We start from the raw sequence: 224,768 nt of genomic DNA, 5'->3' as shown, positions 1-224,768 counted from the left end.
AAGGCAGCAGTGAGTTTGTCAAGAAACAAGAATATAGGCAGCTGACTGCGTTTGGCAAGGAGCAGCTGCTGGACTTTTGCAATTGCCTTCACTGCGCACAGAAGCCCTCTGCTCTGCTGCTTCTTTTTTCTCATTCAGGGAATTGCACACTACTGAAGCTGAGCCAGGCTATTCAGCTCTGCTGCTTTTCAGCATCTCAGCTCCCCTAATGCCCTGTGGCAGCTCTCGAGGTGTTTTGCCTTTGCCAGGCTGGAATGTGCCTGCTACTACAAAGAGCTGGGCAGGAGCTGGCGGAGAGGACGGCCATCTGCCAGCAGTTTGCAGCTTGCCCAGAAAAGAGCAGTGTCCTTGGAATGTGCAGCAAATCCAATTTCTTGGCAAGTTCGGGGAAGTGAGCACTGCTGGTACACTTTCTCCGTGAGAAATGGAGTGGAAAAGCTTTTCGCTAAGATGTAGACGACCAGAGAGGCAGAATACGGAGCTCCGCAGCTGGCCGAAGGGAAGTGCCGCTTGCCGGCGTCTTTCGGCAGAAGCCGGTCTTCGGAGCGCACCGCTGCCGCTCCACTCATCCGTGCGCGAAGAAGCCGCTTCTTCGCCTCCGGCAGCCGGAGATCGCGGTAGCTCGCTAGAGGCGAAGAGCGAAGCCGCAAAGAAGCGGGCTTGTGTGCGGAGCTCGCAGAGTGCTGGAGGACAGTGGCTGCCACTCTCTTGCCTCTTGAATTCACTCTTGGCATGCGAATGGAAGGCGTTCCAGGACAACATGCCTGGGTTTGCACGTAGTCCTGATGCGTCCCTTTTTGGAAATTCTTGCTGCTCCCCTGAGGCTCCGAGATGCACAGAACACGATGGCAGCTGCTGAAAGAAAGGCAGCAGTGAGTTTGTCAAGAAACAAGAATATAGGCAGCTGACTGCGTTTGGCAAGGAGCAGCTGCTGGACTTTTGCAATTGCCTTCACTGCGCACAGAAGCCCTCTGCTCTGCTGCTTCTTTTTTCTCATTCAGGGAATTGCACACTACTGAAGCTGAGCCAGGCTATTCAGCTCTGCTGCTTTTCAGCATCTCAGCTCCCCTAATGCCCTGTGGCAGCTCTCGAGGTGTTTTGCCTTTGCCAGGCTGGAATGTGCCTGCTACTACAAAGAGCTGGGCAGGAGCTGGCGGAGAGGACGGCCATCTGCCAGCAGTTTGCAGCTTGCCCAGAAAAGAGCAGTGTCCTTGGAATGTGCAGCAAATCCAATTTCTTGACAAGTTCGGGGGAAGTGAGCACTGCTGGTACACTTTCTCCGTGAGAAATGGAGTGGAAAAGCTTTTCGCTAAGATGTAGACGACCAGAGAGGCAGAATACGGAGCTCCGCAGCTGGCCGAAGGGAAGTGCCGCTTGCCGGCGTCTTTCGGCAGAAGCCGGTCTTCGGAGCGCACCGCTGCCGCTCCACTCATCCGTGCGCGAAGAAGCCGCTTCTTCGCCTCCGGCAGCCGGAGATCGCGGTAGCTCGCTAGAGGCGAAGAGCGAAGCCGCAAAGAAGCGGGCTTGTGTGCGGAGCTCGCAGAGTGCTGGAGGACAGTGGCTGCCACTCTCTTGCCTCTTGAATTCACTCTTGGCATGCGAATGGAAGGCGTTCCAGGACAACATGCCTGGGTTTGCACGTAGTCCTGATGCGTCCCTTTTTGGAAATTCTTGCTGCTCCCCTGAGGCTCCGAGATGCAGAGAACACGATGGCAGCTGCTGAAAAGAAAGGCAGCAGTGAGTTTGTCAAGAAACAAGAATATAGGCAGCTGACTGCGTTTGGCAAGGAGCAGCTGCTGGACTTTTGCAATTGCCTTCACTGCGCACAGAAGCACTCTGCTCTGCTGCTTCTTTCTTCTCATTCAGGGAATTGCACACTACTGAAGCTGAGCCAGGCTATTCAGCTCTGCTGCTTTTCAGCATCTCAGCTCCCCTAATGCCCTGTGGCAGCTCTCGAGGTGTTTTGCCTTTGCCAGGCTGGAATGTGCCTGCTACTACAAAGAGCTGGGCAGGAGCTGGCGGAGAGGACGGCCATCTGCCAGCAGTTTGCAGCTTGCCCAGAAAAGAGCAGTGTCCTTGGAATGTGCAGCAAATCCAATTTCTTGACAAGTTCGGGGGAAGTGAGCACTGCTGGTACACTTTCTCCGTGAGAAATGGAGTGGAAAAGCTTTTCGCTAAGATGTAGACGACCAGAGAGGCAGAATACGGAGCTCCGCAGCTGGCCGAAGGGAAGTGCCGCTTGCCGGCGTCTTTCGGCAGAAGCCGGTCTTCGGAGCGCACCGCTGCCGCTCCACTCATCCGTGCGCGAAGAAGCCGCTTCTTCGCCTCCGGCAGCCGGAGATCGCGGTAGCTCGCTAGAGGCGAAGAGCGAAGCCGCAAAGAAGCGGGCTTGTGTGCGGAGCTCGCAGAGTGCTGGAGGACGGTGGCTGCCACTCTCTTGCCTCTTGAATTCACTCTTGGCATGCGAATGGAAGGCGTTCCAGGACAACATGCCTGGGTTTGCACGTAGTCCTGATGCGTCCCTTTTTGGAAATTCTTGCTGCTCCCCTGAGGCTCCGAGATGCAGAGAACACGATGGCAGCTGCTGAAAAGAAAGGCAGCAGTGAGTTTGTCAAGAAACAAGAATATAGGCAGCTGACTGCGTTTGGCAAGGAGCAGCTGCTGGACTTTTGCAATTGCCTTCACTGCGCACAGAAGCACTCTGCTCTGCTGCTTCTTTTTTCTCCTTCAGGGAATTGCACACTACTGAAGCTGAGCCAGGCTATTCAGCTCTGCTGCTTTTCAGCATCTCAGCTCCCCTAATGCCCTGTGGCAGCTCTCGAGGTGTTTTGCCTTTGCCAGGCTGGAATGTGCCTGCTACTACAAAGAGCTGGGCAGGAGCTGGCGGAGAGGACGGCCATCTGCCAGCAGTTTGCAGCTTGCCCAGAAAAGAGCAGTGTCCTTGGAATGTGCAGCAAATCCAATTTCTTGACAAGTTCGGGGGAAGTGAGCACTGCTGGTACACTTTCTCCGTGAGAAATGGAGTGGAAAAGCTTTTCGCTAAGATGTAGACGACCAGAGAGGCAGAATACGGAGCTCCGCAGCTGGCCGAAGGGAAGTGCCGCTTGCCGGCGTCTTTCGGCAGAAGCCGGTCTTCGGAGAGCACCGCTGCCGCTCCACTCATCCGTGCGCGAAGAAGCCGCTTCTTCGCCTCCGGCAGCCAGAGATCGCGGTAGCTCGCTAGAGACGAAGAGCGAAGCCGCAAAGAAGCGGGCTTGTGTGCGGAGCTCGCAGAGTGCTGGAGGACAGTGGCTGCCACTCTTGGCTCTTGAATTCACTCTTGGCATGCGAATGGAAGGCGTTCCAGGACAACATGCCTGGGTTTGCACGTAGTCCTGATGCGTCCCTTTTTGGAAATTCTTGCTGCTCCCCTGAGGCTCCGAGATGCAGAGAACACGATGGCAGCTGCTGAAAAGAAAGGCAGCAGTGAGTTTGTCAAGAAACAAGAATATAGGCAGCTGACTGCGTTTGGCAAGGAGCAGCTGCTGGACTTTTGCAATTGCCTTCACTGCGCACAGAAGCCCTCTGCTCTGCTGCTTCTTTCTTCTCATTCAGGGAATTGCACACTACTGAAGCTGAGCCAGGCTATTCAGCTCTGCTGCTTTTCAGCATCTCAGCTCCCCTAATGCCCTGTGGCAGCTCTCGAGGTGTTTTGCCTTTGCCAGGCTGGAATGTGCCTGCTACTACAAAGAGCTGGGCAGGAGCTGGCGGAGAGGACGGCCATCTGCCAGCAGTTTGCAGCTTGCCCAGAAAAGAGCAGTGTCCTTGGAATGTGCAGCAAATCCAATTTCTTGACAAGTTCGGGGGAAGTGAGCACTGCTGGTACACTTTCTCCGTGAGAAATGGAGTGGAAAAGCTTTTCGCTAAGATGTAGACGACCAGAGAGGCAGAATACGGAGCTCCGCAGCTGGCCGAAGGGAAGTGCCGCTTGCCGGCGTCTTTCGGCAGAAGCCGGTCTTCGGAGCGCACCGCTGCCGCTCCACTCATCCGTGCGCGAAGAAGCCGCTTCTTCGCCTCCGGCAGCCGGAGATCGCGGTAGCTCGCTAGAGGCGAAGAGCGAAGCCGCAAAGAAGCGGGCTTGTGTGCGGAGCTCGCAGAGTGCTGGAGGACAGTGGCTGCCACTCTCTTGCCTCTTGAATTCACTCTTGGCATGCGAATGGAAGGCGTTCCAGGACAACATGCCTGGGTTTGCACGTAGTCCTGATGCGTCCCTTTTTGGAAATTCTTGCTGCTCCCCTGAGGCTCCGAGATGCAGAGAACACGATGGCAGCTGCTGAAAAGAAAGGCAGCAGTGAGTTTGTCAAGAAACAAGAATATAGGCAGCTGACTGCGTTTGGCAAGGAGCAGCTGCTGGACTTTTGCAATTGCCTTCACTGCGCACAGAAGCCCTCTGCTCTGCTGCTTCTTTCTTCTCATTCAGGGAATTTCATACTACTGAAGCTGAGCCAGGCTATTCAGCTCTGCTGCTTTTCAGCATCTCAGCTCCCCTAATGCCCTGTGGCAGCTCTCGAGGTGTTTTGCCTTTGCCAGGCTGGAATGTGCCTGCTACTACAAAGAGCTGGGCAGGAGCTGGCGGAGAGGACGGCCATCTGCCAGCTGTTTGCAGCTTGCCCAGAAAAGAGCAGTGTCCTTGGAATGTGCAGCAAATCCAATTTCTTGACAAGTTCGGGGGAAGTGAGCACTGCTGGTACACTTTCTCCGTGAGAAATGGAGTGGAAAAGCTTTCGCTAAGATGTAGACGACCAGAGAGGCAGAATACGCAGCTCCGCAGCTGGCCGAAGGGAAGTGCCGCTTGCCGGCGTCTTTCGGCAGAAGCCGGTCTTCGGAGCGCACCGCTGCCGCTCCACTCATCCGAGCGCGAAGAAGCCGCTTCTTCGCCTCCGGCAGCCAGAGATCGCGGCAGCTCGCTAGAGGCGAAGAGCGAAGCCGCAAAGAAGCGGGCTTGTGTGCGGAGCTCGCAGAGTGCTGGAGGACGGTGGCTGCCACTCTCTTGCCTCTTGAATTCACTCTTGGCATGCGAATGGAAGGCGTTCCAGGACAACTTGCCTGGGTTTGCACGTAGTCCTGATGCGTCCCTTTTTGGAAATTCTTGCTGCTCCCCTGAGGCTCCGAGATGCAGAGAACACGATGGCAGCTGCTGAAAAGAAAGGCAGCAGTGAGTTTGTCAAGAAACAAGAATATAGGCAGCTGACTGCGTTTGGCAAGGAGCAGCTGCTGGACTTTTGCAATTGCCTTCACTGCGCACAGAAGCACTCTGCTCTGCTGCTTCTTTCTTCTCATTCAGGGAATTGCACACTACTGAAGCTGAGCCAGGCTATTCAGCTCTGCTGCTTTTCAGCATCTCAGCTCCCCTAATGCCCTGTGGCAGCTCTCGAGGTGTTTTGCCTTTGCCAGGCTGGAATGTGCCTGCTACTACAAAGAGCTGGGCAGGAGCTGGCGGAGAGGACGGCCATCTGCCAGCAGTTTGCAGCTTGCCCAGAAAAGAGCAGTGTCCTTGGAATGTGCAGCAAATCCAATTTCTTGACAAGTTCGGGGGAAGTGAGCACTGCTGGTACACTTTCTCCGTGAGAAATGGAGTGGAAAAGCTTTTCGCTAAGATGTAGACGACCAGAGAGGCAGAATACGGAGCTCCGCAGCTGGCCGAAGGGAAGTGCCGCTTGCCGGCGTCTTTCGGCAGAAGCCGGTCTTCGGAGCGCACCGCTGCCGCTCCACTCATCCGTGCGCGAAGAAGCCGCTTCTTCGCCTCCGGCAGCCGGAGATCGCGGTAGCTCGCTAGAGGCGAAGAGCGAAGCCGCAAAGAAGCGGGCTTGTGTGCGGAGCTCGCAGAGTGCTGGAGGACAGTGGCTGCCACTCTCTTGCCTCTTGAATTCACTCTTGGCATGCGAATGGAAGGCGTTCCAGGACAACATGCCTGGGTTTGCACGTAGTCCTGATGCGTCCCTTTTTGGAAATTCTTGCTGCTCCCCTGAGGCTCCGAGATGCAGAGAACACGATGGCAGCTGCTGAAAAGAAAGGCAGCAGTGAGTTTGTCAAGAAACAAGAATATAGGCAGCTGACTGCGTTTGGCAAGGAGCAGCTGCTGGACTTTTGCAATTGCCTTCACTGCGCACAGAAGCCCTCTGCTCTGCTGCTTCTTTCTTCTCATTCAGGGAATTGCACACTACTGAAGCTGAGCCAGGCTATTCAGCTCTGCTGCTTTTCAGCATCTCAGCTCCCCTAATGCCCTGTGGCAGCTCTCGAGGTGTTTTGCCTTTGCCAGGCTGGAATGTGCCTGCTACTACAAAGAGCTGGGCAGGAGCTGGCGGAGAGGACGGCCATCTGCCAGCAGTTTGCAGCTTGCCCAGAAAAGAGCAGTGTCCTTGGAATGTGCAGCAAATCCAATTTCTTGACAAGTTCGGGGGAAGTGAGCACTGCTGGTACACTTTCTCCGTGAGAAATGGAGTGGAAAAGCTTTTCGCTAAGATGTAGACGACCAGAGAGGCAGAATACGCAGCTCCGCAGCTGGCCGAAGGGAAGTGCCGCTTGCCGGCGTCTTTCGGCAGAAGCCGGTCTTCGGAGCGCACCGCTGCCGCTCCACTGATCCGTGCGCGAAGAAGCCGCTTCTTCGCCTCCGGCAGCCAGAGATCGCGGTAGCTCGCTAGAGGCGAAGAGCGAAGCCGCAAAGAAGCGGGGTGTGTGCGGAGCTCGCAGAGTGCTGCAGGACGGTGGCTGCCACTCTCTTGCCTCTTGAATTCACTCTTGGCATGCGAATGGAAGGCGTTCCAGGACAACATGCCTGGGTTTGCACGTAGTCCTGATGCGTCCCTTTTTGGAAATTCTTGCTGCTCCCCTGAGGCTCCGAGATGCAGAGAACACGATGGAAGCTGCTGAAAAGAAAGGCAGCAGTGAGTTTGTCAAGAAACAAGAACATAGGCAGCTGACTGCGTTTGGCAAGGAGCAGCTGCTGGACTTTTGCAATTGCCTTCACTGCGCACAGAAGCACTCTGCTCTGCTGCTTCTTTCTTCTCATTCAGGGAATTGCACACTACTGAAGCTGAGCCAGGCTATTCAGCTCTGCTGCTTTTCAGCATCTCAGCTCCCTAATGCCCTGTGGCAGCTCTCGAGGTGTTTTGCCTTTGCCAGGCTGGAATGTGCCTGCTACTACAAAGAGCTGGGCAGGAGCTGGCGGAGAGGACGGCCATCTGCCAGCAGTTTGCAGCTTGCCCAGAAAAGAGCAGTGTCCTTGGAATGTGCAGCAAATCCAATTTCTTGACAAGTTCGGGGGAAGTGAGCACTGCTGGTACACTTTCTCCGTGAGAAATGGAGTGGAAAAGCTTTTCGCTAAGATGTAGACGACCAGAAAGGCAGCATACGGAGCTCCGCAGCTGGCCGAAGGGAAGTGCCGCTTCCCGGCGTCTTTCGGCAGAAGCCGGTCTTCGGAGCGCACCGCTGCCGCTCCACTCATCCGTGCGCGAAGAAGCCGCTTCTTCGCCTCCGGCAGCCAGAGATCGCGGTAGCTCGCTAGAGGCGAAGAGCGAAGCCGCAAAGAAGCGGGCTTGTGTGCGGAGCTCGCAGAGTGCTGGAGGACAGTGGCTGCCACTCTCTTGCCTCTTGAATTCACTCTTGGCATGCGAATGGAAGGCGTTCCAGGACAACATGCCTGGGTTTGCACGTAGTCCTGATGCGTCCCTTTTTGGAAATTCTTGCTGCTCCCCTGAGGCTCCGAGATGCAGAGAACACGATGGCAGCTGCTGAAAAGAAAGGCAGCAGTGAGTTTGTCAAGAAACAAGAATATAGGCAGCTGACTGCGTTTGGCAAGGAGCAGCTGCTGGACTTTTGCAATTGCCTTCACTGCGCACAGAAGCCCTCTGCTCTGCTGCTTCTTTCTTCTCATTCAGGGAATTGCACACTACTGAAGCTGAGCCAGGCTATTCAGCTCTGCTGCTTTTCAGCATCTCAGCTCCCCTAATGCCCTGTGGCAGCTCTCGAGGTCTTTTGCCTTTGCCAGGCTGGAATGTGCCTGCTACTACAAAGAGCTGGGCAGGAGCTGGCGGAGAGGACGGCCATCTGCCAGCAGTTTGCAGCTTGCCCAGAAAAGAGCAGTGTCCTTGGAATGTGCAGCAAATCCAATTTCTTGACAAGTTCGGGGGAAGTGAGCACTGCTGGTACACTTTCTCCGTGAGAAATGGAGTGGAAAAGCTTTTCGCTAAGATGTAGACGACCAGAGAGGCAGAATACGGAGCTCCGCAGCTGGCCGAAGGGAAGTGCCGCTTGCCGGCGTCTTTCGGCAGAAGCCGGTCTTCGGAGCGCACCGCTGCCGCTCCACTCATCCGTGCGCGAAGAAGCCGCTTCTTCGCCTCCGGCAGCCGGAGATCGCGGTAGCTCGCTAGAGGCGAAGAGCGAAGCCGCAAAGAAGCGGGCTTGTGTGCGGAGCTCGCAGAGTGCTGGAGGACGGTGGCTGCCACTCTCTTGCCTCTTGAATTCACTCTTGGCATGCGAATGGAAGGCGTTCCAGGACAACATGCCTGGGTTTGCACGTAGTCCTGATGCGTCCCTTTTTGGAAATTCTTGCTGCTCCCCTGAGGCTCCGAGATGCACAGAACACGATGGCAGCTGCTGAAAAGAAAGGCAGCAGTGAGTTTGTCAAGAAACAAGAATATAGGCAGCTGACTGCGTTTGGCAAGGAGCAGCTGCTGGACTTTTGCAATTGCCTTCACTGCGCACAGAAGCCCTCTGCTCTGCTGCTTCTTTTTTCTCCTTCAGGGAATTGCACACTACTGAAGCTGAGCCAGGCTATTCAGCTCTGCTGCTTTTCAGCATCTCAGCTCCCCTAATGCCCTGTGGCAGCTCTCGAGGTGTTTTGCCTTTGCCAGGCTGGAATGTGCCTGCTACTACAAAGAGCTGGGCAGGAGCTGGCGGAGAGGACGGCCATCTGCCAGCAGTTTGCAGCTTGCCCAGAAAAGAGCAGTGTCCTTGGAATGTGCAGCAAATCCAATTTCTTGGCAAGTTCGGGGGAAGTGAGCACTGCTGGTACACTTTCTCCGTGAGAAATGGAGTGGAAAATCTTTTCGCTAAGATGTAGGCGACCAGAAAGGCAGCATACGGAGCTCCGCAGCTGGCCGAAGGGAAGTGCCGCTTGCCGGCGTCTTTCGGCAGAAGCGGCTCTTCGGAGCGCACCGCTGCCGCTCCATTCATCCGTGCGCGAAGAAGCCGCTTCTTCGCCTCCGGCAGCCGGAGATCGCGGCAGCTCGCTAGAGGCGAAGAGCGAAGCCGCAAAGAAGCGGGCTTGTGTGCGGAGCTCGCAGAGTGCTGGAGGACAGTGGCTGCCACTCTCTTGCCTCTTGAATTCACTCTTGGCATGCGAATGGAAGGCGTTCCAGGACAACATGCCTGGGTTTGCACGTAGTCCTGATGCGTCCCTTTTTGGAAATTCTTGCTGCTCCCCGAGGCTCCGAGATGCACAGAACACGATGGCAGCTGCTGAAAGAAAGGCAGCAGTGAGTTTGTCAAGAAACAAGAATATAGGCAGCTGACTGCGTTTGGCAAGGAGCAGCTGCTGGACTTTTGCAATTGCCTTCACTGCGCACAGAAGCCCTCTGCTCTGCTGCTTCTTTCTTCTCATTCAGGGAATTGCACACTACTGAAGCTGAGCCAGGCTATTCAGCTCTGCTGCTTTTCAGCATCTCAGCTCCCTAATGCCCTGTGGCAGCTCTCGAGGTGTTTTGCCTTTGCCAGGCTGGAATGTGCCTGCTACGACAAAGAGCTGGGCAGGAGCTGGCGGAGAGGACGGCCATCTGCCAGCAGTTTGCAGCTTGCCCAGAAATGAGCAGTGTCCCTGGAATGTGCAGCAAATCCAATTTCTTGACAAGTTCGGGGGAAGTGAGCACTGCTGGTACACTTTCTCCGTGAGAAATGGAGTGGAAAATCTTTTCGCTAAGATGTAGACGACCAGAGAGGCAGAATACGGAGCTCCGCAGCTGGCCGAAGGGAAGTGCCGCTTGCCGGCGTCTTTCGGCAGAAGCCGGTCTTCGGAGCGCACCGCTGCCGCTCCACTCATCCGTGCGCGAAGAAGCCGCTTCTTCGCCTCCGGCAGCCGGAGATCGCGGTAGCTCGCTAGAGGCGAAGAGCGAAGCCGCAAAGAAGCGGGCTTGTGTGCGGAGCTCGCAGAGTGCTGGAGGACAGTGGCTGCCACTCTTGCCTCTTGAATTCACTCTTGGCATGCGAATGGAAGGCGTTCCAGGACAACATGCCTGGGTTTGCACGTAGTCCTGATGCGTCCCTTTTTGGAAATTCTTGCTGCTCCCCTGAGGCTCCGAGATGCAGAGAACACGATGGCAGCTGCTGAAAAGAAAGGCAGCAGTGAGTTTGTCAAGAAACAAGAATATAGGCAGCTGACTGCGTTTGGCAAGGAGCAGCTGCTGGACTTTTGCAATTGCCTTCACTGCGCACAGAAGCCCTCTGCTCTGCTGCTTCTTTCTTCTCATTCAGGGAATTGCACACTACTGAAGCTGAGCCAGGCTATTCAGCTCTGCTGCTTTTCAGCATCTCAGCTCCCCTAATGCCCTGTGGCAGCTCTCGAGGTGTTTTGCCTGCGCCAGGCTGGAATGTGCCCGCTGCTAGCAAGAGCTGGGCAGGAGCTGGCGGAGAGGACGGCCATCTGCCAGCAGTTTGCAGCTTGCCCAGAAAAGAGCAGTGTCCTTGGAATGTGCAGCAAATCTAATTTCTTGGCAAGTTCGGGGGAAGTGAGCACTGCTGGTACACTTTCTCCGTGAGAAATGGAGTGGAAAAGCTTTTCGCTAAGATGTAGACGACCAGAGAGGCAGAATACGGAGCTCCGCAGCTGGCCGAAGGGAAGTGCCGCTTGCCGGCGTCTTTCGGCAGAAGCCGGTCTTCGGAGCGCACCGCTGCCGCTCCACTCATCCGTGCGCGAAGAAGCCGCTTCTTCGCCTCCGGCAGCCGGAGATCGCGGTAGCTCGCTAGAGGCGAAGAGCGAAGCCGCAAAGAAGCGGGCTTGTGTGCGGAGCTCGCAGAGTGCTGGAGGACAGTGGCTGCCACTCTTGCCTCTTGAATTCACTCTTGGCATGCGAATGGAAGGCGTTCCAGGACAACATGCCTGGGTTTGCACGTAGTCCTGATGCGTCCCTTTTTGGAAATTCTTGCTGCTCCCCTGAGGCTCCGAGATGCAGAGAACACGATGGCAGCTGCTGAAAAGAAAGGCAGCAGTGAGTTTGTCAAGAAACAAGAATATAGGCAGCTGACTGCGTTTGGCAAGGAGCAGCTGCTGGACTTTTGCAATTGCCTTCACTGCGCACAGAAGCCCTCTGCTCTGCTGCTTCTTTCTTCTCATTCAGGGAATTGCACACTACTGAAGCTGAGCCAGGCTATTCAGCTCTGCTGCTTTTCAGCATCTCAGCTCCCCTAATGCCCTGTGGCAGCTCTCGAGGTCTTTTGCCTTTGCCAGGCTGGAATGTGCCTGCTACTACAAAGAGCTGGGCAGGAGCTGGCGGAGAGGACGGCCATCTGCCAGCAGTTTGCAGCTTGCCCAGAAAAGAGCAGTGTCCTTGGAATGTGCAGCAAATCCAATTTCTTGACAAGTTCGGGGGAAGTGAGCACTGCTGGTACACTTTCTCCGTGAGAAATGGAGTGGAAAAGCTTTTCGCTAAGATGTAGACGACCAGAGAGGCAGAATACGGAGCTCCGCAGCTGGCCGAAGGGAAGTGCCGCTTGCCGGCGTCTTTCGGCAGAAGCCGGTCTTCGGAGCGCACCGCTGCCGCTCCACTCATCCGTGCGCGAAGAAGCCGCTTCTTCGCCTCCGGCAGCCGGAGATCGCGGTAGCTCGCTAGAGGCGAAGAGCGAAGCCGCAAAGAAGCGGGCTTGTGTGCGGAGCTCGCAGAGTGCTGGAGGACGGTGGCTGCCACTCTCTTGCCTCTTGAATTCACTCTTGGCATGCGAATGGAAGGCGTTCCAGGACAACATGCCTGGGTTTGCACGTAGTCCTGATGCGTCCCTTTTTGGAAATTCTTGCTGCTCCCCTGAGGCTCCGAGATGCAGAGAACACGATGGCAGCTGCTGAAAAGAAAGGCAGCAGTGAGTTTGTCAAGAAACAAGAATATAGGCAGCTGACTGCGTTTGGCAAGGAGCAGCTGCTGGACTTTTGCAATTGCCTTCACTGCGCACAGAAGCCCTCTGCTCTGCTGCTTCTTTTTTCTCATTCAGGGAATTGCACACTACTGAAGCTGAGCCAGGCTATTCAGCTCTGCTGCTTTTCAGCATCTCAGCTCCCTAATGCCCTGTGGCAGCTCTCGAGGTGTTTTGCCTTTGCCAGGCTGGAATGTGCCTGCTACTACAAAGAGCTGGGCAGGAGCTGGCGGAGAGGACGGCCATCTGCCAGCTGTTTGCAGCTTGCCCAGAAAAGAGCAGTGTCCTTGGAATGTGCAGCAAATCCAATTTCTTGACAAGTTCGGGGGAAGTGAGCACTGCTGGTACACTTTCTCCGTGAGAAATGGAGTGGAAAAGCTTTTCGCTAAGATGTAGACGACCAGAGAGGCAGAATACGGAGCTCCGCAGCTGGCCGAAGGGAAGTGCCGCTTGCCGGCGTCTTTCGGCAGAAGCCGGTCTTCGGAGCGCACCGCTGCCGCTCCACTCATCCGTGCGCGAAGAAGCCGCTTCTTCGCCTCCGGCAGCCGGAGATCGCGGTAGCTCGCTAGAGGCGAAGAGCGAAGCCGCAAAGAAGCGGGCTTGTGTGCGGAGCTCGCAGAGTGCTGGAGGACAGTGGCTGCCACTCTCTTGCCTCTTGAATTCACTCTTGGCATGCGAATGGAAGGCGTTCCAGGACAACATGCCTGGGTTTGCACGTAGTCCTGATGCGTCCCTTTTTGGAAATTCTTGCTGCTCCCCTGAGGCTCCGAGATGCAGAGAACACGATGGCAGCTGCTGAAAAGAAAGGCAGCAGTGAGTTTGTCAAGAAACAAGAATATAGGCAGCTGACTGCGTTTGGCAAGGAGCAGCTGCTGGACTTTTGCAATTGCCTTCACTGCGCACAGAAGCACTCTGCTCTGCTGCTTCTTTTTTCTCATTCAGGGAATTGCACACTACTGAAGCTGAGCCAGGCTATTCAGCTCTGCTGCTTTTCAGCATCTCAGCTCCCCTAATGCCCTGTGGCAGCTCTCGAGGTGTTTTGCCTTTGCCAGGCTGGAATGTGCCTGCTACTACAAAGAGCTGGGCAGGAGCTGGCGGAGAGGACGGCCATCTGCCAGCAGTTTGCAGCTTGCCCAGAAAAGAGCAGTGTCCTTGGAATGTGCAGCAAATCCAATTTCTTGACAAGTTCGGGGGAAGTGAGCACTGCTGGTACACTTTCTCCGTGAGAAATGGAGTGGAAAAGCTTTCGCTAAGATGTAGACGACCAGAGAGGCAGAATACGGAGCTCCGCAGCTGGCCGAAGGGAAGTGCCGCTTGCCGGCGTCTTTCGGCAGAAGCCGGTCTTCGGAGCGCACCGCTGCCGCTCCACTGATCCGAGCGCGAAGAAGCCGCTTCTTCGCCTCCGCAGCCAGAGATCGCGGTAGCTCGCTAGAGGCGAAGAGCGAAGCCGCAAAGAAGCGGGCTTGTGTGCGGAGCTCGCAGAGTGCTGGAGGACGGTGGCTGCCACTCTCTTGCCTCTTGAATTCACTCTTGGCATGCGAATGGAAGGCGTTCCAGGACAACATGCCTGGGTTTGCACGTAGTCCTGATGCGTCCCTTTTTGGAAATTCTTGCTGCTCCCCTGAGGCTCCGAGATGCAGAGAACACGATGGCAGCTGCTGAAAAGAAAGGCAGCAGTGAGTTTGTCTAGAATCAAGAACATAGGCAGCTGACTGCGTTTGGCAAGGAGCAGCTGCTGGACTTTTGCAATTGCCTTCACTGCGCACAGAAGCACTCTGCTCTGCTGCTTCTTTTTTCTCATTCAGGGAATTGCACACTACTGAAGCTGAGCCAGGCTATTCAGCTCTGCTGCTTTTCAGCATCTCAGCTCCCCTAATGCCCTGTGGCAGCTCTCGAGGTGTTTTGCCTTTGCCAGGCTGGAATGTGCCTGCTACTACAAAGAGCTGGGCAGGAGCTGGCGGAGAGGACGGCCATCTGCCAGCAGTTTGCAGCTTGCCCAGAAAAGAGCAGTGTCCTTGGAATGTGCAGCAAATCCAATTTCTTGACAAGTTCGGGGGAAGTGAGCACTGCTGGTACACTTTCTCCGTGAGAAATGGAGTGGAAAAGCTTTTCGCTAAGATGTAGACGACCAGAGAGGCAGAATACGGAGCTCCGCAGCTGGCCGAAGGGAAGTGCCGCTTGCCGGCGTCTTTCGGCAGAAGCCGGTCTTCGGAGCGCACCGCTGCCGCTCCACTCATCCGTGCGCGAAGAAGCCGCTTCTTCGCCTCCGGCAGCCGGAGATCGCGGTAGCTCGCTAGAGGCGAAGAGCGAAGCCGCAAAGAAGCGGGCTTGTGTGCGGAGCTCGCAGAGTGCTGGAGGACAGTGGCTGCCACTCTCTTGCCTCTTGAATTCACTCTTGGCATGCGAATGGAAGGCGTTCCAGGACAACATGCCTGGGTTTGCACGTAGTCCTGATGCGTCCCTTTTTGGAAATTCTTGCTGCTCCCCTGAGGCTCCGAGATGCAGAGAACACGATGGCAGCTGCTGAAAAGAAAGGCAGCAGTGAGTTTGTCAAGAAACAAGAATATAGGCAGCTGACTGCGTTTGGCAAGGAGCAGCTGCTGGACTTTTGCAATTGCCTTCACTGCGCACAGAAGCCCTCTGCTCTGCTGCTTCTTTTTTCTCATTCAGGGAATTGCACACTACTGAAGCTGAGCCAGGCTATTCAGCTCTGCTGCTTTTCAGCATCTCAGCTCCCCTAATGCCCTGTGGCAGCTCTCGAGGTGTTTTGCCTTTGCCAGGCTGGAATGTGCCTGCTACTACAAAGAGCTGGGCAGGAGCTGGCGGAGAGGACGGCCATCTGCCAGCAGTTTGCAGCTTGCCCAGAAAAGAGCAGTGTCCTTGGAATGTGCAGCAAATCCAATTTCTTGACAAGTTCGGGGGAAGTGAGCACTGCTGGTACACTTTCTCCGTGAGAAATGGAGTGGAAAAGCTTTTCGCTAAGATGTAGACGACCAGAGAGGCAGAATACGGAGCTCCGCAGCTGGCCGAAGGGAAGTGCCGCTTGCCGGCGTCTTTCGGCAGAAGCCGGTCTTCGGAGCGCACCGCTGCCGCTCCACTCATCCGTGCGCGAAGAAGCCGCTTCTTCGCCTCCGGCAGCCAGAGATCGCGGTAGCTCGCTAGAGGCGAAGAGCGAAGCCGCAAAGAAGCGGGCTTGTGTGCGGAGCTCGCAGAGTGCTGGAGGACAGTGGCTGCCACTCTCTTGCCTCTTGAATTCACTCTTGGCATGCGAATGGAAGGCGTTCCAGGACAACATGCCTGGGTTTGCACGTAGTCCTGATGCGTCCCTTTTTGGAAATTCTTGCTGCTCCCCTGAGGCTCCGAGATGCAGAGAACACGATGGCAGCTGCTGAAAAGAAAGGCAGCAGTGAGTTTGTCAAGAAACAAGAATATAGGCAGCTGACTGCGTTTGGCAAGGAGCAGCTGCTGGACTTTTGCAATTGCCTTCACTGCGCACAGAAGCCCTCTGCTCTGCTGCTTCTTTCTTCTCATTCAGGGAATTGCACACTACTGAAGCTGAGCCAGGCTATTCAGCTCTGCTGTTTTCAGCATCTCAGCTCCCCTAATGCCCTGTGGCAGCTCTCGAGGTGTTTTGCCTTTGCCAGGCTGGAATGTGCCTGCTACTACAAAGAGCTGGGCAGGAGCTGGCGGAGAGGACGGCCATCTGCCAGCAGTTTGCAGCTTGCCCAGAAAAGAGCAGTGTCCTTGGAATGTGCAGCAAATCCAATTTCTTGACAAGTTCGGGGGAAGTGAGCACTGCTGGTACACTTTCTCCGTGAGAAATGGAGTGGAAAAGCTTTTCGCTAAGATGTAGACGACCAGAGAGGCAGAATACGCAGCTCCGCAGCTGGCCGAAGGGAAGTGCCGCTTGCCGGCGTCTTTCGGCAGAAGACGGTCTTCGGAGCGCACCGCTGCCGCTCCACTCATCCGTGCGCGAAGAAGCCGCTTCTTCGCCTCCGGCAGCCAGAGATCGCGGTAGCTCGCTAGAGGCGAAGAGCGAAGCCGCAAAGAAGCGGGCTTGTGTGCGGAGCTCGCAGAGTGCTGGAGGACGGTGGCTGCCACTCTCTTGCCTCTTGAATTCACTCTTGGCATGCGAATGGAAGGCGTTCCAGGACAACATGCCTGGGTTTGCACGTAGTCCTGATGCGTCCCTTTTTGGAAATTCTTGCTGCTCCCCTGAGGCTCCGAGATGCAGAGAACACGATGGCAGCTGCTGAAAAGAAAGGCAGCAGTGAGTTTGTCAAGAAACAAGAACATAGGCAGCTGACTGCGTTTGGCAAGGAGCAGCTGCTGGACTTTTGCAATTGCCTTCACTGCGCACAGAAGCACTCTGCTCTGCTGCTTCTTTTTTCTCATTCAGGGAATTGCACACTACTGAAGCTGAGCCAGGCTATTCAGCTCTGCTGCTTTTCAGCATCTCAGCTCCCCTAATGCCCTGTGGCAGCTCTCGAGGTGTTTTGCCTTTGCCAGGCTGGAATGTGCCTGCTACTACAAAGAGCTGGGCAGGAGCTGGCGGAGAGGACGGCCATCTGCCAGCAGTTTGCAGCTTGCCCAGAAAAGAGCAGTGTCCTTGGAATGTGCAGCAAATCCAATTTCTTGACAAGTTCGGGGGAAGTGAGCACTGCTGGTACACTTTCTCCGTGAGAAATGGAGTGGAAAAGCTTTTCGCTAAGATGTAGACGACCAGAGAGGCAGAATACGGAGCTCCGCAGCTGGCCGAAGGGAAGTGCCGCTTGCCGGCGTCTTTCGGCAGAAGCCGGTCTTCGGAGCGCACCGCTGCCGCTCCACTCATCCGTGCGCGAAGAAGCCGCTTCTTCGCCTCCGGCAGCCGGAGATCGCGGTAGCTCGCTAGAGGCGAAGAGCGAAGCCGCAAAGAAGCGGGCTTGTGTGCGGAGCTCGCAGAGTGCTGGAGGACGGTGGCTGCCACTCTCTTGCCTCTTGAATTCACTCTTGGCATGCGAATGGAAGGCGTTCCAGGACAACATGCCTGGGTTTGCACGTAGTCCTGATGCGTCCCTTTTTGGAAATTCTTGCTGCTCCCCTGAGGCTCCGAGATGCAGAGAACACGATGGCAGCTGCTGAAAAGAAAGGCAGCAGTGAGTTTGTCAAGAAACAAGAATATAGGCAGCTGACTGCGTTTGGCAAGGAGCAGCTGCTGGACTTTTGCAATTGCCTTCACTGCGCACAGAAGCCCTCTGCTCTGCTGCTTCTTTCTTCTCATTCAGGGAATTGCACACTACTGAAGCTGAGCCAGGCTATTCAGCTCTGCTGTTTTCAGCATCTCAGCTCCCCTAATGCCCTGTGGCAGCTCTCGAGGTCTTTTGCCTTTGCCAGGCTGGAATGTGCCTGCTACTACAAAGAGCTGGGCAGGAGCTGGCGGAGAGGACGGCCATCTGCCAGCAGTTTGCAGCTTGCCCAGAAAAGAGCAGTGTCCTTGGAATGTGCAGCAAATCCAATTTCTTGACAAGTTCGGGGGAAGTGAGCACTGCTGGTACACTTTCTCCGTGAGAAATGGAGTGGAAAAGCTTTTCGCTAAGCTGTAGACGACCAGAGAGGCAGAATACGGAGCTCCGCAGCTGGCCGAAGGGAAGTGCCGCTTGCCGGCGTCTTTCGGCAGAAGCCGGTCTTCGGAGCGCACCGCTGCCGCTCCACTCATCCGTGCGCGAAGAAGCCGCTTCTTCGCCTCCGGCAGCCGGAGATCGCGGTAGCTCGCTAGAGGCGAAGAGCGAAGCCGCAAAGAAGCGGGCTTGTGTGCGGAGCTCGCAGAGTGCTGCAGGACGGTGGCTGCCACTCTCTTGCCTCTTGAATTCACTCTTGGCATGCGAATGGAAGGCGTTCCAGGACAACATGCCTGGGTTTGCACGTAGTCCTGATGCGTCCCTTTTTGGAAATTCTTGCTGCTCCCCTGAGGCTCCGAGATGCAGAGAACACGATGGCAGCTGCTGAAAAGAAAGGCAGCAGTGAGTTTGTCAAGAAACAAGAACATAGGCAGCTGACTGCGTTTGGCAAGGAGCAGCTGCTGGACTTTTGCAATTGCCTTCACTGCGCACAGAAGCACTCTGCTCTGCTGCTTCTTTTTTCTCATTCAGGGAATTGCACACTACTGAAGCTGAGCCAGGCTATTCAGCTCTGCTGCTTTTCAGCATCTCAGCTCCCCTAATGCCCTGTGGCAGCTCTCGAGGTGTTTTGCCTTTGCCAGGCTGGAATGTGCCTGCTACTACAAAGAGCTGGGCAGGAGCTGGCGGAGAGGACGGCCATCTGCCAGCAGTTTGCAGCTTGCCCAGAAAAGAGCAGTGTCCTTGGAATGTGCAGCAAATCCAATTTCTTGACAAGTTCGGGGGAAGTGAGCACTGCTGGTACACTTTCTCCGTGAGAAATGGAGTGGAAAAGCTTTTCGCTAAGATGTAGACGACCAGAGAGGCAGAATACGGAGCTCCGCAGCTGGCCGAAGGGAAGTGCCGCTTGCCGGCGTCTTTCGGCAGAAGCCGGTCTTCGGAGCGCACCGCTGCCGCTCCACTCATCCGTGCGCGAAGAAGCCGCTTCTTCGCCTCCGGCAGCCGGAGATCGCGGTAGCTCGCTAGAGGCGAAGAGCGAAGCCGCAAAGAAGCGGGCTTGTGTGCGGAGCTCGCAGAGTGCTGGAGGACGGTGGCTGCCACTCTCTTGCCTCTTGAATTCACTCTTGGCATGCGAATGGAAGGCGTTCCAGGACAACATGCCTGGGTTTGCACGTAGTCCTGATGCGTCCCTTTTTGGAAATTCTTGCTGCTCCCCTGAGGCTCCGAGATGCAGAGAACACGATGGCAGCTGCTGAAAAGAAAGGCAGCAGTGAGTTTGTCAAGAAACAAGAATATAGGCAGCTGACTGCGTTTGGCAAGGAGCAGCTGCTGGACTTTTGCAATTGCCTTCACTGCGCACAGAAGCCCTCTGCTCTGCTGCTTCTTTTTTCTCATTCAGGGAATTGCACACTACTGAAGCTGAGCCAGGCTATTCAGCTCTGCTGCTTTTCAGCATCTCAGCTCCCCTAATGCCCTGTGGCAGCTCTCGAGGTGTTTTGCCTTTGCCAGGCTGGAATGTGCCTGCTACTACAAAGAGCTGGGCAGGAGCTGGCGGAGAGGACGGCCATCTGCCAGCAGTTTGCAGCTTGCCCAGAAAAGAGCAGTGTCCTTGGAATGTGCAGCAAATCCAATTTCTTGACAAGTTCGGGGGAAGTGAGCACTGCTGGTACACTTTCTCCGTGAGAAATGGAGTGGAAAAGCTTTTCGCTAAGATGTAGACGACCAGAGAGGCAGAATACGGAGCTCCGCAGCTGGCCGAAGGGAAGTGCCGCTTGCCGGCGTCTTTCGGCAGAAGCCGGTCTTCGGAGCGCACCGCTGCCGCTCCACTCATCCGTGCGCGAAGAAGCCGCTTCTTCGCCTCCGGCAGCCGGAGATCGCGGTAGCTCGCTAGAGGCGAAGAGCGAAGCCGCAAAGAAGCGGGCTTGTGTGCGGAGCTCGCAGAGTGCTGGAGGACGGTGGCTGCCACTCTCTTGCCTCTTGAATTCACTCTTGGCATGCGAATGGAAGGCGTTCCAGGACAACATGCCTGGGTTTGCACGTAGTCCTGATGCGTCCCTTTTTGGAAATTCTTGCTGCTCCCCTGAGGCTCCGAGATGCAGAGAACACGATGGCAGCTGCTGAAAAGAAAGGCAGCAGTGAGTTTGTCAAGAAACAAGAATATAGGCAGCTGACTGCGTTTGGCAAGGAGCAGCTGCTGGACTTTTGCAATTGCCTTCACTGCGCACAGAAGCCCTCTGCTCTGCTGCTTCTTTTTTCTCATTCAGGGAATTGCACACTACTGAAGCTGAGCCAGGCTATTCAGCTCTGCTGCTTTTCAGCATCTCAGCTCCCCTAATGCCCTGTGGCAGCTCTCGAGGTGTTTTGCCTTTGCCAGGCTGGAATGTGCCTGCTACTACAAAGAGCTGGGCAGGAGCTGGCGGAGAGGACGGCCATCTGCCAGCAGTTTGCAGCTTGCCCAGAAAAGAGCAGTGTCCTTGGAATGTGCAGCAAATCCAATTTCTTGACAAGTTCGGGGGAAGTGAGCACTGCTGGTACACTTTCTCCGTGAGAAATGGAGTGGAAAAGCTTTTCGCTAAGATGTAGACGACCAGAGAGGCAGAATACGGAGCTCCGCAGCTGGCCGAAGGGAAGTGCCGCTTGCCGGCGTCTTTCGGCAGAAGCCGGTCTTCGGAGCGCACCGCTGCCGCTCCACTCATCCGTGCGCGAAGAAGCCGCTTCTTCGCCTCCGGCAGCCAGAGATCGCGGTAGCTCGCTAGAGGCGAAGAGCGAAGCCGCAAAGAAGCGGGCTTGTGTGCGGAGCTCGCAGAGTGCTGGAGGACGGTGGCTGCCACTCTCTTGCTCTTGAATTCACTCTTGGCATGCGAATGGAAGGCGTTCCAGGACAACATGCCTGGGTTTGCACGTAGTCCTGATGCGTCCCTTTTTGGAAATTCTTGCTGCTCCCCTGAGGCTCCGAGATGCAGAGAACACGATGGCAGCTGCTGAAAAGAAAGGCAGCAGTGAGTTTGTCAAGAATCAAGAACATAGGCAGCTGACTGCGTTTGGCAAGGAGCAGCTGCTGGACTTTTGCAATTGCCTTCACTGCGCACAGAAGCCCTCTGCTCTGCTGCTTCTTTTTTCTCCTTCAGGGAATTGCACACTACTGAAGCTGAGCCAGGCTATTCAGCTCTGCTGCTTTTCAGCATCTCAGCTGCCCTAATGCCCTGTGGCAGCTCTCGAGGTGTTTTGCCTTTGCCAGGCTGGAATGTGCCTGCTACTACAAAGAGCTGGGCAGGAGCTGGCGGAGAGGACGGCCATCTGCCAGCAGTTTGCAGCTTGCCCAGAAAAGAGCAGTGTCCTTGGAATGTGCAGCAAATCCAATTTCTTGACAAGTTCGGGGGAAGTGAGCACTGCTGGTACACTTTCTCCGTGAGAAATGGAGTGGAAAAGCTTTTCGCTAAGATGTAGACGACCAGAGAGGCAAAATAGGGAGCTCCGCAGCTGGCCGAAGGGAAGTGCCGCTTGCCGGCGTCTTTCGGCAGAAGCCGGTCTTCGGAGCGCACCGCTGCCGCTCCACTCATCCGTGAGCGAAGAAGCCGCTTCTTCGCCTCCGGCAGCCAGAGATCGCGGTAGCTCGCTAGAGGCGAAGAGCGAAGCCGCAAAGAAGCGGGCTTGTGTGCGGAGCTCGCAGAGTGCCGCAGGACTGTGGCTGCCACTCTCTTGCCTCTTGAATTCACTCTTGGCATGCGAATGGAAGGCGTTCCAGGACAACATGCCTGGGTTTGCACGTAGTCCTGATGCGTCCCTTTTTGGAAATTCTTGCTGCTCCCCTGAGGCTCCGAGATGCAGAGAACACGATGGCAGCTGCTGAAAAGAAAGGCAGCAGTGAGTTTGTCAAGAATCAAGAACATAGGCAGCTGACTGCGTTTGGCAAGGAGCAGCTGCTGGACTTTTGCAATTGCCTTCACTGCGCACAGAAGCACTCTGCTCTGCTGCTTCTTTCTTCTCATTCAGGGAATTGCACACTACTGAAGCTGAGCCAGGCTATTCAGCTCTGCTGCTTTTCAGCATCTCAGCTCCCCTAATGCCCTGTGGCAGCTCTCGAGGTGTTTTGCCTTTGCCAGGCTGGAATGTGCCTGCTACTACAAAGAGCTGGGCAGGAGCTGGCGGAGAGGACGGCCATCTGCCAGCAGTTGCAGCTTGCCCAGAAAAGAGCAGTGTCCTTGGAATGTGCAGCAAATCCAATTTCTTGACAAGTTCGGGGGAAGTGAGCACTGCTGGTACACTTTCTCCGTGAGAAATGGAGTGGAAAAGCTTTTCGCTAAGATGTAGACGACCAGAGAGGCAGAATACGGAGCTCCGCAGCTGGCCGAAGGGAAGTGCCGCTTGCCGGCGTCTTTCGGCAGAAGCCGGTCTTCGGAGCGCACCGCTGCCGCTCCACTCATCCGTGCGCGAAGAAGCCGCTTCTTCGCCTCCGGCAGCCGGAGATCGCGGTAGCTCGCTAGAGGCGAAGAGCGAAGCCGCAAAGAAGCGGGCTTGTGTGCGGAGCTCGCAGAGTGCCGCAGGACGGTGGCTGCCACTCTCTTGCCTCTTGAATTCACTCTTGGCATGCGAATGGAAGGCGTTCCAGGACAACATGCCTGGGTTTGCACGTAGTCCTGATGCGTCCCTTTTTGGAAATTCTTGCTGCTCCCCTGAGGCTCCGAGATGCAGAGAACACGATGGCAGCTGCTGAAAAGAAAGGCAGCAGTGAGTTTGTCAAGAAACAAGAACATAGGCAGCTGACTGCGTTTGGCAAGGAGCAGCTGCTGGACTTTTGCAATTGCCTTCACTGCGCACAGAAGCCCTCTGCTCTGCTGCTTCTTTTTTCTCATTCAGGGAATTGCACACTACTGAAGCTGAGCCAGGCTATTCAGCTCTGCTGCTTTTCAGCATCTCAGCTCCCCTAATGCCCTGTGGCAGCTCTCGAGGTGTTTTGCCTTTGCCAGGCTGGAATGTGCCTGCTACTACAAAGAGCTGGGCAGGAGCTGGCGGAGAGGACGGCCATCTGCCAGCAGTTTGCAGCTTGCCCAGAAAAGAGCAGTGTCCTTGGAATGTGCAGCAAATCCAATTTCTTGACAAGTTCGGGGGAAGTGAGCACTGCTGGTACACTTTCTCCGTGAGAAATGGAGTGGAAAAGCTTTTCGCTAAGATGTAGACGACCAGAGAGGCAGAATACGCAGCTCCGCAGCTGGCCGAAGGGAAGTGCCGCTTGCCGGCGTCTTTCGGCAGAAGCCGGTCTTCGGAGCGCACCGCTGCCGCTCCACTCATCCGTGCGCGAAGAAGCCGCTTCTTCGCCTCCGGCAGCCGGAGATCGCGGTAGCTCGCTAGAGGCGAAGAGCGAAGCCGCAAAGAAGCGGGCTTGTGTGCGGAGCTCGCAGAGTGCTGGAGGACGGTGGCTGCCACTCTCTTGCCTCTTGAATTCACTCTTGGCATGCGAATGGAAGGCGTTCCAGGACAACATGCCTGGGTTTGCACGTAGTCCTGATGCGTCCCTTTTTGGAAATTCTTGCTGCTCCCCTGAGGCTCCGAGATGCAGAGAACACGATGGCAGCTGCTGAAAAGAAAGGCAGCAGTGAGTTTGTCAAGAAACAAGAACATAGGCAGCTGACTGCGTTTGGCAAGGAGCAGCTGCTGGACTTTTGCAATTGCCTTCACTGCGCACAGAAGCCCTCTGCTCTGCTGCTTCTTTTTTCTCATTCAGGGAATTGCACACTACTGAAGCTGAGCCAGGCTATTCAGCTCTGCTGCTTTTCAGCATCTCAGCTCCCCTAATGCCCTGTGGCAGCTCTCGAGGTCTTTTGCCTTTGCCAGGCTGGAATGTGCCTGCTACTACAAAGAGCTGGGCAGGAGCTGGCGGAGAGGACGGCCATCTGCCAGCAGTTTGCAGCTTGCCCAGAAAAGAGCAGTGTCCTTGGAATGTGCAGCAAATCCAATTTCTTGACAAGTTCGGGGGAAGTGAGCACTGCTGGTACACTTTCTCCGTGAGAAATGGAGTGGAAAAGCTTTTCGCTAAGATGTAGACGACCAGAGAGGCAGAATACGGAGCTCCGCAGCTGGCCGAAGGGAAGTGCCGCTTGCCGGCGTCTTTCGGCAGAAGCCGGTCTTCGGAGCGCACCGCTGCCGCTCCACTCATCCGTGCGCGAAGAAGCCGCTTCTTCGCCTCCGGCAGCCGGAGATCGCGGTAGCTCGCTAGAGGCGAAGAGCGAAGCCGCAAAGAAGCGGGCTTGTGTGCGGAGCTCGCAGAGTGCCGCAGGACTGTGGCTGCCACTCTCTTGCCTCTTGAATTCACTCTTGGCATGCGAATGGAAGGCGTTCCAGGACAACATGCCTGGGTTTGCACGTAGTCCTGATGCGTCCCTTTTTGGAAATTCTTGCTGCTCCCCTGAGGCTCCGAGATGCAGAGAACTCGATGGCAGCTGCTGAAAAGAAAGGCAGCAGTGAGTTTGTCAAGAATCAAGAACATAGGCAGCTGACTGCGTTTGGCAAGGAGCAGCTGCTGGACTTTTGCAATTGCCTTCACTGCGCACAGAAGCCCTCTGCTCTGCTGCTTCTTTTTTCTCCTTCAGGGAATTGCACACTACTGAAGCTGAGCCAGGCTATTCAGCTCTGCTGCTTTTCAGCATCTCAGCTCCCTAATGCCCTGTGGCAGCTCTCGAGGTGTTTTGCCTTTGCCAGGCTGGAATGTGCCTGCTACTACAAAGAGCTGGGCAGGAGCTGGCGGAGAGGACGGCCATCTGCCAGCAGTTTGCAGCTTGCCCAGAAAAGAGCAGTGTCCTTGGAATGTGCAGCAAATCCAATTTCTTGACAAGTTCGGGGGAAGTGAGCACTGCTGGTACACTTTCTCCGTGAGAAATGGAGTGGAAAAGCTTTTCGCTAAGATGTAGACGACCAGAGAGGCAAAATAGGGAGCTCCGCAGCTGGCCGAAGGGAAGTGCCGCTTGCCGGCGTCTTTCGGCAGAAGCCGGTCTTCGGAGCGCACCGCTGCCGCTCCACTCATCCGTGCGCGAAGAAGCCGCTTCTTCGCCTCCGGCAGCCGGAGATCGCGGTAGCTCGCTGGAGGCGAAGAGCGAAGCCGCAAAGAAGCGGGCTTGTGTGCGGAGCTCGCAGAGTGCCGCAGGACGGTGGCTGCCACTCTCTTGCCTCTTGAATTCACTCTTGGCATGCGAATGGAAGGCGTTCCAGGACAACATGCCTGGGTTTGCACGTAGTCCTGATGCGTCCCTTTTTGGAAATTCTTGCTGCTCCCCTGAGGCTCCGAGATGCAGAGAACACGATGGCAGCTGCTGAAAAGAAAGGCAGCAGTGAGTTTGTCAAGAAACAAGAACATAGGCAGCTGACTGCGTTTGGCAAGGAGCAGCTGCTGGACTTTTGCAATTGCCTTCACTGCGCACAGAAGCCCTCTGCTCTGCTGCTTCTTTTTTCTCATTCAGGGAATTGCACACTACTGAAGCTGAGCCAGGCTATTCAGCTCTGCTGCTTTTCAGCATCTCAGCTCCCCTAATGCCCTGTGGCAGCTCTCGAGGTGTTTTGCCTTTGCCAGGCTGGAATGTGCCTGCTACTACAAAGAGCTGGGCAGGAGCTGGCGGAGAGGACGGCCATCTGCCAGCAGTTTGCAGCTTGCCCAGAAAAGAGCAGTGTCCTTGGAATGTGCAGCAAATCCAATTTCTTGACAAGTTCGGGGGAAGTGAGCACTGCTGGTACACTTTCTCCGTGAGAAATGGAGTGGAAAAGCTTTTCGCTAAGATGTAGACGACCAGAGAGGCAGAATACGCAGCTCCGCAGCTGGCCGAAGGGAAGTGCCGCTTGCCGGCGTCTTTCGGCAGAAGCCGGTCTTCGGAGCGCACCGCTGCCGCTCCACTCATCCGTGCGCGAAGAAGCCGCTTCTTCGCCTCCGGCAGCCGGAGATCGCGGTAGCTCGCTAGAGGCGAAGAGCGAAGCCGCAAAGAAGCGGGCTTGTGTGCGGAGCTCGCAGAGTGCTGGAGGACGGTGGCTGCCACTCTCTTGCCTCTTGAATTCACTCTTGGCATGCGAATGGAAGGCGTTCCAGGACAACATGCCTGGGTTTGCACGTAGTCCTGATGCGTCCCTTTTTGGAAATTCTTGCTGCTCCCCTGAGGCTCCGAGATGCAGAGAACACGATGGCAGCTGCTGAAAAGAAAGGCAGCAGTGAGTTTGTCAAGAAACAAGAACATAGGCAGCTGACTGCGTTTGGCAAGGAGCAGCTGCTGGACTTTTGCAATTGCCTTCACTGCGCACAGAAGCCCTCTGCTCTGCTGCTTCTTTTTTCTCATTCAGGGAATTGCACACTACTGAAGCTGAGCCAGGCTATTCAGCTCTGCTGCTTTTCAGCATCTCAGCTCCCCTAATGCCCTGTGGCAGCTCTCGAGGTCTTTTGCCTTTGCCAGGCTGGAATGTGCCTGCTACTACAAAGAGCTGGGCAGGAGCTGGCGGAGAGGACGGCCATCTGCCAGCAGTTTGCAGCTTGCCCAGAAAAGAGCAGTGTCCTTGGAATGTGCAGCAAATCCAATTTCTTGACAAGTTCGGGGGAAGTGAGCACTGCTGGTACACTTTCTCCGTGAGAAATGGAGTGGAAAAGCTTTTCGCTAAGATGTAGACGACCAGAGAGGCAGAATACGCAGCTCCGCAGCTGGCCGAAGGGAAGTGCCGCTTGCCGGCGTCTTTCGGCAGAAGCCGGTCTTCGGAGCGCACCGCTGCCGCTCCACTCATCCGTGCGCGAAGAAGCCGCTTCTTCGCCTCCGGCAGCCGGAGATCGCGGTAGCTCGCTAGAGGCGAAGAGCGAAGCCGCAAAGAAGCGGGCTTGTGTGCGGAGCTCGCAGAGTGCCGCAGGACGGTGGCTGCCACTCTCTTGCCTCTTGAATTCACTCTTGGCATGCGAATGGAAGGCGTTCCAGGACAACATGCCTGGGTTTGCACGTAGTCCTGATGCGTCCCTTTTTGGAAATTCTTGCTGCTCCCCTGAGGCTCCGAGATGCAGAGAACACGATGGCAGCTGCTGAAAAGAAAGGCAGCAGTGAGTTTGTCAAGAAACAAGAACATAGGCAGCTGACTGCGTTTGGCAAGGAGCAGCTGCTGGACTTTTGCAATTGCCTTCACTGCGCACAGAAGCCCTCTGCTCTGCTGCTTCTTTTTTCTCATTCAGGGAATTGCACACTACTGAAGCTGAGCCAGGCTATTCAGCTCTGCTGCTTTTCAGCATCTCAGCTCCCCTAATGCCCTGTGGCAGCTCTCGAGGTGTTTTGCCTTTGCCAGGCTGGAATGTGCCTGCTACTACAAAGAGCTGGGCAGGAGCTGGCGGAGAGGACGGCCATCTGCCAGCAGTTTGCAGCTTGCCCAGAAAAGAGCAGTGTCCTTGGAATGTGCAGCAAATCCAATTTCTTGGCAAGTTCGGGGGAAGTGAGCACTGCTGGTACACTTTCTCCGTGAGAAACGGAGTGGAAAAGCTTTTCGCTAAGATGTAGACGAGCAGAGAGGCAGAATACGGAGCTCCGCAGCTGGCCGAAGGGAAGTGCCGCTTGCCGGCGTCTTTCGGCAGAAGCGGCTCTTCTAGCGCACCGCTGCCGCTCCACTCATCCGTGCGCGAAGAAGCCGCTTCTTCGCCTCCGGCAGCCGGAGATCGCGGTAGCTCGCTAGAGGCGAAGAGCGAAGCCGCAAAGAAGCGGGCTTGTGTGCGGAGCTCGCAGAGTGCTGGAGGACAGTGGCTGCCACTCTCTTGCCTCTTGAATTCACTCTTGGCATGCGAATGGAAGGCGTTCCAGGACACCATGCCTGGGTTTGCACGTAGTCCTGATGCGTCCCTTTTGGAAATTCTTGCTGCTCCTCTGAGGCTCCGAGATGCAGAGAACACGATGGCAGCTGCTGAAAAGAAAGGCAGCAGTGAGTTTGTCAAGAAACAAGAATATAGGCAGCTGACTGCGTTTGGCAAGGAGCAGCTGCTGGACTTTTGCAATTGCCTTCACTGCGCACAGAAGCCCTCTGCTCTGCTGCTTCTTTTTTCTCCTTCAGGGAATTGCACACTACTGAAGCTGAGCCAGGCTATTCAGCTCTGCTGCTTTTCAGCATCTCAGCTGCCCTAATGCCCTGTGGCAGCTCTCGAGGTGTTTTGCCTTTGCCAGGCTGGAATGTGCCTGCTACTACAAAGAGCTGGGCAGGAGCTGGCGGAGAGGACGGCCATCTGCCAGCAGTTTGCAGCTTGCCCAGAAAAGAGCAGTGTCCTTGGAATGTGCGGCAAATCCAATTTCTTGACAAGTTCGGGGGAAGTGAGCACTGCTGGTACACTTTCTCCGTGAGAAATGGAGTGGAAAAGCTTTTCGCTAAGATGTAGACGACCAGAGAGGCAGAATACGGAGCTCCGCAGCTGGCCGAAGGGAAGTGCCGCTTGCCGGCGTCTTTCGGCAGAAGCCGGTCTTCGGAGCGCACCGCTGCCGCTCCACTCATCCGAGCGCGAAGAAGCCGCTTCTTCGCCTCCGTCAGCCAGAGATCGCGGCAGCTCGCTAGAGGCGAAGAGCGAAGCCGCAAAAAGCGGGCTTGTGTGCGGAGCTCGCAGAGTGCTGGAGGACGGTGGCTGCCACTCTCTTGGCTCTTGAATTCACTCTTGGCATGCGAATGGAAGGCGTTCCAGGACAACATGCCTGGGTTTGCACTTAGTCCTGATGCGTCCCTCTTTGGAAATTCTTGCTGCTCCCCTGAGGCTCCGAGATGCAGAGAACACGATGGCAGCTGCTGAAAAGAAAGGCAGCAGTGAGTTTGTCAAGAAACAAGAATATAGGCAGCTGACTGCGTTTGGCAAGGAGCAGCTGCTGGACTTTTGCAATTGCCTTCACTGCGCACAGAAGCCCTCTGCTCTGCTGCTTCTTTCTTCTCATTCAGGGAATTGCACACTACTGAAGCTGAGCCAGGCTATTCAGCTCTGCTGCTTTTCAGCATCTCAGCTCCCTAATGCCCTGTGGCAGCTCTCGAGGTGTTTTGCCTTTGCCAGGCTGGAATGTGCCTGCTACTACAAAGAGCTGGGCAGGAGCTGGCGGAGAGGACGGCCATCTGCCAGCAGTTTGCAGCTTGCCCAGAAAAGAGCAGTGTCCTTGGAATGTGCAGCAAATCCAATTTCTTGACAAGTTCGGGGGAAGTGAGCACTGCTGGTACACTTTCTCCGTGAGAAATGGAGTGGAAAAGCTTTTCGCTGAGATGTAGACGACCAGAGAGGCAGAACACGGAGCTCCGCAGCTGGCCGAAGGGAAGTGCCGCTTCCCGGCGTCTTTCGGCAGAAGCCGGTCTTCGGAGCGCACCGCTGCCGCTCCGCTCATCCGTGCGCGAAGAAGCCGCTTCTTCGCCTCCGTCAGCCAGAGATCGCGGTAGCTCGCTAGAGGCGAAGAGCGAAGCCGCAAAGAAGCGGGCTTGTGTGCGGAGCTCGCAGAGTGCTGCAGGACGGTGGCTGCCACTCTCTTGCCTCTTGAATTCACTCTTGGCATGCGAATGGAAGGCGTTCCAGGACAACATGCCTGGGTTTGCACGTAGTCCTGATGCGTCCCTTTTGGAAATTCTTGCTGCTCCCCGAGGCTCCGAGATGCACAGAACTCGATGGCAGCTGCTGAAAAGAAAGGCAGCAGTGAGTTTGTCAAGAATCAAGAACATAGGCAGCTGACTGCGTTTGGCAAGGAGCAGCTGCTGGACTTTTGCAATTGCCTTCACTGCGCACAGAAGCACTCTGCTCTGCTGCTTCTTTTTTCTCATTCAGGGAATTGCACACTACTGAAGCTGAGCCAGGCTATTCAGCTCTGCTGCTTTTCAGCATCTCAGCTCCCCTAATGCCCTGTGGCAGCTCTCGAGGTCTTTTGCCTTTGCCAGGCTGGAATGTGCCTGCTACTACAAAGAGCTGGGCAGGAGCTGGCGGAGAGGACGGCCATCTGCCAGCAGTTTGCAGCTTGCCCAGAAAAGAGCAGTGTCCTTGGAATGTGCAGCAAATCCAATTTCTTGACGAGTTCGGGGGAAGTGAGCACTGCTGGTACACTTTCTCCGTGAGAAATGGAGTGGAAAAGCTTTTCGCTGAGATGTAGACGACCAGAGAGGCAAAATAGGGAGCTCCGCAGCTGGCCGAAGGGAAGTGCCGCTTGCCGGCGTCTTTCGGCAGAAGCCGGTCTTCGGAGCGCACCGCTGCCGCTCCACTCATCCGTGCGCGAAGAAGCCGCTTCTTCGCCTCCGGCAGCCGGAGATCGCGGTAGCTCGCTAGAGGCGAAGAGCGAAGCCGCAAAGAAGCGGGCTTGTGTGCGGAGCTCGCAGAGTGCTGCAGGACGGTGGCTGCCACTCTCTTGCCTCTTGAATTCACTCTTGGCATGCGAATGGAAGGCGTTCCAGGACAACATGCCTGGGTTTGCACGTAGTCCTGATGCGTCCCTCTTTGGAAATTCTTGCTGCTCCCTGAGGCTCCGAGATGCACAGAACACGATGGCAGCTGCTGAAAAGAAAGGCAGCAGTGAGTTTGTCAAGAAACAAGAACATAGGCAGCTGACTGCGTTTGGCAAGGAGCAGCTGCTGGACTTTTGCAATTGCCTTCACTGCGCACAGACGCCCTCTGCTCTGCTGCTTCTTTCTTCTCATCCAGGGAATTGCACACTACTGAAGCTGAGCCAGGCTATTCAGCTCTGCTGTTTTCAGCATCTCAGCTCCCTAATGCCCTGTGGCAGCTCTCGAGGTGTTTTGCCTTTGCCAGGCTGGAATGTGCCTGCTACTACAAAGAGCTGGGCAGGAGCTGGCGGAGAGGACGGCCATCTGCCAGCAGTTTGCAGCTTGCCCAGAAAAGAGCAGTGTCCTTGGAAGGTGCAGCAAATATAATTTCTTGGCAAGTTCGGGGGCAGTGAGCACTGCTGGTACACTTTGTCCGTGAGAAATGGAGTGGAAAAGCTTTTCGCTAAGATGTAGACGACCAGAGAGGCAGAATACGCAGCTCCGCAGCTGGCCGAAGGGAAGTGCCGCTTGCCGGCGTCTTTCGGCAGAAGACGGTCTTCGGAGCGCACCGCTGCCGCTCCACTCATCCGTGCGCGAAGAAGCCGCTTTTCGCCTCCGGCAGCCGGAGATCGCGGTAGCTCGCTAGAGGCGAAGAGCGAAGCCGCAAAGAAGCGGGGTGTGTGCGGAGCTCGCAGAGTGCTGCAGGACGGTGGCTGCCACTCTCTTGCCTCTTGAATTCACTCTTGGCATGCGAATGGAAGGCGTTCCAGGACAACATGCCTGGGTTTGCACGTAGTCCTGATGCGTCCCTTTATGGAAATTCTTGCTGCTCCCCTGAGGCTCCGAGATGCAGAGACCACGATGGCAGCTGCTGAAAAGAAAGGCAGCAGTGAGTTTGTCAAGAAACAAGAATATAGGCAGCTGACTGTGTTTGGCAAGGAGCAGCTGCTGGACTTCACCATTGCCCTGACTGACGTCATTTGGATGCACCTGAGGCTCTGACCGGCGTCACTTGAGTTTATTTGGGGAGACTTGAGGTCACCTGAGGATGTGACAGGGGTTTCTTGACTTCATTTGGGGTCACTTGAGGTCACCTGAGGCCCTGACTGATGTCACTTGCGGTCATCTGAGGTCCTGACTGGAGTCCCTTGAGGTCATTTGGGGTCACTTGAAGTCACGTGAGGCCGTGACCGGTGTCACTTGAGGTCACATCCAGTCTCGACCGGGGTCAATTGAGGTCACCTGAGGCCCTGACTGTCGTAATTTGAGGTCACCTCCGGCCCTGACCGAGATCACTTGAGGTCCTTTGGGGTCACTTGAGTTCACTTGAGACCCTGACCGGTGTCAGTTGAGGTCATTTTGGGTCACTTAAGTTCACCTGAGGATGTGACAGGGGTTCCTTGAGGTCATTTGGGGTCACTTGAGGTTACCTGAGGCCCTGACCGTGGTCACTTGAGGTCACCTCCGGCCCTGACCAAGATCACTTGAGGTCATTTGGGGTCACTTGTGGTCACCTGAGGCCCTGACTGACGTCACTTGCGGTCACCTTAGTCCCTGACCAGAGTCCCTTTAGTTCATTTGGGGTCACTTGAGGTCACCTGAGGCCCTGACCGTCGTCACTTGAGGTCACATCTGGCCCTGAGCGGCGTCACTTGAGTTCACCTGAGGCCCTGACTGACGTCACTTGCGGTCACCGGAGGCCCTGACCGGCGTCACTTGAGTTCATTTGGGGTCACTTAAGGTCACCTGAGACCCTCACCGTCATCACTTGAAGTCACATCCAGCCTCAACCGGGGTCCCTTGAGGTCACCTGAGGCTATGACCGGGGTCACTTGAGGTCATTTGGAGTCATTGCAGGTCACTTGATTTCCTGACCGGGGTCACTTGAGGTCATGTGAGGCCCTGAGCTGTGTCCCTTGAGGTCATTTGGGGTCACTTTTGGTCACCTTAGCCCCTGACCAGGGTCACTTGAGGTCATTTGGGGTCATTTGAGGTCATCTGAGTCCATGACTGGTGTCACATGACGTCAGTTGAGGTCACTTGATGTCACCTGAGGCCCTGAGCGGCGTCACTTGAGGTCAACTGAGGCCATGACAGATGTCACTAGAGGTTATCTGAGGCCCTGACCGCCATCACATGACATCCCTTACGGTCACAAGAGGTCGCCTGAGGCCCTGTCTAGGATCACTTGAGGCCACCTGAGGCTCTGACCGGGGTCTCTTTAGGTCATTTGGAGTCACTTCAGGTAACTTGATTTCCTGACTGGGGTCACTTGAGGTCATGTGCGGCCCTGAGCAATGTCACTTGAGGACATTTGGGGTCACTTAAGGTCCCCTTGAAGACCTGACTGGCAACACTTGAGGTCATTTGGGGTCACTTGGGGTCACCTGAGGCCCTGACCGGCATCACTTGAAGTCACATCCAGCCTTGACCAGGGTCACTTGGGGTCAACTGAGGCCATGACCGGTGTCGCATGATGTCAGTTGAGGTCATTTGAGATCAACTGAGGCCCTGAGCAGCGTCACTTGAGGTCACCTGAGGCCCTGATCGTGGTCACTTGATGTCCTTTATGGTCACTTGAGGTCACCTGGCCCCTGACAGTCGTCACTTGAGGTCACCTCCAGCCCTGACCGAGGTCCCTTGAGGTCATGTGAGGCCCTGAGCGGCATAACTCAAGGTCAGCTTAGGCCTTGACCGGCTTCACTTGAGGTCATTTGGGGTCACTTGAGTTCACCTGAGGCCCTGACCCGCGCCACTTGAGTTCATTTGGGGCGACTTGAAGTCACCTGAGACCCTCACCTGCGTCAGTTGAGGTCCTTTGGTGCCGAGCTGCGGGGGCTTTTAGCCTCTCGTCACGAAGCTCGGATAGCTGGTACATCTGAGGGTCCACCAGAAGAACGGGACGGACACTCGGGCTGCTGAAATCCTGCTCGTTTATTGAAGGGTTGCTGAAGGGTCGCAGGCAGGGAGACCACGAAGCAGAAGGGAGGCAGATTCCGAGAGCCCCGAAGGGCGGGGTGAGGGATCTTTTAACTGTGTAAGGGTAGGAGGGTTTAGCATACGAGGGAACAATCCGGAAAAGGCTAAAGGGAAGGGAGATATAACATTAAACCAGTGGGGAAAAGGGAAAGGAGTGTTCTTGGTGGAAGAACCAAAGGGAAAACGTGGAACAGAGAAGATTCTAGGCTAAGGGGCAGACTTGAACAATAACTGACAGGACAGGGGGAGGGTACAATTCTCTTACAAAAGGGGGTGGGGAACTCATACAACTGCTGTTTCCCATGGCAACCCTAGACTGCCTTCCCCAACCCCTCCTCCTACATCTCCCCCGTTTTTATTTATTAAATAAGCATTTCCCAATGTTTTAAGCAGCATACGTTTAAACAAAAATAAAGCAAGCGAGATAATGAACATTATCAGAAAGATCCAAAAGAGTCCCCTGAGGATGATCGCAACCCACCCTGGGACACCCCATTGAGATAGCAGTTTATTCACAGGGTCTACAGTCGAGGTCTCAGTCTTGATGTCGTCAACTTGCTCTCGGATCCGCTGGATATTAGCTTGGATGGATGTGCTCTTTGATGCCAGATTGAAGCAGCACATTCCTTCGAAGTACTCACAGCTGTGGCCATGGGCAAGCAGTAAGAAGTCAATAGCAGCCCTATTTTGCAGTGTGGCGTGCCGGGTGACTTCTTCGTCCGCTAGCAGGTCGGAAAGGGCAGCGGACGTGGCGTTGGCCTGCTTACTGAGCCAACACTCGAGGTGAGAAAGCTCACCGAGGGCCTTTGCTGCGGCATACCACGGTAAAAATATGGATACCGCAACTCTCTTCTTTCCCCAGTTGTAAATTTTTTAATCACAATTTTTGTCGAATTGGTTATAGGATCTCTTTTTGCAAGCCAATTTATTTTCGTTTTTCCAATTTAAAATTTGGGTTTTGTTTGGTGTCATTGTGGTAAGCTGCCCAAGGCTGCAGGGGCCTCCCTGGATTTGGGAGGGAATCCCTGCCCACACCCTGTCGCCGCAGATGAGAGAAACCCCCCTGGGAAGCACCCTGGGAACCGAGGAGGACCTAGATAGGATGGTCGAGGTGTAATTGCACCAATTTGCTGCATGGTATCTCCCATCGTGGGGCGATACATCGTGTCTTTTTACTTCTTGGGTACCAGGGGGGTGGAGTTTAGCCATTTGATCCCAGTCTTTCTGGGAGGGCTGGTACCTAAACCTGACACAATATGTTGCCTGAGAGGACCCCAATAGGTCTAATTCTTGGGGCTCCTGTGGCGCATATGGCAGAATCCTCGTCCACTCATCCCAGGGGTCATAACCAGGATTAGATTTTTTTCCTGCATATGGATAGTCGTTTGGCGACAGGGGAACTCCTACCAGGCATGTGGATAACAGATTGTCCACACTTCCCATGGCCATGCAGAAGTTGTCCTGCTTCAAGGACTTCGCCAGCGTGACCCATATGTTTTCTCTCGGCTGTGGGACTATCCAGCTCCTGACCGGTGACAGCCAGATGATGATGAGCAGGAGCATCAGATGTTTCAGAGGTGTCCTCAAGGCAGCAGTCATCCTCAGCGTCTTGTGATAAAAGAAAGCATAACTTGAATGATAAATTTTCCTCAGTGGTCCCTCCCCAACCTCTCCCATTTTTTTTTATTAAATAAGCACCAAATAAAATTAGAGAAAAGGGATAAGGATTGAGGGAAAGGGGAGGTTAGGGGAAAGGAAAGGGCACAGGGGGCGATGGGGTAATTGGGTGCGTAGAGTTCAGGGGGGGAAAGTATCTTCAGGTAATCATGACATGTGTGACGATATTGGGAGGAACGGTCTTTCTTTTCCTCCTCTTCCAGGCAGTGGAAACTCCGTCCAGTGATGAGGTGTTCTTGGTAGTTTGCACCAGGGACACGTTGTCTTGCTGAGCTGGCACCTCTACGAAGGGCTTGACATATTTCCCCGGAATCCATCTTGGTCCTTTATTTGTAGAAACACAGGCATACCCTCTCCCCCAGGTTATTAGAGGGAAAGGGCCCTGGATAGCTTTGGATTCTGGGTCCTTTATCAAGACTGGTGCCTGTTCAGCGAGTTGCGCTCCAGTGTTATTGTGAAAATGGCGGATAATAGGAGGGTCAGGCTCCCTTTCTGAGCAGTTTAAAAAATTCAGGACATACATAACCTTTCGACTGGGCTCACTGTAATGTCCGGGTTATGTTGTTGTTCAAGGAGCCTTTTTAGATTTCTATGGGCCCTCTCTATTATCACCTGTCCTGTAGGATTGTGGGGAATTCCAGTGGTATGGGAAATTCCCCACTGTTGCGCAAACTCACCGAAGCACTTTGATGCATAGCATGGGCCATTATCAGTTTTTATGGGAGATGGGACTCCCATCGTAGAGAATGCCATGGAAAGATGTTTAATGGCATCTCTGTTTTTTTCGCCTGCATGGATGGAGGCAAACACTGCGCTGGAAAACGTGTCAATAGAGACATGTATGTATTTCATCCGGCCAAACGGCTCGAAGTGTGTTACATCTGTCTGCCATATCTCTCGCGCTCCCAACCCTCGGGGATTTGTCCCCATAATGAGGGAAGGGAGAGCAAAAGACTGGCAGCTCGGGCAGGTAGAAACAATGGCTCTTGCCTGTGCTATCAAGATCTTAAATTGTCGCACTAGAGCCGGGGCATTCTGATGGTAAAATGCGTGGCTGAGCCGCGCTTGCCGGAGTATGTCTGGTAATGTGGTTGAAGTGGTTGCAGATATTTGTGTTGAAATGGCTAGGAGGTCTGCTCTCCGATTACCTTCAGTGATCTCTCCGGGTAAATTGGTGTGTGCCCTTACGTGCACGATATGATAAGGTTGCTCTCTGTGGGAGAGTAGCCAAATGAGATCAGAGAGTAAGCTGTATACATTTTTGTTTGAAACTTCTTTAAGGAGGGCACCTTCGGCCCTTTCTGCTACCCCAGCAACATAGGCCGAATCAGTGACCGCATTCAGAGGCTGTTGAAATTTTTTGAATGCTCTCATGACTGCGGCAAGTTCCATGATCTGGGGGGAACCCTCAACCAGTTGGACGTCAGACTCCCACTTCTGACTGTCCGGGTCCTTCCAAGTGATCACCGATTTGTGGGATCTGCCCGACCCATCGGTGAACACCGTGAGAGCACCTGGAATTGGTGTTTTACTTTTAAACATTCTTGGGGCCAAATGCAATGTATCCTTAAACTATTTATGCTTAGGATAGTGAACCGAAATTTGTCCGGGGAAGCTGTCCAGAGCAATGAGCAAATTTTCATTAGTTTGCAACAGCGAGTCCAATTGATCTAATGTAACAGGTAAGTAAATGCACGCAGGGTCACACCCCGCGAGGGTTCGGAGGCGGTGTCGTGCCTTCATTCTGCAGGGGTCGTGATCATCCTAGAGGGCTGGTGTGGTAGGAAGAGCCACTCTAAGATGACCAGGGGGTCAGATACTCTGTTATCCCACTGGAAGAGAAGTCCATGGAGGTGGGGGCACTTACCCAACACCGCGAAGTTCACGGGAAGGGTCCGGACCACGCGGTGTGCCTGGCGAGACTTCAGAGCAGCAGCAACCCGTCCCAGGGCTTCCCGCGCGGCAGGTGTCAGCTTGCGTGGTGAGGCGAGGTCTCCGTCACCTCGAAGCAGACAGAAGAGAGGTGACAGCTCCTCCGTTGTCAGTCCCAGGATGGGGTGGATCCAGGTGATCGTTCCGCACATCTGCTGAAGGTCTCGCAGGGTCTTCGGATCCTCGTTGATGGTCAATGTCTGTGGCGTCACTGTCCTTCCAGTGATGAGGAATCCGAGGTACCTCCATGGTGCTGAGAGTTGGATCTTCTCTTCTGCTACCTGGAGCCCTGCAGCTTTGATAGCCTTAATAGTCCTGTCCAGTGTTGCTTTTAGGTATGTCGAGTCGGAAGCACAAACTAGCACATCATCCATGTAATGCAGGATGATGGCCTCAGGGAAAAGCCGGCGCACAGGTGATAAAATATGTGCTACAAAAGTCTGACAGAGCACAGGGGAATTTTTCATCCCCTGAGGCAGGGAGGTCCAATGATATCTTTTAAAAGGTTCAGCCCTATTCAATGATGGTACAGAAAAAGCGAACCTGGGAGCATCCCCGGGGTAGAGCGGAATGTTAAAAAAGCAGTCTTTGATGTCTATCACTGCTAGCTGCCAGTCTCTGGGGAGCATAGAAGGTGACGGAAGGCCTGGTTGAATGGGACCCATATCTTCTATCACATCATTAACCCTTCGCAGGTCTTGGAGCAGGCGCCACCTGTCTGTGCCAGGTTTTCTAATTACAAAGACAGGGGTATTTCAAGGGCTGGTAGAAGGTGTTAAATGCCCAAGTTTCACCTGCTCCTCTACTAATTTATGAAGCGCACTCAATTTTTCTGATAGAAGAGGCCACTGATCCACCCAGACCGGTGTGTTGGTTTTCCAGGTCAGGGGTGGGGAAGTGCGCTCTGCAGTGGCTCACACTAAAAATCCCACGAAGGGCTAGGGATGTCGAGGTGGGCTCCCCATTGGCATAAAACATGCCTTCCTAATAATAGTATGTTTGAAGAGACAACAAAAGGTCTCACCGTTGCCAATTGTCCTTCCGGACCTTCCACGCATACAGGATGCTTACTCCTCAGAGAGTGGACCGCTCCGCCCACACCGGAGATCCTGCCGCAAGGGGGCACAAGCTCCCAGTTGCTGGGCCACCTCGCCTGGGGGATGATGGTCACGTCAGCTCCTGTGTCTGCCATGAGCCGCATCTGCACCGACTTTCCCTGCAAAGAAAGTTTGGCATCAATTAATGGTCTTTCTTTACATACATTTTGGGTGAAGAAAACATGTCTCTCTGTGTCTGGGTCATCGTGGGTGTCCAGTACGTAAAGCAAAGCAAAAGGATCTCCTTTCCTTAAAGTAAATGGTGGGTGGTTACAAATGACGGAGATGGTGATCTCCTCTCCTGGTGGAAAACACACTGCCTCAGATAAGATGGTGATTTCATTCGGCGTGTTGAAGGAGTCTTCTAAGATGAGCACGGTGGTGTCCCAACAGTCGTGGAGGGGGACCAGGAACCCAGCAGGAACTCTCGTCAGGTCCTCATCCTGGAGTGAGATGGTGACGCTGCTGTTGAGGACCCAACGATTGCCCTGATTTAGGGTACCTGTCCGGCGGAAGAGGCGGAGTCCGTCCTCGTGGCTGCGCTGAACTGCTGGACTTGGCCGCGCGGCCACTCGTCCTCCCTGATGGTCGGGAGGCTGGGATGCTGAGAAGGGCCACTTGGTGCTGTCGCGTGGCCCCTCCTCGCGCTTCGCCTCCAGTTTCCCGCTGGCTGGTACCCTTGTCACTGTAAATGAAACTGGTGATCTTGATAAAATGGGTTCCTAGGATATGGTCTTGGGGAGGGTAAGATGGGTTGTTGAATCTGTGGCCAGTGGGGACAGTTCACCTGGATGTGACCCAGCTGACCACAGTTAAAACAGCGCGTATTTTGTAAGTTTATCATGGCCTCTCCCACCTCTCTGCTGACAGCCAGGGCCACTGTGTGCTCCATTGACATTGCCTTTGTGCAAGCCTCCACCATCTGAGAGATGGTGGGCTCGGGGTCCTGAGGTAGTGCATGGAGAATCTTTTTTGTTTCCGAATTAGAATTAGAAATGGCCATCTTTCGTAGAAGCTCTGCACGAGCTCTGCTGAACTCCCCTTCTCCAGCAAGGGCCTCCATTGCCTCGTCCCCCTCTCCCACCACCTCTGCGAGATCATACTTGCGCAGGAGTGGTTTCAACAGTTTTTTTCCAATGAATCTCCCAGAGGTCGCATTCGGTGGGAGAAAACAGTGCCTTAGCAATGCACCTTAAATCATGGGGGACTAGCAAACGTCCTGCAAATGTTAAGTCTAACACATTTTTAAAGAAAGGCGAGTTTCTGCCGTAATCTTTGGCGGCCTTCCTAAACTCCTTCACCTCAGCGTATGGAATTTGCTCCCACTTTGGCTCCCTCCGCTGCAGAGGATGACCGGTGCCGCAAAGCTGCCCAAGTCCCGCGCCAATTCCAAATCCTCAATTACTTCCTCTCTGATCATTGCCCACCCCCCCCCCCCGACTTGTTGGTAGGCCGGGGGCTGCCACTCTCCTCATCCTCATCCTCATCCTCTTCCGAGGCCGGGTTAGGGCGCGGTGCCTCTCCCTGGCCTGTGGGTCCCGGAGACAGTGGGCCCGGCAGGCCAGGATGGCCTGCTTCCGGCCAGGCCTCCTCCCGGTTCTGGTAGTGTGGGAACCGGCAGTGGCAGGAGAGGAGGAGGCATGTCCCGACCCACCCACCAGGGCGTGACTTTCTGGTGGGGGGTTCCCACCCACAGGGGCTGGGCCCTCCTGGGGGCTGGTCCCAGCCACAGGGGGCCCACCCAGGGGTGTGGTCAGAGGGAAGGAGGGGACGGGTCCCGACGCAGGGGCAGCACTCGACAGAGGGGGAGGAGGAGGCGGGGGCGAGATGGCGGGAATTTTCTGGGGTGAAGGAGAAGGAGGGGCGCCATCTTGGGGCTGGTCTTTTTTCGCCACGAGGCAGGAGCCATTTTGTCCCATTTGTTCAGTAAAGTCCTCTAAAGAGCAACAGATTGGGATCAACAAACTATAAAGAGCAACAAAATAAAGAGCAACAAACTGGGATTAGGGTCTCTGGGGTGGAGGGAACAGGAATGGTGTGTGTTGGGGTGGCCAGTCCCAGTGTCTCTCACAGCCGCGCACTGCCCACCTGTTGCCCACCAAATCCCAAAATGTCCCAGTCAGAATCTCCGCCTCTCGGGGTCTCACCCCGCAGGGCTGTGTAGATGCACCTCCAGACTGTGAGCGGTGCAGGTGCTGTTGCATCCCCCTTGTCCAACTGCTTCATGAGGCAGCGTCCCAAATTGTGCCAAACTCTACGATCAAAGGCGCGTCTGAGGTCCATAGAAAATCCATGGTCCCGAGCCCAACCCAGGAGGAAAATGAGCTTGGCCTCAGACACTTGAACTCCCAGCTGAGGGATATATCCCTGCCAGGAGAACAAAAACAGCCGTTCAGCTGCAGAAAGGTGGTTCTCCATGTTCCAAGGAAACCCTCCCCTAGCAGGTGTCCACTTCAAGAGACAGACAGTCAGCTATGTCAGGGAGAACCTATCCCGCTTAGTTCTCGGCTTCTAAGAGCCAATCGTGGTCCAAACAGGACCAAGCTGTTATGAACAAGTTCAGTATGGTTAGAGCTGTTAATACACTTACAGTTGTGATATTAAATGTTAAACCCTTGTTGTACCCCCCACTGTTAACCCCCTCACATACACCCTTGTTGTACCCCTCACTGTTAATTCCCTTACATACACCCTTGTTATATTCCCCCACTGTTAACTCCCTTACACACCCTGGTTGTACCCCCTTTACCTGTACCCTTATTGAATCCCTCGGGTATTGCCTCTGCTGCTTCCAAAATGGCGGCCGGAAACAGTCCCGGGAATATGCAAATTAAGCAAAGCTCGAAAAAACCCAACTCACGACCCTGGAAACAACGAGCCAACCTAAAATTTGGAAAACTAAGTGACTAGACCTACTGAGAAGAAGTCCCTCTACCTTACCAACAGGGTGTTGGAGGTCACCACCACCTAAGTATAACTGGACTAGAATGAGGACCCTAGCTGACCAGCCAAAAGACTTCTTCCTAGGCACACCTGTGAAGACGGAAGCCCCAGTTCTGCTGTGAAGCAAAACTGATCACCTTCTTCTCTGCGTTGCTGAAAGGAGCAGCAGCAGTGTGCGTGACCCCTCGGGCCCCCACCCAGAACTGATCACTTAATAAAGGCCTTAAAAGGGAGCTGATCTCCTGGCCCATTTATTTCAAAGCCTTCTCCAGCAGGCACACGGTTTCAGCGTTACCTTCACTCAAGAGGGCAGAGGTGTCCGGCCAGAGCCTCCAGGCTGCTGGCATCCAGCCGGGGCTGAGAAGTCCCCCTCCCCCACCCCCCGATCCATCAGGGCCCTGAGTCTTCAGCCTAGGCTGCAGTAACAGTTGGGGTCCACCAGATGTCGCTGTTGAGGCAGGACAGGAATAATGACGACTCCAATTCAGAAGGCAAAAGAATGAAAAACTTTATTAACAAGCAGCGTTCCTCTTTTATAACCAGGATTGCTAAGGTGAAATATGATTGGTCTCAAAGTGAAAACATCTCACACAATTGGTGCACTATGAATAGCACATGGTGGCAGAACATATCTATAAACAATATGAACAGAAGGAGAGATAATAAATTGTTTACATTCCTTTCGGACTCTTTCCCAGGCTTAGCCTGGTAGAAATCTCTCTCCTTTTCTCTCTGACTGAACTGAGAATATCTGTAAAGGTATCTGTATACATGTTTGCATAATAAAATGGTGGTTCTTGCAAATATTCACAATGGTAATTTCAGGTACTGAAATTCTGCTCTGCTTAGGGCAATTCTGAACTAGAATTTAGCTGTTTTCTATTTTTCTTAGCAGGTGAACTGAGGCACTTCGTAGTTTTCAAGGCAGTGCATTTCACAGTATCCTCAAAAAAGACTGCTCAAAGAAAAGGTGTAAAAACTGGGGTGAAGGTGAAGCGATAAGTGGAATAAATAGACTCCACAATCTGGGGTAGTTATGAAGTGGGTATGTATGTCAGTGCCCGGCACAAGTGAGATAGCTCTCCAAAACTTGTGCCCCGAGCCTCAGTCTGACCCACACTTTTATTCTCAAAGACATTCCATATGCAATACATTGTAAAACTTTTCCATGCATATTCAACCCCTGGCCCTGCCTGTCCTCGCCTCTCATGCTAAATAAGTCCACACCCTTCTGGGCATGTGTGGTTTGCTGTGGTGGTCATACGGGGGTCTCTCGGTGGTCCTGAGACTGAAGATTGTGGTCTTCCTCACGATCGAACTTTTGAACTTTTACTCTTTGCGTGTGCGCTTTTGGTCCTTTGGTGCTTATCTGAGTACGTCTGTCAGTCTTGATAGGCTTGGAGACAGAGGAGCTTCTCTATCTGGGTTCTTTGCCTCTTCTGGTATTGTTCTTTATGCAAGAAGCTTCAGAAATTTGCATTTTCCTATGCCCTTTGTACCAGGCAGAGGTTTCTTAAGTAAAAGGTTAAAATTCAACACATAACTCTACAAGCTGAATTATAAATGCTCAATTCATTTTGTTAACCTAACTCTAAAAATCTCTGTTTCAAAGGAGGAAAGAATCCTAGTCCTGGTTTATGGGACAGATTCAGCCAGAAGATCAACAATCCTTAGTATAATTAGGTACCAGTGTAGTCTTTCACTCTTGCAGATCCCCAGAAGTTTAAAATATCCAGCAGCTGATTCCCACAGCCAAAAACCAGGCCTGGCCTTCACCTTCCCCTTGCAACCTACAAACTCTGCTAGTCGTACAGGTGATTCTCACTTTCCTTCTCAGCTACATGGAAAAGCACATCCTCTCAGTGTCCCAGAGTCCTTAGTGAAACAAAACATGAGTTCCCCTTCAAACATCTCAATGTGCCAGGACAGAATGCTTTCACTGAGCTGCTGACTTGCCTTTACCTTGCAGCCTTTCATTTTCAGAGCACGCACTGAAGTTATTCACTTTGCTTCTCAGCTGAGTGTAGTGTCATATTGCCAGAGTCCTGTAATGAACAGTTTCCACGTGTTCCCCAGAGACGCGGGCAGGGCCTTCTTAGTTCCCATGGCAACACTAAAAAACTACTAACTCTAGCTAAGTACCGATATTGAAATGCTAATTAGCTAATTACTCTGTTTGTTTTCTCTAAACTACCTGGAGATAACTGGCCTCCCACCCCTCCATGCTGCCATTCTGGGACTAACATGCAAATAAAAACCCCTTAGGATCATGGGAGTATTTTTAGGAGATAAAAAGGAATATAAATCAAAATCTGAACACAGTAGAGGAGTCTAGACAAATGCCCTAGCTGAGGAAGAGGGAAACACATCCCCTGATTGGCTTTTACCCGTTGCCATCACCTAAGAAGGAATAGACTAGGTTAGGCTTTGAGAAGCAGGGCTATAGAGAGCCCTGGTGCTGCCACCACAGAAGGAGCGGGGACAGCTGTTGTTTTGGATGTGAGCAAGACTCTGCACACTACGCCTCCTCATCCTTGGGCCACCGGTGTGCCACAAGGAAAGAAGAAAGGACAGCTGCTGCTCTGGACTTCAGTGACAGACTCTGCATGCCTCCTTCCTTTCTGCCGCCTGGGAAAGCTACAACCGCGGGGGCGAGCTCTGCGTCGAGCCCCCTGCCCAGCTGATCTTTTTAATAAAGAGCTGAACATTAATAAAGGCATTAACCCTGTTCAGTTCAAGTCCCATACTCCATCTCCTTCTTGCTCAGACAAACTGATTCTATCGGAACACGCCAGTGCTTTCCTGATTACCGTCCACATTTTGTGTCCTGCTTGCAGTGTGAATCTAAACTGAGATGTTTCTGGCTACATCTCATGCACTGGGAGGAAAAGGTTGCTGGCACCTTGCCGCTTACTTTTGAAAATGTCAGTTCACTGTGCAATCAAGTGACAGCTTTCTTTGCTTTACATCTTGCAAACTTCACACACAAGTACACCCTGGAGCTATGCACTTTCTTTCTTTCTCAGGTAAACTCGCCCATCCCCTACCTTGACTTCTCTACCAAGAGAAAAGTTCTCTTGGCCTAGTCAAGCATGGACTTTTCCTCTTAAGACACCCATTGTGTTGCCTACCCCTCCCCTACATTGCCTTGACTTTCTTACCCAACCTTGCCTTTCCTTGTTATTTCTGGACCATTCCTGACCCATTCTTGAATGTACCTGTCACTTGCCTTGGCAATCCAACAGTTTCCTTGCCTTGCCCTGTTAACCCACCATAGACTTGCATTGTCTTGTACGCCCATGCCCCACCCTTGACTGCTTTCCTCCAGTGCCTAGCCCTTCCTGTTTCTGCCTGGCTGACCCATCATGGGGCTTACCTTCCTATGTATGGCCAGCCTTGCCCATAACTTCTGAGCTGTCTCTCACCTACCACTCCATTTGCTTTCCCCTCCTGGCTCTGGCCTTGCCAGCCTCTCCCCGACTTGCCTACAATTGCCTACATGTGGTTTGCATTGCCTTGCCTACATTGGAAGACAAGTTAAAGAGTGGTAGGCAAGGCAAAGCAAGGCAAGTGTAGGCCAGAAAAAACTAGGCATGGTACTGAAGGCAAGGCAAGGCCAAGTGACTCAGAGGGCCCTTCCTTGAGAAACAAAGGACATAGTGCAGCAGTTTGGAAAAACAAACAGAGACCAATGCTTCTTCTAGCAGAACCCATCTTTATTGCACACACTTCAGTATTTACATGTTTCTACTATGGGAAAGTTTAGGGAAAGTTTTGGGAAGGCAAAGAAGGAAAGACAAAACAGCCACACCACCAAGCACTCCTTAGAGCACACGTTACTACCCTTATCACTCGTTCACTAAAACATGCCACCTCCCAACATTCCTGATGGTAAAAGAAGATATTCACACATGGTATTTATGGCTGGAGCCAATCCTTTGGTATGCACCATGCCCAGAGAACTGAGAGTCTTTTTCAAAGTTGAGATTAACTAGACAGGCCACTGCTTCTACACAGAGTTCACAGGAAGGTCAGTACGACCTGAGGAGGCCCCTGACTCTTCACATTGTGCAAATGTTGCTGGAGCAGATGTTAAGGTATCATGGGGAGGAATAGTCCAGTGAGAGGTTCCTGTGCTGGCCCCTTCTCAGTAGGAGCAATTGGATGTGTTCAATACTGGACATGGTGTGCAACTTTTGCTTGGTAAGTTCCTGAAAGAGAATGGCAATGCTTTTTCACGGAAAGGAAAGCACATAGCCCCAGAGTTGGAGATGCAGATAAGAAGCAGCCTTGTGGAGGTCAAGGGCAGCAGCAACTTTCTGTCCTGGCATGCAGGGATTGACAGACAGGGACTCTGCTTACCCCAGCAGTAAAGCCAGCTTAATACACAGTTTTACCAGTATATATAGGTCAATACGTTCATACAAAATTTTCCACTCAAGACCCCTTTGCCCCAGTCCCCTTTAGAAACACAGTCTTCTTGATTATCTTTCTTATGTTAGTAATGTCCTTCTTATCTCTTTCGCTAGCCAAGTCCTTGCTACATTTTTCCTTGTCAGAGCAGTCAGCATCACCAGAGATTATTGTCTTCACTTCTGTTCTTGCCTTGAGTTTTTGTCTCCCTCAGCTTTCACTGTACCAGGGCCAGAAGGTTGGCAGCGACACCTGATTCAGTTTCTGTAGCTGTCTGATCTCCCACCCTGGCATATCTAGTTTGGAAGCACTGCCTCAATTTGTACAATTATGGAGTCAGTATCCATCTTTGGAAAGTGGTCTGTTGAAAAATTCAGTTTGACATGTGGCTTCCACTTCTCACAGGTGGTCTTCTTGAAAGTCTGGTAGCATACATCTTTTGGATAAGGTAAGCAGCTATGCCAAGTCTTGATGTGCAGCTTATCTAGTGCCCCAGGCAGGTAATGCCCAGTAACAGTGTTCTGGCATCCTTGTGTGAGATCAGCCTTGAAATTTTTGTATTTTGGAGAAGGGGATGTAATTTCTTTTGAGATGGGCTTCTAGTTCCTCTCTTTGCCAGAGAAAACAAGTTAGGATGCGCACTTTGCATGGTGAATGTAAAGGCTTTTCCCAAAAGGCAGTTCTCTTGGGTTAGAGCTGTTGAATAGTCAGAAGGGATGCAGATGCCAACTTCTTGAGCATTTTGTCCTGGTAGGTTTAGTGTGTGAGCAGTCCCTGGCGGCATTCCGTGAAACTAAAGGCTTAGGATGGTATGTAGAGCTGAGAAAGAAAGTGTCCAGAGCAGGGTGTATGCTCGTTGTTTGATGGATGCAGTTGAAATTGTAGGCAGCAAGAGCTATCTCAGCTGGCACTTTGGTAAGCTCTGTTTTTGCCAGATGTTTTCAAGTTAGTTACCGGACTCTGCAAGAGTGAAAAGCTTTGTTAGTACAAAGGAGTTTGTGTTGCCCTTTGAGTGTAGTGCAAAGAAGAGTATGCTCCTGGGAGGGGAAAATCAGCAAAATCTTCTTGTGCTGTGCAGTAGATTTGAGAACAGAGACGTTGCCAGCTTGGCAGAAATGTTGCCAGCTTGGCTCGGTGTGCTTACTTCTTTTGTGAGTCAACAGCATCATTGTGTGTTTTTTTTTCATGAGCACGGACAGTGCCCAAGAAAAAGCCAAGCGCTTTTCTGGCCTGGTCCCTTCATGTGCAAGCAGTTTGAGGAAGGGCTCCACTGTGGAGCCTGGCTGTCAGAATGTGATCCTGCATGCAGTGGGGAAGGAAAAGGAATTGCTTCATTGTTCGCTGTGCTGCATTTTTTAGGCTGCATAAGAAAAGCCCCCTTAATTGAGAACCTTTTCTGTCCAATCACCAGCTCAACATATAACTCATAAAACTGAATGCATCCACCTCACTGGAGATATGTACTTTCCCTCAAGCTCTATGTACCTCACTCTCACAGAACCCAAACCCCTTCAAAATGTCTGACAACAACTTGCAAAGAAAAAGTCGTACAACAAAACACCCATGCTGGTCTGCAATAGTCTGTTTGCAATCCGTAAACCTGACAAAACAAATGAATACTTTGCATTTTCTTTCACAACAATATATATGTATAGCATCAGCGCATTCTCTCAGATTGGCCAGACTCAATGGCTGAAGCAAAGAGTTTCCAGTAGCAGTTCGGAATGAGACATATGCTTGGACAGAAAGCATTTACTGCTTTTCTCTCTTCCCTGTGAAACCTGATTGATATTCACAGCACAATCACTCTCACATACCTTCTGTGTCTGAGTCCAAGCATCTACAGCTCATAGAAAACGAAATGTAATGACAGAAGACATTCCTAAAGAAGCCATTTCTCGATGCAACATTGTTACTGTGCACAGTATATGACTGTATACCTTCCCTCTCACAGATACAGACAGTCATATTTTTCACACTCACAGCTCTGTTGCAAATTTCCAAGAGGTGCCTTTGCCACAGAAGCTGTAGAAGATGTGCCGAAACAAGAGACTTTCCTAAAGTACCCCTTCCCAAGCAGCCTTGAAACAGCACACAATACGTTGTGGCTCTGTACCTTCCTTCCCAGAGAGACATGCCACCACGGTTTTCAATGTGCGAGCTCCATTGCCAGCTTTCAGAAGCTGCTGTAATTGAAAAAGACTCTACAAGTAAAAGCCAGTGCAAGGCTGCACATTCTGCTCGTCCCACATAAGCCACATCAAACTGCGAGGTGGACTCGGTCCTTCCCTTCTCCGCTGTGTCTATTGCCGTGTTGCAAGAGAATTCCAGCTGAGTCTGACTGACAACGAACTGGGGCTGGGCTTTTGCAAGTCTGTACGCTGTGCACACGAGCCCAGTGCTCTGTTGCTTCGTTCTGCACCTTATGTGATCCAAAGAGAAAGCAATGCCAGTGATAGCATTCAGCCTCACTGCTTTTCCCCATCTTGTCAGAATCTAAAGGGAAAGCTTCTCTGTTACATCCTAAGGGAGAAGTGCACCAGGACAAAAAGCTTGTCCACAGCTCCCCCCTGCAAGGTGTGGAGACTTGTGAAATTCTGTGTACACTTGTTGGAAGCTTGTATTTGCACCACATTCAAGAAGCACAGCCCCCTTTCCTGTACAAGATGCAAAGCACCATCAGATTGCTGTGCTCTCTGCACGGTGATCCACAGCTCCATGTACCACCTGGAAAGTGCACATTACAGCCTCCCAAGAACTAAAAATCCGGAGAGATGTCTCACCCAGAAAAATGTGTCAGGACAAACATCATGCTCTCCCATGTCCCCTACTCATCGCCCAGCTTGTGGTGCTGTGTTGAATGTCTCTAGGCACAGTATGACTAATCCAGCAAGCGCTTATCTCCTCACACACGTAGCTGAGGGAGACTTAGATGGACAGTTCAGGCCCTGCTAAATAGACAGAATGCCATTGTACTTCGAGGAAAACCCGTGCACAGCACACTGTGGATGCCTGCAGCAGAGACGGGCAAAAGTGGCACAGCTGAATGCTAGCGCTGGGCTTCCCATCTCCCCTGATCACAGAAGGCAAAGAATGAAGGTGCAGAGGACCCGGCCCGTGTGAGCAGTGTACTGACTTAGGAAAATCTTGCAACACCTCCTTCCCAATCAGAGTCAGCCAAGAATGCACTGGGCTGCTTGATAAAGCAACTCGCAGGCATGAGACTACATCCCAAAATGTGGAGATTGACTGTCTTACACTCCCTGTGTGGCAGAGTTCTGCAGAGCAGGTGTTCCTGAAGCATCCCATTTTCAAGCAGCCCTGAAACAGCGCACAACACACTCCAGCTCTGTTCCTTCCTTCTCGGAGAAACGCGCTGTCATGGTTTTCACTCTGTGAGCTCTGTTGCCAGCTTTCAGCAGCTGCTGTCATGGAAGAAGGTTATACAAGTAAAATCCAGTGCAAGGCTGCACCTTCCACTTGTCCCACATAAGCCGTATCAAACTCACAGGTGCACTCTGCCCTTTCCTTCTCTGCTGCATCTATCATCGTTTTCTCTGGAACTTGGTACCTCATGCAAGTGCAATCATTTCCAGAGATGGCTGGAAGAGGAATAGATAGCAGCAAATGCCCCTTTAGTTGAACTCCCTCTTTACAGCTTCCTTCATGTATTCAGCTGGCAGGCCTCTGGCAGCAAAGCTCGTCTTACAGCCACTATGTTGAGCATCCCAGCCAGGTACTCTGTTGCTTCATTTTTTGCCTCTTTTACCCTGTTGTTCTTTTATTCTCCTCGAGGCAAATCGTCGTCCACCTGTCACCTAGAACACCCTAAAAAAAGGGTGGTTTTCCCTTTTTTATAGTGTTGCCAGCTGCAATGCGCTCCAGTGCACTTCTTTTGCTGATACATGCCTGGGCCAGGCTCTTTCCTCTACTCAGCGCTACGTACCAAAAATTCTGCCTTGTCCCCTAAATCCAAATAGACATCTTCTCTGTTAGATCTAAACAGAGAACGGTGCCAGGACAAAAAACATGCACCTGAAATGTGTGGAAACTTTTGAAATATTGTGTATGCTTTTTGGAAGCTTGTATTTGCACCACATTCAAGGGGCAGTACCCTTTCCTTTACAAGCTGCAAAGCGCCGTCAAATTGCCATGTTCTCTGCATGGTCCTCCTCAGCTCGTAGTACCACTGAGCACATTACAACCTCGGAAGGACTAGTGATCCTGGGAGACGTCTCACCCAGACAAATGTGCCAGGACAAAAATCACGTTCTTCATGTTGTCCATATTGCGGTGCTATGTCCTAAGTTTTGGACATAGTACGGCTTAATCAGCAAGTGCTTCTCTCCTGGCACAATTCACTGAGCCAGACCTACGTGGACAGCTCAGACTCTGCGAAACAGAGAGAATGTCATTGTACTTTGAGCTGAGAGGAAACACACTGTGGATGTGTGCAGCATAGATGCTGAAAAGTGGAAAAGCTTGAGTGCTATCGCTGGCCTTCATTTATAACTGGATTACAAAAGGCGAAGAATGAAGCTGTAGAACATCGGGCTTTTGTGCGCAGTGTACTGAATTGCAAAAGTCCTACAACAGCTCATTTACAGAATCAAGTGAGAATGGTCTTGCTGCTTGACAAAGGAATGTGCATCCATTGGACTTAATCACCAAATGTGGAGCTAAAGCACATTCTTACACCTCCAGTGTTGAAGCGTGGTCACCTAGAAACTATGGTCAACTATAGGTCACCTAGAAACACATGTCAAAGCAAGAGACATTGTTCAAGTACCCCTTCCCCAAGCAGACTTAAACTGCACTCAAGGCACTGCTGCTCTGTAATTTCCTTCTCAGAGATGTGCCATCACATTTTCCACCTATACTTCAGCGCCAAATGTCACTAGCTGCTTTCATAGATGAAGGCTCTAGAAGTAAAGACCAGAGCAGGGGCTGCATTTTCTCCTTGCCTCACATAAGCCACATTAAACACACTGGTGCATTTTGTGCTTGCCTTATGCGAGGCATCTACCAGCACATTGCAAGAGAATTCTCAGCTGACTGTGAACAAGGTGTTCAAGCAAAAGCTGCTGGGCTTTTGCAATTCAGTACACTGCATGAACAAGCCCGGTGGTCTGCCGTTTCATTCTTCACCATATGAGGACATATGAGGACTGCTTATGAATATTAATGTGGCTGATGTAACCTTGAGTGTATAAAAGGCGGAGACGCCATTTTGTCAGCTGAGCCTCTGGTGAACAGAGAGAGTCCCACTATGCTCCCAGGACTGTCCCCCCTTTGCTTTGTAGTTTTAACAGGTTCTAATTAAATTTTATTTACTCATTCCCACCCTGGGTCTGAGTCACTTATAACAAATGTGAAAAACAGAACTCACTCTTTGAGATATTTAGAAGTTTAATAATGGATAAGAAAGGACAAATATTCAGTGCTGGGGTGATTTTAGCAATTGGCCAAAGAATACACTGTTAGCTTACACAATATTCTCTATATACTGTTACATTATGGGGGGGTATATGCATATTCATGAGATTTTATACATGATTCAAACATTCCTGGGAGTTTAGATGTTCCATGAATTCTTTTGCTTTGTTTTAACATTTGACTTGTCTTCATACCATTCTGTAGATTAAATCAATATATTTTATTTCTTCTGTGATTCCATCCTGTTGTTTTTACACTCCCTTCAGATAAGATAGCCCACAAATTTGGGGAACCACCTAATTATCTTACACCATTCTCTGAGTTAGTTGCATTAAAAAAAAAAAACATTTTAACATCACATAGTCTCTATTTTAATATTATGCTACAGCCTAAGATATGATATATTTATCGCACTACTACTTATATAAGCTTGTAGTGGTTTTGGTTCATTAATTTCAAATTTTAATTTTGAGATTTCTCAATCAATGTGGTGGGTTTCAGTGCTGGTTAATCACCAGTGTACTCATTTGTTGCTGTGTGACAGGATTAGGAGAAAGGTAAAGCAGGTTCAAAATTTTAAAAGGGTATAAAGAAAACGTTATTAATAGTAACTAAAAGGAAAAAAGAAGTAAGAATCAAAACAAACCCTTCAGACCACTTCTCCTCCCCCCACAACCTTTTCTTTTCCACTGACAACATAAAGAAATCAAACCTAAAATTCCTAACCAATTTCCTACCTCTAAAATAGTCTTTCTTCAGTTCACTTAGGGAGAGAAGTCTCTCTTGTTAAGGTTATAGAGACTTCTCCACAAGAGGAAAAAACCAATTCTTTTGTGGTTCTCAATTTCGTTACGAATAATAGTTGGGGAACCCTGCTATCATGAAGTCTTTTCTATTTCTACAAACTTTCCTATAGCTTGTTGATGGGCTATGTTGATTTATGGGGTATTGTTTTAAAGAGGAGCTGTTTAAAGGTAAAAGTTCTCATTATCTATTTCTAAAATTATCTTTATCTATATCTAAAATTCTTTATCTCTGGGAACAGAGATCATCTTCTCCTGGGAGCACTGGACTACTTTTCTCTCCTTCTCTGTTCAAAATTTTACGGGATCATAGATTTCACATATGTATGGGATAAACAGATTTCACGTACGTTTATTTTAATATGGAGGTTTTTGTTTGATATCAATTTGAATTCTTCATCTCCCTATAGTTTTATGTGTTATAGGGAAAAACAGTCTTTTCTCTATAGTTTACAAGAGATTTCAGCCCCCAGACTAAGGTATCTCTTCATTCTCTCCCATCTGGGACTTAACTTCTTTCTCACTGACCATGATGTTTTCATGTTGTTCTTTTACATGCTTGTATTTTGTTCCTTTCTCTCACTCCAGGGAGGATTGAAGTACTGAAAGAGTTAACATGTTGTTTGGGTTTTTCAAATGGTCAGATTGATTTAATAGTTGGTCTTTGGTTTACTCTGCGTTTAATTCTAGCCTCAGGGCTGAAATGAACAGGCTAATGCCTTTATTAATGTTCAGCTCTTTATTAAAAAGATCAGCTGGGCAGGGGGCTCAACGCAGAGCTCGCCCCCATGGTTGTAGCTTTCTCAGGCAGCTGAAAGGAAGGAGGTGTGCCTCCAGGGCAGCAGCTGTCCCTTCTTCTTTCCTTGTGGCACACCAGTGGCCGGAGGGTGAGGAGGCGTGGTGTGCAAAGTCTGTTGCTGAAGTCCAGAACAACAGCTGTCCCCGCTCCTTCCGTGGTGGCAGCACCAGGGCTCTCTGTCTCTGTGTCTCCCTGCTTCTCAGAGCCTAATATAGTCTATTCTTTTTAGGTGATGGTGACGGGTAAAAGTCAATCAGGGGATGTGTTTCCCTCTTCCTCAGCTAGGGCATTTACCTAGGCCCCTCTACTGTGTTTAGTTTTTTTTATTTAGGTGTGTCTTTATCCCCTAAAAATACTCCCATGATCCCAAGGGTTTTTATTTGCATGTTAGTCCCAGAATGGCAGCGTGGGGGGTGGGAGGCCAGTTATCTCCAGGTAGTTTAGAGAAAACAAACCGAGCAATTAGCTAATTAACATTTCAATATCGGTACTTAGCTAGAGTTAGTAGTTTTTTTAGTGTTGCCATGGGAACCAGGAAGTCCCTGCCCGCGTCTCTGGGGAACACATGGAAACTGTTCATAACAAGGGCCACTCTGCACGGCCTACAGTGCTACTTCTGGTCTCCGCCGCGACCTGACGGCAAGATCTTAACAGCTGCGGCCAGCCCTGCTCCGCAGCCTCCCACCAACGCTTCCTTTCAGGCCTTTTCCCTGCTTCCAGAGGCCTGGAGATCTCTGTATTTTGTCGTCAGGGAACGCTTCCTGCAAGATTTCCCAGACGTTTGATACATGAGAGTTTTTTTAAAGCTTCTTTCGATAGTCCAGAAATGGACCCCTCTTCCGACAGTCCAGGTATCGACCCCAGTGAGCACGTCTGTACCCGGCGTGAGGGGGCCCCCCGCCCGCAGCGGAGGCCCTTCAACCCCCCTGTCACGGCCGGACGGAGGCCAGCTTGTTCAAGGACAGTCTTCGCTGCTAGAGCCCCGCTGCGTAGGGTGCGGAGGGCAGCCTTTGCCCATGGTTCAGAAGATTTTTTCTGCTTCCCTGCAAGAGAAGCCTTCTCCACCACCTCCATCTCCTCCTCCTGCAGCATGTGAGCCGCCCCCCCTCCTCCCCTCGGTGGGGCCGGGGCCACTTCTGGCCCCAGCGAAAGCGGAGACACCGCCTCCCTCACCGGTCCCGCCTGCCGCTCCGCCTCCGGCACCGTTCGTCATCGCTCCGGCGGCGGCGGCCACGCCCCCTGCACCGGCAGCTGATCCCTCCACGGCGGCCGGCCCCGCCGCGCCGCAAATGACTGTTCTCTTCGCACACCACGCCGCGGAAGGAGAATGCCTGCTACCTGCGGCGGCTGCACCCTCCGCTTCGCGACCTGCCTCTGCAGAGGCTTCACTCTGCCCCCCGCGGCTCCGCCGCCGGCATTGGCCGTGACGCCCGCCTCGCCACCCCCTGCTGATTCTATCGCGTCGCAGGCGCTGCGAACAGCGACAGCACCGAGCACCAACAGCCTGGCTCCTTGCAGGGGTGTGCACCCGTGGCTGAGCGCCAGCCTGATCAGGCTGTGGAATCTGAAGATTCCTCTGGGGAAAACACCTTCCCTGCCATGCAATGGGGCAGGCTGTGCGTCCCGCTCCCGTTCTGGGGGCGGGAGCAGCGGTGTCCCAGGAGGCTGTGGCTTCAGCAGCGGTCGGGTGGGGTTTGGGGAAATGCAAAGGCAAAATGCTAGAGGAGTTGCCATGACACTGGCCACATGGTGGAGGCGGGCTGTGAAGATGAAGACCCCCCCCTCCCACTGGTTGGGCTTGAGTTTCTTGGCCCGGCACCCAGGGCCTGGGCCCCCACCTCGCCTGTCACTGAGTCTGGGCCGCTTGGTCCAGCCCCCCGGCCCTGGGCCCCTGTGGCCCCACCATCGGGTTTGGGATCTTTGCTTCGCCCACCTGGTCCGGGTCCGCTGTCCCGCCCAGCTGCGCAGGGTCCTAAAGCTTGCTGTTGCTGGGCTTTCTGATTAAAAAAAAAAAAAAAAATCATTAAAATTAGTTTTAAGATTAATTAAATAGAGGTGATTGAAAAAAACAAAACAAAACAAAAAGTGGTTGATTTAAGAGCTTTCGCCATGGCATTCCAGAGATTTTCTCAGTTCTTTTGAATTTGGTGATGGTTTTTGCACAGGGAAGGTTTGAATTATATGATGCCACGTTTGGTGTTTTTTCTGGGTTTTTATATTATAAGCTTTGTTTTAGAGATTTGATAGATGTTCTACAGGCAAAGAATCTCTCTTTGAACATTCCACATCAACATCTGATTTGGGTTTTGATTGATAATTAGCAAATTGATAAGGGAACCTCTTGAGATGTGTTTGCTTTCTTTTGCAAGGGCCCTGCAGAAGAATTGCAAATGCAGTTTTTTTTTACTTTATTTATTTATTTATACAGAAAGGGTGATATGTGGCAGCACATTTCTCTGTCTCTCAGGATTTTTCATAGAGGTGCACAAAGAGAAAGAAAGAGAAAACAATTTCTATTTCTGCTCCTTATTTTTCCCATGTGGGAACGTGCTTGGAGAATTGTTTACCTGAGGTGATTGCTTGACTGGACTCTGGTGAGGATTGTTTGAGCCTGATGGCCAATCCAATCCACCTGTAGCTGGACTCTTGAGAACAGGGTCAGGAGTTGTTAGGAGTTAGAGATAGTAGTTAGAGAAAGTAGCATGTAGTTTTAGTAGCTTCCTCTATATAGTATATTAATGTATTTTAGCATAGTTATAATAAAGAAATCATTCAGCCTTCTGAACTAGAGTGGACATCATCATTTCTTCCCGTTGGGTTAGCCTGCATTTACAATAATACTATATTGTAATTTATAACATACAACAAAAGAGGGTGTATATTAGAGTGGGGCATCGGGTAGGCAATTTGGGAAATCTGTACCTTTGGATTACATCAGTCGGTGGTCAGAAGGAAGAGGGTGATGTGGCTGGAACTTAGGATAAAAAGGGTAGCAGGGGATTTTGGGGTGGGTATCCTTCATTGTGAGGAGGGCAAGAGGAACTGCAGGCCATGATCCATGAGGAGGGCCATGGGAACTCCTCACTGCTTTTCTGAGTGGGCAAAGAAGGATGTCAGTGTTGTCCCAGGGCGTTGCCCCAGGGTGTTTTTCTACCTTGTGCAGCAACAGCCGTTGTTGGACATTGCTGGCCACTGCATCCCAGACAGCATTTCGCTCTGGAAAACAAGGAAATATCAGGTTATGCTGTGTTTCTGCTGGTGCTGAGCCTTCCAGCACCCCTGGGGTTTGTGTCACTGCTGTCCCCAGCCCCACAGGGGTCAGTGCTGATTCTTTTCCCTGTATCCCTGAGAGGGCGGCTCCAGCAATGCTCCTGCCTGTACCTGTGGGGGTGATGCTGGACATCATGAACATGAACCCCATCCCATCCTAGAAATCCATCTGGGCTGGTCTCACACCACTGTCAACAGCCATGTCCTCAGTAGGGAGGATGTTCACCCTTGGGGCTGTCTCCAGAGTGCAGAACCCACCTCCCTGTGGCCCTTCTTGTCCCACTGGGTCACAGGCTCTGTGTGATATCACAGTCCCACTGCTATTCCAGATCAGACTTTTGAAAAATGATGCTCAGGGCCCTTTAAATGAGGCTTTGAGCTTTACAATCATTAGCCTTGGAGCTTACGAGTGTGGTTGTGAAGTCCCAGAGAGTGGGTTTGGACCTCAAATCAATTCTTTGGTCTGCCAAATGTGGGCTTTGGGGATTTAAAAGTGATGCTCGTCTCCCAGTTTTGAGGCTTGCATTATATCAATAAGGATTTGGCTTGGAAAGCTCATGTCGGAGAAGCACCGCGGGAGACAAGACTCATGATATCATGATCATCAAGTCTCAGTTTATTGCAACAAATTACAAAGTTTATATATACTTGTTAATTAGTTCATGCATATTGCAAAAGCCAAGCTCATGATTGGTTGCTGTGTGATTTGTGCATCTGCCTTGTTCGGTTGCTCTTGCTGTTCTTGTGATTGATACTTTTTGGTTCTTCTCTATCTATTCCTACATACCAAGCAGTTTTCATCATTCTGATTCTTGCAAACTCTGATTTCTACATATCCTGATTTCTATACCCAGGGTCATGCTGACCGTTGCAGCAGTCACGTAGCCCCTCATACTTTGACCAATTTTACAGTTTCATGTCCCTTGCTGTTTAACCATTCTTCTGCCAAGCTCTCTACACTTCCCCTGTTTTCTTTTTGCACAACAAGGTGTGCATTCAGCATTTTCTGCAAAAGTTGTTATAGAAAGTGCTGCAGACGCCTGTCTCCCTTCAATCTCAACAGTCAGCACCGGGGTACGGCTCGCAAGTGTCATCCCACCAATACCGCTCACCGTGGTTGCTGCAGGCTGAGTGGGCCAAGACGCAGGCCAATGACCTGGATCGATGACGCTAGTATCTGCACCCGTATCTAAAAGTCTTTTAAGCACAATGCTATGTCCTTGATGAATCAGGCGGCAAGATTTTTTGGGGTGGGTGTTAAGGTCTAGGGTAAGCAATGCAAGACCTCCTGTCGAGCCAAATCCTTCCGGGGTTCTAGGGACCTGGGTCATAGGTTCCAATCCCTTGGTCATTTGTGGGAGTGGGATCAACTGAGCAATTCTTTGACCTTTTGGTACCGTCACCGGGGGATATGACGTATGAGCGATGATCATAATTTCGCCGCAACAATCGGCATCGATGATTCCTGGTTCCACAAAGAGGCCTAATATAGTGGCTGAAGAGCGGCCAATAATGAGTCCTCCCATAGTTTGTCCGTGTATTTGTAGGGGGCCATGGATTCCCGTTGGAATCTTATATGGTTTTGAGGTCAAGAGATCAGTCTCTACTGCGGCTGCCAAGTCCAAGCCGAGGCTCCCGCAGGTGGCAGGTTGGAGTTGCTGGGAGGTTTCACTCCTGCAGCTGCCATTTGTGTCCCGGCGCGGCCACTGTTCGCGCTGCTCTGGGAGTTTCCCTGCTTCTTTCGGCATGCATTGGAGTTGTGGGTATTTGATTGGCATCTGCGGCACCAAACTCCTGTCACTCCGCATTCTTTTCGAATGTGACCTAAGTTTCCACAGCGGTAGCATCTTGTTCGTGCCTCTCCAGTAGTGTTAGAACGGGGGCGCGCAGCTGCAGCTTGAAGGGGAGCAAGGGCTGCTAAAACCTGATTTTGAGAGCTTATTGCTTGTTCCCGTAACCCTTGTCCTATTTCTTGTAAAGCATTAACTATTAACGCCTGAGACCCAACTGGCACTGAAGCAGCCTTCTCTAACAATGCTTGGACGGTCCAATCCCCAGGAAAGGAAGTAATCAAATTTCTGGTTGTAGAATTGCTATTCTGCAGTATACACTGTTTGAGTAGGGCATCCTGCATATAATCGGCCACCCCTGCTTTGGACAATGCTTCCATTATCTTATCCACGAAGGTGCCAAGAGGCTCCTCTCTACCCTGTTTAATCCCCATATACATTGGGACTCCACCCGGGGTTTTGACCTTGTCTATCGCTCTTCTTGCTACTGTTGTGGCTTCCCTTAATTTGTCAGGTCCTAGGGCAGCCTGTTGTTCCAGACGTACATGGGCACCCTCTCCCAGAAGCTTGGCTACAGTAAGCCCTGCTAAAGGGTCGCCCTGAGCCCTAGGTAAATTGGCGCTTCTTACCGCTTCCTCTCTCCAGCGTGCCTCAAAAAGTAAGCGTTGATGCGGGGTAAAAATCAATTTGGCCATTCCCCTAACATCGGACGGTAATAAGGTATGAGCATTAAAAATAAAATCAAGCATTTGCCTAGCGGGCTCACTGGTAATACCATAGCTCCCCACAGTGGCACGCAGCTGTGTTACAATTTTCCAGTCAAGGCTCTGGACCTGCGCAGTGTACCCCCCTTGAGCATTTGGCGTAAATATCACTGGAAAAGCAAGGGTTTCCTGTGCTGCCGTGAAGAGATCAGCGTCCCCCGTCTGCATACCCTCCTGTGCGACAGCAGCCCATACCTCACGTCTTTCTTTAGCCATGCCCTCCGCGAGGTCAGATTCTGCCCCAGGGACAGGCTCCTGGCCGGGAGACGGAGGATGTTGCAGGGCGGGTGCTACAGTAACGTTTTGTATGCCTGGAGGGGGACGCGGCGGTGGGGGTAAAAGGGGGAGCTGACGGTCGCACTTCAATGCCACCAGTGTCTGTGGGAGGTACAGGCATTGCAGAAGCAGAGATGGGGACGGGAAAGTTTGTGAGAACCGGAGGGTTTGGCTCACTGGAGAGAAGCGAGGGTTCATATTCCTTATTTTTCTCCTGAGCTGTTCGTACCCCTTCCACTGCCCTTTTTTCTGCCTGACACATCAACAATTCGTTATGGACCACTCTCCAAAGTTTACTCATTTTCTTGCCCGGTTTATCATCATTTAACACTAATTCCCACAACTTATCCCCATATCTTCTCCATTCTGAAAGTTCATGAACAGTATGGGGGTTTACAAAAAAGCCATAAGAATGAGCATGATGTAAGAGCGAAGGGAGATCCTTATCTAAGTCAATCCCCCTAACCTGTCTTTTTCTGAGAAAAGCACTAAATATATCATATGCTGCTTGCCTGTCCATGGTTGCGTCGGTACCGTTGCTGGCCCCTTCAAGCTTCGGCAGCATGTATCAGCTGAGCCCACCGCTGCGGTCACTCAGGGCGCGGAGCAAAAACTGGCAGCTCTGTCGCCGTCCCTCCAGCTGCAGGACCTGAACCCAACGGAGCACCTCTCCTGCCCTTGCCTCGTATCACGTCGGGGTCACCATTTGTCGGAAAAGTGCCGCGGGAGACAAGACTCATGATATCATGATCATCAAGTCTCAGTTTATTGCAACAAATTAAAAAGTTTATATATACTTGTTAATTAGTTCATGCATATTGCAAAAGCCAAGCTCATGATTGGTTGCTGTGTGATTTGCGCATCTGCCTTGTTCGGTTGCTCTTGCTGTTCTTGTGATTGATACTTTTTGGTTCTTCTCTATCTATTTCTACATACCAAGCAGTTTTCATCATTCTGATTCTTGCAAACTCTGATTTCTACATATCCTGATTTCTATACCCAGGGTCATGCTGACCGTTGCAGCAGTCACGTAGCCCCTCATACTTTGACCAATTTTACAGTTTCATGTCCCTTGCTGTTTAACCATTCTTCTGCCAAGCTCTCTACAAGCTCAGTGTTGCGTCTGAGAAATAATCAACAATAATATTTTGCACCTTGAAACTGTGTTTTGGGCTCCACATTTCTCTTTTTTTCCCCTTTTTTAAAAAATAGTATTTTTACTACCCAAGGATTTTTTTCTTCTGGATCCTGTTGTGAGGCACCAGCTCTTGAAGCAAGCAGAGCTCAGTGTTGTGCTGGAGGTTTGTAAGTCAGGGAAAACAGAGACAATAAAATACAGTGAAAAAGATAAGTGGCTTGACTTTGGAGACATTTAACAAATCACTCAGTGCTTAAACCCCAGCGTGCAAAGGGGCTGAAGGACGAGGAATTGATGAATGCTGTAGACTCCTCCGAAACAACTGGAACACAAAATACCAGATGACAGGATAAAACTGGCTTATAAAGTGAGCAATATTGTGATTTGGAGTGACCTCCAGCCTCCCTAATCTTTAATAGCAAAACCTTTCTGACACCAAGGAAAGCATGATGGATCTTTTATGGCATTCATCTGCCTCTTGAAAGATGTCAAAAGCTACTTGGGAGATTTTATCTAACTTCATTCTTCAGTGATCAGAGATGCCAAGGGAATTTGATGCTGTCAGAGGTGTTACATTTTGGGAAGATAAACTAGACATCAAACCCGGTGATTTAAAGTCATTAGAGAGAATGAGGGCAAGCTTAAAGCAATTTGAGAAGGAAGCAAAAGCAAAGGCTTGTTCCAGGGTCAAGAGCACACAGAGAAGTCTGGGGCAGATAAAGAAAAATCTCCCATGGCTGAGGTGACAGCTGAGCACTCTCCTGAACCTCCTCCAGACACACTGTTTGTCCTTGCATGATGCAGCAGGATGGAACGTCAGTCCTGTTTGTAAAATACCATTTATCAAAACTTCTTATTGCATATGATTCCAAATGTGCCTCTCAAATAATGAAGGTTCCCACTTAAAGCCATAAAGTTTTGTCTGTCCAGGCTCTGCCCTGTTTGCCCCTCATTAACCTTCTCATGTCCTCCTCAATTGTACCACCTTCAATTCCCCAAATATGATGTACAAATATGATGCTTTTCAATAATGTCTGGTTCAATCACAACACACCTCGACTCCAAAAGAAACAGTGATTCCTTCCAACTACACATCAAGCCAAGGGGATTCAAAAAATGCCAGAGAAAACCAAGTGTGCTGATTTGATTTGGTTTTTTACAACAAAAACAAATAGTCAAAAGACTTCAACTGTAATGTTCGTATAGGTAGGGGACACAATACAACCAGCACTCAACCTGTGGTTACTTCCACATTTAAATATCTGCAACTCTGATATTCCTGGGCATGGACTTGTCAGCATGAATTGGGGAATAATATTGAGTTTTGGGGTATAATATTGATTTGGGAACAATGCAAAACCACAGGGGAAAACCCTCACATCATCCAACTCAGGCACCAGAGAGCAGGAGGGGAAAAGAAACAGAAACCAGGAGGAGGAATCAATGATGCATTTAATGAAGAGAAGTCAAAACTCATTTGTTGTTTTGGGAGGAGAAGGCATTTTTGAGAACCATGGCAATAGAAACTGAACAACATCAAATTGATGTCTTGCCTGTCAGAGTGAAAGCAATAAATTATTATTTTCCATTATTTAATTTTCCCTTTTAAAGCAAATACCTCATTCTGCTCAGATTGAAAGGGTGAACCACATCATTGAAAAGAACTTGAAAATATCAGCTTAATGAGCTATAACACAGACATTTATAGAATGCAACATGGGGTTGTGATTCAGCTTCTTTTAAGTAGCAAGGAGCAACATTTGTTACTAGGACGTGTTTTCCTGAGCAATTAGGCACAGGAGCCTAATTAAAATTAACTCAGTGCTCAAATAAGCATAAGAAAATAATATCTGTAGTCTGCAGACACACAGGAACAGCTGGAATGTTGCTTCTTTTACACCTTCCTTGAAGAATGATTGGAGTTTCAGGAGCACATCTCAGAGACTCCATTTCCGAGGTCACCTTTGGAAAGTCTAAATCCAATGGATTGGCTGAATGTTAATTGCTGTTACAGATGGAATTTTTCAGATTTAATAATTCCGGGGGATGATCCAGGTCTCATTGTGATGAGCATAAAACTAAAATTGTAATAAAAACTGTGATTACACAATTAATTAAAGCTACAGTGTGTATATTTTTCAACACGACACTGACATTTATGACATTTCTGGCAGGTTTCTTGTGAGTCAATTAACACAGAGTTAATTATTAAAAGTGTTGTGTTTCCTTTCAGTACAATTCATTTGCATTTGGACAAACCCTCACAAACTATTTAAAAAAAGCACCATCAATTATGTGATGCATTGACACAAAAGTCAATAATTCTTTGTTTTTTAGATAGAACTGAAGAACCCAAATCTTCTGATCCTTCTGCCCCAGCAGAGGAGCAACACGCTGAGAACAGCATCTCAGTGTCTTTTGCTCAATAATATCTTTAAAATAAGTTTTTTAATGCAGCATCAGTGAATTATTTATAGTGTCTCAACACAGCTGGCATCCTCTTGAGTGTTTTGTATTTATGAGTCTCTAATGTTGGGTTTTATTGCCCCTTATTCCTCCTTCTGAACAAAATAATGAGAGTTTTTAGGCTGCCTGCTCACCTGCTCCCTGCCTTTGCAACTGACATCTCCATTGACAAGTGCCCGGAGATTCTGATTAGCTTTGAAAGAAATATTGTTCATTAATAAAACCTCAGGACAGTAAAACATCCTCCAATTATCTCAGGGAGTAGAGGGGGGCAAGTGGAATAGGAATTTCCCTTAATTTTAGACCAGAATGCCTTGTTTTTGGGGACTTTTAAAATTGGAATGTGAAGAGGAAAAACATGGAGTAATTCAGCCAATTCATAGCTTTGGGGGAAAGGGAGGAGGTATCCCAGTTATGGAACTCCATGAGTAAGTGCTGTGCAATTTAATAGAGGGTGTAGAGAGTGAGTAACACAGTTACAGCAGGATAGCAACCTGATGGCAAACATCTCCTTCCTAGAAGATTTCTTCCATCCTACACAGCAAAGGGATGTTTTAGAAGAAAAATTTGGCTGCTGTTTATTGACTCTTTATATAGCAGAGAGAACTTAAAGAAACAACGAATAGCTAAAAAACATGTAGATTGTGCTAGCAGGAGGGAAATTCTATGGGTTTCTGTGGCAGAGCTCTGTTGCTGCTCCCCAAAATCTGCACAATTTGCAATATTTAATCCCAGTTCTACAGTGATGAGGAATTAAACTGCTCAGTGAGAGGTCTGGGGATCAGCAGGAAAAGCTGCAAAGCAGCAAAGCAGGGAGAGCCAGGAGAGGGAGCCCAGGTATCACCGACTGCAACCATCCTCTTAAATGACACATTTTCTTCTTGTAAAGGTGCCTAATTTTCCATCAAAAAAGGGGACAACAGCTACAAAGGCCAAGTCTAAGTGCAACAATAATACAAACAATAAGTTTGTATTACACCCACAGAATTCCTTGGGAGAGATTTCCCTTCCTGTGGGAATTAATACAAAAGTTTTGGTTTATCAGAGATCTACTTTGGGTTTAGGTGTGTGTGTGGGTCAAAAGACAAGAAGGTGCTTTAGGTTTCAGTTTGGCACCAGTTTTCCTTTGGTCACTTTTAGATTCTCAGTTGTCCTGGGACCAGCTGAATGTTTGCGTCACCAGGATTTCCTTTTAGGCTTGCATTTGGGGATTTTTTTTTTTTTAAAGATTTCAATAGAAAACAGTTCTTACCACCAAAAAATCTGTAATTTCGGTGGAGTTATTCCTGACCCAGATATCTACAGTTTAAATAAGAATACAATTGATCCCTAACCTTCATCCTTTTAATTTAATCTAATTCTCTGCAACTTGTATTTTATGTACTTTACGGAAAAAAGTTTTTTCTAAAAATCTAATTCTTACCATTTGTGATGTAATATGGGTAAGGAATTCTTGAAGCACTTCAGAGTTCTTCTGAATTTTGACATTATTACAGTGAAAAACACCAGATGTCTGTTTTGTTGCTGTCACTGTTGCAGCAACAGTGTCCCCAGGCTTTGATTTATCCCCATCCAGCTCTCAGGAGAGTAATTGGTGGTGCTTTCAGAATAATTAATGGCATCTTCAAGTCAAAACAGATGAGAAGCTCCTCAGCATTACTTCAGACTTGTAACAAACAGAGTTTATGCAGTTAAGAGGAAGAATAGAAAGTCCTGGACTGATGACTGAACAGATTGTTCTCCACTGATGTTTCAGAGTGGCATCTATGCAGCTTGAGCAGGAGAAATTCAATTTTCAACCCAAGAATCTTTAAATTTCACAATTAGATCTGTCCAGAAGCCCTCTTGACCATCTTGTGAGCTGGATGTGAGAGAGAGAGAGTGGAGAACAAAGAGAGAGAATTTGGATCAGCAATGGCTGAGGAGAAACCCAAGCTCTGAGCTGGGCAGACTGGAAAGATTTCCCATCCTCAGCTGCACAGATTCATGAACACAAAATTAGAACCAGCCCAATTCACACTCACTCAGCCACTACCTGCAATATGTCATTGACAAAAATCCACAGATTTTTATACAAATAATGTTTTTTAAAGCAGCTCACCAGGACCTGAGATATTTCACAGAAATATAATTAGTTTTTCATGTTTTCTCTCCCAGTTACACAGTTCATTTCTTGTAACTCTTCAGCTGATGTGACTGCAATAAATGAGCTTTTCTTCTGTTAACTTAAAGCAAATCAAACCACATCATTCTTTCAGGGGAAGCCTCCATGCATAGGGAGATCAGAAAGTAATGACTGATTCCACCCCTGGGAAATCATTAAAGGAGCACAGGGAGGCTCCCTCCATGACAGCAGGGATTTGGGATGGATTTATCCACTGTAAACTAAACAAGATATATCCCATACACAGTCGTCAGGAAAGGATGCTCTCATGGAAGGATTTTTTCCCCAGTTGCTTCAAGCACACTTTCCAGTTTCTTGTCTGGCTTCTACCCTGCCACTTGACATTGAAATACTGTAAAATAAAGGGGTGGATTTTGTGCATTAATGGAGAATATGGTCAGAATTTCTCATAGAATCACTGAATTATGAAGTGGTTGCTGGGGAAAGGGACCTTAATACCCATCCAGTGCCATGGGCAAGGACGCCTTCCACTAGACCAGGGTGCTCCAAGCCCTGTTATGGTGGTTCCAAAAGTGATCAAGGCTTAGATGCTCCAAACCAACAGGAATTAGGTGCCCATATGCATTGAAAACTGAGATGCTGCGTCTCGTCCCAACTTCACAAGAGCAGATCCCTTGCTAGCCCCAGCTAGCTCCACGAGGTGATAAGACAGCAAGAGGCACTCCCTGCTGAAACCAGCTGGGCTTTAGAGAGTGCCTTCGTGGGTCCCTGCTGATCCCACCGGCAAGGAAGGAGGCGTCACTCTTCTGGGGGTAGGGCCAAGATTTAGGAGGAGAGCCCCAGAGCCCAACAGCAGGCCAAGAGGTCCCAGAAGAGCGTGAGCTCTGGGCCTCGAGCAGGCCCTGATATAGGGTGGGCGGGGAAACCCGATCAGCCAAAGGGAGAAGACATGGGAGTGGCCCTCCGAGGGAAGGACAGCCGAGGTATCCACTTAGGAGACAGGAGGGGAGGGACCCCACGCCATCGTCCAGTCACCCAGCGACCCCCGCAGAAGCTTCCAGACAGAGGGGGAGGATGGACAAGTCACCTGGGAGGGCTCAGGGGCATGAGTCAGGGTTTTTGGGATTGATGGACACACAGGTGCTGATGGGAAAACCTGGGATGAACCAAAAAGGCACAAGGAGGGGAGAGAGGGATAAACCATTTTGAACATACATACAGTGGAACCTAAAAACACAACTCCACACTGAGAGACATGGTCACTTAAAACTTAATTAAAAATGAAGCAGACTACAGCCAGTAAGTAACCACACAGCATTTCCTGCATTGAAATACGGCTTAAATCCAAACCTATTTTCCCCAATTATTTGATCACAAACCCTCTCACACATTGGCACATTCAAGTCAAAGGCTCATGGACAAGCTTGAACTTCGATCAATCCAGAAATCTCAGTTTAGCTCTGTGTTTTTCTGGATCTTAGACAGTCTGATTTTACTTCCAAATACCATAGAAGTTTCAGTTTCTAAGGCAAAACTATAAATTATCAGCTGTCAAGAGTTGAATTATTGAGGTAACTCACTGAAACAAACTTTCTCTAACAATGTGACAGGAGACCAAGAGATGTGAGATGTGTTGAAAATCAAGAACTCCTTTACACCAGAAATGAAGTTGTATTAGAGCAAAATACAAGTGGCAAACCTGAGCCAAATCTGTGGCAAATCTGGAAAATTGTTAGTAGGAAAAAAAGGAAAAGTAGCGACAAAAACTGTTCACAATGTGTTATAAAATGTCTTCTCTGCATCGGAATCAAAAACAGGGAGAGAAACTACAAATTCCCATATTTTGGCCAGAGTGAACTGGTCTGAAGGGAGGTGGGAAGAGGTGGACAAAGTCCAGGGCTGCATCATGCACAGGATGCTAAAATGAATCAGAAAATATGTGTCCCCATTTCAGTCTCTCCAGCTTGACCCCAAACTCAAGGAGTCTTGTCAGCCCTCAAGAACTTTCAAAAATAACATCAAAGCATCGAGCTTGCACAGTAAATTTGCTGTGCACGTAGACAAGCACAGAGTAGAGGACATCTCCAAGATTCCCAAAATGATTTTTCCATCGAATTTAAGTAACACATAAAGCCTTGGGCTGGCTGGAGGTTGAATTCCAAGACATAAAGAAATTATCCAGGGGAAATTCAACTCAGCAGGGGTCACATAATCACTCTGGGACAGAATGTGCTGTTTCTTTATGTGAGCCAGAGCAACATTTTTCGCTCTTGCATCAATTCTGGCCATTTTTGTAGGTCACAGAGCTGTGCTGAAGTTGCTGGAGTTGCATCTTTTTGCAGCAGGACAGATCTGCTTTGCTGGGCAGAAGTTGTTTTTCTTCTGGAGAACATTCCCTATTCAGCTTCTCAAGAATCCTTGTGGGAAAATAAGACCTCAATGCAAACTGCTTGACTTTATTATCATTGTTATTATTTATATTAAAACATGTTCAGTTAAAAAGCAGAAATTTTCCCCAAAAAGTCATAGTAATACATTAAGAGAGAAATTCACATCAAAAATCCAGGGTTTCTTATGAGCTGTATTAATTTTATTCCTTCTCCCTTTCCCTTGGCTGGATCTAGAGCAGTGCTTGCTTTGCACAGGCACTCAAAGAAAATAAGTCAGCTGTAACTCTCAGCTTGTTCACCTACGTCGGTTTGCAACATTGCTCCAGAAATGTGCCTGTGATTTGAAAACTTCTGATTTATGCTTTCCATTAGACATTAAAATAACATGGCATTAAAATCACAGCAAAATTGGATGACTTGCCCAGCTCCCACCCAATGTATGCAGGATTTTGCATTGTGAAAACAGAATGATGTCCAAAAATTACTTGGAGAATTATCTTCCATTGCACCAGGTACTTGCTTTACAACAACATGGCAAAACAATTAATTTATTTTGCAGTATATATTGCTTGGTGTTTGGGGTTTTAAAAAGAAGAAAACTTTATCTTCCATCTGCCATCTGTGCACTTTTAAAAAATGTTTCTAACCCCATTAACTTGAGGTCGTGCTTGTCTTTAGACAGGGTTCATTATTTTCAGCTTGCATTTCTCATGGTTATCAAACTTTTCTGCCATTTACAGATAAATCCTCTCTGGTGCATGCACAGAAATGTCCTCAAAGGAAGGAAAAGATACTAGGGAGGAAAAGACCCTGGTTATCATTTGACCTCCCATGACTTGTAGGAATGGTTGGACTCCAGGGACATGTCTGCTGAAAGCTGCCTGGGTCACCTCAGTCCAGATCTGTGACATTTCTGCTCCTCACACCTCAGTCAGCACAGGGGACCTGATAGAGCAGTTCTCCTCCCTCCCTCTACTTGCCCTGTACTTGTAGTGGGAGGGTCTTTTGCCATGTATTTGCTCACTGCTAGGTTCCAGTCCTGCCTGGACGTGCCACCACACACACTCAGTGCAGAGATTGCTTGGGCAGGACAGCACTGCTCTCTCTAAAATGGAGAAATCAATTTTATTTACTGTCTGCAGAATCCTTACAATCCCAGAATGATTTGGGTAGGAAGGACCTTAAAGACCATGCAGTCCCACCTTCCACCATCTCAGGTTGCTTCAAGCCCCATCCAACCTGGACACTTTCCAGGATGGGGCATCACATCCTGAACTATTCTTGGTGTATCCCAAGGATCAAGGTAGGTAAAATGAGGCCAAATGTCCCCATTTGTCCCATGTTTTTGTTCCCATACTAAAGAAAGCTCAGCCTATTTCCTGGTGCACTTTTTGCTGCTTCTCAGTGTGGCTGAGAATTAAAGTCTCTTCACCCCACCACAAGAATGTGATCTGGTTACAGTATTGGCTCATGTTTACTTTAACAGGCAAATCACAGCCACTCCCTAATCCTTCAGTGCTTCCACCAACATTTCTCATGTCAGGGAAAAAAATTAATCTACAGCCTTTTGAAATGGGTAAATATAAATATATAGTGCACAACATGTCCTGTTCCAACTGGGTGAGAGCCCTAGGACTGATTGATAATGCGGCTCCTTTCCTGTTCCACTTCTGCACTAGGAAAGCTAAATAAATGTTTCTATTTTTAGTAGAGGAGTGTGTACTCACCCCAGTCTTTGCTAAAATTCTGCCTGTACCTAAGCTGGCTTTGTCTAGCAAAGTACTTGCACTTATTTTTGGCTGAGAATTTCAAATGCTTTAAGTTTATTTCACACCTGAATATTTGCCAAAACTGCAGCCCAGATGGAGAAGTCTGTAGTGATCATCAGGGTGATCAGAAGGAGACAGTTCTCTTTTTGGATTTGCAGGTGACAGCTTGGGAAGGAGGGTGTCTTTTCCCTACAAAAATATTGAGCATTAAGAAAAGAACCCACGTCAAAATCAGAACAAAATGTGATGTGAATAGGGAAATACAGATAAATAGGGAGATCTAATACAAATCAATCAAACCATGTTTACATCTTCAATGTATTTCACTCTATTTACAATACAACTCTAAAAGAAACACCACTTTGATTTTTTTTTTTTCATTTCCTAATAAAATAGTGAGGCAATTTAGACAAGTTTTTCTCCCTAACAAAAGAAATGTAAAAAGAGCTGCTGTCATTTTGGCAGAGTTTTGTATGTGTAATACATAATTTTTCATTCTCAGAACCCTGTGCTGAAAATTTACAGACAATGCTTTTGTTTTGCAAATTCAGAGAAAAGCATTTGCTTTTTGCCTTTTTTTCTATTTTCTTCCTGCAGTGGGGGTGTCTGCTGGGGAAGAGCAAACTCCAGCGTGATTTTACTACAATGCACACTGACAATGAGAAAACAAAGAATGTTCCAGGACACTCAAGAGTCAGTGCAAGCTATAAAACAAACTGCTTCCAATAAAGTCAGTAGTTGTGCCACAAGAATCCATTTGAAATTTATCCCACTTATTTTAAATATTTCTTTCATAAAGAATTTTTACTTCCAAATGTTCTCTTCCTTCTGTCCTTTTTTGTCTTTTGGAATGAGCCAAAGACACCTACAGGCCTCAAATCCTCATCTTTCTTCAAAGCCATCAAATGAGATTAAACCTAGGACCAGGGGAAGAAAGTTGGCAGGAACTGTCAGTAAAAAAATAACACCTTTTCCATGTTGTGTTTGCAAAGAGGTTTCTTTATACCTGTATGCATTGGGCAACAGCTTTATAATAAATGTATCTTTAGATTGAATTTGAAATTTGATTTGAAATTTGAAATTTAATTTTAAATCATATTTTAGATTTAAATCTATCAGGAAGCCATTGGTGGCCACAGAGGAACAGCACTGTAGCACCCCAGAAAAAGGTAGAAATGTCTCTCTATATTAAATTTTATATAAACCACGGCTACAGGAGTGAGCTGGCTGGAAGAGTTTGTGAAGTTGTGTTGATATTTGTGTGAGTGCTGCTGGACCTGAGACCATGGGAGGCAAACTGCTTGTAGTTAGAGAAACTACTAGCTTGGAGATCTTCTCATTAAATGGGTTTCTGTTGGAAAATGTCTGATTCTCAGAATCCAAACTCTTTGTGGGAACAAACATAGCACGTCAAAGAGAAAAGGTATTCCTGAGAGAAAGGGGAAACAGAGAAAACAAAGAAAAGAGGGGGAAAATCCCTCCGTATCCCAGAAAGAAGCATGAGTGCTAATGATGTTTACACAAAATGCTGAAGTCCTGCTTCAGTAATTATTTAAGTGGAAAAAGGAATAACTGTGGTGCATTTTGAGTATATTAAAAATTTGAATATAGTATAGAGCAAAACATATTCTGGATATTTACCAGAAACCTCTAGTTCTTGATCAAAGTAGGAAAACACGTTTTCTGTAGGTTGTATTCATGTTTCTGTATCATGTTCTCCTCACTGCACATTTATTTCACAATATATTGAATTGTTCTCTTCTTTCTCCATAGGTTTAGTCAGGCATGAAGTGCTAACAGTAGTGCTGGTAAGTGCTTTTCAGGCTTAAATAATGGTCAGAAGAAATGCCAAATTGTTGACAAGATTTTTTTAGTGTGAGTAAATATTACTGTCTTGCTCAGAGTAGAGCTGAAGCCCTGGGGAAGTTTGCTAGAGGAAAATCATGACATTGTCTATTAATAATAAAGTCATTGCAGATTATTTAGCAGATAATGTGGTTGTGGAGGTGGAACATGAGACAAATGAGCACTTCAGCATTGATTTTGAAGACTAAGGAATTTAGATTTCAGAGTAGAAAACCCTCCACTCAGCCTTCCAGCTCACCCACTTTTAATGAAAATTGTCTCCCCTGTTTATTTAGGAGCAGGGAGAAAAATTACATTAGAGATACAGGAAGAAAAATTACTGAATAATAGATGTTTTCACCTTCAACTTCCTCCTAACATGCTATCTTTTGAGTCTGTATATGTTTTGGTCAAGTTTAAATTAAATACGACAAAACCCCACTCAGCAGTTTTCAATAACCTCAAGCTGTGAAGTTGTTTATTTACTTCCAGGAATTAATTGGAGGTTAAAAATCCAGGCTCACAAATGGATGTAGAAACTGTATTCATATCCAGGTGTTTAACTCCCAAAATAAGTGAGTTTGCATATTTAAATACTTAGAATTGTGGAATGGTTTGGGTTAGAAAGGAGCTTGGCCTTGGACACTTCCAGGGCTGGGACATCTCATTCTGAACTATTCCTAATGTATTCCAAGGGTCAGGACAGGTAAAACAAGGCCAAATATCCCCATCAGGTGCAAGCTTCATCCAACCTGGCAAACTCACAGGATTTGCCTTAACTTTCTTAGTATTGATTGATCCCTACCTAAAAAGTAAGGAGCCAGGCCGAGCAGTTACAGCAGGTTATTCACAAAATTACTAGAGGTTGTGTAAAGCCCAAACCAACCTGTTCTGAGGACGACTCATATCTCCAAAAAAAAAAAAAAAAAAAAAGCCCATCTGGTGGCAGAGCTCCCCAGGGGTTTAAAAATACCAGTGCCTGGCCTGCAGACATGGCTCCTCATGCATTCACATGCTGATTAAACATCTGATTTGTCCTGCATTTAACTCTGACAATTGCTTTGCAGAACCCCAGAGTGTGCATTAAGCCCTCATAAAAACACTTATGGGCCATCATTGTCAGTGGCACACTGGATGTGCCAAGCAAAAAATTAACATAACTGGACTGTTATTATCTCCAAGCAAAAAGTATTATCAGTATGACTGGAACACCTCCAGTTCTCTCCCCTGACATGCTCAGTTCCCACTGCTAATAGGATCTTGCTCATTTTAGACTCCAGGAGCAGGAGTGATGAGCACATACACACCAGGGTAAATGCTAAGAGATGGCTGGGCTGTAGAAATGCCAAATATCAAATCCCCACCATCGCAGCAGGATTTGTTAGGAAGTCTTCATCATTCCTGGGCAGATAGAACAGATTAAATGCAGTATCCAAGATTATCTTGATGAAGTTCTCCTCTTCAGTATGCATTTTTGTAAGTCTCAGAGCACTATTAGCAAGATTTAATAAATTAATCAACATCCTTTATCCTGGTGGATACCAGTGAGGATCTGATGATGCATGAAGCACTCACAAAGTTTTGCAGCTGAATCAGCCTCTAAAAGCCTTTCTTCTTCAAAGACAGTGAGGTCAGAGCAGGGTTTATTGCAATCTTCCCCATACAGAGGTCAAAAATTAATACTGGGGCTAATTAGCACCCTCGCTTGCCTTGCAGTCACAAGTGATTAGTTTGTTGTAAAATCTGGGGCCACACCACATTGCTCATTGCTTTCACTGCCTTGAACTGTCACAAACTGGTAATAAATGTTCTAGGCAGATGAATTAATGGGATAAACATTTGCAGAGGGACCTGAGCAAGTAATGTGTAGGAATTCAGAGGGAGAGGATCAATACCACTTCTAAAAAATAGCTTTTTTATAGCATCACTGTGCTTCTATTTCTTTTCTCTGCTGCCTGTCTCCGCTTTTATGGGTATAATTTGTGCTGGACAGTGAACTGTGCTGAAGCATGAGATGGAGTTTTTATTACATGGCACAGCAACAACACCATGAGCAAGGCATCACTGTCTCAAAATGCAGACAGAAAATTATACCAATGATATCCGCACCGATATCCTGCCTTGGCTTATAGCTCTTTACAGCTCTAAAGAAGGTCTGTGATTTTCTTCATTAGCAGCCTCTTTACCTCAAGGGGGATTTCTTACCCCCTTGTTTTTTGCTTTCCCCCTGACAGGATGAGAAATTTTGTCCTGTCACAGGGTCCTTTTCCTTACTTTGTCATGATCCAGAGGTGAACAAGTCATGGCATCAAATATTCTTTGGAACATTCTTTAGGCAAAATATTAATTAATATTGTATTGTTCCTGAAAGTCAGTTAAAATATCAGTAAGGACATTTGTGGTTACCTAAAAGTAATGCTAGGAGCATTTTGAAGGTGTTAGTCTTGGATATCTTGGGCTCTCTGATTTTTCCCTGATCTAATCCCACAGTAGAAAATCTGATGTCAATCATCAGACAACAGAGTTGGCAACTCCCTGCTGGTGCAGTTACAACACACTGGGAGGGTATCAAAACATGTTCAATAAAATATAATTCAGACACGAACATAAATATAATTCAAAAGGCAAAATTCTCCACTCTGGCTGGTATTTATAAAGAGCCAAACTGTAGGACTGTGTTCCAATTATCCCTAAGAGCCAATAAAATGGGCAATAAACAGGGCTTTATCTGAGCAATGCAGAGCAACAGCATTATCCATCCCAAATTACTGCTGCAAAAATGGGCCAGACACTGAATGGTCGCAGCCTGAAGCAGGAGCCTGGCAGGGGAGGAAACCTGGATTTGGGGAAAGAGCAGGAAGAGGAAATCCTGGCCATTCCTCAGTCACTGCTACATATGTACAGGATGGTTTGGATCTCATTCTCTCAGGCAGCGTCGGGTTGAGGTGAGGCACAGAGGTGAGGTGAGAAGGTGAGGAGAAGCTCTGATTTATCCAGGATAAAAAGATCAATGAAACAACAGCATTATGTTCATGTTAGGGAGCACAGATCACAAGATACATGCTTAATCAGCTACTCCTAAATAGACTTCCAAACTATGGTGGGTTGAGCACTGGCCAAAGGCCAGTGCACTCACTAAAATTATTTACCCCTTTTCTGCTTGAGATAGGATTAGGAGAACAGCAAAAGCAGGCTCAAAACTTTAAAGTGTATAAAGAAAATTTTATTAGCAGAACTAAAAGGAGAATAATAGGAATGAAATAAGCTTTCAGAACACTTCTCCTCCCCCCACCTCCTCTTTCTTTTCCCACTGACAACGTAAAGTGACAAAATCTGGGATTTTCAGCTAGTTTACTACCTCTAAAATAATCTCTCTTCAGTTCACTTAGGGAGAAGAATCTGTCTTGCCATGCCATGGAGACTTTTCCACAAGAAACAGTTCGCGTGTGGCTTCAATGTCACAGCGAATCAGCCACCCGGGAGATGGAAATCTGATTGCCATGTGAAAGTCCCTCCCCTCGACTAACACCTTTTCCTATAATTGTTTATGAGGGCTCAATCTTTGGCTAATGGGGTACAAGTTTAAGGATGAGCTGTTCAGAAGCAAAGGTTGTCTTCATCTATCTCTGAGATTATCTTCATCTCTGGGGGCAAAGAGTCTTCATGACTCCTATGTCTCTGTGTTAAAGCTTCTCATTGGACCATGAAATGAACAGAACTAATGCCTTTATTAATGTTCAGCTCTTTATTAGAAAGATCAGCTGGGCAGGGGGCTCAATGCAGAGCTCGCCCCCACGGTCGTAGCTTTCCCAAGGCAGCCGAAAGGAAGGAGGCGTGCAGAGTCTGTCACTGGAGTCCAGAGCAGCAGCTCTCCTTTCTTCTTTCCTTGTGGCACACCGGTGGCCCAAGGATGAGGAGGCGTGGTGTGCAGAGTCTGTTGCTGAAGTCCAGAACAACAGCTGTCCCCGCTCCTTCCGTGGTGGCAGCACCAGGGCTCTCTGTCTCTGTGTCTCCCTGCTTCTCAGAGCCTAATATAGTCTATTCTTTCTTAGGTGATGGCAATGGGTAAAAGTCAATCAGGGGATGTGTTTCCCTCTTCCTCAGCTAGGGCATTTGTCTAGACTCCTCTACTGTGTTCAGTTTTTGATTTATATTCCTTTTTATCTCCTAAAAATACTCCCATTATCCTAAGGGGTTTTTATTTGCATGTTAGTCCCAGAATGGCAGCATGGAGGGGTGGGAGGCCAGTTATCTCCAGGTAGTTTAGAGAAAACAAACAGAGTAATTAGCATTTCAATATCGGTACTTAGCTAGAGTTAGTAGTTTCTTTTAGTGTTGCCATGGGAACTAGGAAGGCCCTGCCCACGTCTCTGGGGAACACGTGGAAACTGTTCATTACAGATCACAGCTACTTCAGCACTTGCTTGCTTCAGCACAGATGCCTTTGCTCATGTCTACAGTTTGAACGCACCATCCTCCCATGCTTTTCATGAATTACAGGGATATTTTAGGGTATCATAGTCCATCACCATGGCTTTACAAAAGAATTTCAGCCCAAGGCTAAAGCATCTCCTCAGTCTCCTCCCATCTAGAATTTGACTCCTTCATTGACCTCGGTGTCTCCATGTTGTTTTCTTTACGTGTCTTCACCCTTTCCTCCTCTCTTACTTGAGAGAGGATTAATGTCTGTAGACTAAAAGAGTTAATATCTTGCCTGGGCCTGAAGATAGTCATGTGATCTCTGCCGGGCAGCAGTCAGTCTGGTTGCATGGCTGTTTTCCAGCCCCTACCACATTCAATTCCAGCTGCGGGGCTGCTTTTCTGTGAGGGGCTGCAGGGCCACCTCTGTTCTCAGCCACATGATTTCTCACGGCGCCTGAGGATAGTCCTGGAAGGATGGCTCGGCGGCCCACTGCTGGAGCAGGGGGTGGGATGGGGCAGCTCGGCCCTGGCCAAAGCTCCAGCGGAGCCGGCCCGGCCCAGCCCGCCGGCTGAGCTGCGGTTGAATCTCAGCCGAGCCGCGCCGCAGGCCAAGCTGGCCGGCCCACAGGGGTCAGGGCCCGGGCGGCCCCACCAGGCATGCGAGCTGTGTGGTGGAGTGGGGCCTGGCCCAGCTACACCTGGGTTGCTTGGGCTCCCACTTACCTGTTCAATAGCCAGAAGCAAGAGGGTTTTTCCCAGACTTTCTTTGTCTTTAAATGTTATTTCACAGAGGCGTGTTCAGCTTTCTTAAGTGGTTTAACAGTGTGTCAACATTCAAAACTAGCCAGCTGATTTGTTCTGTTGGGTCTGGAGGAACTGTTAGCAGTTTGTCTAAGAGAATCACTTCTGTGGTTGACAGATTTCTCCTTAACTAAAAATCCAAGCCATCTTAAACCACGACACAAGCCTAGAAATGGTTTCTATTATTAAGAAGTCTTGTAATAATTTATGTTTTCCACCTGTGGTTAGTAGTGCCAGTGACTAACCCTTAGCCTGTTGAAAAAAAAAGAAACCAATAACTTCCTTAAAATAATCAGAAGTTTTCTCCTCTTCCATCACTTCAATTCCATTACTCAGGTTTGTTTTCTCTTTTACTTTGTTGTTTCTCCAGGCTGCAAGTTAAAGCACTCACAGAATTTCAATCAGAATCCAAGGCAGGAGGGATTTGCAGATTCACTTCTCAAGGCCGCAGGTGCTTCCAGCTGAAGGCTGGCACAAGATGTAACAGAAGTGTTTCCTGATCAGGTGCTGGCACAAAGCTGCCACTGGGCAAAAGTTCCCACCTTCGCTGACCATCTGAAATGAAACTGCATTCTACAGAAATGGTTGGAATTTTGCCATAGACTTCTGTGAACTCACATTCTTTGTCCATGGCACTCTAGTGCTTAACCATGAGCCGTCTTCTGCATAAAGCGCCCCCCCCCCCCAATCCATTAGCTCTCTACAGCCTTTTTATTTAATAGAGCAAATGCAGCCATGTATTTATCAGGATTTTGCAGTGGTAATTGCATGGACTGCTCCTCTGGGACTTTAGAGGAGTCTGCCAAAATATTATTATTGTTAATTAATCAGGTCTATTCTGAGCCAACTGCCGCTCCCACTGAAATCAAATGCATACATTTCAATAAATCCAGGTTCATTAGAATCTGTCCTCTTTTTTTTCCTGCTAAATTCTGTATTTCTTTTGTTTCCTTAAGCAAGGTTGCTTTTCCAGCAATTCTGAAGAGTCCTGATTTATTTTAGCAAATTTCTTGAGATTCTCTCAAGTCTGAGGCTCAGCCCAGTAAGAACCAGGTTTGTGTGTCACATTCAAAGGGGTTTCCACAACACACCAGACAGAAAAGGGTTTCATTCACTCATTTTGAATTTGAGACATACAGACATTAAAGAGTAGGATATGTCACACACTCGGGTACTGAGTAAAAGAATTAATAATAAAGAAAAAAGAATCCTTTCCTGTTTGCATAGATTTGGAGTATATACTCATGTTTGGCTCCTTGGAGGTCTCTGAGCTGTGACTGACTTGTTTGGTAAAATGTTCTCAGTGTCACCATCTCAGGGTTTTAAGACCGGTGAATTCCACACTGTACCTCATTTTCAGGTACTGAGAGCCTTTGTAGCCTCCAAACCCTGCCAACACTTCCTCACACCTACCAGAACAGTACAAACAGAAAGAGAGATATATGAGAAAATTGTGGATTTATTTATCCTAACCCCTAGTTTAGGATACAGTTTTTAAGAAGATCCTAGAAAATGTGTTTTCTGGCATGAAGGGGCACATGGGCAGGCCATGAACAAGCTCTCACAGCTCTTGATGAAAAATCAGGGTGTTTTCTTTCAAAACCAAGAATTTGAACCCTCTATGGTCAAAGCAGGAGATTTGAGGACTAAAAGATACCAATAAATGCAAAGGATGTTGATACAAAAAGTTGCCTCATGATGATGGAAGAAATGTGCTGTGGTTTAGGGTACTGACACTGATTTATTCTTTCTCTCATTTAATTGACATGTGTATAATTACCCTAATTGCCCTTGGAGGCAGAGGAGAGATTTCTCACTGTCAGGGCTGAACAGACTGGCTCAATCATTGTCATTGGAATTGCTCTGTTAATATAAAGATAAGAACATTTTCTACTAATGCTAAGTTAGGAGCAGGTTACCCTCTAGTGATTCTGTTGCCCTCTAGTGACTGAAATTTTTGAGATGCTGTAGAATGTCTTTACTGTAAACATAAAATCTTGTTCTTCATATTAAGAGGTCCAATATTAAATCCCTGCTACAAAAAATCTGCTGTACAGACAAGGACATTTGTACACCCATTCAAGGAATACCAAAACTCTTCTATCCTAAGAAAATGAATTTGTGGTCACATCCCCTGTATTCACAATTGCTGGATTATGCCCTTTTCTTACCCAGAGATGGGGCAACTGAGAGGTGTTTTAAAAACTTTTCTTCTATTTTCAGTCTCATGTGAAGGGTGAGACAATACAGATGTTATAATTCACGCCATCATAATCAGAAGCTAAATATTTCCTAATTACAATACATTATAAATGTTTCTTGGCCTATAAGCATTTGCTACACTATGCTGTAAATGCTTTAAAGCCAATCATATAAAATTACCTTTCGTGGGTCCTACTACAATGTATCTATAGTTCTATTTCTCTAAAGTATCTAGTCTTATTTGCAAGGCCATCTTTTGAAACTTGTTTCTAGCTCCATTTCTCTCTCAGCAATGTCTGTCCATTCCATGGCGTTTCTAAGTCAGCATTTTTTATCTCAAAGTTTGCATACAGATGCAGACTATGTGAGCCTTCCATCAGGCCTTGAGAATTCTCTACAAATCCATTTCCCACATTTCCCTCTCTCTCTTGAACAGAAAAAACTTCTTCGATGGTCTTGTCCATCGTTTGTCATGCACAGTGAAGTACACAAGGTATTATCACTAACATTGTCACTATAACAATCAATGCATGGAAACATATTTTGTAAAGCTCTTTTAGTCAAGGTGCAAAACTCTATTCTTCAAACAAGTTGTCTAACCATGATCTATCATCTATTTTAATTTGATTTGTTAAATCTCTCCGTTTTTGAAGTTGTTTGTGGATGGACTCTGAATGGTTAGACAAATTCTTATCTCAGAGTTTGCATACAGATGCATACTATGTGAGTGTTCTGTCAAGCTTTGAGAATTCTCTATAAATCCATTTCCCACATGAATTCCCAAGGGATTCAAGAGTCTTATTGCTCAAATTACCTGGAAATGAACAGGGAAATCTTATCACAGGGAAAAAATTATGCCTAGGTATATAGGTACCATTTCTTATGGTACATATCCATCTGTTATGAATGGATGTGGGGTTTAGATAAACCCTTGCCTTTTGCCCAGGCCTCTGGCAGCAAGTAATAGCTTTATTGAGGTGGCCAGTCTGCCAAAACCCACTCTCATTCACCAGTTCTTTAATAATGGCGGGTATGGTCTCTTATAGACTGAATTATTTATTTAATAGACAGAAAACTAACAGACATAAGACTTAAAATGAACTAATACTACACAGGAAAAAGGACAAAAAGAGAAAGTACTAGTAAGTATATATAGCGTGAGGTTAAAGTTACCTGTTAATGTTACAGCTAGTGAAGAAATAATATAACTTAGGATTCAATGTATCTTACTGTCCAGTAGTTGGTGGGGTACACATCGAGATCCTTTCCCTCAATCCCCACAGAAGTAACCATGGAACCTGCGTCCAGACTCCAGAGGTTTCTCACACTTTCAGGGTGTGTGTGTGTAGAAGGCTTCTGCTTCTGTGACAAGTCGTGTGTCTTTCATAGTTTGTAAAACAGTGTCTCTTAGTCAAGAAAATTTCCTTTATCTTTTCCCAGATCTGCTCTACAGACTAAGATCTTGATTCTCAGCTGAGACCTGAGCCCTTTTGGCACCAGAGATGAGACCTTGCTAGACCTCTTACCCCAGGTTATCTGGGGAGGGGGTGGTGGGGTGGTGTGTGTGTGTGTGTGTGTGTGTGTGTGTGTGTGTGTGTAGATGTCCTGCCACAACATGTTGGTTTAACTTGTTCTTAGTGTTTCTGTCAGTCCTCTGTTGACAAAACAGATAAATCCTTAAGTCTTCATGTTCTTCCTTTATCCAGCAGCATAATGTGGAAAAGGCTCTTGGAGCACTGGGTGTGCAGATTGTGGGTCCATGCAGCTCCCTCAGGTCTTCTCAAATGATTCAGCATGGGCTTAGATTTTTAAGAATTGCACCTACTTTGAATTTCTATGTTCAGAGCCCATCCTTGACTAAGTCAAGGTTTATCCAACAATTTAACAATCCCTGGCCATTGGCTGTTCGCAACCTACTTACTGAACTATTTATTACTATGTATTACTATTTCTTCCTTTTAAGATTTCTTCCTTTTAAGATACTGTTTCTATCCCATATTTCAGCTTCAAGATCTGCCTGGGTTGTTCCTGTTGCCTGGATGACCCACATCCTCAAGGATATCAACACCATCACTAAAAGTAGTCAGGTAAATAGAGCAGGGGATATATTTGGAACCTGGGGATGAAAAAGAAGAGTTAAGTAGAACAGTTTTGTCAGGAAAATCCAGAAATGCCAGAGGCTTATGTCCAAAAAAGGAAACAGAGCAGTCCTTCAACTTCATTCAAATAAAGGGAGAGAGTCCACTGGGTCCACGCCCGCAGGGTGTATTAAATTATAAATCCTCCGGGCTTCACCCGGGTGCCCAGCCAGTCCGGGGGAAAACCCTTGGCTGACCAGTCCACGGGGAGGAGGTGGCGGGACCCCGATAGCTCCACCAGAAGGATGGGAGGACTCTGGGGTAGCTGTATTCCTAGAGGCTTTATTTCAGGAGAGTCGCAGGAACAGGAGGAGGAGACGAGGGACACAAGCGCTCTAGGAGGGAGCAAACTCCAGGAGCCCCGAGGGAAGGCGGGGCTGGGTATTAAGGGCAAAGGAGTAGGCGTGGTTAGGGTACAAAACAACCAATGGGCAACGGGTAAAGGGGAGGAAACAGAGTGGGGTGACATACAGAGAACCAATCGGGGTACAGAGGAGGAGTGGTATTCTAACAGGGGCCAATGGGGATAACAGAATAACTGAACTTTCTGGAACTGGGGAGAGTACCAAGCATTGATGGACAGCTCTTCTGGGGCGGAGAGCAGCAGTTGATTGGCAACCTTTTCTAAACTGTTGCTGCCTCCCAAGGGAGAGCAGGAACCCCTCCCACAGCAGGGTTTTCTCTCCCAAGGTTTAGGGGGGCGCAGCTTCCCTTTCATCCTAAATTCCCAGCCGCATGTTGCCCTCTTCCTTTCCCCACTAGCTGAGGTACTGGGAAGGTGGAGCCTTCCCAAACCGCTCACCCCATATCCCCCCTTGAACCTACTGGTTTACCCCAAAGCTGAGCCTTGTGCAGACCCTTGACTGTTTCGGGAGTCAAGCCGTCCGGGCTCTGCAATGAACCTGTTGCCCAAAACCAGTAGAGCCATTAAGACCCATTTCAAAGACGTTAACACCCATACCTTCATTCATCTAATTATTTTTAAAGACATTAGCAACATCTTTCAGTTTGATACCTTGATACAGGAATTTGGCACCTTTTATGTGAAGATGCTCTTCAAAATCCCTGCTCTGTATCTTTAGAAGTCTTCATCTCTTTGTTGCCACTGAAGCGTCTAAACATAAACCAGACTTTAGGTGCCTGGTTGTTCCCCCTGTGCTGTTTTTGCTCCTGCTTGGGATGGGATATCTCCTGCCTGTCATCCCTTCCCCTTGGACAGAAAATGCTTTCCCCACAGCAGGATAACTCCAGATTTGGTGCATCCACCATAAAATCAGGGAATAGTTTGAGCTGGAGGTAATTTAAGCCCATCCAGTTCCATCTCTTGGGCAGGGTCAGGTCAACTTCCTCTATCCCAGGGTGCTCCGAGCCCCATCCAACAAGGCCTTGGACACTTCAGGGATCCAGGGGCAGCCACAGCTGCTCTGGGAATTCCATCCCAGCCCCTCACCACCCTCACAGGGAGGAATTTCTTTGCAATATCCCCTCTAATCCTGCCCTCTGGCAGTAAAAAATCATTCCACCTTGCCCCATCATCACTCCAGGCCCTTGTCCAAAATCACATTTAAATCATGGACACACAATCAGATGGACCAAAATAACTGAAAGATGTCATGGAAATGGTGACAATTGTGAAATCAGGAACAGGGTGCTTTGGTAATGGTTTATATCCCCATGTCCATTTTTTCGTTTTGGTTTTGTGCCCGGAATGGTCACTGCCTCCCCTGGCGCCAGGAGTATCGTGATGGGTGAGGGGCAGCCCAGGACCCTGCAAGGGTTGGAGGCCAGGGGCTGGCACTTCCTTCCTGTGGGTGATCGAGTCAAGAGCCATGCAACATGGGAGTCTGACAGAAATACTGTTGTCCTATGGATTTTGCCTGTGTCTTTCTTTTCCTTTACCTTTGGCACCGTGACCGGGGCTTGCCAGCTTGCTTCCATGCTGCTTGGCTGCTCGGGAGCCCAAGGCCAGCATGTGCTGCGCCTGGAGTGTTCCCCTCTGAGCAGCAGCCTGCCCCAGGAACAGCCTTGCTCCTGGGCTGTTCAAAGGCACCAACCCCCATCCAGCCCCACTGTTTTCTGCTGCTGCTTCAGAGCTTTTTGCTACACTTTAACTCCATACCCTGTGTCTGCCGGAGTCCCAGCAGCTCCTGGCACAGCTCTGGAGTCCTTGCTACACTTACTTTGCTGTCCTGGATGTGCCTGCCTCTGCTCTGTTCCAGTCGCTGCTCTGACATTCCTGATACAGCCCATCTCACCATCCAGAGGGGCACCGGCATCAGCTGCCCGGGTGGGTTTGTAAAGGAAGCCCGTTCTCCATCTCTCCCGCAGTCTCGCCCACCATTACCCACGTGCAAAGAGGCGGCCAAGCTCGTGCACAGCGCCCTCTGCATTCGCGGGGGAATCACGGCAGCTGCCCCAGCTGGCCGGGAGCCGCCAGTGCCCCTGGCAGCTGCGCCCGGAACTGCACCAAAGGGCAAGTGCCTGCAGCCGGCAGGGGGCTGGTACTGGGTGTGTGCTCTGTTTGTTGTTAATACCGCAGTTGTTGGGTTTTTGCCTTGTTATACATATATGTATTAGTAAAGAACTCTTATTCCTTTTCCCATATCTTTGCCTGAAAGCCCCTTAATTTCAGAGGTACAGTAATTTAGAGGGAAGGGGGTCACATTTTCCATTCCGGGGGAGGTTCCTGCCTTCCTTGGCAGACACCTGTCTTTCAAACAAAGGTAAGGGGAATCTGAAAATATATTTGCCACAGAAGGAAAAGAAATGTGCATCTAGTGCCCTCCAGCCTGAGAGGTGCCATGCACTCATCACATGGAGATCTTTGGAAATAAATGTCCTTTAATATTTACAAAGCATCTCTCATCCACAGAACAGAAAGTACAAGGAATTACTATTAAATTTTATATTGCAATGCCAAGGCATTCTGAGATTTTAGCAAATAAAATTCACATTTCAATAATTTATTGGAGAAGGTAATTCTTGAGAACTTTACTGCAGGCAGTCAGGAGGGCTGATAATCTGTCTGTGGTACCCTTGATGCCAGAACAGCCATGGGAACGGGGATGTCACATGTGCTTTTCCTCCTATTTTATGGTAAATAATGGAGCTCGCATTGTAAGCACTTGGATCTGCCTGAGCCATGTCAGGTGCCAGAAAACAGACAAGGAATATCTGACTACAAAAAAGCCAAAGCTTTGCTCCATCAGAAAAAGGAGCACAAAATTGTTTTAAAAAAAAAAAAAAAAAGCCCCAAAAAACTATACCTCACAGAAATAGAAACAGTGAAGTTTGCCCATGGTCTCTTGGCTCCAGTGAGTGTTCCAGGATGCCAAAGACTTGTCATCAGAGCCACCAATGGAACGTGGGAAGAGCATGCTGCTCCCCTGCTCCTGCTGCTGCCCAGACTCCCGCTGTTTGTGTCACTAACTCCTCCTGGGAATTTCTATGGATCAGAAATGCCTTTGTGCTGCTGACATGGGGTTCAGGGAAGTAAAAATAAAATACCTGCTGGTGACATAAAGAGTAGATTTTTCTCTCCATGAGAAATTACATGCCAGCATGTTCTCTTTAAATCACAGTTGAACATAACTAAATACTTCAAAACAAGATGAGTAAATATTTTCAGCTCTCTGTCATTCATGGAATCACAGGACCCAGTGTCTGAAACTGCTGGAATAACTGCTAGAGAGTTTATTTTCCTTGTTCCCTTCATGCTTTGCTTTTTGTGAGAATGTTTGCACAACCTCTGACTGAAGTGGACTTTGAAACCAAAGTTTATTTTTTCAGTTTCATCACTGATGCCTTGATTTAGTTCTTATTCTAGAACAGCATCATTATCTCAACTCCACTGCAGTCTATGAATTTCCATCAATGCAGCAGGACTGCGAGCCAGGCTGGGTTTGAAGGATCTTATGGAGCACTTACCGAAGTCAAAGGGAAAATATTTTAACTTCGCTTGTTTTGGGTCAGACTGCAAAAAACCAAATTAGGCCTCTCTAGAAGGGGTTGGAGGTGGGTTGGAGGCCAGAGGAGGAACACGCTGCAGTCTAAGAGCAAAATGGGAAGCTGGATCAGAATGGGTGAGTGACCTTTGTTTGGTGGAGTAGGGGGAAAAAAGAATTGTCTCATTTTTCTCCCTGTTTGAACATACTCAATCTTTCCCTGCAGCTCTTCCACATTTTCTATACACTGGCAGTTCTGCCTGGAGACAAAGACGTCGCCGAATGTCCACATACAGAAGAAAAGACCGTCCCATCACGCGACAGCAGACAAAACAGAAAGTGGAACAACATTCTGCTCTAGCAGTTAAGCCATAAGCCAGACACAGCCTGAACAGAAACTGTTTTCTGAATGACATGTTATTATCCCTTGTTTACCCTAAAAACCCTATTGCTTTCCCTTCTTAACTTTTACCAAAAACCTCTAACCTTATACCCACTCCCCCATCCTTAGCTTATAGAGAGAGGAAAAAAAAAAAAAAAAAAAAAAGGCGGGGGGGGGAAAGGAAAGGAGGAAAGGAATAAGGGAGAAAACCCTCTCCTACCACCATAAAGATAACAAATGTTGCTTATATTCCCTATTAGAAGCCCCATCCTTGTCCAAAGATGAAAATTATCTCCGTTGGTGCTGTCCTCACTGCTGCCTGGATGCTTATCACCATACCATATGCCTTCGGCTGGATTAGCCCACAGCCTAGCCACAATGTTTGGGTAACCTTAGCGAAAACATTAAAACAGGATAACATGTGCTTATCCATGGGAAGCATTGATAACCCACTTTCCACATGTTTAATAGGGATTCCATTTGTAGCAGACGATTGGCCCGTCTATAATTCAGAGCTCCTCTGCACCACAGGTAGGAGCCCCAACATGGTAAATACTTGGAATGAGTGGACAAAAATGTTGCCCAATGCTCAAGAGGAACCCCAAGAATTGGACCTGTTGGGGTCCTCCAAGGCAACATACTGTGTCAAATTTTACTTTAGATGTCCAAAGAACAATTGACCAGAAATTGACCAGACAAAAAACACATACAGAGAGGATGTATCACACATCAACAAAGCCTATAACTATCTGGATTGGCGCAATTACACTGCTCAGGTGATCTCTGTATCCTCTCTCCACCCCAAAGTATTACCCAAAGGAACATTTCTCATCTGTGGTGACAGAGTATGGGCTGGGATCCCCTCCCACCTCCAGGGAGGTCACTGTAGCCTTGGAAAACTTTCCACCCTCACTCCAAATATTACCTTGTTACATAATTGGAAAAAAGAAAGCGAATTAAAACACCACAAAAGATCCTACGCAGAATTTGATGAAAATTGTGATCCAAAATTATACGATTGGAACAAAGCAAAAAAGATTGCAGTCTCCCTTCTCCTACCCTGGGGTAGCTGCTGCTAAAGCTCTTGGTGAAATAAATCACTTAGGGTGCTGGTTCAGCAAGCAAGCCAACGCTACCTCTGCCACCCTAAGCGATCTTTTAAAGGAAGAAGAAACCACGAGACATGCATCACTTCAAAATTGAGCAGCAATTGACTTCCTACTGCTAGCCCACGGACATGGCTGCCAAGACTTTGAAGGGATGTGTTGCTTCAATCTCTCTTCACGCTTGGAATCCATCCACGCAAACATCCAGAAACTGAAGGAACTTGTGAAGGACTTAAAAGTAGAAAGCAACCCAGACTGGGTCAATGACCTTTTCAGTCAATGGGGATTAATGGGATGGGTTGCATCGTTGGTTAAGGGAATTCTGTGGATTTTCATTGTAATTGTCATTGTGTTGAATATGTTCTCATGCCTTGTCCACTGTTTCAAAAGAACTATAGGACACGCCTTTTTACTAAATACAGAAAGTGGAGTTGTAGCAGGCAGAGGCCCTGCAAGGCCTCTATGGCGGTCACTCGCCTAAGATAAGAGATGCATAGTCATGATGAGTGGACCAAAGCAGCCCGTCTTCTGCCCTCAGACCCTTGTTATCTCTCTGTAAGGCTATAGGTCGTATTCTCCTCAAACCTGGCCATTGGACAATTTCCAACACCCCAGTATCCTACATAAACCCCATCTCTGCCCAATTTGGCAGAAGAGCTGTCACTGGAAACCTTTGCAGGAGCTGCCAATAAAGACACCGCTGCGGAACTCCATACAGCCTTCTCCTCTCTCAATCCCTGGGTCTGCTGAGGCACATAGTGAGCAATGAGCTGAAATCACTAAGAGCTGAACTCACTAGAGCTGAAATCACTCCAGAGTTGCTCTCTAAGTAGCCTGCAGCTGGGAGCTAGCCTGGGAAACCCAGAAAGGCTGAGCTGATTAGCACAGCGCTATCTGGGACACCTATGGTGGCAGCTGCCCAGGGGGCTGGACAGACCCCTGGGACCCCAGGCCGCCATACAGTGAGATGTATTTTGAGAGCATTTCACCACCCAGATACATCAATGGGTTGTGCTGTGGTGGAGATTTTGAAATGGGAGATAGAAAAATAGCTCCTGTAATTTTCTTTTGTGATGCCTTGAAGTAACTTTTCCATAAGCACATCCCTCCTCAAACACTATTGGAAAGGATTACTGCCTGTTTTCCCTACCTACCTCAAAAGTTTGCTTTTTTTTTTTTTTTTTTTTTTTTTTTTTTTTTTTTTTCTGGGAATTGCTACCATTTTTTTCCCTTTGGAACTTGAAGGATTCCTCCATATTGTCCAATTTAAGTCTGTAGATAAATAATTCCATTTTCAACTTCAGTCTTCCTCCAACTAAGCCATGACTCTTAAACAATGTCAGATTTTTTTTAGCTTCATACCAAAGTGCAGAGTTAAAACTGGGACAACAAACTAGTTTTGAATCCTTTAGTGGATTTTTTCATATTTATAACAAGGAAAATCTCCCTGCCAATTTTCTGTATGAGGCACTGGATTTTCCGGACACTGCAGTTCCCAAAGAACCACAAATATAAACTGCAAATTAATTGGTTCTCTTACTGTTCTCAAAGATGGGCTTCCTCCATCTCTCTGGAACAGGACAAGCTCTAGGGTGCCTCAGAGAAGATAATTAAAGCATCTTCCTATTACATTCAGACTTGCCAAATAATTTATAGAAAGGGAGAAACATTGCACCATCTCTGAAAGGGATGGAAAAGTTAAATTGCATATCCTTCAGAAGCTCTACAGAGATACAGATGGAAGTGACTTAGTTAAATCAATGTTTTTTCTCACTTGTACAAATATTATGAACAAAATGTAGCTATTGCAAAGCATCTGGAGACTGGGGTGAGAATAATACAAAATAATTATAATAATATAACAATAAAATAAAAATAATGGGAATCTGCATGAACATCTGGCTTCTCCTTTAGGTTTCAGTCTTGCCAGAACAAGGAGCTCTTATCACATATTGCTAAAATATCTAATGCAGAGCCAGTCCATCTCAATGGTAAATTCTGAATTTCTGGCTCCCTGCAGAGTCACTCTGGCCTTCACCTCTGCAGGGTGCTCAGAGCCAGGGTAGACCCTGCTTATTTCAGAACTTTGTGCTTGTTGGACCCCTGTGAAAACCACAGAATGAAGTGCTGAGCCTTGGAAGAGGCTTGGAATATTTGCCACCAAAAGGCAGCTTATCTGGATGTAAAGAGAACAGCACACACTGCAATCAGCGACAGCCAGCCTGGATACAGTATGGCCCATCTGTGCCTCACTGTACTGACAGAAGATGTCCTTTGCCTCTGAAAAACCCCTTTGTTGGTGCAAGACTGTGGGTGACAGTGCTTGTTCTGTAGCATCTCAGAGGACACGAATCATTTGGGCTCTGCTGGTTTATCAGGCACCAGCCCCTGCAGGTCTAGCACAGGCAGCTGTTCCCAGTTCCCAGCGTGGTGGGAGCTGATCAGCTCCCAGGGACACAGGAGAGGTGCGGCCATTCAGTGCTTGGAAGCCTCTGCTGGTCCCACAGGAGCTCTGGGGAAAGCCCTTCCTATAAATAATGGACAAGCATTGCTCATCTCATTATTGACTGGAGTGAAAGGAATCAATGCCTCCAGCTGGGCTCTGGCATCTTCTCATATCACCAGGAGAGATCCCAGAGGATCCTGAGGAACAGCATGCTGTGAAAATTAGAATGTGGCACTGGGGATGAAGTTTACTTTCCTTCCTGCTTTGCTGTAGAAGGATGGGGGCTGTACCCAGGTTTCTCCATCTTCAGGAAAGAACCTGTTCCACAACCCAACCATCCAGGGGGAACTACTGGAACAGGTTGTGGCTGCCCCATCCCTGGAAGTGTCCAAAGCTGGGTCGGATGGGGCTTGGAGCAACCTGGGACAGTGGAAGGTGTCCCTGCCTATGGCAGGGGGTGGCACTGGATGGGCTTTAAAATCCCTTCGCACCCCAACCATTCTGGGATTCCCTGATTTCTGTATTAAAGGCTGATGATCCCTTCTGATTCTGGCAGTTTCACAAACATCTGGCATTTTGCAGTGTTTCTTGGTCAATAGTAAGTCAATGGTAGATGGATTACTGATGGATTATGAGGTTGTAAGAGGATTTAATTATAGGATCAAGGCATCCATAGTTCTAAATAAGATTAAAATGTCATGTTTAGATCAACCTTTTCCAACAAAGGACATCAAAGAGCTATTTTAATTTACATTATGCATTAATGGGTTTGCCTATGGCTTGCCATTAAGTGAATTATCAATATAAGAAGAGGGTTTTTACATTTACAATTGAAAATAGCCACTAAAACAGAATTGGTTATAGTTGCTTCACTGATACGCTTTAACCTCAAAGGAGAAGTCTCCACACACACACCAAGGGGGGACAATTATTCAACTGCCATCATCAGGACTAAGAATTAACCAAAAGTTCATCTGTGTGCAAGAAGCAATTAAATAGAAGTGACTAGAATTGAAAAACTTTTTGAAAGGTCACTTACTTGTCTAAAGACTTCTTTTATTTGAGGTGGACACTACCAGTGTGATGTCATTACCCAGGCTTTGTCCTGTGCCACAGTCCTGTGACAAACCTGAGAAATGTGATCTGGAGCAGAGGGTTGCACTACAAACCACCAGGGATCCCTTCCAACCTCATCCATTCAGGATAGATGGGAAAACATGGAAGTACCTGCCAGTTGTGTCTTCAGCTGGAATGTGGCTGCAGGAATTGCATCTTCTGCTGCCTCATAGAATATTGAGGTCTGAAAGGCATAGAAAAACCCCACTGGCTCTTTCCTGCAGCACCTCTGGATTTCCTGCTAAGGAATAACAATCCAATTGAATGTTAGTTGTTAATGAGTTCTAAACTCTTTTATCTGATGCTTTAGGCAAGACTGTGATACCTAAGTAATTAACTGAAAGAAAATGAGGCCAACAAACATCCTGAAGAAGCTGCAAAGCAGATCCACAGATATGGTGGTTGGTGTTTTTATAGCTGTTTTGATGTAAAACTTAGATTTTCTATAGTAGTTGGTTAAAATGGTTTCACCCATGTACCCCATTTTGTTCTCCTAATCGTTTGTTCCTGACTTGTTTACCACATAGTTTTCCCGCCACTTGTTTGCCCATCATTGTGTCAATCTCCCTGTTCCCCCCTTGTTCCTCTACATGGTTATGTCAATCCCAGTTGCACTGCCCACTACCCATGTCAATCAGAGTTTCCATACCCCTTGCCTTCCAGAATGTTCCCTGCCAATTGTCCCCTCCTTGGTGGAGGATTGGTTTATGAGGCTTCTTCCCTCCCCTGTGTAGACCCCATTGGTTGTGTTAAGTAGTGTACTCCTCCTCTGAGATCCCCTCATTGGTTGTAAACTGTATCCACCCCTTTTACCCTCCGCTCTTTAAAAGTGCTGGTCTCCCCTCAGTTACTTGTCACTCTCTTCTGATCCTCTTCAGGAATAAAGCTCCTTGAAGACTCAGAGAAGTGGTTCTTCTCTCCTTCCTGTGTCTTGGCTTCTCGTGTGTTACTCCTGCAGTGCTACCCATGCTGCTGCAATCACTGCCATCCCACACAGTCTCAGAAGAGACTTGGAGGCAGCCATTCTTGTGAGTACCCTCTGGCCATAAGTGGGTTTGCTAGCTGTCATCTCCACATCCCGAGGCCACAGAGAAGAACCACACACAGAGTTAGCAAAACAAAGCCAGACCCAGCTTTCTTTCCCAATCATCCTGGTGTTACTGGAAGCTCTTTGTTGGCACAATAAACAGGGAGGGTGCGGGTTTTTTTCTGCCTCAGATAATGGGTACAAATCCAAATAATAATTTCACGCTGGATGAACAGCCAGCTTGTTTGTGGCTGGGCTATCATCAAGACATTGTAAACTGGGAGCTGAAATGGAGAGAGGAACCAATGAAAATCTGGGCAGCTTCTGCTCCTGCAGTTGTTGCTGCTTCCACATCTTCTGCAGGGATTTGGGAGCCCCCTGGGCAGGTTCCTGTTGCAGAGGCCAATAAATATTTACCTCAATAAATGGCAGAGTGAATGCTCTGTGCTTCAGGTTGCATTCTGACAGGTTTAACCTTTCAGGTGTGTATTTCTGCCAGCACAGCTCTCCATCCATGTCTTGAAAACCCACTGAGAGTAATTTTGCTAAGAGTGAGATTCAAAACTACCCTGCCCCTAGGCACAGCCATTCTGCAGACATAATTCTAATTAAAGCTCAGAATCACAGAATTACAGAATCACAGAATAATGAGGTTGGAAGAGACCTCTAAGATCATCAAGACCACCCTATGCCCTAACACCTCAACTAGACTATAGCACCAAGTGCCATGTCCAGTCTTTTTTTAAACACATCCAGAGATGGTGATTCTACCACCTCCCTGGGAAGACAATTCCAGTACTTTATTATTCTTTCGGTGAAAAATTTCTTCCTAATATCCAACCTGTACCTTCCCTGACGTCACTTGAGACTGTGTCCTCTTGTTCTGTCAGTTGCTGCCCGGTGGAAGAGACCGACCCCCACCTGTCTACAGCCTCCCTTCAGGAAGTTGTAGAGAGCAATAAGGTCACCTCTAAGCCTCCTCTTCTCCAGGCTAAACAACCCCAGCTCCTTCAAACATTCCTCACAGGGCTTGTGTTCCAAGCCCCTTACCAACCTTGTTGCCCTCCTCTGGATGCGCTCAAGCATCTCAATGTCCTTACTAAACTGAGGGGCCCAGAACTGGACACAGATGCAGTCTCACCAGTGCTGAGTAAAGGGGAAGAATGACCTCCCTACTCCTGCTGGTCATACAATTCCTAATGCAGGCCAGGATGCCATTGGCTTTCTTGGCCACCAAGGCACATTGCTGGCTCATATTCAACCAGCTGTCGACCAGCACCCCCAGGTCCCTTTCCGCCTGAACACTGTCCAGCCATACTGTCCCCAGCTTGTAATGTTGTAGGGGATTTTTGTGGCCAAAATGTAGAACTCAGCACTTAGACTTATTAAACTTCATGCTGTTGGACTCTGCCCATCCATCCAACCGATCTAAGTCTCTCTGCAGAGCCCTCCTTCCTTCCAATAGATCAACACAAGCTCCCAGCTAACTGTCGTCTGTAAATTTACTAATGAAGGACTCGATGCCCTCATCCATGTCATCTATAAAAATATTAAATAGAACTGGTCCCAGTACAGAGCCCTGAGCTCACCTTACAATGGAATTAAATAGGAAGTTCTGGCTCGTGCATCCCTTGACCTCTTCTTTTACTGTTGCATCCTGGAGTTTGGGTTTAGATTAGGGTTTTTAATTTATGTTAAAATAAGTCAAGTTCTGTAATCCCGTGCACCCCCCGTGTCATTCCCCCCCCCCCCCCCCCGCAGTTTCTGGTCCCATGCTGCCTGCTGCCGGATCTTCCCCCTCTGCTGCTCCTGTAACCACTCCCCCGTCCGGCCCCGGGATACCCCGTGCCTGCCACCCCAATCCACACGATCCCACTCAGCCCGAGGCTCGGTGCCCGCCCCTGCGGGGTTCTCTGGTTGGTCACTGTCGCTGGCGTCACCGTCACGGCAGCCGCCCCTATTTGATGGCAGGCCATGGATCCTCTCACCCCACCCCTCCATAAAATCCTACCCTGCCGGCACCTAGGCGCCATTTTCTCCCATGAGAGTGCTGGGAGTGGTTGCATCTGTCCATCGAACCGCGCCACGTGACCAATAAACTGTTCCTGCCAAGCACGGAGTAAATGGACAAATTCCTTACCTCTTTACCAGATCCCTAGTGCATGGTAACAGAGGCTGGCCAGCCCACGCGCTCAAGACATGGAGCCGTGTCCGGGAACCCGTGGCAGCAAACCCCGGCAGCACATGGAAGCTACGCCACAGCCGGGCTCCAAAGAGCTGCGTGCAGCCGGGGAGAACGAAAGCTAACGCTGCAATTGGCACCCAATGTGGGGCCAAGGCCAGCACTCAGCTGATCGCGTGGACGGAGGTTCACGGCGGAGCTCCGGAAACAGCGCCAGGACCCGCCGCCGCTGGCCTGGGACTGCGTGCCGCCACCAAGGGGAGAGCGCCGCCGCCAAGCCAGAGCGGCAGTGGTCCGCGCCGGATCACCGCTCTGTGCCGGATGGAAAGCGAGAGCAGGGGCTCTCCAAAGTACATCAGTGAAGTCTCTGTTGTCCACGGGAGACCAGACAATGTGCCCTGCGTGGGACAGGAAGTGCAAACTTTCGCAGCCAAGAGGGCAGCAGAAAGGACACTTCTCGGGATTCCTGGACCCTGGTGTCAGCTTTTCTTTGCAGAGACTTCAGTCTGGTAAATATTAGTTGTGGAAATGTGTCCAGCTAATACGGGGAGGGCTTGCTGTGTTCCCGAGGTTGGGACGTGCGGCGCGCAGCATGAATGGCAGCTGCTGGAATCGCCTGCATTTTTTTGCTTTTTTATTCTTTCTTACTGCCCCAGGGGTGAGGTGGGTTGGGCGGAAGAAGCATGGGGACTGTGCTATCTGCCCAACAAAAGGAATTTTATTCCCAAGTTAAGGAAATCCTTGCGGTGAAGGGCCCCTACCCAAAAAAATTAGTGAAGAAATTTGTCCAGTGGCTGTTCTTTGCTTTCCCCCGTCTGTCTGCCGAGGATGCGCGCAAAACAGAATTTTGGGAGCAAGTGGGAAAAAGGCTAGCAGAGGGGATCGGTAGGGATCCCTCCATAGACAACTGCTTCCCTAAATTCCATTTGTTGATCTCAGATGTGGTGAAATCAGACCCCGCGCAAAACTCGGTTGGGGAAAGGAAAGAACCATCCAGAAAATCTGTTACTCCCTCTGAATCCGTTTCCCCATCCCCTTCTCCTACCCCTTCTTCCCCTAACCTGGGTGGGCGGGGGGGGAGCACCCTGTCGATCTGAGACGCAGGGCAGCTCCACAAACGTGGACCTTGCTCCTGGTTCCCCCAAGCCATCCCGGTGTCCCCGCCTTAGTGAGACTGTTGATTCACTGAGGCCATGACCCTAAACCCCTTTCCCAATTCCTTTTTCCCAGTTGAAAATCCCAGTTTCGGTGCTACCCCGTGCAGTTCTGTTTCTTTGAACCCCTTCCTTTGTCCCCCTGAGGAGACCGAAGTCTGGTGGTCGATCTCTTTGTCTTCCCAAGATGGAGGGCGGCCACATGGCAAGGCTTCCACTTCCCACAATCCCTTTCTTCCCTTTGTTCCCTATGACCCCACCCCCTCCTGCTTCCTGGTGGGTGCGGGCACCGCCCACTCAAGGCATCGGGTACCACCCCTCCCCCTGTCCCTCCTCGGGTAGGCATAGGCATTCCCTCCTTGCATGTTCTACCTGCCGTGTCAGCAGCCCCGCCCTCTCCCAGCCAGGAGGGCTCAGTAGCCTTCTCCCCACCTTCTGAGGAGGAGGATTCTCCCTGCCCTGTCTGTCCTTTCCCTCGCGCTCCGCCCCCACATCCTCCCGCTCCTCCGAGACCCAGGGTGGGGGAGGGGGGGAACAGGGGGGAGAGGGGGTGTAACGGGGCCCAGTCAATGAGATCAAGCAGTCGATCCACACTCCAGTCCCCTACACCGGGGGAGGGGAGAACCCTACGTGGACACCCCTCTCCTATGATTCAGTCAAAGAGGTCTGCAAGACATTGCAAAAATTTGGCAGAAAGAGTCCTTTTTTTAAAGGAATTCTAAAAGCCACTTTAACATCTAAAACTATAGTGCTAGCTGACCTAAACTTCTATTTAACTGCCTGCTTCTCCTGTCTGAATACGACCTGTGGGAGAGGAGGTGGAAAAGGCTAGCAGCAGACCTGCTTCCTGAAATCCACGAGGGGCCTTATGGCCTGGATTTCACGGAAGAATAAATCACCCTAGACCATCTTGTGGGCAAGGGAGAATGGAGTGAGGGGCGACTGCAAGCTCAGGGAATTCCCACAGATGTGTTGGACATGTCCAGGAGTGCAGCAGAGTGTGCGTTCCTGGGCATGCCCGCCAGGGATCTGGGGATACCCTACACGGCAGTCAAGCAAGCCGTGCGGGAGCCTATGTTAGATTTTGTAGATCGGATCTGGGCAGCTGGGGAGAGATGCATAGAGGTACCTGAACGCTGGAAAGGAATGATCCTAGAAGTGGTGCACATGAATGCCAATGCCATGTGCAAAAGAGTCATCATGTCAATACCGGCCTCACCACAGCCAACCCTCAGCCAGATCATCGAGGAATGCACGCTGAAGGCGCACCTGATGGACGAGGAGGAGGCCCCAAAGAAAAAGGACAAGCAAGTCGCCTCGGCTGCTGCTCCTTCGAGGAACCCAGCACTGAAGTGACTGCCATCCACACGCTGGTGTTACCATTGCCATCAGGAGGGACACTTCCAGGCTCAATGCCCACTTCTAGGGACTGCACTGCCCAGGGCTGCAGGAGGGGGGAGGGGGGATGGGAACACCGCGGTCCAAAAAAACTGACCCATGAACGCGCACTTGCCGCGCGTTCAGACAAAAATGAGGCAAGTCGTGGTGCTGCAAGAGGAGCCACAATGCACCATCTAGTACCATCAGTAAGTGGCTGCTTCTCAACTAGTGACGACCGGGAGACTTATCGACTATGACTCACTAACTGTTCATTTCCGTTCCCAGGACTGGCAGTTTTTCATAACAGATGCAGAGCTTCTATCGCACATCTGCCGCTGTGAGACCAGGAAAAAGGAAGATCTCTTAAACTGCAGGTAACTCGTTGTTGGGGACACAAAAATCACTCCACTGGAGATAGAAGTCCCTCTGGTAATATCCACCCTCAATCCAAGGCTCTTCTATCTCGCGGCACGCTGTGTCCACCCCCCCCCCCCTCTTTCTGCCTGAGGGCCAGGTAATTGCACAGGTAATTCCCATTCCTCGTGCTCTGTGAAATGACCTGGAACTCTCAGTGTTTTATGCTGGGAAGTTGGGAGAGGAAAAACCCCTCATATGGTGCAAACTCAAATGCAAGGGGCGATCTGTAAACCTACAGGGGATGTTGGACACAGGGACAGATGTGACGGTCATCCCACCACACAAGTAGCCGTCACACTGGGAGCTGCAAAGCGTGGCCACACCAGTCTTAGGACTAGGCGGGCCACAGCCAGCAAGACAATCTAAAAACATTGTCCAAATTAAGGGTCCGAATGGGCTGCTGGCCTCAGTGTGTCCATTTGTGATCAACTGCAAATTTACATTATGGAGGAGGGATGCCATGTCGCAGTGGGGACCCAAGTTGGAATTTCCGGTCCCCCAGCATTTTTAGGTGCGGCCACTGAAGAGCGCCCCACACAGAAAGTAACATGGCTCACAGATAAGCCCATCTGGGTGGAGCAGTGGCCGCTGAGTAAGCAAAAGCTGCAGGCGCTCACAAGATTGGTTAACGAGGAGTTAGCAAAGGGACACCTTGTAGAAACAAACAGCCCCTGGAACTCTCCTGTGTTTGTAATAAAAAAACAGGGAGAGACAAGTGGCGACTCCTCCACTATTTGAGAAAAATTAATGAGGCAGTGCAAGATATGGGTTCCCTCCAACCGGGTATGCCATCTCCATCTATGCTACCCCAGAATTACAATTGGGCTGTAATTGACATTAAAGATTGTTTCTTCCAAATCCCACTCCATCCGCATGATGCTCCCCGTTTCGCATTCTCTGTGCCTTCCATCAACAGAGAAGCCCCAATGAAGGGCTACCACTGGATGGTATTACCACAGGGTTTCAAATGTTCCCCTACTATATGCCAGTGGTATGTCGCTAGGGTTCTATCCCCAATGCGTGCCAAGTGGACATCCTGTATTTTCTATCATTACATGGATGATGTGCTGATTTGTGCCCCTGACAGCGAGATCCTGCAAGTAGTGCTGGAGGACACTGTTAGGGCCTTGTCGGTGGCCGGATTTGAGTTACAGAAAGAAAAGGTACAGTTGCTGCCACCCTGGAAGTATCTGGGCCTGGAAATTAACAACCGGACGATCAGGCCCCAACAGATACAGATAAATGATAACCCCAAGACGCTGAATGATCTCCAGCGCCTGTGCGGGTCATTAAATTGGATCAGGCCATGGCTGGGACTCACTACGGGGGAACTATCCCCCCTCTTTGATTTGTTAGCAGAAAGGGAAGGGGATGAGGGTTCAGGTTCCCTGAGAGTCCTGACCCGAGAGGCCAGAGCAGCGCTCGAGAAGGTCCAGAAAGCCATCACGAGCAGGCAGGCCCACCGTTGCCAACCAGGGCTGCCTTTCCGATTCATCGTCTTGGGTGAGTTGCCCCATTTGTATGGTGTGATATTTCAGTGGGACAAGGGTCAACGGGACCCCCTCTTAATAATAGAGTGGGTGTTCCTTGGCCACAGGCAGTCCAAGAGTATCACCAGGCCACAGGAGCTGATGGCGCAGCTCATAATACGGGCCAGGGCTCGTCTGCAAGTACTAGCTGGCTGTGACTTTACATGTATCCATCTCCCCATCAAAACATCCATGGGGAGGATGACCAAGGAGGCTTTTGAACACCTGCTAAGGCAGAATGAGAATTTACAGTTCGCTCTAGACAGCTTCTCAGGCCAAATTAAGATCGGACATCCTGGCCATTATTTGTTCAATACTGAATTCAAATTGTTACCTAAAGAATTACAAAACAAAAAACCCCTCCGAGCACTAACAGTATTCATGGATGGGTCAGGGAAGTCCCACAAGTCAGTGGTGACTTGGAGGGACCCAGAGACTCAGGTGTGGGAATCAGATATTAAGGTAGTAGAAGGTTCCCCACAGGTGTCTGAGTTAGATGCTGTAGTGAGAGCTTTTGAGAGGTTTGAACAACTGTTTAATCTGGTAACAGATTCGGCATATGTAGCTGGAGCAGTGTCTAGAGCTGAACATGCAGTTGTAAAAGAGGTGCCAAATCAGGTCATCTTCGGGTTGCTCTCAAAATTAGTACACCTGGTTTCTAACCGTGAGCATCCCTTTTATGTGGTACATGTGAGATCACACACGGATCTCCCAGGCTTTATTGCTGAGGGAAACTGCAGAGCAGACGCCTTGGCAGCCCCTGTACAACTAGGCGGCCAGCCGAGCATAGTCGAGCAGGCCAGGCTGAGCCATCAGCAGTTCCATCAGAATGCCCCGGGGCTGGTATGCCAGTTTAATCTGCGGCGTGACCAAGCCAGGGAAATTGTGGCCTCATGCTCCAGCTGTCAGGAGGCAGCTTTACCAACACTGGGAGTAGGTGTAAATCCCAGAGGTCTCCGCAGTTGTGAGGTGTGGCAAATGGATGTCACCAAGGTCCCTGAGTTCAGTAAGCTCAAGAATGTCCATGTAACTGTGGACACCTTCTCGGGGGCAGTTTTTGCTTCAGCACACATAGGGGAAAGGGCCACAGACGTCAGGAAACATCTTGTCCAGGCCTTTGCCACCTTAGGGGTCCCAGCCACGATTAAAACAGACAATGGTCCAGCCTATACTTCCAAGGTGTTCCGCAGCTTCCTGCAAGATTGGGGGGTTCAACATAAGACTGGGATTCCCCACTCCCCCACTGGCCAGGCCATAGTAGAGAGAACCCACCAGATGCTAAAAAACATCCTCCAAAACAGCGAAAGGATGTGTGAGTGCTGTCACCGCACGAGAGGCTCTGTAAAGCATTGTTTACCATCAATTTTCTGAACTGTTCTTTTGACAGACCGGAACTGCCAGCCCTGAGACATTTCAAACAACATCAGGAGCTCCAGCCAGAGGAGCGGCCTCCAATGTTAGTGAGGGATCCAGACTCTAAAGAAATCCGGGGTCCATTTCCACTTTTGACTTGGGGACGGGGATACGCCTGCGTGTCCACGCCTTCAGGAGCCAGGTGGATCCCCAGGAGGCATGTTAAACCCTACACAGCAGAGCAGTCAGTGAGTCGGAGTGATACGGTGCCAGTGGATGCAACCTGTGATCCCACCAACCTAGGGGTTGCATCCAATTGCAGACACCGCAAGGAAGGAAAAGATTCTACCTCTCCCTAACCAATACTTCCCTTACAACTACCTCAGCCCAATTATACCCCCAGTTCCTGTGTTTATAATAAAGTTGTTTCCCTAGTTTCCCTATCCCTGAACACCCTGAGAAGAACCAGCCCCAGTACCATCTCCAGGCCCTCTCCACCTGCATAGCAGTCACTGCAGTTGCAGCAGCAGAAGAAGCTGGGAGAAGAGGCCACCGCTCGAGAGACTGAATCAACACCACTGCTTTCTTTTTATATTTTATTAAGCAGGGAGATGTTGCATCCTGGAGTTTGGGTTTAGATTAGGGTTTTTAATTTATGTTAAAATAAGTGAAGTTCTGTAATCCCGTGCACCCCCCGTGTCGTTTTCCCCCCCCCGCGGTTTCTGGCCCCATGCTGCCTGCTGCCACAGCTGGGCTCCAAAGAGCGGCGTGCAGCCGGGGAGAATGAAAGCTAACGCTGCATTTTACAACAAAGTTTTATCCATAGATAAGAGAATTAAGCACTCAAATCCTGCTTAACAAGAAACTAAGTCAACTGTTGGCTTCTTATTGCTGCCCAGGGGGACATATAAGTCAGCATTAAATCTCGTGGGTTTGAAACCACCTGGTCTTAGCACTGCTGCTCTTCCTCTTTCATTTTCTCTGAATGACTGTGGCTGCAACTGTGCATCATTAACGTAAAAATGGGTGTTGTTTTGGAGAAACACACAATCAAACCCACTGTGGCATTAGTAGAATTGTCCTCCAAAGAGTTCCTTGCTGAAACACATTAAAGAACACCAAAAGAAAGGATTAAACCAGCCACTGATAGACTTTATCAGGGCCAGAATGGATCACTTGCAATAGACAATTTTTTTTCCTGGTTATAACACAAAAATCCCCATCATCCTTTGTCACATTTGATCATCACTGCTGCCTCACCACTAAATATCAGCTCTAATCATCACTGCTGCCTCCCTGCTAAATAAAATGCTGCCTTCTGCCTGTTTGTTGAATCCTGAAAGATATTTCTTTTTCTTTCTACAGAAAGATACTTGAGCAGCACTACCCTCCTCTGCAGCTGACTCATCTGCAGTGAGATTTATCTGGAATACCTGCTCTCTACCCATGTGGTGGGAAGTTTTCTGGTAAAAAAAAGGAAAAAGCTGACACTTCAGCTGTATCAGAGCAGATTTTGTGGTGGACATGTTGTTTGGTATTCAAGTACTCCCAGTTTTTTGAGGCAGAGAGAGAATTCCAATTACCACAAGAACATGGCAGAAAATCTGCAGCCTCTTAACAAACTCAGTAAGATTTATAGGTGCTACTCAGAATGCTTAAATTAAATCAAATTTTTTCTGCATGAAATTTTCTTTTATCTGACTATACAATATGTAATGCGGGCCAGGAGTATCTAAGAGTGTGTCTGACATTTAATACGCAATTTTCCACTGCTTTCATAAGGTTACTGCTCCTCATGTCATTTCCTTTTTTTACATTATGGGGGTTTAGTATTCATGATGATGATAAAGTACCTAACCCAAGGCACTGCCAAGGGAAATTTTAATCAAAGGCCTTTCATTGATGAAAGGCTGACTTGGTTAAGTGATCAATATCTACTGATGGAAAGAGTTTGGATGAAACATAGTTCTCTTTGCTTACAGAAAGGAAGTTGCTCTTAGAAATTATTAGAAACTTTGACCAATTTTTAAGGGGGGGTCTCACCTTAAATAGATTGGTTGAAATCATCATGCAGCCACTTTAAAAACTGAGCTGTACTATTCATTAAAACCTGAATATGAACAGTTTGTAGTCATCTGACAGTTTGGGAAAGAAAAATCCACAGCAAATGTAATCTGTGCACGACAGGCCTTATTCTCTATCTCAGAGCTGCCTTTTTTACTTCACTACACATTAGGCTGAAAGTATCAGTGGAAATCTACCAGGAACATGGGTTAGGAGGATGAGGAGCATGAATTAATGTAATTGTTTGACAGCATAACAGATTTGCCCCAGCAGCAAACGGGGATCTGGGATCCCACCCAGATGGGACAGGGAGGGATGGGCTGTAGAGGATCTTTAGTCCAGGCTGATTTGGAAGGAACATCCCTTCAGTCCCAACAAAAGGGATTTTTTACATCTTAATTACATGGACGCAGGTTCCTAATCCTGCCCCTCTCAAGGTTGCCCATTCCAGAAATCCTATTGCTAAGCAAAATAAAAAATGACTGGGTTTAGTTTTCAATTGTTGTCAGTTCAAGTCTTTTTCCAAATTGGGGTGTGGTGGATCAATCAATACATTTCAGATCCTGTCAGAAATCAGTGACACAGAACTTTAATGGGTGTTGTTGTTCTTTCCTGTGCCCCTCTAAGCCCAGTCTATTTTTGGGTGGATCAGGGAAGTTCTAAGAGCAGGATTCCTATGAGTTTCAAGAACGTACAGTTTCTCCTTCACCTGATTTCTGCTGTCATGTGCACATTTGCATACATTACACATTCAATTAAACACTTTTACAGAATTCACAGAATGACTAGGTTGGAAGAGACCTCAAAGATTCTCAAGTCCAACCCATGCCCTTTCTCCCTTTTTCCAAGAATTTTTATAATTTCTTCCTCAAAATAGATAATTCTTTCCCATCTTCCTCTTAAAAATACTGTCAATTCATATTAACACAGTGTGGTTTAATCTCTTTCAGGCTTTGTCCATGTCATTGATTGTTACTGTCCATGTCATTTCCCTAATCTGGAGTTCAAGAAGATTTTCCTTTCCCTGAGAAAATTAACTGTGGGAAAAGGTTTTGTTGCAGTAAAAACTCCCCTGGACTGGGGTATACAACCAAAAGCACATCACCATTTGAGGAAATACAATTCCCTGGCTGGCACCAGCACATGGAGCAACCAGGGAAAAACCAAGTCAGCCCCAGAAAGATTTAAAGATCTGAGATGTGACGGAGCCAGGCCTTCCCTTGGGAGCTGAGATACTGCTCAGGTTTGGAGGTGGTTGTTGCACCCAACTCTAAAACTACGGTCCAACATCCTTTTATTTCAAATATTTTAAGGGTTGACAGGAGCACTTACAGTCAAAGGCTGATCTACCAGCCAAGTTATTTTACTGAGAGAAGAAGTCCAAAGTTGCTGAAGCTGCATTTACTTTGCCAACAAATTATCTGAAGGAAGAAACCCTGGATATAATGTATTCTCTGGATAAATTTGCTGCAGGCAAAAATCTTTAGGCTTTCACAGCTCCCTTTCCCTTCACAGCAGCTCTTAAACCCATAGATTTGTGTAACTGCACGCTGTGGTCACAGGGAAGATGTTCTCCAGCCAGCTCACTCCCCAAGACTGATGGGCAGTCACAAGAGCGGCCACCCCTGGATCTCTACTGAGACGCCCCAGGTGGTGGTGCTTACAGGGGCTCGCAGCTCCCTGCAGCAGATGGCTGTGGTGTGGGTGACACAGCAGCAACCCAATACGAGGGACCAAGGCAAAGGAATAGAGAGGGATCACCTGTTTGAGTTCCAAGGAAGGTTTATTTCCCCAGAGGCGCCAGGGACAAGTGACAATAGCTGAGGGCAAAAAACTGCTTTTAAGGAGGGGTGGGAATAAAGGGAGTTCACAACCTTTTACCAATAGGAAGGCATTAGCAGAGAAGTGCAAGGTAAGGTCTATCCAATAGAAGCCAACAAGGAGAAGGAGCAAAACTTGCAATCCAATCTTGCTTCGAGGAAGGGATGAAGGACAGGGAACATTCCAGAAGGGAACAAGGGAGGTACAAGGAGACTGACAGGTGGATTGACATACACTTAGCAGGAAAATCTTGGGGTAAACAACTCAGGACTGAACCATTAGGGAAGCCAAATAGGGTACATGGAATGAACCATTACAGACTTATAACAAGGAATATTTAAAACCTACTACAGAAGAACAAACTGTAAAATAACAGACTACCACGGATTTGAACAAGAGAAATAAGCAGTGTTGCTGTAGAAATCCGTAATTATTTGCTGCAGATTGCTCTTTTCTTTGCAATGGAGCCTGATCCTCTCCTCCTGGATTTTCAAGGCTACCTGGATTTTGAGATTTTCTCCCAAAACAAGGCTCTGCTCCTTGCCTTGCTGCAGCCTGGAGGGTCTGGCTGAGGCAGAGCTGAGCAGCAGTCACAGCTTCCACTTCACTTGTGGAAGACTGGGATTTGGGAGCATTGCTGCTTCATGGTAACAAGCTTTGCTTTTGAAGATTACTCAGCGGTTAAACCACAGGCTTTGCAAAACTCCTCAAGTTGCCAACTCAACAGTCCCTGCTGCCCCCTGAGCCCTGTTGTCCCTTTCTACTGTTTCACTTTTATAAAAATTAAGCCACTCCCAGCTCCATCCAAGGGAAAAGTCCTTGGGGTGAGAGAAAGTCAGGTCAGGGATGTATCTCTCACTTAACTTTGGAACAAGATTTTTTTCCTTCAGGTCTGAAGATCCATAACTGCAGTGACCACATTTTGCTTTGCCCATCCCCTCTCCCTTGGCCAGTCAGCAGGACTCCACATGGTGTGAGCTAGGCCTGAGCAGGTAGAAATTATCCTGGTTCCTTACTCCTTTATTTAGGGGGTTCCTGGCCAAATCCAGTTCAGGTAGGAGGTCTCAACAAGCATCTTCATCATGTGCTTTCCTGACCTTGATGTTTGGAGTCCTGAACATCTTCCCAGTCTGATGAGTTGGTGTCGGGAAATATCTATGAATGGAGAACAAAAAATTGGGATAATCATGAAAGTCTGCCTCCCTGGTAAGCCAGGCTGATCCGAGTTCACTGCTGTGCCTGGCTGCTAACCAGAAAAAATGTAATTCCCCACCACACCAGCACCCTGAGAGCATCTTTAACTAGCAATAAATCCATGAAAATGTAAAATGGGTACATTACTTTTCTCTCCTATGTGTCTCGTGGATATAATTTTACCAGTTTCCTGCAGCAAAACCTGCATTACAAAACCAGAGCAATTTGAGGTAAATGAATGGATCCAGTCCCTGCTTCACTGCAGAGACAGAAATATTTTGCTTGGACTCTTTTCCATCCACAGAGATATTTACTCCAATATCCAAATGCTGATTCCACAACTGCAGATGAAATTCAATCTTCTGCAGCACCAGGAAAGGAGACAGTCTTCCTGAGAAGGAGATTTGTTGTCAAATGTGCTACCTTTGTTGCAGGATGCATTCCCAGGATGTTGGGAATATTCACATCTGGGAATAAAGAGAAATGTCTTATTTCAGATGGGAGTCATTGAACTCTTGCCTCTTGCAATGCTTTACAAACATCAGCAAAATCAAGATTAAGCCAAAGGGAATAATGCTGCAAGCAGAGCTGGGAGATGTTCTCTGTCTGAACAAAACAGCAGCTGTCCAGTTTTTGATGATGCACCCATCAGGATTGTTCTTTGGTCAAAAAAAACCCTGATTTTCTTATGGACTGCTGCTGCTTTCCATGGGCTATGGGTGGTTTGCAGGCAGTGGGGAACACCTGAGGAGTCAGATCTCCTTGTTTCCCACAGCCAGGTGCTGCAGTCACACCAGCACAAGGGAATTCAGGGATCACCAGGACCTCTAATGAATTTGTTAAAGACAGGCTTCTCATTTGCACCAAATAATAAAGTTAATTTGAAACCTGGAAGAGTTTGTGCTGATATTCCACTCCCCTCCACACACCCTCTTTTAACACATTAGAAAGGTTTTAATAATTTCTCATTCTGTGCTTTTTTTCTTTTCCTAATGGAGTTACAGTGAAATTTATGCTGACCACAATTGACCAGCTGGTTTTAAACACTTGGAATGGAGCTAAGTGCAAAGCAGCAACTTTGTTTAAAACAAAGACATTCCTAATATACCACATTACATGGAATAAAACAGTAAATCTTCAGCCTGAGTGAACACTCACAGAAACTACCCCTTCCAGTGCCTAAAGGGGCTTCGGGAGATCTGGAGAGGGACTAGGGACAAGGGAATTAGAGAACAAGGAGCTTCCCACTGCCAGAGGGCAGAGATAGATAAGATGTTGGGAAGAAATTCCTTCCTGGGAGGATGGTGAGGGGCTGGGATGGAATTCCCAGAGAAGCTGTGGCTGCCCCTGGATCTCTGGAAGTGTCCAAGGCCAGGTTGGATGGGGCTTGGAGCAACCTGGGAGAGGGGGAGGTGTCCCTGTCCATGACATGGGGGTAGGAATAGATCATCCTGAAGGCTGTTTCCTACCCAAACCACTCCATGATTCATCTTATTATTCATCCTTTTCTTCCCATACTCCTGCACTATTTTTACCTCGATCTCAAATAAATGTCATATTTGTAAAATATACTGTAGCATATGGGGAGAAACAAATACAGGAACATATCCAAGGAGTAATTCCAGCAGCAAGTGTCCCTTGTACCTTGCCAGGAGTCACCAGCACTGAATTTAAGGGCACTACGTTTGTCTGCGACAGGGTCATTATTCTGGGCAGACCAGCTCTGAGTCTTGATGAGAAGCCAAAGCAGTGGAAGTTTTACAGCTGGCTCAGATATGTGGCACCAACAAAAAAAAGAAAAACCAAGAGGGCAGAGCAGGAGTTTATTTGGGATGTCTGGGGTCAATTTGGTGCCCATGGAAGTCATTATTAAATCCCTGTGTTTCAGGTTCCCCCCACTCCCCAGTCAAATTTTATTTCATGGGGGCTATTTATCTTAATATTGAGGAGTCTCTGATATTCCAGAGCTGGAGCTACCTCCAGTGTTTTATGACATTTGTTATTTTCCTGCAAGGCACAAGAGAGATGAGTGATGAATGTGATTTTTGCAGTTTCAAAATATAAGCTTAACAAAACAAATAACAAAATTAAGGCAACTTTGCATTTCAGCATCAGTCCCCTGGATCTTTAACCCCCCAAACTAGAGCTCTGCTTAAAAATCAGAAGCTTCCAAGAGTTATTCTAGAAACTGCAACTCCTGCAAAGAAAGACAATGAAACAAGAGTATTTGAGTATAAATACGTGAGCAGTGAAAGCCCAGCAGGTTTGGGATGATGTGTACTCATATCCTAGTGTTGGGCCACAAATGGAAAATTCCAGCCTAAAGAGCAGAATACATTTTCTAGGCTAAAGGAGTGGGTTTCTGTGCTTATACCACACTCAGAAAATTAAAGTAATTCAAACCATGACACAGCAGAGGTGTCTTCAATACAGACATCTTAAGAAGGAAAAAGAGGTGGCATCAAGGATGAAATGCTTTGGTGGCAGCTGTATGCCCTTCTGCCCTCAATGCAGGGAGCACTAGGAGGTGTTTGTTCTTCCTCAGTGTGTGGAACTTGCACATCACAAACCCCAGATCCAGGTGGCCAAAAAACCCCAAATTCAAAGAGTTTTAGGGAATCAATCATAGAGGAAAATAAGCTGTATAAACTGAAACATTTACTTTAATTATACTAAAATTTTAATTTTTATTTCAGGCATGTTAACTTCTCTGCAGCCCAAGAAATTTGAAATAACCTTGTTCTTCTCCACTTTGAAACTATTCTACTGATTTTGCTGGCATTACTGTTTTAATGTGTCCAACCTGTCAATTTCCCTAGAAAACCTTCTTTCCAACACAAATGTTTGGATCCACTCTGCTGTCTGTGCTTTGACTTTTCAGCTCAGTGTAGTAGGAACTTCCCAGACTTGTCTGCCTTTAACAGCTCAATCCTACAGAAAGCAGTGAGTGCCAGGAAACCTTTTTTCAGCATGGAAATAAGAATCCACTGTTTGCTCAATGAGAGACAGCAGAAAAGCTTGGGAACCAGTTGAACACTAGCCTGAAGTGAAGGCTATGCTGCTGGTTGAAAGCATCCATTTAGTTTACAGGGGCCAAAAAATAGATGCCCCAGCAGAAATGCTTTTGTTTGCCTTGTATAGAAGTGAAAGGAGGATGTTTTCCAGTGTCACTGGTTTTCTTGCTGGCATTGAAATGGAGGAGCTGGCAGAGAAAAAAAAAAAATAGCAACTGAAAATCAGGTAATCAGATCCATCTGCTTAGAATTAGTCCTGAGTTCATGCAGTGCACTGTGGCAGTGATGCTCCAAAGGGGAGTGGAAGTAGGGAATGAATTACAGCTCTTAGAACGTTTTCAGCTCAATGAAATATGGAAAGTGAACTCCTATGCAGTGATGTGCTTGTTTGAACAGTTTTTGTCAAACAGAAGCTTCTGTCCAGAGCTTTTTGGGTTTGTATTTCTGGACCTGGAGTAAGGGCAAGGCTCAGCCTGCATGGGAACATTGGTGCAGTCCCAAAGTCGGAGGATTGATGTGCTTCTCTTTTGGAGAGAGCTTTTCCTTCTGCTCTTATGTGGGGTGAAGATGAAATCTGGAAGTTCAGTGGTTATAACAAAGGGGATTTACCCTCCCTCAATAGGAAAGGGCTCTTGGAAGAGGCTGCCCAGGGAAGTTTGGAGTCCCCATCCCTGGAGGTATCCAAGCAAGGCCTAGATGTGGCACTCCACACTCTGGGCTGGCAACAAGGTGGGGTTTGGTCACAGGTTTGACTCAATGGTCCCAGAGGTCTTTTCAACCCTCATTGATTCTGTGATTATGATAAGAATATTTTACCAGAGGTCAGGAAGGGCACACTGGCCAATTTGAGGTCTCTAAAGAGAGAATTCCTGCTTCTCCTGCTATTCCTTAGCAATGGCCAGGTGCCAACGCAAAGCTTTCAATAATCCAGAACATTCCTTTAGGACAAAAGAAGCTGATGGAAGGCAGCACAGGTAGTGGGTAACTTCCCTCCTGTGAGAGATGGCACTGCACTAATGGATTTTCTCTGGCACTGACTGACTGAGGAGTAATCTCGCTCCAGTGAGAGCTTTCCTAGCTGAATTTCCCTGGATGGAACATAAGGATGCTGCCCATCTTTCCAGTTCAGTGACTGATTCCTTTCTTAAGGGCTTCCTGATTCTCTTCCTTGTCTCTGAAGTGTCTTACATTAACTTTCATTCAGGCTTGGAATTGCAAAGAGAATTGTATTTGCTGCCTGGTGTTCCATATTTTGATTTTTTAAAAAATTCTTTCCTCCAGACCATGCATCACTGCAGACACCCAGTTTCTGATAGGATTGCTGCACTTCTGGCCAGCTTTGATGACTTGGGACTTTTCTGTCTTGGCATGCTCAGTGGGAAGGAAAAATGCACTGAACAACAATTGATTTCTGGTTCCTCCATCACCAAAACGTTTAAAACTCACTTCACTGAGATAGTTTCCCTCATCATACTGAAATAAAGGAGAAAAATACAGTTATGCAGCTCTTTTCATTTGAAATCAAATTATTTGACATGAGTTTTATGTTTCCCAGGGCAATACTACTTGGTCAGTGCTCACACTGGCAAATCAGCATGACTCTTTTTATATTTTTATATGAGTATTGGTTTTATAAGGAAGTTCAGATGCAGAAAAACACATGGAGAGATATCACAGGTTCTTTATCTGATTAAGTGAATTAATGAACAGGCTTATTAATTAATTAATTCATTCATTCATTCATTCATTTGTTTATTTAACTGCTTCTACTTTCTCCCCTGTATCTCTTTGCTAAAATAAGTCAGTGTTTGAGCTCCAGCTTTTGGAGATAAGGTTTAGAAAATGTGTGTCCCTAGATACTGGGAACTCTAGTGTAGGTGTAGTAGTAGTAGTAGCAGCAGCAGCAGTGGTAGTATTAATCCTAAGCAAACCAGGCTCAAATGTTAGGCAAGAGGGACATTTTTCATCTCCTCAGCCTGATCAACCAACAGTCAAATAAGCAGCAAAAGGAGCAACACTCCCTAGACAGGCTCAGAAAATCCACACAGACACTTTGTAAACTCAAACCTCTGCTGGTTCACTGTCCTTGGCAAGGGATTTTTTTTGCTTATGAGAAAAGAACTTAAATAAGTCAGCAGTTAATCCTTTCCTTCAGGTACTTAGTACTGTGTCTAGAACCAGGCATTAAAAATAAGATATGTGACCACTTGCTTCTCCTCCTTGTGTCGCACTGACTTTAGGACAAGGTTTAATTGCAAAACCCAGCACTTGAGATGGGTTTCTCTCAAGCTGAGTCACAGGAATTCTGTGTATTGTTTGTCTGAATAATTTTTCGAGAGAAAGTCTTTGGTTTGGGTCCATTCTTTGGTATATAAAGACTAAAACACTGACTCCAGCCAGACTGGGAGCATTGGTGGGGACAGTTTCAAGGTACAGAACAGCCTGAGAAATCCAAATTTCCACATGTGTGGGTTTTGAAGCTTCAGGGAAGGAGGATTTTCTGACACATGCATATGATTAGGATTTGTCTGCCTTTGAAGTGGCCCTCTCTAGTGACCAGCATAAACCAGGGAAAAGGCTCCAACCCAACAGCTATAAAGACTCTTGGTATTTTGGTCATCTTTCCAAGAGTGATCAAGAGTACCTAACTCAAAGCCCAGTCCTGTGTGAACATCATCAACCATATGTCAGTTCACAAAGGACCACGGAACATCTCTACAAATCATTTTGCCACATGCCCAAACCAGCTCCTCACTGCATTAAAACTCAAGAGACCACTTTATTAAAAAAAAAAAAAAAAAAACAAAAAACCAAAAAACAAAAACAAAAAAACCCAAAAAAACCAAAACCAAAAACAATAAAAAAAAAAAAAAACAAAAAAAAAAAACAAAAAAAAAAACCCAAACCCACAACCAAAAAACCCCCAAGGTTTTTTCACAACCCTATAAGGGCTGTGAAAAATACCCTAGGCCATGGGGAGAAAGTAAAAGGTATCAAGGGAATTACTGACATCTTAAAACTCTAAAATAAGGAGGCATTTATTGAACAATGACAACCATGCAATGCTAAGAAAAAGTGTTTTCATTAACAATAAATTCTGACTATCTTAAAACACGGGCAATATAAATGTCAGCTGGGGAACTGGAAACAGAACCCGGGAGGCTGACTTTCCAATGCCAGGAAATCAGAAGCTGAACACTACTGGCCCAGCCATGAAACCCTCTGTTCCTCTAGACAGAAACCCATCATACACGTGGAATAGTCTGCAATGCTTTTCCCATTTTCAATTAGTATTTATAACTATCCTCACAGAGAAGAATTCCCTCCCAATATCCCATCTCTCCCTGCCCTCCAGCAGGGAGAAGCCATTCCCTGTGTCCTGTCCCTCCTTGTCCCCAGTCCCTCTCCAGCTCTCCTGGAGCCCCTTTAGACCCTGGAAGGGGCTCTGAGCTCTCCCTGGATCCTTCCCTTCTCCAGGTGAACACCCCCAGCTCTCCCAGCTTGGCTCCAGTTCTTGAAGCATCTCTCTGGCCTCCTCAGGACTCTCTCCAGCAGCTGCATATCCTCCTGATGTTGGACCCCAGATCTGGAGGCAGCTCTGCAGGTGACGTCTCACCTGAGTGGGGTAGAGCAGGAGAATACCTTCCCCTGGTAGTGGTCAATTAAGGTCTTTAACATGTAAAACCATTTTGCTTTGCAAATCTCATTACCCTCCTTGCCTGTTTGGTGTTTTCAGTAGAGTTTTAAAGACAGTCCCAAGCAGTTGGGAGGTATTGCTTGGGTTTTTTGAACTTTTTGTTGTCTCTTTGTTTTTCATGAGATGCTAATTTGTGGTAATTGCATTCTGCAGCCATGAGAGCCTGGCTCAGAGGAAGGGAATTATTGGTGTGTATATTTTAGTAATAACCATCAGAGAGCCAGGGAAAAAAAAAGAGACAGAAGAAAACATATAATTAAAATGCTCACATCCTTTGGAAGAAAGCTCCAGCTTGTTCCTTTATGGGAATAAAAAATCTGTCTGGTGTCTCTCAAGCACCTATGTTTATTGGCATCCCATCAAATATACAAACTGTGTACATTTCTACAGACAGCCTTAATTTAGGTCCATTAGTGCAAATTAAAGAAGAAATGGGCAACAGTTTTGGCTGCAGTACAAGGTGCATGGAAGCTGCTAACTCCTTTCATGATTTGAGGTTCTTGAGAGAAAGACCCATCAGGTGAGAAATAATAAAGCCCGGCTCTTTGTTGGTGTTATGGCAATACCTTAATATCTTAATTAGGAACAAAGAGTGCTCTGTTCTGTTCAGGGCTGGGCTAAAAGGGATTGTGCTTAAGACACAACAGAGCAGATGGGTGAAGGAGCAGAGGGTGCAGCAGGAGACAGGAATGACATGGCTCATCCTCTGTCTGGCCAAACCTGTCAGCTGAGGAGGAGGCTGCCAGGGTGGCAGGTTGGCCTGGGAAAGGTTAAAGCAGCAGCTCCAGGTCTTGCACAGGTATGATGTTGATTGTCTGGTCTTCTGTAGATTTGTGGGTTTATTCTACAAATATGTCTTCTTTTGGAACATCCTGTGCTTCCTGCTGTGTGACAGGCTCCTAAATTAGCCTGATTTGTCCTGGCATGACAGTGTCTATACATGAGAAAGACAGGGCACAGTGAACTCAGCAGACATGTTTCTGGAGCTCCTGCTGCTGACTCTGACTTTGGGGGGCTTAGGATCTCCTCCCTGCCCACGACAGTGCTGGTCCCTGGGACACACAGCCAAGAGGACTCTGCTGCCACATTCCTTTCCAGGCTGCTGACTTCTGCTGTCATCAGCATGGGCCCCTTTCCTTCCAAGGGGATCTCAAACAAGATGTGGTGATAAGCAAATAATGGGTAAAGATGTGGCTATGGAAAGACTGATACATCACTAAAAGCATGTTCTTTCCCATCCTTTCCCTAAACAATTTTTTTTCTAACAGTTGCTGCCCGGGGATGGCAGTGGGTGACACGAGCTCTGCATTTATAGCCCCAAGTACCACAGCTCCTTGGAGATGAGAGGCTCCATCTATCAAACATACCATCATTATGGGCTGAGCTGTCTCGAGGGTTATTTAAACACAAGCTGCAGTTGGAGCACAGGAGGGAGGTGGAGGCTCAGCAGAGATGACAGAATTATACACAAAGTCATATGGCAAGAGAGGTCTGAGCCTGGACAAGCAGCCAAAACAGGGCACAACACACTCACAGTGGCTTCCAGCCCCTCTGGAATAAGAATAAAGATGGAATTTCTTCCCTGGATTTTTCAGAACCATGTTTCCCTAAGAGATTTACTGCACTGTGTGCCCTGGATGGCAAGGAATTCTTACAGGCCTGTGGTGAGTGCTGAGGCACAGGACCAGACCTCAATCTAGCTCAGATCCAGGAAAGATAAAGCAGAATTCTGGGTTTATTTCTGTTATATGGATTGTGAACTCCACTGCCCAAAGAGCTGGATGTGCCACACAGGACACACAGTCAGAGCTCCGGCCCTAAGGGGGGGTCTTGCCAAAAGTCAGAATGGGAAAGAGAGATGATGGGAGATGCTTTGGTGATGAAATCAAGTCAGTGGGATGAAGGAGGTGTTCCAGTGCATTGGATTTTGTGGCTTCTCACAGGTGGGCAGACAGCAGATAAAAGAGTGAAGGAAGGATTTAAATGAGTCCAGGAAGGCATGATTTAGGCACATCTTCAATTTCCCAACTATTTTACATATTAAAGATGAATGTTGAGCTAAAGCTCAGAAAGAACTCTCACCCAAGGGAAGCAGCAGTGCCAGGATGGGAAAGGATGCAGCAAGACATAGGAGGGATAAAATCTAGGGCAAGCACTCATCTCTGTGTAGATTTATTTCAGCACTAGGTAAAATCAGTCTTTCTGAGGCTACAAAAGAGCCCTGTCCTCCATATGTGGTCAGATTTTATCAGATTATCCAGGTAATAAATCAAACCAGGAAATTCATTGTGAGTTACATAGAAATAAACATTTAACATCTCCTCTCAGACCTGCAGCTGTACACAAAATCCAGTGGCTCAAATTTTCATCTGTGGAGAATTAAGAAGGTACCTTGAAGTTTTAATGAGGCTGCCTTGATTTATGCAAAATCATGGATCTTGTTCAGCCAGCCTGTGCTTAAGTGATTTAGGAACATGGTGAAAAAGTCCCTATGAACCCCAAGATGAAGAAACCTCTAATACTTGGACATCTTATAATTAAGTGTGAGATCAAAGACAGATCTACCTGGTTTGAAAATTTCAGTCTTTTTTTATTTCCAACACTTTTTTTAATCCCCATATTGAATGCTCACTCTGAGTCCCTATGCTGTGTTGGGTTTTTTCCTTTTTAAACATTCAGAATTTTCCAGTTTATTTTCAATTCAGTCATGCTAAAAGTTTCAGGCTGCCCTAGTCCTAAAAGACAGTGGAATGAGTCCAGCTTCAAGTTAAATAGACAACATTTAACATCTCTTGCCTTTGGGTTGGGTCTTCTTTCTTATCCAAGCAGAAGTTGAACCCTTGCTAAAATCTGAGGGATGATTCATCAAAACAACCCTTTTCACTTCTTTCTGGGCAACTAAATAGTCATTTCAAGGCCTGGAGCACCTCAGAGAATTTCTTCCACTGCTGGTCCAGCTGTCTGCATGGTCTGGCACTGAGCTGAGCAGATTACCAACGACACTTCATCAAATGCCTTCAGACACACAAACAATGCAATTCAGGCCTTTTGATGAGATATTTGTAATGAAAACAAAATTGCTGCCCAGAAGTCAGGGTTTAAGGTTCTGATTTTAACATTTTTTAGCTCAGAAACAGCTGAGCAGCTGTGGATTGCCAGGAGCTCTCTCTAGGGACACTCTTGTGCTGATGAGTATAAATAACAACACAGAAAGCACAGGATCTGGCTTGTGGATGCTAACTGGGCAGAGTCAGGTACAAACGTTACTCAGAAGGATTGAAATTCAAATGAATAAGAGAAAGAGGACAAAAGCATTATTTCCTCCATGTCACAGATAAAGATACACCCAGAAATGGACTTGCCAAAGATCAAAGATGGAACGGGAAGCTCATCCAGGACTTTGTTCCTTCCTTACACAACTCAGAGACCTGCTTCTGTCTGGGAAATCATTTTGGGTGGCACAAAACTTTGGGTTGGAATTAGATGACTTTAAATGTCCCTTCCAACCCAAACCATTCAGTGACATTGTGAACACCAGGGGACAGTTCATCCTTTCTCAATAGAGGATGAAAACTGAGTAAAACTCTGTCATGGATCCTTGCCTAATATGTTCTTACAAAATTCCAGTGGTAGATACTCAGAACCCCATGGACAAGCTTTCATCTGTCTTTAGAGGTGCAAACTTTGAGATTAAATAGCTCCTCCTTTTGTTTTATAGACTTGCATCCCTCTCACTGCTTTCTCCCAAACTTTGATTAATCCAAAACTTTCACACTGGACACAGACAATTCCAGCACATCTTGCCAGAGCCAAGCACAAAGATTGCTTCACTAAGGTTGATGTGATACTAATCCTGCCCTGTCTGTCCCTGCCTGGGGACACTCTGCACTGTGTTTAATGACCCTCCTGACCCTCTTGGTGGTTTCCAGATGTATGAGCTCTTCACTGCCATAAATTCATTTTTCTCTGAGGATTTTTAGGACAAAATCTGCTGTCCCTTCCTTCTGCTTCCCTCCACTCTGGAGCGATGTCCCCTAACAAGGGTATTGCTCAAAGATGAGCTGATATATTGAGTATACTAATGACTAAAGCCATTAATAGAAATGTATTTATTTCCATGGTGCGTTTAAGAGCCTGAAATAAGCCACCAGGTCTATGTACCAGTAGAAACAAAACAGAGTGGGGTTCAGCTCCTTTCCCTCCCCTCAGTCATATTGACTCATTTCCCAATGAATCGATGGAAACAGAGTTGTCTCATCTGAAGACAGGCATCTAAAATAAACCTGCTGAATCACAGCCTTTAAGCATTTTTAGTAATTCAGGATTCCCTTCATCCATTTAGGATTTGCTCTCTTCCAGCACCCTTTGTTACTCAGGGAAGGACAAGACCTCCAAGCAGCCTCCAAAAACCATCTACCTTCTGTAGATATACAACAGAATAGGCACTGCATGTGGCAAGAAAACTGTGGAGAAAGCGCAGCTGAGCATTTAGAAAGCACCTCATTTTTGCAGTTTGCAAATTCCTCAAAATCAGTTTGAATTATTTTCTTTTTATTTTTTCCCCCTCCTCACTTTGCCATTTTTTCTCATGGGATTTTTTACTCTCAGCAGCAAATGATGGTGTAGGTGGAGCTGCTACAAGAGTGACTACACTGTCCCAAACTCTTTGCCCAACCTGCACAAATTGCACATTCCTGGGAGCTGCTTTTAAAATTTTTCCTCCAGTAGCAATGGCTATCCCAGAAGCAAGCAGGCACTCTGAATTTCTTGGACCAGTAATCAGAGCTGCTTTCAGTACTCTCCTGGGTGAATCTGAGCATCACTCAAATTTGCCTCTGTCTGTGAAACTCTTGAACCCAAAACCACAAACTTTCCCTCTCAAAGTTATTGCCCAGGAGGAGGAGGTGGAGAGTCTGTCATGCAAGAACAGGCACATAGTTCATCTACTTCCTTGTGGCTACAGGGTTTGTTTGCCTTTGGCTATGAAATACCACTCTGTGTCCCCTTCACTTCAGGACATCGCTTTTGTATCTGTTCTTCATTGGGGACTTTGGACGCTTTTTTTTTTTTTTTTTAACTGCAATTAAAAGCTATGTTAAAAATCAACCCCCCTTCAACAGCATATTCTGCTGGAGGAATTTCCTCCTTAAACCCCCATCTCCAGTCATCTGTGCTTTGTCCCACCATGCAGAATCCCCAGGCAGTATGTCCTGCCTTCATCTCCTTGTTCCATTTGTCCTGCAGAAAATTCTCTTTTTAGATACCAAAAATTTTGTATTAACTCATGAACAGGAGTTTGTTATCTGCCTTCCACTCTCTGTTCTCTGCAGGAGTTTGAGTGGAAAAAAAAAAAAAAAAAAAAGAAAAGAAGATTTAAAACCACACTTGCCACACTTGAGGATGCTCTTTCTTTCTGGGCAATACGGGAGTGGCAGTGAATTACGGTAATGGTAAGACTACTGCTCTGCTACATAGCAGAGCAGCAAAGTTCCTGCTGCTCCTTGCCAGTGTGGAGCTGAGCTCTGAACGGGCACGGATCCCTCCAGGGAGCCTGGAGCCAGCCCCTCACAGCCACGGCATACAGGGACTCAGCCCCACTGCCAGCTTCTGAAATACCAGTGGGGCAATAAAGGGAGCAAAGCAGAGGATTTCCAGGCACGGAGCCCCATCCCTGCATGAAAGAGGAGCCTGCTATGCTGAGAATCTCCTTTCCAGGTACTCACAGGAGCTGTGCTGCCTTCTGGAGACCGAAGAGGTGGGTGTGGGGCAGGCACAGCAGCTTGGGGTCTGCTCTTCTCAGCATCAGCTATCTCCACAGGCTGGGCATTATTAGGTAATGACCACAAGTATAATGCTCAGAGATGCTCGATGCAACACTCATTTTTCATGTATGTGCTTAGATAATCTGTCCTTTTCTTCCTTGGGATTATTCCTCAACTTGTTCCATCTGGTGGGAAAGAAAATAAGATCCAATTTCATTTTAGTGTATGGAAGTAAAATTCCCACAGTGTGATACCTATCCATCTCCCCCTTCCCCCCTCCTCCCTGCCTGTGAACTGGGAATTTTGGGGCTTCTGAGTTTGAAATGCTTTTGCCTGCAGGAAAGTTCAGCGTGAAGGTTTGGAAATGGGACAGTTGTTTATGCTTAAAGTGTGATCTGAGGGACTCATCCCAAAGGACATTTACAGAGTCCTTCCTCATCTGGGGTTTTACAGCCACAGTCTTAGTGGTGGTTTTTTACCTCTGATTAATATTTGGGATGGAAATTCTATATGCACATGGAGGTGTTGGGGAAGGTTTTGCAGCTTCCACTTGCAGCTCTCCTCTCCATGTCCCCCAGGTCTCGGTTCCCAGGCTAATCCTCACTTTTCCATCTGAGGTACCTTTTCTCCATATTTAGTCAGCAAAGGCTGAGCTTGGCTTCCAGATACTCTGAAATGTTGTGTCACTCACTAGGAGGCTTCCTCCTTGCAACGTCTTCTGCTTGGTTTGGAGTTGCTTTTCTTCATAGATTTTCAAAATGGGCAGCTCAGCTGGACTAACACTTTAGTGGGGAAAGGTCTCGCTTAATACAGAAACCTGAGATTAAATTCCGGGCTTCTAAATCTCCTGCACAGTTTGTATAGTCCTGAATTGTGCCCTGCAGGCTTCTGTCTTTCCTAGAACTGGTCTCTGCAGGTGAGCTAATAATTAGGATTGATGCCTAGCCCTATAAAGAAGGGAAAATTCAGGCGGGAAAACCCACTTGGATCTCTCAGTTGCTGTTAAACAGTGCTAGCCTGGAAAAGGTTGGTTCCACTGGCTGGAGCCAGCCTGAGGAAAGTGCCCTAAAATAGCCTCCTGCTCTATTCTTATATGGGAACCCTAGCAGCGAGTGTGGCTTCTGGGAATTGCATTGTTCATGGTTTTGTCTTCTCTAGGGGGGTGAGGATCTGCAGAGAGCACAAGAGCATGGCCCTGTGCACATGGCAAACTCCACTCTCCCCCTCAGAGCAAGCCAGGAGCAGATGTATATGAGCTTTAATTTGCAGCCCAGGACCTCAACTGATGAGTGCTCCACATATGGAGCACTGACAGCCTAAATATATGTCTGACTGACAGCCTAAACCCTGAGGATGGGGAGTGATGGGTATCTCAAACAAAATTGCTGAGCAGACACAGCAGCAACCTCCATCCAGTCAGGTTTCTAAGCCAATTTTAAGGCAGAATCAGGACTAACACAAGGCAATTAAAAGCATCAGTGATTTCCTCTCAGAAGAAGCTAAATTTGAGACCCTTTGGAATATTTACTTAAATACAGAACCTTCCCCAAAAGACAGAAATTATTTTAACCTGCAGCTCCAGTATTTCTTATCACATGACCCTGAAAAGTAGGACAAACAACCTCAGGTTTATGTAGCCCCACTTGTGCACCCCAAGGAAAATGCAGAAGAAGTTAAATTTGACTTGGAACTGGTGAGTATCAACCATGTTATTCTGCTGAAAGCTTAGGAGCAAAGGTAGGTTTTCTGATATGTTTCTGGATCTTTCTCATTGCTGCTGGTGCTGCAGTCCTAAAATATTCTTCTAAAACTCTTTTCCCCAGCAAGGCTAAGCAAATGTTGCCTCTAGGACCTTCCTGAAATTGTCACCGTTCCTGCCTGGAAAGGGGGCGAAGTTCAGCAGCCTCACATGGACATTACCAGCCATGGCTCTCCTCCCTGGAAACTCCTCCGAGTGCTCCAACTGCACCCACTCTGTGGAGCCTGTGAACATTCCCAAGGCCATCTTACTGGGTGTTATTCTAGGGGGGCTGATTGTTTTTGGGGTTTTGGGTAATATCCTGGTTATCCTGTCCGTAGCCTGCCACAGACACCTACAGAGTGTCACCCACTATTACATCATCAACCTGGCTGTAGCTGATCTCCTCCTGACTTCTACTGTCCTGCCCTTCTCAGCTACCATGGAGATTTTGGGCTACTGGGTCTTTGGGAGGATCTTCTGCAACATCTGGGCAGCTGTTGATGTGCTTTGCTGCACTGCTTCCATCATGAGCCTCTGCATCATCTCCATTGACCGATACATTGGGGTGAGCTACCCACTGAGGTACCCCAGCATAGTGACAGAGAGGAGGGGCCTCCTGGCCCTGCTCTGTGTCTGGGCACTGTCCCTGGTCATCTCTATTGGGCCCCTTTTTGGCTGGAAGGAGCCAGCCCCTGAGGATGAGACTATCTGCCAGATCACCGAGGAACCTGGTTACGTCTTGTTCTCAGCTCTGGGCTCCTTCTACCTCCCCCTGATCATCATCTTGGTGATGTACTGCCGGGTCTATGTGGTGGCCAAAAGGGAAAACAAAGGCCTGACCTCTGGGCTGAAGACAGAGAAATCCCGTTCCGAGGAGGTGACCCTCCGCATCCACCGCAAAAACATACCTGGTGCAAGCAGCTCTGCACCCAACCCTAAGAGCAAGCACCACTTCTCTGTGCGCCTGCTCAAGTTCTCCAGGGAAAAGAAAGCTGCCAAGACCCTGGGAATAGTTGTGGGATGCTTTGTCCTCTGCTGGCTCCCATTTTTTGTAGTAATGCCTCTTGGTAAGTAGAGCCAACCCCTGTGTGTCTTCCAGCACCTTCTGGGCAGGGAGGGCTGTGTTTGTGGCTGGGTGTGGTAATGCTGATCAGAAAAGCTCTGAGGGAACAATTTTGTACTGCAAAGCTGTCAAAAAAACAAAGCACTCACCACCACAAAGCAGGGACCATGAAAAAAACCACGAGTCTTAAATTAAACTAAATCTGGTCCCTGGTGATGAGAAGCAAAATTCTGAAAACAAGGGAAGCAATCTTGTACTTTTTCTACATAGAAAATCCTCTTTTGTGAACTAGAGCAGATATTTGTGACCATCTCTGCTATAGGAATAGGATCTTTAGGGGTTTGTGTGTTTATGTTTGCAGCCAGGCAACTTAAATGTGTAAAAGGTCAGGGTATAAATACATTCAGGGTTGAAGTAGCTGTTCACAGATCTCCTGGAGTGCTCAGCATTGATGAGTCCCATTCTAAGGAAAAAAATATCCGCTTCCTAAGAGGAAATTTATCCTGTGCAATACCATAACTCCAAACAAAGTTAATCTTTTAATCCAATTTTTCATATGACCAGTCAGGAGACAGCAGTGAGGGTCCTTCCAACTAATTTTATACTGTTCTGGATTCCATCTTTTCTGGGAACCCGTTGAGCCCACTGGCCAAACACTGTCTCAGCCACCAGGCTGGAGATGAATATTTATTCTCCAGTTGTCATTCCAAACAGGAGCAAAGCTGGGAATTTGTTCTGCTTTGCTGGAATATGAAGAAGTAATTAGAATTTTAATTAAACCTTGCTCAGTTACCTTTGATGCAGTTGCAGGATGGAAAAGCAGAATACTAATTCCATACCTATAGCTGAGGGTGAGGGACATGGCTCATCACACTGAGTTGGGTTTTTCAAACATGGAAACTAAAATCTGTGACTTGTTCAATTTCAGGGCTTTTCTTATGGAAAGGGCTTATGCTGTACAGGAAAAATAAAGTAAGAGATTTTATGGAAGCTTTAGTTAGTAAGACAACAATATGGACAGTTCAGAAAAGGTAAAACAGCCTTACATGAAAAGAAAGATTTTCGGGGTTTATTTTCCTTTTTTTTTTTTTAATTCTGATTTTTCAAATGTATAAATAACTGTTCTTTTTCAATTAACCTCTACTGGTTTTACCAAGATTTATCAAGACACACAAAAACCTTTTGCTAATGTGAAAAAATCCAAAAATTCAGATTTTTTTCCACTTGGTCAATACTGGGAAGGCTGGATTGGAACTGTTTCCTAAGAAGAAGCCCCTGAGAGCCTGGCTCGTGCTGGCCAGGATGCCAGCACGCTGGAATGCTGCTTGCCAAGATGACTGAAGCATACTCAAAAAGGGTTTGAGAGAATGCATTAAACACACTTTTCATCTGCAAATGTGGTTGCCCACACTGAGCTTTTAATTAATTTGCTTTGGATTTAAGAAACCTTCTGGGCTACAGAATGGCTATGTATCCTTCTTTGATCCCTTGTAAGGAAACTCTGGAGGTATTTTTTCTATTTTTTGGGGGGTTACTGGGTCATTTTTAAAGCATGTATTATAGGGCTTTCAAAACCTACATGCTGCTTTTGTTTAAGGACAAAAAACTGTTTAAACAGATGAGTGGCACTAAAAAAAGTCCGCAAAAAAGCCAAGGACTCATCTTGATGCAGGGCACTTTCCAAAAGATAACAATCACTTTCAAATCTGTCCTGCAGCCAGGCCCAATTTGGATATGGAAGGGAAGTGATCCTGACAGGGTCTTGGGGTCCTGTTACTGACTTTCCTGTAACTGACTTTCCAGATGTATAAAATTCTCCTTGTTGAAATCCTGGTGGAGTTTCATAGCATACATGGCTAGGCAACCAGAACTTGACCAGCTCTGCAGCTTTGTGGCCATGGGACAGACCAAACCATGGTCCCATCAACCAGTTCTGGAGGGGTTTGACAATGTGGAGGTGCCATGCAGGGACATCATTTATAGGTGGACTCAATGATCCAAGAGATCTTTTCCAACGTAAATGCCTATAATTCCATGAGTCCATCAGCCAGACCACTCCTGATGCAGATAGCCCACAAGACAGACATCCTTTAACTGCTACAGAAACCTCTTCAGACTCATCATTCCATGCAGCACAACTTCCCCAAGCCTAGATTAATTTCACTGTGATCTACACCTTCAAGATTTCCACATCCATTAACATCCACTGTACCAGCCAAGAACTGCATCCAAGCAAGAAACACTAGGTTTACAGAAGCGTATCATAAAGTAGGATGGAACCTTTGTGATGTAGGTATGGGAAGGGCAAGAGGGATAGAAGGATATTGAGAAAGGCACAATATCCATGTTGGCTGATACTGCTGAAAATAACTGGAGAAACAACTGGAGTATCCCTGCCATAAGAAATTATTTTAATTGAAACTGGGGTGTAAAGGTACCAGTTGCAGTCTGTGTAAGGAATGTTTTTTTCTCTTAGTATATTGGATTAAGTTTCATTACAAAGGTTCTGTGCAAAATCCTTCAGCCCAATAATCTAACACACCTTTTCTCACTTGGCTTGAAGTTTGTGGAAAAAACCCAGGAAATTATAATTCTGTTGCCGAAAAACAAATGAGGCCAATATTTGGTTTCAAAACTTCTGTAACACACTAGGTTGTCAGAACTTTGGTTTCCACTGGTAGAAGTCAAGTTTTCATTCCTGTGAGCAGAACCAAGCAGAGCTGGCATCAATGACAGCTTCAACTGACAGTTCAGTGACCACCAGACAAACACAAAACAACAAAACAGAGACAGGAAAGAGCAGCTTTGAGCCTGTCTGCATCTCTCAGAGAGGGCTATGGAGAAGAGCCTGAGCTTATCTGCAGCTCCTGGGCCAAGGGGCAGGGGGTTTGTGGGGAGAGGCTCAGATGCAGCTTCATCTGGGCAATCAGGGCTTGTTGGGCTCTGGCATTCCCAATCACAACCTGCATTTCTAGCTTTTTGTTCTCCTCTTGCAATTTCTAGAAAGGGATATAGGATACATGTAGATAGAGGGATAGATATAGAAAGACTCAGAGCTGGAAGAGCCCAGAAATCAGTGAAAGCCCCCAGTGACGGAAAGTTTTCATGTTACAATACCTTGTCCTGTAACTGGAAGACATTTATATATTGTTCTGGGAATTCTTCAAAAAGTTTCTTTTCAGCAAGATAAAAGACAGTGCTTAGAGGTAGTTTTGAGGTGAAACATGCACAAAACTGATGGAAAAAAGGGTTGGGGGTGTTGCAAAAATGGTCCTTGCCTGGGATTGATGATTTATCTTAACAAACCCTCAGAAGAGAACAAGTTCCCAGAGCTTTGCTTGTGGTCTGTTTTCTGTGGATCAACTTGTAGGTGTTGCTTTCCAAAGCTGGAAGAAATAAAAAGGGAAGTCTGAGCTAGGAGGCCACAGGGGGAAAAAATCCTTAACTGTGCAAGGGAGAGGAAGTGTTTTAGCATTTGTCAATAATTCTCATGATTAAGAAAGTAAGAAAGAGGATCTGCTTGAGGGTGTTTGTATTTGTGGTCGAGGAGTAAATTAGTCTTGTGAACTGACACAAACACTGTCAAGGGAATCCTCTAATACTGTCTGCAGATGGTTTCGATTTACTGTTTTGTGGTAATTTTTTTTAAAATGGAGTCAAAGCAAACCACTCTACTTTCACTAGACATAAAAAAATAAAGTGCATTTTTCCGTCTCTGCTGTTGACACAACATGACCTCTCAGAGGGTCAAAAGACTCAGAGTCAAAAGACACTCACCAACACAGACTCCCCACATTAATATTTCAGTGTTCTCTCAGTGAGAAAGAGAGAAAAAAAAAGATATAAAAGTGGGAAAAAACCCTCAGAATAAAGCCCCAGCTCTTTCTCTGGATCCCAACTCAGGGAGAGGAAGGATACTTGCACTCCTTGAGTCATGGAGCACAATTGTGTGTCTGAGTTAAACCTTTGAATGGGGAGAATTTCAGCCATGAAGATAAACAGACAAGACATTTTCATGGCAAGGGTTTTTTTAGGTTTTTTGCTGATCACAAGGGGCATTTTTCATAATCACAGACTGGAACAGCACTGTTGATCTGGGGTGATAACTCTGCTAACGACAAAGATTCCGTAGACATCCCTGGGCCAACATTTCTCCACCATTCCCAAATCCTGAAATGTGTCCCAGTGACTGAAAACACAGCAAAGGAGGGGAGGAATCAATGTTAAAAACCATTTATTCTAAAATCAAGGGAGGGAAGGTCAATTAGCTGTGCTCTGCTTTGAGAGCCACTCCCGTGGCTCTCCTGTGTGTGTCACCTGTCACAGGAGCCTCATCCTTGTCTCAGAATATCCCTCATCATGCAGCCACCACCTTCAAGGCCCCAGAGTAAAGGAAGCAGGAGTGTCATTTTTCACTTGCTCTCAAATGCCACAGCACAATTCAGCGTTGGGGAATGATGGAAAGGCCGTGGTGAGTGATTCTCCCACCCCACTGAGCAAATGTCAGGATTTGTCTGCAATTTGGATAATGGGAGAGATACTTGGCTCTTGCTGAAGGAGATAATTTCTTGTTTCTAACTCCAAGGATTCCAAAATCATGACAGACAACAAACTCATGAGACAGCCTGAGACTTACCCAGCTTCTCAAACTATTCTCTGGTTAGTTTTTTTTTTTCATTCTTAAAGGAAAGTTATTATTTTATTTTAAGTGAATGACTTTAAGAGTGAGGGCTTCAGGGCAAATATCAAATATCTCCAAAATGTCAGCAGTGGGATCCAGACCCATTCCACTGCAGTAAGAGCTTGGGAACTGGAATTGGAGTGACAATTACATTGATTTGTGGAACAATATGATTGTTCGGGTTCACACGGGTAACAAAACCTCAGTTTACCTTCCCATGGTTTTTTATCAGCTTTCTAAATCTGCAGCTGCCCACAGCAAATCTGGAAATAGTTCCTTGCTGAGACATTTCCCAGAAATATCATCCATTCTAAGTGGGTACAATATGAAACAGAGCATAAATTAGGTCTGAAATAATCCAAATCATCAGAGCAGTGTTCCCAGACTGACCCATTCCTGCTGCCTGACCTTTTCACCTCTCACCTGTGCCCAGACACCCTCATGGTGCCACAGAGAGCTGAATTCAGGGGTTTGGGAGGGAAAACAAACTCGGTCCTCCTTCTATGTCATTTATTATGGATCAGGGATAGCCAAGCACAAAGTCCTTCTCATTTTCCCTCTGGAATAGCCACAATATTCCAGGCCCTGGGGAGGCATAACTGGAAAGTGCAAGACTTCCTCACATCACCGCTTTTTATGCACTGGTTGTGTTAATTGGATTGTGCTGAGTTCAGGATCATTTCCTACTGCCTAACGGTTCCTTGATACCATTTTTTGTTCCATAAAAATAGTTCCCATAAGGGAACAATGAAAGCATAGTGGAGAGGTCATGTGTCTACAGGGGGCAGCTTTGAATGTCTGCAGCAACATACATACATACATACATATATATATATATATATATATATACACACATATATATGTATGTATGTATTTAGATATATTTTTTTTAATGTATATAGATTATATCTACTTATATATACTTATTTTTATAAATACACTTTCCAGAGGGTGGATTGAATCATGACCTAAGATGCAGGATAGAACACTTGTCTTAGGGAATAAAGTTTAGAGCTAACACTTGGCTTGGGATCATAAAATGTAGCATATTTATCAATGTTTGTAGAGCCGTGAGAGATTAGGGAGGCTGTGGTACACAGCTAATTCCCTCTGGAATACAAGTGGTCCTCTGTGCTTCGTCCTCTGGGTCTTTATGGCTCTGGAAGAGTTGCTGCCCTCTGGACTGATTGCTTCAAGGCAGATCCCAGGACCTGAGTTTTGAGCTTTGCTTCCCTGTAACCAGAGCAGTCTTCCTGTTCCCAGCCTGAAGGGGCTTCAAGAGCTGGAGAGGGACTTGGGACAAGGGAATTATGAAACAAGTGGAAATGGCTTCCCAATGACAGAGGGTAGGGTTAGATGGGATATTGGGATATTGTGGCTGCCCCAGATCCCTGGCAGTGCCCAAGGCCAGGTTGGATGGGGCTTGGAGCTTCCTGGGATAGTGGAAGGTGTCATTGCCCATGGCAAGGGGTGGCACTGGATAGGATGTAAGGTCTTTTCCAACCCAAACCAATCTGGGATTCTCTATGGACACAACCCTGATCTCCCCCATACACTGAAGCAGCATCACCCCCACCTGACGTCTGTGCTCTGCCTCAGTCACCATATTTAAGCTACACAAAATAAAAAGAGGGAAAAAAGCAGCAAACCTAAACAGAGCTGCAAGATTCAGTAGCAGAGATGGATTTGTAGTAGAGATGGATTTATAGCTGAGATGGATTTGTAGCAGAGATGGGTTTGTAGCTGAGATGGTTTTTAACACCACAAAAGGTTCATGGGTCACACAAATATATGGGATCTGATTCCTATGGTGCTGACAGAGATGATACAGAGTAAATAACACACGTTTTTACAGTCTGGCAGGTTCCAAAACCCTCTCTCCTGTCCATCAGTGAAATGATGCATGACATCAGGGCTGGTTTTTAAACAACCCATAATCAGGCAGCTCTTGTGACAAATGACAAAGTCAAATTTCATCTTTGAGATTGAATTGGCACTTACTCACCAGGAGGGATGTGGCAATCTTATCTCTCAGAGCTGAAGAAACTTCCAGCTGACAAACAGGAAAATAAAAGATGAGGGAAGAAAATGCAATCCTGACATTTCAAGGGATGAGTGATGAAGTACTTAATGGCAAAAGATCTCAGAAGGCTCATAGTACATTTTATTTTATTTACTTTTACAAGAAGCAATTGTATTGTGCTACTGACACTTGATTCTCCTCAACCTTTTGAAAACAAAGCAGGAATTGCAGTGTCATTTACTCAATCTATTATTCAAAATGTATTAAAAGACCCCTTGAAGCTTTCTTTACTGTTCCTCCAGCACAGACTGCAGGGAGACAGTGTAAGGTGAAGCCTTTAATCAGGTTTCCTACTACTTATGACTTAATTCCTGACAGTGTGCAAAGGAAGATATTAAGGCCAGTGAATAGCACAGAGAATTAATTTCAAGGGTGAAAACTTAATATCTTAGCTGCTGTTCACCCTCTAGCTCTCCTATAGGACACCTGGATGGCACCTGTGATTCCACTTGGTCTGGAGTGAGAGGACTGGAAAATTTGCTCTGAGAATTAGGTGCAATAATTCTGTTTTCTCAGCCGTAGATGATGGTGTCCAAGTACCCAAACTTTAACTGACATGAACTGGCAGTCACCAAATGGTCAAGGATTGAATGGAAATGCTCATCCCAGCTCCACCTGCTTTCCCTGTGCTTACTGCTCTGTAGGGAATGTGTACCATACACCCTAAAAAAGAGATAATTCACCACTCTTGTTTAATCTCATGATTAATTATGGCCATTGTTTAAAAAAAATCCCACAAAATCTTTGTTTTATTTCTCCTTTGAGTTCATCTGACCTGAGCTGTCCATTCTGAGGGCTCAGCACTGAACAAACTACTTTGTCACCAGGTTTGAAAATGCCTCCTGCTCATTACCAGATCCATCAGCCACTGGCATTGATCACAACAACATCACTGAATATTAAAGGTTTGGAAGAAAAGGACACGTTCTTAGGATTCTGCGGAGAGGAACACCATTCCTCAAGGATTTGGAAAATAAGATATTTTCCCCCTTTTCCTAGATACTCGGGTAGCCAACAGGAAAGATTAGGGACTATTTCTGAGCTACAGAGGTAACTGTGTGGCTGCAATAGAAGGACACATATTTTGGTGGCCCCCCTCCTACAGGAAGGCTGGAGGGGGACTTTTTACCAGGGTATGCACTGATAACACAGGGGGGAATGACTTTGAGGTGAAGGAGGGTACGCTTGGATTAAATATTGGGAAGAAATTCCTCCCTGTGAGGGTGGTGAGGGACTGGGATGGACTTCCCACAGAAGCTGTGGCTGCTCCATCCCTAGAAGTGTCCGTGGCCAGGCTGGAGCATCCTGGAATAGTGGAAGATATCCCTGCCCATGGCAGAGGGTTGGAATTCGATGATCTTTCATTTCCCTTCCAATCCAAACCATTCCATGATTATCTGAAAACCAGTGTGTAGCGGGATCTGCAGATAGCAAAGTCTCTGTGCTGTTAAAACTCCTTCATTTTCTTTCACTGTGTGTTATTCCAAGGCAACAATGAGAGTCTCCACTGATGAACCAAAAAAGGCTACATTAATAAATTAACATGCAGATCCCACCCCAAAAAAAGAGCAAGGGACAGACTCTGACATTGGCTGTTTTCTATTTTTATCAGACTTTGGCACAACCCTTGCATTCCATCTGGAGAAAGCGAGGAGTTGCAGCAAACAGGAATTGTTATTGTTTACACATTTTTACACTTGGCCTCACACAACTGATTCCCTAAACAGGGATTTGGTTCACCTTTTCTCTCACCACAAAATGGGAAAGCAGCAGATACACCACATTTAAATGAGGAAACAAACAAAAAAAATGAGTATGATCTAAGCATTTAGAAGCCTTTAATTATTTTTCATCTGCCAATGACCTCAGCCAGAAAGTTTTTTCAGAATGTTATTTAGTTGTTTTTCGCTAAAGGAGAGAAGCATTAATTTGCTGAGAAAAAAATTAGGTTAGGTTGTGGATACGTGTGCATGCTTGTGCTTCACTGCAAAACAGCATTTGTTTTCTTTAGCAAAACCTTTTTGGTCTTAAAATACGGTTGATATTGAAACTAAGAATGAAACTGCTCTACCTGGGCCAGCTTGGAGCAATCAGATGCTACCACGGAGGCAGTGAGACCCATGCTTGGTGCCCAAGTCATATCTGAGATTGCAATCAGAGGTTCAGCTGCCCCAGTACAGAGACAGAGCACCTGTGGCATGTCCTGCACTGCCTGTGGAAGAGACAGCTTTGGGAAAGGCTTAGTGCCCCTAAAGAGGTTCTAAGAGAGCTGGAGAGGGACTTGGGGCAAGGCCTGGAGGGACAAGGCAAGGGAGAATGGCTTCAAACTGACAGAGGGCAGGGATGGAGGGGATATTGAGAAGGAATTTATCTCTGTGAGGGTGGAGAGGGGATGGGATAGAATTCCTAGAGCAGCTGTGACTGCCCCTGGATTCCTGGAAGTGTCCAAGGCCAGGCTGGATGGGGCTTGGAGCACCCTGGGATAGTGGAAGGTGTCCCTACATATGGCAGGGGGTAGCACTGGATGGGTTTTAAGGTCCCTCCCAACCCAAAGCATCCTGTGATGATCCTGACTTGGTGTCACTTCTTTGCTGATGTAGCACACACACACCACCTGCTCCCAGGTCAGAGACCCCTGCAAGGCTTTGCACCCTGCCCTGTGTCCTGTCCTCTCCCTGGCAGCAGTGTCCCTAGACCATGGGCTCTGCTCAGGGTGCAGAAGCTGCTGCCACCACAAGATCACTCCACATTTCCCTGCAGATTCTATGTTCAGCAGGATGAGCAGGTTATTAATCACCCTGTACCAAGAGTGTCTCTGGCCCAGGCAGGATTTTGATGCATTCCCACACAGGCAAAACCACCCTGAGAATTGCTGTGGCCACTTGAAAGCATTTGCTGCAAGTGCTGCAGCTTTATTTGACAAAGACTGAGGAAAAAGCTTGGAGCAGTTGAGCAGCTCTCAGATTTCAGTCAGCACATCCTCAGAGGGATTATCAGTTTTTCCTCGGCCAGGAGAGGTCCAGCAAACAGATCAATCCCTGTAAAGCTTAGGAGCTGCTCCCAGACACGGTTAAACTGCAGAGGGTGATGGATGCATTGATGCCTAAAACTTCCACAGTGTTTCTTTCCACGTGCTTACAGTTTTTCCAGGGGAAGCATGAAGACAAGCATTTGTCAGTGCTAAAAGTCCTGCTTATTATAAATTTGAATATAAATTCCAAAACAAGACAATTTTGTTTCTGGGATTATTTTTTTTTTTAATAAAACTAAAGTTTTGGTATCAGGAAAAATATCTGGAAGATTTTAAATCAGCAGATAACTCATCATTCTATAGAAAAAGAAATGCCAAAGTACTTTCCTTGCTAAGGAGCCATCAAAGTTCTTGCTCTTTGAATCGTCTTTGGAAGGTAACTTTGCAAGTATATATCAGAATATGTGTGTATATAAATAAATTAAAAAAAAAATATATATATATACACACACCTCATGGCTGCCTATGAGATCCTTCCCAGTGTTCCTTGATATGAGAAGGAAACTTTCCTTTAACTTCACTCAATTTTAGATGCAGGCAGGGTGGGGTTAGTTAGATTTTCTGAAGTTTTCAGGGAATATGAGTACCCAATACTTCATCATTTCAAAGACTTTTAGCTGTAACACAGTCAACTCTAATCCCTTTTTTCTCTAACCCTTCTGAAATGGTGTGATTTTCTTGCCATCTGAAGCCCCTTGGATGACCTCCAAGATATTGCTGTCATTTGGGTAATTAATCTTGAATTAGGAGTCCCTGAGGAAGGAATTTTCCTCTATCCCTACAATCAGCCCTCTGGCTGCCTCTCTAGCTGTAAATGGGAATATAATGCTTATAATTATAAAATAGCTCTCTTGACTTGATTTCTGATGGAACATCCATGTAATTATATGACATCACAGATCCTGAAACACTTGTTCCTGCAGGAATTGTGTTTCCAATCATAATTTTTTCAAGACGGAACAGAATCCTATTTATTTTTTCCAGTGTTTTAGTTTCTTTGGTTACCTGCAATTCCTCACTGCCTCTGCCCTAACACTCCGTGTATTTTCCATTTTAGGCTCTTTCTTTCCTGCAATCAAACCCCCGGACACACTTTTTAAAATAACATTTTGGCTGGGATATTTAAACAGCTGCATCAACCCCATCATCTATCCATGCTCAAGTCAAGAGTTCAAGAAAGCGTTCCATAACGTCCTGAGAGCTCAGTGCCTCCTGAGGAAGCAGCCAGCAATGAAGCAAACCCCCAGCTTCAACCTCAACCATCCTGCTGGCGAAAGCATGGAGAGTGGCAAAGAGGTGGTCCGGATTCCTGTGGGATCAGGAGAAACCTTCTACAAGATTTCCAAATCAGACGGGGTCTGCGAGTGGAAGATCTTCTCCACTGTGCAGGGTGTGCCCACCAAAAATGCCGTTTCCAAAGACTGCACAGCTGCCAAAGCCAAGAGCAAAGGGTTCCTGCAGGAATGCTGTTGTGCAGGCACTTCAGGGAGTCTCGCCCACAAGAACTGCAAAGTGCCAGCCATTAAACTCCACTCAATCTCCCTGAGCGAGAGTGGGGAGGATGTATAACCGGCTGGGTGCACCAGGCTGGCAGTTTGGGGGCCTCATGGGATGCTGCTCTTTTTATGGGGAAGTAGGAATAGGCATGATAGTTGAAAGGATCCAGGTATGAAGAGGTGAAACAGGGCCAAATCTTTAGAGGAAGGATGTCTATGAGTGCTGGGAACATGAATGGAGCTCCTCAAAGATAGTGCGTGGCTTCAGAGGACGGTATTCTGAGGGTCCAGCAACTGCCAGATTTGGCAGATGGCATTTAAAGGCTTTATAATTCTATTCTCCTCCTTTAAATTCCCACTGCTCTCATTTAGGGGCAGTGGAAGAGAAAGTGAGAACCACAAAGACCCTGTGCTGATTTCAGCCTCAACGCTCTCCGGCAGCTCCGCCTTCAGAGCCATTTTGTGATTCCACCCCTCCCCCTAAAGCCAAACCTCACCTGTGGATTTCAGTCAACTCCATTGCCAAGGAAAACTTGATCCAAATGACTGCATTCCACCGAGCTTCAGAGACCAAGGAGAACTTTTCCTTTTTGTACAATCAGCCTCCCTAATCTCCACACCATACCAAATGAAAATTTGCATGTGTCCCTGGTTTGTTCAGATGATCCGTGCACCTTGATGCAGGTCTAATAAAACTCAAAACTAGGTAAGTTCTTATCAAACAAGGCTCAAAGAACTCACTTGCATTCATCCTTTTGTTTTTCATCTTCTGAGTCCATCAGGAACCTGCTGAAAGGCTCAGAATTCTTTGCTCAGGTGCTCGATAGCCAGATCAGTGCCACAGTCACTGGAAAAGCTACAGATCTTTCCTGTCTCCCTGCCCAGTGCTTTGCTACATTCCTTTTCCCGACTCTTTCAAGTCGGGAAGTTACCAAGTGCTCAAAGCTTTCTGTGAGATCTTGGGTACTCTGGAGTCAGGAATTTTCCCCTTGTTCTAAGCAGAGGGAGTTAAACATGTTAAAAGGCTTAAGGACATCCATCCCCATGAGAAAGGGCCATCCCTTGGGAATTTGGGAGCAAAGCATTTGGAAGCATGTTATATTTTAATACAGCTAATCCAAATAAATAAATAAATGAGATGGCCAGCATCTGGAAGAAATAGTGGGAGGAATTCTGTGTACAATATTAGAAATAAGCAGCTCTTGACATAGCTCCTCCTGAGCCTGCCAAGAATTCAGCTCCTTGAAACAACACATGAGCCCCTACTCTTGTCTGTGTCAACTCCTGTGCTGAAGATCCACTGCCTTGAAAAGGGAAATGGCTCAAGATATAAGAGTAATTATCATAGGACAGGGTCTTGAAACAACACCTTGGTGGTGTTGATGAGAAATCATTGTTTATCTCAGTATTAAGTCCCCAATGTCAAGAAGATCTGTCTCCTGTGTCTTTTATTTATGCATTCACAGAACACAAATCTGTCACATGATCCCAGTTTTGGCTTAAATAAGAAATCCACCTCACACTTAAGGTTCTTCAGCCCTAGAATTTGAAGCTAAAATTGTGAGAATACCATGTAAGAAAATATTCTTATGGTGCTTCATGCCAAGAGCAGAAGGAGAAAAGCTGGAAATCTCATAAGAAAGTCACATGAGACTGATGGCTGAGTTTTGCAGTATAAAAGTGTTCAGATATGTGGGATGTATATTTGGACAAAACCTGAATTTTGAAACATTTTGAAAAAACACTCCTTAAATTGAGCAAGACTGGCAAGATTTAAAGTATTTGCTGCACACTCTTGGTGCCCAACCCTGTCTTATTCCACAACCAATATTTGTTTTATGACCAGTAAGACCCTTTTTGCCATCTCTTGTTTGGAGCTGGGAGATTTACACAGGGCTGCTATAGTAATTTCAGATTTATTGTGGTTTCACAGTGTCAGGCAAGGAGTTGTTGTGGAGCTACACATGGAGGCTTCCACAACTGGATTAATTTAACTCCAGAGCAATTCTGATGCAGCAATATAATCTGACCCTGTAAAATGAGGATAAATAAGTCAACCTGCTGCTGGCAGTGTCATGATCGACATGGATGTAGCACAGTTCTCCTGCATGGCAGAGACAGAGGTTGGAATAATGAAGTCTTGGTCTCATCTTCATCCTTTTTTTTGTCACCAAACAGATTCTAAAGAAGCTCTCTGTATCCAGTGACTCTGAAAAGCTCCTAGTCCTCAGCATCAAGTGAGCCTCATCCCAGCCACACCTCTGCTGCTGCCAGCAACAACAAACACATAATTTCTTTGGCTCCCTCAGAGAATTTCTCCAGGAAAACTGCCCTGTTTCCTTTTTGCAAGAAGGGTCATTGGCACTTGTCATTTTGGTGGATATTTGGATTGAGAAGTCTCAAAAACCATAAAAGGAGCTCTAGGAAACAGAAAAAAAAAAAAAAAAAAAAAGGAGTGCAGATTTAAACAGCCCAATTTTTTCTGTTATTTAAAGTGAACTTGGCACTGGTGAAAGAGCTGCAGTCACAGAGGCTAAATGTAGCTGTCTGTCTAAAAGCATGAACAGGACAAGAGGTTTTCCCAGAGGCTGGACATCAATCATCACTTGTAAAACCTTCCTAGCATCAGGATTCTGTCGTGTGAAACCTGGCAGGAGCACAGAGCAGAGATCAGAGAGTGGCCGGATGGGAAGTGAGAACAGTGGAGTGCCAGGAGTTCCCCTCAAAGCCACATCCAGTGACCCACACTGACCTGGCAGTGGATGTGTCCTGCCTGAAACCTCCGAGTGATGGCTCTGACATCCCACCATCCTCTCGGGTCAGGGTTTTCTGTTGGAAGTGACAGCCAAGATTTCCATGTTGGGTGGAGCACAGTCTCTGCTGCAAAGAGCTGAGAGCTGGAGCATCACAGAGATGACTCTTAATTTGCACAGCCTGAGGTGAAGCAGATCACCAACCCCTCTTCATCCCAGGGCAGGTAAAGTCCAGTTTCCACAGTCAATTCAGATATACTGTCTGATGTTTTTGAGGCTTTGTGTACTTTGCAAGAGTTTTCAAATCCAAAATATTTAAGTTCTGCCCGCTATCCAAATAAATGCCTTCTCATTTTTATATTCTTTATTTCTCTCTGCCAACTCCAAGGATAAATTGTGCATTGTGTAAAAGAATATTCTCCTTTGCCAGGCCTTAATGTACTGGAAATCCATAGCAATGAAAAGAAGAAAGATTAAGGCAGGAATATATCTTGCTTCTTTGCTTGGAGTAAGCAAATGGATTTCACAAAGATTCTTTACAAAATTTCCCTGCCTGACTTTTTCAGTTTTCTGAAAGACAACACTGACAGGCTGCAGCACCTTATACTGATTGAAGTCAGTTAAAAAATGTCTTACTGCTTTACTGAAGTGGAAGTGTCCAGTTCTAGGTGTGCCTGTTGGCCTTGAGCTACTATTGCTCATGGCTCAGTGGGGTTTTATTAGGCACTACATTTTAAATTAAAGCTACTGAGGAACAGAGCAACTCCATGATTCATCCAGCGAGGTTTCAGCTGTCCCAGGCTGAATCCATGCTGGGTAATTAACTCCATATCCTACCCAGAAATACCTTGATCTTCTTTCCTGTCTTAATATGGTTTGGATAAGGAAGACAATGTTGAAAATGAACTCGAGGGGACAGGCTGCTGACACCATTTTTTCCTGGATGATCTCTTCTGACAGCAGAGCCAAAGAGGAAAGCCAGTTGGTCTTCAAAGTGTTGCACTTAGCTCCAGGCAAATTCGAGACCTGCACCAGTGTTATCCTTGGTCAGAAGGAAAAAAAATCCAACATGTCATGAGACAGCTGCTCTCACAGCAGCATCTGCTCTCTGCCTGCACCTCTCATACACTCAAATATTTATGAAGGTATTTAATATATGACAGTGCTACAAAAAGCACAAGACACTACAGAGGTAGCCTGTGGTGCATTAAAATACAGATCTTCCTCCCAGCTTGACAGATGTAATTGAATCTCTGATTTCCTGGGAGGAGATGGATCATTTGTCTCAGGGATTGGAGTGAAATGTCATTCCTTCTCTGCAGAGAACACTGCATATTTCTCGTGCTGACAGAGAAGGAGAAAATAGCAAATGTGTGCTAAGGGGAAGTTAATTGTTGAGGAGGAGACCTACGGATGGCGACCATCACGTGAGAAAGAACACATCTGTCAGTCCCACAATGGGCTCAAAGCTCCACTTAATGAACATTTCTCTCTCAGTGCAAAACTGGGCTCAAACCCAGGATGAGTAACAGCCTCTCCTTTATCATCATGGTAACATCAAGATCTTTTTTAGAGTCAAAAACCTCCACATGCTAATAGTGAAAATAAACATAACTTTATAGTGCTCAACATCTCATCCAAAGAATGAGACTTTCTTGCATTAACCCAAATTTCTTATCAGCTGCCAAAATTCAGCCCTAGTAAACAAACCATTTTCTGAAGTAGGAAAACACAAACCTGCCCAGCATTTCAGCATATTTCCACTTTCAAAGTAAGTCCACTCAGCCAGTGATAGAAAACCTCCCTGAATTTCACTGAATACTCAATTCTTCCTGACAGCACGACTGTGGGAATTATATACAAGCTGATTTGGGCTTTTTTTTTGGCTTTTTTTTTTCCTTCTGCCTGCAGCAGCTTTTTGCCTGCATGTTGTGCAAGTTTGGCTGGTTTTAAAAGATTTCTCCTGAAACAGGTACTGCATTTTCTGAATGTGGTATTCCTGTGTCATTGAATTTTCTACATGCTGTTTTCCAGCTTTATCATGTTTGAACAGTTCATGCTCGTAATTTCCTGAACAAAATACTGAATGCATATGAAATCTTACTAAGATGAACAAATAAATTATTGGGGGGGGATGTGTACTTCGGGATATGTGAGCTGTAGGTCTGGTTGGTTGTTTTTTTTCTCCAAATTATTCATAAAGTTTTGTCTTCTCCCTTTCAACAAACATTTCAGGCAGAGGATCAGGTAGAGATTCTTCCCAATACTTCTGATCTTAGTGGGGTTTATTAGGAGCAAGGTGCAAAGCGAATAAAGGAATTAAACTTGTATTTCTACTGTAAAAAGTTGAAGTTCTTAAAAAAACTTTGAACAATTTCATTTGGGCCCCAGGTCCTTACTCTGCTCTTTCAGCTTGCTTACAGTAAAACATCAGGTCCCAGATGAAATCCAGGTCATTTTGCTGTATTCCTTATAAACAAACACCAGCAGAACAGTCCTCATCCACCCAAGAATATAAATGGGATAGACAAGTGTTGAGTTATTATTTCCTGATTTATAAAGGGAGAACTGAGACACAGGGAAGGAACAGACAGATTTCAAAAACAGCTGATGCACCAGGAACCTCGAAATGATTGTGGCTACCTCTAGTAAAACCCTGGGAGATTTAATCCAGGGAAACTCTGGAAAAAACTTCAAATGAAAAAAAAACACCAAACCAAAATCAATCCTCAGTTGACCTCTTGCTTCTTCCACAGGTCTGTTCTCTTTCTGGATTAAAATGTGCATTTATCTTGAATAATTTCATGCTGCAGTAGAGTCTGGGAGCTTCAGCAAAGGACCAGGATTTGGTCTTTAATAGACACAGACCTTGCTCTAAAAAATTCCCTCCTGAATTTACAGCTGGTCACAAAACCTGTTGCAACTCTAAGGAATAACTTGGAGTGTCAGAATGCCCTTGTGACCACCAGATTTGCTGTCAGATAAAAGAATAATTTTTAAATAAAAATATGTATTTTTGCTTGGCTTTATAATTTAAATCCAGTTCAGCTAAGATTACACAAAATCATCATCATCAGTTTTGGTAATGTGGCTGTAGGTCCTTCCTTGTATTACAGGTCGCCCTCCCTTGCTGGATCCTGCCAGGTGAGGAGAGGAAGGAGTCACATTTTTTGGCATTTTGGATAAGGATTCTGGGATTAGGGATATCCTTAGGGATAAGGATTTTCCTAACAGGGTAGTGAATTTTTGACCTTACACAAGTCACCACTTTTTCAGTGTCCAAACTTCCCTCTGTGCAATGGGTGTGATTTAGCCCAGCTGTCCCAGGAATGCTGAGTCTCATAAAACACCATCAATGATTTTGAAAAACTGACATATGTCAGGGAAAAAAATAAAACATTTTGGTGTATTTGTTAAATTTCACTACAAGGACATGAATTAATCCAATTCTGCTTTTGCTTTTTTGGCATTAATTTACCCCTTTCTGGCTCCTCAGATTTCTTTGATACTTTGCCCACCCATGGGCAGCTCGTGATGATGGCACTGCTTCATTTACCAGACAGATTCTGTTCTCAAGTCTATTGAGAATCAGACCTCAAGAGAAATTCTGTGACAGTTTTAATCATGGCTCCTGCAAGATAAAAATCTTATATTTTGTTTTGCTAATCGAGCTGCAGGCAAAGGTCAAAGCAGTTGGGAGTTTTACTGAGATTCAAGCACTTCTAACACAAGGGACACTGTGCTGGCAATTACAGGAGAAGTAAACACCCAGTTTTTCATTCAGCTGCTTATTGACCTAATGAGGTTTCTGCAGTAAATTTTTGTTGAAACTGGATTTGTTTAAATCCACCAGTTCATATAATGAATTACTAGACAATTACCAGACCTTGATTTTTATCAGGAGCTGTAGAAATATCAGAGTAACTGTGGAAAAAATTTTGGTTTTTTTTTTTTCTCCCTGATATCAACATTAACACCAAGATTCCCCAGTTTTGGCCTGGGAATGCAGCTGGTCTTTTGTATGAAACAAATTAATTTGGAGCAGCTTCATGGACAGGCCACCAGTGATGTGGCACTGCTAGTTCGGTTTCTCACTATGATGATCATCTCCACTGGGGACATATTCCAGATACAATCAGCAATGCTCCTTTAATCTAATAATCCATCTCCCAAAGCAAGGGGAACCTGCACAATTTGCATCAGGGAGATGGGTAAGATTTCTGCATAGACATTTCTTAGAGTTTAATTGAAATCGTGAAAAGATAGGTAAAATAATTAGGAGTGGGATTTGATTTCAGCTGAGAATCATTCCCAAATATACTTCCACACTATATCTTTTAGCTCTTACAGTTTGTTATAACTGAAGTGCTCTGTTATGTTTTCAGGACAACACAGTACATTACGGATATAAGCTTTCTGGGTATGTTTTCTTGTTCTTTGGCATTTTCATCCTGACATATTTTGGCAAAGCAGAGAAAGGGAAAAAAAAACAGGAAAAAAATTAATGCCTCCCATAACGAAAAGAATGAACGGCTGATTCTGTTTCCCCTCAACTCAATTAAAAATACGTGTTGAAACAGATCCAGCATTCCTTATCCATATTGAGCAGTCAGTCACAAGGAGCCCCAGGACAGTTTGCAGCAGAATTACCTCTGTCTTCTCAACTTGAAGCTGAATAATTCCTGATAAATGCAAATACAGTCTCAATAGAACAACTACCAGCAATTAGGAAACCATTTCAGTGGTAAAGTAGACAGAGTGAAGCCAACTCAGCATCACATTATCCTTTGTGTGCACACCCAGAGCCCATCTAAGCTCAGCCCAGAGTTCCAGTTCAGTGTCTGAAGGCATTTTCATAGCTGAGACTGGAAAAACCGGGGGGGGAAATATAGCCTGAGAGGAGTAGGAATCGCTCAGTTGATCCAAAGGGTTATTTTAGAAAATGGAGTTCCGTATGAGATTTATTTTCACACAGAAAAACCTACCCTGAACTTGTTGACTAAGACTATACAACTGATCCTGCACATTCCTAACATGTTCTTTCACTCCTTCAAAGTAAAGGGAAGAGACTGTTGGAGGGCTTCATTAAATATATCATTTGTTGATTGTTTCTTCCCCATGGACAACCCTAATCTCACATTTGCCCATGGCTCTGCATTTTTCCTTCCTTCCCAACAACAAAGCCTGATTTTCCTTTCCTTTTCTGGTGGAGTTTCCTTTCCAAGGCTGTGGAAAGTGGGAGTTCCTGCAGCTGCATCCCTTCTGAGTGACAAGTTCTCCATTGGGTGATGCCCAGGAGACAGCACTTTCACATCTCAGTATTCTTCCTCAGGCTTAAGCTCACAGAAAACTGGGTTTTCCCAGGAAATTATCCTGGGCTAGACATGCTTAATTCTACATAATACTGCTAATATTAGTCTTGAGCTGTAGGAGGAAAGGGGAGCAGACAGCCAGTCAGTAACAACCCACTGCTGAGCCCACCTTCTGCCCATTTTTCCTGTTAAACCTTCCCAGGAGCAATAATTTAGAGAGGTGAAGTATATTTGGGCACAATTACAGATTCTCTGGCTAGTGCAGTATTTCCCTCCCATCAAATACCCCTGAAATACTCCTGAGTTTTTCACCAGCTCCTCAGGAGTGAAAACTGCTGCAATTCCACTTGCGCTCAATGAAACCCACAGCAGTATTTCATCCCAGTTAGGGCTGTATTATTTTAAAAGGTTTTGTTTTGCTGGTTGAGAGTTTTGTATCACTAAAAAGCCTTTTTTATTACCATCCACAATTGCACTGTGATGTTTAATGTTGACACAAAGCTGAAGAGCTGCAACCTGCTCCTTCCCTGGCCTTTTTTCCCCCCATTCCAGCTGCAGAGATGGAAGCAGCTGGCAGCGAGCAAAGCCTTCTTGACAAGTGAGTTGTCACCACTCCCTTCCTCCAGTTGTGATGCTTCTTTATCATCAGCTCACTGTTGGAAATCACTCTGAGCTACTTTGAGGTGAAACATTTAGTATTTATTAATGACTCAAGGAACAGTATTGGTGTTTATTGACCCCCTGCCTCTCAAACCAAGTATCCCCTCTGTTGGCAGCTCCCATGATTTATCCTTGAAAGAGGCTGAACTCCATCTCAGGGACTCCAAAATGCTACTTCAGTTTCAGGAATGTTCTGAGTTTCCCCTGAGAGCCATAAAAATCTCAAAGTAATGGTGCTATATCCGGAGCTGTGGTGCAGGAGGGGGCATGAGGGAGGAGCACTGCCAGGGTTTAAAAGCATTTCTTTCCTTGAGCACTTGGAAAATGGAGGACAAACTTAATTATTGTTAAAGCCAGGGACCACTAATTAAACCCCCAAAAGCAAAAGACACCAAATCCCTGCTAATATTTTTTAAATTTAGTTTTAATTCTAAAAATTAGAGAAAATCAGCTATTTTGGAAAAGAGAACTTCTTGCACTGGCTTTTTATAGTTTGAGGATGCCCAGTCCAGCAGTATCCCATCCCTGAACTCCAATGGGGTCATGTAAAAGGGATTTCAGGGGGAGCTGTTCCCCTTAGGAAAACAGGTATTCCTCAAAGAGATGTCTTGGTATGCAGGGAGAACACAGCCAGCACTGCAATGAGCAGCCTGTCCCTAAAATACTTACAAACCCCCAAGATTTTGTTTGTATTCAAGCTTTGAAGTTCTCACACTCATTGTGGACTTCTTAACATGTGGTGGATTTTTTTATAAAAACATGTCTTTTCCTTATTTATTATCCAGTGTGTCAGCTGACCTGCAAGAAACACAGTTTTCTCAAAAATCCTGAAAGAGATCAATTTCAGAGACAAATGGGGGCTATTTGGGGATTGTTATTAATATTACTATTACTGTTACTGTTATTACTATTGTGACACCGTTAGTGACTGCTGTCAACATTAACCATTCTGTGATTCTGTGATCATTATCTTTATTATTGCTATTATTCTTCTTCCGATTCCCTTGGCCTTACATTTTTCTACACTCCTAGAAAACTGACTCTTTTCTGCTTTCAGTGTTACTTTGGCAGAGCCCCATCACAGAATAATCACAGAGAAAAAGACCTTTTCATTCTGTTTTTTTTTAGTACATAGTTCAGGCACTGCTGCCTAGTGCCCTGCACTGGGCAGCTGAATTTAACCACCAAACTCAAAGTGTTTCTGCTATTTTTCCTATTTTTTCTCCTCTCCAGACTATTTATTTACTTCAATTACTCTATTACTGTTTATCTACTTTAAAAAGTACTTTTGCTGCTACCAGATATCACAAAATATGAACATGAGAAGCTAAAATTTTTGTTTGCTGCTGTTTCCTTTATGGAAAACAATATTTCAAGCATGTTCAGTAAAACAAGCAGCTTGTCTGGGTTCAGGTTGGTGAGGCAGAAGTGGATTTGGAGTACTCAGCGCAGGAAGAATTTCCTCACAAGGTACACAATGAGAACTCGTGCCAGTTCAAACAGGCCCCAAAAAGTCTGTGCATTCCCATCAACTGCCTGAGGAGTTGTATGAGAATTTATAGTGTGTATGAGGAATTACAGAGAATCTGAACAGCCAAACCCTGCCAATGCATAGGAAAAGGAATATGTACTTATTTATGAGCACTGAGCCCAGACCCATAAATTGCCTCCTCCTTTTGCCAAAAGCACAGGTTTCGTGGGGTTGTAAGCAAGCTGTTTACAGGCACTTCTATGTCTTACACTCTGTTGTTATACCCAAGGAACATTTGATTGGGAATTCAGCTGCCTGATTCTGAATGCATGACACATACCCCAAAGAGAGGCAGTTAAATTACAAGGCTTGGTTGGGTTGTTGTTTCATTTGTGACATGACTGCTGTGTCTACCCAGGAAATATCTGAATATAAATCTCATCCCAAGCTATATTTCTATATGGATCTGGACATATTGCAAGGCTTCTGATGATTCCTGAGAATGATATGCCCCTAGTGCTGCCAAGAGATGATGCCTAAACACCCCAGAATCCCTGTTCACCTCCCTTGTCATGGTTTGACACTGGCCAAATGCCAGGCACCCATGAAGGTTTGCTTACCTTTGTTTGACATAATTGGGCAGAGGAGAGGGAAAAAAATTAACAAAGGGATCATGAGCTGAGATAAGGACTTCGACTCTAAGGGCAAAACAGGTCCAAATTTAAAGCTACAAGGTAAATTTATTATTAAAATAGTCAGAGGAGGATAATCCTATTGATCCCATTGTTCCCATTGATATCATTGATCTCATCCCATCGCATTGATGACATTGATGTCATCCCATACTATCCACTCCATCCCATTGATCCCAATGTAAAATAAGCCTTTAAAACACTTCCCCCTGCCCGCCCCCCCCCCGCCCCCAGCCCCTCCTCCTTTCCCACAGACAGTGCAAGGAGACAGGGCGTGGGAGTTTTGATCAGTTCATCACTCGAGATCTTTTGTTTGCTCAGGGAGAGGAGTCTTCTCTCTACTATGCCATGGGGTCCCTCCAACTGGCAAAGTCTTCCCAAAACTGCTGTGGCATGGGTCACTAGTCCATGGGGTGCAGTCCTCTAAGGATAGGCTGCTCTAGTTTGAAAGCAAGGGTTCTCTTTCTCTATATCTGGAAGCAGGGGCCCTCTCTCTCTATTCCGGTCTCTGACTCAATCACAGCTTTTTCTAGTATCTGTCTGCTTCAGCGTGAGCACTTTTCCCATGGGCTGCGAGTGGTTCTCTGCATCCCTCATGGACTTCATTCATTACAGGGGGGCAGTTTGTTTCATTATAGTCCTCACCACAGCTTGCAGAGGGATCTCGGCTCTGATCCTTGGAGCTTCTCCTCCCCCTCTTTTTCTACTGACCTTCGGGTCACCATGTTGTTTTCCCTCACATGTCCTCACTTCCTCCTCTTCTCTGACTAGAAGAAAAATTGCTGCTTGTAGATACAAGTTCCACTAATGCAAAGATTCTTGCAAGATCTCGCAGTGTTGAGAGGTTGATCTCATCTAGGTTCTGTGTCAGGGAATCGCTCGTCATGCTTCTGCCGCTGGCCAGGCGGCCCCGCTGCCATGGTGTGGGCAGTGGTGGCCGCTGTGGCGCTGGCACTATTTAACACTTCTCCTCATACAGGGTGCTGGGAAGTAGAAGCCACCCTGCCATTCTGCCACCCTGCCCTTCTGCCCATGGCATGGCTGGCCAGGGGCGGTCAGGCAAGCAAGGCTTGCCACAGGCTGCACCGAGGTGGAGGTAGCTGCGGTGGCTCCAGGGATGGCCCTGGTGGCGGCGCCTCACCACCCCTGGAAAAAACTGCATGTGCGCTGTTTTGATTTTTTTCTCAAATATGTCATCACAGAGGCATTACCAACCTCTCTAATTGGCTCAATAGCTAATCAATCTTCAGAGCCATCAGAGACTGGTTCTGTCAGACATGATGGAAGCTTCTAGCAGCTTCTCGGAAAAGCCACTTCTTTTGCCCTCCCCCCCTACCAAAAACGAGTCTGTGACAAATCAACACAATCTCTAAAAGACTTTTAATGAAACTAGAAGAATGTCTAAAGAATATGCTGGCTCAGGCTCAAAATCTTGGGCCTGGTCTTGGAACAAATCAGGGAATTAACCAAAGAACCATAAATTATAAATAAAGGCTAAACATTTAGGATTCCAAATGTCTTTGACAGCTACAAAACTGGAAATATTTTTCTCCTTTCAAAGTGCACAAAGCACGGATCATTTTTTCAGACAGATATTTCATTATTTGAGGCTTTTCCTTCTAAAAAGAAGAAGCATTTTGTATTTTTTTTAATCCTTAAACCACAGATTATTCCAGAGAGAAGTGCAGCAACCAGCAGCAACAGGACTGGACATGGCCTGACAACTCATTACTGGCACCTGATGAATTAAATCTCTTTGAAGCAGGAAGGCAACACAAGAAGGGAGCTTTCCTGGGAGATCTCCCTGTGCCTTCAGCCTGACACTTCCATCCATGCTGCTTTCACTGAAGGTTCTCCAGTCAAAATCCTATCTCTGCCATGTTATTTCAGTTCACTGTCATCTCCAAGCCAGAAGGCTTCTCCCAAGGCTTTGGATTATTTTTTCCTTCCTTTGGATGTCAGGCTGGTCATTGTCACATCCTTCCCCCACAAGTGCTTGTCTCTTGGGAATACTTTCACCCTGCACAAAGGCAGAGGTAATTGATTTCCCTCCCAGAGCACACACAGACCTGTGGCATATGCATTTCACCTGATTTCTAAACTCACAGGACAGACCTGAGGGCAGGAGGTTTTTCTTAAAATAGGAGTTTCCCCTCTCCCATGATAGTGGGGAACAAACTGCCCTTCTAAACTGGGATATGTTCCGATATTATCTGCTCAGATGTTCCGCAGCTTTTTCCCAAGCAAAGGTGCCCAAGCAAAGTGGGTTTAGGTGCAAGTTGTGGCAACCCTAAAGACTGAAATAATCTCGATACAGAACTGAGGGTGCTCAGGGTAACCTCTGGTTTTTCCAGTTTTATGGAAAATAAAGGTTCTGCTGTGCTCAGTGGGAATGGTGTGTCCAGGGTCATGTCCATCACTGCTTCTGCAAGTCTTTGGGGCTGGTGATGGGAGCTGGCAGGCAAACAGGGCTGGGGCTGGGATTTGCCCAGAGGAGCTCTGGCTCCTCCATCCCTGGAAGTGTCAAAGGCCAGGCTCGATGGACTTAGACTCTGGTCTAGTGGAGAATGTCCCTGTCCATGGCAGGGATGAGCTTTAAGGTCCTTTCCAACACAAACCATTCCATGATTCTCTGATCAGGAGTGGGGCTTTTCCTCTGGGATTTCAACCCTCAGGCTCCATCCTTTGCCACTGCAGGCAGGGAGCTGCTTCCGTGCCTAAAACCCAGCACAAGCCAACACATTCCACTATATTATGTCCTAAAGCTGCCTTGCAGGTACTTGCCTTTTGGATGGGAGCATTAATGAGCTTTGCCAGCGCCATGACAGCACCAGGCTGACACAGCTCTTCAAAGAAGATTTAAAACAGAAGTTGCAGGGGTTTGGATTATGTCCCCTCTGTTGCTGTGGTTGGTTCATAACATGTTGGATATTTAGAAAATAAATTTATTATAAATAAAAAGGCCCATTTCATAGCCAAGGGACAGGTTACAGCAAAACCTAAAGCATATAAATGCCAGGGGCTTTTTGCAGTTTATAAAACCTTGTTTCTAAGTTTATATAAAGCATCTTGCTGGCTTTGCTTTGTGGTTTTTAAAGAACTCTAGGACCCAATCCAAAAAGTGCTGAAATGGATGGAAATCCTCTTATTGATTTAAGTAGTTTGGGTGAGTGTGTTTTCAGTCCAGGCTGGGTGCACAGGGAGATGTCTCCAGCCGGGGAGGAAGGGCTATTGCCCTCTGGTGGCTGTTGCAAAATCAAGTATCAGGAAAAACTGCTCTAGAGCTGGATTAGGAAAAAAAACCCACCAGCAAACCTCAGTGTGCTGGGAAGGTGAGCCTGCAGTGACAGAGGATGTGTCTGGTAGCACTGGAGGAGCTCCCCTGGAGCAAAAAGGGCAAGAATCCTTTTTTTTCCCCTATTTGTTCCCCTCTCTATTGTTCCCAGATTCTGACCCATTCAGCTACACAAAGTGGGAGATTTTTCAGGGTTGTGCTGATGAATCCTCTATTATTCACCATCTCAGAAGACCCTACCCAACACAACTCTGCAGCACTACAACAATGATGTTTAATAAGGACTGATTGCCTGGAGATCCCAAAAACCACAAAAGGTCTGTGGAGGAGCTGGATTCCTCCTGGATTTGCAGGTCAGGGTGAAGAGAGCTTCTCTACTCTTTGATGTTTTAACTCTGGGGAAAGTCAGAGCAATTTGGCCATCAAAGACACGGTCTGTGTTGTTGAAATCACCACAGGACTATGAGACGGGAGGTGAAAATGGATCTTTTAATTTTCAGTTTCTTTTAAGCCTATGATTTTTTAAAATTTCAAATTATTAATATTATATTTATTTCTAATACTTATGTACTATACAGTGTATATAATATATAGATAGAATATATTTAAATGTAATATATTTAAATATATTTAGATTTAATATATTTAACTATAATACATTTAAATACTATATCTATTTAGCTATAATATATATTACATAAAAATAAAATATTTTAAATAATTTAAAAATTAATAAATCAACCTGCCCACTTCTGTAAAAGATAATAGAAAACCTGAATTTTAACACTAGTTCTGTGAGGGACAGGTGGTGTCTGGGGCAAGGCACTCTGTGTTTACCATTCCTATGGGTATTCTAAGTGCAAAATCCTCATGGCAGGTGCTCTTCCTTAACCCAGACTTCCTGCTGGGAAAGGGGGACAGGGATTCCCATCCTAAATCGCTGCTGTTAGGGTACCTGAGCCAGCACCTTCTCTCTCTCTTAGGAGCTGAACAGGTGCCTTGCAGCCCCTCTCCTTTCGAGGCTCTTGGCTCTTCAGCTCTGTTTGTCCCCTGGATTTTTCTTCCCCATTCCTCTCCACTTGAATTTCAGTGAGAGGCAGCAGCTGCACAGAAGGTGCCATTTCCAGAGGCATTGACATCTAGAGGTGATTGAGATGATTTACCCAGATACAGCATTATCATCATTCTTATCAGAACCTCTTGTGCCATGGCAGTGGCCAGGCTGGGGCTGTATATCTTAAAAAAAAAGCCAGGCTGGATGTCTTGGGGTGACTTTATGATGTTTGTATCTCCATTCATATGTTTAGCCCAGAAAAAAGTTTTGCACCTTTCAGACTGGTTCCAAGAGCGAAGTGGGGGAGAGAAGAAGCACACAATTTGTTTTCAGAAACTGCAGTCACTCCTCCACATTCCAGCTCCTGGACTGTGTTGTCTGCAGCACAGACAGACATGCGGGACAGAGCTAGCTGAGGCAGAGAAGTTCCCTGGACTGTGGTTTCTCTTATAATTGGAACTGTTTAAACCTGTTCTGGACTGAGCACCCAGAAGAGCAGCGGCAGCTCGCAGCTGTGGCCCAGTGAGCTGGGCCTGGGCCGTGGCATTTCCAGCATCAGAGGGACTGATGAGAGACTGAGTGACTGAGCTACAGCCCATGGAGGGACTTTCTGAGTTTGTCATCTCTTCAGCGTGGCCAGAGGTTTTATTGTTTAATATTGTTCATCTTTTGTGCTGGTAAATGCTTTGCCTGTTAAATAAACAGGGTTTTTTCCCCACTTTTCTCCAAGGAAATATTTTCCCTATCCAGCTGGGAGAGGGGCCACTTGAATCTGCTTTCTAGAGGAACCCATTTGGAGGTTTTCTCCCAAATTTGCCCTAAACCAAAGCACTGAGGCTGTAAATCCTCATCCAGGCTCATCTTTCTTTACAATAAATAATAACAATATTTATTGTTATTTAATTATGTAACAGCTACAATAAACAATAACAATAAGAACAATAAATACCTGTTGGGGTCACTTTCTACTCTGCCAATTCATCATTTTTGGCCATGGCCATGTTTATACACAACCAGAGATCTCTCCAAGCCACACAGGGCCATGCCATTGGTTGCCTTGGCTGAGGCAGGGGTGGCCAGAATTTTAAGCTTTAATTTTTAAGGAGTGGCCAAATTTTTAAGCTTTACAAGAAGCTGTGTATTCACACATGCACAGAGACCCACACAGCACCCACCATCTGAATCCTGCTCCTCCTTTTGGGCTGGTTTGTGCCTCTTGAACTAACACTCTGTGACAAAGACAGTCCCTCTGTACTTCTGGCTGCCCCACAGTTATTTTGGGCTGCCAGGAAGGAAATTTCCCCTCCATTGTCACGGTTTTGCTTGTCTTCGACCTTCTGTCCTTCTTAAAAGCCTGAGCCAGAAAGATCCCCTCCCTCCAGCATCGTCAAAAAAAACAATCCATCATTCAGGGGAGAAAGAAAACCTGCCCATGGGTTTCCTCCACAGAGCATGGCTCAGGCCCATCATGGTTTGTGTTTTATTTAAGGTACAAAACCCAGCCAGTTAGTGGATTGAGAGGTATCTTGGGGGAATATTCCAAGGGGAACAGCTCTGGCATTAGTTTGGGAGTCTCTCTGCAGCACTGGTTTGTGCCTGTTGTGGTGGAAAACTTTCTTGCAGAGCAGCAGCCTTGTCCCTTCCTTGATTTCTAGCCAAGGTTCCCACACAGCAGCACAAGCTGAGGAACCAGATGAGTAAAATTGAATTTGAACATGAAGGAGGGAGAACATAACCCTTGAAGTAATTTATGAGGCACGTTTACAGCTGTTATTTATAGATCTCAGTGGGGGGTTCACACTGTCCTCCACCATCTGACATTATTTAGTAGTTGAGTGGTACCTGCAAAAAATAAAATAAAAAATATCCCAAACCCCAAAAAACCTTCTTCAAGAGTCAATTTTTGAGTAATAATCCTGAAAACTCAGAATTTCTGTCAGCAAGTCCTCAGAAAGACTATTCCTGCTCTGCTCCAAGAACATATGGCTTAAAGGAAGAAGGGCTTGATTAAAACTCTCATCACAGTAAATCAATGGTAGCTCAGGGAAAAGAGGTCCCTTCCCTCCCCCTTCCAGAAAAACTGTGCTGCTGGCATTGATTGAGGATTTTTGCTAGAAAAACACAAGTGAATAAAGTTCTCACTGGGGTGCTGAGTCCTATCCATCACAATCTGGAGCATTTTTATTTACGTGCCTCCAATGTTATTCTGGGAGAGATTGATGAATTCAGGTGCTGTAAAAATAGTCAGCTGCAAACAAACAGATCCCTCCCTGGCACACTGGAAAGAGGAAGGATGTCACCTGCCGGGACACAACCTTGGGAATACTGGGAGAGTGAGGAGGGGCTGGGATGGAATTCCCAGAGAAGCTGTGGCTGCCCCTGGATCCCTGAATTGTCCAATGCCAGGCTGGATGGAGTTTGGAACACCCTGGGATGGTGTCCCTAATTAGAGGAGGGAGGTTGGAAAATTAATTGAAATGAACAGGGCTAATGCCTTTATTAATGTTCAGCTCTTTATTAAAAAGATCAGCTGGGCAGGGGACTCGACGCAGAGCTCGCCCCCGCGGTTGTAGCTTTCCCAAGGCAGCCGAAAGGAAGGAGGCGTGCAGAGTCTGTCACTGGAGTCCAGAGCAGCAGCTCTCCTTTCTTCTTTCCTTGTGGCACACCGGTGGCCCAAGGATGAGGAGGCGTGGTGTGCAGAGTCTGTTGCTGAAGTCCAGAACAATAGCTGTCCCCGCTCCTTCCATGGTGGCAGCACCAGGACTCTCTCTCTGTCTCCCTGCTTCTCAAAGCCTAATATAGTCTATTCTTTCTTAGGTGATGGCAATGGGTAAAAGTCAATCAGGGGATGTGTTTCCCTCTTCCTCAGCTAGGGCATTTGTCTAGACTCCTCTATTGTGTTCAGTTTTGAATTTATGGTCCTTTTTATCTCCTAAAAATACTCCCATGATCCTAAGGGGTTTTTATTTACATGCTAGCCCCAGAATGGCAGCGTGGAGGGGTGGGAGGCCAGTTATCTCCAGGTAGTTTAGAGAAAACAAACAGAGCAATTAGCTAATTAACATTTCAATATCGGTACTTAGCTAGAGTTAGTAGGTTTTTTTAGTGTTGCCATGGGAACTAAGAAGGCCCTGCCTGCATCTCCGGGGTACACGTGGAAACTGGTCATTACATTAATGGTGATCCCTCCAAGCTTCCCGTGCTAGAAGGGCTCATCCCCATGCCCGATTTGTGAGAGTTTTTTTCACTCTGTTTCTTACACTATAAAATTCCCAGGAGATTTTAAACTGACTGCTAAACCCTGGTCACATCCCCCATGGGGTTCCCCCTGCACCCAAGCAGTGAGGCTGCTCTGAGTTGTCAGAGGGAAAGACAAAATAAAACTGGATTAAAGCACACATGTGGGGTATTATTTTATTATACCACTGGCCCAGAGCCTGGGAAAGCTTGATCCTACCACCAGCCAGGCTTTATGGAGGGCAGGGAACCAGTGGGCAGCAAACCACATTAGTTTCTGGAGAGCTTTGGTCAAACCAGGGATAATTTTGGTCTCAGCCACGCTGTGCCCCTGGGACCATTTCCCTTAACCAAGGGGCAATGTGTAATGGCCTGGAAAGGGAGGACACTTTACATCCCATGATGTGCCTGCTCTTTTAGGTATCACCCGAAACAAGTCATTCCTAGCAATTGTCAGGAATTCAGAGCTAGGAGCCCAAGTGTTGTACTGTGTTTTTATCTCTCTGTAACAGTTCTGTAATGGTTTGCCCCTTCACCCCCCATTATCTCCCAGTGGTTCCACCCCGATCTTTCCCACCTTTCCCTCAATGCCAGTCTCCCTGAAAATGCTCAGTCATTCCCCTGTCCCTCCCTGGTGCCCTGTCCATCACTCTGCTCCCCATCCCACTCTTCCAGAATCTTCCACCTTGGGCGTTGAGTGAGTGGAGGAGGGCCAGGGGTCCCTCCCTTGAACTTCCCCCATTGGTTTGTGTGTCTGTCTGTCCTTTTGCCTTCCACTCCCCCAAATCCCCCCATTGATGGTGGGCGTTCCTTCCCCTGGTTACTGCCCCAGTATTTAAGATGATTGTAAAAGGCTCGGGAGGGCTTTTGGCTGTTGGGACAATGGTATTCGGAGCTCCTCGGAGCTCGGATTAAACCTGAGACTTTTTCCCCAGCCTTGAGTCGACTCCTTCATTACCTCCTCGGACGCTGCCTCTCCTCCATACAAGGCAGACAGCGAAGCGCTCTGTCTTAGCCGCTCCCCGAATCTTCTCGAGACACGGGGAGTGTCCCCTGCAGCTGACCGTGCCTCGGCCGGGCAGGCGAAGCCAGGGGGCTTCAGGGCGGGCATGGCGGCACCCAAGTGCCTTCTAGAGCTGTGACAGTTAAATGTCATTCAGTCCCAGTCCAGGTCCCTGATGCTGTTTGAGTTGGCACCTGGTCTATCCTCCCTGTTCCATAAACACCCAGGTAACATCCACCTCCTCTCTATACCCCTCCCATTGTACATTTTTCTTTGTCCTGCAGGAAAAAAACCCCACAGGAATATTTATCACCCATCCAGGATATTTTCCTACTTGCTTGATGTCATTAAGGGAGAGGGGTGCAGCTGCTTTCACCTTGATTGGACTGTTTTATAAAAAAATCATGCAAGAATCTGTATACAATCCTGTAGGGGTGGCTCTGATGGGCTCTGATGGGGACAATCACTTGTAAAACTTGCTGCAGAATTCTGTGTGTAAATTTTAAAATGCTGTGAAAAACAGCATTCTCTATTATACTTACAGCTAAACTTGATGGGGAGGTTGGGGGGAGGGGGGTGAAGGAGGTTATTTCAGATGTGCCTGAACCAGCATTTTTCTAATCCAGGATAATGTGAAATATGGCAGGTTTTGGTGTTGAAAAGCATCATACAAAAATGCCAAGGCCTCTATGCTTTGGGAAGAAGTGATGTGAACAGGAGGGAAAACAAGGGCCTCAGGAAAGGAATAAAAACTCTATTTAAACACGGGTATCTGGTGCCCTCCTGTGGAAATTAGAGGAGCAAATACTGGGTGGATTTAATGAGCAGATCCCTCTCTGCTCTGGAGCCAGGCTGGGGGAGATGAGGGTATTTACCTGAAGAGGAGAAGGATCCAGGAAGACCTCAGAGCCCCTTCTAGTGCCTGAAGGGGCTCCAGGAGAGCTGGAGTGGAACTTAGGACAAGACATGGAGGGAAAGGACACGGAATGGCTTCCCACTGCCAGAGGGCAGGGTTAGGTGGGGTTTTAGGAAGAAATTGTTCCCTGTGAGGATGGTGAGGGGCTAGGATGGATTTCCCAGAGAAGCTGTGGCTGCCCCTGGATCCCTGGAAGTGTCCAAGGCCAGGTTTGAGCAACCTGGGATAGTGGTAGGTGTCCTTGCCCATGCCAGAGGGTGGGATTGGGTGAGTTTTGAGGTTCCTTCCAACCCAAACCAGTCCATGGTTTCCTGATATTGGTTGTTCTCATCATTCCATGGAGCACAGCCCCAGGAGGTGGGGGAAGGATGGCTCTAGAGATGAGCCTCCAGATCCCAGAGCACAGCTTCAAACATGTCAGAGGGGTCTTCTTTTTTTTTTTGTGGGAGTGCAGAACAAGAACTGATGGCGAGAGATGCAAAGTAGGCCAGTTCAGATCAGAAACTGAGAAAAATGAACCATAAAGATGATTAATTGTGGAATAAATTACCAAGGGATTTCCTACCATTTGAGGTTTCTCAAGTCAACACTGGAAGGCACTCATGAAGTATTAGTGGTTAATGGTCAAAAAAATGCTTGTGGAAAGAACAACACATTCAAGCACAGAGTGGTAAATCCACAGCTGGAATGCCAGAGCTGGAAGTCAGTCACAGCTTACAGAAATTAGCAGAGGGCACCTCCTCTGGCCTGGGTAATAGAAGAGAAAAAATAATTTCCTCTAATTGCTTACTTTATCTCTTTAATGAAGGGAACTTTGTCCCACCCCTTGCCATGGGCAGGGACACCTGCCCTTATCCCAGGTTGTTCCAAGCCCTCTCCAGCCTGGCCTTGGACACTTCCAGGGATGGGGCAGTCACAGCTTCTCTGGGAATTCCATTCCAGCCCCTCACCACCCTCACAGTGAGAAATTTCTTCCTAATATTCCATCTACCCTACCCTCTGGCAGTGGGAAGCAATTCCCCCTTGTCCTGGCACTCCAGGCCTGTGTCAAAAGTCCTTCTCCAGATGTCTTGAAAGTTTGGGTGTTCTTTGATGTTATAAATTAGATGGGTAAAGTTTAAAACTTGCTCTGTATCTGATTTGAGACAGGTGTCCTGTGAGGCTTTAACAAGAAGAGAACACACTCAGGTGATTCATATCTCTTTAACATTGAAATACCTTCCAGTATATTACTATAACTGACAGGATGTATGTGTGTGTCACGTCACAGTAATCATAAGCCCTGTGCATTTTCCACATTTATTACATCCTAGATCATTCCCGAGATGATCCATGTGCCTTGAGGGAGCTGAACCTTTACCTTTCCCCATGTCCTGCTGCCACCTGATGGTGCTGAGCAAAACCGGCAAATTTGGGGCTAAAAAAAAGGCGGAAAACGGATCCTAAAGCTTTTGTAATATAGTGACATTTATTGCTCTGCCACCAAGGGGTAAATCAGGCTGCATTGTCCCCATCTCTGATAACTGACAGCTCCTGTTCCAGGTCAGAGTCACATTCATTGTCTACTTTATTTCTTCTCCTTTCAGCCACAGAATACTCCACCGATGTTAAAGTCAGATACAATCTAATTTGGGCCTTACACAATGGGCTGGCAGAGAACCTAATTAGCACCTATTAATGAGCTGTGGGCTGCCAGATCAGGAATTACCTGGATTAAGGGGCTGACCAAAAACAACTATTCCTGTGCTTCTGTACAGCACCAAACCAGGGCTGCCCCACTGACCTGAATAGTCTCCTGAGCTTTCTCCCTGCCTAGGTCCCACAGCATATGTTTGGTTTAGATCTGGCTGTTGGCAATCCTTCCTGACCTTAAAACCTTCTCTACTCTGCCAGTTCCAACAGGTTCCCTGAGTCCCTGACATTTATTTCCTCAGGAAGAGGTTTCTTCCATTCCAATTCAGGTGCTGGAGGAGAAAATTAATGATAGAATAAAACCAAGTGGAGGCTCTGCATGTGTGTGTTAACTGAGTACCGGTGCTTCAAGCTGAATGCATCTTTCACTGGAATATTATGGTTGGAATTAGCTGATAAATCTTATATACAGCTACCCACCAACCCTGCTCCATGTGACCTGATTGCACAGATACTAATATTTAATTTAAGATGCAAGTAGCCAAATAACAGCATGTCATTGGTGCCAGAGCCAGGATCCTCATGTTAACCAGAGGTCTCTTTACCAGGGGATGGCCATTGACCCCTTCACAGCAGATAATAAGGAAAAGCCACTCTGTGGGGTGCCAAGTTTAAAGCTGTGTGGAAGAAGCTCAATGCATTTCAGAGTGCCCCAACATTTGGGTTTGTTCAGATGAGGAACAAGAGCTAAAACTCCTCACAAAGTCAGTCACAAACTTCAGCTGTGCTCAGATTTGGGGGAAGATCCCCCAGAGGGTTGAGCTGGTGGGTCTAGGCATGCAGCATCCAACATTCTGAGCAGCTGACAGGGATGCTTGTCCCTGTGACAGTGAAATCCAACCACCACCATCCCAAGTTCTGCTGGTGGTTTTCCTGTAAAACCCAACGACCACCACAGGAAGCTCCACTGGTGTTTTTCCTGTAAAACCCAACAACCACCACCCCAAGTTCCACTGCTGTTTTCCCTATAAAACCCAAACATCACCACCCCATGTTCCACTGGTATTTTTCCTGTAAATCCCAAGCACCACCACCCCAAGTTCCACTGGAGTTGTTCCAGCCAGCTCCAACTCTCCCCACTCAGCTGCTGCCTGTGGCTCCTATTTACAACTGTGCTTTTCCCCCCATTCCTTGGCTGGCAGAGGGTCCAAGCAGATCCACAGTGGGGGGCTGAGAGCCATGCCAATACTTTTACGGGATTTTGCTCATATTCCATCAGTGATCTGTGCAATGCAGAGCCAGGACTTTTCAGGCAACTGTCTCTGCTTTGCCAAATGCTGTTTTAGACAAAGTGCCCTCAGTCACAGCTCGCTTTCTCCAGAGGAAATGACTCCATGGGCCATCAAGTCATCTTTACCATCACCACGGGAGTTCCTCTCCAGCTCTGCCCCTGCACAGCTCCACATCAGTCCACCTCAGCCTGGTTTTCAGGGCTGTTTGTCCATGCTGAAGGCAACAGCCCAGAACGCAGCAACACACAACACGCAGCGCCTCGAGACACAGGTGCACCTACTGAAACAACAACATTTTGTCTTTATTAGGAGTTCCCATGGTAATATAACACAGAGTTCTTAAGGAATAAAACACAAGACTTGGGGTTGGGATGGGGGGTTGTTTTTGCCATTGAGACAATGGTCAAATATCAGTACTCCTCTTTGTCTACACACATGATCAGCTTTAGCACTTACAGCTCTTCCACTCATGGTTCACAATCACAAATCCAAGGGTTAAATCCAGCTAGTATTAAATCCTACTTTTTTCTTTTATTATTTTTAGAGCTTCAAGTCACTGCGGTTAATTAATTCATTAAGTCATCATCTTTTTTTTTTTTAGCATTTACATATGACATTCATTAAACAGACACAAAGCGAACGAGCTCTCACAGAAAAAAACATGCTTACATAGCCTGCAAAAAACTTTTTTTTGTGATTTTTTTTTCTTTCCTTTTCAAGAACAAATTAAAATTTAACAAGTAATCATGAGTCATGAAGGAAAAAAAAAAAGGAAGACTTAAGTGAATACTGAAGAGCTGCAAGTGTTTCGTAGCACTGAAACGGATCCACAATTCTTTTTTTTTTCTCCCCAACTCATTCAAATTGATTTTAACATACAGGTGACAAAGAAAAAAATTAAAAAATGAAAATAGCTGCAATATATATATTAAGTTTATGGGTTACTTAACAAACAAAGTGCAAACTCTTTATGCAAAACTAGAAGACCCAGGAGATGAACCTAAATGGAAAATGCGTGGAGGAATATGGCAAAGTTTTTCTTAACTTTTGTGTTCAAAGGGGCCTAAAGAGTTTAGGTGCTGCAGCTGGTAAGGTTTGGGTAGCTAAGTAGCTTCCAGACACTTTGCAAATCCCAGCATTGACACCTCATAACAACAAATTTGGTACTCGTTTCTTGAAAGCTTTCATATATATATATAGGTTTTTTTCCTAAAAGAACCTGTAAACTCCATTTAAGAAAATACAGCTATGGAAAAACAAGGTTGATGAAGGTGGCAAAGCATAAAGAGAAGAGGGAGCAGAAGATGCAGCCAAGTGCCAGGGCAGGCAGACAGTGGAGGCAACACTCTGGTAATAAAAGCTCTCTGTGCTAAGACATGTCCTTGGGACTGCTGAGCCCTCCAGCTATGCCTAAGTAGGGATCTGATGGTGCAGGCTTATCCTCCATGTCCCAAAACCAAGAAGCCTCCAGTCCCAGAGCTACCAGACCTTCAATCCCAGAGGGTGGTTAAACACCCAGACCCTGCTGGCTGCCCCAAAGCTGAGGCATTCCTTTAAGGACCACTGATGGTGTCTCAAATCCTAGGCATGTGAGGCTGGGTGGGGAACAGCCAGGCCTTCCCATGGGGATGTGCAGGATTCCTGCAGGGCTGGGTAGCTGTGACATTTGTACAAGAGATTCTCAGCTGCTGGGGACTCAGCCAGCTCTCAGTTACAGCAGCTGGGCTTGGACTGGAATTGCCACAGGTGCTCAGCACACACTCCCTGACTGCCCTTTGAGAGCTAAAGATAAGCCCTCAAAGCTTTAAATAACCTCTCCTTGATGGCCAGGGAGGGGGTTTCTGCTACAAAAACCTTTCAAGCAACGTGTTGCTCTTTGCCTACAGCTCCCTGCCCATCCATACCCATCTTCAGGGGCAGAAGAAAAACTAACTGCTACAAACGCTTCCAGATACTCCATCCCAGCAGCTCAGATGGTGTCCAGCTCCTCTGTTTGCACCAGCTCAAGACATGATGGACTGAAGATCCTATGGACTTGATCCATGCCCTTACTGCAGCTACGTGACAAGAAATGGCTGGAAAATGCAACTAAGGGACACCTAAAGTACCAGGGTGGCAGTGGCAGTGACACTGGCAGGAGTCTGTTACTTGGATGAGGTTCGGGAAGAACAGGGAGATTCCCAGTTCTCAGATAAGGCTTCATAAACACAATGACACAAACATATTAAAAACACACACACAAACATTTAAAAAGAAGTTTCCTCAAGGACCTAATTTGCAGCAAAGTCCAGAAGAAAAAAGAAACCAAGGAAAACCAACTGAACAGAACAGAGTCCCCAAGGATTCTGGCTCACCCACTGGCTGGGGTGATGTTCTCTGCCATTCCTAGTGCTGGGTCCTGTTTCTCTCTCCTGGCAGCATCTAGTGACCTCAGAGCTGGTGGTGGAGAATGGTCACAGACAGGCTGGGATTCCTGTCCCTCTGTGCTTGCCTAGCTAATTCTGCTGGAACACAGAACCCTACAGAATATCCAGTTTAAAACCCTTGAACTACTCTTCTGCTTGACATAAAAAAAAAAAAAAAAGCTTTTTTTATGCATTTATTTTTCTTTCTTTCTTTTGTGTGTGTGTGTGTGTGTGTCTTGAAGGCAGCTCCTGGGAAATTCACTTTATCCTTCCTTTACTAAAAGAAAGATGCTGAATAGGACAGAGACCATGTATCTCAAATACCCTCTTTACATTTACTCTTTCATGTCAGAGGTGTCAAAACAGGGTTTATTTCTTTAAATGTGTAAGGGGCTGAGGGGGGGAAGTGCAAGGGGTTGGTGAAGATGAGAAAGGAACCTGAGGGGACTGAAAGAGGTGCTTTTACTTCAGCCCCTCCCCACACTCGGTGCCCGCAGTAACTGTCACAGGCTCTAAAAGAATCAAAAAGGGTCTCCAGGTGCCCCGGTCCCCCCCAGGTGTACCCGGTGGGCACAGGAGGGTTCGGTCCTTAGCCCAAGCTGGTGATGTTGGCACGGCCACCCGGCGGGGCCACAATGCGCTGGGTCGTGCGGCGTGGGATGTTGTCATCAATCTGTGCCCCTGTGGGAGAGAGAGGAGGAGTCACCAACTCTGCCAGTGTTTAAAATCCATGTGGGTGTGGCACTTTGATGCTGCCTTAATGGCTGGATTTGCTCTTAGAGGGCTTTTCCAGCCTAAACCATTCTGTGATTCTGTCTTTGGGGGAAAAGCCTTCACTGGCCCACACTGCCTTAATTCTGCTGAAATCTGTTCTGCATTAATAATATCTCTGCCCTGAGCACCTGAAGCACCCAGCCCTGCACAGTAAGAGGTGGATGAATGATTATCCCTTAGCCAGCTTTCCCATCCCTTTCTATACTCTGCCCTTCTTGCAACTGTAACACCAGCTGAGAAATCAAATCTCTCACATCCCAGATCCACAGCTGCTCTCAGCTGGCAAAGTGTGTCATCTTAAAAGAAAAAGGGTTTTTTGCAATAGCCTCTTAAAACCAGAAAATTCCCATTTCTAAACACAGTTGGAATGGTCTTAAGCTGAATGAGGGCAGAGTTAGATGAGATATTGGGAAGAAATTCCTCCCTGTGAGGGTGAGAGGGGCTGGGATGAAATTCGCAGAGGAGCTGTAGCTGCTCCATCTCTGGAAGTGTCAAACGCCAGGTTAGATGCAGCTTGGAGCAACCTGGGATAGTGGAAGATGTCCCTGCCCGTGTCAGGAAGTGGGATTGAATGGGCTTTAAGGTCTCTCACCCAAACTATTCCAGGATTCCATGATCTGCCCTCTCTAGCCAGCCAGCCAAGGACTGAGCCCAGAACACATTGGAGTGCTCAGTATTCATGTCATGAGAAGAAGCAGGAATTTAGGACAGTTCCTGTACTACTCTTCTTCCTCTCTAAAGGGAAAAGCTCCCAGCTAAAATCCCCCCACAGCCTCTGTCATTCCATCCCTATCCCAGGAGAATGAACTCAGATTCAGCCACGATTTCAGTACAATAAATCACTCAGCAATAAATCATTCCCAAACTCACATACCAGACAAGCTGAACCCAGACTGGTGCAGGTTCCTCACGGGGGGTGCCTGCTGTTTGGCAGGAGAGGTCTTGGCTGAGGACGCTGGTGTGACCGTTTTGGGTGTCACCGACACCTCACAGACTGGGCCGTCATAGAGGCCTCGGGGCACCCCCCGCAGCTCAGCCAGCTGCAGGGAGAGAGGGCAACACTGCCTTAAAACACAGCCACAACACAACCTTAAAACACAGCCACAACACAGCCCAACAACTGCCCAGATGTGGCTCAGCCAGTGACACACATTTCAGGATTGGTTGTTGGTAAGAGAATTTGAAAGCACATAGCATCTCCTCTGTACTCATCCCTGGGGAGCTGCTCTCTATCTATATTTATTTTGTATCTATATCTAGATTTTATCTATATCTATTTTACATCTATATCTATATCTATATCTCTATATCTTTATATCTGTAACATATTTATATCTGTATTATACCAACATCTATATCATGTCTATTTCTATTTAATATCTAGCTCTATATCTGTATTATATCTATATATATTCTATATCTCTACCTATATTATATTATATCTATATAACTATATGTTTATATCTATATCTGCATTGCATCTACCATCTATTTCTATTTTATATCCATATCTATATAAATCTTTCTATATAAAACATGTCTGTGTCTCTCTCCAACCCAAACAGTTTTGCAGGAAACAAGTATTTTCCTATAAGCTAAAACCAGTGTTTGTGCAGCTCAGCACCTTCCATGATGGGAGAGTTGAGGGGCTCTGAGTCCGTGGGCACCCCAAAGCTCCTTGGCAATATGGACTTGGCTGCTCTGCACTCCCAAAACCCCCACTTTTGGTTCATCCTTGCTGTGCAGTACTGTGAGTTGGGAACAGGGTAGGTTCCTATTTTGGCTCTAGATTTTTGTGCAGGACAAGATGCCTACTAATTAGTATGTGATATGGAATGTGCTGTGGCTCCATCCAGTCTGTCCCCTGCCCCAAGGGTGCTATCCTTTAATGATCCTAACCTACCTGCCACTGGATTAAAGGCTCCTGATAGGTCTCAAATGCACCTTATTACTCATCCCCAAAAAGTCAAGCAGTGCTGAGACCAGCAGGGCAGACCAGAAGAGCCAGGCTGGCTTCAACTGCCAGCCCTGGAGCTGCAGATTGGGATAAATGCAATTATTCCAGTTGAGATGCTGCCCAATTTGATTTATGGGCCAGACATGTATTTCTGTGGGAGGACACAGCAGAAACCAGGGATGTGTTCTCCATGGGGCTACATTATGCCAGGTTGTAATTTTGATAACTTGCAATTTCTTTAAAAGAACAATCAAAGAAAGATAATTGCAAGGAGTGGGAGGATCACTTGTGGCCAGCAGAACCAACATAGCTCAGGAGTTGTCCAGGAGAGGGCAACACTTCAAACAGCAAAATAATTTATTCTCAGAAATTATTTCATCTGTAAATAAATCTCTTCAATTCTCAGAAGTTGAGTTCACTGTCATCTCCCTTGTCAGGCAAATTCAGGCATATCAAAAGACAGGTTCAGTTTTGAATGGGTGCATTTTACAGAATCACTTTCCAACTATTTTAGCCTCTTAAAATAGAACATTGTTCCTTTTAAGCAGTCTGTAGGCTGTGCCTGTGACTCACTAATCACCGGACAAGAGCATCTGATTGTATCTAGGCAGAAGGGAAAGCAGTATAACATATCTGTAACAATAAATTACAATTCTAAATTGCTGCTGAGAGCTTTGATATATAAATGCTAATACTAACTTTTCCTGGGACCTCTGTGACAGGAGAAACCTGGTGGGTTCTGGGTAGTTTGACTCATGGCCAAATTCGAGGGTTCCTGGACACATTTTCAGTTTGGCTGTCCTCAGACAGAGAAAAATTAAAACCTGCAAAAAACCCAAGCTCAACCCAAAGTATATTCCTGTAATGACTTGAGTGAACAGCAAAAATGAAAGAGGAATGAGACAAATGTAGCTCCCATCCAAGGAACAGCAGTGTGGCCTGAGCCAGGGGACAGCATCTGTTTTCCAGCCGCTTTAACTCGGGGTTGTCAGAGGGAGAGAACAAATGTGCAGCCAACCATTGACACTCACCCTGCTCCTGGCTTTGATGCGCTTGTAAACGAAGTCAGGGAAGGGTTTCCTGGGGATGTACCTCCCAGAGCCCTCAGTGACGTGGAGATTCCCATCCTCCAGCACGATCTTGCCCTGGCTGATCACCACCAGGGGAGATCCACGGCACTCCATGCCCTCGAAGATATTGTACTCCAGAGACTGTAATGAGCAAAAACAGCACATAAAGCAAACATATTCACCCAGCAGAGCCAGCTGGGCTTTAATTAGCAATCATCAGCCATGCTAATTGCCAAAATTTTAAAGACAGATTGAAGCAAACTCAACAGTGCTTACCTGAGCTGTATTTGCTGTGATTTAATAAAGGCTGCTCTTAATTATCAGTTTAAGTTTAGAGGTTTATTAATGCAAAATTTCCATTGAAATAAGGTTCATAAAGAATCCCAGAATAGTTTGAGCTGTAAGGGACCTTAAAGTTCATCCCATTCCAACCCCTGCCATGGGTTGGGACACTTTCCACTAGACCCAGTTGCTCCAAGCCCTGTCCAACCTGGCCTTGGACACTTCCAGGGATAGAGCAGCCACAGCTTCTCTGAGAAAGAGAAAAAACAGTTTCAAATGAGAGCCTCCCTGTTTAAATATATTTAGGCACCTATCTCTGCTGAGCTGGGGGCAGATTTAGGAGCCACAGAAAGCTTTATGTGTGTTTCCTAATAAAAGAATAATTTGGAAAAATCTGTATTTCAAACCAGTGTTTTGGTTGATGGGTCAGGGATCAGGACAATCTTATTTTATTTTAATGGGATTGCTCATCCTCAATTAACTGGATTGGAAACATCACACCATTGAAAAAAGGCAAGTTTGAAAGAAATCACTGCAAATGTGAAACATCCTGGAATGAGATGCAACCATGTTATTTGGGGACTGTTACTCTAGTGACCATCTCTGAGTCAAATGCAGGTCTTTTTTACCAAGTTAATGATGGAGTTTGCCCTTGAAGTATGTTATAAGTATGGGCAGGCCTGAGTGCAGCTTTGCAATTAGCCAGACCAGTGGTTAAACCGAGTCTGAACCATGTCCAGCCTGAAAAAAAACGGGGTGGTAAAGGAGGAGGCTGGGTCAGGAGCTTATGGATTGGGCTGCTTCCAAGAACAACACCACCTCCCTCTCCAGCTCCTGATGCTTCCTTGCCAGAGAGTGGCAAGAGCAGTGTGAATTCTTGGAAAATATCCGTAAGTTGCTCAAACATTTCAAAAAGTAGCAATCGTCCAAGGCCACATAATCAGAGGCTGTCCCTGTGCCTGACTGTCAAGGGGCCTTTTGTTTTCTGCTTGGCCAAACCAGGATGTCTGGACTCCAAGGGCATCACTTGTATCAGTTTCTCCTCTAACACAAGGCATCATGCAGTGTAAGACCCAAAAAATTACAGAATTTCAGAATCATTAAGGTTGGAAAAGAGCTCTAAGGTCACTGAGTCCAATGCCTGATTCCCACCTTGTCGCTGGCCCAGAGCACTGAGTGCCATGTCCAGGCTGCCTTCATTGGACACCTCCAGGGATAGGGACTCCAAACCCCCCTGGGCATCCCCTTCCAATGTCTAATCACCCTTTCCATGGAGAAATTCCTCCTGATGTAGCTTCAGGTGTGATGCCAGGTACAACAGGTGAAGCGATGACAGGGGACGAGGTCAGAGATGCGTTTGTAAACAAACAAGCTGTGATTGCTCAGCTTTTCAAACTCTTGGGAATGAGAGCCCTTCCTCCTCCATCCTCTTGGCACAGCTTAAGGATGCAGCCTTTGGCCACAGCTGGCCAAAGAGTGCTGGAGCCTCTTACACACTGTCAGGGTTTTGGGGGATCTGCAGCTCTCAGCAGACAAAAATACTTCTGAATGGAGCTGGTTCTCCTTTGCCTTGCCCAAATCCATACCAAATTCATGGAAACAATCCTGACTGCACTAGAGCATATCCACAAAAGAGAAAGTCTATGAATTCTGTGTCAGGAAATTGAAAGACCCCAGTTCATTTCCCAAAGACAACAGCTACTAAATAGAAATTACTTTCAAGCACTCCACCCAAACTACTTCCATCTCTCTGAGCTATTTGTAAGTACAAGCCCAGGTTCAGATCATGAATTCTGGCACCTAAAAGCAGTGAGTCCTGGGTTCCCTCTTCTTATGTCATTCCTCTCCAGATTGGAAGGAGTCTGGAAGCACCTCTAAGGTGACTGAAGTGACCAGACTCCTGGAATTCCTCTGTCAGAAGCCTAAGCAGAGGCAGGATGAAGTGAAACCATCTGTGACCAATTCTGACAAAGAGTTAAGTCACAGGGAAGTGAACCAAACCTTTAAAAAAAATGATGTTTCTTTGTGAATGTGCCCGGGGATCCAAGTGTGGAAGAAAATTTTGCTCCTTCAGCTCCAGAGTGAATGAAAGCATTCATGGGAAGAAAGAACAAGCAGGGTTTTTTCCAGGAAAATATTCCATAGGTTCATGGTCAACAGCGAAACAAGCTGTCAACAAATGCAAACAGTGGCTGCTTTGTCTGAGAGAGGGCTTGAATGTCACAGGGAGACTCCAGCCAGGCCCCTGCACTGGAACTATTCTGCAGATTACCACAGACTGAGACAGCTTGGTCACTGCAGGGGACAGGTGTAAGGCATGGGACTCAGCAAAAGCATCCCTAAGAGTGCCACCACTGCAGAAGCTAACAGCCACAAAGCTGCAGAAGAGCTAAGGGGAAGGTCTGGTTGGTTTGGGTACTGCCCTTTGCCAGCTAATGTGGGGGTGACCACCAGGCAAATCCTGACTCCACACACATGTGCCAGATCAGTAGGTGGTATAAATCCACTCAGACCCTAGGTCTGGGCCAGATTTCCAGAAAAAGTGTCTGCAAGCTGATAACACTTCAGTGAAAAGGGGCAGTTGCCATTCCCAGCACTGGCAAGCCTGGATGTCATAAACAACACATTGCCCTAAGAGGTCTTTGCATATTTTAGAGGATTTAAAGAGCTTTCTGTGAGCTCAGATCTATGCACCCAACACTCAGGAAGAGCAGACATGCTCCCTGCTCCAGGGGGAATCCACTTGATTTCAGAGGGACTCATCCTGCTCACACAACTGAGCTCCAGAGTGAGACAAGAGAGAGGGCTTCAGGCACGGGGAAAATGAGTCCTGAGTTGTCACAAGCTCGCATTGCTGGCAGCACAGCCTGGCACTGGAAGAGAGGGGGAAAGGAAGTAGGGAATAGTAGGGAACATCCTTACTATGTTGTGAGTCTTGGCAGAGATTGTCTTGACACTGTCAGGATCCCAGATCACCAGGTCGGCATCAGAACCCACGGCGATGCGGCCCTTCCGTGGGTACAGGTTGAAGATTTTGGCTGCGTTTGTGCTGGTCACAGCCACGAACTGGTTCTCGTCCATCTTGCCGGTCACCTGGGGGGACACCACAGGAGTCACTGCATGAGCCAGCTAAGAGCTGGCAGTGCAGCAGATTCCCAAGGATCTCCACAGGGGTAAAAACACCAAGTGGAAGGACCATGACAAGAAAATAACACATTCCTGCAGCTCCTTCCACTCTGAATGTCCAGCTGAAATGTAAACTCATGACAGGTGTGACCTACCACAGCCTTATCCCAGATGATGGACATTCTCTCCTCAGTGCCATTGGTTCCTTCAGGGATCAGGGTGAAGTTGTCCTTCCCAACAGCTTTCTGAGCAGTGTTGAAGGTGCAGTGGGCACTGCCAGTCACTTGGAGGTCTCCACTGGAAGAAAAACAAAAGGTATTTAAGGTATTTTATTGTCACAGGAATGCTCCTGAAGGTAAAACAGCTTTTTGCTTGCTGGCAGCAACATCCCTTATTTTATAACCCATTTCCTCATGATGGATCACATGTTGTTTGAACACAGAAAGCTCTACTCACCAGGACAGTAATGAGTTGAGAAAATCAGGAGTGGTCGGGTCAGGACTCAGTGGTGGGGATGTAACAAAAGCCGCTGCCTTTGCCCAGTTCTTGCTCCAGTAATGGGATCCATCAGTGCCCAGGCTGGCTGTGATGGGCTCTCCATACACCACAGTGCCTGTGGGACAGGGACACACATAAACCCTCTGTGAACACCAAGGAATGTGCACTTCCAGCCTGGCTTCCTGGCAGAAGGCATCCTCCTGGGAAAGGACACATGCTGCAGGGCTGCCTAGTACTTCCTCTGAAGCATTAAATAAAGATATTGCTACTGACCAGAGCTGGGAGCAGCAAAATGTGCACAATCCTTTACACAACTGCAGAGGTTGGCACTGATTAATTATCCTTGAAATGGTTACTGTAAAGATTCATTTTATTGTTTATATTAAATTTATTGTTTATTTATCCTGAGCCAAGAACTTTGTAGAAGAAGCTGAGAGCAACTGTAAGGGAGTGAGGAAATTCAGTCTGATCTAGAAGAGATGTGCAAGAGAAAGAATTTTAAGAAGAGTTTTGTAAATTATAGTATGAATTAAAGACTTTCTAACAAGGCCAGGTTTCTTGGAGTAGGGTCTGTGCATAGACCACGTGGGAGAAAACTCCTACCAAGAAAATTTTTCTGCATACAAAGAAATCCCATCACAGGGGAAATATCAGAGTTCTTGGTTCACAAATGCAGCGCAAGGGAACTCTATGGTCCCCCCAAACAGCAAAACTGTGGCAGAACTGGGAAACGGAACTGCATCTCCTGACTCTGTCCAGTGCGCTCACCACCACTGCATCCTTCCTCCTCATTAACATTTTTGGAACCACATGAAGGAACAGCAGATCCTTAAGGCCAGAATACTCTGCAAGTTGGAATGTACCAGCACCATCTGCACACCAAGCAGATGATGCAACTTCAAAAGCAGCACGAGCTGGCAGTCCCAGGATCTGCTCACCAAATGCAACCTTGCCAAAATCTGCTCTGTGCCCACCCACCTGCCTCCCCAAGCTTCAAACTTCCCCTCCTCCAAACTTCATGGGTTTGGATCTGCCTACCAAAGATGAGGGTGGCTGAGATGCCAACCCTAAATACTTCAGTCAGGAAAGATGGGCAGAGGGACAACCAGAGCTGGTCAGCAGGGTCTCACACCTCACCATGCAGAGTGAAAAGACAGAATACTTCTTTCACTATATTGCCAGAGCTACTCTTATGTCTCTGGGGTCTCAAGACAGCTGGGAAAAAGCCCACTAGCTGAGGCAGGACAATGATTAACTGGCTCCATGCTGCTCCCAGGACCCTGCTGACACAGCACGTCCAGGAACAGCCTTTGCTAGAGAGTTTCCAGGAGCAGAGGAAGAGGCTCCCTGACATCACTGGCCACAAATAGGGTTCTGAAATCAAAGCAAGGCCTAACACATGCTGGCTGTTAATGGGAGGCCGCTTGTGGTCCAGCACACTGGGGATATTGTTCTGCAGGGAGTGATGTTTTCGGGTTCCAGATCTGCCAGCGACAGAGTCTGCAGGGAATCTCCTCCATACAGAAGCCACTGGGAACATCTGGCTTTAAATAATGTCTGTTCTTTGCCATTTAGCAAATCAGTCCTGGTTTGGTTTTGCCTTGGATAGTCTTGGTTGTTTCCTCTATTGTTTGGGAGGGCAAGACCAGTGTGTGTGGCCCTCCTTGGTTACTGCACAGCATTTAACTTGAGTTATTTGAATAAAGGAACTGAGGATGGGGCACCATTTATACCTCAAATTCTCTTTATAAGGAGAAAATGCATTTTGAATGAAAACTGCATGTTCTGGCTGGCTCAGGAGGCTGAGTGAAGTGAGCCCTGTGGATCATTCATCTGGGACAATCCCAGCACCTTTCACAGGCAGGGTAACATCCACCCAAGCCAAGCTGTGTTTTATGGCTTTCTGTGATCCAGGTGTGTGGTCCCTCATCCCGAAGCCCCACTCCACTTGCAACTCAGGACTTGCAACTTGTGGTCTCAGGACACTGAGTGTAGCAAGAAGTGTTTCTATTGATGCTCCACCTTTGTGGGGCATATGCCTTCAATATTTTATCTGGAAAAGGGAAGAGAGGCTTCCCTGGCTCTCAGTATACAGCTGCACTGCGACATCAAGTTCTTTTCTGGGATGCAGCATGCAGCCACATTGCTAGGTCAATGCATCTTCCTTCAGGATGATCCCCTCCGATGGAGCTGGGAGAGAAAGATTTATTCCAAACGGCTTGAGCTGCTTTCACAGACAGCCTTGAAAATCAGTCCTCCTCACCAACTCCTTTAACAGGAATCATGGGACCAAAATACTCCTGAGCCGATGCACAAACACCAATCTGTTTGCTGGAAATCAGCTCCTCTCGCATCAAACACCCAGATGGAAAGTGATGTCATTTGTATATCCATCCAGGCTTATTTAGGCTGCAGAAAATTAAATCCAAGCCTTGTGAGGAAAGAAGGGGGTAAATCATTCCTCCTGGTTACTCACTCAACCTGAGCAGCTTTAAATAGAAGTGAAAGGTTTAGTAACAGGGTAAAGCAGCAGACAGCACTCACTCCATGAGCAATCCTGACTCCTTGAGGGCCAGGCAACAGGGACAGGACTGGGGGAAGCTCCTGCATCCCTCAGAGCAATTCAGCTCCCTCACAAGCCTCAGTCAGAGAGGACAGACATGGGCAGCAGGATCCACAGCAGGTCTGAGTCTTGCTTCTTGCAGCATCCCCAAGCAGAGTTATCAGAGGCAGTCGCAATTCCCAAACCTAACCGAGCCTGCTGATTCCCATCCCTGCATGGATGTCAGGCTATGAGTTACACCACGTGGAAAGCATCTATTCCACAAGCAAGAAGCACAGCAGGCAGCTGGAACTGGTGGGCCTCTTTGGCTACTCCAGCTAAATACAAGAGGGCTTGTGAGTCAAGAACTCCCTCAGGAATCACTGCTGACCCCAGGAAGCACAGCAGAAAGCACCAAGGGAAAACCACAGCAGCTGGAAGGAGGACCCAGTTGCAGTCTCCAGGTGAATTTACTACATGGGGAGAGCATGGAATGACTCAGTGGTATCATGAAGGCACATGGCTTGGTGGGGGAGGATAAGTGTGAATAGACAAGTTCAGGACTGAACAGAACAAGCAGCTCCTGGCTCTGACACAGCCACTTTCCCTGGTGTGTGGGAAATGAAAAAGAAACCTTTCCTGTAGGGATGAAGCTGATGTTGGCAGGAGCTGAAGTGCATGAGCTAAGGAGGAAATAACTTACCCTTTTTCCTGGCTTGAGCAATGACATCAGCAGCACTTTTGCTCATCACCTTGGTGATGTACAGGGGGCAGTTGGTCTGGTTGGCAATGGTTATTGCCCGGTTCACAGCCTCTGCCTCCACCTGAGGAACAGAGGCGGCAGTAGGTCAGGGACACCCAACAGCACCCCGCTCATCCTCACACCCTACTCTCCCAGAGAACAAAGAGTGACAAGGCATTTCCCACCTCTGAGCCTGAAAAGGCACAGCGCAATCACAACAATTAAATGACATCATGCTGCAGTCCCCTCTCATTACCACCATTTCTCCCAGGCTGCTTCAGAGCCTCTCTGATTGAACTAAAACACCAGTCCAGGTGCTCAGGGTCAGAATGATTAAGCCCCTTCTTTAACCTAGACAAAAATAAGCAAGTAAATGTTGACTCAACAGAACTGCTCCAGCTCATGGAGAAGGGAGATGCTGCACCACATACTCTGGTAAACCACATTTGCAAACAAGCCTCCTAAATTGTACCCTCCACTACAGTCTCTGGCTTGGGATCTGAGAGAGTGTGAACCACCCCATAAATCAACTGTTTTTCCTTGCATGTGTACAGAGAATTAACCTCAGCCAAACTGAGGGTCATGTTGTAACTGCAGCCTCAGGATGATGGGCACTGCTCTGATTTTATGGATCAAACACGTCCTAATCAAAAGATCCAGAAGACAGATTGAACAGCTGGGCTATGCTCACTGTGCCTGCTGCCAGCAATGCCACAGACATTTTCCAAGTGAACAACAGAGGAAACAAACTCAGAGCAATCCCCCACCAGATTCCCCAATGCAAGAGGCTCCCAGAACCCCTCCCATGGACTCTGGTGGCATTGGCACACAATCAGCATTTGTGAAAATCTGCTCTGCAGTGACTGATAGCCCAAGTGCCACAAATCATCATCACCTGTCCCAGAATACATTGCCCAGACAGGTTATGTCTCATTCCTGGAAGTGTCCAGGGCCAGGTTGGATGGGGCTTGGAGCATCCTGGAGTAGTAGAAGGTGTCCCTGCCCGTGGCAGGAGTGGGACTGAGCGGGCTTTGAGGTCCTTTCCAAGCCAAACCACTCTGGGTTTCTGTAACTGCTGGCTCTTAACACTGTCCTTGGAGGAAAAGAACCACCAGCTTAGGGAACCATGGCCAGGCTGAGGTCCAAGTGTCCTGAACAGCTCTGCTCATGCCAGCAAAGCCACCACTTGCACCCATGCCCTGTTTGCAGCCAGAATGCTCCAGGAAAACAAAAGCCACGAGTTTTTTACAGCAAACCAGCCCCCCAGAGTCAGCAGGGTGCTCTCTGGGGCCTAAAGGGTTATAGCCCCAGGCAGGTGATGCTCACAATGGCGTATTTTCTCACCCTGATGCCCCAGGCAAATGGGAAAGGCTGTGAGGGAGGGTTTTGTTCCAGGATGTTGGACCCAAAGTGTCACAGCCAGCACCACTCACAAGGGCTGAAAGGAAGAGCCAAGAGAAGCCCAGTTGTCCCTTCTGAGAGACAAGGGGAGGACTCAGACAGGCCAGAACTTCCAAGCCATGGCCTCCCTTTGCAAACTCCCCACTAGAGCGGGTCTGTGCACGGCTCTGCCTCTGCAGCACTTGGGAACCCCATTTCCACTCCGTGTCTCAGTTTCCCTGCAGGCAAAGCAGGGATAAAACAACACACACCCCCCAGACTTTTGGGCAGAAGGCGTTTGAGCAACTGTGAAGCAGCAAGAGAATATTTTCTGAACTAGGCTGCTGAATTCCTGCCTTGTGCCCAGATGCTATGGTGACAGGCATATAACAATAACCCAACAAGTAGTCCAAAGGGGAACTTTTGCAATTATTCGTATGCATTAGAAGCCCTAGCACAGCAGTTCTCTTGGAAAACGAAACAAAACAAAACAAAACAAAACAAAAGACAGACATTTCCTGGAGCATTTTGACTGCTTGTGCTTCCAGCATTTTTGTGGCTGGAAAAAAAAAAACCAAAAAAATGAAAGATTGCTCTGAAAAGTCATCACAGAATGAACTGAGCTGTGAGGGGTAGAGTTTTCCAAGAAGTGATGGGTGAGGCTGACTTGAGATGGTGCTGTCTTAACTCAGGCCCTGTTTTCTTGCTCACCTCTGTGCTGAACACTGAGATGAGCAAAGCTAAACCCCTGAGTCAGCAGTGAAACTTAAGCCTCAGTATGAGCCTCCTGCCAGCCTGGGAATTCAGATGTGTGCACTCCAAGACACAAGTGCATGTGGCCAGTCCCTGAATGCTTCACTCTGATTTATTCTACCTGAAATGAGTGGGAGTGTTGAGTTAATAAATGTTTTAGACTTGCTCAGCAACTCCTGCTGGTTTGCTGTAGATGGAGGTCTGAATTAAGGAGCTCTCCAGTCAGATGCCAATCATCCTTAGGACTGGTTTTGCATTCCCTAAGGGACAGCAGGAAAAGCCAATTCTAGTGTCAACAGCACCCCAGAGGGATACAACAAACATCCACTTCGTTGAAGTCAACAGGAATTAGGGATCTGCTGCCACCCTTGGAATTTGGCCTCTATCACCAGCTAGCCCAAGGGGAGCTGGATGTTTTTAAAAGCACAGAGTCATTCCCACACTGCAGAAAGGGGAGGAGGGAACAAGATGACATCATTTCCTGCTCTGTTTCCTATGACTTTAAAGGAGGAGAATGTTGGACCAAAGGCTTCCCAAGCCTGAGCAGAGCACAGCTGAGTTCAGCTGCACAGAGGCTGCCCCATGTGACATCAGGGAGAGGCTTCACTGAGCCTCATCTGTGGCAGCCACGTGTCCTCAGGCTGCCTTTTTCCTCCCTGCACTGAGGCAGAGCACAGTCGTGCACAGATTAACAATCCATCCACGCCTTGGAACCACACAACTCACAGTTTAAAGCTCCTGCTCCATGAAGGATGAGCTCTTAAACAGCCAGACACAACTTGGCTGGTTTGTGTCCAGATCCTTTAAGGTAAGAGCAGTGTTCCTTTGAAAACAACACAAACTGAACTCCCTGAAGTGTCACACCAGCATCTGTTCCCATTCCCCTGATGCAGGCCAAAAAATATGTTAAAAAACCACAAATTGGATGGGTGACTGGAAAGCTCAGTGCAAAGTGTTTGCTCACAATTTCAGGAAGCAAAAGATTCCAGCTCTGGAAGCCACACACAGATTCTGTGTTCTGTGAGGATTCACTTACAAGTGGAACTTTTTTTTTCCCCAGGCAACAGAATGATTTATGTTCCTACTGAAATGCCTCTGGATGCTGCTTGTCAGAATCAAGGGGAGGAAATGGAGAGTGAGCACGAGGGACATGTGTGGATGAACTCACAGCCCCAACTCCCACATCTGGAAGGCAGCAAAGCCCCAGGATCTTGGAGGAATAAAAAGAGCTGCTTGTACAGAACAGATGAACCCCACAAACCTGGAATGCCACGGTGAGGTGTCCGGCTTAGAGACAGCGAAGGACTGTGAGTGAAGAATGCAATGGGAACCAACCTCAAAGGCAAAGTTTTAAGGCTCTTTCATACTTCTGGGATTTATTTCAAAAGCTTAGAGGGATTGGAGTGCTCATCTCTGGAGAAATCCATGGAGAAATATGAAGGGTAACTATTTTATATAAAGTGCTGGGCTAAGGCCTGAGCATGACCTCCCCTCTCTGGTACATATTTTCTGTGCCCTCAGCAAACCACTTAATCCATTGCTGTAAAAACCCCCATCCCATTGGTAATATTTCATCAAAATATCAAGTATCACAGTAATGGAAGCTATGAAGTACCTAAAAACAATGTCACGATTTGGGCATATATTAAAAATTCTGCTATTCACTGGAAGTCTGACAAAATAACGACCAAGAGAGACCAAGAGAGACAAAATAACGACCAAGACACTGGACCTAGAAAGGATAGTAGCAGAATTCCACCAACATAACCCCAAATACAGAAGAATTTTGTTTCCAGCCACATTCATCCCAACATGAAGTACTTAATGGCAATGCAGAGATGTTATAAACAGGGGAGGGGGGTAAATGCAAAGACAGGGGAGTTCTCACCTCTTCAGGTCTGCTCAACACATGCCCTTCAGGGCCTGTGATCCCCAGCTCCAGGATCCTTTGCTGCTCCTAAAGCAGAGAAGAAAAAAGAGCAGGGATGAGATTTAAAGCAACAGGGAATTTTTCTTGCAGCACACACAGCTATTGTAAAGGGGCATAAGTGAGAACCTGAGCATCTGTACTGGCTAAAAATCACATGGGGCTTTGCATAACGGCCCTGCAAGAAGGTCCTGTCCAACTTCCTTTGCTGAGAATAACCAGAGCTCACAAAACCTTGCTGATTTGTCCACAGGAGTTCAAGGAAACCTTTTATTTGGATTTGCTTCACACTGGGTTCATAGCCCCTCGACTTTCAGCACTCATTTGCATCTATAAAATCATCTATAAAATCATCTTGTGGCAAAATGATAACTCATGGAAAAAATGGTCCTGCAACTGGGCTCAAGGACTGGGGTGGGTTCTTGCCCAGCCAAAGAACACAGAAATCCTCTGGGTGCTTGAGGCACAATACACAATGTACAAAATGAGCTGGAGATAAGATTAAATTGGATACATTATTAACATTTTTCCCTTGCTGCTGTTTGAAGGATAAACAGACCCCAAACATCAGCACCCCATGTACTGTATGAAGCTACATCCCTTCCCACTCCCCCGCTTCTTATTTCCTTCAGAATATTTTGTTGCACACAGTGACAGTCACACCCAGCTTTTCACTTTTGGGGAGAGAGGCAGAAATGCCCAATATCCACCCCAAACTGTAGGCTGCCACAAAAAACCTATTTTATCAGTGTCAAACGGGTTAAAAACTGCTTACAGCCCTGCTCACACCCTTGATACAGCCATGCCATGCTCTCAAAAGGCTGGGTGGCTCTCAGTTTGCAAAGAAGGAGTCAGAATTTAAACCCCTCCCAGCATTTGAAGCCAATAACTGAGAGAACAGACAGGCCATACCTCAGCAATGATGTCACCGTTTTCAGCATGCACTTGGGCTGTGGCGCCAATGTCCCGGATCACACTTAGGACCTCATAAATCTGGGCGACAGATAACACACATCACAACAGGAACACACCTGTTGGGAAGGCCACACCCCAGATCCCCACAGAAAACAGAATTTTGCAGAAGAGAAAAGAGAAAGAGAAGCACTAAGCAATATAAGATGTGCTTTGCTGGAGAGATGCAAACCATTTTCATGCCTGCCACTGAATTTCCCAATTCCACAGTTGGATGCTGCTGATGGGCAAAGAAGGATCATCCAGTGGCAGGTTTGGAGTACCTTGGAGGAAGAAACAGCAACAACTCAAGCCCCATTGCTGGATGATTTTAAAGGACTTGCAGAGTTGTACCTGCTTGATGTTTCATTTACTGATGCCTGGCATGAAAAACATCCCATTATATCTGAGTGGTAGGGGCATGTCCTCCATGGAAATCCAGTATCTGGAGGTAGGAGCAGTGTGATTTCCTGCTCCAGCAACCAGCCTGAGCAGGTTCAGGTCCAGTAACCCCCAGCTGGCGCCATCAATGTTCCCTCATCAAAATGTTTCCAGAGCCTCAGAGATAACTCACACACCAACACTCCCTCCTCCCACACCTTCAGAAAGAGAGGAATTCCTCTCCTCCCATACCTTCAGAAACATAAACTGCCCCTCTGAACCGCTAAATGTGCCCAAATGTGCCCACCAGAACAGCAAACAGGAGGGCAATTAATTCCTTTCTAAAGTCACAGTGATTCTACCACCAAAAAACTACCTCTGGACCAGGATCAGTTTTAGCTTCTAAACAGAATAATTATAATTAGCCCAGAGATCTCCCTATCCTGCCCTGTGCAAAGACATAAAGCAGCAATTCCTAGAACTGCCACTGCTTCTACCCCAAAGGAGCTAAAAAAAACCTCTGACTTCTCAAAATGAGAGTTTTACTATTGCTTCCCTCGGCCAAGTCTTTCAGGGTTTGCTGTTGGTAAGGTTTTATTCTTAATTAAAAATATAATTTTCAAACCAGAGCTATGGGTGCTGTTGCTGATCTTAGGTACTGTTACACACATAAAGCTTGGAAACAGGTGAGAGTGTCAGATGCCAGGATATTGAATTTAAACACTAATTTGTGACAAATTAAACATGAAGCCTTCCTTCCTACCTGAGAATCACTGAGCTGAAAGCGATCTTTGAAAGCCATGTACACCAAGAAGGAATTCACACCTGGGGGAAAGAGAGCACATTGCAGGTAAAACCATGGACTACAATCCCTAAATCAGCCCCCAGCAGTAATTCCATGAATTCACTGTAGGAGGTTGGGTAACAAAATAAAAGCAAAAATGCATTTCACACAAAAGCAGAGACTGGGCCTGCAAAGCTGATCCCCCTCAACCTCCAGGGAGAACAATGGGAAATATGTGTCTTTGATGCGTCCAAACTGACCCACTGATCCTAAGCTGGCTTTTCCTCTCCAGCCTTTGGAACCAGTAAAAGCTCTCACCCAGCATATGTGGGAAGCTCCCATTACAGCATAAAATGCTGGGTTTTGAAACTACAAATAGGATGGAAAATTACTCCAGCCTGTGGATGAAATGCCAAGGAAATAAAGAGGGGGGAAACCTATGAGGTAATTTTACTCAGCTCTTCACTTTTAGCATCCAGAGCTGGATTGGTCCTCCTGGGGCTCCTATTTCCCTTGTTTACAGCACTTTAATGGCTGCAGGTATCATCAAAGGCCCTGATGAACCTGAAGGACCTTCACTGGACAAAGGAGCAGCTCTGCATGGGAAAAGCAGGAGATTCACCTCTAGAAAATCAGTGCTGCAACACCAGTGTGCCCCAACCCCTGAGCCCTCTGCAATCCCAACTGCCCAAACCTTCTCAAGGAGCCCAAAACTCCTTTATTTTTGGAGTTCCAAAATAAACTCCAATGGGCCCAAAACAGCTTTATTAGGATATAAAAGTAAAATACTGCATGAGAGACAGCCCTAAATAATAGGGGATCCTGAAAAACAAGGAGGGGCAAGGCTTCCCTGAGCTTACCATGATCTTTAACCAGAGCTTCCATCTCCTCCTGGACACCTTTATGCCACTCAGTGATGTCCACGTGCAGGGAGTAGTCACAGCAGGATTTGCTGTCTGCCCACTCTCGCCACTGATCGAACGCAGTCAGCAAACTGGTCCCAGGCTCGGGAACCACGTGGTCAACTGGGAATGACAACCAAAGCAGTGGTAAATTCCTGGTGCTGAAGCTTTCCTGGGTGCCCAGGACAGCAAGCACAGTTGTGCAGAGCCTGCTGCAAAATCAAGGCATCCTCTTTCCCTTTAAAATATGTCTAAGTTTGCAATTTTTCAGTGGTTTCTAGAGAATGCAGCCATGGAAGTTGATTATGGAGCAGCAACTCAAGGAAAATTAGTTGTTTCTACAACTTGCTTACTACAACTGTTGGTGCTACACATCCCAAGCAGGAGTCCTCTGGAAGGTGCTCATTTTCCTTGAGTTGCTGCTCCATAATCAACTTCCATGTTGGAGGAAGCAGGACCAACAATTTGTGGCTGCGGAGATCTCTCTGACACTGAGAAGGTCCTGCTGCCTCTGGCACCTGCTTAGTTTGATCATCACACCAAATCCTGCAGCAACTGGATTCACAGGCAGCTTGCAGCTGCAGGACACCCTCAAAGGGTGATGCAAGGGACCTGGATCTGAAGGTTCAGTGTTCCTGGTTTTTATTTGAGCACATGGAGTCTCTGAGATCTTCAAAAGACAAAGGGAAATTAAAAAAGCAAGTCAGCATCTCCAGTACTGAACTGAGAGAGTAAGAAAAACCTGTGGGATTTCAGGGGTTACAAACTGGGAAGCACTGCTGAGGAGGAAGAGAGGGCCCGGCTTGATTCTATATTAAAACACACAGAAAAACAAAAAGTTGCTTCAATTATCAGCACAGAAATCCCCGCAGCTTTTTTTTTTTAATTTTGTGGTGACGATCAGGGCTGCTCTAAGTCACAGCTAAGATGAGAGACAGAGCCTGTGAGTTCCACTCACCCTCAGGACAGAACAACCATCCCTGCTGCAAAACTCTGCCTACCCTCTCCCCTTTGCAAAGGGAGACAGCTTAGAATATTTGTGCTTTCCAAAAGGCTTTTCCCCTGGAAACATCACACCAAGGAAGGGACATGCTATGCACATCCTTACTGCCTTAGCAGCTGCAGCTTCAATCAGTTCGGCACTTCAGGAGTGGCTAGTGGTCTCTGTCTTTGTTCCCTCCGTACCCATCACAGAACTCCATGCTACAAGTAAAAACTTGGAAATTTGCCTCCTGTCTGGCACCACTCCGAGAATGTGCTTTTCACCGCCATTGCGGAAAGCAGCCCAAATATAAGCAGATAATAAACTGACATGTTTTTTAAAAAATCATCCCATTTCTGTTCCATGATCTGCTCCACCCCAGTGGTCAGAAACCTTCCACTAACTTCCAGCCTGAATTGTTTCTTGACCAGTACAGAGCCCCTGTCACTCTGCCAAAGTTAATCTTTAGCTTAAATAGAATGAACAACAAGGAGAAAAATAACATTCACTTTGCTTTTCCAATGGGATGTGGAGAAAGCCCAGGTTTACACAAATGTCTAATTAAAAAGCCAAAAAAAAAAGTCCATTTAATCTCTTAACACGTCACACGAGTAAATCCATCTCCACTTGAGACTAAAGGTGCCCTCAGAGCTCTGTCAGCCCGAAGATGATGGATGGCTTGTGGGCATTGGAAAATTGTGCCTGAACATAACAAGTGGTTAATACAGAGTCCTCAAAGCCCAGCACTGAGACCCTGTGAATGCTCTGGAGCTCCCAGGAATGACTGTGTTGTCAGGGATCAGAGCTTTATCACCACCTCACTTCATACACTGCCCAAGGATAACTACTGGGATTTTTTGGAGGCAGTGGAACCAGGGGTAAGGGAGCTCTATTAGCTCTCTGACAAAGCCAAACCACAGCTGGTTGCAATAGGAGTCAGGCATGTAGGTGCTGGTGCAAGTGTGCAGGAAGTCAGCTCCAGGGGTTGGGAATATCTCCTGTGGCATCTCCCCTGAGCTCCCTGACAGCCAAATCACTCTCTAGCCCCTTCAAAACACAGCACACTTCTTCTCCACAGCAGCTCTGCCAGGCAAACATCAGCAAACAACCACTTCCCCACATCCACATGGAAGAACTCAGCAGGAAAGCAGCCTGAGAGTGCAAGGTAAGCAACAGCCTTTGCACTCTGGGACTGAACTGGTCTGAAGAGACTCAGGGAAAGGACCCGGCAGAGCACACCAAGAGATAGTCATGGTGACAGGGACGTCCCTGGAGAGGGGCCCAACAGCTGGGATCCTGTACCTGGCCAGGGTGGAAGCTATGCTGCCACAGCAGAGCAAGCAGGAGGAGTGGATGCTGCACAAAAGGCATGGAGAAAGTGGGTGTAATACCAAATCCTGGTCTGGAGGCAATTCAGACACAAATGGCAGTCTCCTCAATTCTTCCATCCTCTGTGCAATGGGAGGAGCCAAACACATTGTAAGATCATGGCCTACATCCCTTCATGTGAGGGTGGGGTTTTGGGGGAGACCAAATAAGTAAAAATGAGCCCAGATCCAGGAAAGGAGAGTAGTCAAGGTTGACTCTTCATCTGCTCTTAAAAGGACTGAGCTCTCAAACTGCTTCTGTTGAGATGGCCAGGAATTCCAGCTCTCAGGCAGAGCTCAAGAGCTCAGAGTAGAACAAAAAGCTTTTTATTTCAGGTGCCTGTGCTCCAGAGCAGCACAAGAAGTTGATGGAGGCTCCATTCCTCTGTTCCCACAGCCCCAGGCTTCCAGGATGACCCCTGGGGATGATCTGTCCCAGGACCATGGATACAAGGGCTGACCTACCCCAGCTCACAGCAAATCTCCCTCCGGGAGAATTCCCAGGAGGTTTCCCATGGGAAAAGCAATGCTGTCCCGATCCCACAGTGCTCCTTCTCCCTGGGAATCCCATCCCACTCCCCCATCTTTCCTTCCATCACCTCAGGAACCAGGAATGTTCAATCCCTGGGTGGCCCCACGTCTGCAGGGCACACTTAGGACAAACTGCTGTGACATAGGCTGTTGTCACCCCTTTATTCCCTCCACCACCACAGCCTTGATCTGGTGTGCTTCCCAGCCCAGATGTTTTCTTCCTGTTGTTGATTTTTTTTGCTGTGCAAATTAATTCAGCTGCTTAAAGTCTGAGAAGGAAGTTGCCAGCTCATTTTTAAGTTCAAAGCTTGTTCCAAAACCAGAAACAAAACGGAGACGGGAAAGAAAAAAAAAAAAAAAAAAAAAAAAAAAAAAAAAAAAAAAAAAAAAAAAAAAAAGGAAAAGATAATGTAAGAATCACTTCATCAACTTCATCAGGCTGAAATCTTCAAAGATGAAATTAAATAGCTTTGTGGGCTGTGTAGTGGCTCCCTGAATCTGAGTGAAATTCAGGCCTAATCCTAATGTTTCTCTTTATTTAACACACTCTCAGCAAGGCATAGGGCAAAGCCAAGCTCAGGGTTACCTTGGTTTCTCAGCTAAGAGCAGAAAACATTCTGTAGATTATCTTTTAACCTTTTGAGCTGCACAACCCAAAATGCAGCACCCCAGGGCTGAGGGCAAACAAAGCTGTTACACCAGCAAATGAATTTCTTTTAAAAAAATGAGAAAATCTATTTATACATTACAAATATTCTAATTTTTTGCTTGCTAAACACTGACAGGATTCCAAACACCTGGACAGTCTGTCTTTCTCCCAGACAATCCAAGCTCTCACCTCCCCTCTGAGAGCAGTGGCATTTGAACACCTGTGGACACACATGCTCCAGCCCTAATCATCCAGACTCTTAATTACTCTTCCCATTCCTGGTTTGGCTCTCCTATCATTATACACAGGCTTACAAGGTGCATCTGCTCCTGCTTCCCAGTATTCCAGCTGCCACCCACCACCAGCCAGGGCTGCTTTCTTGCCTGCCCCACTCAGTTCAGGGTCCTTCCCTCCTCCTTGGGCAGATTAATCGGCTCAGGATTAAAGGCAGACAATGAGCTGAAGTGAGACGACGATCCATGTTGCTCTTCTGCACCAAAGCTGGCACTCAGCCATGCTGGAATATTCTATATCTCATGGGCCAAACTGGTGAGATGTTGGTGGGGAGAAAATTGGGTGTGAAATGAAAGGGGAAGGCAAAAACTTAGGGGAATGGATTAAATGCTCCAAGTATTGGGAAAATAAAGCAGTGTTGTTTTAACATAACCATGGAAAAATCTACACAGGTTAGAAGTGCTAGCAGCACTTCATATAGAGTTCTAGCATCACCCATTATTAACACATTCTTATCATGTATTAATATAAAACCTGTACTAAAATCAGAGCCCAGCACAATCCCCCACATACACAAGTAATTTCGAAGTTTTTTTTTTTCCTACTGCTTTTTTTACACAATTCACAGAATCATGGAATATCCTGAGCTAGAAGGGACCCACACAGATCAAGTCCAACAACTGATTCCAGAAAGGACAGCCTAAAAGCCGGACCACAGTTAAGGCTGGCCTGAAACATCTCCTTGTCTTCATCCAGCTGCTCCCAGACTTTAAAACCACTTCCACAGCCCACTGAAAATGGTGCCAATCTCAGCTTTAAATGGTGGCTTTAGGAAATGTTGCATCACATCTTGGCTCCTTCTTCCCAACCCAGGGGCTTTCTGCTCCTGAAGAGCTTTCCTGGAGCAGGGTGGTATCTGCACCCTGAGCAAGAAGGGAGATGGGCAAGAGGGATCCAGCACAGAGGCTTCGGGAATACTCAAGAGCCTGCAGGATACTCTGAGACCAGAGCCAGAAAAATCCCATATGATCTCTTGCTGGCACTTGGAATCTCTCTCAAATTAAAAAAAAAAAAAAAAATGCAGATGAAGAGCAATGCCTTTATATTTTTGACCCCTTGCTAAACTCCAGAGAAATTATTGTTCCAGAGGGAGAGTTGGATCCAACTCTTTGCCTTGCCTTGAAAACAAAACTCTGCTTTTGGGATGGATGTTCTCATGGGTGGGGATTAATGGGTTTTATAGCTTCCTGGCATTGTGGCATGTGCTTTTTTTTTTCTTTTTTGCATCCTGCCTCAGCTGAGCAAGCCTTGGCTTGCAAACAACCCACTCCTGGAGCTTCTATTAATAGCCCATGCTTCCAGCTTTCCTCTGGAAAGGATTTTTTTCAACTGGTTTAATTAAGTGTCATCCAAAGCACGCCTGAAAATTTCCTGGGGCTTCAGCTCATGAATGCCACTACCAGGAAGGAGAAAAACTGTTTGAAATGGACAATATAAACATGAATTAGGGTCAGATGTTACCAAAATTGTGTATGTAATAAAAAACATGTATTCAGGGTTCCAGTTGCTATTACAGACTGCAGTTTTACACATTATTTCCTGCTCCTACCAGCATTATATGTGCCTATTGTTTAAGAGGAGTTTATAAGGTGAAAATCCTTAACATTTAAGCTTAACTGTTAGCAGGCAGATCTCCCCTACTGAAAACTTTAAATAGCAGCTTGGTCACTATAAACACATCTGCCTTTTTAATACAACTTAATCCCCACAGCAACTGCATGTGATGAAATCTGGTGAATTTATCGAGTTGTACATTCTGTCACAAGCCATTTTATTGAGAGACTGTAATTAAATTCAGCCCTGGTAATTGCACAGGTCCCTACTTAGAAGTCTGGAGTTGTCAGGCTGCGGCTGCAGGAATATTCTCCTGGCACTGATGTGAAGTGGGAGTAATTCTGTGAAAGCAAGAGGAATAAAATCAATCTCCGTGAACTGAAAGTCAGGCCCTTGACTGACCCAGAGATTAGTCCATAATCACAGACCTTATTTCATCCAGAGGCTTCCAATTCTCAGCTGGTAAAATATCACAATTCCTTCTACCTTTATGCTTCATGACCCTTTTATGTGTCAAGGAATTGAGCTACCAAAAGCTGCCTCATCTAGTAACAAAGCTGTTTTCAGCAGCAAAAATTCTGATTTAAGTATTAAACCCCAATTTCCAGCACAGCAGCCCTGCACCCATCCAGAGACCACAGCCCTTCTCTGAGCTCAAAAAGCCCAAATCAAGTGGTCCAGAAGAGCCTCACACCTAATTTTTTCTGATTCCATCCCAATTCTTCCTCTAAACCACACTCCAGGTCATGGGTTTGATCTGGGAAAAGGAAGGACAGCGACAAAATCACTTTGAAGGAAACGGCTCCATGGACCTGATGCACCTCAGCTAAACAGAAATCAAACAAAGGGTTTTCTTCATGTCGTGGTTCCAGCAACCAGATTTTCAGCTCTGTGTATTTGTGGCGATTTATTCCCAAAGTATTTTATTCTTGTTCCCTCCCTGCTGCCCCCTTCCCTCAAGAAAAGATACTGGAATAAAGAGATTATTCTGAAGAGTTATAGCCCTGCACAGGTGCTAATACAACTACCTAAGGACTGTTCTCCTGTACATGCCTGCCAAACTAATAGTAAAGGCAGCCTAAATGACATCACATGTTGTTTTCTGTCAGTTCAGATCCAATTTATAAGACCTGATGCAGAGAAATCAGACGCTGGACCAGAGTCAGAAGAATCAGACACATCCGTGCTCCACTGATTTCATTTTTAGAACACAACATTCCCTTATTCCCTCACTGATGTCATACAGATATTTCAGTTGCCCTTTTGGCTGATTACATCCAAAATTCAATTAACAATTTGAGGCTGGCTGGACACAAACATAAAGAATTTACACAGTAATTAATAACTCTCCCCAGCAGGTGCCATGGCAGCATATTATGGTCAGATAAAAAAAAAAAAGGCTGCATCTCTTCCCAGTACAGGTTCATAGTGCATTTATTGTATCTCAGGAGGTCACCATGGCAGAGAGGGAGGGGAACCAAGCTCAAAAGAGACATGTAAGTAAGTGGTTCCAAGATTTATTCTTTCTTTTAAGCATTACTCCACACTTGAAGGCAATGAAAAGAGCACACAGGACTTCAAAGGCTTCAAAATGAATTGGTCTGTAAACCTTGAGGGACTGAAATGGAAAAAAAACCCCTCGGTTTGTAGCCATGATTTTCAAGTCAAGACAAAACACGAGAATTAATAACACATCCAAGGGACAAGATCAGACACAGGAGGACAAAAGATCACGTGCCATGAGCCAGCTCTGTCCCTCTCAGGTCACTGGAGATGTGTCCTGCCCCTTAGGCTTTTTTCACTCTCTGGGAACATGGAACAGTTCTGCATTGGCATTGTTATCACCAAGTTTTGGATTCTCACCTTCATTTCATGGCCTGGGGCTGTCTCAGGATGAAGATGGAGAGATGAAGAGGAACACGACTGCAGGATGCCAGTTTTTACAATGGAAATTTGTGGTGGTTCTGAGTGGGCTTTGTGTGTTTGGGATTAGAAAAGTTGGTTGCCTCCCCTCCCCGATATAAACTAAATGTGAAGAGCTCTGATTTTATAAAAGCACTTTCTATTAATACAGCTTGTGAGAGAATTGGGGAAAAGAAAAACCCTGTATTTGTAAAATAAACGTCTCCCCTGCCTGGATGAGGACCAGACACTTCCTCTCCTCATGACTGTGACAAGGTGACATCATGTTCCAAGGAGGAAGTTGTCACCCATCACCACCAAACCACAGCCACTTCTGCTACAATAGCGGCAGTCCCCATCCTGTTCCCACTCAAACCACTGACAAGCCTCACACACAACTTCAGGCAAAGAAGTGAGGGCTGAATCAGACCTAAATGTTCCTGTGTTAATGGAGAAAAGCTGGTGGGAGGCGCAGCAGAACCTGGTTTCCACCAAAGGACAAGGATCAAGCAGCACATCCACCCCTCACACAGCCATTTCCTGACCACACTTGCCCATCTGCAGGTGTTCCCTCCACTCTGTGGCACTGATATTGCCTACAAATTAGCTCTTGTGCTTCCTGAAATCATTAATCTGTGGGAGGTCCTAACTAGATTATCCCCAGTTTAAATAGAGACTCCTGTGGCATGTTCCCCTGCTGCTGAACTTCCTCCTCCAGCTCTGAGCCAGCCCAGCCTGGCCTCACAAGCTGTCTGGTGTCTTCCTAGACCTGTGAAGAATCCAAGGTTTGGGGCACAAAGCATCACTCCTGGGCAGCACTTGAGCTACCCAGCCAAAGAGAGACACCCATCCTGCGGCAAACTGGTTTGGAAAATTCCTACACACAAGCTCTAACTTTTGTTTTTTCCATGCACCAAGTCTTTAGGGACAACTGTTGCTTTCTACACCTCGGCTTAATTTCCTGTCTCAAACATGGTATTAGAAGGAAATTCTTTACCATAAGGGTGGAGAGGCCCTGGCACACGTTGCCCAGAAAAGCTGTGGCTGCCCCATCCCTGTCCAAGGCCAGGCTGGACAGGGGTCGGAGCAACCTGGGATAGTGGGAGGTGTCTCTGCCCATGGCAGGGGGTGGAACTGGATGGACTTTAAAATCCCTTCCAGCCCAAATCATTCTGGGATTCCATGAACAGCCAGAATTGCCCCTGGATCTGGGCAGGATGGCTCAGTGGGAGTTGCTCCATACAGCTGCCACCTTCCCCTTTATGACAGAGTGTTTGCATTGCAGGAGGACTGACTGGTTCAGAGTCCTCAACTCTGGTCCTGGTTCCATGGCCTAATTCTACTTTTAAGAACACACTGCACGCCTACATTTTTCTCAGCTGCACTACAAAGGCTTTCCAAAACTTTTTCCATTCACAGTGGAAAGAGTCTCTGCCCATCAGGCTGAAAGGTCCTTTGTAGCCCATCAGTAGCCAAACTCTTCTCTTGGGACATTGATACTAATCCTCAGAAATCTTATCTGAAGTAAAGAAAAGCCTGGTAAAGTATCATTAACTGATAGCCACTCTGGAATGAGATTTTCTTGAAGCAATATTGGAATATTTGAATAGAGAATCCTGTGACACAGCCCCTAGATGCTGAACGGGCCTTCCTGGCTTTTCAAGAAGTCTGGAATCTTGCCAGGCCCACAAAGAACCCCAGTTTGGAGGCACAAACCACTCAGGGTGTTGTTGTTTGGGAGCTTCTCCCCTTCCCTCCACCAACTCAGGGCTGTGCAATAATTTGGGAGGGTTCTCCAGGAACTCCTTCCCCAGCTCCTGCTGCTTGGAAGCTGTGCCAGGGAATTTCATTCATATGTAAAACACTACCATCGAGCTCCCCAGATTCCAAAAATATCCATGCTGCACATACGTAGCTGCTTCCAGGGACAAAAGCAATATGGTGGAAACACACTCAGACAAGTGGCTGAAAGAGAAGCTTCCAAAAGCTGAGCCCTTTTTGGTGGGTTCTGAAAACCAACCAAAGCATCTCCCAGTTAATATTTGCATGTGAAATCTACAAGTTCCTTCTTTTACCTACAATGGGAAGCCAAAAGCACTTTCCTCTGGATCTGCAGATACCAAGTGGGAGGGACAGGGATTATCTCCTTACTTCCAGTGTTGCCCACACCATCTTCTCAGGTAGCTCTTCATAAAAATATAATTTTTTACTTATGATATGAGGCTCTAGGTGAGCTTAATTAGTTTGAATTAAAACCACAACCCCTCAGCAACAAAGCCACCTCCTATAATAGATAGCCAGCAAGCAGCATGGAGAAATGGAATGACATTCCCACTGTCACAGATAGGGTCCCAACACCAGCTGCAGGGTACTAAGGGAAAAAAAGAGTTCTCCCAGAAGCCATAACTTGTAAATGTCTGTCCCTGCATTCCTTGCAAATGCACAGGGCTTCCATGGGAGTGAGGGCTATGAAAAGATGCAGGCACAGCCCCAAGCTGCTAACAACTGGCAGTTCCTCAGTGCGATTAAAGTGTGCCAGACAGGAGGAGCTCATTTGTATTCCTCAAGCAATTCTCCCTCTCACCAGAAAGATTTTTTTTAAATCCAGTTTCTAAGAAACAGATGGGATCTACGAACTCTAAAGGTACCAGGGCTGAAGGAAAGAGGGAAAAAAGGCTCTGCTGATCAAAGACATCAAATCCTACTCCACAGGCAGCACTCCAAATCCATCCCAAGTGGGGAATCCTGCAGTTGGTTACAGCCTTTGCTTCTTTCAGGCTCCATCTGCTTCCCTCCCATGGCATACAGAGCTAGTTTCTAACGTGGAGAGCTGAAAGGTCCTGCCTGACCAGGGCATTTTCTGCTGAATCAAGCTCACAGGAAGGCAAAAGTGTTGAACACTTGGTGGGGAGGCGAAAATTCCCTGGCCAGAAAAACAGGCCAAGAAAAGAGCTGGAGGCACTACTTCCTGCTGCTGCTTCCTTGAAGACCTTGTCAAAACTTGAAAGTGATTATTAAGTGTCCTGACTTGTAAGATAAGCATATATTCTATTTGCCATCAGTCGGAGGTGGGGCAGATATCTTCTGTTAAGTCGGGCAGTTTTCTTATCTCTTCCAAGAACAATGTCTCCCTGGGGGGGGGGGGGGGGGGAAATCTTCTGTTAATGGGCCATTGAATGGCTCACTGCATGACTGAGAAAGTTACATCATCCCATTGTGAGATGCTCCACCCAGAGGGAGGAGCCAAGCATCCCTACCTGCATAAAATCAGCATTTCTTGGAACATCAGAACGGCCTCTCCGCTGGATTCCCATAAGAGTAGCTTCTTCCCCACTGGATTCCCAGAGGAAGACCAGGCCCATCTACTCTATCACCAGACCTTCAGAAAAAACTACATCCTTCTACAGGATCACCACTTCAGCAGCATTTAATCTGCCACTCCAGGAGGAGCGGCCACCATTTAACTGGACTATCACCAACACCCTGACTCCTCAGGGTGTCAGGTTTCTGACTCTATCAGTAGTTTTGTTTATATTAATTACATTTTTTTTAAATTTAGTTTTTTCTTAGTAAAGAACTGTTCTTCCCATATCTTTGCCTGAGAGCCTTTTTATTTTAAAATTGCGGTAATTTGGAGGGAAGGGGTTTACCTTTTCCACTTCACAGGAGGCCCTTGCCTTCCTTCACAGACTCCTGTCTTTTCAAACCAAGACATTAAGACACTTTATCTAGCAAGGTTTAACACACATGCTCTGACAACCTATCACAAGCAGCTAATGTTATATGAAGCGAGGTGGATAATTTCATTTTATTTTTTAAGATTTTTTTTCCATCCACAGCAGACCTGGAGGAGCCAACTTTTACACTTGCCCCCACGAAAACATCAAGTACATTTTCCATTGATGTAAGCGGCTGGGTGAGAAACAGTACATCAGAGAGATCCACTGGCTCTTCCGTGTCATCTCTAAGGCCTGGAACTTGGGGATGAGAACGCTGGACAATGAAAGCAAGAATTTGGGATTTTTGGGACTTTTCACAAGGGCATGTAGTCATAGGACAAGGGGGGTGGCCTTAAGCAGAAGGAGGGCAGGTTTAAATTATGTATTAGGAAGAAATACTTTATTATAAGAGTGATGAGGCCCTGGCTCAGGTTCCTCATCCCTGGAAGTGTTTAAGGACAGGCTCGACAGGGCTTGGAACAACCTGCATAGTGGAAGGTACTCTGCCCATGGCAGAGGATGGAACAAGATGATCTTTAAGGTCCCTTCCAACCCAAACCATTCTGTGATTCTGTAAGAAAAGCACTTCAAAGCAGCTCTTCAAGCAAAAGAATTCTTCCCCATGCAGTGGGAAAGCAGCATCATTGATCCCCAGCATTAAATGGAATAAGAGGCATTAAGTGCTATTGCATCAACAGACAACATAGGTTAATTTCTCCTGAAATAAATCCCTCTTTTTGGATGCATGGAAAAATCTAGGTCAGTCACATCTGCACTGTAAGAACTGCTGACACTCCAGTACTTGTGTGTTCAGAACTAAACCCAGCTCCAGCATGCATGGAATTGATTCCATCCCCTCCTTCCTGCACAGGGAGCAGCTGGAGCAGAATGGGTCAAAGCAAATGGAGAAAGGGACTCCTCACCTGCTCTTTAAAAAAAAAAAAATCAGTGCTACCAAAAGGCAGAAGGATGGGAGAGGAGCAAGGAGCAGGATCTCCAGCAGGGAAGGAAAAGATGGGAAAATAGGGAAAAATCTTCTGATTGACTCAAAAACAAGCCAGGCTAGACTGCAGAGGTTTCACAGGACTCCAGCCCAACACCAGGGCAAGTGATTTCACCTTTCAGCACTGAGGGGGGATGATGGCCCAGCTGAGTATGTGATAGCCAGCATTAAACACCTCACCACACCACAGGTCTCCTGCATCACCCTGGGCACAGCTACACAGTTCCTGAGTCCCTGTGTGCTCCTCACAGGAGCCTGTTCCTCACAGCACAGAGAGGTGGCAAACAATAGCTACAGCCCAAAGGGTCAAAAAATGCCCCCTCAGCACACACAGAAACACACAACACATCTGAGGTCTGCACAGCTGTTTCCTCCTGCGCTCTCTGGCAAGGGACATCAAGGACTTGGCAGATCCCCAAGAGTCCCTGCTGGAATTCCCACCAGAACAATGGGGGATCCCATCCAGCACTGCTGGGATGCTGGGAGCGGAGCAAGCCCCAGACAGAGGCTGCACAATCCACTGCAGGCAGAGCCTAATGGACTTAGAGGGGTTTAAAAGCTCAGGAAGAGGAGCTCACACCAGGGAACTGCCCAGCTCTGCTTACAGCCCCACTTTCTCATTACAGATTTTAAGCCTGCCCTGAATGAAAGGTACAAACACAGCAGCAGGAAGCTGGAAGCTGGTAAAGCAAAGAGATTTAGGGTGAATGAGGGCCAAGGCTGGTTTTGGGGGTGTAAAAAGGATCAAAGGGAGCTGGAGAGAGGAGGGACAGGGCAGGAGGGACTCTGCACCTCTATGTGGCTATGCCATTATTCCATTCAGAGAGAGCACGGATTCCCACTCATAGAAATTCCCAGTAATGTGTGGACATTTTCACTATGTTTCTAGAGAATTAAACATTTCTTTGGGGAAGAAGAACTGCTGCCAGGAAGAGAAACATCTTCCAGAGCCAAGGCAGCCCGTCTGCAGGGCTGGTCCCAGTGCACAGTTCCTCTTTCATCTCTGGGTGCAAAGAGAAACAAACTGGGGCTGCTGCCTGTGGAACAATGCCGTGCTGTGTACACACAGCCAGGGACCTGGGGAGACACAGCAGCTCTGTGGTCGCTGCTCTTGGATGCAAAACACTTGGTTTTATAATTCCAGCTTGGCCACAAGTCCCTGCCTCACCACTACTGTCACTTCCTTCTGTCTCTGCTTCCCTCCTCTTCCTCTCACCATTTAGACTCTAGACCAGCAGAAGACTAACCCTGATAATACAAAATAAATGCAGCCCCAGTTAGGTAGAATAGGATTTAATCTCCACTGGGTGGGTTTAAATACCACCCCACACCCTCCTGTCTAAGCCCCACTTTAAGCTGAGACTATCACAGAGTCTGATCTCCTTTGGGGCATTCTCTGTCACACTTCGATCAAAACCCAAGAGGTGAGGAATCATTCCTGACTAGAAACATCTCCTTCCAGCAAGGTGGTGATCTTCAGAATGACCTGGGAGACCTGGTGTCACCTCACTTTGAGTTTGATTATGGCTGGGCAGCTCAAACCCTGCTCAAACCCCTGCCAAGCTGCCCACAGGAATTCTTTAATAGCAGGGTCAGGAATTAGGGAGCCAACAGCAGCCAATGTGAGGCTCCCCTTCATTTCCTGAACTTCCCAAGATACACAGGCTCCCCTCCCCAGCCTTCCCTCCCCATGTCATTAGGATAACTGCTACTCGAGTTCAAAAGGCTGCTGGCTTCCAAGCCACCAGGCCAGAAAAAGCTATCATTTCTCTCACTGTAATTTCTCTCTATGATTATAACAGTGGTTGACTGAGTCAAGAGAGGCAATGTCAGCAAGAGATTCCACCCAAGGACAGCAGATGCCAGAGAAGAAGCAGAGTCTGGGAGGAGGGGCCCAAATGTGTGTGGGAGCTGGCCTGGATGGATGGAGTTCTCACTGGGACATTAAACAGGCTCAGGGATCAGAGAGCCAGTAAATATACAGAGCTTAACTTTCTCATCCCTTCTGCAGGGCTGGGAGCAGAGAGAGGTAATCCTGCCACTGCTCAAATCAGGGGGAGTTTTTCCACTGATTTTGATGGGGATTTCACCCACCACAGTTAATCAGCAACCAAACCATCAACAGGTTCCGAGAGGCCACCCTGTTCCTAGCAGGGATTCTTCCTCCTCTAACAGCTCCAGGGACTGGATTATTTCCTGGGGTATTAACCAAGCTCAGGTTGTGAAAACAGGGGCTCAAAAATAGGTGTGTCTTGTGCAGAGCCAGGCATTGGGCTTTGGTGATCCTTGGGGATCATCCCTTGAAACTCAGGATGGTTTGTGAGTCTATGAAAAATGCCATTTTTAGCTCACCAAAACTTTAGCCTCTTGGAGAGGGCAACTTCACACAGAGTTCTTTTCCAAAACTCTGGAAGGACTGTTCTCTTTTCATGGAATACAGGGAAGTTTAGGGAAGCAACCAGAACAGGTTGGAGCATATTTAATACTCCTCTCTCCATCAAAATTCTCTGCAGAGCATTCTGGAATTCTCCTTTCAACTTAATGCCCAAACACTGCATTCTGACATTTCAAAAGGGCAAGAATCCAAGTTTTTCTCCCAGAGCAATGTTATCCTAAAACCCAGAGGGAGGGTTTTTCAGCTAACATACCCACACCAATATTTTTATAAGGTGGGGACCAAGAAAAGGACTGTGCAAATTGTCACTGCAGAAAAACAAAGATATCACAATACGTCATTTCAGGCAAAACCAACTCCGGTTTTTCCTCCGTTAGCAAAGTCAGCTGGAACTTTGCCTTTGGCACTGCAGAGGGGAGAGACAGAAGGATCATAGCTGGAATTCCTGCTCAGATGGCCTCAGGGGAGCCAGCAGAAAAAGCAATCAGCCCTAACTCCTGAGCAACCTAGGGAGGGGTCAGGAAAGCAAGGGAAAGAGAGACAAAAGGGCAGATTTGGATCCTCACCCCCAGCGCCTTTCCCCTGATCGGCTGGGAAGCCCTGGATTGGAGCTAGATCTGCTTCACACCAGGATAAATTTCCCCTGGTGCCACAAAATCCACACAACTGTTCCATTTGACACCAGGATCCATCTGATTCCCCCTCCCTGATGCTGCACAGATGAATTTAGAGAGGAACAAGCAAATGAGGACAGGGCTTGGAAACAACAGGTTACATTCCTGTGCATTCCTTGGATGTGTCTGCCATGAGAATTAAAGGGGCAACATGGAATTTGTTCTGACCTGAAAATGAGGTTCACCAAAGCAGATCCTCCAGGTGAACTCCTGGCAATGCAGATTGATGCCAAAATTCAACAAAGTCAGAATTTTGCCCACAATTTTTATAAACCAACCACCAGTGGAAGTCTATACAAGGTTCCTGGTTCAATTTCACTGAAAACTGCATGCAAAACAAATATTTCCCTAAAATGATTGTAAAGTAAACAACCTTAAAGTGCCCTCCAGCACAAAAATGTGAAATAAATTGAAGCGTGAAGCTGAGGAAGCTGTTTGTGTGCCCAAAGTGAGGGTTTTGCATAAAGCAGAGAAACAGATGGAGTAAAGGTATTTGTAAATAAATCATACAAACACACTTCTTTCTGGATTTGAGATTTGTGGAAAAAAACACCCAATATCCTCATTAGGATATGAGGATATTGGGTGTTTTTTTCCACAAATCTCAAATCCAGAAAGAAGTGTTTTTTCCTAAAAAAGACTGAAGAACAGAGACACAGCTGGATACAAGTCCATGGGAGGAGCAGATTCCCTTTGCAAATCCCAGCATTTAAAACATACAATGAGAGTGTCATTTTCAGGCTGCAATTTGTGATATTGTGAATCCAGCTCACTAAATATTGTCCTGTTAATCATAAGAGAAAAAATATTGCCATCCACCACAACTCCCACCTGCTCTGGTGAAGCCCAAGGGCTACCCACCAAGAGAGTGTTCACCAGAGCTTCACTGTGGAAGAACTTTTCCAAATGCTGTAATTTTGCTCAGAGAAACAGCTGAGCTGTCACAGGGCAGAGGCACTGAAGCTTTGAAGTCTACTCTGGATCATTCATCCTGCTTTCCACTGCTCCAGTTGCTGATTCCCACCCATCAGAAATGTCTCACCATCATCCTATTTAGTCCAATTAGTCCTTGCTGCAGTCTCAGGAAGATTTTTTTTTTTTTGTTATTCAGAGATGACTTTGTATTTTGGTGTCTTAATCTGAGATACTCAAGATGGTCAAGTTTAATCCCTAGCTTCCTGTAAATGGCTTGCCCATGGTCATAATCCAAATTGTGTTTACATTCATAGCTGTAAAAGGAGAAACTGTAAAACGGGGTATTCTCCTTCCACCTCCCTAACTCAGAAAAATGATACATTACCATTAGTGAGGTATTCACCCATAAAGGCAATACATATTTATGCACATAAAGGATTTCTGAAGCAGGAAGCTATGCAGAGGTAAAATGAGGCAACCAAAGTAAAGGGCTACTCCAAAAAAAATTTGCCAAACCAATTTCTACTTTCAAAAAGTGCCACTGTGGGGAACAGTGCTGCTGAAAGGTCACATGCAGATGACAGAGAATGTTATTTTGATCTAATTCAACTTAACAAGGAAGAACAAAAAGATAAATCAAGTGTGAACCAGGTACTCTAACAAAGGAACAACCAACGAAACTAAGTCAATGAACTGAGACTGAACATAAAAAGCCATTTCAATGCTATTGATTTAAGTTGACAGCAAAGACTTGAAGGAGAACTGGGTATTAATGTGCACAAAGGGACCATCCACAGCCACATCCCCTGTGTGGGTGAGATTATCTTCAGACACAAACCTCACACGCTGAAGTGATAATGTTATGAAAAATAATTTCCCAAGTTATTTTATTTCTTTGAAGCATCAGACTAAGACCTACTTCCAGCCTCCTGTCAATCAGTTCAAGTCCACCCACCAGGCCAGGGATCAAGGACTGCTCACAGTCATGCTCTGGGAGATGAGGATGTTCCAGTCCATGCACAGCTTGGTTTGAACTGAGGAGAGTTAAGCTGGTTCCTGGCTGTGCCTAAGAACTCTTTATACCCATGGACTGGACAATAGACACTAATACATGCTCTGAATCAGCTTCTTTTATTTCTCTGTACCTGAACTCCCATCCTGTGGAACGGCAGCACCTGAGAGTACATGAAAGACTGTGAGATGCTCAGATTTTGGATCACTTCACACCCTTATCCCTCATTCCCACAAGCAGCAACAGAGCCTGGGACACCATGGTAGATTTTTACACCTGATCAGCTGCCCTGCAACAAACAGAGGGGTTTGGTTTTTTCCTCTGGCTCAAAGTTACAAGCTTTTGACTTGCTTGTGGAGTTTTAAGATCCTGTGGCCATCATAAGCAGGGACAGATAGCCTGGAAGTTATTCCTGAGGCATTTTAGAGACGGAAGGGAACACCCAAAGTATCTTAATCCTGCTGCCAGCACAACAGTCAGTCTGTCTTTTTTATTTTGAGGTATCTTCACTTCACAATTCCTCTCTTTCTCCAAAGGAGGAGATGAGCCCAAGCAGAGCTACACTAACAAAAATCTTGGTGGCTAAAGCAGATCCTGAAATAAGTGGCCCAGTTTTCAAAGGCATGCTGAACACTGGCATCAGGCTTCTGGGTGTGAGAAACACAATAGATATCTCTCCACAGACAAGGGACCAAGGCATAGGAATGTGGGGGATCTGCTCCTCAGTCTGAAGCCAGATGTCACAGAGCTCACTGGTTCCAGCAGGAGCAGACCCAAAAACCTGAAGTCACCCCACAAGCAAGGGAAGACAAATTAAATGAGTGACAACTGCAAGATGGGGAAATCCTGGAGTCCTGCTTTTCCACCCCTATTCCCACAAGCTTTTCCCAGCAACCTGGCCAGACATCACCCACTGGTCTAGAACAAGGTGACTCCCACAGCTTCTGTTCTTATCTGGGAAAGAGAAAAGCCCAGCTTTGCTGGAAGAGGAAAGCAGGCACTTACTGATCATTGTGGTGCCTCCAGCCAATGCAGCCTTGGTCCCTTGGAAGAAATCATCAGCAGATGTCATCCCCTGCTCTGGCATCTGGAACCGGGTGTGGACGTCGATCCCTCCAGGAATCACCATCCTGCCATGGGCCTCGATAGTTTTCACTCCCCCTGGCACGATCAAGTTCTCTCCTATTTGCCTGGGGAAAGAGGTTTTGAGAAGCAGGTCAGGCACACTCAGGTAAGCAGCCTGTAAACAAACACCCCTGTGCTACTTAGCCTAGCTGCAGTTGTCTTTTTCCATATAAAGCAGGGCACAGGATCAGCACACACAGGGCTGAGAGTGTTTTAGTCTTCCTGTGGAAGCAGTTGCATAACGGTGAGTTAAGTGTGCAATTCCTTCAGGACTTTGGGACAACATTAAAGGAAGGAAAAGAAGGAACCCCTCTGGAAGGGGCTGCGCAGGTCATGGATAATCACTGCACCCAACACAGCTTTCCTGGGGCTGGACTTTTTAAAGCAGCAGCTCAGCACTTGATTCCAGCTCTCTAACAGCAGTTTCAATGTTACCATTGGTTTGGGAACACTGAAAGAATTTTTGCTTCTTTATTTTCTACCTTCCTCTCATATGCAAGTATTACAGAGTCTCTACACAAACATAAATTCAAGCAGATATTGGTCACCAAATTCCTGGTGAGACCCTCAGAGGTCTCTCCAGTCCAACACTTCACAGACCTATTTTTAGCAGTGCAGTAGTGGATGCAATTAATTAGCTGTCTCTGGCTGGCTCCTTTAACTTTTAACCTTGATTAAAAAAGCACATGTGCTGACTGTTTAGCCAGAACAGGAAAATTCCTTGTTTGTAACCTCTGGCTGGTCTGTTTTTTCCTAGGAGTAATTTTCCAAAGAAATCCGTAACACATTTAATATGCCAGGAACACATGTTCCAGGCCTGAAAACACAGAAAGAGGTCTGAACCTCTTCCACTACAGGGTCCTTTTTTACTTGAAGGGGGGTTGGAGTGATCTCTGCATCACAGACCCAGACAAATCAGCACTGTAAGAGACTTCCAGAGGTCACCTAAGTCCAGCCTCCAAGCCTAAAAGAGAATTGGGTTAGGACGCTGAACTCTGAATTCAAAATATCTGAAGTCATAACTCAGTGAAACTTTACAGCACAGATAACTTCAAACACATGTGTCATCTCAGCATGGGGCTGCTCTCATGGCTAAAATTAAGCACATGTAAGTACCTCCTTGGAGCCAGCAGGGTTTGGGCCCAGTTGTTTATTTATTCAATACCCTGCTTTTAAAGCTCCTTCATTAAACACAAGGATAGACATGGAAATATTCATTTTTCACTGTAATTTAATAGATCTCTTCGAGATTAAGCTATTCCAGTCAATCTGCAATGCATTTCTGTACATACCCAGTCCCACGATGAGGCTTCACTTACTTTATCAACCCATCCTCCATGTAAATGTCTGCATAGAAGGACTGGTCGTCATTAACTATTTTACCACCTTTGATCAAAAGACGATCGCTCTACAACAAAAGAAGCACAGCACAAGCCACAATTATTCAATGGGAGAGCTGACAGTCTGCAGTGTCACTCCAGAGATGAAAGAGGAGGGAAGGCAACAACCTCTACATTATTCACCAGCACACATCAAAACACAAGTCAACTGCTGCACTTTCAACTGGAAAGATAAAATGCTTTATTTCATCTGCAAGGCCTTTCATCACTGATGAGCCAAAAAAAAAGAAAAAAATCAGAATGAGGAAAGAGGTGGGTTCCAGTGATCTTATCTACTCTGGCAGCTTCACTCCTACCTGAAGCCTGCCACCACCACCTGCAGCAGCAGCACTAAATAACACTTGGAGGGATGTGTTAGAACCACATCTCTTATTTCTTTCTGCCTTGGTCATACGCAAAATTTCCTATATGCATCCACACAGTGGAGTCACTGTTTGGCTCAACGTGAGTCAATTGCTGTCAGGGAAATGGCCCAAAAGTCTGTTGCCAGGGGTTACACAACACAAACAAACTCCTTTGGTCCACTTCAGTGATGTTTCGATGCAGTGGATCCAGAGCACCACTGCAGAACCAGATGGAATATACGCACGTATTTAGCAAATTAGGGTTAAGGGAAGGATATACAAAACGGTTATTAAAATTTCCTCAAATTATAAGTCAGTTTGGCAGGAACAGGAAGGCAATTATAAAAAGGCAGCTATCAGGCAGCGCGATTTTAACCCAGCCCAGGTTACAGCTTGCTTCTGCAAGATTTTAGGTCACAAACAAATGTTGGCTTTTGGTTTTTGTTTTTTTTTTTTTTTTCTTGCAGTAGTCATAAACAAGAGTCAAACTCACTGCAGAGCTCCTGATGGGGAGGAGAGTTAAACGTGTCTGGCTGCTACATCCCCCTGGTTCCTTCATTCCCCACATCACAGATGCATTTTTACAGCAGATGAATATTTAAAGCAAAGCACATACATGCTGTGAATCTTTGGTTTAAACCACACCTTTGGCCCTCAGATCTGCGCTTGTACTTACTCTGATTCTTTTCTCCCTTCTCACAGAAACACCTTTGAAAGAGAACAAAGCAATACCAGCACAGGCAAAGGCTGGGGAAATCAAAAGCTAGACATTTAACTCAGAGGTGCCATGGACTTACAGAAAATATATGTAAGAATTTATAGAGAAATACATATAAAACAATGACGATGGTGCTCAGGGCCCTGATTTTGAAGTGCCAACTCCATTCGTTGAACAGAAGGAACAATCGGGCATTTTCCCAAATTCCTCATAATAAAGCTGAAGAGTTGGAGCACCCAATTCTCAACTGACACAGCTCTTTTAACACCAAAAGGGCTCCATGAATTGCATCAGATACTGATTTATACCATTATATCCATCTTTTGTATCACTGCTTAACATCTAGGAGATGTTAAGTCCCTCTCCCTCCCTTTCTACTTCTCCTTCCTCCTCCTGCTGCAATGGAGAGTTCCCCTGGAAAATGCTACTGATTTCAAATACAAAGAAACCCTCAAAATTTAAATTTAGGAGCTGCTGCAAATGCCAATAAACCTGAGTGAATAAATGTGGGGTGTGAAAAACCCACTTGTCTTTCAATACCAGCCTCTCCAGCAAACTGTCCTACATGTTTACCATTTCCAGAAATACTGCAGTATTGATGCCCACCTCCACTGCAGGCTTCTCGTGCCATTAAAATGGGAAAGCCTGGCCATGGATGTCACCAACAGCCCAAGTCCTCACACACTGGGCATCAATTAGGGAAGAAGAAGGGAAAAAATATATATAAAATGGCGACAAAAACGCAGCCTGGAGCATTTTAATGATGCTTCTGGCAGTAAGCAGGGCTGCTGCTGGGCTCTTGAGAAGGCTCTGAGATCAGGACGAATCCTCCTGCTCACCTCAACCATCCCGGAGACAAAAGCACACAAAGCTCACATCCCTGCGAGGGCCTGCCACCAAATCTGTGTCTATTCAGCAGCAAAATCAGGGCAGCCACACATCCATTATCCTCCTTTTTCCAGCTTTAGCCTTGGTTGATAATCTCAGGTTTGCACAACAGCAAACAGAAGCAGAATCTGATTTTTCCTACTCCTTTGCAGGAAGATTGGGTGCACAGAACATAAATCAGACCGTTCAGCCAGAAGAAAAAATGCGTCATGCTACTCCTGGCCCATGACAGGGATTCAGCAGGAACCTCCATCGCCCTTTAAACAGAGGCAGCTTTTTAAACTCTTTACCATTGGACTCTTGGAGGGAAAGTGACTCCCCTTTCCAGAGAAAAAATAATTTAAAAAAAGAAGGATGCTCGATTTATCAATAACCATTTTGCACATCCTCTCCCTTCCTTAAACACTGCAATTGTACAATCCAGCGACTCCTGCCCAAACCCGACACGTCAAAGCCCCGTTTCGGAGCTCCTTTTCCTGCCCCCGATGATGAGGAAGGAGGATGGGGAAGGGTGTGTCCGTGGGGAAGGTGAGGAACCGCTGCCAAGGACGAAAAACTCCTGTGTCCAAAAAAATAAGCGGCTCCAGCAGCCCGTTAGTCGAGGATATCTTACGTAACCAAAAGTTGGTACCCTTGGATCTGCAATACCTGCCCTACATCGGCTCCCACAACAAGGAGACCGAGGGAGGGGTTTATATAACGGCTCCTTTCCTGCTCCCCCAAGACCGCATCGAAACCTGCGCCTTGCCAGAAGCTTCCTGGCGAAGAAAAGGCTATCCTGGAAAATCCCCAGCGCCAGCCCGGCGGGGACTGGGGTCTCGAGCTGATGCCCTCGCCCGGCGCCGCCCTTCGCCGGGCTGGGGCGGGCGGGGATGGAGCCCCCGGGAAGGCACCGATCCCCTCCTAGGCACACTCCGAGGGCTGGGAGAGCCCCTCCGGGCACAGCCCGAGGGTTGGGACCCCTCCCCGGGCACAACCCGAGGGCGCCGAGCGCCCGAGCGGGGGTCCCCGATGTTCTCCCGGGGCCGGCACGGCGCTGCCGCGGGGCGATGCCGCTGAATCCGCCCCCGGCCGGGGCTCAGCTCCGCCGACCCCGGCCCCCCCGGCGCTGCAGCACAGGAAGCGCCGCATTATCCCTGATCCCATTATCCTGCCCCAGCCCCGCATCGCTCCGACACACAAAGGGCTCCATCTCCGCGCACCCCTCCCCCTTCCCCGCCGCTATTCCCCTGCGCTCCACTCACCGTGATCCGCGGAATATTTTTCTTCCCCTGATAAGACATCTTGGGAAATCAACCCCCGATGTATTTATTCAATAATGTTATTTTTTTTTTTTAAAGAGAAGCGCGGCGGCTGCTGCACCGCTATTGTCTCCCGCGCAGCAACTGCTCCGCGATCTCCCCTTCACCAGTGTGTAGATCAAGGAAAAAAAAAAAAAACAAACAAAAAAAACCAACCAAACAAACAAAAAACCACACCAGAAAAAAACAGAACAAAAATAAATCCCCCGAGGCCAAATCACTGCGATCCAGGGAAGAGGAGCGCGAGGGGAGGGGGGCGCGGCGCTACGCGAGAGGTGATCGGCTCTCCGCAATGGCAGGAACGGGAGAAGCAGCCAACCCTGCGCGCCTCCCTTTCTTCCCTGTGCCCGGAGCCCGGCCCAGCCCAGCCCGGCCCAGCCCCGGCAAAGCCCAGCCCAGCCCAGCCCAGCCAAGCCCGGCCCAGCCCCCGCAGCGGGGCGGGAGGTGCGCATGCGGCCCCCGCCCCTGCCGGGCCCCGTCCGTCCGGCGCGCCGCGCCATTGGCTGAGTGCCCGCCGGGATGCAAATCAACGGCGGCCTCCACCCAATGGGAGAGCGGGGGACGCGCGGAATGTAAATGAGCGGTGAGAAGGGCTGCGCGCTCCCGGCGGCGGGCGCGGGAGCAGCGTCGCGGACCGGGAAGGCGTCAGGACGTCTCGGGAAATCATCTCGGGATACACGAACCGGAATCCATCGGGATACGCCAGGCACCGCCCGGCCGGCCCCCCGCTCTCACCGAAACGCGTCCCGGGGGCCCCGGGTTAGTAAGCTGCACCGCTGGGCGGGGCAGCCGCGGGGCTCTGCGAAATGACCCCTTCGGGGGATGCGAACACCCCGTTTTATTCCCTGCCGGGGCTGCGAGATCCCCCGGGAGGAGAAGGAACTATTCCCAGGTGTGCGGACACCCCCATGCATCCCCCACTGAGGCTGTACCCCATCCCGGGAGGAGCGGGAACCATCCCCCATTCCCGGGGCTGCGAACAGCCCTCCATCCGAGCCCCCGCACGAAAAGAGCGGAGGATGCCCGGTGGGGAACTCGCTGCTTTCGATCTTTGTCCTACCCCACCCCTTCCTGGCGCTCCCAATTAGCAAATTGGCGGGGGGGTGGAGGGGGGAGGGAATGAAAATTTGAAGCCACTCCCGACACTTTGTTTTCCCAGTCTGCCTTCTCCCACACCTCGTCCAGGAAATCCAGCCCAGATCCAACCCCCCCAGACTCCTCTGGTCACTAACCTGAAACCTTAGTGCCAGGGAAATGTGGGCTCAGAGCTACGCACCCAGGCGTGGGGGTCCTCTCCATGGTCCCTTGGGCCATTCCTTACTACTCCAGTGCTGCCAACTCCGTGTTCCATGTTTCAGTCACACTTGGAGTCAAATTTCTCAGTCCCTGAACTCCATAAGCTGGTACTTCAAGGAAAGAAATGCATTAAATGGCATAAATATCTCCTCATTGTTTACAGTGCACTTGTCTCAGTGCAGGGAAAGGTGGTGGGATCCATGGCCAAACAGGCTCCTCTGACATCAGCTGTTCTGGGGTAAGGTACAACACAATTTTTTGAGAACTCAATGCCACAGATTCACTTCTGCTTGAAGATTATAACTAATAATTAATGATCAAAGACTTACCTTCCCTCACTCATGATGAATTTCACATCACACAAACAGCATCTTTGCCTGCCATGAAATTGTGATCTCTGCATATCCAAACACACCATGCACAGCCAGTAAGAAATGAAACCTTTGGTCTAGGAGAGCAATAAAACATTATAAAGACAACATCTATTCAAACAGACTTCTACCAGGACCTTTTATGTTCATTTATTCACAGGAAGCTCTAAGGAATATAGGGAAGTAGTTTTTCCTGGGTATAGGTAGGCTATCACACAACATTTAAGGAGCTGATGTGTCAATCAGTTAATATCCAAGTAGCAACAAATGAAAAAGTGTCTTATTATGGCAGTGACAAAATTATTAATTTGTCAGCCTGTAGGGTTTATTTTGATTTAATTATTAGACTAGACAACCCTGAATGAGTTATCCTGAGCCTCTGATGTGTGCTTGAAGAAGATTTGAAACCTTAGCATATTTTTGCTCAGAACATGGCACCTACATCAGGTCTCTAAATTTAGATAGTGCAACTGTTCCTTTTTTTTTCTCTTTGATGTTTGTTTTCCTCTTAAGTTTAATGTCTGAATGGTTCCATGCCTTTTATTTGTAGGTAGGAGAGTACCAGAGAGGAATCACACACTGCCCAAGGTTGGGAGCTGGCACCCAGGCCTTAGGCAGTGGATCACCAACACACCTAGAGCCCATCTCAGCTGCCCAAACAAACCTATTTCAGTTTTTCTTTTTTTATATTAAAAAGGCTTCCTACTGAAACATGGGCTTAATTCAGAGCAGCAGTTCTTGAGCACTGGATATTCCATAATCATATATTCCATAACTTGGATCCAGCAGTGACTAGGGTCAGAAAGCAATAACCAATCTTCAGGTGACACTTAGCTTGTCTTTCTCATCACCTTGTTGCAAGAACCTAAGTGATACAGAATGAAGTAAATTCAGAGATTAAAGGGCTGGAAAACCACAGTTGTTGAAAATACAACATCTACACAGCAGCAAATTTTTAAAACTTTGATGATTTAGGACCAGAATTGAGCTCCCAAGCATGTCTCTTAGCTCCATTACAGCACACTGATATGCCCCAATTTTCTTTGCTTTTAACAATGAGCTAAAACGTTGTCAAAATACATAATTTTTAAATTACTGTAGTTGCAAACTGGTTTATTTAGCTTTGCTAAAAAAAAGGTGAGGAATGGAAATTGCCTATTGTATAATCTCAGAGGAGAGGGGAGGGGAGGGGAGGGGAGGGGAGGGGAGGGGAGGGGAGGAGAGGAGAGGAGAGGAGAGGAGAGGAGAGGAGAGGAGAGGAGAGGAGAGGAGAGGAGAGGAGAGGAGAGGAGAGGAGAGGAGAGGAGAGGAGAGGAGAGGAGAGGAGAGGAGAGGAGAGGAGAGGAGAGGAGAGGAGAGGAGAGGAGAGGAGAGGAGAGGAGAGGAGAGGAGAGAGGAGACGAGCTAATGGACATTGTTGGGATGAGAACAAGTGGGGAACAACCTGGAATTACTTAAGTGTATCTTTTTGGTTGGTTCTGATAGAGCTTGGAGCAATCTGGTCCAGTGGAAGGTGTCCCTGCCCATGGCAGGGGGTTGGAATTGGATGAACTTTAAGGTTCTTTCCAACCCAGACCATTCCATGATTCTCTGACTAATTCCTCTGGTAAATCTCTAGTTTCTGCATAAATTCCCCCACAAGTTAAATGAAGAAAAGTAACTATTCATGAAATGTCAGGGGCAGGAGTTGGGTACTTTGTTAAAAGACGAGAATTGAACTTCCTCGTTAAATCCTGGCAGGGCTGCATCCAGCCCTGCTGCCCTACAGCAGTGCTAGGATATTTTGAGACGTGATGGGATTTCTAGATAATGCTGATGCACTTTGTCTTCCACAGGTCTCTTAATGCACACAGGGGGCTGAACAGGATAAAATTAAAGTTGTCACATCACTGAGCACTGTCTAATCAATGCTAATAAAGGGAAAGAGTGTCCCTGACCCATCCTCAGGCTTCAGGTATTTGGGGGAGTATTGGCCCAGATTATCATCAGCCCTTCCTGCCCAGCTGCTGCAGCACTTCTTGTGAGGCTCTTGGCTGCAAAAACTTACTTCATGTTAAAGGAACATATATATGTCTAAATTTATATCCTGCAAATGTCTAGAGGGAAAATGGTACAGGAATATGAGAGTCTCTGTGCAGTGATAATCTATGCTAAAATCATCAAAATAAATCCATGCTGAAATAAATCAGCACAGGCATCAGAGGAAATCAATTTACATCAGCTCTGAATCTTAACTCACAGATTCTGTGAACTAACATAAAGCACTTGGAAAAGAATTTTATTCCCACTGCGGAGTTACTGGATGGTTGGGAAAAGAACTATTAAAAAGAGTTTCTTCCTCTGTGGAATTTTAGTGTAATGGCAACAAAGCCCACATAATTTCTGCAACACTCAAATTTCTTCTACTGAATACTTAAAGGTGTGTCCACAATGGCATTTTGCCATGAAATTAAAAAACGTGCAAATGGAAATACCCATTTTAAAACTTCATGAAAAAAGGGATCAGAGATGGATTTGAATAAACTAGGCCAAAAGAGCTTCCAGGAGTTCACCCATCAGGCCCTAATTTTCTGCCATGATCCTGCCAATGCCAATTGTTTCATCATCTCCAACTCTCAATTATTTTAAAGGAGTTTTCCATGGATCCAGGAACATTCTGCATCCTAGGAAGTGTAGGGAGGATTAAATCCAGGCTGATACATGGTAAGAGGAGTTACATCTGTCCTTCCCAAAAGATTATGAAAGAACTGTCCTTCTTTAATCACTCTAAATTAAATTACTGAGGGGAGTTGTACTTGACAATGGACATCTCTTGTTTTATTATCTTAGAGCAGAAAATTAAAATTAAGAGTCGTAGCGTAGAAATGACCATGGGGGTCAAACGTTACTGTGAGGAGGTAAAAATCATACAGCTTCTCAGAGAAACAGCCTGATTTTTTTTTTGCATACAGATTATCACTTTTTTGAGGGTAAGATTCACTTTCTACCACACAAACAGGTCAATCAAAATGTACATTCAATCTGCAAATTAAAATTAACCTTACAATTGATTTTCTTTCTTTTAACATCCAGGGAACCCTTCAGGAGGCTCAAAAATAGCATTTTAAGAAGGCTATTAGTGTTGGAGTGTGTTTCTTAGAGGAAATGTCCTGAGCACCATGATGTGAATTATCCTTAAACAATCCCAGCAATTAAACAATTCTCCATCATGTACCCAGGAACAAGCCAGGCTCTCTTCAGGGTTCTAGACAGGGATTGCTCTGTCAGGGGTTGTACAATTCAAAGAAAAAATGTGCTATTCTCTTCAAACCGCTCACAGCCACATCCTGCCCTGACCTGCACCACAGCTAAATACAGAATTTCTGGAACAAAGGCATGGGACATTCAGGCCTCACTGTCACTGCCTCTCCCTTTCATCCTCTCGCACCCCCAGGCCCATGGGAAGCATGGGTAGGTGCTAAGAAATGGCTGTTTTCAGTGATTATACAGTTTTTTATCATTATAATCCCTTCTCCTTCCCCAAAAACCTAGAGGGCAAAGCATCAGGCTGTCAGCCACTGCTGTCCCTGCTTGTGCCAGCCAGCTTTGCCTTCCTCTGAGGTGCAGGATGATCGTGACTCAGGGAAAAAATGGAATTTTGACCTGTATTCTCCCACCATGAGAATCATTCCTGCTCTTTGGGAGGGGATCAAAGGACAGGACATTGATAATCACACAGAAGTGCAGAGAGGTTTGGGTTTTGGTGGTTTTCTGCTCCCAAATGCTGTTTTATAAGCTAAGAGAGTTCATGAGAACACATGCCCCCAACACCACCTGAACTTTGTTGACAATGTCATTTTCCAACTTTACAACAACATCCCCAGAGATACACCCAGATTTGATGTGCCACAAGACAAATGTGTGATACAGGGAGTCAGACACAGCCCTGCAGGTAAAAAGCCTTAGGCAGACCCTAAATGATGGCTCAGCACCTACTGAAACCAGATGGGGCCTGTTAAATGGTGTCCAGAGAGGTGGCATAAGGGTGGCACACCGAACTGCCACTCCCATGTGCCAGTAATCCCTTGGGATGCAGCCTGTATCAGCTCCAAGCCAAGCAGGGAGATCTGGCTCCAAGTGTTTAAATTTTCCCATAAAATCTTTAACCCAAATAATCCATTGGTCCTATATCAAAACCCCTTGTTCATTCCTGCATGGAAGTGTGGTATTAGTAAATTCTGCATATAAAACCACTCCAGAAGACACCCATTGGATGTACAGATGTCTGCAGCTGTGCAGAATGTTGGCTTTGAGAAGAAGTTAAGAGGACTTTGGCATTTTTGCTCCTCACTGTTTTTTTTTTTTTTTTTTCCACAAACCATCCTGACCCATTGGAAGAACATGCAAGTCATCCTCCCTTATGATTATTTTGCAAGCAATGATTGTCGAAACAAGGCTAGAAAAATTGCAGGCATTGTAGCAAATTAAACTCAGGATTGCATTTCCAGCTGTCTGGAACAGCTTCTTTGTTTTAGACAACAGTTCCATTAATGTTCCAGAGTCTGTGATTATTTCAGCTCTCAACAACATCCTGTTATTCATTATTTCTCTCCAGGAATGAACAACCATGATCCTGAGAGCTTTGAGGTTTTAGGAAAAAGTCCAGTCCTGTCACAAGCTTCATGACAGTGTTTTGCAAGTGAGTCCTCTCCTATCAATTCTAAACTAAAAACATTTTCCTACTGTCTGTTTATTCATTGTTGTTATTTGTTAGAATAGACTTTGTTGGTTTAGACCAGCAGTTTACACACAGTGCTCTGTGCTTCCCAAAGGGCCAGGAACTGTTTTAAGGGAGGCAAAAAAAGGAATGTAAAGGTGCACAGGGGAAACACCTGAACCACTGGAGTAACTACGAGATGGCAAATGAAGGAGGGATCTGGGATCCCAGGTCTTGTAATGGTGGTATGGGGTCTGAGCAGCTACTCAGGCTCTCTCTGCAAACCAGATTAAAGCCCTTGTCATCTCTCTTGCAATTAAACCTTGCTTTTCTCTATAGATGTTCCCTAAAATACTGTCATTCTCCCAAAAATGTGGGAGGAAGGAATAGCAATTATAGATATGGGAAATCTGAGAAATACACTAGGAAAAATGACCCAGCTCAAGCAATCAATGGCCAAAGTTTTTCAAACCCCAGATGAATGCCCCCCTCTCAAGACTTGTCATGTAAGGAAAAGGGGAATATTGCCCTGGGATGCCATTCCAGCAGTCCCTGCTCTGGGACCAGGAGCCTTCCAGCTTCTGCACTGACTACAAAGCAGAGCTGTTGGGCAACAGAGCTGGGGCAAGGTTTGTGGCACCAGGAGAGGCTGAGGAAGCTGGAAAGGTGCTCAGCCTGGAGAAAAGGAGGCTCAGGGGGGCCCTTCTGGCTCTGCACAACTCCTGCCAGGAGGGGACAGCCGTGGAGTCAGGCTCTGCTCCCAGGGAACAGGGACAGGAGGAGAGGGAACGGCCTCAGGCTGGGCCAGGGCAGGCTCAGGGTGGGCATTAGCAGGAATTTCCCCATGGAAAGGGTGCTCAGGCCTTGGAACTGCCCAGGGAGGTTTGGAGTGCCCATCCCTGGAGGTGTCCAAGGTAGGCCTGGACATGGCACTCAGAGCTCTGGGCTGGGGACAGGGTGGGGATTGGACACAGCTTGGACTTGATACTCTTGGAAGGCTTTTCCAACCTGGATTATCCTGTGGGTAGATCCCACTGCAGAAATTGATCTTCCAGGTGCACAGCAGCTCCTGAGAGCCGGGCCAAGGACCTCTTGCCTCATTTAAGGAATCCCACATCTGAAGATTATGTTCTTGGCACATCTCAGTGTTGGGGTCAGGGCCCCGGAGCACTGAGCAGGGCCCAGACACTGAACCAACAGCTCCAGAAACAGGAACAGCCCAAACAGGGAAGATGAGAAAGTTCAGATGGGAAACAGAAGCACAGTCAGTTCTCCAAGGCCTGGAAGCTGGAAGTAGCAGAGCTTGGCTCCAAGCTGAGCTGCAGACCTGTTGAACTGGCCACCAGAGACAGAGCTGCAAATGCTGCTGGAACTGAGGCTGAGCCTTCCTGGTGCCTCCAGAGATGATCTTAACCCTGAATTATGAGGCAGCACAGCCCAGGTGGAACACATGATAGATGGGCTACAGAATGTCCCAGGAAAGACAGACACAGAGAGATTTGATTGCCCTTATCTTGCCCCACAAAACAAAATATTGCAATTTAATGTGGAATAATTACATCCCCTTTTTTATCCTCTTGACAGTTGAGACCTCGGAGAAAAATATAAAAAATAGCTTGTCCATATTGCTTTGTTAACTATTTCAAAGGGGATTAAGACAAGATCTTTCTATATGTGACAGAAAGGATGACTGAGTTTTAAACCCATAAAGCCAATTTTACTTGCTGAGGATTTAACCATTGATGCAAGCTATGGGTGCAGTCAGCTGGAAAACCAAAGCTCAAACATCCCTGAAGTAAATTCCCAATCCATAGCATGACATTTATCCCAAGAGACTTGACTTACCCCAGTGCTCAGCACCCCTGATATCACGATTCATTGGCATCAGTGTTAAGTAAAGCTAATGAGAAACAGCTCAAATGTTTTGTACCATCCCATTGTTTCATCTCCTCAGTTAACATTTAGACAATAATCTTTAAAATAGAACAAAAAACACACTTAAAAATATTATTAATATTCTCAGTGGATTGTGATTTTGCACAATGTTGTACTTAAATTTTTATTGTACTGGTCAGAAAATAATTTATCTTTTTGGAGTTAATGTATATCCTGCTTATACTTATGTCCCACAGGACATCAGATTGTCCAAAATTAGCTCTTAAAATGTCGTGAATTGCAGAACCTTTGACTCCCCAAGATGAAAAAGCCCTTTATTCTTGAAATGCACCTTGATTGGTCCAATAAGACTAATTAATCATGGAAAGTTACTCCATTAATAGACACTCCAGCATGATCAAGCAAACTTGAGGCATCTGTAGTGGCAAATTTTTGTTTGGGATTGGAAACCAGGTTTGGAGCAGTGTGGAGCACATCCTCCTCCTCAGTGGGGCTGGTGTGTGGGAATTCTGAAAATCTGTGCCTGCCTTTGTGAGCTCTTTGTAGCAGCAGTAGTTCACATGTGGAAATATGGCTGGATGGAGCCCTTAGGTCACTGCAGCAGAGTCTGATTTGGGGAGGATGAGCCTCTAGTTTATATTTTATAACTAATACTTTGATTAATTTATATTTTTATATTACCTCCAGTAATACTTCGCGTTTCTGAAAGCAGGAGAAAGTGGTGAACAAGCCCATATTCTGAATTCCAGGCAGACCAGCATACACAATCCATATCAGAATTAAAAAACAGAATGCACATCCTAGGAGCAGCTTCCAGAAGAAAGGGCTGCTCTGTACCCACTGGGAGACTACTCAGAGAAACTCCTGCCCGATACCAGGAGTTTAGCAGGCTGCTGGTGGGTACTTCATTCATTCATTTCTGCTCTTCCAACCTCTGCCAGCATTGTCAGAGCTGTGCACTGAGTATTTCCTGGCTCACAGCTGAGTAAAGCTGGTTTAAATTGATTTATTGAGGAAAGCAGATGGGCATGGTCAGACAGATCTATGGGTTCAGTGGGTTTTGCCTCTGGAAGAGAATGGGCTTCTTTACACCCTGACATATCCAGAGAATGAGAAGTATCTGCAGCAGTCTTAAAATCCTGGGAGGAGTTCTGGGTTGCTACAAGGATGCCACATTCCTGTGAAAGTCCCAGATCTTCCCGAGTCAAAAATTCCCACTGTAGCCCAGCAGCCCTGCTGAAAATTGGCATTGAAATGCAGTTCCCAGGGGTTGCTCCGGCGCCTGTCCTCCCCTGGGAGCAGGGGTAGGAGTCCCCCCTGGAAGAAGCCTGCAGGGATTTGATCCCGGTAGGTGGAGGCTCATTGATGCTCTTTTGCTCACAATTGCATTTCTGTTCCGTGAGCTGCATTCCCTGCCTGGGTGGGGCTTTTCCCTACCTTCGTGCTGGGGGAATCGCCTAAGAAACAAAAAAGTCGCTGTTTCTCCCCAGACAGGAGGGCAGGGCGGGGTGTTTGTGAGTGCGGGGGGGGGTCTTCTTTCTTCTTGTGCCCCCCTCTCGTACACCTGCAGAGAGCACGCAGACAGCGTTCGAGCTCTGGAGGGAAGGCTCTGCGAGAGATGCTGCTGCCCGGAGGAAGGCACAGGCTGCCACACAGATGCAGGGGACATAAAAACCAGCGGCTGCAGGTGGAGAGGATCCGTCCTCTCTGCAGCCTATCGCGTGCCCGAGTTCACCCCACACAACATATATATATAAATATATCTCTACATATATGCACCCACCTTGTCATTTAGGTTCTGCAGCGCCTCCTTCCCCGTGGCACTCCTGATCTCCACCTTTCTCCCGAATTCAACAGATGGTTCCCCTCCCTTCCCGCTCTGCTTGGAATAGACGGACTGAGCATCTGGACCCAGGTGGGCAACATCCTTCTGCTTTGCCACGACTTTGTTACATCCGCGGCCCACCGAGAGCGAGTCGAAGTCAATGGTCTTGTTCTCCAGGGAGCCTTCCACCGGGCAGAACATGCCACAGAATTTCTGCCGGGGCTTGGGACTGCCCGAGCCCAGGTTTTTGAAGAAGGCTGGCACTTCTTCTTCCTCGCCCTGCCACCCGTTCTGCTTCCTCTCTGCCATGGCTGAGGTGGTCTCCCTGCTAAGGGGGAATAACAACAGCGGTAACCAGGAGGATCCTGCGTGCACACACACACACACACACACACACACACGGAGAGAAGAGGTGGGGAGGGGGGAAAAAGGAGAGCGATAGGAAAAAGACGGATCTGGGTCCTAGAGATACGGCAACATCAACTGCAAAGGGCTGTGCCCGGCAGGTCCCCTGCCCCCATCGGCACCAGCCAGCCTGTGGCTTGCTCTCTTTCTTTGATGCAGCGCAAAGTTGAGGCAAGGATGGGGCAGATCCTGCTGCAATAAAGGGAGGAGGCTTCAAGTTCCCAGCATCCAGATGAGGAGGGAGGGAAAAGGAGAGAGAGAGAAGGAAAAAAAAAAAGCTCACTCTGCAGCAGAAACTGAGGACTGCTCCGGAAGTGATGCGAATGGTGAACTGGCAAATGGACTCGATCAGGTTGGAGCAACAGCCCCCTTCACACCCACCCTCTCCCCCTCCCCTTCCCCGGCGTGCAGATCTCGCTGTTCCAGGAGGCTGATGTAGACCGGGCACCTCTTCCCCTCCGGCTGCTCCCCTTGCCCGGGCAGGGCAGAAGGGAGCTCTGCCTCCGTCCCTCCTTTCCTCCCACCAGCTTGTTCCCTGCCTCCCCCAGCCTAGCAATGGTGGAGTGCTCCGGGAATCCCATTGTTCCTCACTTTTCCTAGCGCCGCGGAGCCGGAGGGCGGGAGCAGCTGGGATCGCAGCTGGGTTAGTGGGGTTTAGGAGCAGAACGCTGACTCAGCTTCTTGGGATTTCGGGCGTCGCTGGTGCAGACCCTCTTCAGGGGGAAAAAGGGCTGATGGATGGCACTGAAGAGAGGATGAAAAAGAGACACAGATGGGAGAGGGATATGGGAACCGGGGGAGAGAGGAAAACGAGCTGGCAACCGGGACTTACCTCCAGGAGCCAAAATTATTGACCTTGTGAGTCAGTTAAGCCTCTGCAGTGCCAGGAGACCCCGGTTCCTCCCTGCGGGAGATCAGGAGAGGCAGCCAAAGGCGGCTACGGCTGAGGACAGGTTTCTAGAGGTGGAGACAGAGCAGCCCCGCGTGCTCCTTGCCCGTGGTGACAGTGACCCTGCGACGGGGGCGAGGGGAGGTGGGGGAGATGGGGACAAAGGAGACATGGGGGCAGAGGGAGGATGGGGGCGAGGGCAGGGAGGCAAAGGATAGATGGGGGCAGAAGAGAGATGGGAGCAGAGGAACGATGGGGAAGAAAGGAGAGATGGGGTAGAGAGAAGATGGGGGCAGGGGGGAGATGGGCAAAGGGGAGATGGGGGCGAGGAGAGGTGGGGGCAGAGAAGAGACGGGGGACAAAGGGGAAATGGGGGATGGAGAGCAGATGAGGGCAGAGCGAGGGTGGGGAGCAGAGCGGAGATAGAGGGCGAGGAGAGATGCAGCGCAGAGGAGATGGGGAAGAGGGGAGATGGGGTCAGGGGAGAGGGGCTGAGATCAAGGGCGAGACGGGGGCTCCGGCTGGTCCCGGCCCAGCCACCGGCGCTGTCCCTTCAGCACCGCCCGCGCCCGGCGCAGGGCGGGTCGGAGCCCGCCGGACTCTCGCTGCCCGGCGCAGCCCCTTCGCTGCTGGGCTCCAGCCCAGCGCCTGCTACGCGTGTCTGGCATCCTCTGGGACTTATTCCCCGGGGTTGTACCTAAACGAGCCGCTCCAGGGCCAGCGAAGTGGAGGGAGGGCTGGGGTCATTCCCAAAGGGACTCTTCGAGCAGAGTCCACCAGAACTGTGAGCCTGGGAGACCCTGGGGACGTGGGTGCAGAGCCACTCTGGTCACAAAGGTAAGAAGTGCAGCGCACAATAGGTCGAACGTGGCCGTCTCCACCTGATAATACGTTTTTCATGTGTGATTTGGGACCCTCAGGATAATCCATATGCAATATTTGTGCTGGCCAAACCCAATGGCCAGGCTGCTGATTCCCATGCATTATTCATTGATAGGCATCTTTGCACATGCATGCATTAACTGTTAATTGAGAGGCATCTGTGTCCAAATGGCTACCAAGCACCTTTGCAAGATTAAAAAAAAAAAACAAAAAAACAAAAAAACACCAAAAAAAACAAAACAAAACAAACCCCAAAAAAAAACCCAAAACAAAAACCGAAAAACACTAAAAGAAATAAATCGAGGTGTATTTAAAATATAATAATCCCAGAGCCATCTCTTCCTGCAAACCACACCCAAATCAAGGCATTTGTATCCAAAAGGTGGAAAATCACCAAAGCCAAGGTCACAATCGAGCAAAGCCCAGTAATAAATGAACAGCACAGTGATAAAAAACTCCAGACTTAGAGGAAAAAAAATAAGCCTGCAGCTTGGCCCTGAAGGATGAGGATGATGTGCTCTGGTAACTAATGAAGGAGGGAGGAATCCAAAGACGGGCTCTCCAGGGAAACACCCCCAACTCATTCCCCTCCTGGGATCATCCCCGAGGACCCAAGCAGGGTTACAGCCATGCTGATCTCAGGTGCTTGGTTGGGGACTGGAGCCCAACAGATGGTCTCTCAGGTACACACAAGTGCTGTTTTATTTAAGGTTTATAAATATTAATTGCCACAGCACTGCTGACCAGGCAGCACTGGAGCTGCATTGAGTGTTGGTGGAGGCTCCAGCAGGAGGAAAGCCCTGGAGTGATTGTGTTGACATGTTCTGCAGTTTGCTAAGATGAAGGCAGTGGCTTTCAGGGACAGCCTGGAATCCAGCTCATTCATCCCTTGGCATAGCCCTGGAAGATGCTCAGATGGCCACAGGCACAGGCTCTGTGGAGGGGTAGGAAGGATCTGTCAGGAAAGGCAGAGGCTGTACAGGGAACCAGACAGGAATGAAATCCTGCAGACAGCACTAAACCTCCAAATGTCTCAGAGCTGGTAAAGGTCACTACCAAAGGCTGAGTTTTCCTGCTGTACAGATCTGACTCTTTTACAATAACCCCACAGCATACAGATAACCCCACACTGAATACCCATCTCCAAGTGCTTCCCCTTACTACAGGCACTCAAAGAAACACTGAGCAGTATTTCAGTTATCTGGGGTTTGTGTTTCTAGCTGGGCTTATAGCAACTCTGTTGAAGACCTCACCTGTGTCTGCTGATCTGCTGAGACTCTGACTGGTCTCTCGTATCAAACCAAGGATTATTTTAATCACCCAGAGGAAATTCAGGCATTCCAAAAAATGACTGAACTGCTAAAAGACATCCTCCTTTGGCTTTATTCTCCTTTTTGAGTATTTCACAGTGTCTGCCTACTAATTCTGTTTTTATGGTCCTTTCATGGACACCAAAAAAAAAAAAAAAAAAGGCAATTTTAAAAAGTATCGCAGTCCAGCTCACTGTGACCCTAGTCTGGCTCAGCCAGGGTGAGCATGGCATAAAAAAGAGGAATGGGTACGATGAACTTGCCAAAAAATAAAGATCTTTAATGGCAAAATAACAAATGCAGAAACCACATCATCTGAGGGGCAAGATCTAAAGACCCAGGGGTGTGGCAAATGCAACCAGGTATGGGGATCTTTGAGGGCAAGGGTCCAATCATGAACTCAGAACACTACCTTATATGTACCAGAACCAGCTGAGAACAAGAACCAGAAGCCTGACCAAATACAGGATAATTCTATTAGTATACTGGCTCCCATCACCCCACTCTTCTCACCGTGACCTGGCTAGGTGTCCCCCCTTAGTATCCTGTTTCCCATGGCCTCAGGTTGATGCCTTCTGTAAATACTGCTGAGGCAAAAGTCCCAGCTGGATGCGATTCCATAAAAAAGTTTTTATTTCTACCTATGAAACCCAAGTATCAGATCTTGCAACACTCCCAACCGTAGCAAATTCTATCTATTCTGTTACACTTGAACTGAAACACTTAAATGTGTCTACATGATTCCACAGCTTTATTCCTCAAATATTTCTTCCTCCAGGAAAAGTCTTAGCATGAGTAAAGATGCACCAGCCAGTGCAGTGAGAACTCAGACCCCCAAAATCGCTCTGGGTTTGGGACCAGACATAGAAATTATTGCCTACATGAGTCCCATTAAACCTCAATAATGCCTGACACACGAGGCTTGTTTAAGATTCCAGAATTCCCAGTCAGGTATTATCAGATTTCCATCAACTTTGTTATCATAAAGAGAATATGGGATGATGGAATTTATATTTCAATTTTAGTTCACAGCTACATAACACAGAACAACTCTTGAGTGGTAACATATTAAACCAGCAACTGGATATGCCCATGCTCTATGCACAGAAATAACAGCATTTTACTGGAAAATCACTGGGAGCTGATAATCCATGTGTTTAATAATCCCATAGGGTTTCTATTTTCACTGAGAACCACATAAATTACTTTGAGAATGACACTAACCCTCATTTGAATTTCATAAACCTGGCGTCAATATGAACATTCCTCAGAAAACTGCTCATACTTGGCCCTACAAAGGTGGGGAAATGCTGGAGAAACCTAAACACCTTAGAAAAACCTTAGAAATTAATCAGGGCAGTTGGAATCTCACTGGCAGCTTCAGTCTCCATGGAGCAGCTTTTTATTCTGCTCCTGTAATGAGCATTAATTAGTTCTTGCTATATCAGTTATAGGAGTGTGCAGAGCAGAATAAGCTGAATGCTTATTTGCAGATAAACCATTTAGCAACACATGAAAATGGGTTAAATTTATAATATAGTATGTGGATATATTAATTGATAAAAGGAACAAAAGAGGGAAACTAAGTAGAAACACTTCTTCAGATTTTCTTAACATCCTAAAACTCTGGACACCTTGGAGCAAGTGACTTCCATCAGAAAAAACACCCCAGAAAAGTGATGAATAGATCGCTTACCTGAAACTGCAGAGGAGAGTGAAAGAATTGGCCTAATTTAAGATCCTTTTATGCTCCTGCACAAAAATCCTGAGTGCCAGAAGTACTCCCTGACTTCAGCACTCAGCACCCCATGAGAGGAGACAATCCCTGTCTAGGGATTTGCCTTGGCAGAGACAAGGAGAAGGATGGCATGAAGAGTCTGGATTGCACAATTTTCTTTTGCAGAAATAATTTTACACTGAGCGAAAGGAAATGTGAGCACAAAGATAGGTAGTGGGCTGCCTCCTTGTCAAATAAGGGGAAAATTGTCTCTTTACTCTCATACTGAGACTTCCTTTGTGCACAGAGCCCTGGAATCTGACTGGAAAAACTCAGGAGCACAGGGCTGATCCCTGTGTCACACCAATGGTGATCAGCGATTTCTGATCTCCTGTTCCACTTGGCCAAGAATCCCAGCTTTTACAAGAGCCTGGAGTGGCAGGACAAGGGGGAATGGCTTTAAACTGACAGAGAGCAGTTTTAGATTGGATATAAGGAAAAAAATCCTTTCTGTGAGGGTGGTGAGGGAGTGGACAGAATTCTAGAGCAGCTGTGGCTGCTCCTGGATTCCTGGAAGTGTTCAAGGCCAGGCTGTACAGGGCCTGGAGCAACCTGGGATAGTGGAAGGTGTCCCTACCCATGGCAGGGGGTGAAATTGGGTGGGATTTAAGGTCTCTTCCCACCCAAACTGCTCTGAGGTTCTCTGATTCCACTCCTCATGAATGAAATATCTAATGGTGCTTTATTCCATTTCATCCTCACAGTTAATTCCAAGAGAACAATCAAACTTTATTTGAATTAGCAACAAGGCAATATAAGCTCTATGTTGCTTTGTCTTCCATCCTTAGGTGGGATAATTGCTGCAAATCCAGAATTTTCTTCATTATTTAACAATTAAGAACACAGACAGAAATTACAGCAGTATATTCCACCATTAAATTGCCATTATTAAAATAAATGACAGCAACTACTTCCAAATCTGGGTCTCTTCCTATTGCAAATAATTAATTATTATACTTCCAGTGGGTGCAAGATTTATCAGGCAAGGCAGGATCCCAGTGAAATTTGGGTATTTGCAGAAGCAGAACTCCACTGAGTCAATTCTCCAGTGAAAATATGCAAAGAAACCTGGCACAAGCCACTGTTGCAATTTAAGGGATGGCTTAGAGAGCTCCAGCCTGCATCTCTGTAGGGGATGATCTGTAAGGCTTTTCCAACCCAAACCACTCTGATTCTCAAAGAGAAGCTCAAAAAAGCTTGAATATAAATCAACAACATTTTAGGGATGCTCAGAGCAAGGATCTGTTTTAGGCTGTGCTGAATTCTGCAACCAGCACTGCTTACAAAATTATGCAGCCCTTAAAAGCATCAACTTGTTGCATGTGCCATGGCAATAATCTTTATTCCCCTGCCTGGCCAGAAGCTGGGAAAGCCACCTTCCCTCTTTCTGTGTGTTGCTTCACCCATTGCTGCTCCCTGCATCCCACCCTGGCATTTGAATTTTCTAAGGCACAGGCTCATGATCAAGAGGTGGCACTGAATAACTGCTGTTTCCAGAATATTCCTTGAGTATTATAAATCCAATCAAATCTTAAAATGCTTAATTGGATTGGAAATTGTTCTGGCAGAACACAAAATCTGAAAGACCAAGTTGTCCACAGAGAAATCATTAACCAACTTCCCCTTGGGATATGATAATTGCTGGAGTGGCTGACAGCTTTTCTTGGCAGTGAGTACTCAAAGACAAGACACATTATTTCAGGAACATTAAAGACCAGCAGAAAGTCTTTTGATGAATGAATACAGTCCATTCAAATGCTGAGACAAAGATCATTTTTTTCCCATGGTCCTTTTTATTTCTGTTTATCCTATGCCTCACTTTTCCTTTATGTTTTTTTCCTCAGCAACCTCAGCTAATATAAAGTAGACCTAGCAAATTTCTGCCACTCAGATTTTGTTGCCAGTGGGTTTTAGTCCATGCAAACAGTTTTGGTCCCTGCAATAGTACAAATATTGAGTAAATTACCAGAGGATTTTCCAAAGGCCCAAATGGAAATGAGGCCCACAATTCTCAGTGACTTCCAGAGGGAGTGGAGACCCTCATTGCTATCGAAATCTCTCCTGACTAATCCAGCATGTGAAAGGTCCCAACCCGCCCTAAAATCAGATTTTTCTCAGCTATTCCTAGGATGATCATGGACAGAAGCAACAGGAATATCTCTGAAGTGTTCAGTATTTAAGACAGAATTTCCAAAATTGTTGATTCCCTTGAGATCCATAAGTGTCCTGTGACATTTGGAAGCCCCACCACAGCTGAATTACAGCTGATGACTGAGATATGCATCTTCCAGACAGTGTCATTAAGAGAACTCACCCATCTAACCACAAAAAGGCAACATTAAATATTAACATTTCATCTGAACTCTTCTCTCAGAATATGACAGCTCCTGGCTCACCATCACTGACATTTGTGTGGAGCTGGTACTGGGCAGGAAATAGCCATTGATCTGGGGACTGGAAATTATCTGAAGTTTTTCCAGCATTGTCTCAAAAGGACCCAGAATGGATAATGGCAACCTTTACTATTGGAACATGGCTTAAAATCTGACCTTCCAAGGCAGGGAGATCTGGCCAAAAAGGAAAGAGGAATGAGTGAATATCAGCTTATGTCCTGTAACTGGGATCTCCTGACTGCTCCCCACCTCCCCAGATAAGGTCTTCTTATTGCAGACATGCCAGAGCTGTGATCCATGTGACTTCACACACCTTCCAAGTGCTACGTTAATAAATAATGATGTCAAAAATAATAAGCAAGGGTCATGAAGCACAGCTTGGCCTGTGAGTGATTCACCTGTTTGACTTTGAGTGCTGGCAGCTCCCTGGGTTCCTCTGAGACAGGGCACAACAGCACTAAAAATAAAAATCAGATGTAAATTCCACAGGAGAAGGAGCCCAGGCTCATGAAAAAAAAAAAATTCTTATTGGATTAACATACTGCAACTGCAGTATCAGGGGTGAAGCCCAGCTTCACCTTTCCTTTCAGCTGCTCTGGAATTGCTCTCTCCTGTCCCTGCTCTTCCCTAGCAATTCTTACAGCACTTCCCATTCAGTGAAATGTGCCTCTCCTTTTATTGGAATAAAAATACTTAAATATAACATAATGATACCCTGGAACATCACCTGCCATGTGATACTAACATTACAAGATGCTGGGCTCAGGGAAGGCTTCCTTGGGCACTGGAGCCATTTTTGAGCACCCAGAGGCAGCAACAGAATCCACACTTGGTTCAGAACTGAGAATATTCATCACACATTCACACAGGCACATCCCACCAGCACAGAAATCTTTCCCCTCTCCCTTGTCAGAAGTTCATTGTGGATGTCTAAGCTCCACAAGTTGAAAGAAAAGAGGGGGAGGGCCCATCAGGCCCCAGGGGAGGAAGGAATGCTGGATGAAAATGCCCAGGTGAGTTCAGAAGGTGTTGCTTGTGCTGATGGTTCTGTTTATCAGCTTCACAGGCTGGAATCTCTACCAGTTCATAGCACAAGAGCATCTTACCATTAAGCTGCATTAAGCAGCTTCACCTTGTATTTGGGGATGGCTTTAGAGCCTATTTTAAACACAGGGCACCTGTCTGCACAGGTAGGCTCTGAAAAACAGCCCTGAATGCCCTGCTGGTTTACATGCACACAATCACTGACCTGGTGAACCCAGGTGAAGGAGAGGAAAAATGTCTTGAGTCCATTGATAGAGGTAAACAGACTGTCCTGCTTTATTCTGCAATAAAAATGCCAACCAGAGACAGTAATAGAGAAGAAAGAACTGCTACACTGGAAATCAAATGGCTATGGCTAAAATGGGCCATAGTGCCAGATTGGTACCAATTCCAAGTAGAAAAAATGGGAAATAATTACACAAAACAGATTTTCAAGCAGTGCAACACTTTCAAGTGAAACAGAAAGAACTAAAGCTTCATATATGCTTCACATTATTATTGCAGGAGGTCATGAGCTGTATAATATTATAAACATAGGCAGAAGCAGCAGCCTTTTCCAAAGGTCTCAATCAAAGATCTTCTTGATGATCAGTGTTCTCATGGAACTGGAATTTGGTTCAAAATCAGAAAGAAGGACAGGGACGACAAACAGTTAAACAAAAACTTCATGCTGAAAATTTTGTGCTGAAAATTTTGTGCTGAAAATATCAAAGCAAAAATCAAACCAAGACATTAAACCCCATAAAAGGAAAACTTCTCTTTTCTCTCTTGTTTTCACAAAGATTTCTCTCCTCTCCACATGTGATGTCTGGGAGAGCCAGTGCTAAGTGGAAAGACACCTTAGTGTTGCTGAATTTTAATATAAAATAAAGCTAAGAAGAAGCTTCAAGCTTCAATTTCAAGCAGTGATGTGCCCTGGGCTGTCTCTGCACTGTTCAGGTTCTTCATTTTGCTGACACAGCTTGAAAACCCAATCAGGCCATGCTGCCCAGCAGGAGAGCCCAGGCCCCTCTGAAAAGCCTTCATCTCAGCACTCGCACACAGCCCCAAAAACCATTTGTCATTTCTGAAAATCTCATCTCATTACATTTTAAACAGTCCCACAGACAAAGGCAGTGTTATTGGCCTCACTGTACACATGAGAAATGAGGCATAGAAATTCAAATTCACCTCCAACCACAGCAACAGCCTGAGACAGAGCAAGACACTGGGCCAGGCTCCTGTTTTGTGCAGCCAGCCCTGTTTGGGGATCCTCCTCCACCACTGCTCTGCCCTCACTGTTTCCAGTCCCTATTTCCAGGCAGGAATAGCATCAGTGGTAAGAAAAGGGACTAAAGAGACTAACAGCCCTGAAGCCTCAGATCTTTTTGTGCTGCTCTACACAAAGTCTGGGGCGTTGCTGTTGCTGCCGCCATGAACCAAAGTCCTCACGTTGCACTTATTAAATAAATCTAATCTTATTAAACTGCATTACAAGCTTTTATTTCATAAATCTGTTTGCCTTACAGATCACCCAGAGAGTTAACTCCTGCCTGGGCTCTGCTTTTCCTCTGCATAACCTTGCAGTAGGCACTCCTGACAAACCAGACATCCCTGTGATTCCATTGCTGCCATGTTGAAGCACTTGGAATGGGCCACAGGGAGGATGGGAGCATCCAGGATGCTGCTTTAGCATCCCATAAACTTGGTACCAGTGTTTCAAAAAGAGTACAAGTTGCATTCCCTTCAATATGTGCTTAACACATAGAAATATTTGTTTAAAATCACCCAAAACCCCTGTTGGAATGAAAACACGGAGTATCACTAACTCTTGGAGGGCAGCAGTACCAGGAGGTGCAGAATTTCTGTTACATTTTGCGCAAAACGGCCTTTACTGGCCTGGTGTGCTGGCATTTTGTTTTAAAGATCTGAGGTCAACTCTAAACAATTTGTTAAATAAAATGGAGTGAATCAAAATGTAAAGTTTCAGGTTTCCATCTGATAGGAAACATCTCCTCTGGAGGCCAAGCAGGTTGAATTGTACTTTTGTAGGAAGAAAGGAAATGTTTGCAGAGAAAATTCTGACTTCAAAATTAAGAGCTGCAGTTTAAGAATCACTTAATTACCTGCAAAGATAATTTGAATAAATATTTTATAAATATTTTGATAACTTGAGTAAATTGATACATCGATCTCTTAATTCATTAATTCTTTAGTGGTTAGAAAATTAGATGTGGGGATTAAAGACAAAAAGACATAATAAAATTAACTACTTAAGATGTGTACTGCATTAGGCACTAATTAATCAGCTTCTCAAAAATCAGGTTTAAGAAATATTAGTGCTAAGACAAACAGCTATTTACTAATAAGAACATGTACACAACTCAGCACCAACAGAATTACCTGAAATATCATCAACATCAGAAAATCCATGAAAGTCCAGTCAATTTGGTGGAGCAGGATTTTAAAGCACATAATTTTTCAGTGTATCTCTCTCGTTCAGCTCAAGACAGAACATGCTCCCTGAGCCCAAAATATATTCCCACTCTCTAACTTTGACAAACAGCAGTAGAAACTAAGTTAAGAAGAATGTTTCACCAGTACCTGGGGGGAATAAATTATCAGGTCTGATAGAAAAGATGATCTGACTGAGGATAAATTGCAGGGTGCTGGGAGGAAACAGTCACCACTATCTCTATGAATAATTAAGTTGGGAAGCTGAGTTTGATTCCTTTTGAGAACACAAGGAATGTGGTCACTGGAAACCTGTCCCCTCCTTGGAGATGATTCAGTCTCTTTCACCTGTGACTTTCTCTCCCATCACGGTTCTTTTGGGAGATCCTGTGTGCGTGCAGCCTTCAGCACTGGGTCATTTTCAAGGTTGAGTTCTGTCCTAAACAAAGACTATTAATGTGACAGCAAGCACCAATTTCTGAGCTCCTTCCCCAGTTCTGGGGGAGTCTCTTATCCTTCAATTTGCACAAGCCTCGTCCCTTCGGTGGGACACGTCTGTTTAAATGGCACGGATAACATCGACCCTCTGCTCCCACCGGTTACAGGACAGACCATCCATGGTTTTCCATGGCAGCAACGGCTCCCAGAGGGAGAGCAATGTTGGCAGAAGGAAAAGAGCTGCATTGTGTCTGGAGAGGGCATGTCTGCATCATGATAAAGGAGCACAAAGTCAGTCTTCAGAGCACTGGCAGCTGCTGAACCCACCAGCTCTAGTTCATCCTGCAAAAACACCACTGTAAGATGCTATCTCCCCAGAATGCCCACCAGCATTCCCTCCTGCAAAGATCCAACTGTACAAAGCTCCCAAATTTCCCCTCTTTGTGTGCCGTGGACATACGGTTCATTGTGGAGTGTGCAGAGACAAAGGAAGAAAGCACAAGCTCACAAAGGAACCCCCGGCTAAAAAGCGCTGTGCACTCAGGGGTTAAAAAGGAAAGCAAGCTGTGAGGATGTTTGGAACAGCAGGGCATCAGCTGGAGCCGGCACGAGGCTTTCCCACTGCCATTCATAACAAAATCAGGAGGCAGAAAGTTACTATAGCACAATGGCAGCAGAATGCAGCTCTTCAGAGGCTAGAGAGCTCCTGCAGACATCGGGGCTCTGTGTCCCCGTCCTGCAGGGCTGCAAACTCCCATCAGCTCCACTGCATCAACATACCCTCCTCTCCATGAAATTCTCACTGTAGATTACTGAATTTTAGCTTAAACCTCACTGAAATGAGGCCCAGCTAAAGACAAAGCACAACCATCCACCCCCTCACTCTCCAGGTGCTGAAGCAGCCAAAAAGTCACCCCTTCCTGCACAATAAAAAGATTGGGCTCACTTTATATGACAAAAAGCACTGGGCAATAAAACCATCCGTGGGTACAGACCCCTCCCCTAATGCCTTTTTCCAGGCAGTTTATCAGCTGTGGATTTATCCGCTTCCAGCAAGTTAAAGCTGTGCTGGTGGTGGCATGTTATCCCACCGGCCAGCAGTGTTACAAAGGTGTGACAAGGGGTTCTCAGGTGTCCAGGACCAGCTCCAAACCTGGCCATGAGGTTCCTGCAGAAATGGACTTAGTAACTGACTCAGCCCCTGGGCCTGGGTTTGGCACAACTTCAGCAGCACCTGGATGGGGCTCATGTGAAATGAATTCAACGTTGTTGGGTCAGCTCCAGGGGTCACAGTTTCCATGTGTGCTGGCACAAAACTGAGCCCATCTCCCAGCAGATCCAATTGTCCCCATGTAAACACAGATAAGCCCTGGGGAATGCTGATCCAGAAGGACTAACTGAGACAGAGAGCAGCCCCATGAAATTGTAAGAAACCCCAAAGCTAAGGTCTGGTTCAGATACATCCATGTAAGATAATCTCCCTACTCCACAGATCATTCCCTAAAATTCTGTATTGACCAAGAGAGATGCTGAAGGGATATTCAGTGAAAAGAAAGACATGATCAGCCAAAGAATATCACAGTGTGAATGTAAATTAAAGCAGCCACAATACCTGTTCACCCCCGGGGCTTTTAACAGATGATGGGAACACAAAAATGGCTTAAAACACTCCTTGTATCTCCCTCCTGTTTATCCCCATGTCCAATTGAGTGATTCAAATCAGACCCAGAGGAATTTTCCCATTCAGGGAAGGTTTTGGGCTACATTTCCTCCCTCTATTAATAAACAGTTGCTGTCTGAGTTCTGCCAAAAAATTCACAGTGTAAAAATGGAGCAGACTGGGACCACTTTAACAAAAAATCTTGCAGTCTCTTTTCATTTCTGGATTAGCAGAACCAGACTCTTTCACCAGCTGTGAAGCAATGACCCCACCAGCAATGACCATCCATCTCCACCTTGTCCAGCTTCCACACAGCACCACTGACACCTCCCTGATGATTTTGTCTGCCTCAGATGTCTCACCTTGTCTTCTGTAATTTTTAATGCTGACCATTCTGCACACAAAATGGGGGGCTGCTGCAAGCACTGATTTCCAATCAGGCCACGTTGCCTTGGTTACCCATTGCCAAGCCTCTCCCAAAATCTGCCTTTGCCTTGCATTGCTCCTGTTTTCCATGTTTCTGAGGAATTTCTACTCTCAGACAGCTGGATTTACATTAATCAAATAAATAAAAAACCTGAGGGAAATGCCCTTGGATGTGCATAATTTGTGAAGTCTTGTACAAATCCCCGTCAGAAACAACAAAACCAGCAGCAGAGGATGCACTGCTGTATCAGTTTGGCCACAAAGTAGGTTTCAGAGCACTCTAGGCTCAGCATATGTCCTCCTCCCGAGGAGCTGGAGCTGACACAACTCTTGTCCATTAGTGGCGAGACAGAACTAAAACTAGGGCGTCACTGGTGCTGCCTGTGCCCAAAGCCCTTGGCTGCCTCTGCCCCAAAGCCCAAAGTCCAAAGAAGGCAGGGAGGAAAGAAATCCCTTTGTGCTGATTTTATAGAGGGAGAACAGCAGGATTGTCAGATTTTAGGGTTACAAGCAGGTCTCCAGCAAGTGGTGGGGGGTGTTTGGCACAGGGACTCACACCAGGGTGGGTTCAGGGTGCTGAACACTCATCAACACAGCACAGACCAAAATTACTCACAGAGATTCATCACAGGCTGCTTTTGATAAGCAGACACATTGAGAAAAACTTGGATGTGTCAGTGGGTAAATCCAAAGAAGAAGAAAAAACCAAACCCAACAAAAGCAGTGCTGACAGTTTCTGTTCACTATCCTCCTGTTCCTAGAAATTAGCTATTTTCTGTAGCCATAGATAAAAATAACACCTGATTAAAATTTTCAACACTGTCTGGGAGAATTGAATCAGAGCTCACTAAAATGTTAATATTTACTGAGAAAGGTTTCTGCATTCTTCTGTGTAGAGAGCAAGTTATATTTGGTTAATCCCATTTTTGGAAAGTACAGGCAACATTTTCAGCACTGTAAACTAAATATATGTTTATGATATTTGTAATTGTCATACAAATATTGTATGTGAAGATTAGTGAAGATTATTTAAGAATGTGAAATAAATAAGATATCTTGCAGCACTCCTGCTCCACCTATATAGAGTTGTAAAGGCCACCTCTAAGGCTTTCAGTGTTGAATCTTAATTGGATCTTCCAGACAGAAACAATCCACTCCTCACACAGGAGTTCCAGTAAGGAGAAAGAAAAAGAACAAGGAATTTTAATTGCACTGTAATCCTTCCTTCTTGCAAATGCCACATTGCAGGGACCTAACAGACTAGAACCAAACGCAAAATTCACTGGGAACCTCTCAAAAGAGAACACATTAAAATCCATTCACAGATGGATCCTCAGGCAGTCGGCCATGCTGTTGTTTAATGTAGGAAGTAATATAAATTAAACCATTTGTCACTCCTAACTGAAAGGAAAAGGGGAACCAGCCAATTTGTCAGCAGATTTTGCCTTCATCATAACTGCTGTATCCATCTTTCCTGCCTCTCAATGCCCCACCACAGGCCCTGCTCCAACATGTCAGCAGTTCTCACACTCAGCTTTGTTACTGGGAAAACATTTCATTCTATAGTTCATGTATCTTGATGAGAGGCCTATAAATAAACACCATTTTCTACCCTTTTTCCTGAGCTGTCTCCATCAGCCTGAACAGTAAAATTACCTCTCGGCACTGCATTAAGTCAATGGTTCTCCACTGCAGAGCACGGATGTCGATGGGGGAAGAGCCAACTGAGCCACCCTGCATACTAAAACAACCTGCAGCTCATCAGTTCCATCAGGAATGGTCCCAATCTCTACAGAATATTCAAGGCTGACAACAGGCTGACAATCCCAATTCTGATGGTCTAGACAAAGATTTGCCAAGAGGATTTGAGATCCAGCTCCCATTTGGTCTGTGCTGCACCAGGCAGTGCTCTGCTGGGCACGAAGATGAGTTGAGAGGATGGGGATTGGGGTGGCTTTCTTAGGGAGTTATTGCACTCTGGTTTTACCCTCTGCCTGTCAGAAACTCCTACCCAAATTAAGTTTGGCAGAACTATATTCCAAGCCTAGGCTATGGACTTGCGTCCATTTACATCAGAGAGTCACAGAATGGTTTGGATATGAAAGGACATTAAAGATCAACCCGTTCCACTCCGTCATGGGCAAGTACACCTTCCACTATCCCAGGATGCTCCAAGTCCCTGGCCTTGGACACTTTCAGAGATCCAGGGGCAGCCACAGCTTCTCTGGGAATTCCATCCCAGCCCCTCCCCACCCTCACAGAGAGGAATTCCTTCTCAATATCCCATCTAACCCTTCTCTCTGGCAGTGGAAAGCCATTCCCCCTTGTCCTGGCCCTCCAGGCCCTTGGAAAACCTCTCTCCATCTATCTTTTAGGTTCCTTCAGGCACTAGAAAGCCACAATGAGGTCAGCCCAAAGCTTCTTTTCTCCAGGCTGAAAAATCCCAACTGTCCTAGTCTTTCCTTCCAGCAGAGCTGCTCCATCCCTCTGATCATCCTGGTGCCTCATCTGTGCTCTCTGCAACACCTGCTTCTTCATGGGGCTGTGGAGAAAACCCCCAGCTCTTCCCACAGCTTTAAAACAAACTTTACAAGTATCTTTTATTTGTCAGCATCACAATGTCGAAGTCCCAATAATTCCCAAGGCAGGGTCCTGACAGCCTTTCTGCAGGGCAGCCAGGCCTAGGTGGAGCAGTTTAGCTGTGCTGCTCCTCCAGGTTGCAGGATAGGATGCCTTGGGACTTCAAAGGGGTTTTGTGTATATGTGAGGTTATTTTGCAACCCTTGTAAAAATCAAATTGCATGTGTTCCTTGTGCTTGTCCCTGATTGCCCCAGTTAATGAGCTTTTAGTGCACTGAACCCTACTTAATACATTGCCTAATAAAATGAGAGTAATTAATCAATTATCAAAAAACGCCCAGCTTTTGATTGTTCTTATGCACTTATCACAGCAGCCAGGGTCCTATCCCCACCCTCCTCAGCATCACAAACCTCCCCTTTTTGATGATGTCCTGGACACAATAAGGGGCCCCTCTGGTGGGGTAACATGGCTGCTGGCCACACTTTGTCCCTGCTGTGTGGACAAACACTTGGCCTTGCTGCCACTTGTCCCTTGCCAAGCTGCTCTCAAGTCTTCAGCCAGGACCATGCTGGAGAATGCAGTTATCGTGGAATCACAAACTTGTTTGGGTGGAAAGAGACCTCAAAGATCATCCAGTGCCACCCCCTGCCATGGACAGGGACACCATCCACTATCCCAGGCTGCCCCAAGCCCCATCCAACCTGGCCTTGGGCACTACCAGGGATCCAGGGACAGTCACAGCTGTTCTGGGCAACCTGTGCCAGGGCCTCCCCACAATTATTCATCTACTCATATTCATATGAGGACATATCTTCACCACCAAAACTCAGTCCTGCTGAGCTCTCTGTGCTACCACCAGCTTGCTATTCACACTTTCATTGCAGCTGTTTGTACTGTCCATGGGAAGCGCAAACCCACGGCATGGGGGGTGACAGTCCCCACAGTCAGGCTGAGCCTGCTCCAAATGCACCCCTTAAAACATCATTTTTCCAATTCATGGAATAGCCATTGCTGACAGAGCTCTAAGAGTGTCTGCTGTTCCCACTTGGTGATTTCCTCAGACTGTCTCCTGCTGCTGTGCTGACCTTGACAGATGCCAAGTCTCTCCTCCTATTTAAGTCCACTGAAGCTTCTGATCTTCTTTTATGTTCCCTCCTTAATTTAGGCTGCCCCTCTCTCATGGCAGCACAGCAGTAAAAGCCTTGGAAGTCATCGCAAAAGAAGAACTACTGCAAATGGCCATACTTTGCTATTTACTCCTTACAGCTGAGGAAAAAGAACTATCATAGAACTAAAAAAAAGAACTTAATGCTTCTGCAGGAGCCTATCATCTGTGAGAAAAAAAAGCATTTCTTCTACTTTAGTGAAAAATGTTGCTTCATTTCTAGTGGGGAAAGAAAAGGAGAAATCCTAAGCAACCTCTGAAATCATCTTGCCAAGGCTTCTATACACATCACAACATGTTTATTTCCAAAACATTTTGGGGGTTGATGCTCTCTACTGAACTCCACAGTGAACAGCAGAAGGTAGACATGTTTTGCCTGGGATCTTTGTGGATGCTGAAAACATGCAGGTTTCTTCTATGTTTTTGGTTTTTGTTTGGTTTTGTGGTGTTTTGTTTTTTTGTTTTGTTTTTTTTTTTTTTTTTTTTTTTTTTTTTTTTGTTTGTTTGCTTGTTTGTTTGTTGGTTTTTTTTTTTTTTGTGGAAAGATAAAACAGCATCAGTATGGCCCTCCAACCTTAAAACTTGGGAGGAAGGAAGGGAATAAGCCTTGGATAAAGTAAAGGAATAGAAGGGACTTAAATATCAGAGAAAATATCAAAGAATATCAAAGTAACCTCACTGTAATTTAGGCAAAGATCACCATAGGACTCCAGACCATTCCATTTCATTCAGCTATGCCTGGATAAACCTGAATACATCAGGGTCAGGCCCTGCCAGAACAATTCATCCAGACTCTGAGTCATTCTGCAGTGCCCTCCTTCCACTTGACACAGACACAAAGCAGAGGCTCTGAGCTGTACCAGTCCTGTCAGCTCAGCCCCATCAGGAGATTGGGAGGCTCTGAAACCTTCAGGTCTTGATAATTCCATTGGATTCTGAACAAAATAATCCTTCACCCCTGAATTAACACCTAAGCACAGATAAACTCAAGAGGAGCCCAGCCCCAGACACAAGTCTGGTCAGGGAGCAGCAAGCCAGTGCAAACAGCCTCACATTCCAGACTGGGTGGATCCCCCTGACGTTTGGAAATACTGGGTCCAATAGCCCGGCTGCAGTGCTGGAGGGCAGCACCTTCCTGCCAGCCTGCTTGTTTATCTTGGGATTTCTGGACCAGCAAACCCAGGCAGCTGATCCTAGAAATAACAGCTGGGATCAGCCCAGCACTCACCACCACTGTCAGGAAGGGCTCTTCTGAAGATCCTGATTTTAAAGGGAGAAGGCACAATAGAAATCCACTGTCCAGATGCCCATCCTGACAAGAAAACCCCTGAA

General features: G+C 46.9%; 2 protein-coding genes and 2 long non-coding RNA genes across 8 annotated transcripts; 2 read left to right on the top strand and 2 right to left on the bottom strand.

Annotated features, from left to right (window-relative positions):
• The first annotated feature begins 83,587 nt into the window (after positions 1-83,587).
• Positions 83,588-85,847, top strand: LOC128801002 (uncharacterized). Its single transcript, XR_008435109.1, has 2 exons — positions 83,588-83,784; positions 83,873-85,847. It is a non-coding gene; the product is annotated as an uncharacterized LOC128801002 (long non-coding RNA).
• A 16,614-nt stretch (positions 85,848-102,461) lies between these two features.
• On the bottom strand, positions 102,462-117,300 carry LOC128800988 (uncharacterized). 2 transcript variants are annotated; one of them, XR_008435105.1, is made up of 6 exons: positions 117,211-117,300; positions 115,912-116,072; positions 115,252-115,475; positions 103,132-103,284; positions 102,965-103,019; positions 102,462-102,778 (listed from the first exon to the last, which is right to left on the bottom strand). It is a non-coding gene; the product is annotated as an uncharacterized LOC128800988 (long non-coding RNA). The 2 variants fall into 2 exon arrangements; XR_008435106.1 differs by lacking the exon at positions 115,912-116,072 and having other exon boundaries at positions 117,211-117,299.
• On the top strand, positions 117,213-129,458 carry ADRA1A (adrenoceptor alpha 1A). The gene is made up of 2 exons (XM_053966563.1): positions 117,213-118,098; positions 128,947-129,458. Exons 1-2 carry the CDS (start codon positions 117,216-117,218, stop codon positions 129,456-129,458), a joined length of 1,395 nt encoding a protein of 464 aa, XP_053822538.1. The 5' UTR covers positions 117,213-117,215.
• Positions 129,459-150,857: 21,399 nt separating this feature from the next.
• Positions 150,858-207,113, bottom strand: DPYSL2 (dihydropyrimidinase like 2). 4 transcript variants are annotated; one of them, XM_053966536.1, is made up of 15 exons: positions 195,893-196,290; positions 192,618-192,706; positions 191,179-191,363; positions 173,135-173,299; positions 172,254-172,315; positions 171,071-171,151; positions 170,120-170,188; positions 166,060-166,180; positions 162,773-162,929; positions 162,472-162,613; positions 162,113-162,283; positions 158,870-159,049; positions 156,756-156,921; positions 155,671-155,788; positions 150,858-152,982 (listed from the first exon to the last, which is right to left on the bottom strand). In XM_053966536.1, the coding sequence occupies exons 1-14, from the start codon at positions 195,929-195,931 to the stop codon at positions 155,697-155,699; spliced, it is 1,719 nt and encodes a 572-aa protein (XP_053822511.1). In that variant the 5' UTR covers positions 195,932-196,290; the 3' UTR covers positions 150,858-152,982; positions 155,671-155,696. The 4 variants fall into 4 exon arrangements, with proteins under 4 accessions (XP_053822511.1, XP_053822512.1, XP_053822513.1 ...); XM_053966537.1 differs by having other exon boundaries at positions 150,858-152,979; XM_053966538.1 differs by lacking the exons at positions 150,858-152,982; positions 195,893-196,290 and adding exons at positions 205,992-206,361; positions 207,030-207,113 and having other exon boundaries at positions 152,984-155,788.
• Positions 207,114-224,768: the final 17,655 nt, after the last annotated feature.

The sequence above is a fragment of the Vidua chalybeata genome, chromosome 28 (assembly GCF_026979565.1).
Source record: "Vidua chalybeata isolate OUT-0048 chromosome 28, bVidCha1 merged haplotype, whole genome shotgun sequence".
Lineage (NCBI taxonomy): Eukaryota > Metazoa > Chordata > Aves > Passeriformes > Viduidae > Vidua > Vidua chalybeata.
Note: the sequence above shows the minus strand (reverse complement) of the source record. Positions and strands in the feature narration are given on the sequence as shown.

Coding starts and splice junctions, on each gene's coding strand:
- ADRA1A (XM_053966563.1), top strand. CDS start 117,216: ATGGCTCTCCTCCCTGGAAACTCCTCCGAGTGCTCCAACTGCACCCAC. Junction 118,099..128,946: donor TTTTGTAGTAATGCCTCTTG/GTAAGTAGAGCC, acceptor TTTCCATTTTAG/GCTCTTTCTTTCCTGCAATC.
- DPYSL2 (XM_053966538.1), bottom strand. CDS start 206,342: ATGGCAGAGAGGAAGCAGAACGGGTGGCAGGGCGAGGAAGAAGAAGTG. Junction 172,316..173,134: donor AGCTCTGGTTAAAGATCATG/GTAAGCTCAGGG, acceptor TCTTTCCCCCAG/GTGTGAATTCCTTCTTGGTG. Junction 166,181..170,119: donor TGTTGAGCAGACCTGAAGAG/GTGAGAACTCCC, acceptor TCTGTTCCTCAG/GTGGAGGCAGAGGCTGTGAA.